Here is a 225,822-nt window from a genome sequence, read left to right as displayed (position 1 = left end):
TCTTGTTTTTTTCCTGTAATGGAAGCCATTCAAGAGTGGATTGATCTTGAGTGGGGTGCATAGAGGCTAATTTCAAAGGTGGTCGGATTTTGGAAGGCCTTACCCTCTGGATCCAGTGGTAAGAGAGTACTTTTGATGCAGTTATATGCAATCTCCAAGCGGACCACTAATCCCGTCAGAGGAACGGCCTTGAAGGATGTTCATGATAGAAAGATTAAGACTATCCTTAAGCAGACATTTGAAGCTGTGGCAGTGAACTTGCAGATCACTTCTTGTTGTTCCTTGGTGGCTCGCTCTTGTTTGCTTGTCTACCAGGAGGTTGATGTTTTTGAGGTACACTCCAGATCAGTTGGTGGCCAGGTGTTAGCTATGGTTGAGAAGTTGGTCGGCTGTTAACAACCTCCAAGGCTAATCTTACCAAGTTGCCTTTTAACAGCTTGCTCTTGTTTGGTAGTGAGTTGGAAAAGATGGGCAGTAAGTGGGGCAAATCTCCAGTTCCTCATTTGCCAGAAGATAAGAGACTGGTACAGCGATCCCTTGTCATGAGAGGGCCTGCTAGAGGTTCCAGGCACTTTCGACCTTATAGCAGAGCGATCTTCAGAGGACGCAACCTTTCAGTAGGTTTCAATCCTTTCGTTCCCAGAAGAGGCACAAGCTTGGGTGGTGGACCCTCCGAATGAAGGTTTGCTGATCCTCCCTTGGGAACAGGAGATAGGGGTCGCCTCTCTCTCTTATATCAGAAGTGGGTCGCGAACAGATCAGTGGGTCCTGGAGGTGATGCAAGCAGGATATGCGCTGGAATTTCGCAGTATTCCTCGGCACATGTTCATGGCATCTGCCTGCCACTCCCCACAGAAGAAGCAGGTGGTGGAGGATATATTGGCAAGGCTCCTCAGGCTGAGGTCTATGGTCCCAGTACTCACGTCTTAAGAAAATACGGGGCGATATTCCATTTATTTTGTGGTGTCAAGGAAGGAGGGCTCTTTTCGTCCCATCCTAGACCTCAAGAGTATCAATTGTCATCTGTGACTGAGGCATTTTCACATGGAAACATTGCGCTCTGTGATCATGGCAGTACAGTCGGGGGAATTTCTGACCTCTCTGGATCTGTCCAAGGTATATCTTCACATTCCCATTTGACTAGTACATCGATTCCTGCGGTTCGCAGTTTTGGGACGCCATTTTCAGTTTTGGGTGCTGCCCTTTGGTCAGGCCACCACTCCCAGAACCTTTTCCAAGTTAATGGTGGTAGTTGCGGCAGCATTGGGAAAGGATGAAATATTAGTACACTCGTCACTGGACAACTGGCTGATTCACACCAAGTCGCTGGAAGAGAGCCACCTGATGATTCACAAGGTGATTTCCCTGTTGCAAGAGCTCCGCTGGGTGGTAAACCTAGTCAGAAGCAGCCTTCAGCCTACTCAGTGGCTTGAATAACTGGGACATACAGCAAGGCAAGGTGTTTCTGCCGGAGGCTCGGATTTGGAAGTTGCTAGCCCAAATGCACCCGATTGTATGGACTTACCTGCAGGTCCTTGGCTTAATGGCGGTGACCCTGGAAGTGATACTGTGAGCGAGGATGCATATGCATCCTCTTCAGCGCTTCCTGCTATCTCGGTGGAATCCACAATCTCAGGACCAATCAATTTGGCTCCACCTGCCGATTGAGATCTCTTCCCAACTGCAGTGGTGGCTGCAGGCAGATCATAAGAACATAAGAAATTGCCATGCTGGGTCAGACCAAGGGTCCATCAAGTCCAGCCTCCTGTTTCCAACAGAGGCCAAACCAGGCCACAAGAACCTGGCAATTACCCAAACACTAAGAAGATCCCATACTACTGATGCAATTAATAGCAGTGGCTATTCCCTAAGAACATAAGAACATGCCATACTGGGTCAGACCAAGGGTCCATCAAGCCCAGCATCCTGTTTCCAACAGTGGCCAATCCAGGCCATGAGAACCTGGCAAGTACCCAAAAACTAAGTCTATTCCATGTTACCGTTGCTAGTAATAGCGGTGGTTATTATCTAAGTCAACTTAATTAATAGCAGGTAATGGACTTCTCCTCCAAGAAATTATCCAATCCTTTTTTAAACACAGCTATACTAACTGCACTAAACACATCTTCTGGCAACAAATTCCAGAGTTTAATTGTGCATTGAGTGAAAAAGAACTTTCTCCAATTAGTTTTAAATGTGCCACATGCTAACTTCATGGAGTGCCCCCTAGCCTTTCTATTATCCGAAAGAGTAAAAAAACCGATTCACATTAAACCGTTCTAGACCTCTCATGATTTTAAACACCTCTATCATATCCCCCCTCAGCCACCTCTTCTCCACACTGAAAAGTCCTAACCTCTTTAGTCTTTCCTCATAGGGGAGCTGTTCCATCCCCTTTATCATTTTGGTCGCCTTTCTCTGTACCTTCTCCATCGCAACTATAATTGTTTTGAGTCATTAAAACAGCAACATATTGTGAGGAACTGCAGAAGGACTTTATGAGACTAGGAGACTGGACTTCTAAATGGCAGATGCAATTTAATGTGGACAAGTGCACAGTGCTATACCTAGGGTAAAATAATCCCAACTACAAGTACAAGATTCTGGGTTCCATGTTAGGAGTCACCCCGCAGGGAAAGGATCTGAGTCCTTGTGGACGAAACCTTCACATCTTCAGCTCAGTATGTGGCAGTCAAAAAAACCAAATAAAATATTAGAAATTATTTGGAAGTGAACAGAGAATAAAACAGAGAATATCCTAATACTTTTGTATGGATCAATGTTCCCTCTAAGGAGGGACTAGGTGTGTGCAAATTTTTTTTTTTTTGTGTGAGCAACAATTTTTTTAAACCAACAATTAATATTGAGTGCCAGTATTAGCGTTGCATTTCTATATATAGCACAAAGAAAAATTTATGCAGGCGACCATGTAAAACCTGGGAGTGATGTTCCAAAATGTATGAGTACTCGCTCACGTGCTCAGCTCAAAGGAAACTATGGTATAAATCCATGGTGCGACCGCACCTTGAGTATTTATTTATTCGTTTAGGCAGGCGTTTTATATACCGTTGTTCCAAAACTGTGCAGTTTTGATTGTGTCTTCTCAAAAAAAGACAGCGGACATAGAAAAAGTACGGAGAAGGGCGAAAAAAAATAACTGGGATGGAAAAGTTCCCTTCTGGAGAAAGGCTAAACAGATTGTTACTGTTAGAGTGCTAGCAGTTAGTGCTGTTTTGGTATTGGAGGTTTGCAATATTGTAATTGTAATTCAGTTTACTCATGGCTTTCCCAGGGCCAAATCCACACTCAGCCATGTTACCATAGACCTAATACCATATGGATTCCAAGTATCTTTTTTATTTTTTTGCAGGGTTTTCTGGTTGGCACCCCAGCAGTGCTTGTAAATATAATATACATGCTATAAATGCTATTGTCTGATGACCTTTCTCCATTCAGAAAACTGACCATGTAGTCCTACCCTCTTTTTTATCTTTTGTCCAGTTTCCAATCCACAGTTGGACCCTGCCTCTGATCCCATGACCTCCCAATTTCTTGAGGAGTCTCTCATGAAGGACTTTGAGGTAAAGGGAGGAGCGATAAGGACAAAAGAAAAGGCAGAGAAAGAAACCACAACCTAGCAGTACTGCAGACTATGGATTGGTAGCAATAGACTACGATCCCCCAGAAATCAATCGACTCAGTACCAGCAGGTTAGTGTTGGTCATGTACTGTCCAGCAAAGCCAAGTGGTCCTGAGAGACCATATAGTCAGGCAATAGCCTTACTACTCTTGATAGCTGTTTTGGATTGTTGCAGGGCTTGGTGGGAGCTAGATGTTGGATTAAATATGGGATTTTGTTTGATCATCCACTCAAGCTGGTAGAGAACCAATGAGGAAGCAAGACAAAAACTGATTTAGTTAATGAATGATATCCTAAAAGCGGGAGCTAGGATAGATCCTTGTACTGTGAACAGGAATAGCTGGGCAGGCAGAATGGACTAATTGATCTTTTTTTCTATCACCATCGACCATGCTTTCACGAAAATGGTAAAAGATTTCAAAGGGGCATGGGATAAACACTGTGGGTCCCTAAAAGCTAGAGGATGGAAATGAAGAAAAGAGTGCATGGGGGTAACTTGCTGGTGCGGCAGTTACTATCCTTAACCAATAAGCCTTCATACTGTTGATGCAACTCCATTATTGCTCTCTGCTTTAACGGCAGGGGGAAAGAGGGAATTGAATTCGAACACAACCAACAAATGCCCCAATTTTTATGGTCTGGGGAAACAAGCAAGGGGGTAACCTGCTGATGCAGCGGTTACTACCCTTAACCAATATGCCTGATACTTTGATGCAACCAACATTGCTCTCTTCTTCAATGGTAGGAGCTAACGGGGAATTGGATTCAAACAGCAACCAAAGAGGGCCCTGACTTTTACGGTCTGGGAAACTGACAAGCATGGGGGTAATCTGCATGGCGCAGCAGATACTACCACAAGAAGCAGACTGGATGGACCATTTAGTTCTTTTCTGCCGTCATTTCTCTCTTCCTATGCTATTGTCTGATGAGAAAAAAGAACTATTCTCGTTCCCAATGCAAGTTATAGTGGGTCAATCTTTTCCTCAGAGTTGCACTAGTTCTCAGAAGCCAACGAAACTGGAGCAGGTTTTCCATCAATAAAAAAACCCCTAGCGCTTTAGAAGATAAGGAGGGTTTCTGAAGAGAGAAATATTGCCAAAATTAAGGGCAAAAAGTCCTAAGTACTTTACTACGGTGATCCCCTCTTTTAGGGAGCTTCATCTACAACATGCCAGTGTTTAAGGGATTTGCACAGCTCTTCTCCTCCTGTACTCTGCAAGCCCAAAAATTACAGTAACTGAAGGGAATAATAGTTATCAGCAAATTATGCCTGACATCCACCTATTCCTGGTACTTACAAAGTCATAGTTACTGTCACACTTAACCTTCCCTGATCTCACGGATGAAAGCTGTGCTGAGGTTTTTCTTACTAGTTTCTAAATTCAAAGTGCATTTGAAGAATTATTCTCACTACATATGAATACTGAACCATATGGATAGGAATGAGATTGGTTTTCAAGGCAAGGCTCATTAGTGGCTATAAACCACAGCAGCATGTCAGACTGGTATAGTTTCACCGTTTAAGGCTTTAAAGTGTCAGGAGCAGCTAACAAAGAGAATCTCTTTGATCTCTGCACTTTAATTGTGTGACCTTTGGCAGCCCTCATAATTCTGGTATTAAATTATTTAAAAATCTCTTTGGATCTGATGCCTGAATTGACTGCAGTTTAACAGACAATTTAAAAATCAACCATCTGCTGTTTTGGCTGACCAAAGATACTAATTACCACTGTCCCCTAGTAGTTTTCCAGATTGTTAGCGATGCACATGCTGAAAAGATACATTTTTTGTGTCTACTATAGTACATGAGGCGTGAAAAAGGTGAGTTGCACACCATAAACTGGATCTGTACATTTCCACGTAAAGGTAGAACAGAGGTTATGTGGGTAGAGCTGTTAACTGCGAAGCTGTAGAATAAGGGGGATGAGGCCAGACCATTTCTGGAGTTCTTCACAAATTTGTCTGGGTATTATGTATTCATTTTCGGCAAATGTTTGTTTTCATTTACTACGCATGGAATAAAAAAAAAAAAAATGCGCATTAAATCCACGTGTTGAGAACTAAAAATGATGAATGCACACTAAAACCCGAAAGCAAACAACTGCACATCCCTACGGTCAAACTCTTAGGACTTGGGGTTCAAAGAGTGCCCTCCCACTGACTTTCTGTGACTTGCTATCCTTCTGCCTCACTTTTTCCAGCTGTATTTGAGTAACAGTATTTCTCCTCCTTTTCTGTACTTTGGAAAATGTTGTACAGAGCAGGCACTAAAATTGATAGCCAGACTTCTCCATCCTAGAGGTGGCTGATTCCCTGTTGTTCAAATCTCACATAATGTACTGTAAAATGCATTGGGATCCTGCTTGGACAGAAGGTGCTAAATATCCAAATTATTAAAATGAATACAAGTCTTTGTTTTTCCCTTGAGAAAATACGTACGCTTCGTAACCTGAATAAGTACGTGCCAAATACTGACAGGAAGAAAGCAGTGCTCTTTGATATTTACGTAAGGAAATTTGACAGCAGAGTAGATGAACCATTTGGGTCTGCCGTCATTTCCTAGGCGTAATAAAATGGTATCACCTTATATATTTTCTTTTGTTTTTATGTGCTAATCTTTTATTTCTGGTCATTTACTAGGCGAGTATGTAACATACTGAAATGCCTCAGCTCTCCGTCACTCAGCCTAACTCTGATTTACCTGTGAAACTGGCTGACAATTTGAAGCCCTTTGTCATAATATGCTGCATTATCTAAGGGCGGCAAGAGTGATAACCCCTGTATCCTGAATTGCCATTCAACTGACCTGTCAAAGCTCACAGCTCTTTGAAAAGAGATGGAAAGACAGGGACAGAAAAAGTGTTGGATGAGGCCCAGTGGCTGATTCTGTAGCTGAAAGATAAAAATAGAGGAGAGAAATTGTGAAGCAGTAGGTGATGAGAAAGGAAGCAGCAAAGAAAATGAGTGAAGAGATTTGTTGCAAAGGTGAAAACTGAGTAATTGGATATGCGAACCACTGGAAAAAAAACAAACCTCTTTCTGCTTTGGCTTGTTAAATCTATTAATGAAGAATCTTGGGTAACTGAAACACATGGCCTTTGGTTTCGTTTGTTGTGTTTTATAGACAGCGCCAGGGGAACACTTGTTCCTGTCCTTAAGTACTAGGAGAAAGTATGACAGATGTAAACACCAGTCAAGCTCTACTGTTACCCTTCTGGAGAATCTTGTATATTATTTATTTATTCCAATTTAATCAGTTGCCAGTATCAGGGAAATGCTCATAGCGCCTTACAACAGAACAATTGTGACTTGAAGTGACCTCTTCCAGCCTCTCAGTGGAAAAAATAAAAATCTCTTATACACGAGTGAGGTACAAAGTTGAAGGTTGGACTTGGGGATTTGCCATGTGACCTTTGATCTAGTAGTACAACTGAAGAAGCCTACTGCATGTGTGCCATGATGGTAGTTGCATTTGGGACATTGTTCAATCACAAATGAGGGCTGTGCAGTGGAATTTGATTGGCATCAGAATCTTGGTGACCAAAGTTAACTGGGGAAACAAAAGGTGAGTGAATGCTTATACTGAGCATTAATTTGATGCCCGCTGATAGCAGCCTGCCATCCATTATCGAACAATATTAGTTCCCATCTGTCTTGCCTTTCCACTGACCATCAATAAATTGTTGGGACATACATTTGACTACTGAAATCTCTCAAGCAGGCATCATGAATATCTTTTATATAAGCTTTTTCAGCAATGATGATGTGAATGTTCAGGTGACAAACCACAAAAAAAATCATACAAAGAATAAGCGGCAGGTAAGAACCATTATCTGTCCCCAGTTTCATTTCTGAAGTAATGCCAAAGCTGCCAGGTGATCTTTGGCTTTACTTTTACTTCTAGGGGGTCCTATGAGCCTATGCTAGGCTTTCTTAGGATTCTGTTACTGTTTTTGTCTTTGTCCCCTCCCCTGGGAAATAATTTCATGCAGCGACACCTTTTCCATGAAGAAATAGTTCTTGATATTACTTCCAAGTCCACCCCCCCTTGAGCCTCATATAGTGAACTTTTATTCTAGAACATGCTACTGAATGGGTTGCTTGTGCCTTGATTACTGTGTTGAGGTATCTGAATGTTTATCCTCTGCGCCTGGCTTTCCTCAACGAGCACCATATGAAATAATACTGGAATGCAGACCTCCACTATTGCTTATAATGAAATACAAGCAGATTACAGCAGTTCTCCCATGAATCTATAATCATTAAAATAATGCAATTTTCAAAGAGGTACTGGAGTCCAAATAACATTCATGTATCTTGGCTGAGACAAAGGCAGTCTATTGTTCAACTTAAACCATAAGGCATGGATCACAGGCAGCCATTCCTGGCTCCTACCTTATGAATAGCAAAGACTGCCACAATTTTGCTGTTTTCCTTATGCTTTGGGTGGGAACAATGCCAGGAAGACCTTAAACTTTTTGGAGCATGGTTACAAGAAGTATGGTCACATGTGAGGTGTTTAAGAATCATTATTTACATTTACATACAAGCTAGCTTTAAAATGTTGGTGCCTATTTGCACTATGGAAGATAGGGTCTGTCCCCCCGTCCCCCCCCCCAATCATCAGAGGATGGGAGGGGACCTTCCCTGGATTGCCCCTCTCCAAATTTTCCCTTCTTGCCCTTGGCCTCCCCCTCCCCCACCACTGTCCCTTTCAGCAGCTCCTGCAGCAGCAGCCTAGGGCTTGTTGCCAGCACACGTTCACGGGACCTGCAGCAGCTCATCCCCCTCCTCCCATAGCCTTCATGTTCCTATGGAAACGCGTGCAAGGGGCAGGGCCTGTGAGCGTTGCAGGCCCCATGCGGACATTTGTTCAAATTGTTGCTGCTGCTGAAGAGGCTAGCAACGCCAGAATTCAGGTCACCATCAAAATTTGGCACCAGAGAACATATGCTTATGCCAAAATCTGGGCCTGCTTATATAAGCATAGCTAAAAGTTAAATGTCGCTGATGACTGGGATGTGATGTCAGTTTATCACTCATCCTAAGCTGCGAATTTCACAGGTTTCTGAGTTGTATGTAAAAAAAAAGTCGTAGCTCTTGGGTACTATTTATGATTCTTGCATGGAACTGCAAACTTGACATGGGGCAGTGAAATTAGGTTAATGACTCAGTTGATCAGCACTTAGGATAAATGTTACACAAGAGTCATTCCAGATCTCGAAGAGGAGGAACATCCCATACCTCCCTCCTTTCCTTTACTGAACTCCAACTTAGAGAATCCCCCGCTATAACGAACATTTCCTCAAGTCTGGATACAGCAAACTAAAAAAATACTCTTTTAGGGGGTCATTTTGTAACCAGCCCATATAAATTATCTGCAAATAAGTTACACCAGTTTCCAAAAAGCAAGTTTTCAGATACTTTCCCTTTTCAAAATTATCCTGCCAAAACTGCGCCTTCTAAACTGTGCAGATATTTATCAGGAAAGGCTCTGTGCAGACTTTTGGAAATACACACACGTGTGTGTGTGTGTGAAAGAGCAAGCCCCCTCCCCATCTCCAGTCCAGGAACACCTTTGCTCAGTCCGGTTAGACTTTTGCATGAACATGACAGACAGGCATAAGTTTTGTAAAAGAGTTTCATTTGCAGAAGTCCCTAAGAAAGTTACCCTTGTAATGAGTGGTTGCTGCTCCTTTGTCTCCTGATATAATGAAGCCCCCACTGTCCATAATTTATTTATTTGAGGCAAACGGTTTTAACAGCTGAGCCTAGTAAAACACCACACTTGGTATAACAGCATATACCTGCGATTTACTTACCTGTTATGGGGTCGATTTCAAAACAAGTGCGTGGGTGTCCATGTGCGCTCGGCTCCAACCACGCCTCTGCGCGCATGTTATAAACTATGGCTCCCGGTGTGTCTCCGCGCGCATGTTATAAACTATGGCTCCCGGTGTGTCTCCGCGCGCATGTTATAAAATATGGCTCCCGATGTGTCTCCGCGCGCATGTTATAAAATATGGCTCCCGGTGTGTCTCCAAAGGAGCAGTAAGTAAATAAACAAAAAAAAATTGGGGATAGATAGGGTTAGTTTAGGGGTCGGAGAGGAGAGGGGAAAAGGGAGGAAGGGTAGATAGGAGTATAGGAAAGTTCCCTCCTAGTCCGCTCCTTAATTGGGGCGGACTGGGAGGGAACTGGGCAAAGGTCCAATCATGTCGCTGTGCGTACTTTACAAAATCCCCCTCCCCCCCGTGTGAGTCACTACCCGCCCACACATGCGCGCACCAATATTAAAATCTGTTGCGCACGTGCGCGCGGAAATCGTATTTTATAACATGCACGCGCATGTTATAAAATCGGTGCGTCCATGTGTGCGCCTTTTAAAATCAACCCCCTGTGAATTTTAAAGAGGCGAAGCATCATTTTAGCCGGTGCAGAAGGAAAAAATAAAAACTTGTAAATCAAAATTAAAATCCCCGAAAGAAATATAAAATGCAATCTCCCCTGAACACTATTTTATAGAAAGATTAAAAAATCACATTCTTCGACAGTTCAATGATAATAAAATACATTTTATTTCCCATCTCTCTCTGTAAAGATCTTTGCAGAGCTAAATGGATGTAATTTCAGTGAGAAAGACTGGGTACTCACTGACTCCAGGATCTACTCCAGCTCTGCTGTGATGGGATTATCATCCCGAGGTATTCTGGGATTCGTAGTCCTGATCCTTCAGGATGTGTACGGAAGGGCTTTTCTGGCTAATACACCTCCCTCTGTTGGGAGGTATACTAATAAAGAGAAGGTGTGAATTAGGATCTGAATAAAGGTTCTTTCCATATAAAAGGGAACAACTGGCTTGATCAAATACAAATACCAAACTGTGCAGCTTCCAATCACGCAGCCTGGAATTAGCTATTCAAATACAAATACCAAACTGTGCAGCTTCCAATCACGCAGCCTGGAATTAGCTATTCAGATTGCCTGATTCTTGACTTGCACATGTTTATTTCTGAACTGTACAAAAAAAGTGGGGGTGATAATAGCCCTAAAATGCCAGGAGGCTGGACACCACTAACCCAACACACCACTAACCCAACACAGGTGACCTGGAGTTGGTTAACAGATGCAATAATGCTCAGAGCCTCATGCTTCAGCAGCAGCTGCAAAGTATGAGCTGGGTTGAGAAACACACAAACATTAATTACTTAACCATTTTTAAAAAAAAATAAAGCTTCAATATTAATTTTGACAGATTAAAGCATCCCAATAAAGACTAGTTGTACTGAGATCTGTAAATAAAGCATTAAGCACCATGGCCATGCAGATGTAACCAGTAATTTGTTGTGGATGGCTTTCCAAAGTAATATTAATCACCCTGTAATGTGCACAAGCGATGTCACTGGCTAAACATCCTCTGTTCTTTTATAATACTGTATATAGTTTAGCAGGCCAGAGACCTCCAAGCATGGTCAGGAGAGACTGGACTTTCACTTCTCTGAAGCAGGTCACACAGCAGCTAGAGAGAGAGGCAAATACAGGCTGCAGCGCTCTTTAAAGATTTAAGTACATTCTTTTTAAACGTTAAGTACATATCAAACTAAGGCTCCCAGTTTTCTGGCATTTGGGGTTTTTGTTTTTTTTTAACTCCACTTTTTGTTTTTGAAAAATATTAATGGCACTCATTTCTAGAACAAAAGTATCACATAAGACAAATACAAATTAATTCACCATCTTCGGACAAGTTCTGATGGATGCAAGGATCAATGCTGTCCATCTCCTATCCCAAATCTGCAATCCCAGTTTTTCTTGCTGTCTGTATTGACTGGTCTTTTGATGTGCAGGTTAAGCTTGTTGTGAATACATAGCTTAGAACTTTCAGCCAAGAGATGGTGAAGAGCATTAAACAGAGATGCAGCGGATTGGAAAAGTGGGTGCCCTGCAGTGCCGTGTCTGCAGCAAGCACCAAAAACGCCCAAGGAACCGTGATCTCAGATTACAATAATGCAGGGAACCCATCATTACCTCATGGCTGTCATTTTCAGATCAAGTTACTTAAAAAGAAAAACAAAACCTAAGAATGTCTGTTTAAAGATGGTCCAGGTTTGCCATTTGTGAGGAAACGCCACCCTAATGGGATTGGAACCAACTCTGAAGAAAGCAGCATCCAGTCAGGCAAAAATCCTGTGCTCTCCCCAGCTGCAGTTCTGTCCTCTTACCACCAGGGGCATCAGTTTCAGCTGACCTTTCCCTCACCTTGCTGGCTTTTCTATACCCCATGGTGTTAGCTAACTGCTCTGGTTCTTATAACTAATGACTGAAACTGAAGGGAAATGGTTCCATGTGGTTCCTGATGTAAGGCCTTTTAAATATCTATGTGTTTATTTTACCAATAATTTCCAGTGATTATTACTACATGATTTATTACGATTAAGGTGATAAGAAGTGACCATTTATTTTTAAGATTTTAAAACATTTGTGGGGGCAATGATGACAAAACCTCTCTATTCCTGCTCATGCCCCCCAGCGCCCTAATCTCTCTCTCTAACCTGTTCCGAGTACTCATTCCCTTTTTCACCTCCATGTTTGAGAGTTCCTCTTCTCTTCGGGTCCAGGAGTCACTGTGCCTACCTCCGGTCTTGTGGCCTTGGGCATCCCTTTGCCTGCCTCTGGGTTCCACAGCTCCATGGCTTTGCAAAGAGTATGCACGCCCGAGTTCAGTGCTATGCACAGTGCTCAGTAGCTGAAAGTGCACATATGCACTTTCTGCATGCATGCATGCACGCACACCCCAGCGGCCACGGAACTGCATGCTGAGTTCCGATGTCTGTGCGCAAATGTGCAAGTCCCATGTATGCTTCCGAAAGCACACGTGTGCTCCTCAGCGGATGGTAAGGTGTGTATACATGCTGACAGACACCATCTGCAGGGCTAAGTGAATTTTATATACATCAATATATTTAGAAAAACCAATGACTTTCATACACAGTGGGAATCCCAATGTAAAATATATCAGTATGGAAAAAACACTAGAGAAGGTGGAGTTGTAAACTCTAGAAAATCCAGAGCATTACAAGCATGAACTAAGAATGGTTTCTGTCTCAGGCACATGAATGGAAACGTTTTAGATAAATCACACCTTACATCTCCATAATCCATACAATGAAGCCCCAATTTTATTCTCATTACTTTCTTACAATAACTGTTGTTGCACAATAACAGTAAGTTCTCAATGTGAGAAAATAAGTGTGAAATCTCTTTAGTGAAACAAGGAAGTGCTTGGCTGCCACAGCCCCCAGTCACTGCACGTCCTAAAGCAAAGTTAGATATTGGCTGGCTGTCAGTACTTCCTTTCAGCAAGTCATTCATCAGCCAAAGCCTGTCTTGGTCTTGAAGAGCTGCAAGTCATTTTGGGGGTTGGGTTTTTTTTCTGTTTCTGATATTGTTATAAATTAGGGCAGAGCATGGCAGTAGGATAGAAGGTGTACAGAATACAAGGAGAGAAGCAATCCAACTGCTCCTTGTTAAAAAGAAAATAAAAATCCACTTGCGATCAAGGGGCATGACGGAGAAAAGAGCAGAGTGGCTGAGGGTCAGATCCAGAGCTATTGGAAGGAGATGCATCATTCACCATCTTGAAAGAAGCGACACATGTTTGGAGTGCATATAAATGGAAGAGTTCATACACCAAGCCCACCTGGGGAATAACTGCTATAATACACTTGCTTCTTTCATGGCTTCAACCCACCTGCAAAACATAAAAAATTGCAGAATACAGTCAGCTTTACAAAATAAAAAAAATAAAATAAAAAAATGCAGTACTTGTTTTGTAAGAGAATTATGCTGGCTCAAATATTCTGATCCCTAAAGATCATACGTTTTGTTAGCCTTATAGAAAAAATAGATTTTTAAACTGAAGCACCCTTGCATCTAAATAATCCTAATGTTGAAAAAAGGGGAAAAAACCCCCAATGCTGTCATCCATGCCCAAAATGTTAGCGCAGTACATAAATAAATATCATTTTTATATAATTGCATGCTCAGGCTGCTTGTTATTTATTTGTCAGCATTATAACCATTTGCTTCCCACCTAGTTATGGTCAGACATGCCTCGTGTTCTGGTGCATGCTGGGAACCCAGGGTTCCCAAGTGGCTGGGCATTGAGTCACTAAACGTCAGGAAGCAGTGGCCATCTATGCTGATCTGACTGCCAGATTCCAGCAGGAAGTAGCCAAGCTTTAGAACATAAGAAAATGCCATACTGGGTCAGACCAAGGGTCCATCAAGCCCAGCATCCTGCTTCCAACAGTGGCCAATCCAGGCCATAAGAACCTGGCAAGTACCCAAAAACTAAGTCTATTCCATGTAACCATTGCTAATGGCAGTGGCTATTCTCTAAGTCAACTTAATAGCAGGTAATGGACTTCTCCTCCAAGAACTTATCCAATCCTTTTTTAAACACAGCTATACTAACTGCACTAACCACATCCTCTGGCAACAAATTCCAGAGTTTAATTGTCCGATTAGTTTTAAATGTGCCCCATGCTAACTTCATGGAGTGTCCCCTAGTCTTTCTACTATCCAAAAGAGTAAATAACCGATTCACATCTACCCGTTCTAGACCTCTCATGATTTTAAACACCTCTATCATATCCCCCCTCAGTCGTCTCTTCTCCAAGCTGAAAAGTCCTAACCTCTTTAATCTTTCCTCATAGGGGAGTTGTTCCATTCCCCTTATCATTTTGGTAGCCCTTCTCTGTACCTTCTCCATCGCAATTATATCTTTTTTGAGATGCGGCGACCAGAATTGTACACAGTATTCAAGGTGCGGTCTCACCATGGAGCGATACAGAGGCATTATGACATTTTCCGTTTTATTCATCATTCCTTTTCTAATAATTCCCAACATTCTGTTTGCTTTTTTGACTGCCGCAGCACACTGAACCGACGATTTCAATGTGTTATCCACTATGACACCTAGATCTCTTTCTTGGGTTGTAGCACCTAATATGGAACCCAACATTGTGTAATTATAGCATGGGTTATTTTTTCCCTATATGCATCACCTTGCACTTATCCACATTAAATTTCATCTGCCATTTGGATGCCCAATTTTCCAGCCTCACAAGGTCTTCCTGCAATTTATCACAATCTGCTTGTGATTTAACTACTCTGAACAATTTTGTGTCATCTGCAAATTTGATTATCTCACTCGTATTTCTTTCCAGATCATTTATAAATATATTGAAAAGTAAGGGTCCCAATACAGATCCCTTAGGCACTCTACTGTCCACTCCCTTCCACTGAGAAAACTGCCCATTTAATCCTACTCTCTGTTTCCTGTCTTTTAGCCAGTTTGCAATCCACGAAAGGACATCACCACCTATCCCATGACTTTTTACTTTTCCTAGAAGCCTCTCATGAGGAACTTTGTCAAACGCCTTCTGAAAATCCAAGTATACTATATCTACCGGTTTACCTTTATCCACATGTTTATTAACTCCTTCAAAAAAGTGAAGCAGATTTGTGAGGCAAGACTTGCCCTGGGTAAGCCATGCTGACTTTGTTCCATTAAACCATGTCTTTCTATATGTTCTGTGATTTTGATGTTTAAAACACTTTCCACTATTTTTCCTGGCACTGAAGTCAGGCTAACCGGTCTGTAGTTTCCCGGATCGCCCCTGGAGCCCTTTTTAAATATTGGGGTTACATTTGCTATTCTCCAGTCTTCAGGTACAGTGGATGATTTTAATGATAAGTTACAAATTTTTACTAATAGGTCTGAAATTTCATTTTTTAGTTCCTTCAGAACTCTGGGATGTATACCATCCGGTTCAGGTGATTTGACAAACTGAAGAGTAGTAATCAGGCCTACCACATCTTCTAGGTTCACCGTGATTTGATTCAGTCCTTCTGAATCATTACCCATGAAAACCTTCTCCATTATGGGTACCTCCCCAACATCCTCTTCAGTAAACACCGAAGCAAAGAAATCATTTAATCTTTCCGCGATGGCCTTATCTTCTCTAAGTGCCCCTTTAACCTCTCGATCATCTAACTGTCCAACTGACTCCCTCACAGGCTTTCTGCTTCGGATATATTTAAAAAAGTTTTTACTGTGAGTTTTTGCCTCTACAGCCAACTTCTTTTCAAATTCTCTCTTAGCCTGTCTTATCAATGTCTTACATTTAACTTGCCAATGTTTATGCTTTATCCTATTTTCATCTGATGGATCCTTCTTCCAATTTTTGAATGAAGATCTTTTGGCTAAAATAGCTTCTTTCATCTCCCCTTTTAACCATGCCGGTAATCGTTTTGCCTTCTTTCCACCTTTCTTAATGTGTGGAATACATCTGCACTGTGCTTCTAGAATGGTTTTTTTTTTAACAGTTTTTAAAGGGATTTCTGCCTTCCCTGCTGGGTACAGCGGAACATAGAAGCAGAACGAGTTTGTGTTCTTGGTACTTTGGTGCCAGTTCAAGGCATATGTCTGAATTGGTTTGTTTTGAGATATGTTGGTGTACACACTAAGAGCAATTGCTCATGTCACTCAAAATTTAGAATGATTTCTTAAAAGCATTTACATTAATTGTCTCATGAGGAAATGTGCTGTCCCTTCCCCCCACCCAGGAGGAAAAAATATATCTCCCAAAAGCACTACTACCCCCCATGTGAAATTTTCTTCACTATTTCCTCTTTCTGGCGCACTGTTTTCCCACTATAAGGGAAGTTCAGCTATGCCACAGATACACTATATAAATCTTTTAAGTGGTCATACATATACACTACTAGGAGTCATCTTGTTAATATTTAAAAGGTTAATTGTGAAATATTCATAGAAATGTGGAAAAAGGCAGCAGCGGTGCCAACAGGGTAATAAACCAACCCCCCCCCCAATGAAGCCAAGTGCTATGAATACTGAAGGGACTTGGAAAATGCAGATCAATATTCAATGCAAAAGAGGTTTTTCCTTGGTTTACAACCAGCTCAGAGACCAGAAACTCCTGGACAGGCTCTATGCAGACACCCCCCAGGAGGGAGAGGAAGGTAAAAGTTTAATCAGATTTTCCCTTTTTTACATTTTTTATAGTTAGCTGGGCTCATGAATTTTACATTGAAAATGATATCCCAGCAAAGGCCAAGTTGCTTGCTGGAAAGGGAAACTGCTTGTCTCAAAAATTTTTAATGTAAAAATTCAGCTTTATTTGTATTTTTTTTTTTTTTATCTACACATCTTCACTAGGGGGGAGGGCAATGTCTTGTCTTTCTCAGGGACATCATGTTAAGAAGGGAACTGTGCAGTTTTAAGGATCAGGCACCACAATCTATTTCTTGCTGGTTAGAACTGCACTTTCTAAGGCACGGTGCTTAATAACTGATAAAAAATATATTTGACTGCAGCTCCGGAACAACTTACAGACTCAGTAAAATAGCAGATTCTGAAACGTTGTCTTCCAGTTATGTCTGGTATATTTTAGTGGTACTTTTCATGCATGTGTGCGATGCTAATCTGATCCAGAGCCGCCTGAGATCTCTATGACAAGGCAGAAGGCAGAACGATTCCACAGAAAGACACAGGCCAAACTAGATAGGCCTAGTTCCATGTAATTTAGCCCTCCAACCCCCTCGGTTGTCTCTGCCAACTCCACTCCTTATAGATGGTCTGACCAAGCAGCATGGAGTAGGTGACCTTCACTAGCTCCAGGGCTGGAGGAACACATTTTCAGTGCCACTGGGTTGCTTCTAGGGGGTTGTCCATTGTTTTCTCTGCCTTCTTGGGCCTATATGCACCACCTTTGCCCTGTGCTTGCCCCAGCCAGCCTTGGTTGGGGGAGCCAAACCTGCGGTCCTCTGCCCTCAGTGAAGTCCACCACAGCCTGAGTCATGGATCAGCCCATTTCCATTTCTTATAAAATTTCCCTTGGATTCCCGGTGACCCTGCTTCACCTCTCCAACAGACTGTCAGAAACCGGTCCGTCTGTAGCTGAAAGCAGCTACTTTCACCTCCAGATTCTGTTTCCTAAAGCTTCCTGTAGAGATGGGCAATCTAAGATTGGAATTTCTAGTTTTGCCTATTACATAGGGACCTTGCTGCAGATGGGGTCATTTATAGGATCCTTGACAATGAAGGAGCAAGTGAAACAATCAGGGAGTTTACAATTCCTGCTGTAAGAGTATGAAGTGAACCTTTGTACCTCTGTGCTGAGCTTCCATCCTCTGCTTTGAAGCTGAAAAATAAGGTTTCTTTGTGGTAGAGGTGGAAAACGGTAGCTGCTTCTGTACTTCCTTCCTGCTGTCCATAGAGTAGCACGAAGCCGAGCAATGGCAAACTCTCGCTGGCTACCTTATCCTGCAGTCCGTGAAAAGAGAAGAGTCAGCCAAGAAACTCAGGCCTTGCAGCAGAAACTTGTTGCTAATTAACTGATATGGATTTCCACTCAATTTATGAGCTGACAAGGTTATTCACTGTTAATTTACTTACACCTAGCAATCATAAATTTCACCTGGCATAAGCTGCAGAATCCAGACAAGCCTTAACACAAATGAAATTGCAACTAGGCTGCTGCCATCTGCTGGACACTGACAGGATGACAAGATTGTGTGTGGCCACAGTCACAAGCCATTGGTCAACTGGCCAGCTTTCTGCAGCTCTGATATAAAATATCATACAATCTGCATTTACGAACAACAGTAGGAGCAACAATAGGCTTGATGCCTGTTAGCTATGTTCTCTGAGGCAGTACCATGACTGTTGCTCTGGTAACAGTAATAGGGAGAAGATGAATATACATACAGGCCGATACAGTAAAGTGCGCTCCAACGGAGCACACTGTTAGTCTGCGTTTGGCCGCGTGTTTGACGCGCTATTTTTACCCTTATACAGTAAGGGGTAATAGCACGTCAAAAATGCACGGCCAACCCCCCCAAAACTAATAGCCCCCACAACATGCAAATGCATATTGATGGGCCTATTAGTTATTTCCGCGTGGTACAGAAAGTAAAATGTGCATTTTACTTTCAGAAATTAACGCCTGCCAAAGGCTGGTATTAATTTTGGCCAGCACCGGGAAAGTGTACAGAAAAGAAGAAAAAACTGCTTTTCTGTACACCCTCCGACTTAATATCATAGCAATATTAAGTCAGAGGCCCCAAAATTTAAAAAAAATAAATCAAACATTAAAAAAAAAAAAAAAAAAAATTAAAAATCTGCCCACGGGGTTGGAAGACGGACGCTCAATTTAGCTGGCGTCTGTTTTCCGAACCCGTGGCTGTCAGCAGGTTCGAGAACCAACGCCGGAAAAATTGAGCGTCGGCTGTCAAACCCGCTGACAGCCACCGCTCCTGTCAAAAAGGAGGTGCTAGGGACGCGCTAGTGTCCCTAGCGCCTCCTTTTACTGTGGGCCCTCATTTACATAAATGTATTTACTGGATCGCGCGCCCAGGAGAGTGGCCTGGGCGCTCGCCCACTCTCCCGCAAAGTTTTCTGTATCGGCCCGATAGTGCCTGATAATCACACAGCAGCTCAGTGTGCTGCACAATGTAATACTGCCTATACAGCTATATGTGTGTAGCCGCCTCTAAGGTGAGGAGAAACAATGCTATTCACCAGTTACGACTGGGTAATATATAAAGAAAAATTTGAGAGAATGAAAGTGGCATGCCCAAACTTCTACAAAGAGTCAGTGGCAGCGTTGGGATTTGAAATTGCATCCTTCCCAGGATTTTTCACAGTTTATGGTCCACTGTTCTACCTGCTAGAGAAGCCATTTTCCCAAACCCCAGTCTCATTTACACACAGCTTTTCGTGTCTGGAAGGTAAACAGGGTCACATGCCAGCATAATGTATAATAATTGTGGCTGTAAACAGCTTTGAGTCCCACGTTTTGGTGAAAAATGAAATGGTGCAGAGCTGAACGAGAATGGGAGACACCAATTACGCACCTCGCTGGCTCTGTATGTGTACAGGACTTTGCCTCGGATGATAAACCAGAGTTTCTTCCAGTGTTTTTTCCCCCTTTTGCACCTGTGGAGATAGCCGCTGATTGAGACCCCCTTCTTCCCGATGAAGCTGCCTAACAGAGGAAGAAACCATTAATGAACTGAGAAGCCTCTAATGTGCTGCACATAAGTAGACAGTCACTCCTGATCACAAGGAAGCCACAACACTGAGCAGGGTTCAGATCAGGCCATTATGAAGAACCAGATGCTACAGGAAATGGCTCAGCAGTGAGAAGTAACAGGAATCTTCTCTGCTGTACTGTTCTGTAGCCACTATTTATTATGCAGGCAAGTCATAAGAACATTAGGCAGTGCCACGCTGGGTCTGACCATGGTTTCATCGAGCTCATCATACCGTCCTCTGAGAGTGGCCGGTCCAGGTCACTTGTAAGCACCTGGTGGATCTAATGGTGAGATCCATTCCCTTTTTCACTCCCAGCAGTAAAAGGCAATGATCCCCATCCTGGCTATCAGAAACTTGTCCTAACCTTTTATAAACCCACCCCGAACTATTAGCGATCCATCCCTCCTTTATCATTTCTGTAACACCTTCTCTTGTACCTTTTCCAGTTCTGTGATATACGTCAGAGACATTCTCCCAATGCCCAGGTAACTAATGTGGGTGAGCAGGTCAGAGACAGCCTCCTCTTTATCCACAGAAGGCTGTTGAGTCCTAAACTCTGTAACCTTAGTACTACCGTCTCCCATTGTGAATTCATGAAGGCAGTACAGCACCAGCATGGAGCGCAATGTAGCCCTGCCCCAGCTCGTACAGAAGGTAAGACAGCCTTGCTCAAGCAGCAGTACAGAGAGTGATGGATTATGGTTTTGCTGCTCCTAGGCAATGTTGATGCTGTCATGCCTCTCTCTCCCCCGCCCCCCCCCCCTCCTCCAGGTCAGAAAAAATGGAGCAGAAGATTAAGGTAAAGACCCACAGTTTTCTTCCAGCATGAACTGGAACATTCTGAAGCACACTGTACAATCTTTTAAATCTTAAAAAAAAAAAAAAAAAAGTTTTTCAAACTTGCTTGTTTCTGTAGAATTTAGTTTTTATTGACGGAGCTCATAAGTATGGGGCTAGGAGAAGAGGTTAGGAGGTCTCTCCAACTTTATTTTGGATGTTTTTTGTACTCTGCTGAGATTTACGGATCAGCAGAATAGAAGTTTGTATAAATAAATAAATGAGGAGAGGAGAAGGAGAAGGTAAGAGGACCGGGGGTGGGGATAAGAGAGTAAGAAGAGAGAATTGGGGATGGGGAAGATCAAGGAAGAGAGGGAGGATTTAGAATATAAAGAGGAGGAAGAAAGTGGAAAGAGCAGGATCAGAAGAAGGAAGATCTTGGATTAAGGGATGGAAGGGGACATTACAGGATCTGGGAGAAGGGAGAGGTAGGAAGGAAGGGAGGTTCCAGGATCTGGGAAATAGAGATCAAGGGAGAGAGGATCTAAACTGCAGTGGTAAAAAAAAGATGGGGGTGGTGGTATTTGAAAAGAAAGAAGATACTCAATGCATGCAGAAATTCCATAATACAATCAATCAATAAGAAAAAGCTCATTGTGCTGGGTGACTCAGAGACACTAATTTGGGAACTCTTTTCGAGGAAAACACTCCACTTAAAAGTCTTCCAGGATCATCGGCAGGTAGAAATGCTATTCAAATAATCAAAGCGATCAAAGAAGAACACAAACACACTAAAGTTGATATTATCATCCATCTGGGAACCAACAACCTTGCTAGAAACAGCTAGAAGCAGCATCCAAATTGAAGCAGATTAGATACATGGCGAAGACTATTGTGTTTTCAGAAGTGTTACCTGTTCATGGAAAGGGAACAGAGAGGCTAAGCCATATAGATAATTGGGCCTTATGGAACAGTAAAAGGCTCTATGTCCAGATGGCTTACATCTGTCTGTGGCAGCAAAAGAAATAATTCAAATCCTATGCATAAGGCATTTAAACTAGACAAATGGGGTGGCAGAAGGAAATTAGATGTACACCCCCAAATACCAAATGAAATGGGTGAAGCGGCTAACAAAAGTCAGCTGAATGAGACCACAAAACAAGTCAAAGAAATGCAGTAACCTGAACAAGGAAAGCTGGAAAGGTATGAGCACAAATGCTCGTAGTCTGGGCAATAAATCCCAGACCTGCAAGCCCTAATGGTGGAGGTGGACTTGGACCTTGTTGCTCGTACGGAGACATGGTTCATGGAATCTCATGATTGGGATATGGCCATATTGGGCTATAACTTGTTAAGGAAGGACAGAGGACAAAAAAGGGGGAGGAGTAGCTCTTTATGTGTCAAAAACAATATCCAAGCAACTGAACTGCAAGGAAGATGGGGTAAAGAAGAAGCATTATGGGCCGTCCTAAAAAAAAAAAAAAAATGATGGTGCATCCATTTTTACTGGAGTGGTTTACAGGCCTCTGACTCAGACAGAAGAACTAGACAGAGATATGGTTGAAGACATCCAAAAGGTGGGAAAGAAGGGAGAAGTGGTGATTGTTGGAGATTTTAATCTGCTGGATGTAGACGGAGAATCCCTTCTGCAGAATCTAACAGAAGTAGAGAGATAGTGGATGCCCTGCAGGGGGCTCTGTTTAAACAAATGGTAATGGAACCCACGAGGGAGGGAGCTATACTCGATTTAGTGCTCACAAACGGGGATAGTGTCTCTAATGTCCGGGTGGTGCCCACCTCAGCACCAGTGATCAAACAGTATGGTTAATATCGTAGATAGGATAAGGAAAAGTCACACGAAGACCTGTGCTTTGCATTTCAAAAATACGGACTTTTTTGAAATGGGGAAGTACCTGGAGGGAGAACTAGAAGACTGGGAGAAAATGAGAGAGGTGGAACAACAGTGGGCCAAACTAAAAGGCAGCAATTACAAAAGGCAACTAATCTATATGATAGAAAAATAAAGAAAAGCAAGAGAAATATGAAACTGATCTGGTTCTCAAATGAGATGGCTGATAAAATAAAAGCAAAAAGAATAGTTTTCAAGAATATAAAGGATCCAAAGGGAGGAACACAAGGAAGAATATCTGATGAAACTGAGGGAGGAAGCAGCATAGATTCACCAGAATCCTTTGTCCTGTCAGACAAAGCTGATTGACTTTTTGATTGGGTAACTAAGGAATTGGACTTGAGGAAGAGTGCTTGATGTCATCTACTTGGATTTCAGCAAAGCTTCTGATACGTTCCTGCTTAGGAGGCTTGTTGATAAAATGAGAAGCTTGGAGTGAGCGCCAAGGTGGTGGCGTGGATTACAAACTGGTTGTTGGAACAGAAGATAGCATGTGATGGTAATTGGAACCTACTCTGAAGAGCAAGCGGTGTTAGTGTTAAGCGGTATGCCGCAATGATCGGTGTTGGGACCAGTCCTTTTCAATATCTTTGTGAGCGACATTTGCGGAAGGGATAGAAGGAAAAAATTGTCTTTTTGCGGATGATACTAAGATCTTGCAACAGAGTGGACATGCCAAAAGGAGTAGAGATAATGAGACTTGGTTTAAGGAAGACTTGAACAGTGGTCAAAGATATGGCAGCTGGATTCAATGCCAGAAGTACAGAGTTCATGCATCTGAGGTGTGGTAATCCAAAAGAGCTGTACGTCTTGGGGGTGAAGGGCTGTTGTGCCCAGAGCAGGAGAGAGACCTTGGGGTGATAGTGTCTAGCGATCTGAAGATGGCGAAGCAATGTGACAAGGCGATAGCTAAAGCCAGAAGAATGCTGGGCTGCATAGAGAGGAATAACCAGTAAAAAAAGGAAGTGATACTCCCACTGTACAGGTCCTTGGCGAGGCCTCACCTGGAGTATTGTGTTCAGTTCTGGAGACCATATCTCAAAAGAGACAGAGACAGGATGGAGGCCATCCAGAGAAGGACGACCACAATGGTGGGGGGTCTCCAAACGACTTATGAGGAGAGCTGAAGGACTTAATATGTATACCTGGAAGAGAGGAGATGCAGGGGAGATATGATACGACCTTCAGATACCTTTTCCATTGAAAAGAAATCAGTAGAAACTAGGGGTCACGTTATGAAACTCCAGGGAGGATGGCTCATAACCGTCAGGCAATATTTCTTCACGGAGAGGGTGTGGGATGCCTGGAATGCCCTTCAGAGGAGGTCGTGAAGAACAGTAAAGATTTCAAAGGGGCATGGGATAAATACTGTGGATATCTAAAGGCTAGAGAATGGAAATGAAGCAAAGAGTGCATGGGGGTAACTTGCTGGTGTGGTGGTTTCTACCCTTAACCAATAAGCCTTCATACTGTTGATGCAACTCCATTATTGCTCTCTGCTTTAATGGCAGGGGGAAAAGAGGAAAATGGGAATTAGCTTCAGACAGCAACCAACAAGGACACTTGATTTTACGGTCTGGGAAAACAAATAAGCCTGAGGGTAACTTGCTGATGCAGCGATTATTACCCTTAACCAATAAGCCTGATACTTTGGATGCAACTCCCGCATTGTTCTCTGCTTAAACGGCAAGAGGTAACAGGGGAATTTAACTCAGAACGTAAACAAGGACCCTGACTTTGACGGTTTGGGAAACTAAGTAAGGGGATGGCTTATATGGCGCAGCAGATACTACCAGAAGCTTGCTGGGCAGACTGAATGGACCGTTTGGTCCTTTTCTGCCATCATTTTCTATGTTTCTATGTTACCTGTCCTGCTCCCCCTTGCATCCCTAACTTCCCACCCAATCTAGCATATATATACCCCCCCCCCCCCGATACGAATCCCTTCTTTCTCTCTCTTAAACACAAACACTGCCCCCCTTCTCCCATTCCCCTCTCTCTCACACATGACACATGCCCTCCCAGCCAATCCCCTCTCATCACCCCCAATGATCCCCCACTCCTAACCTCCCAAAAATGATTCATCTTTGTTCAGTTTGCTCCAGGCTCATCCATCTCCTCCTCCTCCATGCTGCTGGATCAGAAAGCAGAGGGCTGTTTCTCTGCCAAATGATGTTCAACATAGCTTGAAGGCAGCAGTTCTTCAACCAGTCTGCTGCCCCCCAACCTCCGATATTTGCCACCCTAGGCACATTCCTAGTGTGCCTATTGATAAATCCAGCCCTGAGTACAGAAGGCAGGACAGCCCTGCTCCAGCACCAGTAGAGAAGATAGGTCAGCCCTGCTCTTTTGCTTTTCTCAAGCAGCACTGATCCTACCTCCATAAGAGCTGATGGAATTTTCTTTTGCTTCTTGAATGCAGTGGGGTGAATATTGTGGAAGACACTGGAGAAGGCACTTCCAGAAAAGCGGTTGGAGGGTGGCGGGTAACTCACAGACAGTGCAGGTAGATCTACAAAAAAATCAGGGCACAAAATTAATATGGCAGGTACCCGAAGGAGCTGAAAAACTGCAACATGTCAAGTTACCTGCACTGCAACCCTCACCCTGAAGCCCCAGAAAGCCGGGAGATCCCCAGGAGATCCTTGGCTGAATAATTCCAGGTAGTACTGGTTGGCTATACTTGTTTAAAGTAGTCCTAAAAAAATCTTAACAGCAGGCAAATTACCTCTTTTCCTCAGTTCGGTGTAACAGTTGTCACAAACTTTGGCAATGCGATCCTTCAGGTACTTCAGGGGATATCTGTGCCTGGAGCAGTTTCGACATATGATCTGCAGGGAGACATTGTTCTGGTGTTAGAGCAGTGACCCCCGCCCACTGCCAAGTGCTACTGTGGCCTTTCAGACCCTCTTAGCAGAACGCGTGCCATGCCCTTGCCTTTGTTTGGTTCCAGACACTCTGAACAATGTCAGAGGAACTGAATCTGCCTATGAGGATCTTGCTGCCAACCTCTGTTGCCAGCCCTGCCTGCTGCACTTACCCCTCTCCCTGCAGTGCTGGGGAGACTGAGTCCGCAGCGAGCGACGCTGACCTCCCCTCTCTGCTCTGTGGACAGCATCTGGGCAGCTGAGCTTCCTTACCTTCCCACAGGCATGGCAGTGGTGCCGCCTCAGCGTCAGCTTGAAATCACAGCCGCAGCTCATGCACATCATGACGTGGGACACTGGGATCAGGGTTGGGGGCTTCTCCCCCAGACTCGTCCCCAACTTCTCCTTGACCTGCAAAAGCCCAAGACACAGAAAGCACAGGGAAATCACTAAAATGAAAGAATTTTTTTCTCTTCCCCCCCCCCCCCCCTCCTCGTTTCATAAGAACAGAAGGAATGCCATGCCGGGTCAGACCACTGAGCTGAGGATGTCATAGCATTGTCCAAAATGACACCAAAATGTTTTTCCTGGGCGGTCACTCCCAATGCCGAACTCAGCATTGTGCAGCTGCAGCTGATAAGATGAAGGAGGAAGAGAGGCCACAGGCTCTGAGTACATCAGGAAGCAGGGAAAAGTGGGTTTTGTTTTTCAGGCCTGGCAGTTTCCTCCTGCTTCTCCGATGTCCTTCTCAGTTGGAACTGGCTTCTATTGGGTTGCAGTCCTCTGAGACTTCAACTAACCGGGTATTTCCCCTTATTTCTATACCCCCCCCCCCCCTTGTCCTGTCCACCCCTGGCAGCAGAGGATGAGACAGCATGGCTAGAAGCATTGTCTGTTCTCCTCCTTCTAGTGCAGGCTGATCGGCGTGCAATGGGGAATTGACCGGTGAAGGGATGAAAGGAGCAGCAAATGAGTATGCCAGCCAGTCACCATCTTAGCCCTTGGTCTCTCACAATTCCATGGGGGTTTCATAGCTCCATGGCAAAGGGCCAGCATCAGGGGAGGCCAGGGCCCTGCATGTACACATGCAATACCTGTACTCAGCTCACACATCCATAGGCGTCTCCCACCGTGTGAGCATTCACTGCAGAATCCTAAATTCCATCAATATCACACCAAGGTCAAAGTACTGCACCAAAGCCCTCAGAAGAAAATATATTTTTCACTATAGTGTTCCTGGATGGCTCCAGGTTAGCAGGGGATAGGCTGAGCTAATCCTGCTTTTACCTCCATGAAATGCTCTAGGGGGTACAACCAGGACTAGCTCAGCCTGTTTCTGTTGACCTGAAGTCATGTGCTAACCCTACTGTTGGGTTGCACTGCCTGCCATGGGACAAGATAATGTGGCACGTCCGACTAAAGGTGGCTCACCAGCCTGTCTCAAACATGCGGTGGCTGCGTGATTCGCATTATCCATAAAGGTCTGCTGAATAATCAGTCTGCAGCTGGGACCTGGATCACGGTCTTACCTCCATGCTGTGGTGATAGCCCAGTGCATTGTGGGATTGGTAATACTCCAGGACTGTTCTGTTGATGGTGCTGTACCACTCATCCCTTTCTGAGCAGGAGCTGCAAAAGGAAGCGAGGCTCTGGGTTAGCATGGAGGACCCCCAGGTGCACAGCAAAGCCTCCGCTCTCCTCCAACTTATTTTTTACCTCTGACTCCTGACCGAAAGCAAGAGCAGCCCTATGCAAAACAACTGGGATATCTCATTAGCTCTAATACCGAGCTGGGGACTCTGGGGAAACAGCAGCGAATCCAACACAATTCTCACAAAGTCTGAAAACCGTCCAACCCCTGACCTGGCTCAAGGTGCGCGGGGCTCCCTGACATGTGCGCTTTTAATTGCATTAGGAGGAGGCTTCAGGCAGGGGCAGGAACATAACACGCATAGTTTGCATTTTCAAATCTGCACGTTATTTTCCATTGAAAAGGGACCCCCAGGAAAAAGTAGGAGTAAGTGTCTGTGGGCCCTATGTAAACTGCAGCAATTTCGAACATGAGAGGGCGAGCAACTTTCTCTTTGAAAACTGCTACCTACAAACTATGCAGCACTGCAGGCAGTTCTGTTATTGTCCCCCAACATTGCCTTGAAATAAGCCAATCCAAGGGAAAAGCAGCCACCACAGGCCCAGCTCATGGGAGCATTTGATTGGCCACTAGATGTCACCACTGATTCACACAAACGCAACTAGGGTATGGTTTATTTATTTAAAAATTATAAGCCGCATATGTCAAACACTTGGGCTAGGCTGTCTACAAAGCAATATAAAACATCAAATACAAACTAAACACAAAAAATGTACATAAAACATCATATTTCAGACATTAACAAGTGCTTCAGTAAATAAATAAGCTTTTAATTGTTCCCTGAAAGTTTTAATATCCTGCATCAATTGTAGCTGCTTAGGTATAGCATTCCACAACTCTGGTCCAATTACAGAAAATGCTCTCTCGAGTTTCTGCATATCGAATTGACTTGGGGCGGGGAAGCACATTTAAAAGCAAGTCATTTTATGATCGTTGTGGTTCATATAGGGGTGGATTTTCAGAGCCCTGCTCGCCTAAATCCGCCCAAAACCGGGCGGATTTAGGCGAGCAGGGCCCTGCTCGCCGGTGAGCCTATTTACATAGGCCTACCGGCGCGCGCAGAGCCCCGGGACTCGCGTAAGTCCCGGGGTTCTCTGAGGGGGGCGTGTCGGGGGCGTGTCGGGGCGGGACCGAGCACAGCGGCGTTTTCAGGGCGTGTCGGGAGCGTTCCGGGGGCGGGCTCGGGGGCGTGGCTACGGCCCGGGGCGGTCCGGGGGCGTGGCCGCGCCCTCCGTACCCGCCCCCAGGTCGCGTCCCGGCGCGCAACAGGCCCGCTGGCGCGCGGGGATTTACTTCTCCCTCCGGGAGGCGTAAATCCCCGGAGAAGGGAAGGGGGGGGGGTGTAGACAGGGCCGGGCGGGTGGGTTAGGTAGAGGAAGGGAGGGGAAGGTGAGGGGAGGGCGTTAGAGGATTCCCTCCAAGGCCGCTCCGATTTCGGAGCGGCCTCGGAGGGAACGGGGGTAGGCTGCGCGGCTCGGCACGCGCCGGCTATACAAAATCGATAGCCTTGCGTGCGCCGATCCCGGATTTTAGCGGCTCCGCGCGTATCTACTAAAATCCAGCGTACTTTTGTTGGCGCCTAGAGCGCCAACAAAAGTACGCCTATTCGCGGTATTTGAAAATCTACCCCATAATGTCCAAAGTTCAGACAGATTTGAAGGACCATTTTCTTTAATAAATCTGAAAACCAGGACCAAACTTTTAAATTTGATTCGTGGCTCTAGAGGTTGCCAATGCAGTTTGATCAATACTGGTGTTATGTGATCCCTGGGCCCACCCTTTACACCAGGCGAGCGGCAACGCAATTACTCAGTAGGGATGTGAATCGTTTTCCATATCGTCTTAACGATAGAAATCGTGTGGCAGGGCAAGAAAATCGTCTTAGGCACGATTTTTTAGTTAAAAAATCGTTAAAAATCGTTTTTTCCGATTAGTGCGCACTAACTCGAGTTAGTGCGCACTAACGGGAGTTAGTGCGTACTAACTGGGAGTTAGTGCGCACTAACTGAAAATGATACAATTTGACACTTTTCAGGTCAGTTAAGGTCAGTTTAGGAATGAATATGTATTCCTATTGGCTGCCCTCTTATTTATTCATGTTACCAAGTTTCCTACTGACAGTATATGGGGGATGGGAAATGGAAACAGTTGGTAGCTTGACAAAACAAGTAATGTGATCAGTCAATGTGACTAGAACTTGTGCCCTAACCCTGATACCAGGGGTATTGTGATCTTCCTGCACACAGTGCCCTATCCCTATTAATACCAGGAGTGTTGTGATCTTCCTGCACACAGTGCCCTATCCCTAATACCAGGGGTGTTGTGATCTTCCTGCACACAGTGCCCTATTCCTGATACTGGGGGTGTTGTGATCTTCCTGCACACAGTGCCCTATTCCTGATACCGGGGGTGTTGTGATCTTCTTGCACACATCCCGATATCAGGGATAGGGCACTGCATGCAGGAAGATCACAACACTCCTGGTATTAATAGGGATAGGGCACTGCATGCAGGAAGATCACAACACTCCTGGTATTAATAGGGATAGGGCACTGCATGCAGGAAGATCACAACACCCCTGGTATCAGGGATAGAGCACTGTGTGCAGGAAGATCACAATACCCCGGAGGAGTGAGGGTCTGGCAGCTCCCCCCTGTCTGTGAAGCCAGCTTCTCACTAGTAATGCAGGGAGGGAGCTGTCTCAGACTTCACCATCCTCCCCCCCCCCTTACCCACACACCATTCACTAGCTGGGACATGGGGGAAGTCAGGAGTGAGGGTCAGGCAGCTCCCCCCTGTCTGTGAAGCCAGCCTCTCACTAGTAATGCAGGGAGGGAGCTGTCTCAGACTTCACCATCCACCCCCCCCCCCCCTCACCCACACACCATTCACTAGCTGGGACATGGGGGAAGTCAGGAGTGAGGGTCAGGCAGCTCCCCCCTGTCTGCGAAGCCAGCCTCTCACTAGTAATGCAGGGAGGGAGCTGTCTCAGACTTCACCATCCCCCCCCCCCCCTCACCCACACACCATTCACTAGCTGGGACATGGGGGAAGTCAGGAGTGAGGGTCAGGCAGCTCCCCCCTGTCTGTGAAGCCAGCCTCTCACTAGTAATGCAGGGAGGGAGCTGTCTCAGACTTCACCATCCTCCCCCCCCCCCTCACCCACACACCATTCACTAGCTGGGACATGGGGGAAGTCAGGAGTGAGGGTCAGGCAGCTCCCCCCTGTCTGTGAAGCCAGCCTCTCACTAGTAATACAGGGAGGGAGCTGTCTCAGACTTCACCATCCTCCCCCCCCCTCACCCACACACCATTCACTAGCTGGACATGGGGGAAGTCAGGAGTGAGGGTCAGGCAGCTCCCCCCTGTCTGTGAAGCCAGCCTCTCACTAGTAATGCAGTGAGGGAGCTGTCTCAGACTTCACCATCCTCCCCCCCCCTCACCCACACACCATTCACTAGCTGGGACATGGGGGAAGTCAGGAGTGAGGGTCAGGCAGCTCCCCCCTGTCTGTGAAGCCAGCCTCTCACTAGTAATGCAGGGAGGGAGCTGTCTCAGACTTCACCATCCTCCCCCCCCCTCACCCACACACCATTCACTAGCTGGGACATGGGGGAAGTCAGGAGTGAGGGTCAGGCAGCTCCCCCCTGTCTGTGAAGCCAGCCTCTCACTAGTAATGCAGGGAGGGAGCTGTCTCAGACTTCACCATCCTCCCCCCCCCTCACCCACACACCATTCACTAGCTGGGACATGGGGGAAGTCAGGAGTGAGGGTCAGGCAGCTCCCCCCTGTCTGCGAAGCCAGCCTCTCACTAGTAATGCAGGGAGGGAGCTGTCTCAGACTTCACCATCCTCCCCCCCCCCCACCCACACACCATTCACTAGCTGGGACATGGGGGAAGTCAGGAGTGAGGGTCAGGCAGCTCCCCCCTGTCTGTGAAGCCAGCCTCTCACTAGTAATGCAGGGAGGGAGCTGTCTCAGACTTCACCATCCTCCCCCCCCCCCCCCTCACCCACACACCATTCACTAGCTGGGACATGGGGGAAGTCAGGAGTGAGGGTCAGGCAGCTCCCCCCTGTCTGTGAAGCCAGCCTCTCACTAGTAATGCAGGGAGGGAGCTGTCTCAGACTTCACCATCCTCCCCCCCCCCCCCCCTCACCCACACACCATTCACTAGCTGGGACATGGGGGAAGTCAGGAGTGAGGGTCAGGCAGCTCCCCCCTGTCTGTGAAGCCAGCCTCTCACTAGTAATGCAGGGAGGGAGCTGTCTCAGACTGGTATCAGGGTTAGGGCACTGTGTGCAGGAAGATCACAACACTCCTGGTATTAATAGGGATAGGGCACTGTAAGAGATGACTGTAGTAGATTGAATAAAGATCTGATGTTTCTGCTCTCCTCACACCAAACAAAAACAACACACAAGCAGAGAAGCCCTTCTTACAAAGCTGAGCTAGTGAGTTAAGTAGGAGGAAAAGTAAACATACTGGTGCCAGTGTGGCTACTTAAAAAATACACTTACCAACAATCAATTACATATATTTGAACTGTGTACAGTTCCAGCCAGGACCACCTTTCTAAAATGCACAGTGATTGGCAAATTCAACATGCACTAGCATTTCAGGTGCCTGCTAACAAAAATAATAAACCAACAAGTTCTAGTCACGTGAGTGCTGATCATTACATTACTTTTTTTGTCAAGCTTCCAACTGTTTCCATTTCACATCCCCCCAACCATATTGGTAACATCAATAGATAAGAGCACAGCCAGCCAATAGGAATACATACATACATATTCATTCCTAAGTGACCTTTACTGACCTGGGAAGTGTGAACACTTTGTTTCATTTTCTGTTGGTGTTCGTTAGTTTCCAGTTCCATTTCCCATCCCCCCAACCATCACCTCAGTGGTAACCTTGGTAATATCAATAGATAAGAGGGCAGCCAGCCAATAGGAACACATATTCATTCCTAACTGACCTTCAGTGACCTGGAAAGTGTTTATTTGTATCATTTTCAGTTAGTGCGCACTAAATCGAGTTAGTGCGCACTAACTCCCCGTTAGTGCGCACTAACTCGAGTTAGTGCGCACTAACACGATTTAACGATTTTTAACGATAAATCGTTAGAATTTCTATTGTATCGTGTTCTATAACGATTTAAGACGATATAAACATTATCGGACGATAATTTTAATCGTTGAAAAACGATTCACATCCCTATTACTCAGTAACTACATCATGTCGTAAGCAAGATAGCTACAGCTGGCCCCTAACCTACCACCTGCAGTCGGTCCCTTACGTATCACACAGTCAGCAGCTGGTCCAAATCATACCATGCAGCCTGCTTCTGGTTCATTGTGTAATATACCGCCTATGGTCGGTCTATAACTTGATGTAGCCTGTTGCCAGTCCATCATGTATCATACAGCCTGCGGCCAGTCCTTTACATATCACATTTGACTTAGTCCCTAAAACATCATTGAGCCTGCAGCTGTTTTATAAGTCAAAAAGGCAATTTAAATGTTAAGCCGTTCACTTAAGGGGGTTCAGATATTTTTCAACCTCAGAATTATTTAATTAAACCTTATCAGTTTACCTCAAACCTTTGGCTACTTCCGGGACAAATCCCAGCAGAATTTATTTAGACTGTGTGGAGTTCACATAAGAACCTGACTGACTGCTCCACCCAAAGGCGAGGATGAAGAGGAAGCTACTGGAGGATGAGACTGGGCAGAGATGCCCGCTGCCTTCCCTAAAGGGAACCACCGCTGAAGGCAGCATCCTGTCTTTTTTTTTTTTATGTTTAACCTGTATAAAGTGTGTCGATGGCCGACTCCTGTCCTGCTGTGCTTCCTCTCTGCATGCAGCTGCTCAGCCTGTGAAAAGCACTTAACTACTAGCTCCCTCTTCCCTAAAACAGGGAGGTACAGGGCCGGAGGGAATGGTGTCAGAACCAGCTGCTCTGTGCCAGGGTGGGCAGGGACGCTTGTGCTGCAAGGAATGCTTTGCCCTCCCCTTCTCTCTTCCGTGCTGTCTCCCCCCAGTTACCTCTTCCAGCTGAGTGGGCAGATCCCCCAGGGTTTATTCTATGAGCTGGCCCATGGGTGCTGCCATTGACCCTTTCCTTGTGCCCCTATCCCTGGGGCATTAGAGGTGGGAGTCAGATCTATGCCGACTGCTCCATGCACGTTTGCCTCGCTGACCCAGATCTATGCTACTGATTTCAAAAAAGATCTCTTGGAGAAAGTTGTGCGCTTGCCGTGTTAGTCCGCTCGAATATGTGGAAATACGGGGCGGGGTCGACAAACAAGCTGTGGGTGAGACCGTTTTATGAGGTTACGTTAACACATTCCCGAGTGGCTTTTGAGAGCTCGGCTCCCTGCCTCAGGTCAGAGCAAAGCCAAGCAGGAAAAGGCAAAGGATGACGCTGCTTGAATATCAAGATTACATTCACAATGCTGTGACCTGAAAGGGGAGAGGAGGAAAAAGGGCAGATGTGTGGCCACCTACCACTTTTTTTTGTTGACCTTTATTTCTACACAACAATGTCTCTACAGTGAATTTGAGATATGGGGGGGGGGGGTGGTTTGGACATAAAGCCTTGTGTCTAACTGGCCCCTTTAACCTCCTCCATGCTCCATTAAACCTCTAGGAGTCCCGGGCTTCTAAGATGAATGCTAATTGGTACTGATACTGTACAAATTAACTGGCTCAGTGCGGTGATGGGAGGGGAGGGGAGGGAGGTGTGGGGGGGGACACCACACCAGGATGGGAGGGCTTGCTGAAAGAGTAGCAGGAGGCAGCCGTCTGAGCTCTAGCATCACTGCACATTATAAGGGTGATGTGCAAAACCAGCCAGCCCTCCCCACAACACCATTCCTCAGACTGGAAACTCCATGGCTGGGATAATGCATTTGCCATTTCATTCTATTCTCTCCTGAGCTGGAGGCAGTTCCCCCTCTGATGTTTATCTTCATGCATTCATTTACACTTTGCAGGAGTCAGAACAAAACCAGATACTGCTGACTTGGCTGTAAAAGAGTCCAGAAGAGCAGGTTTAGGAGACAGAGAAATGCTGACACTTTCTCCCCTCCCTTTGAGAAGATAAATTAGTCCCTTTAACTTGGAATCAGACTCAGTGCTGACCTCTGATGATATGAGCCAAGAGGGTAATTTGCCAGAGGCAGTTCTGGGGGGTGAGGGGGCAGTGGGAACCATGGACCCCCCCTCTCTCCTAGACAAGGAGCTGGCTCCCCCAACTGCCCTCCAAATCTGGCCGGACCACTTTGATTAGTTGGATAGAAAGGCACTTGGTACTTATCCACCCTGAAATTCACTGTTCCCCCTCTATGCCCTTCCCCCACGCTGACCTCCAGACACCAAAGGAAACCGTGCACCGAGCTCTAGAACTCTAATCGCCTGCGACCCTGCACTGACAACCTGAGACAGAGGAGGGCCCGTGCTGACCTACAGTCACCTTGGGCTAGAGGAGACCCTGATCTGATCTCAGGTCGCAGCAGTTTACCACCTCGGAATTACTGCACAGCCGTGTCATAACACAGCGGTTCTCAACCTGCTCACACAACTCAACTCCATAGGAGGGAGGCTGCATATTTACCGTGGATATCCTGAAAACTCGACTGGCCGTGGGAGTTCTGTCCTATGGCACACTCATTGCACCATGCTGCTGTCCATGCACACTTCTTCCACGTACACACATCCTCTCGCATACTCCTGGGGGAAGGGGAGGGGAAAAGTCCCGGGCCACAAACTGGAGCTAATTTTCAATGGGAAACTTCACAACCTGAAAATGGCTAGAAAATTAAATCTATGCACATTGTTTCCCCAGCTCCCCCTCTCCCCACATCCCCCACCTCCACCCCAGGGAATACACACTCTCAATTTGGCAAAATGTCTGCGCTCTGTGGAAGTTCCCGCGTGCTTTTAACTGGACTGAGGAGAGCTCAGATACAGACTGGCCCCGTCACCCCTGTAAACAGGTCAACAGCTTTGAAAATTCTACTTCCAGTGCACATTTGGGCCCTCTCAATCAGGCCGATACAGTAAAACCCATAGTTTAATTCATAACCATACTCATACTTCTACCTGGCTTTGTTCAATACTGCGCATATACAAACCGACGCGACACTTAAGATCACTTAACCAAAATTTACTAGATATCCCTTCTCCTAAACAAGCCAGATTAGACCTCACTAGAAAAAGAGCCTTTTCAATAGCCGGTCCAACACTTTGGAACACTTTACCAAACCATCTTCGCTCGATATCCAACCCTGCACATTTCAAAAAATCTCTCAAAACATATCTTTTTCAACTTGCATTCAACACGTCTTCTAATTAAACTTAATCATCAATACCGAACTTACCCTCTTAAACTTAGTTACACCCATTACAATCCCATTTATACTACACATAACTACAACATACCTGCTCATTCACACGTTTCCAACTATCATACCCTTCTCCCTTCTTCCCTTATCTCATATACTTTTTACGCTCTATTTCTCCCACTTCCCCTTCCTCCTCCCGTTCCCCTTCCCTCCCTCTTTCCCCTTTTCCCCCAAAACAATAAGCCCATGGTTCCAAACTTTTTATATTTTAATAACCTTATATACTAGCATTCTGTCTAGTTATTACCAATTTTTATGTAAAGTTTAAAAATTCCATCTTATTTTGATTATTTTATTTTTGGTTTTAAATCTGTGAACCATTTTTGATAAAATTTCTTTTTTAAAAGACGGTATATAAATACTTTTTAAATAAATAAATAAATAAAACCCGCGGGAGAGCCGGCGCTCCGAGGCGAGCGCCCGCTCTCCTGACGCGCGCACAGACCACTCTTGTGCGCATGATTTAGTATGCAAATGAGGGCCCGCGGTAAAAAGAGGCGCTAGGGACACCAGCGCGTCCTTAGCGCCTCTTTTTGGACAGGAGCGGAGGCTGTCAGCGGGTTTGACAACCGACGCTCAATTTTGCCGGCGTCGGTTCTCAAACCCGCTGACAGCCACAGGTTCAGAAAACGGACGCCGGCATAATTGAGTGTCCGTCTTCCGACCCGCAGGCCAATTTTAAATTTTTTTTAAATTTTGGGGCCTCCGACTTAATATCGCTATGATATTAAGTCGGAGTCTGAAGTGGAGTAAACTCACATTTCTGGTGGCCAAAATTTATTCTACTGGTGCACCCAGTCTGGTAGAAAGGCAATAGTATATGGGCACAGCAATAAAATATTATGGCCTCTAGAAATGTGAGTTACGTTTTATTCCACCTCAGGCCAAGGGGTTAACCTGCATTAAACTAGAAGTACAGATATAAGCACTGGAACTTGGAAGGAGTGTGACCAAAATGGACTTGCATGCAAGACTGTGCCTAAGTTAGGATGCCCAATGCCAATCTCGCATGCAAGGCCATTATGCCAAGTGAAATCAAAGGGTATGCTCTCTGGAACAAGCAACTTCAGCCAATTAAGACGCATGATACCAGCTTGCATACTGTTTGGCTGAAGGTGCACTGGGGGCATTGACGGAAACCGGAAGAGGCCATGATGAACGAAAAGAAGGGAAATAAATGAGTGGTGATGGCGGGCAGTCAAAGCCGGCAGGCACTGAGGCACCACAGCCACAGGGGAGAATGGAAGCAAAAATAGACTTACCGAGAACGCTGACTAAGGAGCCTTCGGGGAGGAACCAAGAGGGACCTGATGTCGATGGAAACGAGAAAAAACCCCAATTTAACCGGTGAAAGTTTTCCAAGGCAATTTTCGAGGGAAAAAGCCAAGAGCTCACTTAACTGCGAGGCAAAAGCTCCACAGAAAAAAAAAGAGACTGAAGAGGGACCCTACGTGGACACGTGGTATAGGACTTGCTGGGCATGCTCAGTGTACTTAGCCAAAGTTCCAGAAACTTTGACATAAGTTTTCCGTGCCAGGCTCCATCCGATGTCACCCATGTGTGAGGACTAACATCCTGCTTGTCCTAGGAGAAAAATATATTCTTGATATAATCAGAATTTTCATAGGGACAGATTTTCAAAGGCTACGCACGTAACCTGAGAAAATCTGCCCCTGCGCACAGGACCAGGGACGCGCGTATGTTCTGGGGCTTGCAAAAAGGGGCAGTTTGGGGGCGTGGCCAGGGGGCATGGTGTCGGCTCGGGGCGTGTTCGGGGGCATGGCGGCGGTCCGGGGGCATGGCAGAGTGCCCCGACAGCAGACAGCCGGCGTGCGTAAGTTACGACTGCCCGGAGGCAGGCGTAACACCTCCTGGATAAAGGTTAGGAGGGGGATTTAGGTAGGGCTGGGGGGGCGGGTTAGATAGGGGAAGGGAGGCGGAAGGAAAGTTCCCTCTGAGGCCACTCTGAGTGGCCTCGGAGGGAACGCGGCTATGTGCGTATCTATTGAAATCCAGCGTACTTTTGTTTATGCCTGGTGTGTGAACAAAAGTACGCGCTTGTGCTTTTTTTTTAAATGTACCCCATATAGTGCTGCAAACCTATATATTGACAACCAATTGCGGATTATTGTAATTCACTTTATGTCGAACTGCCCACTTCTAGTACTAAAGCTATTCAAATTTTACAGAATTCTGCAGCCTGGTTACTGCAGAATCCAATATTAAAAAAATACACACTGGTCTCTTGTAAAACAATGTTTTAAATTTAAGCTTTTAGTTTTTAACTCTTTGCAATGTTATGGCCCCAGCTTTTGAGAAATCTATTGGAACAATTGAGATCTTCCCAAGGAATATTATTGGTAAGCCCTTCTGTTAAAACTGCTCACTTATCTGTCACTAGAAACTGTGCATTTTCCACAACAGGCCCTACCGCCTGGAATTCACTTCCTGATTTTTTTAAAAAGCTAAAGATATCAAAGCTTTTAGAAAACATCTTAAGGCCTATCTTTTCCAGGAGGCTATTGAATGCAGCAGTTAGCAATAAATGCAATATTGTTTTGGGTTTTTTTTTTAGCAGGATTACTGTATAGTATTAATCCTGTTTTATTTTGTGTTTTATGAAATGTGTTTTACTGACTTGTAATTTTCCTAGCATAGATTTATTTATTTATTTATTTAAAATCTTTTCTATACAGTCGTTAAGTTATATACCATCACAATGGTTTACAGTTAGGCAAATATAGTAATGATAAAATTGTATTGGGTAATACTTTCTATTAAAATGCCAATAAGGTTCCGGTTTCATAATTTCAAAAATAAAAACTATTTGATGAATGTCATATTTTATCCATTTATACATGTAACAGATTTACTTTACATGTATAATAATTCTTTTGTACTGAATATTTTATCTAATTTAGCGGTGAGATAATAAAATAAAATACGCACGTATTGATCTAAGTGTTGTGTGCTGATGTTCTGCTGCCTGCTTTATTTATTTTCCTATTCTCTGCCTGAAAAGCCAGGTTTTTAAACTTTTTTTTAAAAGTTTGAAATTTCTCTGTAATCTGATCTCAAGGGGCATGGTGTTCCATAGTATAGGTCCTGCTAAGGATAGTGCCCGCTCTCTAACTTGGGTCAGTCTTGCTGTCCTAACAGAAGGGACGGTTAGGAGGGCTTTGTTAGCCGATCTAAGATTTCTCTGTGGGACATGTACACGCAGTGCTGTGTTCAGCCACTCTGCTTTTTCGTCATGAATTAATTTACGTATTGTGCATAGTGTTTTGTATTGTACCCTATGTTCTATGGGTAGCCAGTGTAATTCAGCTAGAGTTTCAGTGATGTGGTCGCTTTTCCTTTTACCAGTAAGTATTCTTGCAGCAGAGTTTTGTAATATTTGGAGTGGTCTTATAGTTGTATATGGTAATCCCAAGAACAGTGCTTTGCAGTAGTCTGTGCTTGCGAATATTAGTGCTTGTAGAACTGTTCGAAAATTTGTTGGTGTTAATAAAGGTTTTAGCCTCCTGAGGACCATCTGTGGGTGGCAGGCTAACAGAGGATTTGCTGCCTCCCAGCTGCTGTGAATATCACTTACCAGATATCAGGCCTCTGCTTCCTGCTCCACCTTCACTCTCAAGCAGCATGCAGAGAACAGGAAAGGAGGGGATGAGGCTGGAGTAGACACAGCAGAGCAAAAAAACCCTGCTCTGCTCCCTAATCCAGCCTGTCCCCTCCTGTCTTGTGCAAGAAAATCAGAGGCAGCACCAACAGTGCAGGGGGGGGGGGCACACCTGAATCTCACTCAGCAAAGGATGGCCTAGACTTCCTGCTCCAGCCCTTCCCCTCCCAGAAAGCATGCAAAAAACAGAATGGGGTGGGGGAAGGGCGAGGCTGGAAGAGACAGAGCAAAGAAAGCGGATCTGCTCCCTCACCAAAACAGTCCCTCACCTTCTGTCCTGTGCAAGGGGGGGGGAGGGGGAACATCTAAAAATCTAAATCCATCACTGAACAAGGATCATCAGTAGAGCCCCAAGCATAAAAAAAAACCTAACTCTGCTTAGATAAAGACCACCTTTCATCTCCAGGCCAGCTCATCATCCTAAATGCTGGTCACTTTATGTTTTATAGGCATGCAATTTAAAATAAACGACCCACTGATCAGCTGGCAGCCAGGCACTGTTCACCACAAGGTGATAACTGGAGACATGGTTTAAAGGCAATATAATTTGATATCTCTAACACAGAGCTGCTAGTGTTAGAGAGTTAGAGATATCAAATCAGAAGAGAGAGAAACAACACTAACTCCCAAAACTCAAACAGCAACAACCTTACCTATGAAAAGGCCTCACTACAAATATTACACCAAACAGAACAAGTCAAACTGCTACACTAGCAGAATTCCTCTCCAGGGTCACACATGCAGAACACAGACAGACCCTCACCAAATACAGAATAAGGGTTCACAGACTAGAAATCTGCAGACAAAACTGAACTGGAAACCCTCACAACTTGTTGACTTTTATTGTTTTTAACTGTGAAAGTACTTTATATACCACTACGAACTAGAGGACATATGCACATTGATTTTAAATAAATACACAAATAAATAAATAAATCAAACAACTGAGACTCTGTTTGCAGTGCAACACCAGAGAAACAGAAACAGAAATGCATCTCCTCCCATGCGGTGAAAGACTCAAAGATCTCAGAGATCTACATTTCACAAAACTGGCAGGGAAAAATCAAGGACTTCCTACAAAAGATTATCTGTGTATAATCCTGGGGGAAAGTACAGCTAGAGCAGCAAAATATGTGGCATCCTGCCAGCGGGCTAGAAATGTAATCTGACAGCGACAATACGAACCAGCAGCAGAACTCTGGAATTGTCCTTGTCACTGCCCGTTCTGTAGCCTCTAATTTTTTTTAGCGTTATTCTTATTATGTAGGTTTTTTTCTCCTTTTATTTTAACCATTTTGGGGGCATTTTCAAAAGCGCCCACACTGATGCAGAGTCCACAAGTATTTTTAACCGTGGGTTTGCACCCTTCCAAGGGAAAAGTACTCACAGACTTTCCCTTTGAAAATTGCCCTGGGACAGAGGACCCGCAGAGGTTTGCACCTCCTTTTTTCATGCAAAGCACCATGCGTAGATTCGAAACTGCAATCCATGCGCATTATTTCCCTCTCCCAACCCAAAACACGCCCTGGGAACACCTTCACCTTACTCGGATGAAAAACAAATGCTTTGCTAACTCCTCTGCCTACTTTTACCCGGATAAGGATGCAATTTTCAGAAAGCCAATTTACTAAGATAAAGAGCTTTTGAAAATTGCCTTCTCCCTGTTTTATTTTGGCAGTACATGTGCAACTTGTCTTGCCAATAAGGATTTCTGGATCGTCAGAGAGCGAGAGACGTTTGTCAGATTTTCCTTCTGCTCTGTATTCACAACACGATTTGGGAGAGACTCGAGATCTTTCAGTACCTGGCTGACAGGGTCAGACTGCTGTCCAGGCACTCCACCTTCAGCAGGTTCTGCACCTTCTCGCCAATCGGTCGGCTGACCTAGGAAGAACAGACAAGCAACACGATTCTCATCCATTTGTTTCAACAGCGAGATGGACACAGAGGACCTGAAAACCATACAGGGGACAAAGACATATGAAGGCCACAAAGGGCTGATCGTTGGCTTTAGTTATTGCTCATGCTCACATCTCTTTCTCATTCCTTTGTGAAATCTGCTTTTTTTCTGTATCACCAGGAAAGGGCAGAAAGCATATTAGCTTTAGGTACCTCTTTTTTTGCAGGCTACTGACAGCCCAGAGAAAGCCGCAGGAGCCGCATCACACTTTGCGCAAAGCAACAACCTTCTGGAGACTAAACTCTCACCCTCATGCCAGCCACAGACAAGGTGTTCTTCAGCCGGTACTTGCCGTCCTTCTGCGGGTACGTGTAAAGCAGGACATCGTTCATCTGAAACGAACAGAGTGAGATGCACATTCATCTAATGCGTCCATCATAGACCTTCCGTCACATCACTTATCCACAAGCTCAGGAATAGACAATAGACTGAACTTTGCAAAAGGGAAGAAAAGACTTTATTCAAGGATATCGGCAAATTTTGACAGTGCATGAATCATCTTGTAAAGAGCTGTGTACAAGAATGGTGAGACAGAAAGCTCAAAGAGAGGGAAGTGTGGTGGTGCTGCCGAGAAGCACATTCCCTAGAACAAGGACTGTATAACTTCTTGAAGGCCACCATAAAAGACAAATTAATCACTTGCAAAAGCCAAATATATGTAAATATCTCATGAATATTCATTCTTGATATAGTGAGTAGCACACCTCTGCTCTGAAGGCTGCAAATGCTTTTCCCAGCACTGAGGAATTATTGCAGTCTGACTTCCTGGGTTTTAATTATTGTGATCACAAACGAATGGACCCGGGAACTTAATTGTGCTTTAGAGAGAACGCCTAGATTATGGGTTGAGTTTGTGATAGAAGTGCAAATACTGAGACCCACACACACACACCTCTCCTAATGCACCTTGATCCTACTAAGGGCTGTTGCAAGGGATGGGCAATAAGGGCAAGTACCAGGTGTCCCAAACCAGGGGGAGAGGGGGCATCATGCTGCCCTTTTCAGTTTGTGAACACACAAGGCAAAAAAGAAAGGGGAGCACTGAAAACAACCCTTGCTGGAGTCATTATTTTGTTCAGCAATGGCTATCGATCCTGCCCTGCAGCATCCCCTGCTATTCCATTACTGAGACCCCCCCCCCACACACACTGCCAGTGCCCCATATTCTCGTCCTGTAGCACCACCTGCTATTCCTCTAGAGTCCCCTCACACAGCTCTGCCCTGTGCCCCTCATTCCCGACCTGCAGCACCACCTGCTATTCCTCTACAGAGTCCCCCTACAGAGCTCTGCCAATGCACCTCATTCCTGTGCTGTAGCACCACCTGCTATTCCTCTACAGAGTCCCCCTACAGAGCTCTGCCAATGCACCTCATTCCTGTGCTGTAGCACCACCTGCTATTTCTCTAGAGTCCCCTCACACAGCTCTGCCAGTGCCCCTCATTCCCGACCTGCAGCACCACCTGCTATTCCTCTAGAGTCCCCCTACAGAGCTCTGCCCTGTGCCCCTCATTCCTGTGCTGCAGCACCACCTGCTATTCCTCTAGAGTCCCCCTACAGAGCTCTGCCCTGTGCCCCTCATTCCTGTGCTGCAGCACCACCTGCTATTCCTCTACAGAGTCCCCCTACAGAGCTCTGCCCTGTGCCCCTCATTCCTGTGCTGTAGCACCACCTGCTATTCCTCTACAGAGTCCCCCTACAGAGCTCTGCCAATGCACCTCATTCCTGTGCTGTAGCACCACCTGCTATTCCTCTACAGAGTCCCCCTACAGAGCTCTGCCAATGCACCTCATTCCTGTGCTGTAGCACCACCTTCTATTTCTCTAGAGTCCCCTCACACAGCTCTGCCAGTGCCCCTCATTCCCGACCTGCAGCACCACCTGCTATTCCTCTTCAGATCCCCACTACACAGCTCTACCAATGCATCTCATTCTCGTCCTGTAGCACCACCTGCTATTCCTCTACAGAATCCCCTCACACAGCTCTGCCCTGTGCCCCTCATTCCTGACCTGCAGCACCACCAGCTATTCCTCTACAGTCCCCCTACAGAGCTTTGCCAATGCACCTCATTCCTGTGCTGTAGCACCACCTGCTATTACTCTATAGTCCCCCTACAGAGCTCTGCCAATGCACCTCATTCCTAACCTGCAGCACCACCTGCTATTCACTACAGAGTCCCCCTACAGAGCTCTGCCAATGCACCTCATTCCTGTGCTGTAGCACCACCTGCTATTACTCTACAGTCTCCCTACAGAGCTCTGCCAGTGCACCTCATTCCCGTCCTGTAGCTCCCCCCCTCCTATTCCAATATTGAGACTTACTGAAGATAATGTCAAGCCATTCATCACATCTTGAACAAATACATTTGTTATGCATTTTATAGATGTGTGTGTATATATAATTACTTTCCAGTGAAATAACTTTATGTCCTTCTGTTACAAAACAGAAGAAGAATAACAGAAACAAGGTTCTCTCTTTTTCCCTTTTTGAAGCTTCTAATTAGGCCTCTTCTCCCAGAGGTGACTGCATGATTGCTTCTGCCGTATTATAAATATATACATATACATACACACACAAAATGGCAACACAGTATATAACAATAAACCCCCCAAAAGGACATATCAAACTGATACATACAAAGACAACCTTTGCCACACACATTTATTTAAAACAGATCCATTCCCAACTTGTTTCACTTGTCACAGCTTCTTCAGGGGAAGGATTCTTTCACCAATTTTTTTATACAATCTATAAAGACAAAACAATAACCTTCACATTAATCACAATCAGGTGAATACATTTTTAAAGAAATTTTTTTTTCCCCAAACACTTATAAAATCTTCAGACGATTGGAAAGACAAATTCACATCACCAAGAATGTCTGTTCCATTTCATCACCTTGTTGAAATCAGGGCTAACTCTCAACTTAAGTCGGAGGCTAAATCCTGACTGTATTACCCACAGGGATTTACACAAAACTGGAAGCCGCTGCTCCAGACCAGAAACGCGCTGTCCCCCAACATCTTCAAAAGAGGACGCGCTCTTTCAACCACAGCCGCATATTCAAATGCTTCCTCAGAGCCAGAAACGGCAACTTGTCCCATTTTTTGGTGGATGTACAGAGACGTACTGCCACTGATAAGAGGTTTTTTTCCCATAATGTTTATGTGCTGTTTGGAAAAAAAAAAATGTATTCACCCGATTTGTAATTAACGTGAAGGATTTCTTGCACACCAAATGATGGAAGAAAGCCCTATCCAGTCATGGTCTTATTCCCTTCCTCATCAGGACGAACCTGCCCCCCACCCTACAGCCCACAAGAGAGCAATGCACCCCACCCAATGCCTGTCTTCCCCTTCCAAAGTACAAAAAGATGGCAAGGTCTCCAACACAGATACACAAGAAAAGTGACAAATGCCTTGTCGGGGGCTTTATTCAGTTCACTTATTGTGTCATAAATTAGCCCGATTGCTGCCATTAATTTAATCTGCTCAGTGACAGGACCACTGTGCTGATCACATTACAGCGTTCAGCCACGCGGGGCTCGTAAGGATCCATCCTGATGGAAGTCTTCATCACAGAATGCAGACAAGACAGCCAGAGAGTAGAGATTTCTAGTGCCAAACCAGCACAACAGAAAACAAATCCACGCGGTATCAAAACCGCTCAGAAAGCATCAGCATTAACATGAGATGCAGATTACAAGGGGGTAGGGGGGGGGGGGCAGTCCACAGGTATTTGGAAAGGAGTGGGCCACCCGGGCCCAGCCATGTCTTGGAAGCTGTGCTGGGGGCATCATGCGACATTCTTCCTGTCTCGTGCCGGTCTTGCACCTGCGCGGGCGCCTGTGTTTTCACGCCGCTCTCCGTGTCTCGCACGACCGGCACGAGGCAGGAAGAAAGCCGCGGGATGCCTCAGGCTGTAGCATTTCCCAAGCCAAGGCGGAGTGAGTGCTTGCGCTGCAGGCAGGTAAGGGACTGGCTGGGACAGGGAGACTACGGCTGGATGCTGACGGGCTTGGAGGATGACTTGCCAAGGAGCAAGGGGATTGTGTGTATGTGGGGGGGGTCTCTGAAGCTGGAGGCTGGCTTGGTAGGGGGAGGCACCTGAAGATAGAGGCTGGCTTGGTGAGGGGTTTCTGAAGCTAGAGGCTGATTGGGTGAGGGGGGGATATCTGAAGCTGGAGGCTGATTTTCGGGGGGGGGGGGGGTGTTCTGAAGCTGGAGGTGGGGAGGGTCTGAAGCTGGAGGCTGATTTTTTTTTGGGGGGGGTGTTCTGAAGCTGGAGGTGGGGAGGGTCTGAAGCTGGAGGCTGGCTTGATGGGGGGAGGCACCTGAAGATAGAGGCTGGCTTGGTGAGGGGGTCTCTGAAGCTGGAGGCTGACTCGGTGTGGGGCGCATCTGAAGCTGGAGGCTGATTTTTGGGGGGGTATTCTGAAGCTGGAGGTGGGGAGGATCTGTAGATAGAGGCTGGCTTGGTGAGGGGGGGGTTCTCTGAAGCTGGAGGCTGACTTGTAGGTGGTTGAGATGGAGGCTGGCTGGCTGCTGTGCACAGGGGAAAAGGGGGGGGGGGGGGTTGGGGGATACTGGGGCTGGGCTGGAGGAAACAAAGAACCACAAAGGGGGAGGATGCATGGGAAATGTTATGTTGTGAGTGATGGGGCTGAGTGTTATTTAGGAACATCCTCCAAAAGAACAATGACAGGAGCTCAGCAGCTCCAGCGTAACACTCCCCGTTCCCCATAAGAATGACGATGGGGTTTGCCTTACAGATAGGAGGAAATGTATTTTTGTTTCACGTTTTCCAGTTTTGTGCTGCATGCGGAGTCTGACTTCTTGGATTTCCATTTCTGTTTTTGTATGAACATTTGTAATTTGTTCTGTATTTGGTGAAGGTCTTTCCGTGTTCTGCAAGTGTGACCAAGCTGAGGTATTCTGCTAGCATGTAGGGACCTGCAGCAGCTTTGTCAATTGTGCTTTTCAAACAGGAGGTGTATTGGTGCTGTAGGACCTGGTGTAATATTTACAGCGCTGCCTTTCATAGGTAGGATTGTTGCTGTTGGAGTCCTGTGAATTAGTGTTGCTATGGTACAGCAAGTTTGCTACATATGTCCTGAGGGATTTTTATTTTTTTTTTGCAGGATTTTGTATTTTACAATGTGCCTGGAAGTGAAGGGGGGTTTGTGTTACTGTAGGTTAGGTAACACCAGAATTTGAATTTTTTTTTTTTTGGCATGGTGAGGTATACAGGGAATTATCTTGCTCTTCCCCCATGTTGGAGGTGTGTATGTTGGGAGGGATATCTTTGGCCACAGAGCATACATTTGCATTACTGGAGGTGCAGGATTTATATTGGGTTTGTCTTGCACATACAGTGAGGACAAGAACGAACCTTGCTCTTAAAGCCAAGGCACACTGGCTATGATCTCAGTCTCTTTCAATGCATATCCATATCCATTGAATGCATATCCATATCCATTGAATGCATATCCATTCAATGCATATCCATATCCATATCAATTGAAAAGCTGGCTGTTCGCAGAAGCCTACCGCTGAAGGATCTCCTCAACCATCACTGACTCTCATTCTCCCACCCCTCCCTAATCCCTACCCCCCCCTCTTTTCCCTCTCCCCTTCCCCCCCACCCAACCTCACCCTTTCCTTCTCCCACTGGACATACCATGCTAATAACTGCCTAGGATAAATCTATGTTTACGTATCTTATAGTTTTTGTTGATTATATATTTATCTCTCTCTAATTGTTTCTTAGTTTAAATTCTGTACTGTCTTCCATTGCCCAGGTTTTACGCTCCCTGTTTAATGTAACTTTACTTTCTACCTTGATGTTAATTGGTTTCCCCTCAGTTACATTGTAAACCGGTACGATAAGACCTAGTCTTGAGCATCGGTATAGTAAAAGAAATTAAATAAATAAATAAATAAATCCAGTGTAACTCTCTGCTTCAACAGCAGTGGGGAATGAAGAAAAGATGATTTTATATTCAGACAACAAACAACAAGGACTGAATTACACAGTACTGGGAAAACAAATAAGCATGGGTGTAGCTTGTTTGTTACGACGGTTAATACCCCGAATCAATTAAGCCCGATACTTCACTTTCAATACATATCCTGCTTCACTTCACTTTCAATACATATTCTGCTTCAATGGCAGGGGGGAACGAAGAAAAGTGATTTATATTCAGATAACAACCAACAAGGACTGAATTGCACAGGCTGGGTAAACAAATAAGCATGGGGAGTGACTTGCTTATTGTGGCGGTTACTACCCCTAACCAATTAAGCTAGATACTTCACTTAGATGCAGCTCCAGCACTGCTCTCTCTACATTAATGGCAGGGGTGGAAGGGAAATAGAACCAAAGGTTACATCAATGGCGGGGGTGGAAGGGAAATAGAACCAAAAGTAACAGATAAGTATGAGAGATGTTTAAAAAAAAAAAAAGTGCGATAGCTTGCTGGCAGACTGGATGGGCCATTTGGTCTTCTTCTGCCGTCATTTCTATGTTTCTATATGTTAAAGTACTGATAATGCTCCTCTTAACTCCTACAAAGTGGCAAACAGCTTCTTTCTGAAGCTTGTATGGTGGAATATACATACAGGCAACATATCGAGGTGAGCTTGGAAGGTTTTAAACATGTGAGTGGTGCCCAAGCAATCAGAACCGTGTCTGTGTTTTGGGCCACATCTGCTTGGTCTCTGTTTACATCTCTTGGTTTCTGACGATGCTTTCTCTCTCTCCGTACATAGCACAGAATAGTTGCTTAGTACTGACACTTCTATTGGTAATGCTGTTTTTCTCACGCTCTCCTTTACCACTATGTCTGGCCTTCTAGCAGATTGGTTGGTTTGGGAATGTATAACTGTACTCTGATTTATAGGAAAAATGTATGCGAGAAAAAAATGACACTAACTGCAAATGTAAAGGAAGAAACTGGGAACTGGAGCTTGGTGGCCCCCTTCCCCCAATCAAAAAGGGCTTCCACTGCCCTCAGGGCAATCAGCCCGCAGCCAGGGCAGTCGCCCAGAATGTTCTCCTCTATTTGGGGGGTGGGGGGGGAAGGAAGCCCCTCCCCCAAGTCAGAGAGAAAATCTCCTCCCTGGGTGAGAGGCAGAAATTCCTCCTCACATTCGGAGCAGGACAACAGCTGCAGCCACAAGGGAGAATACCAGAAGATTTTCTGTTATCAGCCTGTAGTGCAGCTGGTGGAAGACCTGTGAAAGGGTCCCCCCACCTTCTCCATGAAAGCAGAGACCTTAGGATCAATTAAAAACCCGCTAAGTGTGGAAAATCAGCTAAGGAGGATTACAAGTCGGCCTCTCTCAGGCTAGGGCTGCTGTGTCCCTGCGCCTGGACCTTGCATTATTCCCAGCTATCGGCGCATTCTCCTGCCTTCCCCAGTGCAGCCCTGCTGACACAGCAGCTGGGACCGGTTTATTGAGGACTGCTACTGCTTTTTAATTGCCAGAGGAAAGAGTCACAAAGCAGCATCAGACAGGACTCGTTATTAGAACACACAGCCAGGATACGTTTCACGCTGTTCCCAGCTCTTTAGGTACAATTACTCGGGGTCGCTCGTGTCAGAGACGCACAACTTAACACTGCACTCCCCTGGGGCACAAGAGAGTAAGAACAACATACACAGTGCAACAGCTGAACTACACTCATCATGATTTCCAGCAGGAAACAGCATGCGCAGGTTCCCGTACCTAAGCATTTCTATAGCGCTGCTAGGCATATGCAGCTTTCCTCTCACATCCTTGGAGCTTCAGTGCTTATCTCAGAATGGTGGCCTACTGGTTAGAATAATGGGCTAAGAACCAGCGAAGCCTAGGGTTCAAATTCCACTTCCTCCAATGAAATCCTTGTGACCTTGGGCAAGTCATTTTATCTCCTGTTGCATCAGGCACCCACTTAGCTTGTAAGCTCTTTGGGGCATCGGCTAATTGTATTTGAATACTAAAAACGCTGTAAGGTGCCTTGTGCATTATTTGGAAAGGCAAGTTAAAAAACCATGAGGTCCATATTCAGAAGTTAGCTGGCTAAATGAATATTTGGGCACTTAACCGGCCACATTCTAACAAACTAACAAGATAAGATGGCTAGAATTTAGCCGGCTAAGTTAGGGCGTTCCGGGAGCATAACTGGGAGGAGCTGAGTTAGCCGGCTAAATTAACTAGCTAATGCCAATATCCAGAGTTAGCTACCTACCTTACCCTTGGATGGATTAAGCCAGGATGTTATTTTGCAGAAAGGGTCCCACCATCGTGGGGGGGGGGAGTGTCTCTGTGATAGTGAGGCCTCTCCCCCCAAAAAACATCGCAGCTCAATGGCGTCTTCTTTTGCCTTGCGGCCAAACTCCATACGGCAAAAGAATGCGCATAGCGGCCCTTTAACGTGATGGCGGCCCCAACCTCAAAGGACCGCCATCGCCTTAAAAGGCTTCTGGCCGCCCCCCCCCCCCCAAAAAAAAAAAATCCCGGCAAAGGGCGGAGATTGAGCAGGGTCAGGGCTGATCCCAGCTCAACCCAGGGCCACCACTCAAGGTGGCGCCAACTCCCTCCAAAGTTTAAAAATGAACCCGCACAGCAATAAGATAATAAGTGGCTTAAGATAAAAATCTTAAGCCACTCCTGGCACCCCCATCCTATCCCCCTGAGTCCATCACATAAAACTCTTGAGCCACTACAGGCTCTTCCATGCCCGCCCCTCCCCCCCCCCCAACCCGATCCCCAGACCTTACCTCAGTCACGTGGCTGGGGCAAGGTCAGGTGGGGTTGGCTCCATTTTGGAAAATGGCACAGACCGAGCCAGGTGCGAGGGTGCACACAGCCCTGACGGGAGATCTACTTTAAGATTCGGAGGTGGGGGGTAGGTGGCTGAATGTGGGGGGGGGTTGGTGCCCGGTAACCTGTTTTCTCTATTTAATCTTTCAGGGAGGTGGGTAGGTATGGGAAGGGGAGGCCTGGCCCTGATATGGGAAGGGGGGGCCGGTAGCGGCTCAAAATTGTTATGTGATGGACTGGGGGGGTGTGGTGGTATGGGGTGGGGGGGACAGGAACAGCTCAAGATTTTTATTAGATGGATCTGGGAGGGGAGGGGGGCTGGGCCATTGCCTGATAAGTTCATTTTTTTCCTTTTTAAAATTTGGGGGGAGTGGCAGCCCCGGATTGAACTGGGGTTCAGCTCTGATCCCTGTTTAACCTCCCCTCCTTGCCGGGATTTTTTTTTTCTTTGTTTGCCACCGCTTTAAATGTGAGGTGAGAGCCTCAGGACCCCCCCCCTTAGGGACCCAGGCCTCCTGCTTCACATTTACTGCTTTTCCAAGAGATGTTATTTTATCACAGCTGACTACCTTCTCGATCAGCCACAATAAAATATTTGCATAGATTGCCTATGCATGACCTTCTTTGCGTGCATTTTCATTATTTAGACATGCAAATTGCATGCAAAGAAGTTCACTGTGATAGGGGAGGGAACCTAGGAAGGGAGATGCAAAATATTGCATGTATTGTGCAATATAGGCAATATAACGCGTGTTAGAGCTGTCCTAAAATCAGTCAGCTAACTTTATGATAGCCAGCAAAATGCCGGCTGGTGTCCCTGCTGAGCTAGCTATAAGGCCCTTCTAGTAGTTACCTATTTATATCTCTATAGGAGGCCCACCTAGTAACGCAAGGTGAGGTTTAGGTAGTAGTAGTAGGTACTCTAGCCCCCCAAGTTGGATACCCTTGTTATATGTAACTTGTTATTGCCTTCTTGTTATATGGTTATTTATTTAGTTAGTCCCTACGTTCCATGTAAACCGATCTGATATGAATCTTTTCATGAAGGTCGGTATATAAAAATGTTAAATAAATAAATAGACAAATAAATAAATAAAATAAATAAATAGTGTAGGGGTTAGGGGCCACTTTGATATGCAGAGTCAGACACACGAACAGAACAGTACACTCTTGTGAAGATATGATGTCCTTTGGAGTGAGGAAACTCACACAATGATGAGATTTGTACGGTGATCTCTCAACCTAGCTTGATGGACTCTCTACCTGGGTAATATCTCTCTCTCGCCTAAAAATGCCCAAAACACAATTGGCGAAAAAGATCGCAATTTGTGTTATGGCATATCGCACAGCTTAGGGACACTAGTGCATCCCTAGCGCCTTTTTGACAGGAGCGGCGGCTGTCAGCGAGTTTGACAGTCGACGCTCAATTTTGCCGGCATCGGTTCTCAAACCCGCTGACAGCCATGGGTTCAGAAACCGGATGCCAGCAAAATTGAGCGTTCGGTTTTCAACCCGCAAGCTGCGGGCTGATTTTAAATTTTTTTATTTTAAATTATTTTTTACTTTTGGGACCTCCGACTTAATATCGCCAGTTTTTACTGCTTTTCTGTACACTTTCCCGGTGCCGGCAAAAATTAATGCCTACCTTTGGGTAGGCACTAATTTCTGAAAGTAAAATGTGCGGCTTGGCTGCACATTTTACTTACTGAATCGCGTTGGAATAACTAATAGGGCCATCAACATGCATTTGCCTGTTGTGGGTGCTATTAGTTTCGGGGGTTGGCCGCGCGTTTTCGATTTGCTATTACCCCTTACTGAATAAGGGGTAAAGCTAGCACGTCGAAAACGCGTGTCCAAACGCGGGTTAACAATGCGCTCCACCGGAGCACACTGTACTGTATCGGCCTGACAGTCAGATAAATTTATTTGGCTAATTTTGCTATCCTGACAGAGACTGAATATAAATCTCCACATTTTCTGTTGCATGGGGACCTTTCCTCTAAAATCACTGGCGCCATGTAAAACCCTCTTGTGACATAGGAGAATTTCATGCACACAGTGATGACTAAAATCAGCTGTACTACTCATTGATCGATGGTTATGAGGACATGCCTTCTCCTATATGATTTTGAAGACCTGACTATCCCCAGCAGATAGTGTTCATACAAACCAGAGACGAAATCCCATGTTATAATTTAAAAGTGAAGTTTATATTTATCCTTCTCTGCCTCTTGTAGGCCCACGGGGGACTCGGGAGCTGGGAAAGCAGGGCGGCTAATGATTTATAAGAACATTAGGAGCCTGTAAGTTCAATTATTTTCTGGAAAGAAGCAATCATCTTTAACAGAGCTCCTCAGAAGCATATGGCAGGATTCTCACTGATACGGCTTCCTGCGATCATTGCTGTATTATCCTTCTCAGCCAAAGAACCGCATGTGCCAACGTAGGCCGGAGGTTTTATATAAATCTCATCATTAATATGCAAAGCTGTACAAGATCAGGAAAACAAGAACACCCCATGTGGCAGACACACCCTGCTGCGCTATGCACATCACACCTAATGCACTATAGTAATGACACTCGCTGTCTCCTTCAGAGTCCTGTTATATGCACACTCCATCTTCTACAAAGTCTCTGCTCTTTTCTGACAGATGTATTATTTTTGTCATCGTGGTGTTTTGATGATGTACTTTTATATTGCTTTCCAATTATTTATGCTTTAATTGTACTTTGTGTTTTATGTTTTACAATCCTGTCTTGGGCATTCAGGGAGGGGCAGAATATAAATATGAACAAACAAAGCACTCTAAAAAGCCCTGCTATTTTATGGAAGATACATTAACTAAGCAGTCCCTCTGAATTTACTGGGAAGACCATGTAGCACATTCAGGAGAGCTTAAAGGAACCACCACAGTTGTCTAGGGACTTTTTCAACTACATAAATGTCAAAGCACCTGCAGAACTTGTCATCCATTGGAAGGGAATGAACAGGCAGACACAACACACATCAAACATGGTGTCTCAATTGTGCCACAGGAGGACTTTAACCCATAGATTCTGGATAGCTTAAGTTTATTCCTGGCAGGGTTTCACTTCGCTGCTTCCCAGTGTCACATATTGACACTGTACAATAGTACTCCAGCTGTTCACATCTGCCCCAGTACCATGGAGTATAACTGACTAGATCTTTCCACTAGGTAGCGATGGCTGTGGCTCAGGTCACAGATGAGCCATTTCAGTGCGGTGGAAGGGAGCCATGAGCCAGATATTCATTCCAGGGATCGAAGTCTGACTTATGATGACAAAAGGGACACGGAGTAGGGACTGCAATGGGATGCAAGAGCTAACTCTGTGTCTGTCTGGTGTTGCTAGTGCAGGGGAAAGTCAACATCGTTCCTGTGAGCCTGCTCTAGCAATAGTGTCTGAATGTTCTACCCTGGTGGGAAAAGCCTTGAAGTCCACCATAATGGTCATGTAGTATCCATGCCGTGTTTTCTCTATGCCGCTGGTTGTTTCCTCAGTGCTAGTACAGTGTAGTTGTGGTGCCAACAATGTTACTGTGGTACTGATATGCTGCATCTGGAGATCAGCAAATGCCCTTCCCTTAGTTAACACTCCAGTCTGAGAAGCACTTGAAGTAATATTGACTGGGTAAATGTAACATCAGGACTTGCTAGAGACAAAGTTCCTAGATGGAATAAATGACTGCTTCATGGAGCAATTGGTTCAGGAACCCATGAGAAAGGGAGCTATTTTAGATTTAATTCTTAGTGGAACACAGGATTTGGTGAGAGAGGTAACGGTGGTGGGGCCACTTGACAATAGTGATCACAACATGATCAGATTTGAACTAATGACTGGAAAGGGGACAATATGTAAATCTACAGCTCTAACTAATTTTCAAAAGGGAAACTTTGATAAAATGAGGAAAACAGAAAAAAAACTGAAAGGTGCAGCTCCAAAGGTTAAAAGTGTTCAACAGGCATGGACATTGCTTAAAAATATATCTTAGAGCACAATCCAGATGTATTCCCTGCATTAAGAAAGGTGGAAGGAAGGCAAAACGATTACCAGCATGGTTAAAAGGTGAGGAGAAAGAGGTTATTTTAGCCAAACAACATCCTTCAAAAATTTGAAGACGTGCTAGATATCGGTTGCCACTTTCTGGAAGTTTAGCCCCAACATAAATCATTGGAGGGCCCTGGTGAAAGTAGTGGCCGATTTGGAAAAGCTCTGCTGTGCGTTGAAAGGTCAGACCTTTAAATATCATTTGATTTGGGATATTTACCATCAATACCTTGTTTAATTTTGTATTCATTTCTATTGTATTTTCTTTTTGGATGTATCTACCGTATTTGCTGGCATATAGGATGCACTTTTTTCCCCTCAAAATAGGGGAAAAATATGGAGTGCGTCCTATGCGCCGTTAATTAAAATTAACAGCGTCAGGTGTGGGGGTGGGGGAGTGACACAGTGGTGTCGGGGAGCAAGGGTGCACCGCCCGATTGGCCCAGCAACGGCATCAAAATCAATAGCTGGCTATGCTTAGAAAAAAGGGAATGGTAAATAAAATGGAAAATATCATAAAGCCTCTGTATCACTCAATGGTGAGACCGCACCTTGAGTACTGTACAATTCTGGTCACCGCATCTCAAAAAAGATATAGTTGCACTGAAGAAGGTACAGAGAAGGGCAACCAAAATGATAAAGAGGATGGGACAGCTCCCCTATGAGCAAAGGCTAAAGAGGTTAGGGCTGTTCAGCCTGGAGAAGAGACGGCTGAGGGGGGATATGATAGAGGTCTTTAAGATCATGAGAGGTCTAGAACGGGGAAATTTGAATCGGTTATTTACTCTCAGATAATAGAAGGACTAGGGGGCACACCATGAAGTTAGCAAGTAGCACATTTAAAACTAATTGGAGAAATATTTTTTTCACTCAACGCACAATTAAACTCTGGAATTTGTTGCCAGAGGATCTGGTTAGTGTAGTTAGTGTAGCTGGGTTTAAAAAAGGTTTGGATAAGTTCTTGGAGGAGAAGACCATTAACTGCTATTAAGTTGACATAGGAATTAGCCACTGCTATTATTGGCATCAGTAGCATGGGATCTACTTAGTGTTTGGGTACTTGCCAGATATTTGTAGTCTGGATCGGCCACTGTTGGAAACAGGATACTGGGCTTGATGGATCCTTGGTCTGACCCAGTTTGGCAATTTATGTTCTTTAGGTTCTTAATGTAATGAGGTAAGAGGGATTGAAAGAGAAGCAGGAAATGAATTCCTGCCCATGTAAACTTAGAATAGGCATGAGTGTGTATTAATTCTGTCCCCTTCCCAGGCACGTAGTGGCTGGCTCAGCATTAATGGCAATCAGAGAGTCAGTGTCCTTACCAGGAACAAGTGGCGGGGATGTCTGCTCTTCTCACACACTTTCATCAGTGTTCCTTCCTTAACGAACTCCTGGGGGAAGAAACAGGTGTGTCAGTACCCCACCAGCAGTGTGTGGAGTCAGAGCTCATTCACATATTCCAGCAGACATCGTGTATCTCTCAGAATAATCAGGCCTCAACCGTCCCCAGAGAAGCAAGGTTTAGGCAGTATTCAGATTACTTCTTTCAGCCTCTCTCCTTTCCACTTCCCTTCTGCCCACTCCTTTCTAATTTCTCCCTTCTCCCATCTTGCTGTTCTGTCCTGTGCATTCATAAAATGCTATTTTCATTTTTGTAATAAGAAATCTGCAACCCCAAATCCAACTCCCAACCACACACACAATCACATAGGATGTCTGCAGAAACACAACCTGATTTCATTTTCATTTTATTTCATTTCATTCTTCTTAATATCCCACTTGTTAAACATGTTATCCCAGTGGTAGTACGATTTAAAAGTATATACATAAATCCAATGTAAAAATTAAGTATAACATTAATAAAACAAATAAAAGTTCAATTAAACATATACAACCTAAATCAACTTGAAATTCTAAATCAATTAAAACATAAGATAAATAGTAACCATACAGAATACAAAATTAACAACAATACACAGGAAAATTGGTTCTTACCTGCTAATTTTAGTTCCTGTAGTACTACAGATCAGTCCAGATTCCTGGGTTTTGCTTCCCTTCCAGCAAATGGAGACAGAGAAAGTTTTACTGACACTGTCGCTTAACCTGGTCTGCCACCTGCAGCCCATCAGTATTGACCTGTACCCAAGCCAAGATGGAAATGTATCCCAAAACACAACTTAACTTATCAAACATCTCCCGCCGAACAAGTAGGAGGAAATGGAACCACTTAATCTGAATGATCCTTATAACCATATAAGTCAGAATGCACAAACATCACCTGAGCCACAAATACGCAATTGAAAATCCTTCAGCTTATACAAAAAAAACACAGATCAGACTCTCCAAACCCGGGTGGGACTCTAGACTGATCTGTGGTTCTACAGGAACGAAAATTAGCAGGTAATAACCAATTTTCCTTTCCCCAGATCAGTTCGGTCTCCTGGGATGTACCAAAGCCTTCCTAAACCGGGTGGGACTGCGAGAGTCCCACTTGAGGCATGCTTTCACCAACGTTCCTAGACTCTGGTGCCTGGACGTCCAGACGATAATGCCTGGAGAAAGTGTGCAATGCCTTCCAAGTAGCTGCCCTACAAATCTCTTGTGGTGACACTAACTGACATTCAGCCCAGGATGTCGCTTGCGACAGACTCTAGTGAGCTCTCAGAACCTGAGGCACCGACCGTCCCATGCAAATATACACCGAAGCTATGGCCTCCTTCAACCACCGCACTATGGTCACTTTTGAGGCCTTCTGCCCTTTCTTCGCACCACTCAAGAGAATGAAGATGATCGGACACTTTACAGCTATCAGTGACCTTCAGATACCGCAACACTGCTCGCTTTACATCCAGACATCTCAACTCCTTATCCAAAGAAACCATCCTATCCAGATTTGGAAAGGCTGGTAACTCCACGGACTGATTCAAGTGAAAGGACAAAACAACCTACGGAAGAAAAGAAGGCACCGTATAGAATGAGATACCCGAATCCGAAATCTTTAGGAAAAGATCTCTAAATGAAAGGGCATATATCTCCGAAATCCTTCTAACCGAACAAACTGCCACCAGGAAAATGACCTTTAAAGTAAGATTATTATTATTATTTTTAATTTTTATATACCAGTGTTCCTGTATGACATACAAATCATATCGGTTTACATTTAAACTGAGAACAACAAGTTCGCCTAGAGGCGGTACATGGAACAAGGGATACAAACTGGGATGTGGGAAAACTATAATTTAGAAAATACAATTAACTACATGAGGAAATGTGCATAATAATATTGGGTAGTAAATGTGAAGTACATCTTGGGAGAGTAACAGTCACAATGTGTTGCCGAGGAGAATACAGTAAGGGTCCAGCATGCCACCCAGAGGTCTTAATGGGCTCAGAAAGTAGGAGAAGGCAGAGGAATGGGCAGGCTGGATGCGAGCAGGGAGTTATGTTCCTGGAAAAGCTTGGCTGAATAGCCAGGTTTTAAGTTTCTTTCTGAAAGTCGTGTGGCAAGGTTCTTGTCGGATGTCTGGAGGGAGCGCATTCCACCAAGTGGGCCTGCTGAAGAAAAGGAGCGTTTCCTTAGGGAAGATTTTGCTGGGGGGGTGTGGAGTATGTCTTTGTATGCACCTCTGATGGGTCTGGAAGATGTATTAGGGTGCAGTTGGGAGTTTAGGTAGAGCGGGGCGATGTGTGTTGCTTTAGGAATAATTGTGAGAACTTTGAAGATGATCCTGGATTTAACGGGGAGCCAGTGGAGGTTCCTAAGGATAGGGGTGATGTGTTCTCTTTTGTTGGCATTAGTGAGAATTCTGGCAGCGGAGTTCTGAATCATCTGGAGTGGTTTGATGGTGTGGGCCGGGAGCCCAAGCAGGAGGGAGTTGCAGTAGTCTATTTTCGATAGGATGACGGATCCTTCAACGTCATCCTGCGCAGTGGCTCAAACAGCGTGCCACACATCACTTTAGGAACAAGTTTAGGCGCCACAGGGGACACAAACGTTTCATACCTCACAGAAAACGTACCACATCCGGATGCACAGCCAGAGGCAACCCATGCATCTTGCCTCTAAGGCACCCCAAGGCAGCCACCTGGACCCTTAAGGAGTTGAAATCCAAACCTTTCACCAAACCTTGCTGCAAAAAAGACAAAATGTGGACCACAGAAGCTCGAGTCGGATCCATGCTGTGCTCCTTGCACCAAACCTCAAACACCTTCCACACGCACACATAAGCCAAGGAAGTGGACTTCTTTCTTGCTTGCAACAAAGTGGTAACATCCTCCGAATAACCCTTTTCTCTCAGGTGCCTCCTCTCAAAAGTCAAGCTGCCCGAGAGAAGCAATTAGCCTGATCCAAAAATATGGAACCCTGGCGCAGCAGGTTAGGAGGATGAGCCAGTTGTAGCACGCCATCCACTGCGAGATTGACTAAATCTGCGAACCACAGCCAATGAGACCATTCTGGCACCACCAGAACTACTTGCCCTGGATGAACCTCTATTCTTCGCAAGACCTTGCTCACCAGTGGCCACGGCAGGAACACATACAGGAAAATTCCCTGTGGCCATGGGAGGACTAAAGCATCGACTCCTTCTGCCCCGTGCTCCCTTCTTCAGCTGAAGAACCGCGGAGCCTTGGCATTCTTCCATGTTGCCATGAGATCCATGCAAGGGACTCCTCACCTGTGATGAATCAGGAGCATGGCTTCTTCTGTCAACTCCCACTCCCCGGGATCCAGCTGCTGATAACAGAAGAAATCTGCCTGCACATTGTCCAACCCTGCTATGTGGAAAGCTGCCAGCATCTCCAGATGGCACTCCACCCAGTGTACTAACTCCTGGGCCTCTTGCGCCACTGTCTGACTCTTGATACCGCCCTGCCAGTTGATGAAAGCCATCATCATCGCATTGTCTGACAAAACGTCACTAGTCTGCCCTGTACAAGAAGAAGGAAGGCCTGCAACACTAGACACACCACTCTTCTCTAGACTGTTAATGAACCACAATGTCTCCTCTGGAGACCGGTGCCCCTTTGCTATTTGAGCCTGGCACACAGCTCCCCAACCAGAGAGACTGGCATCGGTTGTGACTACTATCCTACTCGCGCCCTCCAAGGCCACCCCGTGGCCCAAATTGTCTTGACATAGCCACCAATACAGACATCCTGGCGCTTTCCATAAGAGGCAGCGGTAGATGGAATTGTTCCGATACCAGGTTTCACCTGGAGAGCAAGGCTGACTGAAGTGGCCGCATATGAGCAAACGTCCAAGTGACCAATTCCAAAGTAGAAGCCATAGACTCAAGAACCTGCAGATAATCCCAGACCCTGGGAGCCATAATGCTTTGCAATCTGCCAATCTGTCCCTGGATCTTGACAATCCACTCCTCGGTAAGAAAAACTCTCCCGAGCCCGGTGTCAAAGTATGTTCCCAGGAATTCCAGAACTTGAGACTGCACCAGCTGGCTCTTGGCAAAATTCACAACCCAGCCCAGGGACTATATACGCTGTAGGACTACTGTCACCGCCTGATGACGAAGGTCCTCTGACTTTCTTTGAATCAACCAGTCGTCCAAATACGAGTGAACCAGAATGCCCTCCTGCCAAGGAGTTACTGCCACTATGACCAATTTTGTAAAGGTCTTCGGTGCTGTTGCATCCCAAAAGGTGGGGCACAAAACTGAAATTGATCCGAGGATCATGATCCTGAGAAACCTTTGTTGATCCGGGCAAATTAAAATGTGGAAATACGCCTCGGTTAAATCCGGAGAAGCCAAAAAACTCCCCTTTGTGTACCACAGTGATCACCGACCTCAACATTTCCATCCAAAAACAAGATACCTTGTGTTATGATTTGTGGGTATGTGGGCCCTTGGCCCAAGATGCGAATTGTTACCACCTGTGGGGAGGACCCCCACAAGTCCGTACCGTCGGGAGGTGAGGTCAGATACAGCGAGGAGCTCTGGGTGAGGCAATTGAGAGGTCCCAAGGAGCCAGGAGAGTACCCCCATGGAGAGTCAGGTTGGAGGCAATACCTGAGCAGGGACCCCGAAGGGAGGAGTGCCAGAGAGACCGCAGAGCAGGAGGAACGAGACTGGCCAAGCAGGAGATACTATGGAGAGGCAACCCCGAGGGGAGGAGCTGAACAGCGTAGAGGATGATGTGACTCCGTAGGCCAACCCACAGGATAGGGAAGCCCGAGCCGAGCCTCTAGTGATGATGTAGCAAAGCCCCGAGGAGCAGGGAAGTGTTGGCAGTTTCAATATCGTATGTAGGCACAACCCCGAGGAGCAGGGTGTTATGTTTTTGTAAGAATGTGAACCCTGGGCTGAGATGAGAAGTGTCTCCACCTACAGGGAGGAGCCCTGTGAGCCTCACCGTCAGCAGGCCTAGTCTCAGTGGCATGGGACACAGCTAGAAGTAGAGATTTTATTATGAAGGAAGGAAAAAGTAATGTCCACAGAGCTGGAGATGTAATAGTATAGTCCTGAGCAATTGGGAATACCCAGAACGAGGCCACAGATGATAAGATCTGGTAATGACCCGCGGAGCGGGGGACGCTGGGGATCCCCTCTGATAAGTGTAGGCACCTCAGGAATACAGATCTGGTAGTGGCCCGCGGAGCGGGGTATGCAGAGGATGTTTGTACAATAGATGTTGAAGAACTGGTAGAGATGCCAGAACCCGAAAATGGCTCCCGTAGTTGGTGTGTCAATAATCTGCAGCGCAGGAAATGTTGAATAGCTTCTACTGAAGGAAAGGCGGCAGTGGCCCGAGGCTCGGGGTAGACCGCGGGAAATCCTCAATACAGTTCGTATAGTAGAAGTCAGTAGAGGTACTCAAAAGAGATGGTTCCAGGAGAGAGAGAGAGACCTGAGAAGCAGGTCTGGTAGCAGTCAGGCAGGTAGGCCCTCTGAGGAGTGGATAACTGAGAACGCAGGGGAGCTCCCAAGGAGCGGGTACTCAGAGCGTTGGATGCCAAGACCAAAGTCAGGAACAGGAAGTCCTCGAATGAGGCGGATTCAGCAAGAAGGACCTCCTTGCTAACTCGTAGAAGGCAAGGGCCGGACAGGTTAAATACAATAGCGGATTGACGTCATTGGGAGGGGACGCCCCCGAGGTTCCCGCCATGACGTGTACAAAGGAGGCCCTTGCGCTCGCGTACACCTAAGTAATTCCGGATCCAAGATGGCGGTTGGCAACACCCATGCTGTCCCAGGAATGCCAGAGAGGTCGGCGGGAATTAGCAGAGACCGCCATTCTTCCCAGACTTGACAGTGCAGGGAGAAAAAGAGGTGAGCATGAGAGGTAGCAGCCGTCTGCGACCGACAAGCGAAACATGGGGAAGCTCTGGCAGTAACTTGGGTAACACGTGGGCGCGGGTCCCAAGGAGCGGGAGGCGTGGACAGTCTTGTTCAGGCTGTGGGCACAACCCCGAAGAGCGGGAAAGCCCCACTGTAGAACTCACGGATAGCAGAAGTGTCCCAGAGGTATTCCCGAGGAACGGGAGGCCTTGCAGGTTGGAACCCAGGAGACACTGAGCCAGCCCAAGAAGCGGGGTAGGCGAGGAGAGCGAGTCCCCAATGCGTACACTGGCCCCCGAGAAGCGGGTACCAGACAGGGTCCAAATCCACAGACATGAAAGCGTAGTCTCAGGAACATGTAGGTAGTCGAAGACGTATGGAACTTGTTGCCAAGTCGGCTAGCTGAGGGTGAAGGTGGAGTTTAAATACACGTGTCTGGTGACGTCATCATACAGGGACACCCCCAAGGTTCCCACTGAGGAGGCTTCAAAGGAGGGCCCGGTGGTGCGTGCACGCCTAGGAAGGCCCAAAGTCAAGGAGGTGGCGGCGGCATCCAGTCCACCACGAGAAGTCCAGGGGAACGTGGCGGTGGAGACTGGCCTGAGCCACGAGCAGCCACGGGGAGGACAGGAGAGCAGTGCAGGAAGTAAGTACACATGGTCGCAGCCGTCTGTGACAGATGGGCATAACACCTTAAGTGCCACATTCACCTTCATTAAATCCAGAATCGGACAAAAAGCACCGTTCTTCTTTGGGACCACAAAATAAATGGAATACCTTCCTATTCCCTGCTCCTCAACCAGTATTGGAATAATGGCCCCCCAACAGATGTAGACAATTGACAGTTTCTCGAACCAAACATCTTTTCTGCTCATAAGAGGATCTTATTAACAAATCCTTTAACAGCCCGAAAATTCTAAAATGTAACCATGCTCTATCACACTTAAGACCCACTGATCCAACGTGATCTTGGCCCACACTCCTCAAGAAAACATGTTAACTGACCTCCGATTCTTGGAACAGAGGAGCGGGCCAACCTCGCTTCATTGGAAGGACTTGGAACTGGAGGCCTCCTGACCGGTACCATTTCTGATTGGTCTCCGGCCTCAAAAGGACTGATTCCAAGACTGCTGCCTCCCGGCATCTTGTCTCTGACCTCCTCCCGAAGGACGAGACTGCCGGGAATGTTAGTTCGACTGGAAACGAGCCCATGCCAAAGAGAATACTCTGCTGACCTTCGGCTTGTCCTCTGGCAGCTTGTGCCCTTAGGTCTCTCCGAGAAGCTTCACAAGCTCCAAGTCCTCACCAAAAAGCAGTTTCCCCTTAAAGGGAAGCGACCTCAGCTGAGACTTAAACCAAACATCTGCAGAACGGTTCCTTAACCACAGAAGCCTTCTAGCAGAGACTGCGGACATCAAAGATAGAGAGGAAGTGTGTTTGAAATCAAACAAAGCATCCTCACCGTAGGCCACCACAACTTCCAGCCTCTCAGTCTGCTTTGCGTCATCTGGGGATAATCACCTATCAGATTGCAATTGCTGTACCCAGTGCAATCCGACCCGGAGCATAAAACTGCTACATAAAGCAGTACGAATGCCCAAACCCGACACCTCATATCTTCTTGAGTTGTACTTCTATCTTCCTATCCTGCATATCCTTAAGCACTGCCGATCCTGCCCCCAGAATTGTTGACCTCTTCGTCACTGCTGAAACCAAAGCATCTTCAGCATCCGCAAAAGATCCAAAGTGTCCTCTGGCAATGGATACAGCTTCTCCATGGCTCTGTCAACCTTCAAACCTGTATCTGGAGTCTCCCACTCCCAAAGCACTAATTTCTTCATTGACTTGTGGAAGGGGAACATCTTTGCCGGCCCCCTTAAGCCCTCCATGACCGGATCCACTTTCTCGTGGTCTGGATCAGCCTGGGATTCTTTAATACCCAGTTCTTTTAAGACACATGGTATTAAGGGCCATAATTCCTCCCAGCGAAAAAGACAGACCCCTTCGGATCATCTCCCTCCACCGAAGGTGCTTGATCCCGAGCATTATCAGGGTCAGTGCTGTTCAAATGAGGATCCACCCCCGATGGATCTCCAGCCAGATGATCACCATTCTCCGAGTTCTCCGAGCTATTACCTGCATTCCCCGAATGCAACTGTTGTGCCAGCACTCTCTGAACTCTGGTTGCCCCACCAGATCAAGCCAAATGAAGCCTCTTGGCCAAAACTGGCTCCTGCAGGTCCACTGACTTGGGAAGGCGACATCAAGCTGCCCTTATACCCAAAAATGCCCTATGCATAAGCAGAACAAAATCTAGGGAAAAATCCCCCGAGTCATCTTCCTCCTCCTCCCCCAGCAGAGGATCCAGGGACCACCGGGGCTCTGAGGGTCTTCAATCTGCTAGCGACATTGGCGGGGGCAGGGCAGCGTCCTTGCAGGCCCTGTCTGTCTTGGCAGCAAAAGAAGACAACATGGACGCCATTCCAGCTGAAATCGGGAAAACATCTTCAGGCTGCTTGGCTTCCCCCTGTACTTCCCATGGAGGATTGCTGCCTGTCCGAGCCTCCCTTAGCGCTCGCCGAGCTGCATTCTCCCTTGGAGACACAGCGGCAGCAAGTGCCAGCAAGAGAAAGGCTTGCATCTCTCTACACGCCGTGCACTGCCCGCCGCGCGGCATGCCTGTGTATTTACTTTTTCTTTTTATTTTTTTAAACTTCCGCACCAGCTCGCCTGCAACCAAAGCCGCAAGAACCAGCTTCAAGCACGCCTGACATCCCCGAAGTGGTTCGCCACGAAACCTGGCCGAAGCACCCAACCGGCAAAACAAAAAGAAAATAAAAACTGAGAGGCCTGTTCCTGTTTTGGTTTTTTTTTTAAACTTTATACAAAAACTTCCCTTTAGCAGCTGCAGGCTCTGGCTGTCCTCCTGTAGGAGGGAGCTGGCCCCACCAGCTATCTCCCCCCTCAGCGGGTTAAGGATCCGGACATACCCAGGGGTTCCCAACCCCTCCCGCTCATCCGCTCCTCTACCTGAAAGGATGGCCCTACCAGGGCCTACCAGGCTAAGTAGTTATCCTAACTCTAAAACTGCCTTTATAGCTCTCTTTTTTTTTTTTATTTATATCTTCTCAGACTGCAGGATTTGCACCACCTTCCATCTGCCGAAGATAGAGAAATACTTACGGACTGCAGGTGGCACAGCAGGTTAAGTGACAGTGTCAGTAAAACTCTCTTTGTCTCCATCTGCTGGAAGGGAGGCAAAACCCAGGAGTCTGGACTGATCTGGGTACATTCAGGGATCGCAAAATTATAATAATCTAACCAGCCGTTTTTACAAGCTGGGTAACATCTCCATACTGACTAAGTATTCTCAATGCTTTAGTAAAGAACCAGGTCTTCACTGCCTTCCTAAAGTTTAAATAATTTGAAACAGAAAGAATGTCAAATGGAAGACAATTCCAAAGTAAGGGTGCCTGATAAGTGAAAGTGTTTTTTCTAGTGTTAAATTCAACATTGCTCACAGAGCTCATTGCTCAACATCCACTATCTTGGTCATGCCCCTATACTAATAGCAAATTTAAAAGAAATTGGAGGAAGTATTTTTCATATACTCAAGCTGTGGAATTTGTTGCCGGAGGATGTGATCAAAGCATCTAATAACTTTGTATTTATATTCCACTTTTCATGGCAGATTATGTTCAATTTTATTTATTGAAAAAAGATAAAATGAACAAACGGCATGAAGTGATTGACTTAACACCTCATACCAAGTCAGATCATAGTTATAACATTTTATAATATAAATCCACAAGAATCAACAACCAAAAAAAAGGAAAATAGTTAAAGTAGATTATGTTTATATACTGAAGGTATTTCCCTACCCCCAGAGGGCTTGCAATCGAAAGGCCCTATTTACTCAATAATTTCCCACAGACACATAAGAGAAAACCTTTAGTAAACAGGCCTTTAAGTTGGTACCTAAGGCGAGAATGAAGTGACTTGCCCAAAGGCACAAGGAGCATCAATAAGATTTGAAAAACCCTGACTTCCTTGGATTGCAGCCTGCTGCTCTAACCACTAGGCTGCTCCTCTAGCTGGCAAATTATGAGTGGAACATAGAGATAACTTAACTGGGAAAGCATGAGTGGAACTTACAGAGATATGACTCAGCTGGAAGAAAATGGGCGGGGATTCCAGTTCCAACTCAGCTGGAAGAGCGTGGCTGGGGTTTGCTGTGACATGACTCAACTGGGAGACCATGGGTGGAGCTCTCAGTGTCTTGACAGCTAGGAGAGAATGTGTGGGCCTTGCAGAGATATGACTCAGCTGGGAGAGCATGGGCAGCACTTGCAGTGATATGACTCAGTTGGGAGAGCATAGGCAGGGCTTACAGAAATATGACAGCATGGAAGGGCCCTTATAGAAATACAGTGGCTTGCAAAAGTATTCAACCCCTAAAAAGTCAGCAGATTTGAGTGGATTACTAATGTCACCGTACACAGATTGTTTCAGACAGTACATTTATTGCAAACCAATATGTTCAAAGTAAATCTTCAAAGTCACAATTCATTACTTCTCTGCATTTTTTGTAAAATAAAATTAAAAACTGAAAAAATGCTGCTTGCATAAGTATTCAACCCCCTTCAGACTGTACTTGATCGAACCACCTTTTGCTGGAATAACAGCTTTAAGTCTGTTGGGGTATGGCGGGTGTCTCTCCTTTGGAGAAGCCTGAAACTGTCACCTTTGACACCATTTGGTCAGCAGTTGTCTCTCTCCACCAAACTGTTTCCTCTTTTGGACCCTTCTTCAATCAAGTACAGGGAGAGCTGCAGCAGTGGGAGACTGATCTGGTGGCCCAGGCCTAGGAAATGACCCCTGTTACTGGTGGCGTAAGCCGGGTGGCGACAGTTCGATCCTCTCTTACACAGGATAAGATGACAGTTGGAAAGAAGACCGAACATTGAGGGCTATATGAGGCATCTGCACTTAAGGCTCATTCATTTTCCTAAGATGCCGTACTGTTCCTCCTTTGGAGTTATTTAAAATGTATTTGTCAGAGATGCTTAAGATGCCTGAAAATGCATCTGTTAGTAAAATTTACTTCTTGCCTGTAGGGAGGTTGGCATGCCAAGATCCTGGGTTTTCCTCTGGAGAATTACCTATGGACTCTTTGAACTTGACTTCTTTTTTGGAACAATCAGGGGAAGAAGTAGTTAAGTGTAGAAACAGGTTAATTTTTGTTGGCTTCAGAAGTAAATTTATCTTTATTATATTCTACATGTAATTGTCATACCCTTAATGGCTTTTCATCCTACAGAGCAGTGGGCTGATTGAAGACATATGTTTTAAAATTGTGTTTTGTTTTCTTTTTTACTTTTTCCTTGTTATATTTTGTCTATTACTGTGATCAAGTGTATGCTTGTACAATTTGGAAATTATAAATAAAAAGTTAAAAAAAAAAAAGTCTGTTGGGGTTAAATTTCTACCAGCTTTGCACACTGTTTGGAAGTGATTTTAGTCCTTTTCTCCTGGCATTTCTATGTTTTTATATCCCTAAAGGCTAGAGGATGGAAATGAGGAAAAGAGTGCATGGGGGTAACTTGCTGGTGTGTGGTTACTACCCTTAACCAATAAGCCTTCATACTGTTGATGCAATTCCATTATTGCTCTCTACTTTAACGGCAGAGGAAAGAGTAAAAGGAGAAATTACATCCTCTCTCATTATCCTGGGATGAACCTCATCCGGTCCCATGGCTTTGTCCACTTTCAGTTTTCCTTATTCTTCTCATACATCCTCTTCTGTAAATGGATTTTCATCTTCTCCATCCCCTTCCACAGTCTTGTTAACTAGTGACAATCCTTCTCCAGGGTCTTCCTTAGTGAACACCAAATTGAAATATTTGTTTAATATTTCTGCCATTTATTCATCTCTCTCCACACATTGATCCTGGTCATCTTTCAATTTCATTGTACCTCTTTGGACCTTTCTCCTTTCTCTGAAGTATCTGAAGAATATTTTTTAAAAAAAAACTCAAAACGTGGTTGTTCCGCCTAGCCTTCCCAGAACCCTGGGATACACATTAGACTTTATCTACTCACGAACAATTATACGAACAATTATACCTCCCCTCATCTGATTCCTGGACAGCATGGATACCAACTCTAACATGTGGACTAATTCTATTCTGAACTATCTCTAGTCCGGAATTTGTTATTTCTCTTTTCTTTACTTAACTTTATCTCTTTTCTTCCAGCTACCTAAGCTTCCAAGTTCACGGTCCTCGTTTAATGTAACTTTGTCTCTTCCTTTACCTAATTATTTTTATCCCTGTTCGATGTAAACCGTCCTGATATGGTATTTAACCATGAAGGTCGGTATAGAAAAATGTTAAATAAATAAATAAATAAATAAAATTAGATTCAGACAGCAACCAACAAGACTCTGAATTTTATGGTCTGGGAAAACAAATAGGCATGGGGGGTAACTTGCAGATGCGGCTGTTACTACCCTTATCCAATAAGCCTTAATGCTGTTGATGCATCTCCAACATTGCTCTTTGCTTCAATGGCAAGAAGTAACGAGGAATTAGACTCAAACAGCAACCAACAAGGGCCCTGACTTTGATGGTTTGGGATACTAAGTATGGGAGAAACCTGTACGGCACAGCAGATGCTACCATAAGCTTGCTGGGCAGACTAGACTGACATTTGGTCCTTTTCTGCTGTCATTTCTATGTTTCCTGGCAGCTTTGCTCTAGGTTATTCAGGTTGGTTGGATGATGCTTATGGACTGCAATTTTCAAATAGTGCCACAGATTCTCAATTGGACTGAGATCTGGACTTTGACTTGGCCATTATAGAACATTTACCTTTATTTTGTTCAACCACTCCTGTGTTGCTTTGGCCTTGTGCTTGGGATCATTGTCCTGCTGAAAGTTGAATTTTCTCCCAAGTTTTAATTTTTTAGCCGAGTGAAGCAGGTTCTCTTGCGAGATCTCTCTATATGTTGCACCATCCATCCGACTTTCAATTTTAACAAGATGCTCAGTCCCCGATGAGGAAAAGCATCCCCACAACATGATGCTGCCACCCCCATACTTTACTGTTGGTGTTTGCTAAGGAATGGGCAGTGTTAAGTTTGCGCAATACACAACGTTCTGAATTTTGGCCAAAAAGCTCTATTTGTCTCATCTAACCACAAAACCTTATCCCACATTTTAGCTGGGTCATGCTAATGCAAGGGTGGACAAACCTTTTTGTGCTGGGGCCACCTTACAAGTTATTGAGTACAATGAGGGCCAGAGGGTGGGTCCTCAACACATCAAATCAAATTTCCAAAACTTGCTGCCAGCCTGGGTTGAAGCAGTGGCCCGCCACCTGGTCTCTTTTCTTCTCCTTTAGCAGACACTGCTGCTGCGTCTCCCTTCTCCCTCCTTCAGCCCCACCAACCTGGGCTTGCCACATCTTTTTTTCTTCACTTTTGGCCCCAATGGCCTCTGCTCCAGCGGGCGCCGCTGCCGTGACTTTTTTTTTTTCTTTTTCAGCCCCGCTGGCTGGGTTACAGCGGGCGCCTTTGCTGCACTGCTGTCTCTTCTCATGGAGGAAACTCCACCAGCGCCAATGGATGGGCTCTCTCCTAGCTGGCGGAGAGTGGGATCCCCACCAGCGCTGACGAATGGGGTCACTCCTCGCTGGTGGAGGGGTAGGATTCCTGCCAGTGTGCCAATGAACAGGCTTCCCCTTGCCACCCGCCAATGTTCTGGCCTCCCTGCTGAAGCATCATCAAGTTCTATAACTTGGCTTTTGATGATGATGTCGGGTAGGCAGGCCACACATATCGGAGTGTCCCTAAATGATAGGTGAGCTGGATTAAAACCCTTTAAGGACCAGATTTGGCCCGCAAGCTGTAATTTGACCACCACTGCTCTAATGCTTACTGGCAAACACCAGATTTGTTTTGATGTGTTTTCAGTTCAGTAATGGCTAATTTCTACCCACCCTCCCATGCAGGCCACTTGTATGCAGAGCTCTTGATATGACTGACTGGTGCACCTCCACTCCAGGCCAGTGAACTCTGCAGCTCCTTCAAAATAATTGTTGGCCTCTCTGTGGTGTTACATTTACTGGTCAAGGGAGCCACCCATAACTGGCAGCACTCACTACCTTTGCTGCTGGGGAGATGCCTGGCAAGCTCGTCGTGGCGGGACATCGCTATCTTTTCATCTACCTCCCTCCTCTGCGGGCGGCCTCTAGGTTACGCACGTACACCGCAGCGCCTCTTAAGGGGCAGGCAACAGGAACAAATGCTGTAGGCGCCTCCCAATGAAGTCACATGGCTGAGTACTTAAGACCTAGCTGCACACCCTAGCATCACCTCAGCAACAATTCATCTACACTGGGAAGTGTAATGTGATTTGCTGCTCCTATTCCTGCATTCTAGCCTTGCCTTGTCTCCTCGCCTTTTCTTGGACTGACTTCTAGATTTGAACCTTGCCTGGACTTTGAACACTCTTGCCTGCTGTCTGTCTCTGACCCTTGCTTGGACACTGACCTTTGTTTGTCACCTGCCTTTGACCCTAGTCTGTCCCTGAATACACGCCTATACTATAACCACAGAGACTCTCGCCTAAGATCTGCCGGCCCGCGGAACCCAAGTGCTCAACCCAAGGGGAAAGGGGTAGGTATAGAAACATAGAAATGACAGCAGAAAAGGACCAAATGGTCCATTCAGTCTGCCCAGCAAGCTTATGATAGTAACTACTGGCCATACAAGCCACCTTTATAATTATCAGTTTCCCAGACTATCCAAGTCAGGGTCCTTGGTTGCTGTTTGAGTCCAATTCCCCGTTTCCTCTTGCCATTGAAGCAGAGAGCAATGTTGGAATTGCATCAACAGGATAAAGGCTTATTGGTTAAGGGTAGTAACTACCATATCAGCAAGTTACTCCCATGCTTGTTTTCCCAGACTATGCAATTCAATGTCCTTGTTGGTTGCTGTCTGAAACTAATTCCCTTTTTCCTCTTTTCCCCCTGCCATTGAAGCAGAGAGCAATGATGGAGTTGCATCAACAGCATAAAGGCTTATTGGTTAAGGGTAGTAACCGCCACACTAGCAAGTTACCCCAATGCACTCTTTTCTTCATTCACATCCTCTAGCATTAAGGGATCCACATTGTTTATTCCATGCCTCTTAAATTTTTTACTGTGTATGTCTTCACCACCTCTTCCGGAAGGGCATTCCAGGCATCTATCACCCTCTCTGTGAAGAAATATTTTCTCACATTGGTTCTCAGTCGTCCTCCCTGGAGTTTCATTTCGTGACCCCTAGTTCTGCTGATTTCTTTCCAATGGAAAAGGTTTGTCAATGATTGTGCATCATTAAAACCTTTCAGGGATCTGAAGGTCTGTATCATATCTCCCCTGCACCTCCTCTCCTCCAGGGTATACATATTTAGGACCTTTAACCTCTTCTCATAAGTCATTTGATGAAGATCCCCCACCATTTTGGTCACCTTTCTCTGGACTGCCTCCATCCTGTCTCTGTTCCTTTTGAGATACGGTCTCCAGAACTGAACACAGTACTCCAGATGAAGCCTCACCAAGGAATTGGACAAGGGGATTATCACCTCCTTTTTCTTACTGGTTATTCCTCTCTCAATGCAGCCAAGCATTCTTCTGGTTTTCATTATCGCCTTGTGACATTGCTTCGCCATCTTCAGATCGCTAGACACTAACACCCCAAGGTCTCTCTCTTGTTCCGTGCACAACAGCCCTTCACCCCCCATCACATACAGCTCTTTTGGATTACCACACCCCAGATTCATGACTCTGCACTTCTTGGCATTGAATCCCAGCTGCCATATTTCACCCACTGTTCAAGCTTCCATAAATCACATCTCATTCTCTCTACTCCTTCCGGCGTGCCCACTCTATTGCAGATCTTAGTATCGTCTGCAAATAGACAAACTAACCTTCTATCCCTTCTGCAATGTCACTCACAAAGATATTTAACAGAACCGGCCCCAACACTAATCCCTATGGCACTCCACTTAACACAGTTTTCTCTTCAGTGCAGGTTCCATTTACCATCACACGCTGTCTTCTATCCTTCAACCAGTTTGTAATCCACGCCACCACCTTGGCGCTTACTCCCAAGCTTCTCATTTTATTCATGAGCCTTCTATGTGGTACCATATCAAAAGCTTTACTAAAATCCAAGTAAATCACATTGAGTGCTCTTCCCTGATCCAATTCTCTAGCCACCCAATCAAAAAAATCAGATTCGTCTGACAGAACCTTGTTCTGGTGAATCCATGCTGTCTCAGATCAAGCAACCTACTGGATTGTAGATAGTTCACTATCTTTTCGTTCAGCAGCGTCTCCATTAATTTTCCCACCACCAAAATGAGGCTAACTGGCCTGTAGTTTCCAGTCTCCTCTCTGCTCCCACTCTTTTGAAGCGGGACCACCATCGTTCTTCTCCAATCACTCGGCACCAATCCCATTTCCAAGGATCTATTGAACAGATCATATAGTGGACCCGCCAGCACATCTCTGAGCTCTCTCATTATCCTGGGATGAACCTCATCCGGTCCCATGGCTTTGTCCACTTTCAGTTTTCCTTATTCTTCTCATACATCCTCTTCTGTAAATGGATTTTCATCTTCTCCATCCCCTTCCACAGTCTTGTTAACTAGTGACAATCCTTCTCCAGGGTCTTCCTTAGTGAACACCAAATTGAAATATTTGTTTAATATTTCTGCCATTTATTCATCTCTCTCCACACATTGATCCTGGTCATCTTTCAATTTCATTGTACCTCTTTGGACCTTTCTCCTTTCTCTGAAGTATCTGAAGAATATTTTGTCACCTCACTTTACCTCTTGGCAATCCTTTCTTCTGCCAGACTTTTTGCTTTGATTACTTTCTTCGTCTCCCTAATTTTTACCAGATATTCTTCCCTGTGTGCCTCTTTTGGGGATCCTTCATAATTCTTGAATGCTGCTTTTTTTACTTTTATTATGTCAGCCACCTCCTTTGAGAACCAGATCGGTTTCTTTTTTCTCTTACTTTTGTTTACTTTTCTAACATATAGATTTGTTGTTTTTGTGATTGCTACCTTTAGTTTAGTCCACTGTTGTTCCACCTCTCTCATTTTCTCCCAGTCTTCTGGTTCTACCTCCAGGTATATCCCCATTTTGACAAAGTCTGTATTTTCGAAAGTCAAAACTCGGGTCTTCGTGTGACTTCTCCATATCCTGTTTGCGATGTCAAACCATACTGTTTGATGATCACTGTTGCTGAGGTGGGCATCTACCCAAACATTTGAGACATTATACCCATTAGTGAGCACTAGGTCGAGTATAACTCCCTCCCTCATGGGTTCCATTACCATTTGTTTGAAGAGGGCCCCTTGCAGGGCATCCACTATCTCTATTTCTGGTCGATTCTGCGGAAGGTATTTTCCAGTCTACGTCTGGCAGATTAAATTCTCCAACAATCAACACTTCTCCCTTCTTTCCCACCTTTTGGATGTCTTCATCCAGATCTCTGTTTAGTTATTCCATTTCAATCGGAAGCCTGTAAACCACACCAATAAAAATGGATGCACATCATCTTTTTTCAGGATGGCCCTTAATGCTTCTTCTCTACCGCTCATTCCTTGCAGTTCAGTAACTTGGATATTGTTTTTAACATAAAGAGCTATTCCTCCCCCTTTACTGTTCTCTTTATCCTTCCTTAACAAGTTATAGCCCAGTACAGCCATAACCCAATCATGAGAATTGTTGAACCAGGCCTCTGTAACAGCAACAATGTCCAAGTCTGCCTCCACCATTAGGACCTGCAGGTCTTGGATTTAATTGCCCAAACTACGAGCATTTGTACTCCTACCTTTCCAATTTTTCTCCCTTGATTTGTAGCAATTCCTAGGCACCTTTTCTGCTTTTTGGGGCTGATTGATTTTGTTATTTTCTCCTCCCAAGTCCTGTATTGGATGGGGGTGACATGTCAATTTCATTGGCCATTTCCTGCAACCCCCAATCTTTCGTTTAAATGCCTTATAATATGTGATCTGAATTTTTCACTTAGCATCCTCCTTCCTGCTATGGACAAATGTAGGCCATCCTTACCATATAGCCTTTTACTGTTCCATACATGACCCCAGCCTCCAATGTATCCAAAGCCATTTTCTGTACACCAGGTTTTGAGCCAGGAATTGAAATAGGTGAAGCTCCTAGTCAATCTCTTCTCTGCGTAGCTCTGCCAGCTCTCAGTGAGAACAGACAGAGCCTTCCCCATAGGTTTGGCCAATCTCGCCATAGAAGAAAGGGTCCAGAGATCTTACATGTGGCTTCCCTCTCAAGGCTTCTTCTTGGTCCGATGCTGAGTTTTGAGGGACAGCCTTGTCTAGGCAGTGTCTGGGTGGTATGATGCAGCTTTCATTTCCTCAAATTGATCCCAACAGGGATATCCAAGCACTTAGATATTATTTTGTAGCCTCTTCCTATCTTATGCACGACTATAACTTTATCTTTAATTTCCTCAGAATGGTCTTCATTTTCACAGCTTTTCTTTAGATTCACAGTCTGACCAATGGTATTGGAATTAGAGGGTCTTTTATCCAGAAAAGTTGACTTTTTGTTTTAATGATTCACAGGTAGAGGCCAATTGAACACCAAATTGTTAGGGCAATACCTTTTATTTGTATAAAATTGGAGCTTTCACAGCACAGGGTTTAGATACTTATGCAAACAGCATTTTTCAGTTTTTAATTTTATTTTACCAAAAATGTAGAGAAATAATGAATTGTGACTTTGAAAATTAAGAGTATACTGGTTTGCAATAATCATACTATCTGAAGCAATCTGTGTAAGTGTAATTTGTAATCCACACAAATCTGCTGATGTTTTAGGGGGTCAATTACTTTTGCAAGCAACTGTATAACTCAACTGAGAAAGCATGAGCAGGGCTCACAGTGACTCAGCTGGAAGAGCATGGGTGGGCTTAGAGAGATATGACTCAACTGGGAGATCACAGACAGGGCCTACAGTGACGTAACTCAAATGGGAGTGCATGGGCAGATCTTACAGAGACATGACAGTCTTAACAGACCCCAAACAGGAATGAAAACTAGTTGGACTTTATGATGCTGCCATGCAGAAGACCTAGATTTGATTCCTGAATCCAGCTTCCGCTACCCAGTCCAGCTGAGGATGCTGCAGAGGCATTGCTCACAGCCCCTGAGAGGAGGATGTCTCAGCCATTGCACCATGGTGACATCTAGCAGCCACACTCAGGGTGACTGCATACTGGTTTTTGAAGGGCAGGAATGGCACTGTGCTAGCTGGGATGGACTGGAGGGAGAAGAGGAAAAAAACCCTGGGTAATTGTGACAGAAGGCTCATGGCACTGTAGTCCAGTAAAGGTTGACTTCAACTGGGTTGGATGCCCAAAGAATGAGGAAATTACTGGATCAAACCAAAATATCTAAATCACGCAGAATAGTTTTAAGGTGGCTCGGAGAGATTCTTACCCTTCCTGGCTGCAGAAGACTGCTCTGACCCCTGACACTGTGCTGAATGTGCACCAACTTCTGCAAGTTTTCCTGAAAAAAACAAAGCAAACAAGAGGTAGAGAGTAAGTGTGAGAAAGAATCAGTGAGAGACAGAGAGAAGAGACAGTGTGTGAGAGACAGACAGGGATACTACCGTAAGGGAGAGACATTGAGAATGTGTGAAGAAGAAAGGGGGAAAGATTCAATCTTACTGAAATAAACATTTCTAGAGCTTCATTTTGCCAAATAATGTTCATAATATTTTAGATTTATATTCTACCTTCCTTCCAACATGCTTTACAGTAATATATCCAGTCTCACTTCTTGTCTTTTGCCTGAGATTGAGAATTATACAATATGGAGAGAGAGGAAGGGGATTTAATGTTTGTCACTGGGGAAACAATGATGCCAAAGCAGGATTAAATCTGCTAAAAAAAACAATAAATAAATAAAACAAACAAACTGTAAGAATAAGTGGATATGAGATAAGAAACCGGCCAGACACCATGTGTGGTGGTTGTTTGGGACTTGATGGCCAAAGGCTTACAATCCCAGTGGGATCTGGGTATCGCCTGGGGGAAGCTGTCTGCTCCAAGACAACGCGGCGTGCAGAGGGCACTCACTCACCCCTTGCCGCATGCTGTCATTCGCTTGGTCTGAGGTTTCAGAGACTATCGCCAAAGCAGCTGAGGGAGGAAACAGAACAGATCAATTCAGGATCCCTCCCCTGCCCCAATTACTTCTGATAAAAAGAGCTGCATCTGTCTTCTTCTGCTGTCCCAGAGCCACTCTACAATTACTAGAAGGAATTAGGTGGAAACTGTTACAGATCTCTGTGGATCTTCTGGGGTTTTACAGACTCACCAAGATGCTAGAGACTTTCCCCAAGAGTTTTATAGTGTTACAACATGGGCTCTTGAAACAGCACTAGGTCCGATATTCTGCTTCCATAAAATTCTCTACTTTGCCCATGACTTGAAAGGCCACCTCCCTTCTCTACCTATGGTATCTTTCCGCCTATAATCCACTTACCTTGTGTGTCTTCGTACTCTGCAGAGTCAGGGCGGAGATTATTCAAGTAATCTGCAGTAAAATCCCCCAAAGAACAGTCAGTCAACTCAAACCCTCTTGACATAGTCACAACACAAACCAGATCACACTCATATTCTGTGAGTTTTACACACTCCGCTTTCTTTAAAATAAAGAGGCCAATGTACCGAGTGGAATTCAAATCGGTCCATTATCAGCCAGTTTTAACATGGAGGCTATCTCCTGCAAAATCCTGCAATAAACTCCCAATGCATTCCAGCAGAGGACGCCTGGGCTACTGGGTGGCGGCAATGCCCAGCACAAGGGGAACTGCAATCCACCCCCACCCCACAGCAAGAATCCAAAGGCTCCCCCTGTCAAGTTAGGTCATTGTGGATGGAGGCAAGAGGACGTCATCCATCCTCTTTCCCCGAAGACTCCAAAAGTCCACACTGCACCAGCCACCCTTACCCAGTCTTGTGCCTCTGCACGTGCTGGTGAAGGGGTACTATGGCCCACATCGGGCCTTGTATTAGCCCCCAAGGAGGTACACTTAGAGGTTTATGGGTTAAGAAATACCACATTGGCTAATACAGCATGGGCTAACCCATTTTAAGTATTAATGAGCAGCTCTGCATGCATTTGCATGTGATACAGCTCATCAAAAAGTTTTATCACGTTAGTCCACGTTAAGTGTGCCTAATACATGTTAACCTGAACGCATTTTAGTACATTTGCCCCAAAATTTGCCTTTATAGTGAGGTTAGTAAATTGTTCAGAATAAGAATTTGCCCATCTCTCTTGTGCAGTGGGCCCTCCCTTGCCCATATCACCCTGCCTACGTCTCCCCCACAGTGCCCATGGCCCCCACCTTTATACATGTGCTCTTTCCCCCTAACATCCGGTCCCGACCTGCAGGATCTCAATAAGCTATAAAAGACCCCAGAACAATTAGGAACCCCATGTGTGTGCCTGCTCTGGACCTCACCACAAACGCTATCGCATGTCTGCAGGTTATACATTTTTAAAAATAAATATCAGTAACAGCCTTTAGTTCTCCTCAAAGAAATCTCCCAGATGTTGTTTGTTTTAGCTGCTACCTGAATTCCTTCAGAACATTTTTTGGTAGCACTGCGCAGGACGATGCGTGACTCAGCTGTCACAGATGCACACCCCTCATCCTCAAGGCCTACAAGCAGGTCAGACTGACTGCCTCTCCACCATGAAGATCTGCCTACTCATTTACTCATATAAAAGGCTCCCCCTCTGCCCATATAAAACACACAGGTGGGCTTCCACGGTAGGTGTCCTCTTAGCTCAGTTAAAACGAGACTCTCCTGGTTAAGTGCGTAGACTGGGGAGAGGACGTCAGCGCACGTATATTTGATTTTCGGAAGACCATACATTATTTTACTCCCTCTCCAATGATTATAGAAATAGCAGGTTCCTAATACATGGGAACTTTAAGCAAATGAATTTTACACTAGCTAAATTTCACACAGAAAGTACCCGGCTGTTTTCTTTTGAAACTTCACTGCAAGTACATGTGGTGAAAGCATAGATTGCATCCTTAGTTTGCAAGCCAGGTTCATTCGCATAGCCTCAACAGGGCTGTGCACCTCTCATGGAACAGGGCACGCCCACTCTGTGCAGACAGGATGAAGAAAGCTCAATTTCTAGCATTCTCCCACAGTGGGGATGGACGCCTTTTCCCAATCTCACTCCCCGCAGATAAGATAAGAACATAAGAACATGCCACACTGGGTCAGACCAAGGGTCCATCAAGCCCAGCATCCTGTTTCCAACAGAGGCCAAACAAGGCCATAAGAACCTGGCAATTACCCAAACACTAAGTCTATTCCATGTTACTGTTGCTAGTAATAGCACTGGCTATTTTCTAAGTCAACTTAATTAATAGCAGGTAATGGACTTCTCCTCCAAGAGCTTATCCAATCCTTTTTTAAACACAGCTATACTAACTGCACTAACCACATCCTCTGGCAACAAATTCCAGAGTTTAATTGTGCGTTGAGTAAAAAAGAACTTTCTCCGATTAGTTTTAAATGTACCCCATGCTAACTTCATGGAGTGCCCCCTAGTCCTTCTATTATCCAAAAGAGTAAATAACCGATTCACTTTTACCCATTTCTAGACCTCTCATGATTTTAAACACCTCTATCATATCCCCCCTCAGCCGTCTCTTCTCCAAGCTGAAAAGTCTTAACCTCTTTAGTCTTTCCATATAGGGGAGCTGTTCCATCCCCTTTATCATTTTGGTTGCCCTTCTCTGTACCTTCTCCATTGCAATTATATCTTTGAGATGTGGCGACCAGAATTGTACACAGTACTCAAGGTGCGGTCTCACCATGGAGTGATACAGAGGCATTATGACATTTTCCGTTTTATTCACCATTCCCTTTCTAATAATTTCCAACATTCGGTTTGCTTTTTTGACTGCTGCAGCACACTGAACCGACGATTTCAATGTATTATCCACTATGACGCCTAGATCTCTTTGCTGGGGGTAGTTCCTGATATGGAACCTAACATTGTGTAACTATAGCATGGTTTTTTTTCCCCTAAATGCATCACCTTGCACTTATCCACATTAAATTTCATCTGCCATTTGGATGCCCAATTTTCCAGCCTCATAAGATCTTCCTGCAATTTATCACACACTGCTTGTGATTTAACTACTCTGAACAATTTTGTATCATCTGCAAATTTGATTACCTCACTCGTCGTATTCCTTTCCAGAACATTTTAAAATATATTGAAAAGCACAGGTCCCAGTACAGATCCCTGAGGCACTCCACTGTCCACTCCCCTCCACTGAGAAAATTGTCCATTTAATCCTACTGTTTCCTGTCTCTTAACCAGTTTGTAATCCACGAAAGGACATCGCCACGTATCACGTGACTTTTTACTTTTCCTAGAAGCCTCTCATGAAGAACTTGTCAAATGCCTTTTGAAAATCCAAATACACTACATCTACCGGTTCACCTTTATCTACATGTTTATGGACCCCTTCAAAAAAGTGAAGCAGATTTGTGAGGCAAGACTTGCCTTGGGTAAAGCCATACTGACACTGTTCCATTAAACCATGTCTTTCTATATGTTCTGAGACTTTGATTTTTAGAACACTTTCCACTATTTTTCCTGGCACTGAAGTCAGGCTAACTGGTCTGTAGTTTCCTGGATTGCCTCTGGAGCCCTTTTTAAATATTGGGGTTACATTAGCCACACTCCAGTCTTCAGGTACAATGGATGATTTTAATGATAGGTTACAAATTTTTACTAATAGATTTGAAATTTCATTTTTGAGTTCCTTCAGAACCCTGGGGTGTATACCATCTGGTCCAGGTGATTTACTACTCTTCATTTTGTCAATCAGGCCTACCACATCTTCTAGGTTCACCGTGATTTGGTTCAGTCCATCTGAATCGTTACCCATGAAAACCTTCTCCAGAACGGGTATTTCCCCAACATCCTCTTCAGTAAACACCGAAGCAAGGAAATTGTTTAATCTTTCCGCAATGGCCTTAACTTCTCTAAGTGTCCCTTTAACCCCTCAATGCTAAGGCATGCATGCCACTCATGTTAGCTGGAGGACAATTAGCAACAAGCAACAATGCAGTGTATATTTCCTTACGTACTGAGCAGAAGGCAAATATGCTTATGGAACTTTTACCAACCCCAGAGATGATACGAGGCTGCACTCGCTTACATGCTGTTCGAATATCTAGCTGTACATGGATACGGCGGGAGTGCAGATGGCAGGGAAAGACAACTCCATCCTTGAGTCACTAACTGGCCTGCTTTTTAGCAAGCCACACTTAATATTTATCTGATTCCGTTGTATAAATGAGGTCTAGGTCCTCAGTTAATTTGCATCATTTGGTTGTTTTGTACACTAAATCAGATTCAGTTTTAGTGGTTAGAGCAGTGGGCTATGATCCAGGGAAGCCAGGGTCCAAATCCCACTGTCACTCCTTGTGATCTTGGGGAAGTCACTTTACCCTCTGTTGTCTCAGGTACAAAATTAGATTGTAAGCCCTGTGGAGATAGGGAAATGCCTGTAGTAGCTGAATGTAATCCACTTTGATGTACACTTTGAAGTGCCGAAAAGCGAAATATAAAAAATCTAAATAAATATTCTATCAACTGACCACCAGGTCACCAAAAGAGTCTGATCCAGGTCTGGAAGTTTCATTCCCAGCTTAAAGGGCAATAAGAGCCATACTGCATTAGCACAGGAGTAAAACTAGGACTGGCCAAGCTTCTCCCTGCAAACATGGAGCTTTATGAAGGTAACAGGTTTCTTTCTGCTCTGCTCACCTGTTAGTATCATGTGATACTGGAAGATACGCTCGGTCACTTTCAGCAGCTGATGTTTCACACTTATATGGCTACAGTCCTGATTCTGCTGACCCACACAATAAAAAAAAAAAAGCAAAAAAGGTTAATGCTTAACATCAGTGAATGAAATCCTTTCACGTAAACTACAGAATCTACCATAATTCCGGAGCTCAGGTAGAGCAGCAGAGTCAATTCCCCATGTCCCTGTAACTTCCTGGACTCTGCTCCCCTCTCACTCCTATACTGTAACATTAAAGAAGTTCCCCCATGTCCCTGTAACCTCCTGAGCTCTGCTCCCCTCTCACTCCTATACTGTAACATTAAAGAAGTTCCCCCGTGTCCCTGTAACTTCCTGGACTCTGCTCCCCTCTCACTCCTATACTGTAACATTAAAGAAGTTCCCCCCTGTCCCTGTAACCTCCTGGGCTCTGCTCCCCTCTCACTCCTGTATTATAACACTAAAACAGTTCCCTTGTGTCTGTGACAAGGGTACCTGGCCCCATGAGTGTGTATATGTCTCTGGATCGCACAGCACAAGGATTTTAAGTGACTTAATATTGATGAGCTGCTTTTGAGTTCCATGCAAGATAAAAAGCATTTATAGCTAGAAAAGCTGCAGAGAAGTGACAGTGAATGCAGAATAAATGTTCACTGCTCTTCAAAGTCTCCCCCTCCCCTCCTGTGGATAAGACAAGCTGTGATATTGCAGGAAGTGTATTGGACCAATGGGAGCCTCAGAACTATGGGGAAGCAAGGAGGGTTCTGACCAGTGGGGAGAGAGGAAAAGGAGAGACCTGGGCTTCTGCTAAAAGGAAAGCACAGAAGCAACTGGAAGCTGGCAATGAAAGAGACCAGGCTTTTGTATGAGCCCCTCACAGAGGTGTGCTACTCCAAGAGGAGAACTACCTAGCACCAGTGAAAAGGAAAGAATCTCTCCACAGGGGACAGGATCCCGCTGGGAATAAACTCCTCCCTTGCTGACCTTCCCTAGGTCAGGAGACACTGGCTGCAGTTTCTGTGGAGGGGGGAAGTCATTCCTCTGCAAGGAAACAGCCAACAAAACGTTCTAAATCTTAACTCTAATAGGAAGAACCAGAGAGTTTTCCCTAAAGATGTCTTCCTTTACTGGATGCTACACAGAGTGCATTTGCCCTAAACTTGCAAATACCTCAGGAGGGACAGACTGCGGGGAGGGGGGGGGGGGGGATTTCAATCCAGAGAAACCCTCTGTGCTATAAACACTGGGACCAACAGTGGCTGACAGAGTTTGAACTAAGCCCATATTCACAGGAGGGTCCATATCAACCTGCCACAGCAGACATTTGATTTATTCAGGAACTCCAGGGCCCTGCCACACTTTCGTTTGTTTTTTTTTTCTCTTGTGATGCTCCACTAGGACTGGGGAAACCATTTTTATTTCTAGCAGCTTACACAGGGGTTTGGGGACTACTTGCAAGCCTTTTGCAGTTTCTGGAGTTGCCGTTATCAAAAGTAACATCCTGCTATTGTTAAATTAAGAGATATATCTATATCTATCTAGACATATATATAGTGAAAACAATAATAAAGGCAAAAATATATATATTAAAGTGATCCAGACAATTACATTGAAAATCTACTTTACATCCATGGATGATTTTAATGATATAAAAAGCTTTTTATTAAGGTTCCTCATTAGTGTTCCTGTCTGTTATTGTGGAGAATTATTCTGCTGTTTTGATTGCCACTGCATTTCTCTCTCTTTGCCTTTGATAAAGAGTAAAGTAGTGTTGAAAGTTTCAGTGTCTCGTGGTGTATCCTGGGTCATCAGCTCAAGCACAGGGGTACTAACCACCGAATCTAGGGTGCCTGGGTCATCTTCCCCAGTATCTAAAGAACCTGCAACCCCCTAGCAGCACACCTCCAGCTATTGTTGGCAGATTTCTCTCCATGTCACCTGGCGCGAGTGCTACATGTCCCCTACCACCTCCTGGGCTCTGCTCCCCTCTCACTGCTATACTGTAACAGTAGAGAAGTTCCCTCATGTCCCTATAGCCTGGTTTCTGCCTCCCTCTCATCCCTCCACTTTATCATTCATACTGGTCATTGCTGGTGAGCCAACGCCCATGGGAGATGACACTGAGACCCAGTTAAAATGGAAGCTGTGGGAATAAGGCAGTTTCCCAGGTCTGCTGACCTTGCACTGGTTCAGTACATTCTGACAAAATATACACGAATGGGCCCTGCATGGATAAGCGAGAATGGCTCCCACATACATCAGAAACAGTAAATGACCCCACATAGGGATACTAAAATCCCTTTTTTTTTTTTTTTTTTTATTGCTGCAGAATTAAATACAAATGAAAGAAAAGTGATGGTTTCACTTTGCACAAGGAAACGATCCGATTTGAATGGGGATGTTAGGAGGCACCAAAAAATGACAAGTAGGCCACAGCGAGACAGCCAAAGCAATAAAATACTAACACATAATAATGTTACGATTATTTACGCCTGCATTTACGCACTGAGCGATTAGTAATCTGGTGATTGCCAGCCACAGAAAGAACTCCTGCTAAATTTATGTCTCAAATCAAAATCCTATTAACTCCAATTGTAGCCGTACGGTAGGGCAGTAAATTGCTGGAAAATAAAAAAAGAGGAGCTAATCCACTTATGTGTCCTTGTGCGGGAGGGGCAGAGATCCCTGTGGGATTTATCCTGACTCCATTTATGGGGAGAGAGGGGGGTAAACGCCAGAGGCAGGCCGTGGAAAGAAAGGTGGGAATGATTTAAAAGCGGGCTGATTTGCGGGAGGATTGACCTCTCGGAGGCTGCAGCAAAGCCGTAATAAATCTCTGAGTCTCACGAACGTCCCGGAATGGAATTGGAAACTGTGTCCCCCTAGCAAGGTTTGCCCTCAGGGGTAGTAGCAGCGAAAACCTCAGCCCTGCCCCACACAATTAGCAGATCCCTTACCGGACCAGGACCAGGCTAGACCTAGATGGCCAATACCAGAGGCACATTCCTGTATCCTTTAAGGTGCATTATTGAAAAGATTTGACACAGGATTTTTTACCCTCATAACAATGCGAATGCAGCTGTGCTAGATGACGGTGCGCGTACTTTGACCATGCTGAACCAGGGGGCACAGGAAAATTCACAGGGGAGATTTCATTTTGTAGTTTGTACCTATGGTGTGTCTGCTTGCCAAACTGAGCTTGCAGGCCCGCAGGTATAAAGTGGTGATGGGCTCTCTGAAGAGTAGGAAAATGACCCTCAAAATGTATCAGATTTCTGGCATAGCTCCAGAAGTCCCTGTTTGATTAGCATCACCAGCATGACTCCGATTTCCAAAACAGTGTAAGCACTCTCTCCGACCACGTGGAAAACGGGGGGCTCCGTTCAAACTCCCCTTCTAAGAGTTTTTTGGCAGAAAGACTGCATTTTATGGCTCTGGTGGAGGAGTACCAGGGGAGGAGGGGTTTCCACTGGTGTCTGTGGAGGGAAGAGAGAGCCCCTTCAGATGAGGAAACACTGCACTGGCTGCTGCATAAAAGCTTGTCAGAGAAAGAGCAGGTAAGTGAAGGAGTGAGATACCCCAAACCCCATTCATAGCAATGGGAGCTGGAGGATTGTTAGGGGCAATCAGGAAAAAAATGATACCAGTTTTGTTCCCACCAAAAGGAAGTCTTCCTTCTAACAGTAAAGCTTGGCAGCTCTGTGTCTCTCCAAAGGCTTTCCTGTAACCTCATAGAACGTGTGAATTCTAGTCAAATATTTTGTTGCTTTGCGAGGGAAGACCTTAGTCTCTGACCAGGGCCAGATTTAAGATTGTGGCACCCATAGGCAGAGTGCCACAGCAGCACCCCCTTTGAAGCTAAGCTGGCAAACAGAGGCAAGCTCCTCTTTGGCACCTTCAAAATTTGGCACCCAAGGTAGCTGCCTGTGTTGTCCGTGCCTAAATCCAGGCCTGTTATCTGGTGGAACAGTGGGCCTCTAGAATGGTCTCTGATGGAACCCCAGTCCTCCAGGGTTTCTGGAGCCTCCAAGCAAGCAGAATGCCTGATCCTTCTCCACATGTGATCTGAATCCAGGAAGAATCTCACAAACGAACAAGGTCTACAAAGCAGTGTCCTGCCACATAAAGAATTGAACAATCTTACCTCAAAGTCCCTGAGCACAGCTGCCAGCTGTGGAGACTTCGGGCAGCTCTCATCGAGTAATGCTAAGTTCTTGTCAAATTGTGTAACATAAGCCACGTGGTGCCTGAATCTGGACTCACGGGACAGAAAGACACCAGCAATCTTCTGGTTTTCCTGCCTACAAACCAGAGGACAGTAGCTAAAAACAAGGAAATAATGCAGCAAACATCCTGTGCTTCCCTTGAGAGCATGTGAAACCAAGACTCTGATGGCAGATAAGGAGCACAAGGACCCCTCCAGTCTGCCCACTTTCATCCCTGGTGCAATGTCATAGGCCCCACTTGGTCTCTGATTTCCTTTTATGTCTTAGCAAGGAAGACTTCTCTGTGCCTGACCCAGCCTTCCTTGAATGACGCTGCTGTTTTTATGCCTCCACCACGTTCCCTGGGAGGTCATTCCATGCATTCATCACCCTATGAGTGAGAAGCACAATCCTATTCCTCTCAGGGATGAAGTGCACCTTCCCCAGACACAGAAGGAAGATGGTCTGTATTGCATTCTCTACTGCTGGATGGTGAATGCTACAGCTTCCTTCTCATTGGCTAGTGCAGAGGAAAATCTGCAAACCAGCATTATCCAGAACCGAAAAGAACTATGCTCTACTGTGTGTCTCGTTGGCCATGCCAGATTTAATTAGACACAGCTGGGGTTCTTAGGACTTCTTACCTGTGCAGGTGTGGATACGGATTTTTGTAAATTTATTTTAGCCAGGTACAGCTAAGGGCTTCTTATTTGCCCAGGTACGACTACAGATTTCTATAGCCAATGCTGCATATTGTAAAAGGTACAAACCTCTGCAGTGGGTGTCTGCCAGCCATTGGGGGCATATTGTTCTGATTGCGTCCTGAAGTACTGCTGTCTCCTTCAGAACCCAAGGTCTCTGACATCTGTCCCAAGCAGGGACAGAAAGAGGAACCATCAAAAATAAGCTCAAATTAACCAAAGAAGTGTCTCTTACCAATCCAGGATCCTTTCCTCCAGCTCAGCCAGGATCTCCTGGTGCAGCTGGAAGATTTCAGGGAGCTCACTGAAGCCCTGGCGCAGGTTCCCCTCCTCAGACACACCTTCATCCTCCTCATCCAGCACTTGCAGGACAGCTCCATAGAAACCCTGTAATGACATCGCCCAAGAATGAGCATCTCAAGTACATCTCGAACCTGTGCCACAACAACACTCGTCAACGGCCACAATGCAACCAAGATCACCCTGGTATCAGGGGTATAAATGTTTTCACAACCAATTTTGGGTAGCCTCAGAGTGCGGTCATACACTCATCCTAGTGGCCACTGACATTTTTTTTTTGTAGAATACTCTGTTAATGTTAGTTGAGTCTTTAAACTGTGGTGTTAGCAGAAAAAAAAAAATCTATCGCATCTGAGAGAGAGACTAGTCCAAAAGCACATGAGTTACAATCGGCAGCCATCGCTCTCTCACACAGAAAACCCCATTCTTTTATCATTAACCCAGGGAAGTTCAGCACAGGCCAGAGGTGACTGTTCATTCCTCTCCTCATTAAACTTTCATACCCAGGTGGATTGGATATTCAAATCAGAGCTCAGTGATTTACAGCTCCATCTGATGGGCAAGACCACAATTACACAGCACTCACTGCAGCTTTCCCCATTACTGAGCCATAGGGGGGCCTATATGCCCTAAAGCCTGGCCTGTATGCTACGACATTAGCAGGTATGTACTAAAACTAGCACACATCTACATGTACATGAGGGAATGTCATGTGCAAATTAAGCTCTAGTGGGCACATGGTAAAGGAGTGAATGAGCTCAGGGCTTGATTCATCAAAGTATTTTCCCATAGACAAAGAAGGGGAGAAAAGCCTTAATGAATCAAGCAGTTAATGTTTAGAGCTGTAAACCAAGGAAGCCAGGATTCAAATTTTGCTTCTCCTGCTGATGCTCCTTGTGACCTTGGGCAAGTCATCGTAGTGTCCATTGCCTCAGATTGTGAGCCTGCATGGGCAGGGGAATACCGACAGAACCCAACTGTTAATTCATCTTGAGCTTGGATTTTAAAAGGCGAATAATTCAATCTAAATTCTAAATCCAATACTGTGGTATGCTGGTTCCACCTGCTATTTACTATGGGCCCATTAAAGCCTAGAAGTTTTGTTCAGTTAGGTTTAACTGGATACTCAGCCGGTTAGCTGCAGCTGGATATACAGATCAATTTAACCAGTTAAAACTAACTGGTTAACTTTAAAACCAATCCCTATTTGTGCTCAGATATCTGTGGTTTCAGGCTGGTATGTTTTCTATGTACTCTGGTTTATGGGATAAACAATCCGATAATCGTAAGCTTTGCTCTTTAGTGATATTACACTATACACATCCCTTGGGTCACAGCTGACCTGAGCCTGACAAGAGGAGCAGATTCAGGGGGACATTCTACAGAACTGGCCAGTCCTGGCATTCGCTGTGATGGGAGGTCAATCTCTGGAGGCATGGGGGTGGTTATGACGCTTAACAGAAGGCATGGAGATAACCACATGAGCTGCCGTTACAAGCCTAAATAGAAGGTGGGGGGATAACCTGCATGGAGCATCAGTTACAAACTTAAACACCTCGCTGGGCAGACTGGATGGACCATTTTGGTCTTTTACTGCTGTCATTTACTACGTTACTATGACCTTCCACCCCCAGATGTTCAATGGCTTCAAATTCTCATGGATGGACATTTCTGGAGTAGAAGGGCAACAGCTGACCATGTCATTCTGACAAGGTAAGCAATGAACAGTCATGCCATAGGGAATGATGTGGAGAAGGGGATCTATTACAATCCTTTATCTGTTGTCACTTACAATCAGGCCGATACAGTACAGTGCGCTGAGTAAGGGGTAATAGCACATCGAAAATGCGCGTCCAACCCCCCCCCCCCCGAACCTAATAGCGCCCACAACATGCAAATGCATGTTGATGGCCCTATTAGATATTCCCACGCGATTCAGAAAGCAAAATGTGCAGCCAAGCTACACATTTTACTTTCAGAAATTAGCGCCTACCCAAAGGTAGGCGTTAATTTCTCTGGGCACCAGGAAAGTGCACAGAAAAGCAGTAAAAACTGCTTTTTTGTGCACCCTCTGACTTAATATCATGGCGATATTAAGTCGGAGGTCCAGAAAGTTAAAAAAAGTTAAAAAAAAAAATTTTAAAAATTTGAAATCGGCCCACGGCTCGCGGGTTGAAAACTGGATGCTCAATTTTGCCAGCGTGCGGTTTCCGAACCCGTGGCTGTCAGCGGATTTGAGAACTGATGCAGGCAAAATTGAGCGTTGGCTGTCAAACCCGCTGACAGCCGCCGCTCCTGTCCAAAAAGAGAGGCTAGGGACGCGCTAGTGTCCCTAGCCCCTCTTTTTGCTGCGAGCCCTCATTTGAATACAGAATCGCGAAGACAGGGGAGTGGCCTGTGCGCGTGCGTTTGCCCGCTCTCCCGTGACTTTTACTGTATCGGCCCGTATGTTACTACAAGAACCAGGAAGTCTGCTTCTTCCATAACCTAGTCACCTTTTCTTGTCACCAACACGAGGCCTTCCAGCCACCTGGCTACCTGAGGCCTCTCTGAACTGTGCTGTACCAGGCTTTCTGGAAGTGCAGTAAACCAATCTCTGATTACTGTTTCACACCAACCTGAGGTGCGGTGCTTAGCTTGGCCTTGCAAGGGCTCTCTAGTGGCCGAGCATCCTGTTTTCCAATAACTTAAATCTTTTATTAGCGAGGCTCTCTAGACGCAGCACTGTCCTGCCTCCACCTTTCAAAACTGAAGCACTGTCTGGCCCCAATGCAGCAAGAGGATCTGAGTCGCCATATGGGATGATTTAAAAAGTCCTTTATGAAGCCAAATTTCTTTCTGTGCCTCCCACTGAACCAGGAAGCGTCTGAAGTTTTCCCAGTCGGCAGCGGAAGGCGCAGAAGTTAATGGAAAAGACAGCCCAGGAAGCCTCCATTTGCTGCAGAGCAGATCCTTCCCGGGGGGGGGGGGGGGGCCTCATGCAGATGTGCAGATTATAACCACAGGAGCTCTTCCTATCCCCCCCCTTCATCCTTCCTCCTGAGATCCAGGCAGGGGCCTTGCGCTCATGTACCTATCCAAGACACATGCACTAGCGGTACCATCGCCTAAGGCAGACAGTTTAGAGATCCAAAATGTAGAAGGATTGTTTCACGACACTGCTAACATCCACTCAGACCCCTTCCTCCACGCACACAGCTGGAAATGGGTGAAATATGATTCATTGAGATTACCATAATATTTATTATTTAGTTTTGTAATTAAGATGTTTTTATGCTATATTCATGATTTCATTTTAGTCTGTACATCTGCTTGAGCTACAGTCAGGAGATTATTTAAGGCTAAATAAAAACAATCATAATCCCACTCACCTCAACAGATTTAGGGGATTCAGAAATCAAACAGAATCAATGGTGCAAAGACGTTAATTACTAAAGAGAGGCCTACAGCACTGATAACATTCACCAAAGGCGTGCACACTGCATGGATGCCACTAAAAAAAGGTGCCAAGAGCTTCCTGACTCACTGCCCCATGCACACAGTCACCCAACTCCATGTCACCATATGATGTTCGTCCACCCCTACGCAGTCTGTCCTTCTGTAGTACTCATTTTAGCAGAGACAGCGTTAGCCCACAAGAGGACCTAAGCGAAGAGTGGGGAGGGAGGAAGAAGTGGAAGTCCAAGGAAATAAATATTCCTAAAAAAGTGATTGCAGGAGCCCTTTTCAGCTGCTTGGGGTCCTCGGCAATCACTTCTGCTCAGTACTGGCACCGGACTTTAGATGGCAGAAACTCTTCTGGCCTGTGCATTCCAAGGGCCTTGACCTTTTAACCTAGGGGAAAGTTAATTGCAGGACCCCCCCCAGCATGGTTAGGACTGCCTGATCCAGAAATACCTGGGGGCTTTTGGGCACTGCAATCAGACAGGTTAACAGAATGCGTCCTTCACACCATCCCCTGGCATGGCTCATCTACAGCAACACTGCTACCTTATCGTTCCTGTTCCCTTGTATCATCCTAAGCTGTCCGGCCAGAAGCAGCCACGGCTGAGGCTAGAGAGCCCCCACCTGGGACCCAGGATGTGCTGGTACTGACTGCACGGGAAAGAGGTCAGCCTCAGAGAGGGACAAGCCTGGGAAGGACTAGAAGTTGATTAGGTGCAAAAGCATGGGAGATGCTTCCTGTGGCCTGCAGCACTGTCCTCTGGGGCGGGGGGTGGGGGCGCCCTCACTCGCCATTTGTTTCTGACCTGCCCCGCACTAACTCAGGGGAACCGGGAGGTGAAGCCAGGCCTTCCCATGCCCCGCATCATCATCATCCTTACCCCAAAAACAATCCCTGAACCAAGGTCCCCGAGTCACAGATAGACAAGAGGAGGGCAGACACCGCACACCTGGGTTTCCAGAGCAGAGTTTGCAGGTGGGGAACGCAGACCCAGCATCGCTCCTGCCAGCCCTGCCAGGCAGCCAAACGTGGCGCTTTCTCAAAGTCTGCAATACCTCTCCTTTACGAGAAATTAATGATCCAGAAAACACCAACTGCACTAAATCTGCTTCCCCCCCCCCCCCCCCCCATATCCTGGTATCTTATCTCAATGATGTGACAGGGAGCCTGCAGCCCCTCCACTCGCTGCCTCCTAAATTACAGCTGAGTAAAAGGCCAATTAGCTTTAACAATTCCAATGATTTACTCACCATCTGTAGCCGTCTAAGCATCTCCACGTATCTGTGAGAAAGAGACAGAAGTTTATTCATTGTTATCAAGCACTGAAGTGCAGTAAGAAGCCTGAAGTCAGGGGTCTCTGGCAGGATACTCACTCTTTCTCTGAAGACAGCAGCTCCTCTGCAATCAGATGTACCCTGGACTGCCCTTCCTTCTGTCAAAAGGAAAACCAGGAAAGTTTAGAGCGTGCGGGCAGGAATGTAGCTTAACGCTAAACCTGCAAGCCACAAAAATCTCCAGACTCCTAATGCAGAGCAGTCTGAGGCAGACAAACCATTACAATGAGCCATGGCTGTCTATCAAGGAGAAGTCTTTATTAAAGGAACACTCAGGGCTGCTGAAATGGAAAACTGAAAACCCCCACACAAAAAGAAACCTCATCCAGTGTTACTTGTCGCGCCTTCTGCGCATCTTAACCTTTTTGCTCGGTTCATGTTCTGTCACACTGCAGTGGCTGACACTTGTCAGCCACCACACCGCAGCAGCTCAGAGATGCAAGCTGCAAAGGGCTCAACAAAGTAGGCCAAGGCTAGCACGTCAACCTGCACATCTGTGCTGCTGCCACAGCTGCAAATTTAAGCCAGCGAGTTTCCCCCAAGCCCCTCTCTCACTGCAATGCAGTCTGTGCTGGAACAACGGCCCATTATAGGGAAGGATTCCCACCCCCACCCTCCCAGTTATACGCGACAGGAGGCACAGGGTACTACCAGCTACTCAAAGATTTTGGGGGCGCTGCAATATCGGGTGCTGAGCTCAGCGCGCCGCTAAACGCGCAGTTGGACGCAAGTTTTGGATGCGGTAGACATACACCCAATGCAATATCGGGATCAGAGCATCCAAAATACGCGTCCTTACTGACGCATAGCTAATAGTGCTCCTCACATGCAAATACCATGTCGATGAGGCTATTAGCTAGTTCCCCAATCTAAAATAAATAAATAAATGTGTGCCTGACGCACACATTTTAATGCTCAAAATTTAACGCCAGCCTAGAGCTGGCATTACGTTTTGAGGCACCCCAAGCCAAGCTCGTAAGAGCACAAAAATACAGAGGTTTTTGTGGTTCCTCCTACTTAATATTGTTGTGATACTAAGCGGGAGGAACTACAGAAAGCTGCAACCAAAAACAAAACAAACAAAAAAAATACTTGACAGCGGTCAGGTTAGGAAAAGGGAATCTCAATTTACGAACGTCCATTTTCCTAACCCGTGGCCACTTCTCCTGGGCGCTCGATGGCATGAACGTGCTAGGGATGCACACAATATCCACTGCACGTCCCTTTTAGTGCGGCAGCTCATTTGAATATTAGATCGAGCCCCCAAGAGGGGATGTGCGCACGTTTTTTTTTTTTGCGTGCGTGACATTGCATCGGCCCCCTTTGTATCTGTTTCACCTCCAGTTCAATCCAAAGTTCAAAATCAAAAAAAGAGAGAATTCCCAACTCCCTCCTGACAAGATGATTGTGCATGACCAAACATAATCTTTAGTCCGCTGAGAAGCTGACAGTTTTGGAACAATGACATTTCCTCCCAATGTAACAGCAATTTTTTCACAACACCCTCAGACAGACACAGTCGCAGATGGAGGGAACAGTGCTGGTGCCAAGCACCCTGGTGCTACGAGAGGAAGGTTCAGCTCAGCCCCTCTCAGTCCTTAGGCTCGACGTCACGGCTTGGCATTCCACGGTGATTTAATGTGTCTTCGGCGCGAGACAAAAACACTGAGACCCTCCATCCTACAGGCACTCTGAGACTGTGTCCCCAGGCGGTTTAACCAGGATAAGAACTCCGGGCCCGAGGACGGTGTCCAGCACTGGACTTCAGGGGAGGAGAAAGAAATGAAGCCTCCTTCACCCCATTGGGTAAAGGAAAAAGACGCAGTAAAGGATTACGCACACCGCTACCGCTTAGGGAGGCGCCTAATCGTTTGCCTTCAACCGGGAGCGATCGGCAGAGATCGGATGGGGACTCGGGTATTTTCATCTGTTGTCTTTATGCCCCACAGTGAATAACCCTTTAGTAGTTACAAAGCCAGGATTTAGGGATTGTAAAAATACAGCAGAACGGCGGGCACTCAGTCATAAGAAGTATCACGCTGAGTTGGACAAAAAGATCCATCGAGCCCGGCACCGTACCTGACAGGTAACCCAAAGAGGAGACTCCTTTCTTGTGGCTTTCCCATGCCTACCTGGCTGGGTCATGGACTTCTCCTCCAGGAACTTGCTATTGCTAGATGCTTGGCCGCATCCTCCGACAAATTTCACAACTTGATCGTGCACCGAGTGGAAAGACTTTCTCCAATTTGTTTTAAATCTACTACCTGTTTCAGGTCGTGTCCCCTAGTCTTAGTCTTGGTACTATTTGAAAAGGTAAAGGTAAATAACTGTTTCCAATTTACCTATCCCACCCCACTCATGCCTTTATAAACTTCTATCATCATTTCTCTTCTCCAAGCTGAAGAGCCCTAACCTGTTTAGCCGCTCCATCCCCTTTCACACTTTGGTTCTCCTTCTCTGTCACTTTTCTAGTTCCGCTATTTCTTCTTTGAGATGGCAGAGACCAGTACTGAACACACTACTCAAGGCGCAGTCGCACCATGGATAGATACAGAGGCAATATGATCGTGTCATTTTTATTCTGCATTCCTTCCTGAGTCATTCCTAAAGCTCTACTTGCTTTTCTGAATACTGCTGTACGCTGAGCTGAGGATTTCAATGTCTTGCTCACAATAGCTTTTCCTGGGTGGTTTCTCCTAAAATGGAACCTAGCATCATGTACCCTGTATTTGTGATTATTTTTTCCTATATGTGCATCCCTTCACACTTGTCCACATTACATTTCATCTGCTGTTTAAATGCCCAGATCCCCAGTCTTGCAAGGTCCTTCTGCAGCTCCTCACAATCTGCTCATGTTTTAACAACTTTGAATAATTTTCTATCATCTGTAAATTTGATCACTTCATTTGTTGTTCCCTTTTCCATATCATTTATGAATATATGTTAAATAACACAGGCACTCCCCTATTGACCTTTTCCATTTCATTCTGAACACTGCTTTGGGCAATGATTATGAAATCAGGAAAGTGGTTTATAAAATAGATAAGACAGATAACTGAGGGATAAAGCATCTTAGGCCAGAAGAACATTCACAGAAGGTGACAAAGTGTCACTACAACCACAATACAATCTGTAGGCAGCTAGAAGAGGAGCAGTATTTCAAACTGCTCAAGTCTGCTCCTCCCTGTCAGATCCAGCAGAGTCCCAAAGGGTTTAGTGACAATGAGCAACTAAAAACACCTATATTAACTGAGAGCAGACTAATGTTGATGTACTATCCTGCACTCATGCATCAGGTTTTCAGCCTGTGCACAGATTTTATTGTAAACCGCTTTGATGACACTGTATTGAAGAGGGGTCAATTAAATTGAATAAATAATAAATAAATAAGAATACTAACAAAGAGGTTAGCTGTTGGAATAGTTCTCAGAGGAGGAAGAGGAAACCAACAGGGAGGTCAGACAGGCTGGAAATTAAAAGTCTAAAGCAAGGAGCAGCGTCTGCCTTTCTCTGTTCTCATTCTCCACTTACAAGAAGAGAATTTATTGAGCCAATAAGCCCAGATGTGATGTCACCAGATGACAATGCCAACAGAATCACTAGAGTGAATCATTGCACATATTTACAGCCCATGTTAAATGTACACATCACTGGCATCCCATTGCTGAGAACCACTAGAGATTTTTGGGAGCCTCACTGGGAAACTGCTGATAAACAGCTGGCTGGAGAGCGGAGATGAAGAGCAAGCAAGAGCGAGTCAGAAGAGAGAAAACACCTCACTGCTCCGGTGTCATGGCTGTATAGCATCCAGATTACGTTTTTTTATTATGATCGTTTTAATTGTACACCGCACAGAATAAAAGGCAGTGTGGGCAATAAATGTTGTAAAATAAATAACTTATTTTCTTTAGTGAATAATTTGGAATCATGTAACAGTGTGCTGTATCGTTTCAGCATTTTAGCAAAACTTATGCAGTCACCTATGGGGTGAATGGGCCTGGAAGCATATTTCTAGCACCTGGAGTGCATTAATGCTTCCACAAGGGTAGGAAGCATCAGTGTGTCACCTGACCCAAGGTCAAGCCAAAAAGGTGTACTAGTCCTGCTTTTCCTCCATAAGAACATAAGAAATTGCCAAATTCAAATGAATTCCATCACTTGCATTGAGAAGCAGTTCTGATTTGCCTAAGAAGGACCTATCTGTGCATGCACTGGGGGAAAACCAGGACTGCATCCACCTCTCTGGGCAGGTGGCAACCCCGAGTTACAGAAGAGCAAGTGATTTGCTCAAGGTGACACACGGTGTCAATGGCGGAGCTGGGAGGCATGCTCATGTCCAGGGCCTGATTTACAAATAGGCAGAATAGGCAGCCATCCTGCCGTGAGAGCTATAGATCATCTGCTGTGGCGCCACACCATCCTTGGGGGAGGAAAGGGGGAACAGCCAGCTGTCCCCATGCCTGAGGGCAGCCGGGGAATATAAATCTACCCCTGCTCATGTCCCAGGAGCTCAAAGAAAGAAAGCACTGTGATTCTTAATACTGTTTCTTGCCTTGGGCATATTTAATCGAAATGTGTGAAACGAATCACAATAAATACATTTCTTTACTTGAACATTCATATCGAATTTGTTTTGCTGCAATATTTGTTTTTCATGCCTAAAAGTTATCTCCAGTGATTCTACAGTAATTAAGGACTGCAAGGGAAACTTCTTCTCACAGGCTGCCTCTGCCACATAGAGTGCCAGATCTAGGCACAGGCAACATGGCTACATGCCCAGGGTCCAAATTCTAAAAAGGTACCTAAAAACTGGGACACCCCCCCTGCTGCCTCTCTAATGTCCGGGGTCAAAAACCTCCTGCCCCAGTCCTCAGCCTCTGGGCATCATCATTTTAAATCTAGCCTTGGCCGCATGTAGCCATCATGCCCTCTCCTCCCAAAAGCCCAAGGACATTGCTTCCATTGTATGCCCGGGCCCCACTAGCCCCGATGAAGAGGCGGCCTTAAATCTCTTGCCCAGCCCCACAGAGCAAGGCCTTCTATTCTCATCCAACACTACTAGCAAACATGTCCATTGGCCATGTTCTGCCTCAAACCTAACAATCACAACTATTCTATCTTCATCTACTCATCCCAACTCTGCCCTAATAATCACGAATTCTGTGACTACTGTAAACAAGATCCAATTGTAATTAGCTTTGTTTATAATCCACCTTGGAACCATTTGGCAAAAAATGGAATATGAAATGTTTATATATAAAAAAAAAAAAATAGAGCGCTAAACTCCAGAGACGTCCTATGCTCATATCTCAAATGAATTCCCCAGGACTTTACGGTAAACTATGGAAATACAGGCTATGCTGGTCCCTCATTACAGTAATATTGCCCATGGAAAGAAAACAAAAGTTCACTTGATTGACAGTCATGAAAAGTGCCTCCTGGTAGCCAACCAGACTTGCTGTCTTTTGTGTTAGGGTTCACTTCCTACCGGGGCAGACTGCTCCCATGTCTACATAGAGCTGAAACTGGCTTGTTCTCCTCAGATATATGAAGGTCAAAGGTTTGAAAAACAGAATGATTAATAGTGTCTGGAGACCAGTCCCACCCACTGCAAAGATAAGCTTCAGAATAGGTCCCATTCCATGGTGCAGGGAGGGGAATGGCTGCTCTTTCATAGCCACATTGTCACTAGAAGGGCCTCTGTATAGCACAGATACCGGCTGCAGCCCTGCCTTACAACTGGGTAGCTTATCTTTCATATGACTCTGTCTTACTGAGCGCGGTCAGCGGCTTCTATCGTGGGTGGGCGACCCCTCCATGTACTTTGTTGCCATGAAGCACTGGCTAAAGCAGCCTTGGCACTGGTCAGTGCTTCACCACCTAACTGCTAATTGCTAAACAAACTATTTCTTTGTCAGGTTATCACAGACAAGCAATTGTGTTGCAAATTTGATTTACTGAGGTCCTTTTATAACATTCTCTGACCAAAGCATTAGCATCATAGATTTGCAGGGGCTTCTACAGAGCAGGACTGAGGTGCTTTGGCAGAGCACTGGGGAACGATGCAATAAGATGCACGTTAAAATGGGCGCTCATATTAAGCACCCGTTTTCCTAACGTGCCCACAGCCACGTCTCCTGGGTGCTCGATACTACATTTTAATGAGTTGCTGCATTAAAAAGGATGCTCTAGGGAAGAAATATGCGTCTCTAATGCATAGGGCACCCAGGAGACGTGGCTGTGCGCCCACAACTGCAACGGGTGCTCAATACGAGCATCCATTTTATCCCGCTTCAGGTCGATTTCTGGACGACAAATATACACGCACAATAGCAAGGGGCGAAATCGGCCTGGAGCGTGTCTGTTGTGCATGTATAGTATGCGTTCAGAATTTTTTTTCATCAAGCCGTTACATTATACGTTTATTCCTAAACATCACAAGCAATAGGTAACCAAAACCAAAATGATAAAGGGGATGGAACAGATCCCCTATGAGGAAAGGCTGAAGAGGTTAGGGCTGTTCAGCTTGGAGAAGAGACGGCTGAGGGGGGATATGATAGAGGTCTTTAAGATCATGAGAGGTCTTGAACGAGTAGATGTGACTCGGTTATTTACACTTTCGAATAATAGAAGGACTAGGGGGCATTCCATGAAGTTAGCAAGTAACACATTTAAGACTAATCGGAGAAAATTCTTTTTCACTCAACGCACAGTGAAGCTCTGGAATTTGTTGCCAGAGGATGTGGTTAGTGCAGTTAGTGTAGCTGGGTTCAAAAAAGGTTTGGATAAGTTCTTGGAGGAGAAGTCCATTAATGGCTATTAATCAATTATACTTAGGGAATAGCCACTGCTATTAATTGCATCAGTAGCATGGGTTCTTCTTAGTGTTTGGGTACTTGCCAGGTTCTTGTGGCCTGGTTTTGGCCTCTGTTGGAAACAGGATGCTGGGCTTGATGGACCCTTGGTCTGTCCCAGCATGGCAATTTCTTATGTTCTTATGTTAGGTGTTTAAGAGTAAAAGGTAGAAACCACACAGGACACCATTTTTTCAATTTCTCATGAGCCTCTGACTCGCAGATTTATTTAACGCCAGCTCCAGGGCTGGAGTTAAATTTGCCACGTTAAAAAGTATGCGTTGGGCACCCAGCGATTTTCTGCATCAGGGGATAATCGCTAATTGCCTCATCTACATGTGTTGAGCGCTATCGGCTATGCGTTTGTTTGGGCACGTATTTTGGACATGCTAATCTCTTTATTGCATCAGGTGTTAGACTAGCGCATCCAAAATGCGTGTCCAACCATGCATAAACCTGTCCGCTAGGCTGAGCGCACTTTATTGCATTGACCTGTATGTGAGGGTCACAGTACTGAAATAGTAGGAGAGGCTATGGGGCAGGATTGAGGTGCGTTGGCAGAGTTGTGTGGGAGAAGATCCTGCAGCATGAGGGAGAGGTGCTTTGGCAGAACTGGGAGTGGGGGGAGGTTTCAGTGCTGTAATACCAATGGGGCAAGACTTGAGAACATAAGATGTGCTATGCTGGGTCAAACTAAGGGTCCATCGAGCCCAGAATCCTGTCTTCAACTGTAGAAAATCCCAAAACATAGATCCAGTCCCAAAACGCAGATCCAATGCCTTTGGGTTTCTCTGAATGCACTCAGAAAAGGAGGAATAAAGCCAGCTCTCCCCTGCCCTAAACTGGCCACTATGTTGGATTGGATCCAAGCTCCAGGTTCGAATTTTGGCACAAGCCTCTCAGACTTTTGATAACTTCCAAAATAACAGCAGTGTTTGTTCTTTGTAATTTTTTCTTGCTGCATCCAAAATTTGGTTGAAAATGAAGGACACAACTGGTTCATTGCCACGTCCTTTGTACAATGCAGGAATCCAGTGATTCCACCCTACTATGTACAATAAAACGGCTGCAGTAGTGGAAAAAGTTAGGCTGATGGACTGATAGTTTCTAAGGACAATGGGACACTCCAGGCCATGCATTAAAACAAACCATACTGCTTTGCATCTGAGCTTTTACCTCCCATTCAGGCTGAGCAAGAGTAGAGCATTCAGCCAAAGTCAACAACCCACAGGAGGTCCAGAGGAGGAACACAGTGACCAGTGTAACCAGCTCAACACAGGTCACAAGGAGATCACAGGTTTCCACAGCCCACCTCTGGTATTGTTAAAGGTTATTCAAAGCTGATAATACACACCATGTCATCAGGGATACTTTGGGCCAGCCCTAGGTTTGTTAAATCACCTGTCTATGCACTAGAAGATTTACACTTCTGTTCTGTGTTTTCATTAAAGACAGGACTACAAATCCCACGATACTTAGACAGGGAAATCACAATCCAGGACACACTCCCCCCCCCCCCCCCATTTCCCTAGTTCTCTCATGGGAATTAGTTGGAAGCGCTGGTGATAACCGTAACTACTCTGCTTACACAGTTAAACTATTTTAGTTACTCTGAACGTATAAGGTTTTAGAAAGAAGTGCTCAGACAAGATACAGTAAATCAGGTTCCAAACTGGATGCAAGTGCGGGGGCAGAGAACACAGGCAGATGCTTAAAAACATTCACAGATCCCACCCCTTGCTGAGAGACACACAAAGCATGTCCCACTCACATGAATTCACTTTAAGAAGCAGCAGTACAGATCCGTACGTTTATTGACATTTGCATCTTAGAAGTCCTATGATGGAAGTGAATAATTCTGAATACCCCGAGCTTTACTGTGACTGCTGTGTGCCGATGTCACCCACTCACAATGATGGATCTAGGATTTTGGAAGCCCTAGGCACTGTTGGTGGTGTCGTCCATCCCGCCCTCTTCTCCCACCCCCTGAAGCAGGACAACAGGGAGCAGAAGGTCTAAGGCACAGTTCCCTCATTTTCTGTGGCAGCCTAGAGGTAGATCCCGTGGCAAAAATTAAAAAATTATGAAGCGTATTGACAAATATTTGCATCCTTTACATTAAATTATAAAACTAGTCTTCCACTACAATTATTAGTATAATTTATGTTATTTTTATTGGGTCAAGAAAAGTGATCTCAAGTATCAGAACAAGGAGGAGACCTCAGGAATGGGGAGAGGAAGTGAGGAGGATCCGGAATGGAATGAGGAGAAAGGGGAAGGAGAGTGAGAAGGAAAGAGGACCAGGGATGGAGAGGATGGGATAAGGGGAAGATTAGGAATCTGGGATGTGGAAGAGGAGAAGGGAGTAGGAAGGATTGGGTTCCAGGGTCTGTAGAGAAGGGAAAGGTAGGAAGGAAGGAAAAAATGTTCCAGGATCTGGTGGATAGAATCCAAGATCAAGGGAAGGAGGATTTGAATTGCATTGGGTGGAGAGAGGAAGGCGGTGACCCTACCATGCTCTGATCCTGCTCCTCCTTGCATCCCTCTCTTATATCCTGCCCAATATGATGTACAATTATATACACACACTTGGTACCAATCCATTCTGTCCCACACACACACAACACACCCACACACACAGTGCCCCCTCCCCTTGTTCCCCTCTCTCTCTCACACACACAGACGTATAGCCCGCAGCTGATCCTCTTCTCATCCTCCAGCCTTTCTTCCCACCCTCCAATGATCTCCCCAAAGTCATCCCTCTTTGCTCTATTTGCTAGAGGCTCTCCTGTTCCCTGCATGCTGCCTGGAGGGAAGAGGCTGGATCAGGAAGGAGAGGGCTCTTCTCTGCTGACCCAGGCAGTCACCCCAATCCCACAGCACTGTGGTCTGACAAAGGCCAACATTGCACTGGGAGAGGAGTCCAAAATCAGGACTGAAGTTCAGTCCATTCTGGTGGCATGAGGTTCGATGGGCAAGGCTTTGGGGAAGGGAAATTTCTTTTCAATTTTAATGGGGAGGACTTTTTGCAATGCATCCTGCTACTCAGTACTCTTTCCTCTAAGACTGCATCCATTGGGGATGGGAAGAACAGGATACTAGAAGAGCAAGTGCCCTCAGTATAGATTTAGGATCTGGGCCGGGCCCTGTTATAGCCAAGACTTATATTCTGCTTTTCAGGCACTTCAAAGTGGTACTGGAGGTACTTCCCTGTCCCTAGAAGGCTCACCATCTAAGGCTGTACCTACCTGAGGCAATGGAGGGTGAAGTGACTTGCCCAACATCACAAGGAGTGGCAGTGGGATTTGAACCCTGGCTTCTCTAGCCCATAGCCCACTGCCCTAACCAGTAGGCTACTCCTTGGCATCTACTGCTTATCAATATGATATTGAAAGATTGCTAACAGTGATGTATCAGTTATAGCTCTGCAGGAAACTGACAGCTGAGGATCCAATTAAGTATTGAACTTCCTTCTCAACTCATAGGAAAGGAGAGGAGCATTTGCTGCTTTTATTTTGGCTCTCTTATAATCTCTGGCTATCCTTCACATTTGCACTCTGTCCTTAGGAAATCAGAGTTGGCTCTTCCTTCAGGCTCAAATCCACCCACCCTGGGCCCATCACCTGCTTTACCTATTCAGCAGATAGATGGTCTGGATTCCCTTGGACTGCCTCCCAGTCTTTCATAAAAAATTTTTTTTAAAAAGTATATAGATACAATGACAATCCTACTTGATTAACTTGCTGTGAGATCAATTTAGAAAAAAAAAAAAGAACAGAAAATGGATAACATATCCAGGATATTCCATGGGATAAATGTCCTGCTGAATATCCTCGCTGGATAGGTTTCAAAGTTATCGGGATAAAAGGACTCTGGAAAACTTTACTTTAGCTGGCTCTATTCAAAGGGCTCGATATTCAGCAGGACATTTATCCCATGGAATATCCTGGATATGTTATCCATTTTCTGTTTAAGTTCGGACTTACACATAAAATGTAAGAGAGTTAACAAACTTTCAGGCCGATACAGTAAAGTGCAGCCGTGGTTACCCTGCTTCTAACCCGCTTTAGCCCAACCAGCGATTCACTATCCCTTTTAATCCATCCTTACCCCCTCTTTAAATCAATGGGTACCCCTTTCCGCCTGCGGCATGTATATGAGATGTAAACGATCGGATTAGCTATTCCCCCCCATTCAGTAACGCGCGCCCCGACTATCGCCTTTTTAACCTGCTAATTTACCGCCTACCCCTACCCCTGCGTTAGAGGCAGGGGTAAGGGTAGACGGCAAATTTTCCCCCAAAAGAAAACCTAAAAACCTAAAATCCCCTCCTCCTGAAGCGACTGGACATGTAAAATATGTAAAACCTAAAATCCCCTCCTCCCGAAGTGACTCGACATGTAAAATATGTGAATAAGTGTAACCAACTTACTTTTTGTTTCTTTTTCAGCCCTTTCAGCCTTCTCTGCCGTCCTCCGGAGGGGGCAGCCGGCGGCGAAAGCGGCTTCCAGCGGCCCCCGCCGGCGAAGACGGACGAACGCACGCCCATAGTGCACGGGCGCTCAAGCCAATGAAAGCACATGGACGGGCATGCGTGACATACGCCGTGACGTCACGCACGCGCGTTCATGTGCTTTCATTGGCTTGAGCGCCCGTCAATTTGGGCGCTCTAGCCAGCGAAGCGCATGACATCATGCGTGCGTTCGTCCGTCTTCGCCGGCGGGGGCCGCTGGAAGCCGCTTTCGCCGCCGGCTGCCCCCTCCGGAGGACGGCAGAGAAGGCTGAAAGGGCTGAAAAAGAAACAAAAAGTAAGTTGGTTACACTTATTCACATATTTTACATGTCGAGTCGCTTCGGAAGGAGGGGATTTTAGGTTTTACATATTTTACATGTCGAGTCGCTTCGGGAGGAGGGGATTTTAGGTTTTTAGGTTTTCTTTGGTTAAAGTTGGGATCCACTTCCTGGTGCCTGTCATTTCAAATGACATTTGAAATGACAGGTACCAGCGCACCCAGGATACTGTATAGGCGCTGTATAAAGCGCCTATACAGTAAAATGGGTTGCGCGGGCCTAACGCTTCACAGACGCGGCTTGCATTTGCATGCAATTTTAATACAGTAACGAGCGGTAGGTGAGCTGGACTGTGCGTGCGGCAAACGCGGGTGCGCCCAGCACTAACGCAGCTCTTCCTACCGCTCCTTACTGTATCGGCCTGTTTATTATCACAAATTACTTAACACATACCATGAAATGTGTCTGGATGATTTCACAACTCTCACCCTTACACTCATTCACACTCTTACTCATTCATTCCATTTAAAACACAAGTACCAACACTGTCATTGAACAGCCTTGCTGTGCCAACTCACAAAAGAATATGAAAAAGATTATATATATATATATATATATATATATACACATATACATACACACATACACATATGCTAATAATGATCTTATACTCTTATGGCAATACTTAACATGGACCTATATGTGATTAAGTTCGGACTTAGCCAGCTAAAAATTTAACTGGCTAATTGAGGGGCAGAGCCACTTGTCGAGTAACATAGCTGGATAAACATAGATCTTCAGCATTATCTGGTTTAGTTAGCTGGATAAATCTAGGATTGCTATTCAGCTGTCCTAATGTTAGCCAGACAAATTATCTGGCTAATTATAAGGTAACTGAATATAGTCAATGGCCCAGCTACACCACTGAATATCTCAGATAAATTTATCCGGTTAACTAGTACAACCAATAGCAACTAATATAGCCGGTTAAGTGGTGACCACATTAAATAAAAAACAAACATTTAGTGCTCCTATCAGCCCCATCCCCGCTCCCCCTCAAACCACCCCCAACGACCATGCAAAAGTGAATGATCTATTGCAGCCCTATCCCCACCCCCAGGGGTTTGTCCAAATAAAAACTTACCTCCAGCCCTCTCCTCATCTGCCCTTCCCGTCGCACCCACCCAAAATCCTCTGGGCCGCTGGGACTGCAGTACACTCATAACACTCCCAGCAGCTTCCAGCGTCACTGGGAGCAGCACGAGGACACCACAATCCTGGCAGCCCAAAGGGAATCTGGAGGGTGCCAGGTGGAACGGGAAGGTTAGGGTCGAGGTGGCGGGCGACAGTGGTTAAGGGGGGGGGGGTTTGAGGAGACTGAAAAGACATTTACTCGGATAAACCAAAGGGGAGGGGCAGCAGTCAGTCTCAGACCATTAATTTTTGCACAATCTTAGAGGGGAGGGTAATGGGGCTGGCAGGCCCCACATTAATTTCACTGGGACGGGTGAATCGGGCCAGTAAGCCCGCTAGGTTTGATTTTGTTTATAACATGGTCACAACAAGCTAGATTCTTTGAATCTATCCAGTTAAGGTTAAAGTTAGCCAGGAATACGTTCTCAGATAACTTGAACCCTGCCCTTGGCCACATCAAAGTTAGTCAAAAATCTGAGTTAACGGGATACGTTTTTCGGCTAATCCTACTCTGCCCTGGAACACCCCCGACATGCCTCCCACAGATATTGACTTCTTTGGATAGTATTTATCTAGATAAATGGGGACGCTTTTCAAATCCTGGCATCTATCCAGATGATAACAAACGTTGCCTGGTTAGATGCCTTGGCACAGTGCTCTCTCTGTCTGGACGTCCTCTTTTAATCCACCTTTTCTACTTGTTTAGCTATTATTTGTTCTTTTGCCTCCCGTGCTTGGTGATTTATATAATGTATGGTTTTTTATTGTTTATCGGATACAGTCACAAGGGTTCAGTTTAGCTCCTGTTGCATAATGACGGCTGATTGAATCACTTTCATCTGGGTAGAAGCCTTGAGGGCTGACTGTGGATAACATCGTCAGCCTGCAGTTTGTTCCAGAAATGTCTGATCTATGCCTAACAATCATGTTTCCACTGGACTGTTTTCTTACATCTTTCCCCCTGAAGCGGGTGTTTTACTGAAACCTGATCATGTGGGGATTCTAATGTGGATATTTTGTTATTTCCAGTACTGTCAGTGCAACGATCTGCTTTGCTTTTATGAAAGTTTCTTCGTTTTTGCATTCATTGTCCTTTTTATTTGGTTTGTTTGGTTTTTTTTTTTTTTTACTCTTCCTGCCTCTTTGGGTTCCAGGTTAATCAGAACCAGCCCCTGATACAGCTCCAGTATCACAAGCCTTAACCTGCAACGATCCAAGGTCTTCATTTCCTGTTGTTCTCTTACCAAGAGGCACATTCCACACTGTCCTTTGGAATCCAACACCAGCGTGCTCTTCAGCTAACCTAGTAGGTGTCATTGTTGTGCAATGGCTGGGACTCTCTCCCTTGGGGACTGTGAATGCCACCTCCACAGTGTCCAGAAATCCAGCCAACCTGAAGCTCAGAATCCAGGCTTGGGAATCTCATACCAGCGTAAGCAGTACTATCACTAAGCCACCAAACCGAAAGGAGATTCCAGCAAACCTCCCAAACTATATAGATATATATATAAAAAGCTTGTGTTGGACAGTCGGTCGGTCTCACTGTCGTGTCTATCTCTGGCCATGAGGTGGTGCCTAGAACAGTGGAAGGTGCACTGTGCAAAGTCAATACGCTCTTTCTGTGGAGCCCTGTCGTGCACATATAAACACACACGGACCCAGATGTGTACTCACACGGACATACAGGCACAGGCACCCAAACACAGACTCACACAGGTGCCGGCATCCACATATACACAGCACACACACACACACAGGCTCCCCCAAACACACATACACGCTTATGCACACATAGGAACCCACATAGGCAGGCAGAGGCATCCACACCACTTACGTACAAGCCCCCACACCCAAAGTACATGTGCTCATACACAGGCCCAGATTTAGGCATAGACAACACAGGCAATTGCCTGGGGCGCCCAATTTTGAAGGCCCTAAATATCCAGGTCAAAAAAGTTCAACTGGGCTAAGGAGGAGCCTGCTCTAGCAATCCACTTCAAATAGGCACTGCTATGGCACTCCAGGACTCTGAAGATGGATAGTGGTAGAGGGACTTCACCCACTATCTGATTTCCAGGGTCATCTACACTCCCCCTCCCCCTCCCCCCCACCCCAATTCTGGCTATGGGAATCCATATCCTAAATCCAACCAGACTACCTGAGCAACACTGAGCACTTTCTGCCAGTATCTTACATAAATCTGTCCTGCCCATCCCATTTCAAATGTAGATGACAAGCCTTTGCAATCAGAAAGTCAGGAAGCCCCCATGAATCTCTGGACACTTGTTTTCCCAGAATTAGGTTACTTTGGGTTCAATACTGGAGAGTCAGACAGGAGAGCTCTGCATGAAATCCAACTCACTCTGGGTCAAAATCAGGGAGATTTATATCTTGTTGTGTTAAGCCTCGGGGGGGAACTAGAGGAGAAAGTGGGAAGGATTTCCTGCAAAAAAATGCAGCAACCCCAAATATAATCACTTGGTGCAGCTGATTACCTTGTGGGCCAGACAGCTCTCCCCTGGAGAAGCCTCCTCGTCTTCAGAGCTCTTCTGCTCCTCATCGGACGTCACATCTTCCAGGGGCAGTAAGGCAATAGGGCAGACCTTGTAGGGTTCGGTGTAGGCACTGCAAAGAAGAAAAACCAACACGGGGCATTAGCGAAGGAAATGTTCATCCTGGCCAATCAACCTGAAGCCTTAGAGGCCTGCTCAAGTTCAAACTGCCACATTCAGCTCATAAAAAATATGGAGGTCCATATTCAGTAAATTCATTCGGAGCCTCTGGGGCGGAGGGATCCTCCATTGAGCACTATGCCAGACATCAATTTAACAGATTGGGGGGGGGGGGGGGCGGGGGAGAACTGGGCCTACTGGCCCAGAAGGAAGTTTATTTGGGGTATTTAGCAGCTATATTTTGAATATAGCTAGTTAAGATAATTAAGTTACTCAAGATAAGTTTAGGGCTACTTTAAGATGGATAATGCCAGTTATCAGTTATCCAGCTATGTCATCTGGTTGACTTTTCTCTGCCTCCAAAACGCTCCCAGACCACCCCCGACTCATCCGCTTCGTTGCTAGCCAATTAATGACTTAGCCAGATAACATAAGGGCGGTCAAACACACAGAAATTTCAAACCCCTTTGAATATGGACCTCACAGTCACTGTGTCAGTTTTTACATTTTTATGTTCTCTGGCAGCAGATTCTACCACAAGTACCTTGGACTCAGCACATGTAACTACCATCATGGGTAATTTTCTTGCTATGGAGACCATCACTCAGTTATAAGAATGTAAAAAAAAAAAAGTGCCATGCTGGGTCAGACCAATGGGCATGCGAACCCAGAATCCTGTCTCTGACAATGGAGTGTTGCGGTTGATTCAATCTTTTAAATAAATAAATACAATTAAATATCTGGCAGATCCTAATGGAGTGATCCATTCCTGTTGTTCACTCCCAAAAGTAAGGGATGGCAATAGCCATGTCTGCCTGGCTAATAACTGTTGATGGAACTGTCCTCCGGAAACTTAACCAAGCCTTTTTCAAATCCAGAGACACTACTAGCCTTAACCCGAGCCTCCAGCAACAAATTCCACAGCATAATTGTATGTTGACTGAATAAACAGTCTTAAATTTGTTTTTAACCTGCTACTATTCATGGAGTGTCCCCTAGCCCTAGTACTACGTGAAAGGGTAAACAGCCATTCTCTATTTACCCGTTCCACCCTACTCGTGATTTTATAAAAACAGTCACTGCTCCAGTCTTGCCTCTTTGCAACCTCTCGCTGCCAGAGCCATCCTGTCCTCCATACACAGGAGAGACAGGAAGAACTTTTCCTAAATTGAATTCTAACTGATATAGAGGAGATTTAGCTGGGGCAGTCCTCTACTGGAAGTCAGTCAGGGCACCAGGAGCGAGATTCACTCTTCTAAAGCACAAATCCTCTGGGATCTTTTACTCTGGCCACAGCAGCGGCCAGCTCCAGCCCTGAAGCACAGCAAGCAGCCCTGTTCCTCAGAAGATGCTTCATGAATATGCATGGAAGACAGTCACACGCAGCGGCCTCAATTTACATAGCAACTGACTATTTGCATAGAAGATAATTATGCCGAAGATCCCACTGGTGAAATATAAACCATGACAGAGTTTTTGTAAACGACAAATGTTTGCAAAATATCTAAGCTCCCCTATCTTTTGTGCTGAAAGGGGAAAGGAAATGAGTTCAGCCCAAGGAAAGGTAGGCTCAAGTCTTTTTACTACATCTTAAGAGGCATGCATGGAAAACATTTTCGTTTTGTTTCATTTTGGGTTTGTTTTTTATTATTATTCCTTTTTCATCTCGTTTGATCTTTATTTTGGTTCATTTCATTTTTTAGACATGAAACAGCAAAAGGTAATAAATAAATAAATAAATAAATAAATAAATAAAAACCCAAAACAAAGGCAGCCCCCCCCCCCCCCGCGCCAAAATACTCCCCAGGATCACCAACATTTAGAATGTGAATGCGTCCCCCAGGCTGCCCCCTCCTAGCCCCTCCATCGTCCTGGATGCCTCTGAAGTCGAAATGGGGCAGAAGCAATTCCCAGCCGCTCCTGCCCCACCAGATCTAACTTTCAAAATGGCATCAGCCGGCCCCCGAGGCTGGGGCCGTTTTGTTTTATGGCCGAATTGCTGTGCAGTCATAAAGCACAATGATGGTCTCCAGGCTGGCTGCTGCCATTTTGGAAACTGGATCCAGTGGGGCAAGAGGGTCTGTGGACCACTCCACCCTATTTCACCTTCAGAGACCCCAGGATGGAGTAAAAGAAAATGAAAACATGTTTTTGGTGGTGGGGGGAGGGGATTTTTCTTTTTTGTTTTCTAATGAAACAAAATGGGGGGGGGGGGTTTGTTGAATTTTTCATTTTATTAGAAAACAAATGCACACCCCCTCCCATGTTCCAGCTGCCACCAATTCCATCACAGGGCCGGAGGAGGAATGGAGGGTTTTATAATATGCAGCTTCTGTTTAGAAACAGCCCAGGCCTGGGGGTAGCCAGGTTGGCATTAGAAGTCTGTAACTCCCCAGAAACCAACTGGATTGTCACCCGCAGGTCAGACTGGGACAACTCTACCACGTCACCACGTCACCATGTTAACTTACAATACCTAAATATTTTCTACAAGCTGCCCTGTACCACGAATATGTCATCGATCTGATATTGCAACACTGAATGCCAACAGCTGTTTATTTTTAGTTTCACCGACCGTAAGGTGTTCCTGAGCTGCCTTGTGTGTACATCGGCAGAGATGTACTGATACCAGTCACTAAGGATTACGTCACCTTTCTCGGTTTTAAGTACGTACAGGTTGTATGGGACCAAAGAAAACAAGTTATAAAATGGTTATCTTTTTTAGCTTACGGTGTGTTAATGACTGCAATATAGCTGAACTGCCTTTTCTGCTAATTACAATTTATCTAATGGTCGCTTGAAAAATGTATAATTTTTATCCGTAAAGTTTATTTTGCATAAATAAATTCATAACTATAAATTATTAGTTGTTAGAGTGGCATGACGGAGCATGAAGGAATAGCCTAATGGTTAGGGCAGTGGGCTATGAACCAGAGAGACCAGCGTTCAAATCCCCTTGCCACCCGCCGTGACATTGGGCAAGTCACTTTGCCCTCTGTTGCCTCAGGTGCAAACTGAAGCTTATAAACCCTCTCAGACAAAGGCTCGCTCAGCCAGCCAGCTGCAGGGCTGGCCTAGCGGTGGCAAGTGAAGGTGGTCTGCACCCGTGGGGCTCAGCGCTGCCCCATCCTCCTTGGCCTGCATTGTTTCGTGCTAAAGCGCTCAGTTGAGGCGCTGGCTTGCGTTTCATTCTGTGCTTTTTTTTTACCTCTGTTTTGATGTGAGGGTATTTCTGTTCTGGCTCTTGCTGCGTGCCGTGGCTGCTGCCCCTGGGACCCTGGCGCTCTAGGCCGCCGCCTAGTTCACCCATTGCTTCCTCCGGCCCCGGGCCTGCTTGAGTGGAAATAACACTATTGCCTCAAGCTGTTCATTTTTCCCCTGTACTCAGGGCTGATCAGGATTCTGTGGTCAGCCTGCCAGGGCCAAAGCAGGTGAGAAGTCAGACACAGGTAATCACAAAAGGCTCTTATTAACCCTCCGGCTGCCACTTTACTCATGGAAAACCTTGCTGGAAGTTCACAGGATAACAGCAGACCAACATTCTGAGTAAGAAACTAAATTTAATTTTCATCTCGCAATAGCCAGAAAAAAAATAAATCTACAATGCTTTTCCATAGGAAGATAAAGCAACAGTGTGGTGAACAATTATATTTCCTTAAATTTCATTCATCAATCTGAATAAATCAAACTTTTAATTTCTGATTTCTCTTTCATTCAAGACAGGAAGTATTTGAGGTTATTGCGAGCACTTGGGGGTTGCTGTGCTGAACATAGTAAGAAATCTTTCCTGCTCCTATCTTGCTATTGCATATGGGAAGGATAAAAACTTTAAAGAAAACCAATTTCTGATAACAGAGCTCGTGCTCAGGACAGAAAGAGCAAACAAAGAAACAAATACACAAAGTATTTCTGCCTAAAAGAGAAAAAGTAATGTGGTTGACGGGTTAGGTCACTTGAATTTGCAGAAGTTAAGAGTCGACAAACAAGCTACAAGCAAGACCTTTGTTACCAGCTGCTCAGTGCTTTGGCTCCCTTCATCAGGTCAGTGAGGAAAAGGTGCAGCTACACTGGGTTAGACAGTACAGGGTCAGCTCGGCCATGGTCTGCATGTGCTGCTACAGCTCCAGAAAGGGGGAGGGGGTGGTCGACAGAGATGGCAAAAGGGCCTGTGTCTGATAATGGGTGTTAATTTCAAAGTATTTAATAGGGATGTGCGCATTGTGGGTTCTCTTTTTCATTTCGTTTCAATCAGTGGGCACTAAATCAAAAGAGTAAGCGCTAATTTCCAAATTACTGTGCACTAAGAACGAATCAAAAGAAAAAGAACGAAAGCAGGAACGATTTTAAAACAATACATTTTTGGGCGGCACACTCTTAGTATTTAATCATCGCTGTTTCAAAATGTTTTGCGGTCTTGTGTGCTCCTAAAATTCTTTTTAAGCACCCCGATTATGAGGTTGTTAAGGGAGTGATTTTCCTTTGAGAAATGTTCACCTACTGAGGTGTCGTTCGGGTTTTCTCGGCAATTTGTTATTTTAGGTTTGCGGAGGTTTATTCTTGTCCTTCATTTTTGGCTTGTTTCACCCATGTAGCATCCCTCTTTATCTTACCTGGGAACTCTCTGGATTTGGCCTGCAGACTCCACAATTCTAAAGGAATTACTGGGTCTCAAGGCCAACACCAGAAAACTCCAGGTGGTGCTGCTGCAAAAGCAGGCCCAATGCAGGCTCTGGAAGAAAATGCAGGCAGGAAAGAGGAGCGTCAGCCACACCAGAAGAAGGAAAAGTGCAGTGGAGGAAGAAACAGGAGCAGTGTCGGGGCCGCACAGCAGAAATCGGTTACTCTATGAGTGCCATCAGAGTAACCGATAAGCGCACGTTACATGCAAACCCGGAGCTTTTATTATCATGCAAACCTAATAGTATGTGCCTTGAGTTAAACAAACAAATCATCTTCATTTGTGATATTGATTCACCATCACTGGCATGTACTAGCATTGCACAATGTTTAAGACTCCACCTGTTATAGCTGATAAGAAATAAGAATATCAGAGAAATGGTAGTTTCATCACATCTACCAATCACACAAGACAGTATTGTAAGTGAAGCAACTCACACTGCCTGTGGTTATGCCAATTTTGTTCCCTTATTCTATCAGGAGGCTCATGGTATTATTCTAGGAGTAATAAAATGTATCATCGAAAAGGCAATACAAATTGTTTGTCAAGCTGGGTAGTGTACATTATTTTTTGCCCATGCAATTTAGCCTAGATACATCTGACTGAACTTAAGAGTTGCCCTATAACTAACAAAATGCAAACTCCAATGGTGCTTATTGCACAGAGAAAGCCCATTCATTTTCAGACCTGCAGTGGACAATTGTGGATCAAGTTGGAGCCCCCCCCCTCGAGTAGGGGATCTGCTGGCATCTTTTATTTTAGACATAGTCTCTCCTCATGATCTTAATGAAACCATTCAGTGGAATATATTACTTAAATAAGACCGTGATGGGTAGCATTGACTTGTGTTTTTACAAGTACCTGGTTTCAATCTTGCATATCCAATGAGAGACATATGCGTGATGAGTTATCAATGCTGGATCCAATGAAAGATATGAATATACATGTCAAGTCATCATTGGTTCTTTGTAAGTGAGCCTGTTTCCCAATCTGCTTTTATGCAGCAACGCATGCCTTTGTTTTTAGTCCCAGTCATTATGAAGATCAACACTCAGTAATGGTATTTAGCGACCTTGGCCATCAGTAGCCCTCCTGAAGCAGAACCTTCAAAATGAGAATTCATGTCGGGATCATCTCTGTGTTAGATAAGCAACGGGACTTATCAATACTGTTCGTTTTCTGCACTTTTGGTGTTTGAATTGGATACAAATCAATCTTGAAACATATTTTGAAAAAGAGAATTTGTTTAAACACAACTTTGAAGTTGGGACTTTGAAAATCAGGACCAATGATTACAACAGCTCCAACCCTTACACATTCAGTTTGAGTGCTCAGGTCTGCCATATGATGGTCCTTCTTTAAAATTAATGCTTAAACATATACGTTCGGTTTATTGTTGAATCAGTTATTTTCCAAACTTAAGAAAAATTGGGGGGGGGGGGAAGGGGAGGAGATTCATTGTCAGAATTATAGGGTTTTGTGCCGTTTTCTTCTGTTTGGCTCTCGCATGTCCTGGACCCAAATACAGTATTCAGACCATTGTTAGAAACCACTTGCCTTTCCTGCCCATCAGAATTTAAATAAAACTAACAGCTAAAATATGTGGCCAGTTCTACACAGTCTCCCATCAGAGACATAGCTATGGCCACCGGAGCCTTGGCCAGAGTCTATAACTAGCAACTCTCTCCCTCATTGGGGCAGGTTCACCTCAGGTCATCCCAGACCTGCATTTTTTTAATTTCACAGCTTCTTGGGCTGGTTGCAGAAAACAGGACAGGTTTTAGTTAGTCTGAGCCCAGGATAAAGAATCATTAGAACGAGCGATGGTAAGGATATTGTGGGGGGGGGGGGGGAGGGGGTGGCAAGGAACAGGAATGAGCCTCCAGAGGAAACCACTGCACACACAGCAGAAGTCTGAAGAGCCTGAACAGAAAGGACCGCAGCAGGTTTTTTTTACAGAATCCCCTGAGAATTGCAAAGCCTGCAAGAAAACAATTCAATAGCTGACAAGCCTTTCTGGCTACATTAAACAGTAGTACTCACACTCCACATACTGACTGAGTTTTTCTGCTGAAGGCAGCGATGCTATCTATGAATGGATGGCATGATTAGGAGGGAGATTGTATTCCAATGAGTGTGAGCCTAGAGATATGAAACTATGCAGCCACCAGACTATGGTCCCAGCCCCAATGCCGTCAAGGACAGCACGGGAGAGAATGCATCGGGACAGACAACTAGAGCTGGACTAACACAGAATCATAGACTATGGCAGCCGATAAGGACTCGAAGGCCAATCTATCTGCCCAGCTTTTTTCCTGGTCCAGTGCCACAGACCCTAGTTGATCAAAGGCCAAAACCCAGTCGGATTTTCAGGATTTTCACAATGAATATGCATGAGATCTATTTGCATGTGCTGCCTCCATTGTATGCAAATGGATCTCACGCATAATCATTGTGGAAATCCCAGAAACTTGACTGGGTTGCAGTCCTCAAGGGGACCCTGAACTAGTTCACTAATAAACCAGCTTAAAGATAAAAAAATCCTGTGCTTTCATGTAGTGGTCATCCTTCTTAAACTAGGCAACTGCTTTTGCTTCAGAATTAGCCTTGTCAGCTATTTTCTACATTTCCTGTAAACCTAATAACCTTAAGATTGTGGGAAACTGTCAAATCTGTCTCCCCATGAGCTATTTGATCTTTCCCTGCATAAAATGACCTATATCTGTAAACTGTATGTCAGTGGACAGTTTACATTTGTCAATATGGTGGCTCAGGAATTAGCATGCAATTGTATCTTGACAGGTTTATCTTGTATGTGCTCCTCCATCGGGGCCTTTTCATTCTGCTATTAAAGTATATCTGCTTATCTAAAACTCAATGAACACAAAGTCCAAAAGAGAATCAGGGCCAGGTTAGCATCTTTGGCAGGCTATACTGAATCATCTGGGGGGGGGGGGGGGGGACGACACACTGTTGTACAAAGGCAGACATCCACAAAGTCAACAAAAGGCAAAGCTCTGAGGGTGTACCCACCTGCATGATGAGTACAGGGTTATGACAAAGAGCCACTGAATGCCACTGCTCTGTTCACCCTGTGGAGGCAGGGTTGTCTCCCCTTGAAGAAAATATCACTCATTTACTGTTCTGGGTTACATATTACCAGACCCATGACATGACAATAGAAATGTAACACCCCTCACCTCTGATCTGAAGCACCTCCAGCAACATGCTGCTTCAAAGACCCTAGCTAAAACTTCCTATAGCTCTGGATTTCCTTTATAAGTCCTCCAGCCAGGACTTCCTGTGGTGCTGGCTGATGACATCACATCCTGCATGAGTATATAAGGAAGTCTCTTTCAACCTGCCAGGGCCTCAGCAACAGGTTTTCCTGCTGTATTTCCAGCTTGTAGTATGGTGTGCTTTGTGGTCTTAACCTCCTGTCACTGTATCATGTTCCAGGATTTGTCTCTGCCTTGGCTCCTTCTGTCTTTGTCTTGTTTGACCTCTGCCTCACTTCCGGGTCTGACCTCTGCTTTGGATTTGACTTTGCTTCTTGACTGCTGCGTGCCCTGACCTCTGCCTGGACCTCGTCATTGTCTGATTGCTGCCTGCCCTGACCTCGGCCTAGACTCTACCACTGCTTGAGCACTGCTTCCCCTGATCTTGGCCTGCTTTAGTCTCTGCCTGACTGCTCTCTATGGGACCCTCATCTAAGTCCTTCTGCCCCCGAACCCAAGGGCTCAACTTGAGGAGGAAGGGATTGAAAAGGTGAAATTTAGCTCCTATCCCCAAGCGTGCCTGCCTACTGACTGTGTGGGTCTAGCGGGTTCGCCTTCTAGGCAGCACCAATCACGCCTCAGTGCAAGGGCTCACCGACTGTGACAAGGAAAAAATGGAAGAAAGCCTTCTCTTTTAAATTACACACACAGCTTAGAGTTTTAGTAAACTAAGAAGAGATGTGGGTTGGAGCTCCAGTAGCCATATTTGTTCTACAGGAAACTGGATCCATTGCTGGCAGTGAGACTGTTTAATTATCCAAAAATTACAGACTCAAGCTTTAGAGGTCAATAGGGTCTCAGCTTCGGAGCTAACTTTGGTCATGTAAGGTTACAGTTGCTTGCAGTCAACTTAAGTCAGCTGTACAGAATCTCTCTTCACCCTCTCAAGTTTGTTAGACCCCCAGGGCCCCTCCTTGACTTACCAACGGACACGCTCCGGCCCACAGAAAACCACCATCAAATGCCCTCATTTGCATGCTAGGAAGAGTTGGCAGATTGACACTTAGGCAGACGCGTGCACACAGCAGAAGGATCCCTTGGCAGCCACCGCTGATGACATCACACACACTCTCTACTATTTATACTGAAATCAGACCTGGATCCCAACAGGTCTCCTGAGTAGCCTGTTCCTCAGTGCATGTTGCTGATTCTTGTCTTCTTCCTGTGTATTCCTGGCCTTGCCTTGTGTTCTAGTTCCTTGTGGTTGCTCCTCATCCTATTCCCAGTCATCTGCCCATGTCCTTCAATATTCCTTGGTTATCTTCCTGGTTGACCTGGATTCTGCTTGCTCACTGCCTGCCTCGACCTTGGACTGCCTTCTGGATTCTGCTTGCTTGCTTGCTGCCTGCCTCGACCTTGGACCGCTTTCTGGATTCTGTTTGTTTGCTGCCTGTCTTGACCTTGGACCCATTTAAGTCTTGCTGACTGTCTGCACCAAGGGCCCAACCAGCCAGAGGGCTCCCTCCATACCCATAACAAAGTGGAGGACTTCCCTGCAGTATGAGTCATCTCCAGATGCAAATATATGCGGGGGGGGGGGTTGTGTTATCCAAAGGTATTTCAAAAGGACAAAACCAGCAATTTGACTGAATCAGTTAATCCAGTTACAGTATATCAATCTTCTATGTACTTGATACAGTTAGATGAGCTTCACAAATCTTGAACAAGACTCTTACAGTATTCTTCTACTTACAGAAATGGATACGCCAGTATGAGCACTCATGGGGCTCCCCTAGTCCAACAGCTCAACTCATCTCAGCCTTTAGCTCTCAAGTTGCCAGGACTCTGTAGTGTTCCCAGCAATCCCTTTTGAATCCTTGAACAATCCAGAGCCTCAGGTGTGAGGGCAATGGCACTCTGAGCCTCCCTCTGCTTCACACACTCAAGGGTTCTACGTGCAAGGCACCAGCCTCTTGATTGGCCAGATCCTAGTTCAAAGCCTGCCAGAGCACTTTTTGCCCTGCTAGCTCCCCTCATGTGAAAAACAATATGGAAGGGGCACCCTGAGTGGTTGGTGAGTGGGAGAGAGTGTATCCACTGTGGGGAAAAAAATGCAGTACAAGAAATTCCAATTAAAAGCAGCAACAGTACACAGCTGATGATTTAAGTACCCTTACTGACTACTGTGTGAGGGCCCATACCCACAAGCGGCCTCCACTGATCCAAGCTGGTCGACTGAAATGATGAAGAGCTTTCAGAAACCAAAAGAAACTGAAATCAGGCACTCAGTCGAAAGGCACCTGCTGTCTGATATTACCACCACAACAGGAGTTTGAGGCTTGACTGTAACATTTACCTTCACTTATACATTCTATCCTCCTCTTTCCTCGCATGTGAAATATTTACTTTTTCCCAGATATTAATGGAAAGCTACTTGCAAGGAGATTTGGAGCCCAATTTCTCAGATGTTTCCATTCACAGGCACAGAATGATAAATCACATGCTTCTCACCCTGAGCCACTAACAAGCAGCACTGGTAACTTTCAGTAGCCAGAATGATATTTAAGAGGGTGATGGCACTGAAGTTCATGATGGTGAATAATATGGGAAAGAGAATCTCTTTTTTTGGTGGGGGGGGGGGGGGTGTCACAGTTTCCTCCTGCTCCTTTGGGCTTCCTGCTCATTCAGAACCAGTTTCTACTAGACTACAACACCATCATGAGCTGACACTTGCAATGACCTGTTTGCCTCCCCCTCATCCTTACCTAGCCCAGCCATCACCTCAGCCAGAGGCAACAGACTGATTCCTTCTGAACACGGAGCATGCGCACTCTCAGTCTGTCCATCAGTTGCCTCACTGTGGGATGTCTGGGACTCCCCCTACCCTGCTGAGGTCTGTGAGCCCCGTCTCCTCAGCATGCCCTGCCTAGCTGGCCCAGGGAGCAGAAGCTGGGCTCAAGGATCAACCTTGGATCTCCTACATGGCACCTACAGCATTATTAGCACTGAGCATTCCCTGCAAAGGGATATTTAAGAGGCTGATCCCACTGAAATCTACGGAAGTAAATGATATGGTTGGGAGGGTGTCACTCACACAATATGGAGGGGTTGCAAAGCAGGAATTCAGCTCATCAGTGGAACAAGGGATCCACAGGAGACAGGGAACAAACACCAAGAAGGGAACACCTGCGGCTGGGCAATTCAATATGCCAGAAAGCGAATGAACTGAAACTGCTGCTACAAGAGATGAACTGGAGATCAGGCCAAACAAACAGTGGAAAAGTATGCATACTAATTATAACTATTTTGTATCGGTCATCTACTCCCAGCCTGTGCATTCTGAAGATTACTGCAATCCTTGGATGGTGATTTTAGACATTTCAGTTCAGCCAACACATTCAGTCCAAGATCTTAATTCACCCTATTAACCAACAACAGCAAGGATCCCTGCTACCTGCCATCTGCAACTGCGGCATATTTCTCCACCATTATTGACCTGAATAAATATGCACAGCAGACCTCCCTACCCTCAGCGTAAATCAGAAACTAGTCCGTGAAAATCTCTGGACAGCCAGTAGCAGCAACGGAACACCTTCCCTGTCTTAAGGACAGACTGGAAGATGTCATCGAACAGCCGTGCATCCCCAGCCCTTCTCTGCAATTTGCAATTACTTGTTCATATAGAGGCACAATTAAGTTAATCACTTCCCCAAAGATAAATGACTACATTAAGTTCATGCAAGGATACATAATAATTTTGCATGAACGCCTGGGTATATTATTGAAGTAATCATAATAAATAGCACTAATCCTATGCTCCTGAGATGCGCTTCGTAAAATTGCCATAATCCAGGAGGCTAATAAAAGTACATCCCTGCGAAGGGCTGGGATATTGCTGTCTGGAGGCAGACCCTGGGCGCAGAGAGCAGATTAATCCAACCCTCACACTCCCCCCTCTTGGATTGTAGAGCCGCTGCCACCCACCTACGGCAGCTCCATCACTTCCAGTGCTGGCTTCGTAACGTCCATCTCCGTGCATTCTGGTGCCGGCCCTTTCCATGAACTCTGTACATAAACCATAACATCACTAAGACTGGGCAATGACTAAGCATGATGAGCTTACCAGGGAGGTGGTGAACACACAAAAGCGTCCAATACTGCCCACTGCAATGGGCCAAAGAGACCGGGGATCTTCACAGCAGAAGAATTATTTTTGTCCATGCTCTCTCTTCCTTCACAGCAAAACATTTATTGGCAGTGGAACAGCACAATTCTTTCCCCTCTGCTCCCAGCTCCCCCCAGGATCCCCTAACTCCCGGCGCCTGTCCTAAAACAGGAGGACGAGCAGGAGGATGGCCATGAAGCTCCTCAGGCGCTTCCCTCCCTTCTCACCAGCTGGGGCCTAAATCACGATTCAAAGCGCGATGCTGGGACCCCACAGGCGAGGAGGGAGGAAGCATCTGAGAAGCTGCAAGGCCATCCTCCTCCTCCTCCTGTTTTAGGACAGGACACTGTTAAGAGGAGATTTGGGTCAGAGAGGTGGTGAGTTCATAAACTGGAGATTGCTGGGGGGGGGGCGGGGGGGGCGGAGTCCCCTATTAATCTCAAGCCCAGACTGCACAAGCCAGAAGCCAATCACTGCCATCCAACCAGCCTGCCTGCGGATAGAGAGCTTGTGTGTGTGTGTGACTGCATGTGTGGGAGAGAGAGAGAGAGAACACGTGTGTATGTTGGAGAATGTGTGTACATGAGAGAAAGAGGAGAAAGTTTGTGAGTACCCTTCCCCACACCAACTAATTTATGGCATTTTCAGGGTGACTGAAAATCAAAAGTTCCCAGGTAAGGAGAGCACTTTTTTTTCCCTTGTATATTTTAATTATTGGGTGTTGTTTGATGTTTTTGCTGTTTTGAAATCTATTATTGGTGTTTGGAAAATTTGTAAAACTTTGCGTGAGTTTTTAGATATTGGATGTTCCTCTATAAATCAACTAGTATGAAATATTTATTCTTTTTATTTGTATGGTTTTATATTATGATTGATGTTTTATATTTCTTAATTTTGTTGTTTGATGTATCCTGAGGCATGGTGATGTTTCTCTTTTTCTATTTTTGTACTAGCTTGTTGCAGTTTCCAGTTCAGTTTTTGTCTGCATGTTACTTCTTAAAGGTCACTTTATTTTGAATTTGTTGAGGTTCTATATGTGTGACAGAGATGAAGTAAACAGCTAGCTAGTAGTTTCTGTGTAAGGATCCATAGTGGGTGTATTGGCAAGGAGGTGGGAGGGATGAGAGACATTTCGCTCTGCTGTTTTTACATGAGGAAAACAAATCAGTTTCAATCATATTTTACATAACTCTTGAATACTTTAACTGAAAATTAATATAAATTAAAATTAATATTCAAGAGTTGTGTGAAAGGAATCTGGTGGATCACAGTGCCAACAGGCTTCTGGCACTCGAGGACCAGAGTTATCTACCCCTGATTTAAATCTTGGCACATCACTTCAGAAAGATTTGCCTACCCCTGGGATAGACTAACAGGTATACAAGTGCCACATTTTGATCAAAGTTCATGTGAGGTTATCATTGAAAGTTTCAGGCACAGTGGATATTTCTCCCACACTTGCAATCAAACTGAGGGAAGGCCCGACTGAACAGCCATGCCTTTGCTTTCTTCCGGAAAGCAAGTATTTTGATGTTCTTCTCTTATTCTGTTCAAAACAAAGTGGGATAACCAACATTAAAAATACAAATTACAAAGACTAAGCAATAGTAGTTTGAGATTTATTTATTGTTTGGGCTCTTGCCAGGTTCTTATGGCCTGGATTGGCCACTGTTGGAAACAGGATGCTGGGCTTGATGGACCCTTGGTCTGACTCAGTATGGCATATCTTACTGTTCTTATGTTCTTTTGTTCTTAACTGACAGAAATATAACCCCTCCCTACCATTTCCCTAAAGCCCCAATTACTCTGCACAAACTAACCCAGCCACATCTCCCTTCTTCAAAGCATTTCAAATACTCACCGCTGGCTTCATGTGGCCAAAACCTTTATCGAGTCACTGAATCTGGAAAAGTCTGGGCATCTGAGCTTCCTTTCAGAAACTCAAATACTGGGGGCTGCAGTGGGGCTACGTTCCAAAGTCTTGCTCCCAAATACACAAACACTGTTTTCCTACTAAGTCCCAACTTAATTTGCAATGGTGCAGGGACTATCAACAGACCCTGCCTTGAAGATCCTGAAGTCTGAACAGGGGTGGAAGGAACGAACAGGTCTTACAGGTGATGAGGACCCATCTGGTAAAGACATTTATAAACCTATGATACAATTTTCAACTTAATTCACCAAACAGGCAGCCAATGCAGCCTCTGCTCCGGTATTATATGGCTCTTTTGTCCTTTTTTTTTTTTTACCCCAACCAGCAGCCTTGCTGCAGAGTTCTGGAAGAGATGCAGGCCTTTTATCAAACTCAGGAGGAGGTCATGAAATAAGGTGTTGCAGTAGTCCCTCAGCATGTTACCAATGCACGAACTCCCTATTCAGCAAATAAGACTGCAAGCACTGGATATTTTGCAAACATGCAAAGGTAAATCTTATCACTGAGACTCCATAGTTATATTAATATCTAAGAGGACCCCCAAACTGAAGCTCCAAACCCTTAATTACTGGCAATGCTGCTAAAGCTCTACCCTATCTGGTAACTCAAAAGAGTTTAGTTGAGTTTAATTGTAACATATTATTTTAAAGCCTAAATGTCACCTCTGCTAGACAATCATTCAATTGCGTTAGCTCAGCTGCTTGATCTCCATCCTCAGTGATGTACAACTGAATGTCATCTGCATACATACGACACTGAACCTGTTGATGCTGTAGTATTTAAGGTGTCTTTTTTCTGCCAATGGGCAGATAGGTTGGACCAAGAGATCCTTCTCTGCCGTCATCTTCTGGGTTTCTATTGTGCGCTATTTTGCAACTTGATTGCAAGTCTTCTTTTTAGCATGAACCCAAATGTGCGTTCTTTTTAGCATGCATCTATATGTGTCAGAGCACATGGTGGTTGCCGGTGCTTAGCAATAAAGTGTTAAAGCAATGCAGCGATGTCCTGATATCAGTCTGAAGCTTTCTCAGGCAGCTCAGAAACTCAATCCAATGGAAGCAACCTCTGAGAAAAGATGTCGGCTTTTGCTTTCCCTTCCTCTTAACTTCAGAATGGAACTGATTCATACTCCCAATAGCAAAAGGTCAGACTCTAGCTTGCACTTACAGAAACCAGAATTTTGATGGACGAGATTTTGAGAAAAGAAAAAAAAGAAAGCTATCATTGCATTAGAGAGCCCGGGACTATACGACTATCAAAAAAGAAACATCTCAACCTGGCTTAAAAGTCTATCCAATAGGAAGAGTCCTTGCAGCTGCCCCTCACAGGAGACAATAACCCCTACTTCACTGGTTGCCATTTTCCATAATTCGGGGACTGTTCAGGTGGTGCATGACTGATCCTAAGCCCTGCTGAACCTGAGAGCTGCAGGGGGAGCAGGCAGGTCTGGCAGGCTCAGCTGAAGTGATTGGGGAGGGGGAAGAGAACGGTTTGGCTAAGACCAGGCACTCCCTTTGTGCACAGCACAACCCAAATCACGGACAAGGTGCATTTTATTAAATGACTATTTTCTAGGTCTACAGTGCTACACATTATGATTATTATTATTATAATAAACCATTTGTGTAGCACATATCAGATGTACACAGTGCTGTACAGAGACCCATAAGAAAGCATCCCTGCTCTTTGGAGCTTGCAGCCTAGACTGACAGGACATACAGGCAAAAAAGAAGATGCTTCCAGCTATCGGTGTGGGGTGGGGTGGGTAGTTTGACTGCTGGAAGTGTCATGGCCTCCCGGACTTTTGAAGATGTTTGTAACTGGAGCTAAGCCGGGAACATTTAGGGCCGTTGCATTGATTTTTTTTAAATAATAAAGATACTGAGGGGCCGATGCAATAAAGTCGCGTAGAAAGCGGGCGCTGAACAGTCAGCGCCCGCTCTCTTAACGTGCCCCAGGCGCCCCCAAGGGGGGCGCCATGCAATATTTAAATGAGGGGTCACGTTAGCAAGGAGGCGCTAGGGTGGCGTGACCCTAGCGCCTCCTTGCTAACACGAAAACCGTGGCTGAGTTTATCGGCGTCAGTTTACTTTACCGGCGGACAGACAAGAAAACCGACACCGATAAACCCGGCATTGGTTTTCCTTACCGTTCGCCGCTGAAAACCAACACCGAGTTTATCGGCGTCGGTTTTCCAGGCTGACTGCCGGTAAGGTAAACCGACGCCGATAAACTCCGCGACTGTTTTCGTGATGGGTCCAACTGTCAATTTTTTTTTTAAACTTTTATTTCTTTTATTTTTCATCTTCTTTTGATGCGCACAGCTATTAACGCCTGCTCCTGGCAGGCGTTAATAGATGACAGTTAAATGTGCGTCCGGGATGCACATTTTTTTTTTGCATCGGGCATGCATGCCTAATAGACTCATTCACATGCATTTGCATGTAAAAAGCGCTATTGCATTCACTCCGCGTTGGTCGCACGTTGAATATGCGCTAATCCCCTTATTGCATTAGGGGATTGATTACCGCCTATTCTACCCGCGTCCAACTGCAGGTTAACAGTGCGCTCGGCTCAGCACACCATATCGCATCAGCCCATGAGTTAGTTAGTGGCAAGCTGGTATGCTGTGGGGAGGGATGGAGCTGGCAGGGAAATTTTACCTGTCCCACACACTCTTTCCCCCCCCCCCCCCCAATACTCTCTCTCTCTCTGCAGCTCTTCTCCCCTATACATTGTCTTCCCCTAATACACATTCTCCCAACTCCAGCCCAGTCAGCCTCCACCATTCTGCTACTACTATTAAACAATTCCATAGTGCTACTCGATGTATACAGCGCTGTACAAACAACACAAAAGAGACAGTCCCTGTTCAATAGAGCTTACAATCTCAAGGTAAACACACAGGTCAAGAGACTTGGGAAATTTCTTATAATAAAACAATGGTTAAAACTTGTTAATGAGGCTGAAGGTGGACAATCAGGCTTAATATTTAAAAGGAGCCTCAAAAAGGTGGGGTTTTTAGATGGGATTTAAACCAGACGAGAGAGGGAGCTTGACGCACCAGCTCAGGAAGTCTACTCCAAGCTCACAGCGCAGCTAGGCAGAAAGAACAGGGCTGGGAACTGGCGGTAGAGAAGGGCATAGATAGTGGTGCCATGCCTGATGAGCGGAGTGCACGAGAAGGGTTGTAGAGGGAGACGAGAAGCTTGTTGCCGGCACCTTCACAGGAAGAGCTGTTCTGTTTTCTTCTGGCATGTCCCAACTCTCAGCAGGTCGGAGCCAACTCTCAGCAGGTCGGAGCCAGGTGGTGCACCAACTCCTGTGTGAGTTTGGGTACCACATGCCTCAAACTCACTGAGAACTGCACAGTGCCAGAAAAAATAAAAACCCAAACAGCTTGTTTTGAAGGCAGTGCCGGCACCAAAGCCTCTGCAGAAGTTGGGGGGAGAGTGTGCATTGAGGGAAGAGAGTCACAGAGCCACAATTAGGGTTTATGGGGCCCGCCCCTGACTCCTGGGGCCTTACAGAGAAGAACACTGCTTTAATGCATCTGCCCTCTGACTCATAGAAAAGCCTGGGGAAATCCCCATGATTATTTTTATCATCCGGTAAGACCCAGAATTCACCTTGAAAGATAATGTCTGTAAAATGTTTTTACTTCCAGAGGGGATGCTGAACTTGAGAAATGTACTGTGACCTCAGTTATGAAGCAGCTACTGTTGAGTTGCAGCATTAATAATCCTACTGCAAGGGTGTACAGGCTGGGAAACCACACACAGCCAAGCCTATAACAGCGCTGCTCCTGAGCAGGGTCATGGGGGGTCACTGAAGGCTGGAGGGAGGAGATCCACAGTCTCTCCTCTAAATTTAGCTCCTTCGGCCCTTTCATCAGTGCTAAATACATTTTACTGCAAGCTATAAACATTAGTGCAGCAAAATACATAGTTTAAAAAAAAAAGTCCTAGAGCCAACAATATCTCATGGACTCTCTAATCCCAATCTAATTCTTCTGCTTGTAGCAATGATACGGCTGACTGAGAGCAGATTGCGGCCACATTATCTGCTCTTCCTCCAGAGACCAATCATTCTCTGAACAGTGGAGGAAGTGATGGGCCTGCCGGGATAAGCTAACCTTAAACTGACTCAGCCCATGGAAGCAGGGGCCCCGCCACAGAAATTAGTGGGTGGATTAGCACTTGTTTCATAATTAATTGAACTCGGAAAGAACTTCTCCACTATTTTACAGGTACAAAGCCTGGTGTACACCAAGTGCTCCAAGATATAGCCCATGGCTTTTGCTATATGAAAAATAAGTCAGTTGGATTAGAAAAAGAGGGAATCAGTCTGTTGAGTTATTTCAGATACTTGGGACTGTTGTTATATTCAAAGGCATTATTACCAGTACCAAGTAGCAAAATATGAGGGTTGCAGTGAGCTAGGTACCTGCAGGGAGCCCATAGGTAAACTAGTTTATCAGATAGAAACCTCAAGTTACATCAGTAATCTCTACAAATAATAAAGCATTCTGGTTTACTGATCTGGAAGGGTAAAGTTGAGAGCACAGCATTACAGACATGAAAACCTAGGTCCGTACCTCTCTCTACCACTCACCTATGACTTTTCAAGCTATTTGAGGAGCAGAGATACTGCAGTTATAACCACTGAAGGAACTGTAACCCCTGGGCTAGTGCCCCATCACAGGACCCCCAAGGACCTCACCTCAAACAAGGTAAAGATGTCTCCTGAAGTTACTACAGTCTGAAAGTCCAGAATTCCCTGTTGGGGGGGTGGAGATTATCTTCTAGGTACGTTGTCTTAACCAGGCATAAAAGTCTATTGCAAACAGCACTAATAATCACATAGTTATAAACAGCAGTAATGAGCACACTGGAAACTGATCTGGTTTCCAACTTATCTTTTATTTACTGAGAATGAAATTGATGAAAAGATTCTTTACAGATCTTGTCATTTACAAATCCATCTTTACAATTCAGAACTTCAATAAATTTGTGACCATATGCTTCCAATTAAATGTATTCCGATATTAAAGTCAATTCCAATTAATTATTGTATTTCTTTTCCTTTCCAATCTCTGGAGTGGGTTTTTTTTTTAACCCAATTTAGATATATTAGTGTGAAGTCCTGTTTATCATACCTTTGGTCCAGTCACTCCATATTCTCCTCACTTCTTTGAATTGTACCTGAATGTTACCGCCCAAGTCCTCTCTTCATCTCAATGAGATGACAGTGGATACACCAGACGGGTGCAACTATTCTTCTGGCTTCTCCTACACCTTTTTTTCTTAGGAATCATTCCTCCAACAGGGCACTGATGGTCCATTTGTTCTCTCCCTATGAGAGACATGACTTCCTTTAGATGGTTCGGCAACTGAGTTCCTGGGCTCTAGGATACTCAGGCAAATAAACACCAAAAAAAAAAAAAAAAGCCTTAGAAAAGGAAAAACAAAAACCTGAGGAAAAAAATCCTCCTCCTAAGTAAAGGCTTCCAAATGGGTCTCAATCCCTGAGACCAGGGGTGGACTGACCATTTGCACAATACAGCAGTGCCCCAGGGCCAACAGCCCTAATTTCAGACGGGTAATTAGAGGCCAATGAGGAACCAATGACCCTTTCTGCCCGAGGGCCCAGATCACTGTCAGTCCGCCCCTACCTGAGACTCAAGATTCCTTCCCTAAAAAATAAACCATACATGAGGGATAACTAAAAGATCCATAAACTAAGATGGTGGCAGGGATTTTTATAGTCTAGAAGCTCATCATCTCAGTCTCCCACACTAAAATTATCTCTGTTCCCCCTAAAGGATAACAGATTCCTCTTATGGTTTTCTACAGAACTATTAATAACAAATTATTATCGCCTTGCCAAGAATCAATACCCAGGCTAGCACAGAAAGTGTGACCATCTGCCACCAGAGATCTGTATAATGAATTCATTTTCCCATACTGAAAAGGTATGGTATACTCACAATCTGCAGACAGCACCAACATTTCTCTATGGAAGTTTCCCAACCACTGTCACGGCTACAATGTCATTTTCTGTTTTCCTCCTGGCCTGCAGAATGTCCCCCTGACAGCAGGGGGTGTCAGAGTGCAACAGAAAGTGTACGGGGCTCTGTAGGTTTGTGAGACCTGCTGGCCCAGTGCAGTTCAGATTGCAAAGGAGGAAGAATCAGCACTTGGTAAGCCTGCTCCCAGACTTTTGCTGTTCAGGGATTGAGGGTGGAGTGGGGAAAGGGACAGATGAATGTGCCACAGTGTGTGGGGGAGAGGGGAGGGAAGGGAAGGTGATGATACCAGGAGATGGGGGACAGGGTGATGATGATGATGATGTCAGGGGCGAGGAGGTGGAGAGAGAAGGTGATGATGCCAGGGGGTTGCAGGAGAGAGGTGGAAGGAGAGAGAAGGTGATAATGATGAAAGGGTGGGGGAAGGAGTGGTAGGAGAGGGAAGGTGATGACGATAATGGTGAGAGAGTTAAGATGATGTTCATGATGCAAGAAGTGAGGGAGAAGGCAAGTGATGCCAGGGTTGAAGGGAAAGGGAGAAGAAGGTGATTGGCATGCGGAGTGGAGGGAGAGGTAAGAGAAAGTGATGATGCCAGGGGATGAAGAGAGAGGGAAAGTGATGATGCCAAGAGGTGAGGGAGAGGGGTGAAGGCAGAGGGAAGGAGTTGATGTGAGGGAGGAGAGGGAAGGTGATGATGGAGGGGTGAAGGGAAAAAGAAGGTGATAATGATGTGAGGTTGTGGGGAGGAGGTGGTGGAAGGTGATGATGATGATGATGCCTAGGGATGGGGGAGAGGTATGGAGGAAAAGGGAAGGTGATGATGCCAAGGGGGTGAGGGAAAGGGATGGATGCAGAAGGAAGGAGATGATGCCAGGAGATGAGCAGAAGAGGGAGAGGGAAGGTGATAATGATGGGGATTGAAGGGAGAGGGAAGGTGATGAAGATGCCAGGGGGTAGGGGAGAAGGATGGAGGGAGAGAGAAGATGATGATGATACCAAGGGATGGGGGAGAAGGGTAGAAGGAAAGGGAAGGTAGTAGTAATGATGATGATGATGTTAGGGGTGAGAAGATAAAGAGAGACGGTGATGATGTCAGGGGTGCAGGAGATTGGTGGAAGGAGAGGAAAGGTGATGATGATGCAAGGGTGGGGGAAGAGGTGGGAGAAGAGGTGGTATGAGAGAGAAAGTGAAGATAGTGTTGGGAGAGTGAAGGTGATGATGCCAGGGAGGGGGAAGAGGGTTAGAACATAAGAATATACAAAATTGCCATATTGGGGCAGACCAAGGGCCCATCAAGCCCAGCGTCCTGTTTCCAACAGTGGCCAAACCAGGCTACAAGAATCTGGCAAGTACCCAAACACTAAGAAGATCCCATGCTACTGATGCCAGTAATAGCAGAGGCCATTCCCTAAGTCCACTTGCATAATAGCAGTTAATGGACTTCTCCTCCAATAACTTATCCAAACCTTTTTTAAACCCATCTACACTAACTGCACTAACCACATCCTCTGGCAACAAATTCCAGAGCTTAAATGTGCATTGAGTGAAAAAGAATTTTCTTTGATTAGCTTTAAATGTGCTACTTGCTAACTTCATGGAGTGCCCCCTAGTCCTTCTATTATCCAAAAGTGTACATAACCGATTCACATCTACCCGTTCTAGACCTCTCATGATTTTAAAGACCTCTATCATATCCCCCCTTAGCCATCTCTTCTCCAAGCTGAACAGCCCTAACCTCTTTAGTCTTTCCTCATAGGGGAACTGTTCCATCCCCTTTATCATTTTGGTCACCCTTCTCTGTAGATGGTGATGATGATGATGATGATGCCAGGTATGAGGAGGTGGAGAGAGAAGATGATGTTGATGTCAGGGAGTGGGGAAGAGGGAAGGTGATGATAATACGAGGGAGAGGGAAGATATGGTGGGAGAGGAAAGGGGAAGGTGATGATGATGATGAAGCCAGGGGGGTGGGGGAAGGGGAAGGGAAGAAGATGATGATGCCAGGGGACAGGCATTATTATGATCCTGGGGGAAGAGGGAAGGGAGAAGGTGATGATGCCAAGAGTTAGGGGGAGAGGGAGGATAAGAGAAGAGAAAGTGATGATGGGGACATGGGTGGAGTGCCACAACGAAGTGACCCCTGTTCCAGGTGTTCCACGAAACAAAAAAGAGTGGAAACCACTGTTCTATGGGCTGGAGCCAGAAGCTGACCTTTATTGGGTCAGACAGGTTATCATCAGATGATTCTGGGCCATCAAGGACCAGCTGAACTTGGCTTAATGCTAAACTGCACCTTCTAGGGACTTGTACTTGTGGAGGAGTAGACCAGTAGAGCAGTGGGCTGCAAACAAGGAAAGCCAGGGTTCAAATCCCACTGCCACTCCTTGTGACCTTAGGCAAGTCACTTCATCCTCTGTTGCCTCAGGTACAGATTGGCAGGGTCATTTATCATTTCACGTTAGGACCTTAACAGTGGATTTTAACACCCGAAATAACAACATCTTTTTTCTGTGCGTTGTGCCCGTGTTAACCATGTGTTCCCGAGAGAGCCTCTGCAGAGAACAATATGTCACTCTACTATTTATACCACTGTAAGAGGGGGCACTTTTAACTCTGGTTTGGGGAGTGGGGTAGGTTGGGGTGGTGGTTTTACAATTCCAGGAGGAGATAAAAATAGCAAAGTTGACATCACTGAAGATTTTCTGCTGTTTGAATCAATGAAAGGTTTGAAGCTAAGCAGAGAGTGAATTTCAAATCAAACAGCAGAAAATCTTCAGTGATGTCAACTTTGCTGTTCATACCTCCTATTGTGTATGTAAACCCACCCCACCAAACTCCACTCCGCCCTCTTACAGTGGTATAAATAGTAGAGTGGAATATTGGGTTTTTTTAATAGAGTCTCTCTCTCTTAAGTGCATAAGAACAGATGGTACCTGTGTAACTGATTAATAAAATACGTGTGTACCAACAAATGCACATCCCTACGTTTCCCTTCCAGAAGTGACAGAGCCATTTTACTTTTCCAGGTGCTTTAACAATAGTAAAGGAAAGTATTGCACTGTATTATTATTATTACTATTGCTATATCTGCATATTATTACCATTGCATTGTTTTCTGAAGCATAACAGAGCACATAATAAACCTATTTCTGGAATCTGCAGTTGTACTGACTCAGGATATGAGTAAGGCGTTTTTGTATCTTGGAGTGGCGGATCTCACTTGGGAGGTGCCTGGGGGATACTGACCTCGTGTCTTACCCCACCCACAAAGTAAACCTCTAACAGACCTGGATTTGATTCTCTGCTCATGTCCTCCACTCGGCTGGAGTAGGGGTGCTGCAGAGGCAGCGTTCACAGCCCCTGAGGGGAAGGGAGGGTGACCCTGTCATCATGCATCAGTGACACCTAGCAGCTGGCTCTTGGGCTCCTGATAGGAACCCTAGTGTGTGACCCTGGCCAAGGGCTGTCACTGCAATGACAGAACTAAAATGAGATGAGGATATAATATAGGGAAAATTCCCCCGGTACTTGGGGAATTAAGGCTTATGGCAACATTCCAGCCCTGGTTCTGACTGAGCTGAAACTGCAGAAGAGCAGGAGAAAACTACCACACCAAAAGAAAAAGAAACCACGTGAATGTTTGGCACAAGGACAAGAAGGCAAGAGAAAGCAAGCAAGCAATTCTGGCAGCCAAAACAGGAGTGATGACAATCTGATCTGAAAGAATGAACAAACTCATTGCTGGCGAGACATTTTTATTGGATTAACTCAATGCATCTGTAATGAGCTTCTGAGATGCATGCTCCCTTCATCAGGTCAGTCAGACTCATGGCAAGCACTATATTTTTATTCAATTAGAGACATTGCCAATAGCACAGATTAACTTTGAAAGAACCTATGGTTTTTGCATTTCTAGCTGCTTTACAATACATCTGGGTATTTCTAGTTGAAAAAAAGATTTGTGGCAGCATCACCAGAACACGCATACGAACATAAGACTTGCCATACTGTGTCAGACCAAAGGTTCACCAAGCCCAGTATCCCATTTCCAACAGTGGCCAAGCCAAATCACAAGTTCCTGGCAGGATCCCAAGGGGTAGATTCCAAGCTGCTTATCCCAAGAATAAGCAGTGGATTTCTACAACTCTACCTTAATAATTGTTAGTGGACTTTTCCTCCAGAAACGTGTCCAAACCTTTTTTAACTGCAGCTATGCTAATAGCTTTCACCACAACCTCTGACAATGAATTCCAGAGTTAATTCTGCGTTGATTAAAAAAATATTTTCTCTTTTATTAGTTTTAAAATGTGTGAACCCCTGGTCATTGTAATTTGTGAAAGAGTAAACAACTGATTAAAGTTTACTTTTTCCATTCCATTATTTTGTAGATGTCTATCATATCTCCCCTCAGTCATCTTTCTCCAAGCTGACAAGTCCTAACCTCTTTAGCCTTTCTTCATACAGGAATTGTTCCATCCCCTTTATCTTCTTGGTCACCATTCTCTGGGTAGACTGGATGGACCGTATGGTCCTTTTCTGCTGTCATTTCTTTGTTTCCTTTCTAATTCTGATATATCTTTCTAGAGATGTGGTGACCAGAACTGAACACAATACTGAAGATGAGGTCACACCATGGAGTAATACTGAGGCATTGTGATATTCTCTTGTTTTATTCTCCATTCCTTTCCTAATAATCCCTAGCATTCTATTTTCTTTCTTGACTGCTGCTGTACACTGAGCAGAAGATTTCAATGTATTTTCAACAATGACACCTAGATCCTTTCCCTGAGAGGTAACTTCTAATGTGGAACCTTGCATTGTGTAGCTATAATTTGGGTTTCTCTTCCCTAAGTGCATCACTTTGCACTTGTCTACATTAAACTTCATTTTCCATTTGCATGCCCAGTCTCCCAGTTTTGAAATGTCTTCTTGCAATTTCTCATAATCCTCTTGTGATTTGACAGCTTTGTATAATTTTGTGTCATCAGCAAATTTGATCACCTCACTTGTTCTCATTTCCAAGTCATTTATAATTATATTAAACAGCATTGGTCCCAGTCATCAGACTCACTGGTTTGTAATTTCCTGGATTACCTCTTGATCACTTTTTAAAAATCAGCATTACATTGGCAACCTTCCAGACTTCAGGTACCATAGATGATGTTATTGATAGTTTACAAATTTCTAATAGAAGGTCCACAATTTCATTTCTCTGTTCTTTCAGCATTCTGGGATATATACCATCTGGTCCAGGTGATTTGCTACTCTTTAGTTTGTCAATTTGCCCTAGTACATCTTCCAGTTTCACTGAGATTTGTTTCAGTTCCTCTGAATCATCACCTTTGAATATCATTTCTGGCATGGATATATCTCTGCAATGTAGTTAATGCATGGCAAATATAAATCACTGGTCAATACATCTTAAGAAAAGTCTTTATTGTAGATAGTCTCATCAGTGGTACACATAAATCAAGGAAGTTGTGGTTAATGGTGTAAGAGCAATTAGCCCGACAAGGCCGTTTTTCGCATCAGGGCTGCGTCAGGGGGACCAGACGCTGTGCAAATCTTACATACGGGAACTTTTCAGTTCAAACAAACTTTGGAGGTGACTGTATATGATAGGGAACACTATAATTGTGTAAAATGGAACCAAAATAAAGATTTACACACGTTTATAAACAGAGACGCAGAGCGGGCTCTTGCATTTAGAAAAAGTGATTATAATGGCGTGGTCAAACACTTTTTGCTGCGGGTCAACCAGTGATTTATATTTGCCACGCATTAACTATGTTGCATTCACCCTATATATGTGTGCCACTTACTCCGCCCTTCCTGCATGGGGATATCTCTTACATCTTCCTCAGTGAATACTGAAGCAAAGAATTAATTTAGCCTCTCTGCTATGGCTTTGCCATTCCTAAGTACTCCTTGTACCCCTTGATCATCTAATGGTCCAACTGTGTCCCTCACAGGCTTTTTACCTCGAATGTAACTGACAACGTTTTTGAGTTTCTGCTTCCACAGCAAGCTTCTTTTCAAATTCTCTTTTTGCCTTCCTTATCAATGCTTTGCATCTGACTTGCCAGTGCTTATGCTATTTTCTGTTTTCTTCATTCAGATCCCTTTTCCATTTCTTGAAAGATATACTTGTAGATATTTTGGCCTCTTTCATCTCACCTTTCAACCATGCTGGTAATCATTTATCCATCTTTCCACCTTTTCTAGTGTGTGGAATATATCTGTTCTGGGCTTCCAAGATGGTATTTTTAAACAACATCCATGCCTCAGCTAAACGCTTAACCTTTGCAGTTGCTCCTTTCAGTTTTTTCCTAACCATTTTCCTTATTTTATCAAAGTCACCTTTTTGAAAGTTAAATACTGTCATAGTAGATTTGTTTTTTACTCTCCCTCCAGTTATTAAGACAAATTTGATGTCATCACTATTGGCTTGTGGCTTCAACACTGTTACTTCTCACACCAAATACTGCGTTCCACTAAGGACTAAGTCTAAAATAGTTTCCCCTCTTGTTGGTACCAGCTGCTCCATGAAGCAGTCATTTATTTCGTCTAGGAATTTTACTTCTCTAGAATGTCCTAATGTAACATTCACCCAGTCAGTACTGGGGTAATTGAAATCACCCATTATTACTGTGCTGCTGATTTTGTTAGCTTCCCTAATTTCTTTTAGCATTTCATTGTCTGTTAGTTCATTCTGGCCAGGGGGAAGATAATACTACACTCCCATTACTATTGTATTCCCTTTTTCATCTGGAATTTCTATCCATAAAGATTCAACATTGCATTTTGTTTCCTGCAGAACTTTTATCCTGTTTGACTCACTGCTCTCTTTAACATATGGTGCCACCCCTCCATCAGTTTCATCCATCCTACCATTTCGATATAATTTGTACCCTGGTATCACAGTGTCCCACTGGTTATCCTCCTTCCACCAGGTCTCTAAGATGCCAATTATATCTACCTCTTCATCCAAAACTATACACTCCACCTCTCCCATCTTATTTTTTTATTTAGACTTCTAGCGTTTGTATATAGACACTTTAAAGTACTTTTCTTGTTGTATTAACAACCTACTCATCAGTTGACGGGATAGTTTGAAATCTTTATTTAAAGGCTCCTGATCCCCTTTGACATTTATTGCAACCTCTCTACTGGGATGCCCTATTTTCCCTGTTCTCTTAGTATCCTTCAAAGATAAATCATTATAAGCCATACACTTCTGAGCCACTATCTGCTTTCCCCATCAAGGTTAGTGCCTGCAGCCTGGTTCTACTCTGGTGAAGGTGGAGTCCATTCTTTTGGAAAAGGCCCCCCTTCCCCAAAATGAAACAACGATCCTAACAAATCTAAAACCCTCTTCCTTGCACCATCGTCTCATCCACACTTTGAGACTTTGGAGCTCTGCCTGCCTCTGGGATCCAAAAGTAGTACTCTAATAATAACCCTGAAGAGCTGAAAATTAGAAACAATCACTATATAAAGATCCAGCTATGTGAAGAACTCTTATGGAGATGTGAAGCGCAACCGTCATAAATGGCCACAAAATGCTTGTTGGCTTATGCTGTGAATCCTCCTACACCACAGTGTTTCGGAGTGTCATACTCCTTCTTCAGGGAACTCCAGGTAGTAGCAAGTCGTCTGGGCGATTTTAGAACTTATGTTTAGGTCAGTCTTGGATTCAAAACAGCATCTGCTTGATGCGGCGCAAGTTTCTCACACCAAATGCTGGCAGGCTTCAGATTGACAGGGTGCCACATCAAGCAGATGCTGTTTTGAGTCCAAGACTGAGCTAAACATAAGTTCTAAAATCGCCCAGACGACTTGCTACTACCTGGAGTTCCCTGAAGAAGGAGCATGACACTCCGAAACACTGTGGTGTTTCGGGGATACACTTCAGGACTGTTCACTTTAGTCGTTTTCAAGTGGATCAAGGTAAGTGCAAGCATTAGTTAGTTTGCATTTCAGATTTAGCCCCGGATGGTGCATATCAGGTGTAGTAGCAACCTATGATTAGATAAGCCCAGTGCTACTCGGGCTTCACAGCAGAAGCCAACAAGCATTTTGTGGCCATTTATGACGGTTGCGCTTCACATCTCCATAAGAGTTCTTCACATAGCTGGATCTTTATATAGTGATTGCCTCTGGGATCCTGCATATGGAGCGGGGAGCATTTCAGAGAACGCTACCTTGGAGGTTTGGGATTTCAGCTTTCTATATAAAACCCTAAATTTGGCTTCCAGAACCTCTCTCCTGCACTTTCCTATGTCATTGGTACCCACATGTACCAAATGATCTTGCTCCTCCCCAGCACTATCTAAATCCTATCTATGTGATGCATGAGGTTGGCCATCTTCGCACTAGGCAGGCAAGTTACCAAGCAATCCTCATGTCTACCAGTCACCCAGCTATCAACCTTCCTAATAATTGAATCACCAACTATAACAGCCGTCCTAACCCTTCCCTCCTGGGCATATGTCCCTGAAGACATATTCTCAGTGTGAGAGGATAATCCCTGGTGCCTTGACTCAAGAGCATCGGGTAGCTGCTCACCTGTAGCATCCTTTCTCTAACTGAAATACTGCTCATCAGTAGGAATAAAGGGCTAAGCACACACAGGTGTGAGGAAGGACAGCACCTGGGAAGGGAGAGGAGGAGAACACAGACATCCAAGATAAGGACTGTAGGGCATGAAGGGGGCAAAAGAAGGATTTTTTGGGGGAAAAGACAATCTTGGAGACCTTAAAAGAGGAAGGTGTCCAGAAGCAAATATTAAAGAGGCAGAAAAACAGAAAAAGTTTGGGAGTGTAGAGGGAGCTGTTGTTTGTCTGGTTGCCAACTGGAAAGAGAGAGGAGGAAAACAGAGATCTAGAGGGTAAAGAGGAGAGGAATGAGTAAGAATGAGAATGAAATCGTGTAGGGGGCCAGATGCACGGGTAGAGAAGGAAAAAACCTGAATGGAGCTGCTGGTGATGGGAGTAAACAGCTTCATAGAAACACTGAATGTGACAGCAGATAAGAACCATAATGTTCATCTAGTCTCTGCCCGCCTGCTTCCTGATACAGTGCCAGAGACCCTGGGGGATTCTCACCAGAGACCACCATGAAGCACACAAGTGCCTACTGAGAATTTGCCAGGATAACTCCTTTGAAAACAAACATTGATGCTGAAGTGCAACCAATTGTTTGTTTGTTAGCTTATCTTGCACAGACGACCTGGTGGAGCAAAATCCAACTCTTGTTGAAAACTAGTCACAAATATAATAAATTAATCCATCACCTTGTCTGGAGCTTGACCGCAGACTTTCATGGCTTCAAAATCCATAGGCATGGCACGGTGTTTGGAACATACATGGAGCTTCACTATTGTACAAATATTGTATAGTACTGCATTTCTTCCTAAGCAGGACAGAAATTCTTCAGACCCTGAATAGTTCCCAACAGTCACCTGTTGATATTCTCTTGCAGGATTTAGAGCACGGGGGAAGATTTTATTTTTGTTTCCGGAATTTTTAGGGGTCCCAACAATCACATCTACATGCATTCAGGACCTAAGTGTATGGAAAACATGATTTTCTGCAAATGTGACAGATTAGAAAATTATCCTGAAGTCTGAGGAACAGACACACATCACGCACTGTTTGTGCATACTGCCAGAGCCTCTTTAGAAATTAAACAATCAAGAAATGCTGTACCCAAAAGGTTTCTCCATCGCTTGGCATGTAAAACCAGTCAAGGGGTATTTCCTGTGTCTTGGGGGTCAACAATGAGATCTTACTCCTTCTCTTTAATAGGTTTCAAATCAACTGCTAGCACAAAAAACAAGCGAGTCTAAAACCCCCCAAAAAACAAACGTGAAGAAAGCATGTCCTTGGCATTCTGCAGGCAAGCTCACGCCCAGAGTGCCTTTTCCAAGGTTTTTAGCCGTTTCGGAGATCTGCTCAGCCCAGCTAGGAGGCCCTTGTCTTGCATTTCCTGTAAACAGGGAGCACTTCCTCCCAAGAGGTGGCCTGGCAAGGAACCAGCAATGGCTGACGTTAGGCTCCACCACACCCAGGCCCGATAATACATAATAGGTTATTAAAGTCTGCTCTGCCCCTTACATTCTTAGGCTCTCCTGTTTATATTATGAAAGAACAGCTAAAGCCTAGAACTTTTACTTTCTGCTGGAAAATAATTTGTCGTTTACATAAACATAAAAATGACAAGGGGGCAGAACGCACACCAGTCAGCTTAAAGCTCCGATCCCACGACAAGACCTACATTTAACATGCCGACGTACACTCACTCACTTAACCTTTGAACTAATTTAAGTAGTCATGGATACCGTAAAAATTCTGCTTGCATTATTTCTAAATCAAGCTTCAGAACGCCAACTCTACCCAAGTGTTGACAGTTGAATTCTCCAATTTAACAAGGACCTGGTGTCAAAGTTGAAGAGGTGATCAGCATCTCCCCAGAACCTTAGGGGATCCACTTCTAACATAACTCTACAACTGCAGCAAGTGTCAGAACTATGAACCTTGACACCCTGGCTCGATCTCCTTATCACTTTGTGACTATAAAGAAGTAAATTAATTTCCCTGTACTCCTGGGACGGAACAAGGAATTATGAATATTATAGAAGTACGGCACTGTGTACACAGATGGTACTAGAGAGATAAACACATTGGGGGGTTAATATTCAGTGGCATTTAGCCATATAACTTGCAAGTTATCCAGCTGACTGTCAAATTTTGAATATTTCCCCTGCTTCATTAGCCATCTAAAATTTAGCCAGAATATGTACGGGTGTTCTGCTGGCATTCTGGGCAGAGTTAAATTAGCTGGATAGGTTAAATGGCTAACTTTGATATACAGAGTTATCCAGGTAACTCTGATCATGCTATAGAGTAATCTCTGCTGTGTGAAATTTTTATGGGAGACATCAATAATGCAAAAGTGTAGCTCCTCAAAAGTATGTCCAATCTCTTGAACGTGTGTAAGCAAAGGAGAGACACCTGTCCCAATTTTAGGAAACTCCTAAATTTTATCATCCATGTACAAACAGTCAGAAGTTTTACCTACATAAAATGTGTTGCACGGGCCCTTACTGATGTACCCAACCTCTGCTATTTGACAAGTAGGATAATGGTATAAATACCCTCCTGGCAGGCCGATTGTTTCTGGGAAGAGCTCTCTGTTGGAGCCATTGTCCAAATTTGTGGATAGTTTACTTGTCTTCTACACTATGTTCTTGTTGTGAGGCCCGATCGTGACCGCATGCGATCAGGCCTCCCTACCTCTCTCCCGCAGGCTGGACAGGGTCCTCCTCCCGGCGGTCCACGGCGCACAGGCCGCAGCGTGACGGCAGCCAGCCTTCAGAAGACAGCGTCAGGAGAGCCGCGGCTGGCCCCGCCATCGAGGCCGGCCCAGAAGAGGACGTCATCAGGGAGGGAGATTTAAACTCCCTCAGTGAAGGTTTGGACGCCTTCACAACAGGTCTCAGTGCTTGGTATTTCCTGCTCTCCTGTGTGCCTAGTGATCCCCGGACTGTATTGGACTTCGCTGTTTTGCCTGCCGCCTTGCCTCGACCCCAGATTGGACCTTGGACTTCGCTGTTTTGCCTGCCGCCTTGCCTCGACCCCGGATTGGACCTTGGACTTCGCTGTCTTGCCTGCCGCCTTGCCTCGACCCCGGATTGGACCTTGGACTTTGCTGTCTTGCCTGCTGCCTTGCCTCGACCCCGGATTGGACCTTGGACTTCACTGTTTTGCCTGCCGCCTTGCCTCGACCCCGGACTGGACCTTGGACTTCGCTGTCTTGCCTGCCGCCTTGCCTCGACCCCGGATTGGACCTTGGACTTCACTGTTTTGCCTGCCGCCTGGCCTCGACCCCGGATTGGACCTTGGACTTCGCTGTTTTGCCTGCCGCCTTGCCTCGACCCCGGATTGGACCTTGGACTTCGCTGTTTTGCCTGCCGCCTTGCCTCGACCCCGGATTGGACCTTGGACTTCGCTGTTTTGCCTGCCGCCTTGCCTCGACCCCGGACTGGACCTTGGACTTCGCTGTTTTGCCTGCCGCCTTGCCTCGACCCCGGACTGGACCTTGGACTTCGCTGTTTTGCCTGCCGCCTTGCCTCGACCCCGGACTGGACCTTGGACTTCGCTGTCTTGCCTGCCGCCTTGCCTCGACCCCGGATTGGACCTTGGACTTCGCTGTCTTGCCTGCCGCCTTGCCTCGACCCCGGACTGGACCTTGGACTTCACTGTTTTGCCTGCCGCCTTGCCTCGACCCCGGACTGGACCTTGGACTTCGCTGTTTTGCCTGCCGCCTTGCCTCGACCCCGGACTGGACCTTGGACTTCGCTGTCTTGCCTGCCGCCTTGCCTCGACCCCGGACTGGACCTTGGACTTCGCTGTTTTGCCTGCCGCCTTGCCTCGACCCCGGACTGGACCTTGGACTTCGCTGTTTTGCCTGCCGCCTTGCCTCGACCCCGGACTGGACCTTGGACTTCGCTGTCTTGCCTGCCGCCTTGCCTCGACCCTGGATTGGACCTTGGACTTCGCTGTTTGCCTGCCGCCTTGCCTCGACCCCGGACTGGACCTTGGACTTCGCTGTTTTGCCTGCCGCCTTGCCTCGACCCCGGACTGGACCTTGGACTTCGCTGTTTTGCCTGCCGCCTTGCCTCGACCCTGGATTGGACCTTGGACTTCGCTGTTTTGCCTGCCGCCTTGCCTCGACCCCGGACTGGACCTTGGACTTCGCTGTTTTGCCTGCCGCCTTGCCTCGACCCCGGATTGGACCTTGGACTTCGCTGTTTTGCCTGCCGCCTTGCCTCGACCCCGGACTGGACCTTGGACTTCGCTGTTTTGCCTGCCGCCTTGCCTCGACCCCGGACTGGACCTTGGACTTCGCTGTTTTGCCTGCCGCCTGACCTCGACCCCGGATTGGACTTTGCTGTGTGCCTACCGCCTGTTCTGACCTGTGCCAGTTACCTGGACTATAGCACCGTGTGGTTGGTTGTACATCAGATTTCCCCCTTCCGGAAGCGAAGTTCACCGTGAGACTCAGGTGGGTGTTCTTCGTTCCAGGTCAAGGGTCCACTAGCATAACAGTTCTTATATCAGAGATTAACAATTTTTTATTTCCTTATTGGACTCTCTACAGTGTGAGACTACAGTGTCTTTTTTTTTTATTATGCTGGATATCGAGACTTTGTATACTAATTATCCCCAAGTGCTGCAGGTCATTGAATATTATTTAGATTTATGCACCCAACCTCACCATATCCCATCATTTTTAGTTCGATTTATAGAGTTGACCCTCATGCAGAATTATTTTGCTTTCAATGATCAGTTTTATCAACAGATTCATGGTACAGTCATGGGCGCCACAATAGCAACGGACGTGGCTAATTTGTATATGGGTTCTTTTGCATCATCTTGGCAAGCAGATCATTCTTTTTCAGATTGGTTGCTCCTTTGGAAGAGTTACATTGATGAAATTTTTATTCTTTGTGGTGGTGTCCAAGCACAGTTTGATAAGACTTTTATTTGGGTTAGATCAGATTTAAACCTGAAGTTCACTGCCTAAACTGGCACAGATTGCCAAACAGCTTACATATGTGTTGCCTTTTTCTCTCTCTGTTCAAGTGGTTTGTGCATCGATTCACAGACATTAGCACTAGTTGGAATTATATTTGGCTTTTCAGGAAGTGCTGCTCTTTGCCTTTACAAGAGGGACCAATTTATGGGGATAGGTTGGTCCATTCAGAATTTTCTAGAGATGGATCATTGTTACTGGAGATCAGTCTGGGTCATGCCCCTTGCAGACATTGTTCGGTCTGCTCAGTTGTCATACAGACTGACATTGTAGAGACGTTTCTCACTGGTTTTAAAATCTATTTATGGCATCATACTATTTGTTAAATAGTGGAGGGTTGTGTATATTATTAGGCATCCGTGCAACAAGCTTTATGTAGGTAAAACTACTCCGACTGTTTGTACACAGATGAAAGAACATTGAAGTTGCCTAAAATCAGGTCGGATGTCTTGATGCACAATTTCAAGAGCATGGACATACTTTTGAGCAGCTACACTTTTGCAGCTTTTATGGGGGACATCAATAGACGTCCCCCATAAAAGCTGGCAAGGCGAAAATTTTTCCTGCCACCTTCTACAGATAAAACAACGATGGATCTACCATTTAAAGATTATGGCCCTCAAGGGGTTGAATTCAGAGATGGACATTTTAGTGTTTCTTTAATGCGTTTGTGTTTTGGCTTTTTAACATGTTTGATTGACATTTTATTGTGTTTTTACATTTGAGGTTGACTAATACAGTTTTTCTGTTTTGATAGTTCACCTCTGACAGGATCTGATGTTAGCATCATCTTGGATAGTTTAAATGGCAAGCATCTTTGGGTCGAATCTGGATCATTCTTGGACCTGGTGAGATCAGGTGATCCGAGGAAGAGTGACTATGATTTAAGATAAGTTCCACCGATGCAGGGCTTCCCAAAACGTCAGCTGATGTTGGTGTTTGGGATTTTCCACAGTTTTAAGCTATTCTTTGCCAATACAGTTGGGGAATTGTTATTTTTGATATGGTTGTGTTAACCTAGTTGCTAAACTCTTATTTGCATTTGAAAAGTCTTGAAAAATCTATTTAAACTTACAAACTAGTCAGCTAATGAGCTTTGTGCTCAGATAGTCTTTTCACAACCCTTCGGGTTGTGTGGGTGGATGATTGAGAGGTCCGGGCTACTTCTGCAAGAGGCCGAGCACTTGTCCCAGCTTGCTGACATCCATTCTATACAAGTATTATATTGTTCGTTTTTGCCTGTGTCAATTGGTTTTGGCTGATTCTTTCTTTCTTGATGTGGAATTTCTGTCGAGACAGCACTTTTGGGCTGTGTTTAGTTTTGTGATTTATAGATTTCCTTTTTAAACAGGATATGTTTTTGTGAAGTAAGAGATACTATGGTCCATTCGTAAAAGCCCCTCTTTGGGAGGTCGCCAGAATGGATTCTTCCTGCAGTGGTAGCTAGAGGCTCCTTGACTTTACAGTTGGAGGGAGTGCTCCCTCCTGAAGTGAGCTGTAGGGTGACACAGGCAGCACAGGAGTTCGGTGAACAAGTGTTGTTGCTGCAAGCCCAAAGGCAGGGGCTTGTAGACTCTCTCCAGATTTTTGGAGAGCTAAGAAGGGAAAAACAAGTGCGAAGCTTTTAAAAGTTCCGTTTTTCTTCTTTAAGATCTTAAGGTTGTTGCCAGGAGAGAGAGTGAGAGTTTTCCAGGGTAGCTCTCACTAACAGGAGATCTTCAGGGCAGGAGAGAGCTCACAAGAGAGTTTTCAGACTGAGCATTTCAGTCAGTGTCACCCAATGCCAGAAGGATGCTACAGAATCTGAGAGAAAGGTGAGCCTGCGCGCGCAAGTTATAAAATCGGGCGTACATGTGTGTGTGCGCTGGGTAGTGTGCACACACGTACGCCCGCGCGCTCCTTTTAAAAATCTACCCCAATGTGCATTTAAAACAGTGCCCTCGCATGGAAATCCCATGCAAATAAGGGGATTGAGCCCTACTCCTCAATGCAGAGAGCTGCGCTGGCCCTAGCCCAGGGTTTTCCTTATGCTGGACATTTTACTCCTGGTCAGAGATGGAGTAAGGTTTCCAGCACAGATCCTGTCAACCTACCCCATGCATGTTGCATTACCTTTTATTAGCTTAGCCTAAGTATAATTTTAAAATGCTGTGGCAAATGAATGTTTGGGACCACATCCTTCAGATGTTGTAAGCCACTGGCCAAACGTCTCTCACAACGTGGCAGAGAAAAACACTTTCCATGACTTACAGCAATAAAATCTAACCCTGAATTCTTGACTGAGGAAAATACCGTTCTAATAAACCTCCCCTAATATGATACTGAGCAGAGCAGCTCCAGCACACAAGCAAATGAGAATCTGGGGTAGCAGAATAATGGCAGGATCCAAGCCACAAAGGAAGCACACTTCATCAATATCTTTCTAAGGTCTGAACTACTGCTCTTTAAAGGTCTGGTGCTGGTTTCTGTCCTTACCCAAGAGTTCAAGCTGAGAAACAAAGGACACCCATTTCCTGAAACATAAGAAAGAAAGAAAGAAAAAAAAAAAAAAAAAAGAAAGAGATAGCTGAGAGCTATTACTGCCTTCTGCTTCCCCCGGAAGTAACGCCGTCTCGGGAAAGGCGTCCACAAAAGGGGCGCCTCAAACATAGTTGGCCGGCTTTTGGCAATGGTCGCCTACGCTGTCGCTGCCACCTCTCCCTCCCAAGCCCCAAGTTAAAATGTGCATTCAGCCTGTGTTGAACACACGTTTTCCAATCGTCATGCCTTTTTATTAAACTCCCGCTGTAGTTTCTTAACGCACAGATTATTGCATCAGCCTCTGAGTTTGTACCTGAGGCAATGGAGCCAAGAACGCTGGTGATAATGGGACATCACAAAATTCAGAGAAGGAGTTTGCTGAATAAATCTGAATCTGGGCTTCCCTGGTTCTCGGCCTGCTGCTCTAACCACAACCAAATAATTGCGCAAGTAGATCCTGGAAAAGTTTTCCAAAAGGTCTATATTTTTGGATGTCATACGAGGCATCCTTTTGATGTTGTAAAAACAGCAGGAACAACTGCAATTAAAATAGGAAGAAAATTAACTATAACTCCTCCTTAACGGAAACACTTACAGTTGTAATAGATTAAACGCTTACAAATAAGCTGCTTAATACAATTTAAATATTTTTTTTTAAATGCAAACCTATACAATTTGCAGTAGCAAAGATTATTTTATTTTAAATATTTCTAGTGTGGCACTGTTGGTGGATTACAACATTACAGACATAAATAAAATTAAACAAAAACAACATAAAACAGTTGAAGCACTCTGCATTAAAACTTAGTAAATACAAAAAAATAAAACGGACCAAACGAGCAAATTTCAACTGACACGGTCAATCTTATGCTGACTGTTAGGTAAATTAAAAAAAAAAAAAGAAGATTCCCCCCATCCTTTTAACCTTCCAAGGGATTAGCCATTGTAACATGAGGAGCATCGAAGGGGTCTAGGGCCACATTATGTATTACTACTGGATATACAGGGGTGTGTATTGTAAAGTTTTGGTAAAAATAATGCGGGCAGGCGCTCAAAAGGGATAAGACATGGACTGGGTGAACTGTATATGGAGCTGGAGGACTGAACTTTGGAAAGTCCCTTGTTCACAGGAGAACAGGTATGGGAGGTAAGGTGCCAGAAAGAAACTGTGCCGGTGATCTTGTATCTGCTGCTGAAGTTTCATTCTACGATTCTGAAATCAAGCTCTGACCCAGATTTCGGAGAGCGTTTTCCTCTGACGCTTCTAAGTATTTTTTCGTCTTTTGAAAATATTCTCCAACTTGCAGATCCGGTGGCAAGTGAAGGCCGTCCTCATCCTGCGCTACAGCGCACATTTTGGGGGTTTCTTCTTCCTCCTTCTTGGGTGCCCCCCCTGGTTTGTCGGAAATGGGACTTCGAGCAAGGATTCATCGTCAGAGTTTCTGCAGTGGGAGGAGGCTGATGTAGCTCTGGATATGAAGGGGGAAATATTTGATTTATTCGGCAAACTCCTCTGAATTTTGTGATGTCCCACTATCACCAGCGCTCTTTGGGGGAGATTTAAAAACATTGTGCGCGCACTACCCGGCGCGCACACATGGACGCACAATTTTATAACATGCGTGTGCTGGCGTGAGCATGTTATAAAATGCCGGGTCAGCGAGTACAAGGGGGGGGGGGGGAGAGATTTTTGCATTTACGCAAGGCGAAGCATCAGGGTCTTTCCCAGTTCACTCCCAGTCTGCTCCAATTAAGGAACGGACTGGGAGGGAACTTCCCACCCCCCCTAGTCTGACTTCCCTTCTCCTATCCTGCCCTCCCCCTATCCCAACCCCCCCCCCCCCAAATCATTAACTCCGCTTTTGCTCCTGCTCAGAAGCAGGGTGCCTGCGCTGGCATCCTGCCGACACGCGATCCTTCGGCACAGCGGCAAATGGCCGCTGTGCTAGGTGCCTCTAGCCCCGCCCCCTTCACTAACCCCAGAACTTACACGCATCCCGGGGATTTACGTGCGTGGCTGGGCCTTTGAAAATTGGCCCAGCGCGCATAGGTAATTTAAAATCTGGCCCTTTGCTTGCAGAGGATCTGCAAAACAAGTGCATCATAGACCCTGATTTATACATTTCCGACTCTTAAACCAGATTGTATCTGATGACAGTTAAACCTAAAATTTGATTTAAAAAATTAATCAAAGTCTGCATCTATTGATGGCGTAAGCTTAAATATGTTGCATATGTGCCTCAGCAGCCTCAAACAGCAGGGAATCTTGGGGATGGTGTGACGCCACAAACACTGCGAGGCAGCTGCAGCTCAGCCCTGCGAAAAATAAAATCCCCAAGTTTTGTAGAAGGGAAATTTGCGATCAGGAGGGGGTACAGGGCAGTAAATTCCCCTGTTAAGGAATGAAACTCCTCTGAAACTGATATGAGACTCACTCGTCCAAGTATCAGCGGGTACAGGGGCAGCATCTGAAATAATAAACCCAGAAAAACATGGAAGCACGTACGGACTGCAGCAAAGAGTCAGCTAAGCACTCTCCATAGCCAGCATCTGAAAATGTGTTTAACCTTGCGCCCGCTGCTCTTCCAGGGACTGGCATTACCACTCCCTGGAGCAGGCAGGACTGCAGTCTTCACCTTGGAATGCTCTACGTTTTGGGAGCTCTCTCGAGTTATGGGCTCCAAGAAGCTGCCAGATGGTAAAACACTTCCCTAGCCAGATACACACAATGGGCAACAGTAACATTAGCCCCGGAAAACATGTCTTTGTCTACAGAAACTGCAAAACTCAGCAAAATCCCTGAATCCAAAAGAAACTGTTAAGGTCACATTAAAAATAAAAGCTTAAACCAGTAACAGACATTAACTTCACACCCATTTCCCTTGTAAACTTAGCCATGAGTCACATAACAGAAGTAAATAAACAAAAGGCAGTAGATGGGAACTTGCTGATTCTCCCATGCGGTGCTTACATTAAGGAGGCATTTAATCCATCTTCTTTTTTCAACCAATAACCAACAACTCTGGTCAAACAATCTGCCAGAACTTCAACAATACACTAAAACAACACAGAAAGAGCAAGCTAGAATATCCAAAACCCAGCAGGGTCTGGGAAGCATCCTCCAAAGAAAATTAATCCATTCCTGATGTGTTCCCTACTTCTCTCTCTAGTTTAAATACTGCAGGCAAGGAGAAGAAACCCTAATCTCACCGAGGGTGGAAAGCACCCTATCCATTCCATGTTCTTTGCATAGAGAAAGAACATACTGACCCGGAAGCGCAATAAACCACAAGTGTCCACAGATTCTGAGAGACCTTTGTTCCGGGGATGGAAGGTGTCCACATGCTAACTCAGAAGGGTGCAAGGCTATAACAAACATGCAGGCCGATACAGTAAAGTGCGCTCAGCTGAGCGCACTGCTTTACCGACGCGCATCCACTACCCCTTATACAATAAGGGGTTTAGCACAACCAAAACGCACATCCAACCCTCCCCGAAACTAATAGCGCTCATCACATGCATGTTGATGAGGCTATTAGTTATTTTCCCGGGATACAGAAAATAAAATGTGTACCCAATCCGCACATTTTACGCAGCCCGGAAAAGTGTACAGAAAAGCAGAAGATACTGCTTTTCTGGACATCCTCCAACTTAATATCGTGGTGATATTAAGTCGGAGGAACCAAAAGGTAAAAAAAAAAAGAAAAGCTTCAGCGGGTCAGGTTAGGAAAACAGATGCTCAATTTTACAAGCGTCCTTTTTCCAAACTCACTGCCAGCCACTTCTCCTGGACTTCCGCTGCCAAGGAGGCATTAGGGGCAAGCTATTGCTCCCAGCGCCTCCTTTACAGCGCGACCCCTCATTTAAATACCGAGCACCCACTTTTCCCACGTACTTTACAGTATCGGCCTGAGAGAAACCTGGTCCTCTACAAAATTGTAAACCTACGTGAGCAAACTGAAGGAGCCAGCAATACTATTACATAGCAGGCCATGGCTTCAGGTGACCACTTCTGTCGAAAACACCAAGTCACGTCTGAGACACTGGGCCACCGTCACTTCAGTTTAATGTATGCACCTGTGAGACAGGAATTTGGTTTTGTTTTTTTTTGCTGGAACTTCTTGAGTTCCATTAGATGGAATGGATCGGTCCTGTCTGTGTGCGGACATGGTTTAGGGGAGGGGTCTGCTTACATCACAGCATGGTAAATCAGGATATGAGAAGGCTGGTAGGAATTCAATACAGATTCACCAAGACCTGAAATTGACTTTTGGCATTCCCTGCAGGTAATTTGATGATATTATCCCTCAGACACCCTGAGAAAAGCCCCGTTCTTACACCGCACAGGCTGAATCAAGAGAGTCAATTAACAAAGAAAACTCAAAGGTGAACCTGATTGAATTTTCCAGAGTGAAACTAAGACTGATGATCTCTCTCCTTTTTCACCTGGACATTAATAACCTGAAGTCATTCTGAGCATTGTAATCCCATGTTTACAGAAGTTAAAAATAGACCAGGCTAGTACCATAAACCCTATGGACACTGGTCTCTGCACAAACACTACTTCCAAAATGTGATCAAATCTGAGAGGGGTCATTTTTAAAGCTGTTTGCCTATGGAAAAAATCCTGCTGCAGACTGCATTCCCCCTCTGCAGGTAAATGTAACTGCGCCCTGTGGCGAAAAGGAGCAGATACAAGGGCAAAGCTTGCTGACCATACCCAGTGAATTCATTTCAAAATCCCCACGGGTAGTTTAAGCTGCAAACTTTGTCCTTGTTAGTAATTAGATGCAAGTCCGCAGGCACAAACATGCAGCCAGTCCCAGCAGCAAGGTGTAGAACTGGGTAGACCACGGTTCCCACGCTGTAGCCGGCCCTTACCCCAGACGCCTGCAACTGGCCCCGACAATTCTCACGGCATGGACACTGCCATTCAGCTCCTCCCCTCTAGGTGCACGTGCACACCACACATCAACCTAAGAAGACCCCGTGGCAGGAACCAAAACTGCAGCATCTCCGGATTACGTCAGCACAAAGTGGTACTTAAATCCTCACCATGTCCCTAGCTGGTGCCTCAACAAGGGTCCTCCTGTCTTGCCATGCAATGCATGTTGCTCGGTGTTCCTGCTTGCCTTGTTCCTGTTCCAGTTCCTGCCATGTCTCCTTCCTGGTCTCCTACTGTGTCCCTTCACCTGTGCCCTGCCTTGTCCCGGTTCTGGCCCTGTCTGTCTGTCAGTGCCTTGTCTGTCTCCATCTGGTTTCTGGTTCTGACCTTGGCCTTGGCTTCTGACTACACTTCTTGTTCTCCGCCTGCCCTGACTGCTGCCTGGACCTTGACGCTGCTTGATCTCCACCTGCCCTGATCTCGGCCTGGCCTCCACCAACTCCCATCCACTGCCTGCCGGGACCTCGGCCTGCCTGACTGTTCTCGATGGGATACTTGCCTTAATACTGCCAACCCCTGGAGCCCAAGGGCTCAATCTGTGAAAAAAGGGGCTGATTCAGGTGAAGTTCAGACTTCATTCCAGTCAGCGCGTGCCCACTAGCTGTCAGCATGGGCCTAGTGGGTTCACCTACCAGGCTGTGTCTACCACACCATAGCTAAGAGCTCACACTGTTACACAAGCACTTATGGATCTGCAAACAGCCCATGGGGTTCCAAAACAGTCCCTTTAATGTTCTTATGAGACTTTCTATTTCTTTATCCTACTTTGATTTAAGGTGATAATTCTAAAAAGATACCATTTTACACAGAAACACAAAATAATGACAAGGACTTGAAGGCCCTTCTGGCCTGACCAGTTGGTCTTTGTCTGGAGCGATAATTTTTCACTTGGAGCAATCCAACTACCAGACAAAAAACTGCTGCGAGGACATGTTAAAATAAAATAACATTTTATTTAGATTATTTAAAAGCATGCAGAAAATATCTACTCTACTGAGCCACCACGTGTTCCTATCAGAAGAGAGAAAAGAAAAGAGGGAGAAAGAAAATACTGGACAGTTTATAATCAAAGCAATAAATTAGTTCAACTTTGTAAAAATGGCACTTGTGATTTTGCTGTTACAAAAGAATTATTTTATAAAAATTTAACTGTTATCACTTGTTATCTGTTGCATAAGGCCTAGTCGAACACTCTCAGACCTGTCAGGCACACTACTTGCAGCTCATCAACAATCTGCTATCTGGCTGGGGGCCTCTGTACAGCTCCTACCAGGCAGGTTTCCCTACTGGGCATACTTGCTTCTTTTCGGCCTTAACCATTCCTCTCAAATTAAATTCACAGTATGGCAAGTTTCACTAACTCAGTGTGGGAAGAATAAAAGGAAGCAAAATGCAAGTGTGGAAGGAGACTCCGCACAGCGCAGACTAATTAAGCTATAAAGGAAACGGTGACAGGCGAGCTGGATGGGATCCATTCACTTGTTTCCAGTCACACAGTGCGGGAACATTCCTCTTCCCCAGGACAGTGACATCATCTGCAGCCTGGACCTCCTGCAATCATACATTTCCAAATCAGGAACCTGAGAGCCGTCAGATCCTTGGACACGCATCACCACTTTACTGCCTCAGACCTCCATCCGATGCTACAGACTTCTGCAAAGCAGACCTTGTAATGCTCCTCATCACCTTGCTAGCTTACAGCCGGGGGGGGGGTGGCAATTTTCACTAAGCCACCTACTGGCAAGATTTGCAGGTACCCGGGCAGTTTCTCACTAAAAGTTCACGCAACTTTGCGTGGGTACAAGAAGTATTCATGTACTTTGCGCCTGCTATATCCGTGCCCAGGATACATTTGAAAATTCTATATACATCTGTGCTTTGCTCCCTTTAGCCAACCCCAGCTCTGGAAATACACATTTTTAGAGCAACTAAAATACAGCCGCCCAGTAAAACCATGTGCCTGGCAATTTTCAAAGCCTTGGATGTGCCAGCATGCTCCGATTAGCCAGCTAGATTATTCTAAGACTTGCCCTCTTCAATGACCAGATTCAGAAATAATCCAAGCCGAGACTGCGGGATTCATCGGACAGTGAGAAAAACATTTTCCCGTTGATAGCAGGGCTGAATTAGCCATGCTGTCATGGGAACTGTCCATCAGGGCCCAGGAGGCGGAGCTTTAAGTAGAATACAGAGCTTTGCTCTGTGCGGCTGCGCGTGCCTTCCCGCGCAATAAAAACCGTCACTCCTCAGTCTGTTTTTTCCGCGCGCGTGAGTGCACGCGGAGCTAAAATTCTCCTCAGATTTTTTAGTTAAAAAGCAGAAATGTCCCAGAGACGTGAACCCCAGCTACCGGGATTTAAACCTTGTGGTTGTGGCAAAATCATGTCCATCAGATAGCTGCTACCGCTATCTGGGGCCGGAGCACCTTCAAGCCGATTGTCAGCACTGTGCCAAGATGTCACCGCGGGCCAAAAGCCAGAAGATCCAGGCCTTAAAGAAAGAGCGATTGGAGTCCCATCCCCCACTTTCGGAGGCCCACTCATCACCAGGGCCCCGGAAGCATAAGCCCCCCCAGGGTAAAAAGGACAGCATCGGTGGAGCCCTCCGCGTCCCGGCTGGGAGCGGGGAAGGGAGGAGACATAGCCCGGAGTCAAGGCCTTCAGGGGCACGACTCGACGAGGCATTCGGGGCAGCGGATCTCAAAGGAGTCGAGGCCGCAAAACACAGGGGACTCCCAAAAATCGGCGTCATTGGCGTCAGGGCGAGCATCCCAAGAGTCAGGGACCCGACCGAAACAGGCTGACATGTCGACGCCACAACCGAAGCAACGAGACGATGATAATTTATCCGATGTGCCGTCACAACCTGCATCGAAACTGATACCAGCGACACATAAGAGACCGAAGTCGACGCACACAAAGCCGATGTACGTGCCGAAGCTGACACACCCGAAGCCTATGCACATGCCGAAGCCATGAAGCGAAGCAGAGCCGACGCAGAGCCCTGAATTGATGCCAAGCCGGACGCATTCAACTCGACCACAGTCTAAGTCGACGCACAAATGGAGAAGTTAGACGCAGACGATGGCTATTTCGAAGCAAGGTGCATATATAATGATGCACAAGCACAAACCACCGTCGGACACTCTATCACACAAACCAGTGACATCAAAATCACTGCAAGCTCACTCTCAACCTAGAACTCAGACTAGAGAGGCAAGCCACCCAGTGAGTGACCACAATCACAGTCACACAATGATGGAATCCACAAGCAGAGGCCGACAGGACTTCTCTTCCTCGGAGGCAAGGGGTGTACTTAACCCTCCAACCATGAGGTCTCATGGCTCATTTTCGTCGGAACGCTCAAAGTCTCCCAGTAGTGCCAGGAGCACATCAAAACCACAGTGGGAAGAGGAGTACGTGAAACTGACATCTTCCTCCTCCTCTTCCCCACGATCCCATGCAACACCGCATGCAGACAGAGGGGAAATGTCATGCTCTCCTCCACCAAAAAAGAGGAAGATCACTATGGGGAAGACAAAAGATACATCCTCTACTCCGACCAATAACCAGGGCAAACGGAGTATGCCACCACAAACTAAAGAAGCATTCTTGCAGCTGTCATCAGCTCTTTCGGGCCTCTTTGAGACAATACAGTCCTCTTTACACATGCCATCCTCCCCTACAAGTACGACGTCACCTTCACCACGAAGAGACGTACCGGAAAGGATCTGAAATCCCAACCCACCAGAAGAGAAAACAGATGTAGACTCGGAGTCTCCTCCATCTTCACCCACATCATCCATGGGATATCCTTCTGATCCTCCAGAAGATAACCCAGAACCCTATTCGCCTCCAGAGGACTTATCCTATCCCAAATTTCTGGATAACTGGGAAGGGTACTCAACCTACAGGTCCAGAAAATGCAAGACGCTAGAGCAACAACACTAGGTTTACTTAAAATATTTGACGTCCCACCTGAACCAGGTTCTTTACCATAACATGAGGTGCTGGATTTGGTCATGGAAAAGTCATGGGAAACCCCATATACTATTCCACCGGTCTCCAAAAAGATAGACCTCAAGTTTCGCATGCAAAAATCAAAATTTTATTTCACGGCACAACTTTCCCATTCTTTATTGGTTGTGGAGTCTGCAATGCAGCGAGCCAAGCGCTCCAGGCTACATGCCTTGACACCACCGGGAAAAGACCAGAAAACTCTGGACGAATTCGGTAAGAGGTCATACCAATCGGCCAGGGACTGGATGTGTGCCATAGATCTCAAGGATGCGCACTCACATATCCCTCTTCATCACTCTTCCTGGTGATACTTCTCTTTCCAGTTCCGGGACAGACACTTCCAATACAAAGTGCTTCCCTTCGGCCTTTCCTCAGCCCCCAGAGTCTTCACCAAATGCATAGCAGTGGTGGTGGCACATCTTCGCCAAACCGGCATAAAGATTTTTCCTTACCTAGATGACTGGCTATTAGTAGCGTCTTCACCGCAGACCCTCAAGGATCACCTACACCAAACGTTGCATTGCCTCCAATGTTTGGGCATTCTGGCGAATTTCCAAAAATCCCATCTAATACCAACACAATCTCTTCAGTTCATTGGAGCACGGCTGGATACCCTCCGTACCAGAGCCTTTCTACCAACGGAGAGAAGACAGGAAATGCGACATCTTTTTTGCTCCACTCAATTGCTGAAACAACCAATGGCAAGACAAATTCTCATAATTCTGGGTCATATGGCGGCTGCCATTCATACAGTTCCAAACACGCGACTACACATGCATCGTCTGCAATGGGGACTCAAATGGCAATAGAAACAACACTCGCAACCGTTATCGAACCAAGTACAACTGACTCAGTCCATGTTACAAGACATAAGGTGGTGGCTCCTACCATCCACACTCAAGAAAGGGATGTTATTCCAAACACAGCCCTACGACACGGTTCTCACCATCGATGCCTCGCGCAGGGGATGGGGAGCTCATATGGACCATCTACAAATGCAAGGTCTTTGGTCCCCCGAAGAGAGCAATCTACAAATCAATCTGCTCGAGCTCAGGGAGATAAAGAATGCTCTCAAAACATTCCTTCCGCACTTAAGAGGTCGACGAGTTATGGTATACACCGACAATCAAGTGGCCGTGTATTACATCAACAAACAAGGCGGGTCCGGTTCCTGGTCCCTCTGCAAGGAAACTCTACGGATCCTGGAACACACGTCATGCCACTCAATCCATCTGCAGGCAACGTGGGAGTAGAATATCCGCCTGAGTCGGATATTCTACCCCTACGAGTGGTCACTGAATCAGCAAGTCGCAAACACGCTGTTCGAAAAATGGGGTCAACCATCGATCGACCTTTTCGCGACTGAACTCAATGCAAAACTTCCTCGCTTTTGTTCCATCTGGACCAGCAATCAGCGAGTATCTCAGGATGCTTTTCTCCTACCATGGACGGAAACCCTAATGTATGCGTTTCCCCCCATTCCAAGAACATTACAAAAGTGCATAAGCGACGCAGCACAGATAATTCTCATAGTGCCGGCGTGGCCACCCCAGCCATGGTATTCTCATCTCCTACAATTCTCAATAGCGCAACCCATAACACTACCAGATCGCAGGGATCTCCTAACACAAGACCAAAGAACGTTACTCCATCCCATGAACAGATCGCTACAACAGCATGGAGATTGAGCGGCTCCTCCTGACAGAGCAGGGAATATCCGTCTCGGCGCAAACTGTCCTTCTTGCTTCACGAAAGCCATCCACACGACGGAACTATACCTTCAAATGGAAGAGATATTCTGCTTGGTGTTCCGAAAACAATATTCGTCCACTGGACTGTTCGCCAGAAAAACTACTGGACTATCTACACTCATTATACACCACGGGATTGGTGACTTCGTCGATGAGAGTACATCTCAGTGCCATAGCAGCCTATCACCGCCCGTATAGAGGGCAACCTATCTCTATACAACCCTGCATCTCCCATTTCCTTAAAGGTCTCACGCACCTGCGGCATCCTATTTCCAAGCCGCCGGTACCTTGGAATCTTAATGTAGTACTGGAACAACTAATGGTGTCTCCCTTCAAACCGATGGAGGAGACACACATAAAATACCTCACGTGGAAAGTAGTATTCCTCGTTGCAGTAACATCAGCTCATAGAGTTAGCGAGCCGCAGGCCCTAGTGCACTATAGCCCATATATGCAATTCTATCATAACAAGGTAGTGCTTCGCACCCACCATTCCTTCCTTTCAAAAGTGGTCAGCCAGTTCCACTTGAACCAATCCATCGAGTTACCCACATTTTTTCCAAAACCTCATCAGAATGATAGGGAGAAACTACTGTACACCCTCGACTGCAAGAGGGCGTTAGCGTACTACAAACGCAGAACGCACTCCGAGTCAAGAGCCTCTCAATTATTTGTCTCCTTCAACCTGAACGCTCCGGGTATTCCAGTAGCAAAACGAACCATATCTAGTTGGATATCCCAATGTATTCAATTCTGTTACACGAAACATAACCTAACTTTAACTTCGTTACCCAATGCACATTAAGTGCGGAAAGTATCGACCTCCATCGCACATCTGTGACATGTAACAGCAATAGACATCTGTAAGGCGGCCACCTGGTCGTCTGTACACATGTTCACATCTCACTACTGTTTAGACCAACAGACGACGAAGGATGCTGAACTTGGACGAGTAATTCTACAGACTTTGTCCACCTAAAGTTACATAGACTATCCACAACTTACATCACGCATAATATCTTTGCAGGACGGGGTTTTTTGCGTGATCGGGAGCTTGGCTAATTCAGCCCTGCTATCAACGGGAAAAAGCAAGTTTGCTTATCGTATACGGTGTTTCCGTAGATAGCAGGATGAATTAGCCATGCTGACCCACCCACCTCCCTGGATAGTCATCACAAAGAATTTTAACTGCTAATATACAGACTGAGGAGTGATGTTTTTTTCTGCGCGGGAAGGCTCGCGCAGCTGCACAGAGCAAAACTCTGTATTCTACTTAAAGCTCCGCCTCCCGGACCTGATTGACAGATCCCATGACTGCATGGCTAATTCATTCTGCTATCTACGGAAACACCGTTACGGTAAGCAAACTTGCTTTTCCTCAGAGTGGCAGGACCCACAAAAAAGCCAAGCTGACGTGAACGGGATCTATTTATTCCCCATTACGAGCACAAGTCGTCCCAAGAAGCCAGGTTTGTGGACCCTGGGAAGGGCGTCGAATGGGACATGCATCACGTGCTTACCAACGTGTTGCAGACAGGCTGAATGGGACGGCACAAGCACCTTTAGCAGGGCTTTGAAAAACAAAGGCAGGCTTTCAACAAAAAGTGAATTTAGTTTGCTGTCTAACAAAGAAGGAAAGGGCTCAGTCTAGAAGGCACCCACCAGAGCAGGTTTCCAGTGGTAAAGAGTTTATTAGCAGTTAATAAGCTCCTTCCTTCATCTCATCATTGGTATCAACTTCTTACAGGATATATTGCTGGTGAGTAAATGGGAAAATGTATTTATTTATTTATTGTTTTTATATACCGACATTTGATCTCAATTGAGATATCACACCGGTTTACATGCAGGTACTGTAGGTATTTCTCTATCCCCAGAGGGCTTACAATCTAAGTTTTTGTACAATGTTCTTTAGTTATAATTGAGAAAATACGATATGGCATGTATTAAAAATAAATCTCCAGGAGATCCACATTCAGAAGCATTTAGCCGCATAACTCAGAAGTTATCCAACTAAATGAATATTTGGGCACTTATGCAGCTAAAATTTGGCCAGATAAATCAGGGGAGTTCTGGGGGCGTAACTGGGAGGAATTGAGTTGGCCGGATAAGTTATCTGGTCAGTCCGTACACCTGTCCTAAAGTCAGCTGGATGAACATGGACCTCTCTGTGTACAACAGCCCAGGTGCTGAGTGATAGTAATATGGCCAAAGTGATCTCTGCCATCTCTCCCTGTCCTTCGTAAACTTTTCCAAGCACAATGTTACCCCTGAGGAGTCAAAAAGAAAAAATATCTTCCAAGGTGTACAACAGGCGAGAACGGAAACAGATAATGGGCTGCAGAACAAGCCATTAAGGGCAGTGCCTCTGAAAGACAGGAACATAGTAATATAGTAATGACGGCAGAAAAAGACCAACCGATACATCCAGTCTGCCCAGCAAGTTCCTTATGATAGTAACTGCCGCTACCCCCCACATATTTTGCTAAGGGTAGCAACTGCCGCTCCGTGCAGGTTATCACCATGTGTTTTGCTAAGGATAGTAATATTAACAATCAAAACCAAGCAACTGTCAAACCCGTAACAAAATTACCGCTAGCAACATTTTTACAGGGTGGGGAGCCTTCTTGATAATTCAGACAATGCTGCTGTTTGAACGTGCTTTGTTTCTGCCCTTGGCCGTAGAAGCAGTCCTGCGTTTTTTCCCTAATGTCTGCGTACCAGTATCGCGGACTGCATAAGTAGGTGAACAGCGTTGGCTGTCTGAATGAAAAAAAAAAGGGGGGGATTTATCTGTGAAGAATATCACAAAGGATATGGTAGAAGAACATGCATATAATACACAGAAGAAATATGCAACAGAGCATCCTCTGGCACGAGGATTCCTCGCCTGCCTCTGCTACTGCTGGGGCACCACATCATTGCCTACAAAACACTATTCTTACGTTTACAGCTAACAAGAAAAAAAAAAAACTGAAAAGGATTTTAAATTACTGTAAATGCTTCCATCTCCAAAAAAAAAAACAAGATCAGCATTGTTATAGCCTATTTGGGCTGCAAAATTTATTTCCTCTCTCCTGCCAGATAATCTACCTCCCAGCAGCCCCCAGAGAACCAGGAGCTGGCCTCAAACTCCCAAAGATCAGTCAACCTGCTACTAGCCTGCAGCTGCAACTTTAGTAGAGACTGTGTGACGGCAGCACAAGGAAGGAGAGACGGGTTCAGCGCCCAGGTGAGAGGGGCGCACCCGCGAATAGGTGCGTCTGTGATAACACAAGGTCCTGGAAGAGATACCTAATTAATGCAACCAATTAAGAAACAGATACTTTTATGAGCTCCTTAGGAGGGGTCCTGGCAAGACAGATAGTGCCTCTTAAATACATTCTCCCATCCATTAACTTTAATTGGTCCATTAAAAAAAAATTAATCGGTCTCTGTCACTGAAAAACCAATATTATGAAGTCTTTGCATCAAACCCCCCTGGGCCAAATAAAAGGCCCAACTCCTGCTGAGTAATTAAAAGTGTGTACTATAAATAAGTTGGAGATGAAAACAGACAATAAAATCTTGGATTAGATTTTGTAACCCAAAAAGCAAATTAATTTTTTAACTCTGCGGGTTATACACAGATGATGTTTGCTGAACAGCAAAGCCCGAGGCTGCTGAGGCTGAGGTAACAGTGAGAGCACTGCAGTCTGAGCAAAGAAGCAGAGGGGTGTGGGAGTCTTATTGCAGGAAGGCGTGAGGGGCAACACATTCCCACGAAAGGACCGAAGCTGAAAGCCTACGTGTGGATTCCAAACCCCCCTGATCCGCTAAGGACCTTAAAACACTTAACATCGCTTCAGGAATCAAAAATGAAGAAAAACCGAGAACTGTCACGATTCTGTTCCAACTGTCACCCAAGTTCTGGAGAAGCATTTTACTAACTCTGCTCTCTAATACCCTCAAGAAGACATCCGGCAGGTATTAATCCAACCAACAGGTGGCTGCTAGAAAATTAACTAAAATTACCCACTATCATCACAGTGCAAGTCAGGCAGCTTTCAGAGGGCTTGGATCTTCATTAAAGAAGAAGATCACACTTCCAGATGTGTGCCCCGTCTCTCCTCTGTAGTGTAGGGACGTTGCAACTCCTCAGCCTAAAGCATTAATATGTCATAATTCCCTGTTGTGTAGAGGTCATCCCTTCCAAATCTATCTTTGTGGGCCCTCAAAAACGGTCATGCAGATGGTGGTGGACCTCCATGGTGACAGCAGGATAAAAAGGACAACTCTTTCATCTCCTTTCACAGACCAAAAAGTGAGGACACCCCTCACCCCCCCTCTACGAATTCCAAGCCCTGCCCTATTCCATGCCCGGCTGGAAGAATAAACTTGACAGACACAAAGTTCCAAAATGCAGAACCCCCAACTGCATTCTTTGGTGTAATCCAGCCAGTAAAACTATACACAGGGAATGAAGAAGCATGATCCCAAGTGAGCACTGAATTTATTAGACTTCATGGCCGTCCCAACAGTCAGCATTTTATAACAAATCCTTCTGGGCAGGGTAACCAAAGGGTAGCCTCTTTTGGACTCCTAACGTTTCCTAGACCAATCTGGGAGGCTGGTATACCCCGTACCTTATTTCACATCATCCTAAACCATAGCGAGGAACTGTAGGGGACGTGTAGCTCTTCATTCACATACCCACAACAAAACTCTCATGCAGTGGGGGCCAAATGCCTATTGGGTATGCATGGCTTCCTCACTCTACCTCTGGTCTACATTCCTCCTGGTCCTGGTTTCCCCAGACAGCTGCACTACCTGGACTCTCTGGGACATTCCTCCCTGAGGACTCACCCCTCTCTGGTCATCTTCTCCCAGACTCCTGGTTTATTACCATGAGGAGGGGGGAGGGGGCTCTCCGCTCACTCCTCTCTGACTGACTCCTCTGGATAAAGAGACAATCTCCATTTCTTCGGGGCCTCTGATATCTCCCCTTGAGGGGGGAAGAGCCCTTACAGGATCCACTACCACTGGAGGGTCCCTGGACCAGCCCACAGGCTGAGTACTCCAGACCACCACATTTTCTGGAGGTCCCTATACCCCACCTTACACTAGAAAGGCAGAAGAAGAAGAAAAGGGCAAAACCCCACTTTTATACCTCCCATTTCAACCTTGCGCACCCCCAATCAAAGCATCCCAAACACTTCAAGGAAACAAACACGCATTTCCCCATAAGCACATTATTACCTGTTAATAAATGCTCGTGCTCCTAAAATACCATCCAGTGGTCAACTATTATTACTACATGCAAAAACATTTACACATTTTCCAAAATTAGATACACTGATAACTCCCAGGGTCTACCCCACCCAGTTCCTTCTGTATGTCCACCAAGGCTCACAGGGATGGTAATTTTAAAGCGAGCACGTAGACACCCATACAAGCACATATGGGCACGCGAGCACACATATGTTGGAATTTTAAATCGTTGCGCACGTATACATTCTAAATATGCCTCCCGCAGGTATGTGTGCTCCTAATTTTAAGGGGTTACTCAAGCAAACCTATTTTGTGTATCTTCCTTAGGACTCTGTCAGCTTTAACACACGAAGGTTAGTGGATTTTAAGACATGCTTGCTATAAGGACATTCCCAATTTTACCAGTTAGTCCACCAGTTTGCCCAGTCCATCTCCAGGTCATCTAGACCCTGCTGGTTCTTCAGCCTGCACTCTCCCCAGTTGATCCAGACCTCTCACCTAAGTCATTTTAGGCCTAGACAGAGAACTAAGCAGACTTACACCTCATCAAGAGCAGAAGTAAACATGCGCAGCTAATAGCCAGTCAGATTTAAAATACAGATCACGTGAGTAATTTCTGGCCCCACCCCAGAACGCCCAGCACACCAACTCCACCCCCTTTTTTTTTTTTTTTTTTTACTTGCACGCACACACACAATTTGCAGCTTTTAAAATCTGCACTGCTCACGTGTGGCTCATATACTTGTGTGTATGGGCCCTTTAATGTGAGCAACGCTTTTAAAATTCATCCCAAAGAGTGCAACAATAATTGGGGGTCTCCCTACAATAATTACTATGGACTGATTTCTGATATTTGTACAGAACGTGTCAATGAGGGCAAATGTCACGCGACAGGTGGGAGAGGGAAGACCACTCAAAAACCGAACCTCAACCTGTTGTATTGTTACGGTGGTGATGAGTAGCAGAAGGTATAAACAGGCTTATTCAGACAGAGCTGCTGCCATAAACAGGTAACCGCAGACACAGTGTGCTTGCGGCCAGAACACACTCATTTGTGACATGATGGCTGGAGCAGGGTTGGATTATGACATTTGGTGGTCAGAAAACCTGTCAAATGTAAGATACCCCATTCCATAAAAAATGAATGTATATATCCACAGTGTCCTTTCTGTGAAAATTATAAACATGATAGTTTTTTTATTTCCATAAGAACATAAGAAGTTGGCTTACTCGGTCAGACAGAGAGGGTCCATCAAGCCCAGCATCCTGTTTCCAACAGTGACCAATACAGGCTTAGCCATGTTGTTCCTACTACTTATAACCTAAATTATATTATATTGTTACAGACGATACAAAGTTTCAATGTAAAATAAGAACCCTATCTCTTATTGAATACTGCTGTAATGTAAACCATTGTGATATGCCAGATCGAACAGCGGTATATAAAAACAAATAAATAAATAAACAAACAAACAAAGTACCTGGCAAGTACCCAACCATTAACTAGATCCCATGGTACTGATGCTGATAATAAACAGTGGCTATTCCCTAAGTCAACATGATTAACAGCAGTTTATGGACTTCTCCCTCAGGAATTTATCCAAACCTTTTTCAAACTAACTGCCCTAACCACATCCTCAGACTACAAATTCCAGAGGTTAACTGTGCATTGAGTGAAAGAGAATTTTCTCCAATTTATTTTAAATGTGCTACTTGCTAACTTCATGGAGTGCCCCTACTCCTTGTATTATCTGAAAGAGTAAATAACTGATTCGCCTTTACCTGTTTTTTTTTCTCTTGATTTTATAGACCTTTATCATATCCCCCCTCAGCTGTCTCTTCTCCAGGCTGAACACCCTAACCTCTTTAGCCTTTCATAGGGAAGCCATTCCATTCCCTTCATCCTCTCCAGCATAGACTATATACACAGTGAAGTTGTAAAAACAGAAGAATAATCTACCTTAAACATGCCTTGCAATATGATTGCTTGCATTATATAAGTTTCAAATTAACATTTTCACATAAGTTTTCTTAAGTTAGTGGATATAAAAACTTTATACCACCAGCAATACAAAAGCAGTTACAGCGGCACAGACCAGCTCAGAGGACAATCTTCAAAGCCTTTAAACGTGCATAAATTGGCCGTCCCAAATCTGCCCTCCCCGCTGCAGGACTAGAAGTACATGCGGCGTTCTACAATCCGCATCCTTCTCACCACACTTAGGAAAGGTGTTCCTGGGGCATGTCTGGGCAGGATCAGAAAACAACGTGCAGAGATTGGATTTCATCTGTGCCTTGCGTCCACAGGTGCTTTATGCCCACGGGCAAGTTTGAAAGTGAAAGGACGCAAGGACTTTCTTGCCGAAAATTGGTGCGAAGTCCAGAGGTAAATAAAGGACCCACAGATTCTGCCCAAAGCAGACAGTCGTGAAAATTATCCCCTGCATGGATAAAGAGCAGTCTGCAGTACCGTCCACTTGCACACCACATTCACCGTCGCACGGAAACGTCGAACACATTCCTTCTTGGGAGTTGGCCACTTTCAATGCACAGAATGCTGGGGGCGGAGGGCCTTTCTTGCAGTATTGTTCTCTGCAATTCATTCTCTTTTTTTTTTTTTTTTTTTTTTTTTAATTATGTTATCCACCTGGCAGTTTCTTCCTACTCCTTCAGCTCAACTAGAACCAGGGCTGGGGTCCTAGATCCTCAATTCATAACCACCCCAGGGATTTTTCCCCTTGCTTGGAGAGGTTTAAGTCCCAAGGGCACACAGACTAATTTATTCTTCAAATGACCACAGAGAATACTAAACTAGGCGCATTAAATAGGCTGAGGCAACCAATCCCAGCCCTCCAGGTTGGGAGGCGCTGAAAAGGATGTAAGGCTCACAGGGATGAAGACTTTCTAAGCAGGGACCTAGGGCCACTAATGGCTGACCCAGTAGGGTGCCATATATCTATCTATCCTCTCCCAGATTACTTTAGACCTGCCTAGTCATTGAGGACCAGGTCATGTGCTAGAGCTCCTTAAGGAAACCTGCTATCATGGGCCCAGAATCAAGTCACTGTGGGTTACCCTTAGGTGATGACCACAATTCCCTCCACCCTGGGGTCTGTGAATCTTCACCTCTGCATCATCTGCAGCCCCAGGCAACCTGACAAGTGGAAGATCCAATTCAGGGATGGAACCTGGAACTTTCCACATGGCAGTTTGCAGTACTGCAATAGTGCCATAAGCCACCTCTTCTGCAGTTTATTCTGGTTATATTTTATTTATTATTATATACATTTATAATGATAAAACCATGCTAAGCAGATTACACAGACAACATAAAACAGGAAAATAAAACAATGCCGGTCACAGAACTACACAACATACTATAAATTGTCCAGCAGCATCTATATACAGCTAGCAGTTGTCCTAACAACCTATTGAGCATACGGCAGTTCAGTTTGACACAGCAGAAAATGCTTCTTGAAAAAGAAATGCCTTAAAGCATCTTCCAAAATGTTTTAAGATCTTTCAAAGATCTCAACTCATCAGATAAGCCATTCCATAACACTGGGCTTATTATGGATAAGGCTTGATGTCTTGTCTCTTGTAACAGAGCTGCCTTCACAGTAGGTAGCTCAAGAAAATGTTGACTAGAGGAACATAATGTTTGAGATGGCATGGATGGATAAAACATTCTGGCCAGATATGAAGGTGAATCATCAAGTAAAGATTTATATACCCTGAGTATTGTGCTATCATTAGACTAAAACAAAATCTGCAAACTCATTTCTATATTTGGGAATGCCTTGAGGAAGGATGATGACTTGAGGAAGGTCCTGGTGCTTTACATGTCTTATTGGTCTAATTTTCCTCTGTAAAGGCATGGAAGTGCTTTCTTTTTTTTTTTACCTTAGCCAGGTTCACATCAACAATCTTCAGAAGAGTTTTTCATCAGTAACATTACAATTTCATTAAGGTACTTAAATCAATATGAAATTTTAAAATGTTTGAATATTTTCATATACGATTTATCTTTTCTTCAAACTTATTTCAAGTGCAACCATTATAGGGATAAAGGGTTTCAGCCAAAATTTGTCTCTTGGCGAAAATGCTTCATTCGTATTAGGTTTATGCCCATGCTTAATTTTTTATTCCTAATTCTTTTCTGTTTAAATAGACAGCTGTAGTTGCATCAGATGAGTTTTTTTTCTGCTTTACAGTGAGTTTTGTCAAAACATCCAAGAAGTCGGGGAGGGATATATAAGGTTTTGCACATGTATTTAGGGCTATCGATGCATGCTGGTTTTGTGGAACTGATTCAACAGACAATTCAAAAGTTCTAGCATGAAACAAACCCTGGTTCCTCCTTTTTCTCATGCAGAACATCGGCTTCTCTCCTTCCCTCACAGTTTTTTTGCATAACTCCGTGCTTCAGCTAAAGTAGCCTTTGCATGCACTTCCCATCTACTGTCAGAAAGATGTTTTAGGATGCTGGAAGCCAAACCCAAAAATGACTTGAGCACTGCCCCATGATTTATTGAGGCAGAAAAGAATGTACACATTTGTTGAGAATGTTAGGATTTTGCCTGCTACGCAGCCTTATCCTACCTTGCTGTCTCCTGCTATGACACCTCCTCACTAGCAGAGACCACTAACAAACTCTGCCCTCAGCCACTGCAGCCAGCTCCTCAGTGACCAACCTGACTCAGCCTGTGGTGTAGCCTTCTCCCTACTAGGCGTCCTCAGCAGACTTGGCTTCCAGAACTTGCCAGGCTCCTCCTTCCTGCCTGCACCACACCCAGCCCCAGCTCTATTTAGACTTGCCTTGCTAGAACCTCCTTGCTGACTCATTGAGTTACACTTGGTCCTTTGTCCTGGCCTCTGTTTCTTTTTCCTGCTCTTGCCTGTGGCCTCCGAGCCTTCTTACGCCTTGCCTGTGGCTTAAGGGCCTCCTCGCTCCCTGCCTTGCCTTGTGGCCTAAGGGACTTCTTGATTCCTGCCTTGCACTGTGGCCTATCTAGGCCTTATCCTACACTTTGGTCTATCTAGACCTTACCTTACTCTGTAGCTTATCTAGGCCTTTCCTGACCTTACCCTCTGGGGCCCCTTGCTCAGTAGACTTTGGGCTGCCTAGCCTTGCTGCCTTCAGGCTTATATGTTCTGTGAGATTCTTGTTGGTTCTTACCTTGTCTAAGTCCTGTCCTAGTCTGCCTTGTTTGAGTCCTGTCCCTGTCTAGTCTTGTCCTGCCTTGCCCAGTCCAGTCCCCAGTATCCTGTCCTTGCCCCCATCTGTTTCAGTATCCAGTCTACTGCTCCCTGCCTGTCCCAGTACCCAGTCCACATCTCCTTGCCTGTTCCAGCTTCCAGTTCTCAGCTCCCTGCTTGTTTCTGTAACCAGTCATCAACTCATTGGCCATTCCAGCCTGTGTCTGCCTGTGTCTGCATCCAGCCCATCCAGCTAAGTCCTACTGGCCCCCCACAACCCAAGGGCTCAACCTGTGGAGGAGGCAGCTGGCTAGGCAGAAGACAGATCCAGCTCCTGCCTTGTGGTCCTACTCTACTTCTGAGAGGGTATTCTTAAACCCTACCAGTTGTAATACAAAAATTAGCAAAAAGCAAACACACAAAAAACAAGATAGATATATATATATATATATATATATATATATATATATATATATATATAAATAAATTGCATTTAAACAACTGCCATACAGCTGACAAGAGCAAGTGAAAGACCGGCACCTGGAATATATATTTTTCTCTAGCAGATTTCGCTGTATGCTATTTTACCATCCTGCCGTGTTAGCTGCATTGTCATGATTGTTCTCTACACATACTGAAGTCAGCTTAGATATCATTACATAGATAGTCCAGCATCATCTTGGCCATATTTTCATCAGTATGATTTTTTAGTTCCAGGAAAGTTAAAAAAAAACAAAAAACCATCGGTGGGCAAACCATCGCTAGGTGACACCTGTCTTCAACTGTCAGCTGATCTGACACAGCATCAACACAAACTAAAATATCCTGCTTCTCTTAAGTCATTCAAAATTGATCCTCTCACTTTTTATAAACTATATCCTGAATAAGTTGATCACATGTTTTAGACGAGCATGAAGGCTTCCATAACGTTTTATACAGTTAGAAATGGATCAAACTTACCAATGAGTTCCATTAAACAAAAAAAAAAAAGCCATTATGTAGGAAGCCAAAGTTTTCAATGCCTCTCCCAAAAGCTAGGCCACATTATGTTAATGTGCACAAAACTGCAATAACAAACGGAGGTGCATGCCTCCAGTACTCCTCCTCTTTTAATCTGTTCCTCCAGGTATGACTCAAAGACTAACCCAAGTTGCCTTGTCAAATATATAAGCAAAGCTTTCCTATGCTCCTCATGAGTACAACAGAGTTTTTCCATTCATGAGTAAACCAATCATTAGTAGGTGCCGCTGATGATGTTGAGAAGAGTTTACAGAGATAACTGTAAAAACAAAATTGATTGTTGGAGAGTGTACTGGCCATTTCCATTTGTATTTTTCACAATTAATTTTTTTTTTAATAAAAGATCTTTTGAACAATATCTAATTTACTTTTTAAATAAATAATCACCTTGATTTCTCATCTGCATCTGAGGAAGTGGACTCTGTACTCAAAAGCTCATGCCTCAATAAATTGGTTAGTCTATACGGTGCCACCCGCTTCAGGTCATTTTTTATTTTTTCATATGAACCTTTTAATTCTGACACTGAGGGACCTGTTTGTATCCAATGTAAAATAATGTCTTCAGTCAAGACACCCCAGAAACCAACAGCAGAGGACTCTGTATAGCAATTTTATTTCCCCCAACTGTGATTTCAGGCTCTATCTCCTTCTTAGATCTCGGAATCATATTCACTTCTGGAATATCTAACCTTGTAGTAATCCCATTCACATCTGGAATATCTAACCTACTAGAGGTGGTAGATTCTTGTGGTTGCCATGGCAGACTCTCTTGAGTATGAAGTTTCTCTTTTATTATAGTGAAGTAACTCTCAGGCTTCAGTAATTGTTTTAGCTGTTCTTCAAGCTGTGGCTTATTTTTCCACTTCTGACATCCGCTTTCAAAATTTCTCTTCGTTTTCAGCAGCACTCTGTAACGGGGACACCATGAGACTCTTAGAGGATATAAGATGGCCACAGAGGATTATGCACATACAGTATGTGATTTATAACACTATATAAAAATGTTTACATTACAGAACATACTAACTATAATAAAATAATATCTAGACCGGTACTGAGAAAGAGAAAAAAACAAAACAGCCTATATTCAAGTAAATACCACTGCCCATATAGACAGACATGGCTTAATGGAGTCAACATGGTTTTAGCAAGGGGACGTTCTTGTCTTATCAATCTTTTAGAATTTTTTTTAAGGTGTAAACAAACATGTAGATAAACATCTGCTGGTTGATATAGCGAATTTGGACTTTCAGAAGTCCCCCAGGACAGACTCCTCAAGAAATTACAAAGTCATGAGATAGGAGGCAGCGATCTCTTGTGGATTAATCATTGGTTAGGAAGGCCAGAAAAAGAAGTAGGACTAAATGGCCAGTTTTCCACATGGAGAAAGATCATTGGTGGAGTGCTGCAGGGATCGGTACTGGGACCTGTGGTGTTTAACATATTCATAAATGATCTGGAAAAGGGAACAATAAGTGAGGTGACACAAAATTATTCAAAGTTGGTAAAACGCTAGGGGACTGTGAGCAACTGCAGAATAAAGCTTGTGAAACTCTGGGGCTGGGCAACTGAATGCCAGATGAAAAGGAATGTGTAGAAAAGTACAAAGTAATGCACATAGGAACAAATAATCCCAACTGCAGGTACACAATGCTGAGTTCTGTACTGGGAGTCACTACCCAAGAAAAAGACCTTGGCATCCTTGTGGACAGAATGTTGAAATCCTCTTCTCAGAGTGTGGCGGGGGTCAAAAAAGCAAATAGAGCGTTAGGAATGATCCAAAAAGAAACGGGGCATAAAATGGAAAATATTTATATTGCCTCTGTATCGAGTCATGGGGCGACCGCACCTTGAATATTGCGCAGTTCTGGTCACCCCATCTAAAAGAAAACATTGCAGAACAATGCAACAAAAATGATAAAAGGGATGGAACAACTCTCCTATGATTAAAGGCTACACAGGTTAAAGATCTTCAGCTTGGAAAAGAGACGGTTGAGAGAGGACCTGATAGAAGTTCATAAAATCATGAGTGGGGTGGAACAGGTAAATAGAGGATGGTTATTTATCCTTTCAAATTACACTAAAATTAGGGGAAACGCCATGAAATTAACAACCAGCAAATTCAAGAGAGAGATTGTAGGAAGTACTTTTTTTCTTGGTACAATGTCAAGCTGTGGAATCTGTTGCTAGAGGATATGATCAAGGCAACTAGCATAGCGGGGTTTAAAAATAAGTTCCTGAAGGAAAAGTCCATAACACATTTTTAGCCATGTAAACTAAAGATAGCTATTGCTATCCCTGGGAGTGACTAAGAGAAATTAGACTACTTTATGGGATCTGCCAGGTACTTGTGACTTGAATAGGCCACTGTCGGAGACAGGTTGCTGGGTTCAATGGACTTTGATCTGATCCACCATAGTAATTCCTATGTTCTTATGAATACAATAGGCTTTACTGAGCTATAAATTGTAAGACGATTACCTGCAAACACCAACATGTGAAGTGTAAAAACAAATGCAACCCAAGGTACCCCTGAACATTACTGGAGCCCAGGAACTGCAGAAAATGGGGTCTCTCCTACTGTGAAGCAATTACCACAATCTGTGTACTCTTATCTCTCTCTCCCAGTACAAAACTCGGTACAGAATGACAAAATTAAAGACCTTTATTAATCAGAAGGAAATTCCTGTGCTCTGTAGAACCTTGAAGGCTGAAGCTATCGAACAAGGGTGGTGGTGGGGGTGTATCTTGCTGTGGTACAAGATAACATTTTGAGTTATAAGGCAAAGACTCTTCTCTTTTTGCTAGACACAGATATGCAAAGAGCAAGAAAAGTAATGATCTCAACAAAATAACTGGATGCCCAAGATCTGGCAAGTTAAAGAAAATGTCTCTGGATTTGTATGAGCTTGCATCCATTAGATGGCACCATATACTGAAAATGATTATACCAATTTCCAATCAACATAAGGATCTCATGCAAAGAGAGAGTCGTCTTTTTCAAACACCTGTGGTGCCAGACATTGCTGTGCTTCAATAGTAAATTTTAAGATTTGCAGATCAGTCAAGGAATAAGCGATCTAAGCAAATCTTCAGATAGTGATTCACCAGCATTTCTCGTCTGCCTTCAATCCACAGCGGTACATGGTGTAACATGTTATGCAAATGGGAAATGAGCGATTTAGGTTGGTCCCCTTTGAAGGTCTTCTTCAGCAAATCTTTGGTCATCAGTAATTTGCTCAGTCTGAATATCTGACACAGGATGAAATGGTGCATGTTTCGCAAAGAGTTTGACATGAGGGCTAATTGTATAAGATAATGATTGGATCGGTGGCAGACTGGCACTGCCTAAATTATTTTAATTTATTTTGTTTAATTTTAATTTGTTTCTTTGTAATTAATGAGTTGTTTCAGTTATCAGAGAGGTAATTTTATATTGATTGCATATATATGTTAAATTGTCACCAGCCTAGAATTTTAGATGCGTGAGCTAGAAATGTTTTAAATAAACAAACAGTAATGGCACCATATAGAGTCTGCAAGATGCCTAACATTCCTTCTTTTGGGATAATGCTGCTTCCCCATGGATACTGTTGTATGCTTATAATTCATCTTGACAAGTAATGAAAGACTTGTTTCTTCTCCAGCCTGTGTGCACTATTTGCTTTCTGGATGCATGAGGAGGTTCACGCAGCCATAGGTTCTTTAGTGACTTTCAGCTATTGAGTGACGTGGCTAAATCCACCTTGAGAAAACATTTTCACCTTATATGGTCACCAAAAGCAGTATGGACATACTTTAGAAACTAGATTGATTTTGACTTGGTATTTGCCGCAGTTGTACATGCTTGCATCCAGTTTCTCCATTATAGTGATGGATGTTGTCCAGTTGGGGAATGTGAAGGACTTGAAAAGTTGTGTTCAAGCCATGAATTAAGTTTCAACCATACTGCAAAGGAAATGTTGCTTTAATATTGATCAGCATTTTGCTACACAGCAAATGACAGCAGATATAGACCAAAAAGGTTCATCCAGTCTGACCAGCATGTTGCTTAAGGTTGTAATTGCCGCTCTGTGCAGGTTAGCTCCAATCCTTCAATTTAGGGCTGTAACTACTGCTTCACCTTCTGTTTAGGGTGATAACTGTCACTTTCTGCAGGCTGTCCCCATTCAGAAAAGTTACCAAAGATTATTCCAGTGCTTCATTTCCATAATTGTGCTCTTGCCACAAGGGATCTTGTGTTTATCCCATGCCCTTTTGAATTCCGTTACAGCTTTTGTGTTCAAAAACCTTCTCTGGAAGGGAATTCTCTACATCTACCATCCTTTCTGTGAAAATTGTTTCCTGAGGTCGTTCCTGAGTCCACCTCTAGAGTTTCATATGACGACCCCTAGGTTCTACAGTTCCTTTCCATTAGAAAAGATTTACTTCAGGTATTTAAGGGGATAATTTTAAAAAATTTACGAGGAGTGTGCATGTAAAATTGGCATATATGTGCGTACGTAGCCTCTGTGCATGCATCGAAGTTTGAGAAGGCTGGGAGTACACATGTACCTCTGCTGTTGAGCAGAAAAGTGTGCGTGTACAAAGAGGGCATTTCCAGGCTGGCCCAAGGCAGGGTTTGGAAGTGCATGAATATTTACATATTTTATAAACGGAGTATGCATATACATCATCAAGCATGCATGCATGCTTTTACACCTGTTAATCAAGTCGCAGACATGAAATCTGACTTCTTTTGTCTGCAGTTTGTTTTTTTGCGGGGGGGGGGGGGGGGGCTAGGTCAACTGGTGGAAATCTCAGCAAAAAGTGATGCTTGGAAATACACACACAAGTATGTTCATAGGCAAGATATGTACTTACATCAGCCAATTTTATAAAATACCAGCCTCTGCACAAAAAAATGGGAGTTATTATGCACATTTATAATTATCTGACACACAAAGTATAGCATAACATAAAATGTATGCGTATTATTTTTATAAAATAGGTAGCTAAACGTGCGGATCTCTGCATTAAGAAAACATGCATGCCAAAGTCAGGGAAAAAACTATTTCCCGGTCTTCAACAGGGGCATGGTGTGTTGTCAACAGAGCCACAAGATGGCTCAGAAAAAGCTAACTTCAACCTAAAGATAGTTCGTTATATGGCCCCGTCCCTGAGGATCTGGACAGATCTTCAGGGAACTCAAACGGAGCATTTATACAGTGTGGAGGCCAAAGAAAGATATGGGATCCCCGAGTAGAACTATAAGCACTCTTCTAAGCTGTGCGAGTGTGCACACACCCAGAGGTCGTGAACCCCCGCGCACACGGCAAAACACAGCATGCACAAGAAAGTCCAGTATTATTTTCATTACATTGCTTGTACTGCACAAATTTGAACTCGGCTTTTAAAAAGTTGCACCAAAAGAAATTTTTGCGTCCCCAGTCTTTAAAAGATTTGAGGAAATATTGCTTGTGAGTTCTTGCTGCTGTTGGGGCCGAGCGCACTGTATAACCCGCACTCCGACGTGTGTTAAATAGACGCGTCAGACGTGGAGCGAATGCAATAGCGCTCATCACATGCAAATGCATGTGAATGAGCCTATTACTCATTCACTCCTCATGCAAAAAGATAAATGTGCGTCTCCAGCCGCACATTTATCGCTCAGCTATTACTTGAGCACAGGTAAAAAGTACAGAAAAGCAGAAAAAACTGCTTTTCTGTACTTCTTTTTTAAAGTAAAAAACTCAGCAGACCGCCGAATTATGAAAACAGACGCCGGTAAACTCAGCGTCTGTTTTCATAACCCGCCTGTCTGCCAGTAATGAAAATGGCTGCCGATAAAGTCAGGAAATCGGCAGCCGTTTTCATTACTGGCAGACAGGCGGGTTATGAAAACAGACGCTGAGTTTACCTGCGTCGGTCTTCATAACCGGCAGCTGCGGCGGGTCGTGTTAGCAAGGAGGCGCTAAGGTCGCACAAGCGACCCTAGTGCCTCCTGCCTAGCGCGACCCCCTAATTTACATTTTGCATGGCGCACCCCTTGAGGGGTGCTGAAAAATCAGCGCCCGCTTTCCGCAAACATTATTGCATCGGCCCCAGTATGTGTTAATATTATGTTGTACCGTCAAGCTGTGGAAGCCTTGTACTGTGTCTAGGAGCTGAAGTCTTTTCTCCAATCATTTGTGTGCTGTTACTGGAAAACATTTACCATGCAAAGGCTCGGACTGATCACCTGAACTGGAAGTAAGCCTTACCCTACCTGTGACTGAGCTCTTGGGTTTACTTGAAATGCATAAGTCAGGAACTGTTTGGTTGTTCGCATTTCTAACAAATCCACTATTGCAACATAAATCCTGTCTGCATGTGATGCAGAGGTCTTCGGGAACCCCTTACTCTGCCTCCAGTTTTTGCAGCCAGCTGGATAGAGGAAAAGTGGCAAATAAATCCTTGAATGTTTTTATTTTTTCTCTGCCACTATAAGCTGCAACCCCTGTGCTTTTTGGTTTGTTTTCAGATCAAAAGGGATATAGCCTTGGTCTGAGGCTAGGGAGAACATTTAAACAAATGTAACCCGTGCTCAGTTAGATCTAGGGTTTATTTTATGAGTTGGGGGGTTTTTTTGTGTGGCGCTGGAGAAAAAAAAACACACTTCCACAGGTGTGAGCTGCCGGAGTGCAGCCTGCGCTCTGCCTAAGCAACCTGCCACACCCTGCAAGCTGTTTTCAGAAGCCGTGCAGCAATCCTGACTACAATCCACTCCCTGATTTATACTGTAATAAAGAACTGCGACTGTGATGTACAATTTACTATTCCCTGAACTGGATCCAAGGGATTTGGGGAGCATGTCGCCCAGAAGAGTTAGATAGTACAACGGGCGTGAGGAGTTTATTCAGCGAGGTCATTTTTTGGTTTCAGGAAGCCTTTATTACTGAGGACTATACTGAGGCATTCAGAAAGGCCTGCATTTGATAGAAACCATGGGAACGGCAAAGGTGTCTGCTAAAGGCTGGTTCCAGAAGACACCCCGAGGAGATTCCAGAGCCCAAACCAGCCTTTACCTCAGCTCCTACAAAGCGACTCCTACTACAAGTGATATTCATACTAGTGATTTTACTAAGCCTGCGCCTCCATATCCAAGAGCCCTGTGATGGCGCCAGAGGGCAGCTTCAAAGACTACCTGAATCAGTGACATGCCTGGGTATTAAAAACCCTGCCTGCCTTCAGAAACGAGACCACCTAGGTGAAGTCAATGAGCTTCATGCTCACAGGGGAGGTCCTACACTGGTGGTGGCATTTGAAAAAACTGCCTGGATCTACATACTTTTCAGGGGTATTTTCCTACCCCAGTTTGGAGATTTAGAAATCCAGAGGAAGTGACCATACCAGCTTTTGATCCTCAATTCTGGCAGCCTACTGAAACTCTAGCTTCTGGGCCAAATGTTATGCCAACTATCCAGCGCTACTTATTCGGATATCTTTTGAATATATCTGGATAATATAGCCGTTTAGGTTTTTAAGTTATCCGGCTACATGTAAAAATGTAAAAAACTGTAACAAGGTTTGGGGTAGATTTTAAAAGAAGCGCGCGCAGCCTACATGTGCGCGCGCTACCTGGCACGCACACATGTAAGCCCCATTTTATAACATGCGCGCGCATGTTATAAAATCGGGGGTCTGTGCACGCAAGGGGGTGTACAATTATGCACCTTGCGCGCGCTGAGCAGTGCTGCATTCCCCCGTTCCCTTCCCCCTAACCTGACCTTCCCATCCCCTCCCCCTCCTAGCCCTACTCTAACCCCCCCAAACTTATTATCTTACCTTTTGCGCCTGCCGTCAGCTTGCCGGCACATGATCCTCCGACACAGTGGCAATGGCTGCTCTGTCTGAGGTCTCTGGCCCCGCACCCGGACCGCCCCTTTAGTAAAGCCCCAGGATTTACACGCGTCCGGAGGCTATAGGCCCGACACGCTTAACCCTTTTAAAATCCGGCCCTTTGTTTTTAATTTCACTGTCGTTATATCTCGTTATGTTTTGGGATTATGTTTGTATATTTTCTTTTGTGAACTGCCTCGAACACATTTGTAGGAGCACCTGTATACATTTTTTTAATAAATAAAATAAATCATACTTTTGGTGGGCAGAAAATTCAAATATTTCCTGATGTTGTCTGCGTGACTCAGCTTAGGAGGAAATCTTTCCTTCTCCCGAGGCAGTGCGTTGTTGCTTTGGGAGCTTCTTTGTTCATGAAGTTCCCATGGAAGTGCATTATATGTTACCGAACACACAAGTTAATTTTCTTTGAGCCCTTGCATCTGAAGATGTTCCTTACAGATAAGCGCATAGGAAATTAACATTCTTTTTGTTCTGCAGATGTATAAGGGGTGACAGAGTTGATAGGATTATGCAGCCTGGTTGAGATTCTATTGATATGGCTTGAAAAAATTGCCTTTCCACCTCCCCCATAGCAGCTGTGGGCTTGTCATGTATTGTATTAATATTTTTCCTGGCTGATAATGGCTATTTTCTTTTATTTTGCTTTATAATGCATTAATAATGTACTGCATGTTATAAAAATCTAAATGAAAAAAATATGCATGTACTGAAAAAATGCATGTGCTTTCAGGACATTGATACATTTTATAAATTGTGCAGCTCCTGCCGTACAATTTATAAATGCAGGCATAACGTCAGGCGCACCTACTTATAAGTGTATGTGCTGAGTTATGCATACTATTGAAAATTACCTTCTCTATGTCTCTGTCATATCCCTCTCCATTTGTCACAGTCGGCGAGCCCTTGGACTGAGGCACGATTGCCTTCACCAGCAGGCAAACTCACTAGGCCCACGCTGTGACTAGGCAGACACACTCGGGGATTGGGCCTAGTCCTCACCCTTATCCCGCAGGTTGAGCTCTTGGGCTTGGGAGCTGGTGGGACTTAGGCAAGGTCCCAAGCAGGCAAGGAGGGTCAGAGGACAGGCCAGTGATCAGGGCTGGTAGCGTGTCGAAGAGTTGCATTCCAGGCAGTGGTCGGGGCAGGCAGCATTCAGGCAGAGTCAGATACCAAGCAGAAGGCAAGCATGGGAAAGTCTGACCAAGGGAGCAATGGTCAGGTAAAGGGAGGAGACAGAAGAGAACACGGCAAGGGGACTTGGACAGGGAAGGAACAGGAGGCACAGACAGAGACAAGGACTGGAGTCATGGGCAGGATCAGAAGCACAGGAGGCGCAAGCAGGAACAAGAATGAAGCACAAACACGAATGGGACAACAGATGTAGCAACATGCACTGCTGAAGCACTGACTGGTCGCAAGGGTCTACCTTATATACTCATGCAGGATGCAATGTCATCAGCCAGTGCCAGAGCAAGTCCCGGATGGAGGACCTAGAAACGGAGTTCAGAGCTACAGGAAGTTCAGCCATGTTCTCTGGATACAGCATGATGCTGGAGGCTATGTCAGAGGTGCTGCAGATTAGAAGTGAGGGGTTTTAAACCATCTCTCATCTAGGTACACATATTAAGATCCTACAATCTCATCTCATATGGATCTTGGTGCAGCACACACACCATTGTGGTTGCCTCTCTCTGGACTGCCTCTAGCCTCTCTATTCTTTCTGAGATACGGCAATATTCTAAGTGCGACCTCACCAAAGACCTGAACAGGGGCATTATCAATTATGGTATTTCTGCTGATTATGCTTATCCCCATGCAAACCAGAATCTTTCAGATACTAAATGCCACCTTGTCACACTGCTTTACCACCTTCAGATCATCACTCAATAATTCTGAGGTCTCTCTTCCAGTCCATGCATGTCAGTCTCTCACGCCCATCACAGAGAGCTGCTTTGGATTTCTGCACACCAAATACATGAATCTGTACTTATGGCACTGAATCTCTTTTATTTATATAGATGGGTGTATAACCCATGCAAAAAATACAAATGTATAAACAATAAAAGACACTAACTTCTTCAAATAATTGAATGTTACAACCTTATCAGCGTATCATTACGTTACGATTAGAACCTATATCTAATTTTAACTGAATACACTAACAGTAACACGAATGTTACAAAACATGAACGAAAGACATTATTCATTCAACACTCAAAGGAACGCTAGGTATTAACCCATCTTTTATTAAATCCTAAAGATCTTAAATGTGTTTGTAAAGATGTTTTCAAAAGATCAAAAAAGGTAACCCATTCTTGTATTAATCTTTAGACAGTATCCAATGCACAAATATAGCACCTAATTTTTCAACATGCATCCAATCAGACGTGATAGTCAACCAAAAAGAAAAGGGAGGAGGATCTAATACTATCCAAGATTTTAAGATAGGAAAAAAAAGCCATGAATAATGCAACATAAACAAATTTCAGATAACCTTTAGAGAGGCAGTCTAAATTTCAATGATCCTAACAGCAATAGAAGGCCATCAAAGGAAGGTCAAACCAGGGTCACCTCAGCAATTACAGACAAAATCTTATCCCAAAAAGGAAATATCTTATGACAACCGTTACAAACATCAGATGTAGCGATGCCAAACTTACAGGCTTTAACACTGTCAATATAACTATGATACAAAATTTTTATAAATACTTCCTAATATTTTGCATCTAGCGATATTTTTGTACCATACTCAAAACTTTTAATATCTAGTGAGGAAACTTCCATCCCTAGAGATTGAGACCAATAATGGGCTAGATCTTATACCAGCCAGATAAATTATTTCTTTTTCCCCCCCAACAGAATAAAGATTAGCAGATGACAGAATCCAGATGGACAATATCCTCAGTCTCTTTCAACAAGTACCCAATATAATGTGCCTGAAGATATGCAAAAAAATGAGCATGTGGCAGTCCATACAGATTCTGTTGCCAGACAATAAAAATGTTAAGATATCCAGAATAATTTTCCTCTGCCATTCTTTAAAAATCCCACTATCCAGGATCCACTAAAGGCACAAATCCCTTTTTAGAAGAAGATCCACACCATTTATGAACATTGCGCCAGACCAATAATACAGAGCGAAACGAGCAACATTTCCACAGTGAATCAGGTAATTCATCATCTGAAGCAGGAAGTGCTCCCAAAGGAGAAAAAGGGGCCATCTTAGAAACTACCAGATTAAGGGTGCAAAAAGTGTAAGAAGAAGTATGCCATTCCCAAAAAAACATAGTTGACAAGCTATGTTCTAGAACAGTGATGGCCAACCTTTTGAGCTCAGTGTGTCAAAATTCATAAAAAAACAGAGCATAACTCGGGTGGTGTGTCACTTCTAGAAAAATCCATAATTTTGTGATATTTGTAGCTCTAATCAATAACAAAAAGTTATAATTTTAATATGTACTGTATTTATTAATAAAGCAAAAACAAATAATTCTTTACCTTACCTGCTTAGTGACTTTTTTGTTGCTGAATTTCATTGGCTAAATCTTCAATTGAAGGTTGGTATTTCGTACACTTCAAGCCCAAGCAAGCGTTACAAACTTCATCTGTCAGTCGGTTTCTTTTATTGGCTCCCATTCATTTTCACACTACTCCCTCCCCATCCCCCAGGCAGGCACACATTCATTCTCACACACACAGACCCCCAGGCAGGCACCCATGCATTCACACACATACACCCCCAGGCAGAGTCCCATTCATACACATGCACACACTAAAGGCAGACCCCCTCTCTTTTGCCAGCAACCTCGGAACCTCTCTCATTCCTCTGCTGCCACTGTCACTGCTGCTGCATGGCTATTGGGGAGGTGCCGATTGCTGCTACTGACACTGAAGCCCATTCTGCTGCCTCCTCTGTGCAGGCCCCGTGGGCTTCCACTTTCTCCATGTTGATCTCGTACATTGTGAGATCCGTAGAGAAAGTGCTATTCTTGCACATTCCCAAAGATTACATGTGCCAATCACTAAAAAGTAATTTTTTTTTTTTTTTGCCTTTGCTGTCTGATATTAGTTTTCTAATTGGTTGGTCACAGGCTTTTTTTTCCCACCTTCCCTTTCTTATTTTTTTTGCCAATTCCTTTTATATTGTCTTTTTTTTCTGTTTCTTTTCTCTCATTCTTCTTCCCTCAAACACACAGTCAGGTTCTCATTCTCACATGCATTTCTCTCTCTCACACACACACAGGCTCTCACTGGCACATGCTCTCTCTCATACAATCATTCATACACACAGGCTCTCACTGGCACATGCTCTCTCTCATACAATCATTCATACACACAGGCTCTCACTGGCACATGCTCTCTCTCTCTCTCACAAACACACAGAGGCTCTCACATGCTGTCTCTGCAAACATTCAGGTCTTCACTCCCACACACAGTCTCTCAGATCATCTCAAACACGCACACATGCACACTCTACAGACCCTCAGCCTCTCTCTCACCTCTGGGCCTCCTCTTCGCGGGTCGCCGCAGGATGGGCTCTGCAGCGGCCCTGATCTTCTCGGGCCGCGGCAGCCCTGCTACCGGGCCTCTTCCTCTTCTCGGGCCGCTGCGACTTGGAATTTGTGGCGGCCCGTAAACGCAAATGCTGCTCCTCTTCTGCACGCGCTGATGCTTCACCTCCTTCCTGCCCACGCGGCTCCGGCAACGTTTACTTCCGGGGACGCACAGGCAGGAAGGAGGAGGAGCATCAGCGTGTTTAAATGCGATCTTTGTCTTGAACCTCATCACTGCGCCACATGAGCCTCCCTGCGCCCGGGGGCATTGGTGGAGGGGTCCGGAGGGTATGAGGATACTAAAAAAACAAACTTTAAAGGCTCGGCACAGCCGATAAAAAAAAAAAAAAAAAAATTCCCGATAGTCCTTGAAACGCTGCGCGTGTCAGCAAAAACGTCTCGGCGTGTCACCTCTGACACGCGTGTCATAGGTTAGCCATCACTGTTCTAGAAGCAAATATCAAGAAGATTAAGACCCTCAAAACATCTAGGTCTCTTTAAATTTGTCAAAACCATTGTGGGGCCCCCTTCCCCCTCCACAAAAACTGCACCCGCATAGATTTGAGAGATGGCAAATCTTTATTGGGTATCCAGCACAGTAGCTTTTGCATTCTGTAAGGAAGACACCATCTTAAATAAAACACATCTTCCCAGTAATGATAATGGTAAATCCACCCACGCCTGAAGCTGTATTGAAAATCTATTAATAGAGAGCAAATATTCAAGGAACATAACCTCTGCTGTTCCTTAGGAACCTAAACACCCACGTTTATTATCCGCCAAACTCAAAGGGAAATCTTGCCAATTCAAACGAGTAGTCTCATGCAAGGCCAACACCTCCGACTTGGAAAAATTAAATTTTTAAATCTGAAAACCTTCCAAAAGATTCAAAGAAATCCAGTACATGGGCCAAGGAAGATTGAGGATTCCCCAGAAACAGCAGCATAATCATCCGCAAATAAGCAAATGCAACAATCCAAGAATCCCAACCGAAGTTCACTTACAACAGGAGACTCTCTAATTTTAATGGACAAAAGGTTCTATTGTTAACAGATTATAGAAGTGGTGACAGAGGACATCCCTGCCGCATACCATTAAATAAAGGAAACAGCGAAGATACACAACCATTTTACTCAAATTCACGCCTATGGGGAAACATACATTAAGCACAGCCATGAAAGAAAAGGACCAGTGGTACCAGAAAACCCAAAACATATCATCACACTGAACTTTGTCAAAAGCTTTTTCTGCACCTAAACTAACCATGACCCCATTTTTTTCTGAAACTATTTATAAACTTTTCTTGGCATACATATGGCATCAAAGAAAAGAGAATACATCACTGAACTACACATTTTAACAGTGTAAACATGCCCTATATTTAATCATAAGATTGTTACAAAAGACAATCAAATGCTGCACACAATTATGGAACAATTGCATAACATTGATGATATAATTCCCACACAGCTTTATATTTAAACAGTTCGTTCTTCAGAGCATAACACAAGCGCTAACCACAACTTCATTTTCATTTTCTTCCTTCAGGGCATAAAAGGACATCCAATAGTTTCTTAATACTATTAACCCCTTGTCAGCCTTTGACAAATCCTGTCTGATCGCTAGAGATTAAACTAGGAAGAACTGCACTCAGCCTATTGGCTAGAATAGACACCAGTATTTTCACATCAACATTAATTAGCGAGATAGGCCTATAGGAACTCGGATCTAGAGGATCTTTCCCCTTCTTCGGGAGTATCATAAGAGAATGATCCAAACCAATGGGGATAGAGCCATCTAAAATGCAGTGATTATACATCTCTAGTAAAGGGCTAGAAACATGTTCTGATAAAATCTTACAAAACTCAGAACCTAAGGCATCAAACCCTAGTGCTTAGATCAATTTCAGCTTATGCATGGCATACTTAACTTCTGTAATTGTTATATCAGAGTTCATGCTGTTATTGTTGTTCTGACAGCTCTGGTATAGAAAGATTCACAAAAAAAATGCATCTCGCCTCCAGACTTTGCTGAATAATGGTGAGACTAAAAGTCTACCAAAATATCAGCAATCTAGGGGGGCTGTCTGAAGTAATATGACCCCCACATATCTCATAACGCACAAATAAAGTACTGTGGCCTGGCACTATGTATTAAATCGAGCTAACAATTTACGAGCTTTATTCCCATAAACAAAACAATTTACTAGGAAATCTATATTAGGATTTCAGGGATCTTTGATGCAATAACTAATTTAAAACACATCTAACAGTCAAGTTGAGACTTAATAGGGACTTGAAGCAAGGATATATATATCCTTGCTTCAAGGATATATATATCCTTGCTCCGCTAGTAATAGCGTTAATAGCCACCTCTTACAATGTTATTTATACATATATATAATTATCTGATCTTCATTTTCCTTCTCACTCCAAGTTATTGATTTCCTTGTTATATGTAACTGCTTTTCTGCACCATTGTTCAAATTGTAAAGTTTGTTATAATTGCACCCCTGTTTCTTGTGAACCAGCATGATGGGACTACCGTCTTGAATGTTGGTATATAAAAAACTTAAATAAATAAATAAATAAATCAAGATTTAAGTCTGGTCAGTTCCCCATTTAGACTCTAAATCTTAGTGTCACGTTCTCCCAGGATGTAAAGCCCTCTAAATATCAAGAAACTGAAGTTCCTTCAAAAAGAATGGTACTCAGGTTGTAGGGAGAAACCTCCTAACCATTCAGGGCAGTTTTGCATCAATACTAGGATCTGAAGGAAAGTTAAAAGACCCCACATAATCAGGAAATTGACTTAGCAAAGTCACCATGCGAGCAAAGAAACTATGGTCATATATACTGGGCACGTAGGTATTGCAAAAAATAATTTTTATGACAAAAAAATCCCTTCCGGATCGGTAACTATCTTTTCTTGTAAAAATGATAACTCCCATGGAATAAAATGGCTACCCCTCATCATCTACCATTAAAGGAAAAGAAAACCTTGCCCCACACAATCAGTGTGTAATTTCTTATATTCAGCATTACTTAAATGAGTTTCCTGAAAAAAAAAAATCACATGGACACTAACCTTTTTGAAAAACGAGTAGCTTTTTCCATTTAATTGGGTAATGAATTTCATTAACATTTAAAGAAAAAATGTTACATTCAGACATTAAACCCAAGTATATAATGGGAAAGAAAAGAAAAATGTGACTATTTCAACAATAAACCAGAGCAACTACCAGTATAGGTACCCTAGCTATACAACTCATATAAGCTTCTTGATCGAGAAAACATTTATATCACAGAGTTCCTGAAATTCACACACACACACAAACCAAACCAAACCAAAAACCCACATAACTCCTCACTAAATCCTCCAAGGGACTGTATCTTCCTATCCTTTACAACCACACTTCACAGCAGGAAGTACATCCTAAGGGCCAGAAAACAGATGTCTCAATACCTAAAAATATGCAAAAATAGTATCTAGCATCATACCCCAGTACAATCTAAGTAATCAAAATCAAGAAAACTCTAAAATAAATCAAGATGAAGTAGATAAAAAGGTGAGCCCATTAGAAAGTTCCACCAGTAAATTCTGTAGGACCACACACAAAAAAAAAAAAAAAATCACCCCAGCAACCTAAAACATAAATCAAGAGGGGCTTCTCCAAGCACAATAAAAGTTCAAATGCTCAGATATCTGGCAACTGGGTTCAATCCTCTTTAAAAACAAACAAAAAGCAGTACTCCTGAGCTGTATCCAAAAAGAGCGGCAGTAGGCAGCCACAGGTCATCACATTCCAAGGTTAAGATTAGCTATTCAAATAATATTAAACTGTAGTAAGAGTTGAAGCAAATATTTCTGTCAATTAAGGTGAAAAGAAAACGTCCATGTCTGCCATCATATTAAAATTAAACATATAGTCAGTTTCCAAATGGGAATTCAAGAAAAGGCACCTTAAACAAATCTAAGCATGAAAAATAGGTCTCCAAGGATTCAATGAAACAAGAAAACGTCTTTTTGCAACGTTGATGGAACAAGACCCACAGTACTATACACTTGTAAACGTTTGAACTAGCGGGAACAAAACATCAACCTAATACCTCTTTGTGTAAATTTGTCCCGTATTTGGGCAGAGTTCTTGGAAAAAGTGTCACCCAAAAAGATTTCAAAGAGAGAAAGAAAACAAACAGCAGTCTATTCCATTCATCTTTCACCTGCCAGCGCACAGCAAGGTCAACAATAAGCAGTCATCCTTCTCAGTTTGTAATCCAATAGAAAGCAACAAAAAAAATGTATAAAAAAGCCCATTAAAACTAGTGCCCTGTGACAGATCAAGGAAAATGGTAAACTGTCACGGGGAAAAATCAGCCCAACCAGCTTTATGTGCTCAAAAAACCTCCGACTAAGTAGCAGTAATGTTCATCTAGAGGGATTTATGCCATTTATAAAAGTTTGTCTAAAAATAATTTTAAAAAGAAATTAAAAAAATGAATGTCTTTCAAACTATGAAATGGTAGGATTCCCCATCCAAAAAAAATAATGCATAAAAACAATCAGAACCTGACCCCTATAATACAGTGGACTCAAACAACATTTTAGCAGCAAACAGCACAGAAAGGGAACAAATTAGTTTGCCAAAGACTCCACAAATCGATCCATTTCTTCTTTAGTTGTTAAGTGTCACAGGCCGCCCAGCATGAAAAATTTCTCAGGACCACAAATTTAATTCCTCTCCAGATAAGTTCTTTAAAGATTGGATTCAGGGCCCTCTGTTTAACAGAAACTAGTGTGGAAAAGTCATTAAACAAAAAAAGTTTATTGCCTTGGTACTCCAGACAGCCCTTCTTCTTATGGGCCTGCATCACTTTGCCTTAACTGCGTAGTTTAGTATTCTTGCCACGATCGGCCTAGAACAGGAATTTAATTCACCCATCGGATCTATGCGGTGCACACGTTCAGCAAGCATCGGTTCTGTCTCCATAGAAAGTCTCAGGGTTTCCGGACCAATAATTGTACCAGCTACATCAAATCAACATCTTTAACTTGCTCGGAAAGTCCCAATATCCAAATATTATTGCTCCGGCTGCAGTTTTCCTGGTCTTCAACGCAAGCCATTAGCACCGTGTTTTCCTGCTGCAACACAGTAAACTGAGCTATAGAATTATCGATCATTTATTTCTTGTGCCACCATTCTTTGGTCTAAATCTTCAAGTTTTGTTCCACCTCCTCTTTAATCTCTTCTAGGGCAGCCTGAAATTTGTTTAACTGACTATCCATAATAGGGGGCACAATTTTCAGGATCTCCTTGATCACGTCATCCTTAATTGATAATAAAGGGAAATCACTCTCCATTGCCATTTTGTGTTCCTCAGGCCTCATTTTGTCACAGAGACCTTGGACAGATTTTACTGACATACTAAAGCTTGCGCAATCATGGGTTACCTCCAAGCCATGCTAATGTATTTGGCAAAAGTCAACAAGCGGAAACCCCCCCCGAATAAATCAACGATAAAGTCACCAAATGAAATAATTGACCCTCAGGAGCAACCAGATCCTGCATCTTCTCAGGCAGCCATCTTCACAGGAAGTCCTTATGGCACTGAATATTAACTGCCAAGCAATCCGCCATTTCTCAAGCTTCCTTAGATCACTTCTAGTCTGTCTAATTCTTCAGGGGTGTCCATACTGTTGAAGATGTTAGTGTCAACTTCAAAAAGACAAACTTTTCCTTCTGACCTCTCTATAGTATCTCTCACAAAGACAGTGAACAGAACTAGCTATAGAACCAATCCCTGAATCACTCCACTAATCACCTGTCTCTCTTCAGAGTAACTTACATTCACCACTACCCTCTATCGTCTATCACCTTGGGACCCACTTCTAGGCTGCTCATTTTATTTATAAGGCTCCTACGTGGGACAGTATCAAAAGCTTTGCTGAAATCCAAGTAAACCACATCAAGTGCTTGTTCCTGATCTAAATCTCTTGTCAACCTAGATTTTTTTTCAATTGATTTATTTGACATTATCTTCCTCTGGTAAAACCATGCTGCCTTGGATCCTGTTACACACTGGATAGTAGATAATTCACTATCTAGCAGAGTCTCCATTAATCTTCCCGCCATCAAGTTAAGGCTCCAGCAAAGCTTTTGGTTCTTGGTAGGTCTTTGGCGAAAGCTGTTGAGTCTGGCCTCAATTAGACCTGAAACTGATAAACTCTAGACAGTCAAATTCAAAGTGCCTCAAACCAGTTTTTTCTGAAGAGGCTTGTTTGGTTTCCACTTGTAACAGCAGAGTTTAGTATGTACCACACTGGTCATTTACAACACAAGACCCAACAGTTAACAGTTTTTTGGGTCATCAAATAGCAAGATTTTTCTTATCTTATTGAAAATATTTCTTAACTGCCTTCCCTGTCCCAAGAAGCTGTCTAAAGCGGTGATAGTTGACAGTTATAAATTTGACTGTTGTCAAGAGACGAGTGGCTCAGTATGTCTCTTGTAAGAGGATAGGAAAAATAACTCTAAGGTTCACCTCAATCTTGCATGATGATATTTCATTAATAATTACTGAGGGTCAGTGCTGTGCATACTGATTCTAAAGTACATGGAAGAGGCCTGAAAATATTTCAATAGCTCGTTTCTTCCTTGAAGTCTTGGATTTCCATGCAACACACATAGTGAATATGACTTTTTCTGGCTTTCACAGCAAAAACATGATGACATGCTTCTCTTGTGGGGCGTTTTTTTTGTGGTTGACAGACAATTTCTTTGGCAATTACTGCAAACTTGGTGCTTTCCACTGACATGGTTGTCAATTTCCTTTGTGTCCTATGAAGCCACCTCAACTGCGATGACCTTTTCTCAAGCAGCTGTGAAAGGGAAACTGGTCTCAGGAAAGAGGCGATGATGCACATTCTACAGAAGATAAATCTCACAATCTTTGGACTATTTCGAAGTTGATGCAAGTGAGAACAGCACATTACAGTGTCATAAGATGTACATGTCACTTATGATAGAGACACTAGCGAGTGTAAAATTCGGTATACGGGTGACCCCCACAAGACCCAGAACAGCTCTGCCAAGTTTGCCTGTGATGCTACTGATTAAGATAAGGGAAAAAGAAAAAAAAAAAAAAAGAAAGGCTCTCTGTAAAGCACCATGTTTGAGAAGGCAAGTTTTCCAATATGTTGCAGTGTTGCCATCTCAAGAAATCCAGAATTATTAGTTTAAGAAAAGGAAAAAAAAAATAGATTCCTCACTGTGTTATCATGAAAATTATGCTAGTTCAATAGCGATTTTGGCAAGGTCTGAGGTGCTTCCTGGCCTACCTTCCTTTACAAGGTTTCTCATCTGATTGAGCTGATTTGTAATCTTCAGTTCTCCCACCTAAAGGTTGAAGAATCACAGGACTACTGCCAGGCTAAACAGTGCACCGGACTGTTGGGAAGAGGTGGAGAGGGGTCTCCTTCAGTGTCATGGCCGGCCGTTAGGGGACAGGCACCCTTCCAAAGATGCAGCAGTGCAGGGGGAAGACACACAGATGTTTATATCCAGCACTGTAGTGACAGTGGTAGTATATTGTGCAGGCACACCCACCACCCACCCAGGGCTCGGTGCCCTGGGCAAGTATACATCTTACCCATCCCTTCCAATGGTCCTGAAGGGACACATTCCATCCTCGTCACCAAACTGTTGTATCATTGCCCAGAGCGAGTGTGGTAGGAGAGAAGGTGCAATAACACAGGTTTATCAGGAGATCCCGGTCTGCAGACAGAGTTGCTGGGGCAGGCGAGTATGAACAGCTACAGTGTGCTCACAGCCAGCACACATGTGTTGTTGGGAGCCAATATCTACATGCTAGGCTGACGGCCCACTTCACATGCTCTGACAAGTGCTTAGCCTTGGGGTAAAGCATGTGAGCTACAGAACATCCCACCTTCCCTTGCTTTATGAAGGGTAATTGATTCATTTCTCAACATTTCTTGACCTTTGTGAAATTAAAAAAAAAAAAAAAAAAAGAAGCATGAGAACTAGAAGTCTCCTGTGCTTTTTCTACTTGTGATAATGTTAAACTAATAACACTCCTGCTCTGTCATTAGAGGAGCAAACTGAAGACAGACTTTGGAGCAGTGGTCTAGGGAGAAGTCATGGTCTAATAAGGACCTTAATGGACCATTAGGTTAGGAACCTTTGTTTTCAGTTTAATTTTCCTCTGAAATGTATCAATGTTTATTGTAACAGACAAGGCCTGGATTCACTAACCCATGATATTTATTGCGGGAGGAGCCCAATATCGAGGAGGGGATGTTCTCATGACAACTTACCTCTCCTCAGCATAATATCGTGGCAGCATAGCTGTTTTCTTTGGTCTTGTGGAAAACACCCGTGAGACAAAAGAACGCAGCTGAGGCCTAGTCAAAGTGTGATGGTGGCCCCCAACGCACAGAGCCGCCATTGCCGTAAAGGGCCCTGCAGTCTAACATGGCTCCCCACAAGTAAAAAAAAATAAGTCACCGGGGGAGTCTTACTAAACTCCAACCCCACCCCAGGGCTGCCATTTGAGGTGCCCCGCAAAAAAAAACAATACTTAAAAAATAGAATAAAACTGCTATGTGATGACCTCCCCCCCCCACCCCCCGACCCCCTCCTTATTGACTCAAACCCCCCTCCAAAGACCGAGTTCCCACCCCAGGGCCTCCCTTTTCCATATAAATAATAGGTCGGTGGTGACTTCCCCTCACCTCCCCAGCTCTTCAAAAATTACATTGGTGGCCTAGTGACTCACCCACCTAGACCCCCTCCAACACCCTCCCACAAACTATCGCCTTAAGATCCTCATTGGTGGTCAGGTTTAGGGCCCAGGGCTAGGAGGTATCCTGGGGGTGTGAGGGAGTCTGGAAGGGTCTGGGGTGGGGGGTCACTAGGCTATTAATGTAATTTTTGAAGAGTTTGGGGTGAGGGGGCACTTCTGGTCTATTATTTATATAAAAAGGGGGAGCCAGGGAGGATTCACTCTTTGGGAGGGGGTTGCCCAAGAGGGGCAGGGGAAGTCATCATCGCACAGCACTTTTAATCTATTTTTTTTAACCTTTATATTGTGGGGTTGCCTCAAATGGAAGCCCTTAGGTGGAGGAGTGGGGGTCCTAGTAAGACTCTGGTGACTTTTTACTTTTTTGGGGGGATATCATGTTGGGCCGCAGGGCCCTTTAATTTTACCACAGGAGCATTGGGACCCACATTAGGGTCTCTGTACTCCCGCAGAAGAATACCATTTCTGGAAAAGGTGTAGATAAAGTCTGGCTGAAAAACGTAGAAGTCAGCCATGCTATTTTATTTACATAGGATTAGATATGCATGAGCTGCTTTGCATGGATTTGCAAAATGCATGCATGCAAATGCCATACAAAGCAGCTCATTGTAATGGGGGTGGATTTCAGGCCCAAACATCGTGTGATATACGCTGTTTAAACACACATTATAGCCCTATCGCAGCTTGATAAATCTTCCGAAAAAATGGGAGAAAAATCAGATGAAAACACGTATTTAAACACTGATAAATTCCCAGGGAAAAAAAAAAGATCTAATAAAAACTGAAAACAAAGGTCCCTGAATTCCAGACTCACCCCAATTGATAACATAGGGGTAGATTTTCAAAGCGTTACGCGTGTAACCCTTTAAAAACCCCCCTGTGTGCGCCGAGCCTATTTTGCATAGGCTCGGTGGCGCGCACAAGCCCCGGGACACCCCTTTGCCCCCTTCCCGCCCCTTTGAAAAAGGGGCGGTCCCGAGTTCTCCGGCACAGTGGCCATGCCGGGGGATGGCGCGCACAAGTTACGCATGTTATAAAATCGGGTGTACATTTGTGCGCGCCAGGTAACGCGCACAAATGTACCCCGCGCACCCTCCTTTAAAAATCTGCCCCCTGGTGTGTGACCTTGTGCAAGCTATTCTAATCACCCCATGCTTCTCAGACCCAGCTCAAAATAAAGGCGTTTGTTTTAATACAACTCTTCCAGTCTCATATTTTTTTCACAAAGTACTCCAGCCAGATTTTGCAATTGCTGTTTAAAGAGACACCAAAAAGTCCACCCTTTGCAGACTTGCTCCATTTACTAGTGACAGGAAAATACACTTCAACTTTTAAATGCTCCTCGTTTTCACAGGTACCTGCAATGTTTCTGTCTGCTCAATTACATTAATTGCCGCTACCTTTCTCCTAGTTGAATGGGTAACTTAGCACTTACAGTTTTTCCTTTTTCCCTACATACGCTAGGAAATTCTAGAAGCCTTGCAAAGCTCGTTTCCGTTTAATTAATGTAAAATTATGCACTACATCTGTATGGGGAAAAAAATGAAGGCCAGGGGTAGCAGTGCTTAAGGTAAGCAGTACCATACAGAATATCTAAAGAGTATGAGGGGGAAGAACGTTATAGTGATTGGACATGGGACAGGCTAGAGGAACCACAAAGAATAAAAACTATTTAACAGAGAAAACGAAGGTATGTTAGAACCCAGAATGCTAAAAACTAGGAAGATACTTAAAAGAGGAAATACTTTGTATAATTATCTTTCATAGATCAAATAGTACCTTATAAAGGCATACTCCATAGGCACTGTGCCACTATATTTATGTCAGATATATTTTAAATACTGAAAGTTTAATCCATTTTATCAACCATAAATCTACTGTACATAAAATATATGCTTTTTGCTACAGGACAGACCGTGTTCATGGCAGGTATGCTATTATATTTCTGAGGTATGTTTTGCCTTTCTTTGATTATACAATCCAGCATAAAACTAAATAATCGGGATTTATGTAATTGCTCTTCCAGGCAAATATAGGACACAGCCAGCACCGTTCTCACAGCGGTAATTGTAAAATGAGATGAATTTCTAACATACATTTACTTTGAGAAGGCTTCTGCAAATTTATTGACTAATTAAAAATCACTGGTTTAAGTACATAGCGCTTTTTTTTTTCAAGCTAGTGAATTATTGTATTTTCACACCAAACGATCTGAATAGACCCAGGGTTTGCAGCCGTCCTGGGGCTGGCCTGACAGTTCAATGGCAGAGTTGTGAGCTGCCATGTGGAGGATCTGGTTTAGATGTTTAGGGCTTGGCTTTTGCTTCTTAGCCCGACTGGGGCTGGGGAATGCTGCGGAGGCAGCACTCACAGCTCCCAGAAGAAGGACAGCGTTCACCACCTAAACAATGACACCGAGTGGTCAGACTCTGTGCACATGTACTGCGTTCCAAAAGGCAACCACAGTCTGCGGCCCATGGTTGAACAAAGATGGGGAGGGTGAATGATAGGGAAACACTAGGCCCCCTCCTCCTCCTGTGCTCCAGCTACCAAAAAAAAAAGGAGGAATGTTACTGATCCATATACATTTCAAATGTTCACAGATAATGTATCCTGTCATTAGATAAATGATTTAGAATATTAAGAACAATCCAGAAAGTATCAGAAGCTGGGGACAAATCACTAGAAGTAACTTTGCACTGAAGGTGGTATGTGTCAGGAATGAGGTACGCTAACGGGAAATAAATGAGTTCCCGTTCTCTGTCAGCTCAGATGAGGTTATTATAAGGCATGAGGGCCGGTTTATGCATGGAACACACAGGTAGAGAGTCAAAGTTGTGCAAAATGTGATCCAGTTCGGAGCTGGCGATCTTCCCATGCACAAGACAGAAACAGAGAGAAGAACGGCAGAAAAAGACCATAGAGCCCATGTACACCTTCTGATCAGCTTCCTAGTCCCTTCCTCCTCCTCAGACATCCTCTGTGCTTGTCTAATGTGTTCTTGTATTCAGATAACTGCTCGTCTCCACCGCCTCCACTGGGAGGCCGTTCAATCCATCCATCAGCCTCTCTGGAAAGAAATATTTCCTAAGATTACTCCTGATTCTACCTCCCTCCACCCTCATCCTATGACCCCCTCGGTCCACAGCCTCCTCTGCATTTAAATGTCTATCAGGATATTTTCATTGATAAACCTGCAGCAAAACTTTGAATACTTCTGTCTTAGCGAATTATAAATGGGCAAGTCTGTGATACAAGCTGTGGGGAGGGGAGTTTTGTCAAATCAGTCCTGGTGATGTAGCCAACAGTGAAAAAAAGAGAACAGGCTCATGTAATGCAATAAAGAAACAGGGGCAAAGTAAAGATAAAAGCCAAGCAGAGAATAACAGGCACAAAAACTGGCCATCCATCGCTGCCGTGCCTGCCCATCTGGTGCCAGGCACGATGGCAGAAAGCATTAATCCAGGTGATCATCTGTTCAGGAATCAGAAGACAGGGATGATGTAAAGTGTCACACACAGCTTGATTCAACTCCCCCACAAAACACTTTCTCACAGAAAGATATGTGGCCCTCTGCAAGCTGCGGCTACCTAATGCTCATTTAGATGGTCCGCTAATCCAGCTACTGGCGATTTGTGCCAGAGCACAACCGCCTGGCTACATGTGCAGTAAACACTGAGCATTTCTGAAGGGAACCAGTAAATTTGACAGAATCCAACAGGTCTGGTGGCAAAATCGCCAAAGATGTTGGAAACTGTATTGAAAAAAATGTGGGGCAGATTTTCAAAGCCCTACGCACGTAAATCCAGGCATGCATAAATGTAGGCTGCACGCGTAGCTTTTAAAATCTGCCTCTATGTGCCCCTAAGGGGCAACTTTCAAATTGTCCACAGCAGGCCAAAGACCATACTCACTTTTTACCTGCCGGCTTTGCACCAATTGTTTTTTGGGTTTTTTTTAAAGTGAAAGTATGTAAGGACTCATACTTTGAAACTTCTTGCAGATACAAAGTTCATGCGGTCACTGGCATCTGCTTTTTCTGCAGCTAGATGTTTGCTGGAAAAGTACACGCAAAGAGGATCAATTTCAAACCATTCCATGTGGCCCCATACATGCACGTGTATGGCCGGGTGGATAACTACTACAGTATTTTATAACCTGCACGCATCAGGTGCACGCAGATTATAAAATACGCATATATCTAACTTTGCGCAAATATCTGCAATGCATTTAAGGGGCGTACTTTTCCTATTTTATAAACATACATGTGTATATTTTACGCACGGAAAAAATATAACTTGCTTGCGTAAAACCCTGATTTACATGAAATCAATGTATTTTAAAACACGCGCGCGTAACTGAAATCACGAGTTTGCAGATACCTCCACTAGTTCAACCAGTTCATTGAGTACTTCCAACCTGAACTCCCTCCCCCCCCCCCAGTTGACCTAGACCTCCCTCCCAACAATAGCCACCAATATCAGTTACTCAAGATAATTAGCAAGAGGTAAAATTGCATGAATAAGTGCCAAATGTACTCAGCTAAGTCTCTTATAAAAAGGCAACTTCATGCATAACTCTTAGCTCCATCCCGGAACACCCCAGACCACTCTTTTTTTTTTTTCCAAAGGTAAATGTGCGTGCAAAAGCAAAAATATTTTTGATGTTTATAAAATAGCATGCATGGGTGTACAAGCTAAATAAATAAAATAACACTTATGCACGTATATGCCGATTTGATGCATATAATTATTTTCAAAACTCACCCCAAAGATTTTAAAGTAAAATCTAGGCACATACTATTCCTCCCCAACTTCCATATGTTCCCGGGAATGCCTCTTCTCAGCGTGGCTAAGAGTACCTGCGTTGTGCAGTACCACACGGACTTTCAGCCACATTTAGGGATGACGACGTTCAGCCGGTGATTAATGCAGGTAATATGCTTTTTACCTCTGTAGATTGCTTTGAAAATTGCTCTCATGTTGGACACATGGTAATGGACACAAAAGAGGCTGAATTAGCACATGTTTGAAACCTGGAGCTACTTCTCAGAAGTTTTAGACTTGTTAGTTAAATTACTATTTATTATCCCACAATTCCTTGTTTTATCAAACAATTTTACATCAAAATACAATTTAAATCATCTCAAATAGATTAAAAAAATACATACATAAAACAAAATGATAAGACAATAAATAACCCAAATAAAGACATAACAATAAACTTGCTAATAAAAAATGAATGTCATAAGTGTGTTTACACTAATTGAATACCTGGCAAATAGGATTACAAATTAATAACCAATTATTTAAGATTTATCAAATTGGGATGAAAAAGTACAGAAAATGTCAAAGAATGTTTGCCCTGTCATAATAATAAACACGAAAAGCTATACATGGGCTAAAAAACAACCAACATCATAATGACTTCTGAAATTAAAGCAACACTGAATGTTCATAGCATACAAAGCAAGAACAATAAGACACTAGCAAAAAACCATGGAAATATTTGGCTCAGCAGCCACGTTTTGGAATTTTAGAGCATTAAGTTTGTGCCTTAGATCTACAGGAAGGGAGTTCTATAATAATGGAGCCACGTAACTCAAAGACGTACGTCGAGTGCTCTCAAGCCTGAATTTGGAGCTGTGAAGAGCGGAACACCCAAGTAGGTGCATAGGCAACTGACAAATTAGATAAGTAACTAGGAAGGTCCCTGTGTAAGCATTTAAAAGTAAGAGACAACAATTTAAGTTTTATTCTCCATGGAACTAGAAGCCAATGGAATTTAAAACAATAAGGGGGTAGTTTTCAATGGGTTTTTATGCATGTTAAGTGGCCTTCTGAAAATTGCTACGATAATTGCTACTTTCTCACATGTAAATCCTTTCGAAAATAATCCCCAAAGGGAGAAAGCAGCACAACCCTTTTCTTTCGGCATCAAATAAAACGTATGCGGCTGTCCTTTGGAGGAGTTGAATCCTCTTAAGCTGTCAAAACTAAACATCCCTGATAAAGGGGATTGCGGTAGTCAATGCAATTTGTTACGTTTTGAAGATCTTTTGGCTCCAGGTAAGACCCCCCAACTGCCGTAAACATAAAAGAAGTGTTTCTAAAGTAGAAACTTGACTTTGCATGGATAATTTCAAATCAGATTTAAAAGCAAGTACAGTGCTAATTCGGTCCCTTCTTTGTGTCTGCAATTTATTTATTTAAACTTTTTTTTTATACCGACATTCATGTAGCATATCACATCGGTTAACATGGAACAGGGGTATTATAACTTAGAAAGGAAGGATAAGTTACATAGAACAGGGGGTTACGAGAACTTGGTTAACGGAAAGAGAAGGATAACAGGTGAGGAATAGTAGGTGAGAGGTAACATTAAATTGAGGTAAAAAATCAATAGTTAACATTGTATAAAGACGTATTAATTAACATATCGTGTAACAGTTGATATAGCATATAACATAACTGACTGCTGGCTAAGATTGGGAGCTAATAGTAATAATGTAGAACCAATTAGGATAAGAGTGGGGAGAAGGGGAGGGGTAGGTGAGAGGTAACATATTAAATGGCGGTAAATTCTATGGAAACTTTCCAGGCAGGGACTCTCCTGCTACGTACAGGTGAGGGGGGCAGGGAGCACGTTTGAGCTTTTCTCCGTCATCATGTGGGGGTGCTGCTCAGTCTTCTCTGACTTGAGCTCCGGGGATTAATGCTAGAAGTAGCTGCATGCACAGCAGTATTAATGGGTTAACTATGCGGACACAGCTGGGGCTCAAACTGATATTGTCCAAAGTCGTGCCAATGAGAGACTGCATGTAAAGTACCCAGAAGCTCACTGGATGTAACCACACAAACCTGATATACTGGAGAGGCCTTCCTAACAAGCTACACAAGGTCTAATGGTGCGTTACTAGAAGCAAAGGCGGGATACAATAGCAGACAGTTACCCAAGTCTGAAATAAAGCTTCTCTGGATTTGTGCCAGTAGACAAAATATTCTGAAAAATCACAAAGAACAATAAGCAGCACCGTCAGGAGTGGCCTAATTCCAGATAACCACATTCCGGTTTCCTCACATTTAATTTAAGCCCCCACCTACAACCTTGGTGGAACCAACAAGGCCAGGGATATCGTTAAAAAAATAATAAAAAGCCAAAACCTCAACAACCTTACAGAAGCTTTCCTCTGCTTCTGAAGTGGCCTTCCAGAGCAGCGATTCTCAACCCAGCCCTTGGGACAACCCAAGCCAGTCCGGGTTTCAGGATATCCCCAATGAATATGCATGAGAGAGAGATCTGTATACAAAAAGGAGGCAGTGCAGGCAAATCTCACTCATGCATATTCATTAGGGATATCCTGAAAACCTGGCTTGACTGGTGGTGTCCTGAGGACTGGATTGAGAATAACTCCTGGCCTAGGCAATCCTTTGTACACCTCACAGCAGAAAGTGCATGCAAAGAAACCTTTCTGAAATACGTCAACGCCCTGACCTTGAGACTTCCTGAACCAGTTTGGATTGGCTTTCCCCTGGAAATAACATGCTTCCACAGGAAGCTCATAGGCAGACCCAAGTCACACTATTCCACATCCTCAGGTATTTTTAACCTTATGTACTATGCTCAGAACACAGTGCTGTTTGACTCAGCAAAATAAATTCTCCAGGTCCAACCAACATTAGATTTGTAAAAATCCTCAAATCCGGAATAAAAACTACTTTACCAATGGTAGATTTGCAGATGTCTTGCATTACCGATGTTGAGAAAGGTCAGTTATAAGTTATAGGCTTTGGCTTGTCACGTCTTTAATACACTTTTATACCATGGGACATGCCTGCGATCTCATGGGAGAACAGCATTTTTTGAATTTTTAGATTTGATAATTTATTGTAAGGATAGGGGCTTTTAGGAGCTGCAAGAGGTAAACGATTACAAATGCAACACCAATACCAATTTATTTATTACATGCTTTCCCATTAAAAAACTTTTACTCTAAGCAAGATACAGTAAATGACAATTCATTCAAAATATATATAATATAGCTCAGCACAGGTTTTGCTATGCAGCAGAGAAGTAACTATACAACATCCTTATAAGGTAATTAAAAAGGAGGAAGGAATATTTTTCTGAGAAATAGTCTTGCTAAATAAAGTGTATGGGTCATCCTCGTGGATAAACTGATTTTACTGGGCTGTCTAAGATGTTTGTGTTATAACTGGTAATCTTTATAACTTGTTTCCCCCCTTGTCTGGCTACTAAACACTTTTACACTATCATATGTCCTACTGTCCTTTACCAATCACTAACCAAGAGGCACATCCCCCAGGATCTGGGCTCCAATAGATTCACAATTATGAGAGTTTGTAATGCGTTCCAGGAAGTCTACATTCAGACACAGTCCAGATATAGCCGGCTAGCTTAATTAGTTAGCCGGATAACTATAAGACAGATCTTTGACTTGACCAGACTTAGCCAGCTGGTCAAAGATCTATCCTATAGTTATCCGGCTAATTAATTAAGATAGCCGGCTATATCCGGCTAAATTCTAGCCCCCAACTTATCCGGCTAAATTCTAGCCACCTAACTATTGAATATCGACCTCTTAGGTTTCTAAGAGCTTGGGGGCTTGCAGATTCAGTTTCAGAGAACTTTATTGGCATGACAATTTTATACATGTTGCCAAAGTAAGATACAGAATGATTAAAATAAAAAGGGTAGGAAAAAGGAGGGGAAAAAAATTACAAAATGGTAAAAGTCACGTGAACGTGCAAGGTTACAGCAACAGGGGCATGTCTGAAGTTCTGGGGCAGCAGCTGAGTCCAGAGGCCACATCAGAAGTATGGCTCCCTTGACCAATTAGAACCTGACCTTGATTACTATGCAGTTGTAAACAGACAACAAAATAAGGGTGATGCCATTTTATTGGAGCAACTTAACAGATAGGGAGGGTCATTTCCAAAGGGAATTCCATGGATAAAACTGTATTTCACACCCAGAAATGGCCTATTACAACTTGCCCGCCTGTATGTCATATTTGCACATAAGTTTCCTAGGACTGAATGGAGGCAATCCAAGGGAGTGAGGTGGAGAGGGATTGGACTTATGGGCAAACGTTTGTAATTTAAGGCTTATGCACGGAAATTTTCAGGGGAAATGTTGTGCGGACGCTTTAGCAGAGGTAATGTGGGATGGGGAGGGGTCAGTTTGTTGGGATAATTTTCAGCGTGAACTGATGCGCAAACTGGTGCACCTGGCACTTTCATGCCGGGCTGTTTAACTTTCCAGTCCTCAGATTCGAAAACAGAACCCTATAATTGGATAAAGAACTGTGGTGGCCACGTTAGACCCACTGCATCCATGATCTTATTTTCAGGATATTCAAAGGGAAATTCTGTCAGCTCCTGAAAGCTACTCAAGAAGGGTATTAAGTTAGTCCAGTGAAAACGCATCACCTTGTATAATTCTTTGTTTATTGAGCTTTCTTCTGGAACCTTAATATTGGAATGACTTTAGAGTAGATTCTATATTTAATGTTTAATTTCTCAACTGCTGGTTTCCAAGATATGTAATAGTACATTAGAGACACTTATCCTGTTAGAAAGCATAATGAGAAAGCTTTACCAGGAAACAATTTAGTGCTAGGCTATTTCTAACTGCATCCCTAGCCTTCACTGCAGGTAGTCTTGTCCACTCCTTTCTATTAAAAAAAAAACAAAAACAAACAACTCATATTCTAATTGCTACTAGAATTATTCTCCTCCGGGGAAGTCTACAGATCCTAAAATGCCTCCAGGAAGTCTTGTCATTTTCTGAAGGAAATCCAACAGAGCTACCTGAACTCCATCCTCTAATTTCCCTACACTACTGGAGAGATCTCCTGGACAGAGTCCAAACACCTCAGACACCAAAGTCCGGCTTCATGCAGACTAACTGGCCATTCTGTCCCAGGAGAACCGGAACCTACAAGAGACCTACTGCATATTCTGGACCCTACAGGTGAATATGGAAAAGACAAAAAATATGTTTTTCCAGAAAAAGTCAAAATATTTCTAACGCAATATTAAATGTTCCCTGTAGAACCAAGAAGTAGACTTGGCCTAGACTATGTATATTCTGGCCTGCCAGTGCATTTGGAAGTCTTAAATCGGCTATAAAAAGCTCTAAAGCAGGCATGCCCAAACTGGACATCAGCTCAGACAAAAAGGGGCCCCAAAATTAAAACTGCGCCTGTTCCGACGGTGGCATCTATTCCATCCAAGCAGTGAGTTCAGAGAGAAGAGCCCCAAGGACATGGAGTATGGTGGTCCTGCCACCCTAAAACAACTGATTGCCCGCAGCAGCAACAGGAAGAAAAGTGAGTGTGTGGCCTGTCAGGGTATGAGCACTTACAGGCCTAGCCTCTTCCTCCTGTTACCAAGGAAACCAGTGTGAGGGGCCTAACCTGCTGCCTCTCTCCCCCCCCCCCCCAACTATCCCAGTCTCCCAGCCCAGACCTGGACCAGCCAAAAGAGGAGAAGGGAAAGACCGGTTTCTTGGTACTAAAGATTTGTTCAGAGTCATTAGGATTTTAGAAATAGCACTAATCTAAGCCACCAGTAAAACTGATAACATTTTTCAACCAATCCCCTTATACTGCAGCGAGGTCTGAGGTTTGTCATTAACCCAAAACTATACAGAATGGGGCAGAACCCCCCACATAAATTCTGCACTTCTGTAAACAGACACTCCACGTCCATAGAAACACCCCACAACTACGGATGCAGGGCAGAACCAGTTATCATACAAAAGAGAATGCTCAACTTCTGGCATCCCCTCAGTAAGAGCCACACAAACTCCATCCACTGCCAAGTACAGTACAACACCGGAGAAATAGAAGCAGAAAATCACTTCCTCCTGAACTGTGCAAAACACAAAGATATCAGAGATTCACATTTCCAAAAGCTGAGAGAGAAAGTCAAAGAATGAGTTGGGAAAAGCTCTGTATAATCCTGAGAAAAAAGCAGATACTGCAGCAAAACATGTATTCTACCACCAGGCTAGAAACATAATCTGAACATTATCATATTTGCAAACCATCATTTCAATAAAGGTTCCTTAATCTGATCTGTATACACCATAACCCTGGTAGTCTCCTCTTGTCCAGCATTAAAATCTAGCTCTAACAAGATATACTGTAAAAGAACAACAAATCCCTGCTGAGCCTGGGCACTGCAATAAATGTCACAGAGGTTACTGGTGACTACGAAATCGGCACGGCCAGGGGCTTCCTGTGAGCGTTCCACCTACTGCACCACAAGAATGTGTCACTGCAAAAGCCACCAGCACACTGTGCAAGATGTTCCTTAAAACCGCAGGGGGTTGTTTCATCCGGTTTTCCCACCCGTTTTCCCAGGAATGTCTCTTCTGTAGCTGAGGTTTCATCCTGTCCCTTACAGCTGTGGGTTGTACTTAGTCTCCCTAACTGCCAGCATCACAGCTTCAGGGAAGCCTAATGGCTTGAAGCCTGGATCACATACAGATATAACTAAAAAAGACCTGTGACACACTAGAATGGCCCAAATAAAAGAGTGAGGGGTGAGACCAACAAAGTCTCCCCCCAGAAAACTCTGAAAATTGAATTTAAAATGTTTCTGCATCTTGACCTTGGTCATTGCTCTGAGGAACCTCCCTATAATTCTTCTCTATGGGGTGGCGGGGGGTGGGGGGGTCAATGTCCTTTAAGCAATTTAAAAGCTACTAGTAGAGATGTGCAGGGCCAAGATTTTCGTTTTGATTTGTTTTTTTCCGTTCATTTGCCAAACCATTTGCCAAACCAAATGAAAAAAGTATTTTTTCATTTTAAAAACCCTCCCCAAAACAAAACCCTCCCCAAAACAAAAAATAAAAAAATCAAGATGGGTGTCCTGGAGGCCCTCCAACCCCCCACCCGCCTGAACACAAGCCTCGAGGCCTGGGCCAGGCCCCTCTGCCTTCCCTACACCGGTCAAAATCTCCGTGCGGTCCAGGCTTACCCAGCTGGATCTAGGCAGGCCTAGCTGGGGCCTCTCTGGGCCCCTTCGAGCCCCCATTCCACCTCCTACAAAATAGTGGTGCCAGCCCTCCATGGAAGGGTTAAGTGGGGCAGGTGAGGTTCCCGACAAATTTGTAGGTGGGATGGGGGTTCAGAGGGGCCTAAGGAGGCCCCAGCTAAGCCTAGTCAGGGAGGCTCACGCCCCACAGGAAATCTGACCAGCATAAAGAGGTTCAGAGGGGCCCAGATGGGCCCAGCCTGAGCCCCAAGGCTTCTATTAAGGCAGAAGGGGAGGTGGGAGGGCCTCCAGAAAGCCTTTTTTGGGGGGGGGGGGTTCTCCCTGTAAGAAAAACAGAAATACTTGAAAATTTGGGGGTATTTTCATTAGAGGCCTCATTCACCTCACTTTATGCATTCGTTTCAAACAAATGCACATCCCTACTTAGTAGTAGTTAGTAAACCATCATTATCCTCCTTATGAGACTATTCTGTTCTATGTTCAGCTTTTCAAATCTTATGGTCAATACTGAGACAAAGGAATGAGCTCTGGAAAAGCAATTCCCTGCCGGAAACAGACTCTTCTCCCACCAGCATGGGACACAGGCATATGCTGGAATGGAAATGTATTTTTTTTTTTTTTAATGAATGGATTAGTTAGATTAGATCAAGGCTATTTTTTCATATATTTAATTGCTTTACTTTGGAGGCCATAAATTGACTAAAGAATGTGTGGAGAAAAATCTGTCAAGGTTAGCAGAGTAGCAAGTTCCAACAAATAGCAGAGGATTCTATAAGGTGAGCCATATCCAGATTGCATCTAACCATTTCCATTCACACAGCAGCATCAGAAACAATTCATTAAAGAAGCATCAGCGGATTTCAGAATGACACTACTCCATAACCTGATGCTACTAAAATGCAGTCCTAGTGAATGTCTCGCTGTTCCCTATTTACAAAGTTAAGTTTCAGCACTTTTTAATTTCGAGTCAACTTTTTGCCATGAAAATGCCTTATACTGTATTCTTCCAGATCTTTCTTCACAAAAGGAGAGACAAGCAAAACTGAGGGCATTTCTTACGGAAATCTAAAGGAGGGAGTCTCACCTGTTCCAACAAAGCTAACAGGTCTTACATAATACCTTACAGTACCTGTCCGTCTCCTGGTCTGCTCTTTGTTGTTTGATCTCAAGTGTGTTAAAGCTGCTCATGTCCACATATCCATCATTGTCATTAGCAGAGGACAATGCCCTGCTTGGGTCCTCAAAAAACTCTGTAAAGGTTCCAGTCCTGATGGGCCTTCTGCTAGGAATCTGTATATTTTCGTAATCAGAGCTCATTGCTGGGATGTTTTCATAATCTGAAGTATCAGCATTGGGAAATGAAATAGACCTTGGTTTGGTTAAAGGCAGGGGCATGAATGGAGGCCTGGCACGATCTTCAAATGACTCCACCCTTGCCACACTCCTACTATATGTCTTGGGCATTCCTTTCCTCTTACCATCCTTGTAGAAGAGGACCATGGAAGGAGACTCTGAAGCTCTCAACTTTCCAGAACGTGACTTCAGTTGTGGTGAGCTCCCCAAACTCCTCCTGTCCAGTTCCACAACTCTAGCAGGTCCGTGATAGCTCGATTCTGAAGAAGATCTGGATGAAGAGACATTAACATCCACATGAATTTTGTTCTCAGTCTTCTTTTTGAATTTCAGCGTGAGAAATCGTTTAAAGGATAATTTCTTCTTCTTGAAATATTTATCAGGAGACTCGTTCTCTATTAAAAGAGATGGAGAACTTTTAGTGATTGGTTTTTTAGTGATGCAGGCCAGTTCAAAAGGGGGTGGAATGTCAACAACTGAGGATGGGGTGGAAACACCACCCTGCAAACAGTGATTTCTCAGAGAAAAACTACTTGAAGAGCTCATAACACAAGGCAGAGAAAGATTATCATCTCTCCTCTTTATTCTACTGTCCACAAATGTTGATTCATCACTGTCTCTACACACAGAAACTGGGATATCCCTGCCCTCCACAGAGTAAGATCGTGGGTATAAAATAAACCGTCTAGGTTTGGCTGGTAATACCCTATTTCCATCCATAGGGTGTAAATTATTAGTTACAATGTTTGATACAGAATCACTGATGGAGGATTGAGAGTCCGTTTCTGGTCCAGGCTCCTCGGGTACTGTTTCAGGCACACAGCCAGGTAATTTCCCAGAGTGAGACCGTGATCTGGTGACTATGTTTTTTCGATCAAGAGAGAAAAGACTATTTTCTGCATCCATACTTAGTTCTTTCATGATCCAATTGCATGGAGGGCCATCTGTTGGTCGGCTGTATACAGTTTCTTCTCCATGTAAAGTACTGTTGCATTTTAGGGGCAAACTGTCTCCTAACACATAGGGGTTTGATTCATCCTCATCAGTTTCTACAGACATATCAGACACCGCTGAACTAGATACATATTTGCTACATTCATCTTTACATTTATCATCATTTGTAATCTCACCCTGAATATTTTCAGCTAATGGTTCGGTTACATGACCTTCCTCCTCCATTATAACTTCTTCAGGTGGAAAATTAGCACTATCATCATTAGATATGATGTCCACTTCTCCGTCTTTAGAGGTATCAGTGCCATCATAATGCAATGGTTCATCAGGCTCCACTTCTACATCTTCATGATTCTCCTCCAAAATGCATTCAATGATGTTGCTGTTGGTAGGACCCATCCCTGGATCAGATTCTAGCTCTTGTTCTATGTTGGACTGAGAAATGGCAGACTCTTCACAACCATATGAGCCACAATCTTCCAAAAGCAAAAAATCATCTAAGTTTCCTTGTACACAGTCAGTTACATCCTCATGACAGTCATTCTCAAAAGGAATAATCTGACAGCTATCATCTATATCATAATTATTCATATCCTCTTCTTTTAAGTCTTCCATTTCATCATGCGCTGTCTCTGAAGCTTCCTCCTCACTTTTTATCTCAATGGTTTGATAGCCATCATCTACATTGTCTTCGTGGTAAGTGTTCTTGCCATTTTTGGAATCTATGGCTCCAGGACTTATAAGTGAAGCTTCTCTTTCATTCTCAACCTCAGCATCACTACAAGAATCCTCTGAAAACTCTGCACCGTGCTGTTCATCTTCACCCATTTCTAATCCAACATCTGTTCCTTCATCATCATATGGTTCCTTGGAACTTGTGCTCTCTTCCACTGTGTCAATATCTAATTCAAACTCTGTATTTAGTTCAAAATCAGCATCATTCGTACAGCACACATTTGTAACTGTGTTTACTAGTTTCTCTTCCTCCTCACAAGTCCAATGCAGTTTGTTTTCTGGATTGGTTGATTCTGCACAAACAGATGATGGGACACCTAAACACAAGTCTGTAAAAATTACATTGTCACATATACTACTGCTTACATCCTCATCTATATCCAAAGCTGAAACATTTTCAAGGTTATACTCATTCTCTTTTGCCAGATTCACATCATGGAACATCTCCTTCATCCTAAATATAAAACCATCTTCAGTGGCATCTGAATTTATTTCAGAGTCTATGACTTCATCTACGATTTTAGACACTAAATCAACCATTTCTGCTGCTGGTGAAGCGCTATCATATATTTCTTCTTTATTGTCAGCATTTTCAATATCTGTTGACTCTTCTGCATCATAGTTTACAGCTTCAACCAGATTGGAAGATCCACTATCCACAGTCTCAACAGCTGCAGAGATATGGCTGTTTTCATTACTAGCAATGTCCTCCTCTTCTTCCTGGCTCTCATCCCTTTCTGAAGATTCTGAGGTCTGTCTCTCTGCAGTCAATGGAAAACACTGATCATTCTCATATCGAAAGTCATCACGTTCTTCATTCCTCAGATCAGATACCACAATATACTCATCATTAGTTATTTCCATGGCATTAGATGCAGGGCAGTCAATGCTACAATGAATTCCTTCATAAATCTCTTCATCAGAGCCCGTCATTTCCCCATTTGTGCATCTGTTTACATTATTGTTTATACAGAGGCTGGATCTCCGGTCTGGGGCAGGTAGCACTACTGGCTTCGGAGCAATGGGTGGTTTGGGTCCCCTGGATATAGAGTTTAGATTTGGAAGAAGACTTGATCTTGACATCAAAGAAGAAGGATATTTGATGACAGTCAAAGAAGAATGATCAAGAGTCTTTGGTTTGGGTGCTAGTGGGGGCTTTGCAAATTCTGTAGAGAAAAAACAAAATGGTAAAACAGGTTAACATCAAGGTTTCAAATATCACCAGTACTGTCTGTTGTAACCAAGTTATGCAATATGAAAAACACATAAGTTTGCCCTTAACTCAACTACAGTTATATAATGCACCTTTCACTTACTGTAATACATACAACTAGCACTAATACAAGACCTGATTTACTATTGTTCCCCCACAGACACAGAATCAGAGACAAGTCTTAGTAAATAAAGCCCATAATGTTGCTAATACAGAATAAAATATACCACTAAAGGGGGGGGGGGAATGAAACTTCTTCAGTTAGTTAATGAAAAGCAAGAATAAAGTCAAACAGCTGAAAGCAGCAATTCCTCTTGGCCAACATGTCCTCATATTGGCCAAGAGTAAAGGCAAAGTAAAGCACAGATAGGGAGGGTATTTAAAATTGTAGAGACCCCATTATGGTATAGATTTTGAATTCTCTGCATTGTAAATTTTAGGATGTAAGTCATGACTTTTAATATATGCAACTTCCAAGCCATGCTCATGTCTGCAAACTACACTTCCCATGAATCTCTATAATGATCTTCTCTGTGGTATTATACCATGTTGTTTTTCAGCACGCATAAGCTACTGAACTAGTTAGAAAAGATAAAGGACAATGAAAAGTCACTTGGGGGGGTCTGACTTTTCAAACTCTACAGTCTCTTAATTGTTACACCCATAAATCAACAAAAAATAATTATAATAAAATAAGCTAGAAATCAATTTGCTTTGAGTGCTTTCCAACATTTTAACAGAACTTGGAAGGTGGCTCATCGTGCTTTCCAAGTGCAGCAACAATGCAAGCCTTTTTTCATACACAACTAATGAGCAGTCATTTAAAAAACAAAACAAAAAAAACTTTATAGGACCATTTCAATTTCATATAGAGAGGTAAACTGTTTTTTTTTAAATATCTTATCTGTCCCTATGAATAACATAATTGAGAAATGATCTAAATCTATTATAACCTCTCAATGCTGAAAACTCAAATAGCTTACCAGCACATTTCTCACAAAGACATCAAATTACTGGTACCATATGCCTTGCATGATTTAGTGCTAAGCCTTAAGAAATACTCCAACTTAAAAAAAAATGTGTGTGTACACACATATTAAAAATATATTTTTAAATTTATCTTACGTAACTGTGTTACTAGCACATTTGACTGTAACAGACACCATCTTTCCTATAAATTAGCATCCTTTCCCATCAGTAAACTGCAGTCCCTGATTACGGCAAATACATCTTTAGGTCATCCAGCACAAACATGGTCTAAGAAGGTTAAACTGCATGTTTTGGCTATTCTGAAAACCTGTTTGCAGCTCCTGAGGACTGGAGTTTGATATCCTTGCAAAACAGTGTGCAGTCTAAGTACCTTTACTGTTCTACTACTGGCATTTCCAGTATCATGACCCAGCATGATAAAAAAAAAAAAAAAGACTGATGTCACAAGTTCCATATTGTGACATCACAGAACTTGGAAGGTGTAAACACCACAATTTCAATTAATTTCCTAATTAAACTGTGGAATTTGTTGCCAGAGAATATGGTAAAAGCAGTTAGTGTAGCTTTTACCTGGAGGAAAAGTCCATAAACCACTATTAGCCATGTAGACTTGGGAAAGCCACTGCTTATCCCAGTTATGAGCAAGAAGGATTGGACCTGTCCTTTGGGATCTTGTAACCTGGGCTGGCAACTGTTGGAGATGGGTTGCTGGGCATGATGGACCTTTGGTCTGACCCAGTATATACAAACATGAAAAATAATCCATAGCTGCACAATAGGAAAAGTAATAAAGTGCAATGATTTCCATCTATTCCCTTCTTGGGAAAAAAAAATAAAAATATCATATCCATGTACAAAGAAAACAACAAACGAGGTAACTGAAGGCATTCCTTCTTCGGTCAGATAACAGCTGCTGTATGTGACAGAGCTTAGAAACGGCTTCGCCATTAACTTAAATGAGGAACAGGTTGCTTGCGAGCAATTAAGGTGCACCAATAATAGAAGCCTTCTGCTAGTGGTGACTTGTAAATTACCCAGCGCCGTGGGGAATAAATATAGGATTTTCCTGGGCATCCGGTAGTTTTGCAGAACAGAGGCGCCAACTTTTCAAAATAAACTGGAGGTGCGAAACCAGCAAACGTTTCTCCTTTCCACCCGCCCCTAGACACAATGAAGGCATTTACTCTATACTGGGGGTGCTCAAGCTGACACCAGCGCTGCAGGCTGAATTTGCCGGCGAGGAACAATCCATTCCAGTTTAAAGTGCATCAGAACAGAACAAAATAAAAACTGGGTTTAGAGAACTAGCGGCAACGGGAAATCGCTCTCTTTTCTCCACAGACACCCACTGCATCAACAATAGCAATAGTAACCAAACTGAAGACGAAGAAAAGGGCTGGACGCGCACCAACCCCACCTAAACAAGGCGAGGGAGGCAGCGGCCCTTTAAGGAAGCTCGGGAATGCTGCCCTCTACTGGCCAGGGTAAACTCCGCGCAGGAAGAGGTCGTTTGACTTTTTTTGTTGTTGTTGTTAAAGCAACTGATTATACATGACATATAATAAAGGCCATGCCTTAAACTGTGGCCGTAGATGGGTAAAAAAAAAAACAACAAAAAACCCTTTGTTAGGCATAACATGCAAATCATAAAAAGAAAATACAATTGCTATTTGATCAGGGGGACAGGGCACATTATCCAATATCCACCCCCAGCACGTCTCCGCCCAAAGAGACACAAAAGGGAGGGGGGCACTGGATCAGTGGAGACCGCAAAATTATTCAGGTCGGCTCCAGGGACCCAACCGTACTGCTGCGCCACAGTCAAGTGAACTGGCCAGTGCGGAGGTCCTGGAAAAACTTGTGCCGTTGAGTGCTAGGTCTGCTCAGCACGCAGCATCCGACGTTCATGAACAGTGCCGTACCGAGCAGGGGATCTGGCTGGGTGCGGGCAGGGCAGGAGGCGTGGGAGATCCCAGCACCTTCAGACTATGACATGCAAGGTGGAGGAGAGGGTAGCTTCTAATCTAGGGTACCTGCACCCCTAACCAGCCTGCACAGTTATTTCACACCATCCAGAAAGAAATTCAACTTTTCCCATCTCTTCACTGCGCAGTAGATGGTAGAAGACTGCAATTCTTAAGCGATCTCCAAAATGTAAATTGCAACCCGGCAACTGCACCTCTCATGCATCCAATAGCATAGCTAAAGATTGCGTGCGTATAGTATTTTTATGGGCAGGCATAAAGTTATCGCAATGCATATGTGCTGATCAACTTACCACACTCTCACCTCATTTATCTCATGGCGTTTCTATTCGATTTCATTATGCAATGCATCTTTCCACTAGGGTCCTATTTCCGGATAGTTCCCCCGCCCCTCCCTAACCAACACTATTCTGCTTTCACCTACCTGAGTTCATCTTCCTAAAAATCCAACTGGCCCAATCTCCCGAGTCAGATCATAGTCCCGCTGCTGTGTAAGTGTGAGACTCCCACACTCTGCAATGAGCCCAAGGGTGGAAGACAGCAGGAAAGTCTGTCCGCCTGCCCCTAGACAGCGCAATGACGGAGCCGCTGCTGCTGGCCGAGCCCAGGGCTTCTTGCACCTGGAGCTTTCATCTCCTGCTCGGATCTCCGCCGCGATCTCTCCCTGCCCCCGGGCAGCGTGCAGCGCAATGCAAAGCGCTGCAGCCGGCGGCCAGCTCCCCTTCTGACTGCTTCAGCTTCTCAAACAGGCATTTCCCTTCCTTTCCTGTAGAGGAAGACTTTTTTTTTTTTTTTTTTGCTCACTCAGGGATCGAGCTGTGAAAACCGAGGGTCTCTTTCAAAGCAACTACACCGACATTTAAAGAGACAGTCTTGCCCTGCGTCTCTCAGCCTCGGCTGAAGCCCCATACACGTAGGCGCTCATTCGTGGCATTTGTGAAAGTTTTGTCCTGGTCTGGCAGTAGGGCAAACACTGCACCAGATTTACCAACGAAAACATCCCGTTATTTGCAACAGGGAAAACACTGGCACATACCTTGAAGAAATGAACCTCATAGAACTGCTGTGAGATGTAAACCTGGGACAGTCTGTAGAAAAGGAGAATGGAGATATTAGATCCATGCATTAACACTAATCAGAAATCATTCCCATAATTATTTCATTTTTCTGCTTTGCAAATCTTGCATTTCAGGAGGACAGTATCAGACATTGCAAGGTTATAAGAATTCTGAAATCAAGGAGGAATTCCCTGAATATCTATCCCTACATGACAATTAACAAGGTGAGATATATTCCGGGGACATATAGGTCTTTAAAGCAGCAGTGCTAGCTAGCCAAAAATCATTAGCTAATTGGATTGGCAATTAAAATTAGGGGCATGTAAGGTTGCCATCTGGTGCCATATTTCGCCCCTCCTCTGACAGGCTGCTTCAGTCTTGAATCTGCCCCACTGGGAGGGTATGGAAGTGTCCCCTTATGCACTGCTGATCATCAGGGGAATCCTGCACCATGGTTGTGGTTGCCTCTGATAGACTAAATATAGGGGCATAGGCAAGGAAATAAAGATACAACCCACCCTCAAGAAATTTAACATTAAACCATTTTTTCCCTGCCACCATGCCCAGAAACACCCAAAGAACCTGATCCAGTCCTGGTTTTGCCCCAGTGCAGTAGTCCTACCTCACTTAAGGAAGTCAGAACTACATCTCCCTGCATGCAATGAAGCAAAGCCAGGACTGGATCTGCCTGTTCAGGTTGAACTGAGTGAGTTAGTACACTCAGGTCAAGAGTTGTGATTGTGGTGGCCCCTGCTAGCCGCATAGTGGCAAAGAGAGAGCCCTTCAGAGCAGGCATCGCTCTAGCTTTTGGGCCAGTGGTAATTACCAGGCATACCATGCAGCAGTAAGGGAGTCGAGAATGAAGGCAGAGGGAGAAAAAGATGAAAAAAGCAAAATAAACAAATATAAACTGAAAAGTCATTCTCTTTCAGGCTTTCTCTTCTTTTACAAAACAGTGGTACTTTGCAGAGTGGTTGAGATTTTGTACATGTAGTAATGTTACTTTTTAATGCAGAATTTATTAAGCACATCTCTTGAGGAAGTAATACAGAAGAGTCTACTTTATGGGATATGCCAGGCACTTGTGACCTGGCCTGGCCACTGTTGGAGACAGAACGATGGGCTGCATGGACCTTGGTCTGACCCAGCATGGCAATTCTTATGTTCTTAGTCTGTGAAACTTAAATAAATATAGAGGAGGTGATAGAGACAAAAATGGTAATGAAATTCAAAAAGGTCCGGGATGAACCCAGAGGATCCCTAGTTGCAAGGAAGTGATCACCCGGGGTCTATAGCACTGCACCAGGAATGAAATGTGACAGACTAGCAAGGGTAGTGCAGGTGCATTTTTTTTGTTCTGTGGTGGTGCTAGTGGTGTTGGGTTCATTTCGTTTTGTTTTATTTACATGGTTTTTTTTGTTTAATTTTGTTTTGTTTCATGCATGTTACAGTAGCTTGCACTAAAACCAAAACCCGTGCCTTAAAGTTTAGAAAAAGCCCTGGTCCCTCTCCCCATCTCTCCTCCCTGTACCTTACCCCCTCCGTGGTTGAAAAGTTACCGAAACCCGCAGGACAGCTGATGCCATTTTGGATTACAGCACCAGGGGGGCAGGAGCAACCGAGGAGCAACCGAGGATAACATCTCGCATGGCCCCAGAGGGATGCAAGAGGGGACCCCCCAGACAAGGATCTTGCTGCCTCCCCAGCTGCTCTTTCACAGTCTGGCTGGACTACTGTGATGGGTTGGAGGGAAAGATACTTGCCCATATTGAAATTCACTGTGCCCCTTCTATGCCCCCCCTATACAAAACTTTCTGGAACTTCCACGGGGGGGGGGGGGGGAGGGAGCAGGGTGTCTGGGAGTGCAGGGAAGGGCAGAGGACCACCGGCGCCTTTTTGTGAAGGGGGGAAGCTTTGTGGTGGCTGCAGGGCCTGAAATAATAAATATAACAACATTGAATGCTTTTTTTTGTTTGTTTCATTTTAAAAACGAAAGAAAACAGAAGCCTGTCCCTTGAGAGTAGAAGGGCCGCATGGTTCTTACCTGCTGTCAGTTTCTCATTCTATGTTTCAGTGCTTCCATTGGCACAGAAGTTTCTGTCCCTGCAGCCCAACAGTGCGTTGATATTCTTGCTCCTCACCATGATTTATTATCAAGCCAATTCATTTACCTTCCTCTTTCATTTCATGTAGACGTGACAAGAGTTTATTGAAAGCACAAAAGGTAGGGAATCACTGTCGGGAAGATTCGTTTGGTCACGGTGAATCTGAAGAACCTCCGTGGTCCGCAAGCATCAGAAAGCAGCAGTCATGGTGGGGAGAAGGGGTACAGGGGAGCTAATTAAAGAAACAGAGGAAGGTTCTGTTCATGTCAGAAAGACTTCCGGGTGAGACTGGAAAGCGTTATGCAATAAGATGACAACTTTCAAAGCGGCGCGGGGGCGCACGTGTGCGCACATTCGTCAGCCCGCGCCCAGAGACGCAGCCATTTTATGGCACGCGTGCATACGTGCGTGCATGTTACAAAATAGCCTGACCGCGTGCTTGTGCGTAATTTTAAGTGGGCGTGTGCCTGTGCGTGTAATGCCGCTTCTGCCCCACATAAGTGGGGTGGGATTTTGAAAGGCATGAGCGCCGACACCATTGCCCATGTTCCCAGTTCGTTCCCAGTTCATCCAGTTAAGGGATATGACTTCCAACCCCCCTTAGTTTAATCCATTGCAGAAGTGAGGTTACACGACAGGAGACCCTGGCGCACGTCAATGCATGTAAGTATTTGCAAGCAAATTTTAGGCTACAATCCTGCAACGCCCGTGCCATGCCCACATCATGCCCCCTCCCCGCCCCTTTTTTAAAACTTTTAATTTGTGCACACAGCAGCAAGCCTGCATGTATCCGGGCGGCTTTTAAAATCCACTCGGCATGCGCCGGCCCAACATATTTGTACATCCCCTAACTGATGCGTGCATTGGGCTTTTAAAATTCACCTTTAAAGCTTGAAATGTAGATGCTCAGACAGCATCGCTTACGTTACCTGGTGTTTGGCGACATGCCACCAACACCTGAGTGTGTTATCAGAGCTGCTCAGAACGGGTGCTGGCAGGCATTATTCACTGGGCATATCTTTTCTCCGACCCTGCTGGGTCAGACCAAAAGTCTATTGAGCCCAGCATCCTGTCTCCAACAGTGGCCAATCCGGGTCACAAGTACCCAGCAGATCCCAAAGAGTAGGTCCATTTCTTGTTACTAACTCTGAGGGATAAACGATGGCTTTCCTCAAATCTACCTGGCTAAGAGTTTATGGACTTTTCTTTCAAGAACTTGTCCAAATAAATTCCATAGCGTGATTGTGCGTTGAGTAAAAATATACTGTCTCCAATGTATTTTAAATGTGCTACCTGCTAGTTTTGTGGTCTGTATCCTAGTCCTAATACTATTTGAAAAGGTAAATATCCTATCAATTTGGCCACTCCACTTGTGATTTTATAAAAAAAACCTCTGTCATATTTCCCCCCAGTCATCTCTTCTGAAGAGCCCTAATCTGTTTAACCTTTCTTCATAAGGGAGCCGTTTATTCCCCGTACTTTTTCCTAGATCTGCCATATCTTTTTGAGAACTGCACACAATACTCAAGGCTCGCATTTGGCTTGTATTTCTAATCCTCAGGATTCCTAGATTACAGAGCAAAATATTATGGGTACCGAGTTTGTTAGTCCATTTCAATATGTAGAAACAAGGGTCAGTAAACAAATGGTAGGAGAGACCTTTTTATTGGACTAACTCAATACATCTGTGAGAAGCTATTGAGAGCTCTGCTCCCTCTTGTACACTAGTCTCAAATGTATTGCGTTAGCCCGATAAAGAGGTCTCGCCCTCAGCTTCTTTGTCACCCTTACTTCGACAGAATGCAGAGGAACATTTTGTAAAGGGAGCTTGCACAGCAAAGTGTTCTTGTCTCTGGATTCCCACATAGCTGTATTACAGTGCCGGCAAGGTGCCAGTACAGGCTTATGATACTGCATAGTTCTGGTCAGACTGTATTTCAGTACCAACCTGTCTGATTCTCTGCCCTGTCTGCAACGGTGGCGCATGTCCATAGGCTTTTATAAAATCTATCACTTTAACCTGATGCAGAGCAAAGAGCACTAGTGGTCCTAAGGGTTTGGAAGAAAACTGGTTTCTATACAGCTTTAAAGAAGCAGCCAAAGATGTTGTACAAAAGGACTTCGGAGGTCATGTGGCTCCCTTCTTTAGACCTCAAATGACCTTCAAAGCTCAAGTATGGCAACATTTTTGTTTGGGGTTAATCTCCGTCCAGGAAAAGGTTTCATGAACTGCTATGGACACAATATAAATGGATAGAAACTCATTTTTGGCCCCACAGCATAGACTGTAAGTCTTCCCTCCACCATGAGGGCCCAACAACATGGCAGTAATTGACTCCCCTACCCCAGGAGGGCCCCACAGCACGGACAGTAAGAACTGCCCCTTCTATCAAAGAGCCTCTCCAACACTATAGACAGGAGGGTCCTCGTTATAAGAACATGTAACCCTGGTTTCACCAGCCAGTCTGTTGCGGGGACTCACTTGGGAGCACTGGGGCCACACTCTGATCCATACGCTCGTGTTCTTTTTCTGACAGGAGGGAAAGGTAAAAAATTTTCAAGATCCTTAGGCTGCTTGGAGGTCTTCTGCTATCTTCCAGTAAAAGAAAAAGCACACTTCGCACAGTCAGCTGTTGTTCAAAAATAAATCTCTGTACTGGTTAACTTGATTGCAGGTGAAAACTCACAGCACTTCAATACAGAAAAGAAAATCCCAATAAAGCACTCCCTGGCAGGCTGGCAGTAGATACTCTTAAGTGCAACCCTCCCTAGGCACTTCCCCTGAATGATACCTGCAAGCTGAATGCAGACTCCTTCCCAATAGGAACCTGGAAATTCCTCCTGATGCAACTTCAGATGAAACACAGAATCTTTCAACAGCAACTCTGCAAATAGATTTCCCAGTCTGGCAGCACTCAGACTGATCCTCCCACCTGAAATCAACTCTTCAGAACTCTTAGGTAATCTTTCACAGAGTGTCAGGAGTATGTGGCTGATGCCTTTTCCTTCAGAACACCTCTTGGTCCTTTCTACTCTCAAGTTCCTCCTTTCATTCCCAAGAAACTCTCCCATGTCCCACAGCCTGGGAACCTCACCCTTGGGTTCTAGCCACCCTCTCAGGACAGGAGACTACAAAAACAGAACATAAGCCAAAGTGACCTCATGAGTTTTGTTAAAACATGCTCCCTAACAGGATACTTCCCACTGGGGTGTGTCAGGGAAATTACACTCCAAAGAAGACAAGGCCCATAGCAGAAAAACTAAATAAATTCTTTGCTTTTGTCTTTACTCAGAAAGATGATGGGGAGATATCTATGCTGGAAACATTCTTTAAGGGTGATGATTCAGAGAAAATGATTCAAATCATGATGAACCGGGAAGATGTAATAGAGCAAATTAATAAACTAAAGAGTAACAAATTACTGGGACCAGATGGTATACACCCCAGAGTTTTGAAAGAACTAAAATATGAAATTTAAGATTTAGTAATAATAATCCCTAACTTCTCATTCAAATAAGCTAAATAGGGAAATACCTACAGTACCTGAACGTAATCGACTTTGCAGTGCTGAAAAGCGGAATATAAATAAATAAATACATAAATAAATAAGGTACCTGAGGATTGGAGGGTGGCCATTTTGCAATCCATTTTTTTTTAAAGGCTCCAGGGTGATCAGCAAATATCAGGCTGGTGAGCCTGACATTGACACTGGGTAAAATAATAGAAGCTATTTCGAAGAACAAAATTACTGTCCATCTAATTAGACACCGACTAATGGGGCAGAGCCAATATGGCTTACAAATCTATTTCATTTCTTTGAAGGGGTTAATAGATATGTGGACAAGGGTGAGTTGGTTGATCTAGTGTATCTAGATTTTCAGAAGGTATATGACAAATTCCCTCATGAGAGATTCTTCAGGAAATTAAAAAGTCATAGGATAGAAGGCAATATCCTATTGTGGATTGGTAACTGGCTAAAGGATGGGAAACAAAGTTTAGGACTGAATGATCATTTCTGTCAATGGAGAAAGGTAAATACTGGAGTACCCCCGGGATCTGCAATGGGACCAGTGCTTTTTAATATATTTATAAATGATATGGAAAAGGGAGTGAAGAATGAATAAACTCACAGATGACACAAAATGATTACAAAATTAGATCACAAGCCAGTTGTGAGGACTTGCAAGAGGACCTAGCAAGACAGAGGGACAGGGTGTCTAAATGGCAGACTAAATTTAATGTGAAGAAGTCATGGTAATGCATATAGGGAAGAATAATCCTAACTATAGGTACACATATTAGGTGTTACCACAAAAAAACAAAAATCTTGAAATCATTATGGACAATAGTTTGAAATCCTCAACCCAGTACATGACAGTGGTAAAAATAGCAAATATTAGGTATTAGTAGTAAAGAAATAGAAAATAAAGCAGAGGATATCATAATGCCAATGTATAGATCCATGTTACAATCGCACTTTGAAGAGTATGTGCAATTCTGGTAACACCCATTTCAAAAAATATATATCAGAATTAGAAAGGGAACACAGAAGGGAAACCAAAATGATAAAGGAGTCAGAGAGGCTCTCCTATGAGAAAAGGCTTAATAGGTTAGGGCTTTTCAGCCTGGAGAACAGACGGCTGAGAGGAGATATGATAAAAGTCTAGAAAATTATGAGAGGGGTGGAATGGGTAAACAGGTAACAGTTGTGTACCCTTTCAAATAGTATTCCATGAAGCTAATAGGCAGCACATTTAAAACAAATCAGATAAAAAAAAAATTTTTTCATTCAGCATACCATTAAGCTGCAGAATTTGTTGCCAAGTTAGTATAGCTGGGGAAAGTCCATAAACAATTATTAACCATGTAGACTTGGGGAAGCCACTGGTCCTCCCTGGTTATGAACAAGAAAGACTGGACCTGCTGTTTGGGGTCCTCTGGGTACTTGAGACCTGGATTGGCCACTGACAGAGACGAGACGCTGGCCTCAATGGATCTTTAGTCTAACCCAGTATGGCATGCCATATGTACTCTCTCTGACATCACAACTCCAAGCATCAGTGAAGACCGTGATCCAAGTGGTAAGGGACACTTTTGTGACATCCTTACAGACTCAGTGGGCCTTCTTTTGTCTCTGTCTTAAAATCCCTACCGTTTGGACAGCAAGACCCCTCCCTCTGTCTGAGAGCCCCATAGCAGAGACAGAAGGGGGCCTCCATCATAGGTGCCAACATTTGAAAAGTCTTAAGAGCAGAGCATTGAAGGAATGGCGGTGGCGTAACCCATTAACTCCCTTCGTCGCAATATGGTTCTGTGCGGCATGGCCATGGCTCTGCAGCAGGACTGAGTCTGTGTGGCAGAGCCATTTTATTCTGTAAGTGGGGAAATGTCACTGACTGGGAAGCAAGGAGTTTGCTGCATTAATGTGTAAGAGCGATTGCTTACACATTTTAACTGGAAAAGAATCTGTATCATTTGGATATATAACATTACAAGTTAGGGACCTAATTATGAACTGGGGCCCAAATGGATCTGCTTCTGCTAAGATACTAGTGCAGGCAGTGACAAGCGCGGGAGTCACACTGACAGTCTTAGGAGCGTAGGTAGTAGAAAGATTTACCACATTTGTAACACCAGAGCAAAAGACAATGAGGGATATTATTACCTGTGCTAATAATGAAATGTTTAGGAAGAGGTACCAAGAAGTTCAGAGAGGAATCAGCATAAAACATTATGAAATAGCGCCAAACAGGCTGCATGCAGACAGCGGACGAATTAAAATAATTAGTCATTGTTGAAGTCCCTGGCAGAGCAGTTTATGTATGAGTTTTGATGATTCAGAATAAGGTTCTGCAATGCACTGATGAGCCACTCCCAGCCCATATTAAATACCACGGCCAGAAAGGGCAAACTTTATTGGCTAAAGCAATGGCCGGCATGAAGTGTGGTACGCTCTTTACGCCATCGGATCCCCTGGACCACCTTAGGTCATCTTTTTTTATTTACTTCATTTGTGTGGCTATGGAGGGGATAGGTGGAAGGGTCTATGAGAAGAGAATATGAGATGATGATTTACCCACATATTTGACATTTTGCTTTCCTACTGGCTGACTTTTTCCTTCCCTATTGGCAACACACTCAGTAGAACTCAATTTGTGACTTTTCATGCAAAATCAGCCTGCTGCACTAGATTTCTTTTTCTGTATTCTTTAAAAGAACACTTAATTAAGTCCCCCTGGTTTTAAACTCTTAACCCACTGTACTAAAATCCAGAGAGCAAGCCTTTGAAAAGACGTGAGCCAGGAAGGCAAGGCCCTTCACATTCTTTCACACTAAGTTACGACTAACTGTTCTGTGGAGCTCACTGTCCTAAGAGCTCAAAGCTATTTAAAACTCTTGAAATCTTTGGTAATTGTTGGTAACTGTAGCCTTGCCCATGCACTGGGTGTGGTGCTACATATGAAGTTCACAAACAGTGTGTAGGAAATGGTACACCCACTTTGTGTAATATGTATTCTGCAATTTTTGGTTATGGTCCAATTTGTTGTTTGTTTTTTTCTTTCATAGGACTTCGGTTCTATGACAAGCCATGTCATCCCTTAACTTAGATACCAACATACATCTCTTGGGGGCTGTGTTAAAGGGTACACGCCAAACCTTTATTGGATACAAGACTCAAAAATTAAGTGGCATTGGCATGGGATGTCTGGGGCTTCCTGTTCATGCATCTGCAGCCTGATTGGAGGAAAACAGTCCTTAAGCCTTCTTCATAACAGGAAACTGATCCTCCTGCTTCCTGAAGTACAGGAACTGTTTCCTTGGCAACTGCTGGACAGAGAGGAGTCTGTTAACCCCTAGGGTGCCATCTTGTTTACACAGGCAGGTAATAATTTAAGACATAGAACATTACAGAAAACTTTTTTCTGTATCTTCAGTGGGCTGCTGATGGCTTTTGATTGCTTTAATAAGTTCATTTTGTATGTCTTCTACTGCATCAGACATTTTTTTTCAGGCTAATTAGAGTATAATTATCCTGCAATCTGCTGTTATGATGCATCCAGCCCAGGGAGGGAACAAAAGACTTAGAAGTGGATTATTCAGTCTGCCACTTTGTTAGGTTCTCCCAAAGTCTGCCAATTGTTAGATAGGCTCTCCCAGACATTGCCACAAAATATTTATTACTAAAAGCTGATTTCTGGCAGCACAGCCAGAGAAGGGGATAGGTGCATGGCTGGACACTGTACTCTTTCAATGCATGCAGGAGCTCTCAACTCTTTCTGGAGGGGCCTCCCATTGAAAATCTTGGTATCCCTTCTCCTAGGCCAATATGGAGCCTATGTACTATGTGTCTATGGGAAAAATGCTTAGTGCATCAGGCCCTAGATTATAAATAAAAAAATAGTTCTGTACTGGCTTATAAAAGTTAGCTCCAGTTATAGGGTGACAGCTAGGGGTATGCTAGCACGGAAAGTGTGGTATTTTCGATAAACATAGATTGGGGAAAAGGTCTTTAAAAGTAAGACCCTCACTACATCTACTGTAGGGTAGGCTTCATCCATTTTGGAGTGTCATGGGTGATACTTGGGTCATAGCAGGTTCAAAATAAGAAGTGGGACACATTCTTAGTTTCTCCCTCATTTAAACCCCTGCCTGTCCCAAAGCAGTAGCTAAACTTGGATTTGCAGTTGATCCCAAAGTGTTTTTCAGTTAGTAATATCAGAAATATATGCAGCTGCCATTTGGATGGATATACTGACAGCACCTTTGGCATCTGGAGCTCAGAAAAGCATCCATGAGAACAGGAACAATGTTGAGTAAACCAGTGCGACTTAAGGTCATTCAGAGTGTCAGCAGTAGAGATGTAGAGTCAGGATTAAAACTGAGACAGCAAGAAGGACAGACAGAAAATGGCTTTCCTCAGTTCGGAGCGTTCAGTGATGAAGGAGGCATGAGCCCCTGGAAAGACAGGAAATAATGTAGATAAATAAAATAAATCTACTCTTGCATCTCAGGGATGCTCCTGTCTTGGAGTTCTGTGCTCTAAGTGCTAGACTACAACTCCTTTGAAACCCATACAAGCTCCAGTGTGAAGAGAGGGAAGTGTCCTTGGCGTCACCTTGCTGGAGATGGCATAACTCAATGGCATGCCATTAGCTATGCAGAAAACGGTGCCTTACAGCCTCAGCTCTGGCTTTGGTGGATGTGTGCCACTGCAAGCAGCTCGCTCACAAACCCTGCCATGAGTTACACGCTCATTTGCAATTTATGGTGAAAATACCCGGGACTGTCTGTCCTCAGTCCTTTGTATTCCATTCATGCCGCGCCAGGGATGTAGATGTCACATTAGAATGTGGCTGGATACTTCACGTGAGCACCTTTTTCATCAGCATTTCCAAGTTTTCCAATAAATTGTAAACACTCAAATAGTCTAAAACTCCTGGCAGTACATCAGCCACCACCGTACTATATTGTATTAAAATTGATCACGCTTAGGGGATAAGAAGCGAAAATGATTTTGTTATCTTGAGTGTTCTTCTTCTGATTCGTTCCTCTTCTGAAATATGAGCAGCTTGCTAAACTTGTAGGGCACAGGGAGACTTATGCACAGGCCCAGTCAGAACTTAATCACAATAGTGGGATCTTGCTATCATGATCGGTTAGAGCAGGTTATGGATTGGTTACTAAAGCTGATGCATCAGGGGATACGTGGGGGGGGGGGGGGGGGGGGGGGGGGGATTGGGGGGGGGATTGGGTTAGGGGTGGGGTAGGATTTTTTTCCACATGCAGTTTCTTGTAAGTTCTTGAATTGTTAATCAGCTGTCACCATAGGCATAGTTTGGAGTGGGCAAATGCTCCAAGCGCTAAATTGGGTCCCTTCTTCCCCTCCATCAATATGACCTCCATAGTCCTTGCCCCTCTCCCTAAACTAAGCAGGCAAACCTATGGTGGTCACTCACTGAATAAAGCTTCTGTGACGTGCTTACGATGTGAGACTGCTAGGCATGTGCAGTATGAATAAGCTGTACAGTGTGAGGCTGCTAGGGTTGTACAGTATGAGATAGGGATGTACAGTATGAGACTGCTAGGAATGTACAGTATGAGGCTCTGGGATATACAGTGTAAGACTGCTAGGGATATGCAATGTGAGACTCTGGGATGTACAGTGTGAGACTGCTAGGCATGTGCAGTATGAGACTGGGATGTACAGTGTGAGACTGCTAGGCATGTGCAGTATGAATAAGCTGTACAGTGTGAGGCTGCTAGGGTTGTACAGTATGAGATAGGGATGTACAGTATGAGACTGCTAGGAATGTACAGTATGAGGCTCTGGGATATACAGTGTAAGACTGCTAGGGATATGCAATGTGAGACTCTGGGATGTACAGTGTGAGACTGCTAGGCATGTATAATATAAGACTGGGATGTACAGTGTGAGACTGCTAGGGATGTACAGTGTGAGACTGGGATGTACAGTGTGAGACTGCTAGGGATGTACAGTATGAGCTCTGGGATGTAAGTGTGAGATTGCTAGGGTTTACAGTATGAAGTTCTGTGATGTACAATGTGAGACTGCTAGGGATGTACAGTGTGAGACTGCTAGGAATGTACAGTATGAGGCTCTGGGATATACAGTGTAAGACTGCTAGGGATATACAATGTGAGACTCTGGGATGTACAGTGTGAGACTGCTAGGCATGTATAATATAAGACTGGGATGTACAGTGTGAGACTGCTAGGGATGTACAGTATGAGCTCTGGGATGTAAGTGTGAGATTGCTAGGGTTTACAGTATGAAGTTCTGTGATGTACAATGTGAGACTGCTAGGGATGAACAATGTGAGACTGCTAGGGATGTACAGTGTGAGACTGGAATAAACAGTGTGAGATTGCTAGGGATGTACAGTATGAGGCTCTGTGATGTACAATGTGAGACTGCTAGGGATGTACAGTATGGTGCTCTGGGATGTACAGTGTGATACTGGGATTACAGTATGAGACTGCTAGGGATGTACAGTGTGAGACTGTTAGGGATGTACAGTGAGATTGTTAGGGTATACAGTATGAGGCTCTGTGATATACAGTATGAGACTGCTAGGTATGTACAGTACACAACTTTGAGGTCTAGGTTTATGGCTGAGACAATTAGAGAAGAGAAAAAAGGCACATAGAGACACTGGGAGAAAAGGAGAGAGGGAGATGGAAAGAGGGCGGTAAATACTGTATATAAAGTTGGATGTATAAGAGAATATTATGGCCATTTGATGTAATTTTATTGTGTGAATGCTCACTGCTTTGAACAGCTTCCACATTGGAAAATGGTATGCAAAGGTTTATAAACAAATAAATAACTACATTTCAATTATAAACACAAGAAATGCTCCTGTTGCCCTTTGGGTGCATTTTGTTAAACACTTAGGGCCTGATGTGCAAGAGAGTTAGGGTTTTTCCCCATTTTGTTTGTCCTGGAAAAATGCTGAACGTATCTGCCACTCAGCAAGAATAACAGCAGATCCTTCCATCATTCTGTTTTCTTATAAATGCTAATGTAAAAATAAAAGTGAAGATTATGCATCATTAACATTTAAACACCTCCAAATACATCTCAAAGACAAAGTGACCTTTTCCTGGCCAGAAAAATACAGAGGAAACTAGTAAACATGTTTTGGATGCTTTTGGAACAAAAAGGTGCAATTTCTTCTAAACACTCCTTGATTTTTCTATTTTTTGTTATTGTCCAGAAATATATGAATTAATCTTTGCAGAGATGTAGATCTCGGCAAAACATGTTTTGCAGCTCTGGGCTGCCACTTCCTCACTTCACAGCGGAACGTCAGAGGGTTGCTGTTTGTCCTCTCTGCCTTATTTTTAGACCCTCACAAAAGTAGGACAGAGCAAAACATGTTTGTCTTCACCAAGAAAGGAAATTGGATTTTTATTTTTGAAGGGTTAGAAAATAAAAAGGTGATTATCTATATATATATATATATATATATAGATATATATAGATATATATATATATATATATATGAGCAAAGGAAAGTAGGTAGGGTGACCTACTGCAGGTCTTCCCAAAACTGTTCTAGGGACCCCACAGCCAGTTGAGTTTTCGGGATATACACAATGAATATGCAGGTGATAAATTTGCATTTCAGTGGAGATCCATTATACGCTAATTTATCACCTGCTTATTCATTTTGACCGTCCTGAAAACTTGACTGGATGCAGTATCCTGGCAGCCCTGGCCTACTGGTCTGAGAACCACACTGCTGCAAAGGGAACCTCACTTCTATCCCTGGCTCAGCCTCCTGCCCCTTAGACTACCCAGGCCTGAGAGATGGCGGTGTACAGGTAAATAAAATGTTGTTTTGTTTCATTTTGCTTTGGTTTTTGTTTTAGCGTGCATTCAATGGTTTTAGCATGTGCTAAATCAAAACAAAATTTTGTTTTTCTGTCATTTCATTTTGTAAACAACATGAAACAAAACAACAAATGTCATCAATGTTTTCATGTTGTTTCAAAACAAAAGCATATCCCTACTCAGAGTGCTTCTTAGGTTAGGCCAGGAAAGACATTTTTGCTTTTAGAGTGACATCTAGTGCTAATCAAAGAATAGCATGGGAAATGGCTCTGTGGTAAGTTGCATCCTATTTTTGTCCTATCCATACACCATACAAACTGATCTCAGAATTTGGAGCAATAAGAAAGGACTGATGAGGATGCTATGTATGATAGCTTCCTTATGAAAACCAAGAGGCAGAATACCTTTCAGAGCATGGCAAACAGTGAAAATATTGAACCCTGGAGCTGTTTGACGGAGGATGCTGGGCTGGGTGGATCTCAGTCTGAGCCAGCATAGCATACCTTATGTTCTTATGTACTTAATTTCAGCGAACATACAGTGGAAATGTTATATGCATTGTCTGTTTGGATACAGAACACCAGGCTTTCAGTAACGCAATAAATGAAATAAAACTGAATGTGCGCAGAAATGTAAATCAGGCTGGAGTCTTTCTCCAATGCTGTTACGTGTGAATAATCCTATAGGCACCCAGTCCTGGGTGCTGTAGGCCCATGACAGACAGCAGCACTGACAACCTTTAATTCTGCCCAGGTAAATTATACCTGGCATTTCCATTTCATGCTTCTCCCCCTAAGGAAACCAAAGAATAAGCATCATTTCCTAGTTTTTCACTGTTTTTAATGTTATAGCCTGCCAATGGGCTTTATTAGAATAAAGCTATTTCGGGTGAATCTTTAGTGCCAATATAAATGTTTATTGGCTGTTGTAAAAGCAAAGGCAGCTAATGGTTTAGGATTCAGTCTTTCTTATGGATATACTTTGTATTTTTCAGCTAATGCTTGATTTTTCCCCACTCGAATTTGCACAGGATTCACACTACCCCTGTGTCGGGTCAGCTGATAAGATAAAAGGGAGCTACTTCACCTCAGAACTAACTTCAGATTTCCAATCTCCAGAATTGTTCTTGCCTTCTAGCCCCCTAAATGTGAGGCAGTGTTAGGCTGGGCAGATTGTTCTATGGGAAGTTGCTTGTCATTTTGCTGTCACCCCCAACAGTATGCAGATATGACCAAAGAACTGTCAGGAACTAGAGCACAGCAGATGTAGAGGGGAGGTTCAGACTCCTGTCTGGATGCATTCTAGTACCTGTTTCCATTTAATCTGCTACGAGAAGTGACAGGAGTAACTCTGAAGCCTTAAAGAAAGAAGAATGAGGACTGTCTTAATCCAACCTATGGCCATGACAAAACATGCTTAGTACGTCTGGCGCTTAGTGCATGATAATTTGTAGCCCGATATCACCTTTGCTTAAGGTTAACTCTTCCCTAAGCATACACACACATGTCTGGGCCAGGCATTTGTTAAGGATTGTAATGGACGTGTTTCTGGGGCGCTCATCTGTTTACAGTCATTGGATGGAGCTGTTTCACTGACATTTCTAATCATGGTGATTAATGCAAGAATTAACCACAATACGGTGTTTTCTCTTCCTACCTTTTTCCTTTCCTATGCTCTTTCCAGGTTTAGACAATCACTGGAAGAGCTTCTGGCCTTATGGATGTTTCTTCGCTGTCACATTCACAGTGCTGAGGGATTCTTGAGTCAGAACCCATTACAGGCTTTCCACAGAATTAGGCTGCACATGCATTCAACAATATCCAGCAACTAATTTATTCACATCTCTGATTAATTCTGATATATTATGCTTCCATTTGCAATAAAGTGCTATATACAGAGCCATAAATGCCTTGCTGGACCTCATTAGCTAAGGTAAGGTCGCGGGACTGAACACCAGGTGAACATCTGTATTCTGAGAAAATGATTGTTCACAAAGCCGCACAATTCAGCGTGATGAATGTCAGAAAACTTCCTTTTCCTGTATTTTTTCAGCACTTCTTTGTATCATAGTTTACAAAAAGCTGTTCTGCCATATCAAATTTTAGCTATTTATTTATTTAGCCATTTTATATACCGTCATTCCAAATAAAAGTTCACAACGGTTTACAACATGACAGACATATTATAGATCGACATGTACATTGACTGGAAGAGGTCAGAAACATATTTTAAATTAAGTTGTCCTTGAGGGTGCATGCTCTGAGTTCAGATGATTTTAAGTTAGTTTATAGGCATTTTGAAATAACCATGTTTTTAGGTCACGTTTGAATTTCTTTGTGGCTGGAGTCAGTCGTAGAGATTCAGGCAGAGAGTTCCATAGTTTGGGACCTGCTATTGAGAACACACAGTCTCTTATTTTAGTTAGGTGAGTGTTCTGTAATGACGTCACAGCTAGTAATCCTTTGTTTTGAGATCTTAATGACCTCTGCGGCTTGTATCATTGTAGAGCTAAACCTACCAAGTCAGAGTTGTTAGTGTGGATGGCGAAGTGTATTAATGATAGGACTTTGTAGTTGATATGGGATTGAACAGGTAGCCAGTGAAGAATTATCAAAGAGTGAGAGATGTGATTGAATTTCCTCGATCCTGTTAAGAGTCTAGCAGCGGCATTTTGTAATAACTGTAGTTTTTTTTTTAGAAGACATTTGGGTACTCTGAGTAGCAGAGAGTTACAGTAGTAACTGTGACTTGAGTACAAATTTACCCCACATTGTTTCATAAATATGCACCCCTGTTAATGTCTTCAGTTGCTCGGCTTCAGATGGCAAGGTGCATGGAAGAAAAGCTCTTGGAAACGTGCCCATTTAATTTGATGCCATCCCAGCAGAGTCTGCTTCAGTACAGCAGCTCCTCTTTCGCCAGACACACCAGTACCTGGCCGTGGCGTAAACCGCATTAGGTAAAGCCACAGGCATGCAGGTGTTCCAAAGGTCTTTTAGCGCAGTCTGAACTTTTCTCCAAGGAGATACTTACTGTATCTCCTAGCACGTGTGAATGGGCAAAAGATGGCCACCATAGTAATGACACCCATTTGTATTCAGTCGACAGCAATATCTTGTATTGAAATGTGACTGTGCTGTTTCTGGAAATATGCTGGTATACATAATGGGCCGGATTTTCAAAGGGTTACGCGCGTAAATCCGGAGGATTTTCAAACGGCCCGGCGATACGCGTAAAGCCCCGGGACGCGTGTAAGTCCCGCGGCTTTACTAAAGGGGCAGGAAGGGGGCAGGGCCAGCGCGTGCAACTTACTTCAGCCCCAGGGCTGAAGTAAGTTTTAAAACAAGAAAAAAAAAAAAAGACAAAGGTAGGGGGGAAGGGCGGGGGAGGTAAGGGAAGGGAAGGTGGGGTGGGGGGTAGGGAACAGGGGAAGGCAGCGCGACTCGGTGCAGGCTCGGCACGCGCAAAGTGCACAATTGTGCACCCCCTTGCGCGAGCCAACCCCCGATTATATAATTTGCACGCGCCTGCATGCGCAAGTTATAAAATCGGGCTTACATGTGTGCGCACCGGGTAGCGCGCGCACCTTTTAAAATCTACCCCAATATTATTTGATCAATAAAATATTGACTCTTCCACATATCTGCCACCAGGGCTGCCACGACCTATTAGGCGAACTAGGCAGTTGCCTATGGTGCTGACCATTAGGGGGCACCGAAGAGCAGCCATGTGCTGCCTTGAGCAGAGCCTATCCCGCTAGTGGCAAAGAGGAGTAGAGATTCGGTGGGCCACAAGTGAAGTAGGACTGGGAGTTGGGGCCAAGACCGGGGTGCAGTGCGACCAGTGGGGTGCGGTGCAATCAGGAGAGGACAGGCGCAAGGCAGAACGCGCCTACGGCGCCTAATACCCTTGCACCAGCCCTGTCTGCTACCATGAGCCATGTTTGCTTGTAGTGCAAGCGGCCAGGAATGTCCCTTCTCACTTACCTTTTAAAATATGATCAATTTATAGATTACTGATCAGTGCTCAGAGTTGCAATCCATTGCATGTGATTGTGCTATAAATGTTGCCTGCTATGGATTATTACATTTGCAGATCCTTTTTCAGGCATAACTGGCAGCACCAAGTGAGGCTGATGTCTTTAGCAAGGAGCCATATTACTAGCTTTATTGTGAAAAAACAGGGCCAGATTTAGTTATAGGCAACACAGACACGTGCCTAGGGCACCAGATTCTGAAGGCCCCCAAAAATTAGGACTTTCCCTGATGCTGTTTGATTTCCAGGGCAAAACCTCCACCCCTGGTCCTCTCTTATGGGTGTAATCATTTTAAATCCAGCCTTGTGTAGAGCCCTGTTGTTACAATGGAAGATTTTTCTCATGGAAACAATGCTACACTCTTGGTATTGTGGGGTTTTTTTGCCAGCAATTACTTGTTTGGTTACTGTAAAGTTACTAGGCCTAGGCAGTGTGGGTTACTACCCAGAGATCAGATTGGAACTGAGGTCTGACCAAATTTCCTGGGGGCCTCACCCCAGCCACTGACTGTGCCTCCCCTGCGTTAGCATAACAGCAGCGATCGGTGTGCACCAAGTTAGACAAGAAGCCTGTGACGGCACAGGGTTTAGGGAGGAAATCCTCTGTTTGATGATCCGATAAATCCGTGACCTGCAACTTGTCGAAGTACGGTAAATTTAACTACCGTTCAACTTCTGTCTGCCCCAGCCTCCTGCAGTGCATTTACGGGCACAGGGAGTTCCCACTCTTTTTCTAAGTGGTTTTGGCTTGCAGACCACCATGCAGTGAACGTATTGCGTTGTCTTGATGTAATTTCAGACAAATATTTTGCCATCAAGAGGCAGTGAAGGGTCAGAAAGGTTCAGGTTTTAGACCCTGGTATTTTAGTCACTGGCAGCAAACAATGGCTCAATAACTCATTACAACTCCCTTTTGATGACTTCTCTTCCTGTTTCTGATGGTTTTAGAGCTCCTCGGGTGGATTCCACACACCATAAAACCTCTTTTTTTTTTTCCTGCTGCTGTGTTTAAGTGACTTGGAATAGAAAAAATATTTGTTGTTCAAGGCTTCAATCAACTTAATCTAGAAATGAAAACTGCCAACAAGATTCCAGCGAATTCTGGGAGGTCAAAAATCATGGTTTCAGAATGTTTCCTACCCGCAGTCTCCGCTATTCAAATAAAAATGCTGTTAGGGAAAGGATTTAAGAAGCTTAAGCCAGAGTGACTGCTCACACTTTGTTAGAGAATGACTAGCTAGGATTTTAGTAATGAAGACGTAAAAATAAGAATCAGCAAACAAATTGTAGGCAAAAATCTTTTTAGTGGCCTACATGTGGATAGCTTTCAAGTGCTCTACTCCGTTCATCAGGTCAGTCAAGGGATAGCGCAGTTACACAGAGAAATTTAACACATGAGCACCTCTGTAACAGACATTTCTGGAGTCTGGACCTTTGACTTTTCTTGATATTTATAGCATTGTGGGTGTGTTGTGACCCATTCACTAACCAGTAACCTGGTAACATAAAAGTGTTAGCCTGAATAAAGAAGTAATTTCCACAGGTTCACCCCGATTTTCACCCTAACTTCTTCCAGTTGTCTTAAGATATCCACTTTTGATTTTGACTGAAGCTTTTATCAGTCAAAGTGGATTGGAGGCATGGCCTAGTGGTTAGAGCAGCAGACTGAGAACCTGGGAAGCCAGAGGTCATCTCCTGCTTCTCCCACTGAGCTTCTCGTGACCTTGGGCAAGTGACTTTGCCTTCCATTGCCTCAGGTACAAACACAGAATGTCAGTCTTCTAGGACAGGAAAATACAGTACTTGAACGTCTCGCATTGAGCTTGGATTTGGAAGGGTGAGTAATCAAAAGCAAGTAAAAAACCAAACCCATAAAGACATGGCTTGGGTTTAGCCAGAGGTAGGAGTCCAGATGTATTCCATGCATTAAGAAAGGTGGAAGGAAGGCCAAACAATTATCAGCATGGTTAAAAGGTAAGATGAAAGAGGCTATTTTAGTAAAAAAAAACCTTCCTTCAAAAATTGGAAGAAGGATCCATCTGAAGAAAATAGGAAAAAAAAAATAAGTATTGTCAAGTTAAATGTAAAAAATTGATAAGACAGGCTAAGAGAGAATTTGAAATGTAGTTGGCTGTAGACGCCAAAACTCATACTGGTAATACTTTAAAAAATATATCTGAAGCAGGAAACCTGTGAGGGAGTTGGTTGGACTGTTAGATGCTAGATGGGTTAAAGGGGCTCTTAGGGTTAATAAGGCCATCATGGAAAGACTAAATTCATTCTTTGCTTCCATTTTTACTAATGAGGATATTGGGGAGATACCGGTTCCGGGGATAGTTTTCAAGGGTGATGATTCGGATGAACTGAACCAAATCACGGTGAACCTGGAATATGTAGTAAGCCAGATTGACAAACTAAAGAGTAGCAAATTACCTGGACTGGATGGTATATACCCCAGGGTTCTGAAAGAACTAAAAAATGAAATTTCAGATCTATTAGTAAAAATGTGTAATCTATCATTAAAATCGTCAATTGTAACTGTAGACTGGATGGTGGCCAACATAACTCTGATATTTAAAAAGGGCTCTAGGGGTGATCCAGGAAACTATAGACCAGTTGGCCTGACTTCAGTGCTGAGAAAAATAGTAGAAACTATTCTAAAGATCAAAATCCAGGAAATATAGATGTACTTGGTTTAATGGAACACAGCTAGCATGAAGGAAGTCTTGCCTCACAAATCTGCTACATTTTTTTGAAGAGGTGAATAAATATGAGGACAAAGGTGAAACGGTAGATGTGGTGT

The 225,822-nt window shown here is 44.4% G+C and overlaps 1 protein-coding gene across 4 annotated transcripts; it reads right to left on the bottom strand.

Annotated features, from left to right (window-relative positions):
- Positions 1-12,793: 12,793 nt before the first annotated feature.
- FGD5 (FYVE, RhoGEF and PH domain containing 5) lies at positions 12,794-205,215 on the bottom strand. Of its 4 annotated transcripts, XM_029601388.1 has the most exons (21): positions 204,886-205,215; positions 198,361-201,439; positions 105,447-105,576; positions 90,152-90,210; positions 90,029-90,059; positions 85,269-85,420; positions 84,272-84,428; positions 80,109-80,193; positions 75,774-75,824; positions 75,369-75,427; positions 74,721-74,792; positions 55,211-55,279; positions 41,263-41,346; positions 40,859-40,938; positions 26,846-26,945; positions 25,590-25,727; positions 25,178-25,280; positions 24,819-24,961; positions 19,583-19,696; positions 17,836-17,990; positions 12,794-13,388 (listed from the first exon to the last, which is right to left on the bottom strand). In XM_029601388.1, exons 1-21 carry the CDS (start codon positions 204,893-204,895, stop codon positions 13,352-13,354), a joined length of 4,908 nt encoding a protein of 1,635 aa, XP_029457248.1. In that variant the 5' UTR covers positions 204,896-205,215; the 3' UTR covers positions 12,794-13,351. The 4 variants fall into 4 exon arrangements, with proteins under 4 accessions (XP_029457248.1, XP_029457245.1, XP_029457246.1 ...); XM_029601385.1 differs by lacking the exon at positions 12,794-13,388 and having other exon boundaries at positions 17,848-17,990; positions 19,583-19,713; positions 24,828-24,961; XM_029601386.1 differs by lacking the exon at positions 12,794-13,388 and having other exon boundaries at positions 17,848-17,990; positions 19,583-19,713; positions 24,828-24,961; positions 90,152-90,207.
- Between the last annotated feature and the right edge of the window lie 20,607 nt (positions 205,216-225,822).

The sequence above is a fragment of the Rhinatrema bivittatum genome, chromosome 4 (assembly GCF_901001135.1).
Source record: "Rhinatrema bivittatum chromosome 4, aRhiBiv1.1, whole genome shotgun sequence".
In the NCBI taxonomy this organism is placed as follows: Eukaryota; Metazoa; Chordata; class Amphibia; order Gymnophiona; family Rhinatrematidae; genus Rhinatrema; species Rhinatrema bivittatum.
Note: the sequence above shows the minus strand (reverse complement) of the source record. Positions and strands in the feature narration are given on the sequence as shown.

What these genes read in the sequence shown, in the direction of transcription:
- FGD5 (XM_029601388.1), bottom strand. An exon ending in CTGCTGTCTTCAGAGAAAGA is followed by an intron (nt 90,060 to 90,151) that starts GTGAGTATCCTG and finishes TCTTTCTCACAG; the next exon opens with ATACGTGGAGATGCTTAGAC. An exon ending in GTATCACATGATACTAACAG is followed by an intron (nt 75,825 to 80,108) that starts GTGAGCAGAGCA and finishes ATTTTACTGCAG; the next exon opens with ATTACTTGAATAATCTCCGC.